Here is a 226,556-nt window from a genome sequence, read left to right on the forward strand (position 1 = left end):
AAGCCTCTGCGTGCAGGTGCTGCTTGGTCAGCAGCACCCCCCCCCCCCCGCCGCCTCCCCTCACTGGCTTAACCCCACAGGCTGCGTCACCACAGCTGAGTGACGCCTTAGACTGAGCTGAGAATGTCAAGGGGGGAGAGGGAAGGAGAGGCCGACTCTCCTCTCCTTCCGGCCTCCTCTCCTCCCGCCCCACTTCCTTCCTCCTTCTTCCCTCCCACTGCAACATTTGGCCTGAGCTGGGTGCTGGGGACACTGAGATGAATCCTAGACAGTCCCCGTCCCCAAGGAGCTCCCAGGCTTAGGAGGCAGCAGACAAAGGGAAAACTAATAACCGTGAGAGGTGGGAATATGCTCCAGCCCCAGTGCTGTGGGGGCCCAGAGGAGTGAGATTTGGACCAGGAAGTGGCGAAGCTCCCCAGCCTAGGCAGGGGGACAGCTGGGTCCAGGTCCAAGGAGGGAAGGGCCGGCTGGCGTAGAGGCGCTGGGGCCGCGGGATGGGATGGCAGGGGAGGCAGGAGGGCCTACGAGTCCAGGGGGCCAGCTGGCGGCCAGCAGGGGCCACTAAAGTTACAAGCAGGGGAGGGGCGTGGCCGGGTTCCATTCTAGGAGATGTTCTGGAGTCTGGCTGGAGGAGTATCAGGGTGTACTTGGGCAAGTGCTGGGCCCAGGGTGACAGCCCTGCCCAGCGGTGGCCTCTCTGCTGGGGCTCCTACCTACCCTGAGGTCAGGGCTGGCACAAGTGGAAGGTCATCTGGTATCTGCCACCGGCAGCAACCTTGGAGAAGGGGCACCTGCCCACCTGTTCGAGAGCCATGAGGGGCTCCCGGCTTCGGCAGCCTTGCTGGGGGTAGGTGCAGACACCAGTGGGCTGAGGCCGGGCCAGAGCCAGGGCCACCTAAGGTCTGGCCTGGGGCTCTTTCTGGGCCACCCAATCCCTGCTTCCGTACCTCCTCCTTCCAGGAACTGGGAACAGTGCTGAGGACCTGGAGCCAAGAGGTCAGGATCAAGTCGCAGCCTGAACCACTTCCAAGCTGCACAGCCTCTGGCAGCCGCTCCCCTCCCCGGGCCTCAGTCTCCTCTTAGTGAGACAGGCATCTCGAGACCCCCATGGTGCCTGCCTCACTGTGGCATGGGAGGGGCTGTCAGGGTCATCTGACACAGACTGAGGCTGCAACCTCAGTGTCAGAGCTGGAGGGGCCTCTTGTACAGATGGGAAAACAGCCTTGGAGAGAGGGCTGGACCTGGCCAAGGCCTTGTCCAGGTCGGAACAGGAGAGCAGCAGGACACGGTGCTCACGCACAAAGGCTGTGCCTGCCTGTGACTCTGTCTCGACTCAGTAAATATTTGATGAAGAAAAGAGAATGTCACTGAGCCTCAGTCTCAGCATCTGTACAATGGACATCCTTGAAGACGGCAGAGGGTTACAGAAGATGACGCATGGAAAGTGCTCGGCACCATGTCTGGCGCTCAGTCAGGGCCAGACTTAACGGGAGCTCAGACCCAGGCCTCTGGAGCTCAGCTCCCCTGTGGCAGCAGAACCCGGCACAGCACACCCTCACCTCTGCGTCGTTCGGCTGACAGGATGCACGCTGGAGTCTCAGGCTGGGCCCCTCCCCTGCCTCTAGCCTCCATCTTATCTGTCACTGTGATTGACGCCTGTTAGGTGGCGGGGGGCTGTTTTTTCCCTCTCCTTTCTCCCAGCCATATGCAAGTGCTTTCAGTTCAAGTAATGCGCTAATGGAAACGCTAACACATTAATAAATGTTTAGCGAGAGAGAGAGCATGCATGATCGTACGTAATTAGACACTCAACGAGGAGTTCTGTTGGCACAACTCTCTGGCTCCCTTTCTGTATTTTCCTCCATCATCCCCTAAGAGAGCTGCAGAGGGAGGCAGGGAGGAGAGGGTGGGGCAGGGGTCCAGCTCTGGACTCACCACTGGGTGGCCTCTGCAGCTGCTCCCTTCTCCAGGCCTCAGGGTCTTCATCCCTCCAATGGGGACATTTGTCCCGCTCTGCCCACTTCACAGATGCCCTGTAAAGTATCAATATCTAATCACCAGGGTGGTTTTCCACACATTCCCTGGCAGCCCAGTTCCCTTCTTCCTGCCGTCAGGACTTTGTATAAAGCACTGGACTGCTCGCTGCCTCCTGGGCAGGTAGAGCGGAGGTCGAAGGGAGAGGCCTCAGGACAGGACAGGGGCTTCGCAGCCAGGGCCCCAGCACCTCCACTAGCCCCCACGGCGGCAGAAGGGAAATCACCCCCCTCCGTCACTGAGCCAGCCTATGAAGCACGGCGGGCACAGAAAAGGTCCCCAATAAATGTCAGCTGCCCTCCCCAGCTCCTCATCGGCCCTCGAGCTGCCGAATCGGACACTTGCCGGTGCTCAGGAGAAGGGACCTTCCTGGAACTTCAAACGAAACCCACCCGCTCCAGGAGCTGAAGGAAGGGGAAAGCTTCAGGTCAGCTTGGGGGGCTAGGGGATGGTGGCGAGCAGGGGGGCCTGGCCCCAGCTGGGAAGTAGAGAGTCGACTCCAGAGCTCCCGGGAGGGGCAGCCCTCTTTGCCACCTTCTTTAGAGCCAGATATCTTATCTTCTCGTTGAGATGGAGCCCCGTTAAAACCAAAATAAATAAATATTTTTAAAAACCCGTTCCCCTACCATTCCCATTTCGATTAGATTAAATTTTAAGAGCACACAAATGTAATGTTCCTCTCAGATCAAATTAGAAACAGGTGCACTTTTGCATAAGGAAATTAAGTTGCAGACAATACGAAGATTTGTGAAAATGCAGGCACGGATGATGAAAATAAGTAGCCCTTTTATTTGTAATTATTGAGGCAATCTGTTCACAAAGTGTACATGTTAATGGTCTGACAGATCTGTGGACTCCAGCAGGCTGCCGTGAACAACTCAGAGCCGTTCTGAAAGTAACAGATTTTTTTTTCTTAGAAAATATATGTACATTCTCTTCTCCCTCTCCTGGCAGTATTTACAAGGCATGAAATGCCATAAATAGGAATTCCGTGGTTACACAAGGCCCCTCCCTAGAGTTCAAACTTGATCTGGGCAGAAGACACATTCTGACAGTTTAACTCTTCCTTCGATAGCCCAGCTGCCTGCAAGGTGGCCGGGAGGGGGCAGGTGGTCCCGAGGCTGCCGGTCAAGGGCTGGGGTCGTCGATGCGCCTCCGGCAGTAGGGGCAGCAGGTGTGCTGAAGCACCAGCAGCTCGTAGTCCTCTGAGTGGAACATCTGAGGAGAGACGGCCGGGACCCCAGGCCACAGCTCTGGGCGCTCAGCAGCCCCAAGCTTGGTGGGGACCACTGACCTTCCAAGGGCAGGTGGCTTGGCAGTGAGTCGGGACTAGAAACACCACATCCAGGCCACCTTTGTCTGAGGACTGGGAGGGAGGGGGAGAAGGGCTGAGGCCCCTTTTTTTCCTAAATGAAGTTCAAAGGTGCATCACATTTGCCCAGCCCTCCTGGTTTAAGGGCAGGTACAGAAAGCACAGGGTCAGGGGCAAGTCCACTCCAGACAGCCCATGGAATGCATGTGAGAGTGGGGAGGGCCTAAGGATGGCCGAGTCTTTCTCCCAACTCGGAGCCCTGGCCTTGGCCTTGGCCGCTGAGGGACACCTGTGTTCCTCCCAGATGCCTGGCCTCCCTAAGGGGACATCTGGGAAATGGAAAAGCAGTGGAGACGAGAAACTGGGAACCACACATGAGCTGCAGGCAGCAGGCAAGGTACCTGGAAGCAGGAGGGGCACATGGTGATGGAGGCGTCGGGCAGGAGGGAGCGGAAGTACTGCCACCGCAGGGGCGGGGGCCAGCGCTTGATGAGCACGTCCCGCCGGCTCATGGAGCGCAGCACCGAGCGGTTCACCACCACGGGCACAAACTCCAAGCCACCTTGCTGTAGGGCAGGCGGGGAGAGGGGCACCAGGGCCCTCACTCAGCCACGGGGACATGTTTACGTGGATTATGATCCCACAGAGGACCCCAGACACTTCCCCCACTGGGTCCCTCAATAGCACCTGGCCAGGCCACCTCTGTGAAGGCACCTCCTCTCCCCCGAGTGGCCCCGACAGGGAGTGTGCGCAGGAAAGGGACCCAAGACCGCCCTCCCAGTAGGCCTCATGGGCCTCAGCAGCCCGTCACTCAGAGGGGCGCCCTCACCTCGAAGCTCAGCTTGGCTGTGAAGGGGTCATCGTCTCCCATGGAGTCCAGGGTCTCGTCCAGCCTCAGAGTCTGGGAAGCTGCAGGAGCTAGTCAAGGACGGGACCTGAGGCCGAGGGACAGGCCCCACCCTCCACCCGATGCGTTGAGACCCACGGGAGCTCCCTCCAGGCCTTGAGTGGCACTCTCCCTACCAGCCGTGGGGAAGCGTGGCAAGGTCTGTGGAGTGGCTTTCCAGATGGAGGGACGGAGGGAATGTGGGCCGGGGTGACGCCGCGGTCACACGAGGCCGGGGCCACACCCAGAGCACAGGTGGGGAAGGAGGAGACAGGGGGCTCTGACGGGCCTCTGCTGCCCCCTCAGACCAGGCACGGCTCATGGAGACCGGCGAGAAGCGCCGTGTGAGCAGAGGCCTGTGGGCCTGCTGGTGTGGGAGCAGCAACGATGGGCCTGGCTGGAAACCACGGCCGGCAAACCCGCCAGCTCCTGGAGAAACACTCAGCAGCTGCCGGGTGGTCTGCAGGCACCTGAGGTGGCCTCGCAGATCCTGTTTCAGGGAGAAGGCGGAGAGCGCCTGCGGATCCCAGGGAGCCGCCCCTCTGCCAGGCTGGCTGGGTCCGATGAGGAAGGGCCCCCCAGGGGAAGGGAGGCTGCTGGTGCCGAGTCAGGCGCGGGACGTGGCCCCGCACAGCAGCTACGACCCAGTCTAAGCATCTGACGTGAGTGTGTAGAGGGTGGGCGTGAGTGCAGATACGGTTCCCGTCTCCGTCCTTCAGTAAACAACTGCCTGGGTGTTCCTCAATCCTGCTCCTCCAAACGTGGTCCACAGAGCAGTGGCATCGGCCTCGTCTGAAAGCGTGTAGAAACACCGGCTCCCAGCCCACCGAGACCTGCCCACCCAGCTGCCGTGTGCTCACAAGGCCCACCGTGTGCGCGCCGTGGCTCGGCTGGGACCACGACTGCGGTCCTGGCCACAGGGACACCTGACGTGTTCCAGGGAGGGCGTGCCCCGGGGTTTATGCTGACACGCTGGGAGAAGCGCCGGGGGTCGCAGGGCTGATGGGATGCAGGCTGGGCACTGCTGGTGGGGACAGGGCAGGTGCGGCCTAAGAATGAAGCTACCAGAGGATAGCAGGCCCCAGAGGACAGGAGGCAGGCTCCCGTCAGCGCTGAGCAAGCATCTGGGTGAGGCTGAGCACCCGTCCACGCTAGGTTTCTCTACACCCTTTTGTTGCCTGGCCTGTCCAAGTCGTGTCTCTGTCCCTTGTCCATAAAAGTGACCTGACCAGAAGAGCTGGGCCACTGATACAGGCGTCATACGTCACGTTGGCTGCTCATCAGCCCCACACAGCCAGTAGCAGGGGAGCGCCTTTCAGGAGCCAGGGGTGGGTGGGAGGCCCTCCTGGGTGGAAGGCCAAGGTGGCATCTCCACTTCCACGTGCCACTTCTGGCCTGTGGGCATGTGCTGTCCCCTCCTGCACCGCTGCACCCTGGCCAGCGCTCTGCCCATTTCTGGCCCTATGCCTGCTCCCACATGGTCCTCACCATCACACAGGGTGGCCTGCCCTGCCCTGGCCTTACCCCCCAAGGCCCCTGCCTCCTGGCGTGCTCCCAGGCCGACGCTCAGCTGACCCACACAGGGTCTGGCCAGTACCCAGGATACTGTTGCTTGCGATCTCTTGCCATTTATTGTCACGCTTGTGTCTTGGCGCCTCCAGGTCAATTAGGGAGACGGCTTCTTCATCAGTAATCCCCTCCTCCAAGTAGAATTCAACCAGGTGCAGCACCTCTGCAGGTACAGGGAGGGGGAGGGGCTGGGGCTGGAATGCTCTCACCAGGCAGCGCGAGGGGGTGGAAGGGTCCCAGAGCTCCTTCCCCACCCAGCACAGCCCTCTCTGAAAGCTGGCAGGTGCAGCATTGCTGCCTGCCACACATCTGGGGTAAGCAAGTATGTGTGCGTGTACATGTGTGTGCGTGCAGGCATGCGTGTGTATGCAAGGGTGAGCACCGGGGGCCTTTACCCCTGCTCTGTCCCCCTAGGAGCCAGAGGGACTCCTCTCCAACGGAAGAAGAGAAGCATCTCTGCACAGCTACTGGGAAAGGGCTTTTGACCCTCGTCAACATGGAAGAAGCTGGGGCTTGAGAGCCACATCAGCCTCGCAGATGGAGGGCCTGACTAGCGGCGCCTCTTCCCAGGCATTTTCATCAGGCCGCGCTGCACACTGGGCTCTGAGGGGTGGGTGCTTCAGGTCGGGGCAGCACTGGGGTCCTGCCTCTGGGAACCCGGAGTGACTGTGCGTCAGGCGGGGTGGGGGTCTCACGGTCCCCGATTTCCAAAGGAGGACACAGGTGCCCCACCCACATGCCGGCCGCCCCAGCCGCACACAGCACTCACCATAGGAAGAGGCTGAGAAGACGAAGGGCTGGCGACAATTGATGCAAACGTTGCCCAGGTTGTTTAGCAGCGGGTTGTTGGTGGAGCAGCGGTAGCACAAGGGCACCAGCTCCTACAAAACGCCAGCACCACAAAGGCCCGAGGGCCCAGCAGGGGTTGGGTGGGGTCCAGCCCCATCTCCTCCCCTGGCTTCAGCTCCCTGGGGCCTGGCGGCTGAGAGGAAAGGCCACCTGGGTAGGTGGGGAGGGGGCACTGGAGAGGGCACAGCGCACAGGCTCTGAGCTGCAGCAAAGCAGCATAAGGGCCTACAGGGACCACAGCGGTGCTGGACACCCCCTTCCCAGGCAGGGCTCAGCAGCGAGGTTCTCCTGGCAGGAATGACAACCACCGCGGCCCCCGTTTACCAGCCAGTCCCTGTGCTCCATGGACTGCGCTAAGCACATTACCCACGCTGGCTCACTTCTCTTCACAGCCTCTCGTGGGAAAGCTATTAGGCGTATCCCCATTTCATAGAGCTGGAAACCGAGGAAATGGGGGAACTGGGATTTGAACCTAGATCTGTCTGATGCCAAGTCTCCGCTCTGTGCTTGAAGGAGGGGACTGTGAAAGAGACAGCGGCTGGTTGGGTTGGAGGAAGGCAGGCTGGGGCACTGACTGAGCTGCAGACACTCGGAGTAGATTTGCTGGCAAGTGACAAACCGGTTCCAGAAGGGGTGGGCTAGGGGAGGGGCTCCTAGGCTGAGGTGAAGGCAGGGCCAACCTGGGCACTGGGGCGGAGCAGACCTGGAGCCTCGGGAGAGCTAGGAAGCAAGGGAGGGCAGGGCTGTGGCGGAGGAGAGAGGACACAGAGAGGGAAGAGGGGAGAGAGTTGGCAAGCCACGGCTTGGGTGGCGGGCGGGCGGGCGCGCAAAGCCCCAGGAGCACGGCAGCCATCTACAAATGAACCCAGGTCGCACTAGGAGGTGTCAGGAGAAGCCTCCTGCCCGAGGGGGCCGCGCCCTCACCTCGCTGTCCTGGAAGGGCTTGGAGCGGATGGTCAGGCTGCCCAGCTCAATGGACTTCTGGAACCTGGCGGGGGTCTGCAGGCCCTGCAGTTTGTCATAGGCGTGCCGGGCCAGCTTGTAGGCACCCAGTGCTTTGCTCTGTTTGGCTAGAGTGAAGAGCGTGTTCCTGCCGATAACGACGTTAAGGACAGTAGAGGTCACTCCAGGCCCGAGAGCTGGCACTGCCCACCTCTGGAGCGAGCTCCGTGCTGGAACACAGCTCGTGCTGGTGCCAGGAGAGCACGGGAAGGAGTCTGAGCACTGCCTCGCTCATTCGTGGGATGTAAGTATATTTCTCAGGTATCAAGGCCCAGAGATTTTTCCAGAGATAGAGACAGCGTAGTTTCCATTAATATTTTGATCTTGCTTGGGGTTTCTGGGCCTGCTGACGGCTCACTCTGTACCCTGCCCAAGCCAAAACGGCTCCCTCGGCCTCACCCAGCCTGCCAGCCAGGCCCTAGGATGCCTGGCACCAAGTACCCCCCTGCTCCAGCCCCGCCAACGGAGCCTGGTCCCAGAGCGCCCCGGTGCAGACACTCCTCTGCCTGCACTTCACCAAGGCCATGGCGAGCTCTGAGCGCAGCCTCCCTTGCTCCAAGGCCCTCCTTGGAACTCCGAGGCTTTGTGCTCCATCTCAGGTCACCTCAAAGGCCGGCTGTGCCCAGGCCTGGCCTGCCCTTCCTCCCCTCCCCCCACCTATGAATGCCCTTCCCCACTTCTCCCTAACACGCCTCAGCTAAATGAGGCCCAGGCCCAACCTCCTCCCCACTCTCCCTCCCCGAGGCTCCTGTTCCCCACACCCCCAGCGTGGCCCCGCCCACCCCAGCAGTCACGTGGAGGCCAGTTTCCTTGTGTGTCTCCACCGTGCCTGATCAGAGTCAGGCGCTGTGTCGGGAGCTGTTTCCACATCCCCAGTGGACAGCAAGGGTGAAGCTCAGGGCAAGGGTTCAGTCAAACTCTGCTGACTTGAACAGAACTTGCAGCAAAGGCCGGGTGTAGGTCCCGAGAGCCTCTTGGTCTGTGGCAGCTTCCCCTGAAATGTAAATGACGGGCCTGAAACCCTTTAGAGAAGCTAGTTCTCACCTCTGAACCCTCGACTGGGAGGGTTTTTTACTCAAGGAAAGAAGGCATGGTTGGGTGGGGCTGGGAAGGGGCTTAGAGATAGTGGTGTTTAGAAGAGGACATGGGTTTATTACGCCTTTTATCACTTTGAGGACCTTTGGGATTTGGGGTCATTTCCTGGTCGTTTCTGGCAGGCCCTCAGGCCCCGCCTCCGCTCACGGCCCCTCCGTGGCCCTTACCGGACAGAGAAGGAGAGTCCAGGTCACAGGGAGGCCCTCAGGCTGCTGCCCCTCCAGCCTGGCTCGCAGGCAGGGGGCCTTCAGCTCCTCCCTCCCCCCACCTCACTTCCCTCCAAGCCCTTCCAGGCGCTGGGCGCCCCCCTGGAACATGTACTCCACGTCTTCCCTGGTTACCTCAGCCTACAGGATGGCTGTCACCTCCTCTAGGCAGCCTTCGCCAACCCTGGCCCCGGCCTAGCTGCATTCCACCCTGGGACACAGCACACGCCCCACTGAACCAGGAGGTGACACTTGTCACCTCCCCATTTGATGGCAGTTTGTCGCCTACTGCCTGGTCCGGAGCCGGGGATGCAGCAGGTGCTCTGTCCGCCTGGGCTGAATAAACGGTCCCCCCCCACCCCCCAGGGAAGTGCCCAATATTCCAAGCCCCGAAGGCCTGGCGTTTCCTTCACTTCAGTCACACCCTCATCTGTGGGTTCTGGGAGGGCCTGGACAGTGTGTTGGCCAGAGGCCTGCTGCTGGGCCCAGCCCAGAGAGCCCTGAAAACTAATCCTCCCTTGGCGCTCCCTCGGTCTCCCTGGCTGAGCCTCTCGTCCAGCCGAACAGCAGCGGCAGGGCGAGCTCTCTCCCCTCCCCGAGGCAGCTGGTGAGAGGGAAACTTCTGCCAGCAAAGTGCTCTGGCCATTAGACAAGAGAGGCGGGACAGAGGGTGGGGTGAGAGAAAGGATACACTTTAGAGATGCCCAGGGGAGTGTCCTTGGTCAGGCTGTGCAGCAGGAACCTGGAGATGTTGAAGAGCGTTTCGGGAAGGTGGAAACTGAACGGCTCCTCCTGCCGTGAGGAAAGCAAACAGGATTGAATTTCTCAGCCGAGCTGCTGCTGGGCCGGGCGAGAGGCAGACACCAGTAACTCCAAGCGACTTCAACAGAACAGCAGACCCACCCAGTGGGCACCTACTGTGTGCCGGGCGCCTGAAGCCACTGCCTCCGGTGGTCCCCAACCCAACCCCGTGAGGGAAGCATTGTCATCCTCACTGTGCTGACGAGAAAACTGAGGCCTCGAGAGATGATCTGCCCAAGTCACCAGCTAGAAAGGAGTGGAGCTGGGATTCAAACCCAGGTCTGATCCCAAAGCCCAACAATGTCTTTCTCCCAAGCTCACTGCCTCTGGGGTCAGTAAGGATTCCACTTCCCTGAGCTCAAGCTGTCTCCAAGTAGCTCTAAAAGAGGAGACCTTTATGCGGTTTAAGACATGACCTCCATATAAGCACGTCTTTAAGCGGAGGCAATTAACCCTTTGTAGGATGAAATCGCAGGCCTCTTCTCTGCTGTACAGCAGCAGCCTGACTGTGCGACGCCCACAGGTGTGCCAGGCGCTGGGGCTCCCAGCTGCATCCCTCCGCCCCCAGAGCCCGGCACAGGCCCTGACAGACAGGCACTCAAGACATGCTGAGTTGAATGAACAGGTCTTCTGCACCCAGAGGCTGCCAGAAGCTCAACACAGTAGAGCAGAGGGAACTTTCTATCAGGAGGAGTCTATAAAAGATTAAGAAAACCCTGTTTCGAAGGAATCTGGCGCGCGGCTTTAGATGACAAGATGAAAGCAGGCCAGCTACCCACCCCCAGCCCCCACCAGTGAGCACCTAATGGTAATAAAACTGACATTTCCTGAAGGGTCTTGCTAGGCCACAGTCATCACTGAGCCACCAGGACTTAGGCCCTCAGTTTGTGAGGGTCTTAGGTCTCAGTTTGTGAAGACTCACTTTACACTACTTCTTTGGTCCAGAACCCAGCATTCTCTCTTTAGTTCTCACTTAAATTTCTATAGCTTCTGTTCGTTCCAAGAACCCAAGAAAACCTGAGAGTGCATCCTTTTCTGGGTGACAGCCAGGGAGAAGCCTGCCTCTGGTTATACTGCACTAGATGTGGAAGCTAAGAAATGTCCCAGAAAGAGGAGGGAGTGTGTGTGTGTGGTGGGGGGGGGTCCTCGGAATTCGCACCTCTCCTCTGGGAAGGACGCCATTATCTCAGAAAAGGTCTGATGCTTCCCTTTCCAGCCTGCTCTGAATCAGAGCTGCTCTGCCGGGCCCTGATGCCAAATACTAAAACACCACACCCACCTCCGGGTCTTTGCTCCCGCTGTGACCTCTGCCAGGAATGCCCTTCCTCGTCCTCTTCACTTGCCCCATTCTTACTTATCTCCCACCTCTTGGCTTGGGGGCCACCTCTCCGAGGAAGTCCTCTAAGCGTCTCCTTTGCGGGGACTGCACTGCAGTCGCCTGTTACTAGACTATGAGCTCCTGGGGGGCAGGGACAATGTCTCCTTCAGCACTGTGCCCGAGGTCTTGGCACAGAGTGTGTCACACAGCGGGCATTTGTTGAATGAAGGAAGGGCCCAGTGAAGAAGCCTGAGCTGGGATGAAGAGCCAGGCCCTGCAAGTGGGTGTGAAGCTGCCACAAGCTCACAGCTGCATCAGGTCCTGGGGCAGAGCTCAGCTGTTCCAGAGAGGAGACCGCCAGGCCCCTGCCTCCAGGGGCCAAGGGCGATGAAGAGCAGGGAGAGATGGAGCTGGGTCCCAAAGTGGCTCAGGCAAATTGAGACCGGGCTGGGCCCTGACTTCCACCCTGAGTTTGGGGTCTTTAATTTGGAGGGCTTCCTTCCAGGTAAGCACCTGATAGAGATAAGGGGCCCCAAAAAGACTGTAGGGAAGATGAGGTCCCTCGAGACCACTGGGCCTGGTGCGGGGAAGAGGTGAGATGCAGGGCTAATGGCTCAGGCAGGGAACCTCCCCTCCCCACAAGAGTCATTCTTGCCAGACTTCCCCCAGAGGCAGAGAATGTGCCAGGAGCTCAGCACAAATGAGGGGAAAGAGGCACCAAGGGTGGAAGGCAGGGCCTTTGAGACACCCAAAGGCAACTGCTCAGCCTGCGGGGAGTAGGCCAATGGAAAACTGGTTTGAGGCCTCCGCTCAGGGCAGTGGGAAGAGCTGAGACTCGTGCAGGGTCACTCTTCCAAGTGCTTCCCAATATTAACTCACTGAATCCTCACAACAATGCCATCAGGTAGGTACTGTTATTATCCTCCTTTTACAGAGAAGGAAGCTGAAGCACAGAGGAAAGTAAACGACTTGCCCAAGGTCACACAGTGGAGCTGGGGCGTGAGGCCAGGGGTCTGCCTTCTCTAAATTAGTGGGGTGGGGGGCTAAGAGCACAGGCTCAAAGTCAGCCTGCCTGGGTTCAAGTCCTGGCTCTGCTACTTACTAGCTGTGGGATCTCTCTGTCCAGTGCCTCAGTTTCTTCATCTGTAAGATGGGGATGACAGCACTTATCTCACTGCATGGTTGAAAGGCTGACACAATAAAGCCCTCAACACATTGCCTGGTATGTAGCAAGTGCTCAATAAAGGTCGTCTATTGATATTACCCTCTGGCTTACGAGCACAGGATAAGCTCACGTTGTTGAGTGATCGAAGGTACCCAAAATAGGGAGGCTGATAACAATCTGTCACCTGTTCCCTACTGTCAGGAGGCAGATCTAAAATGGCTTAATCAGAAGGATCCAGGAGTAACTAAAAAGAACTATTTGGGTCTCTGGAGATCAAGGCAACACTCTTCTTTATAGAGAAGGAAACTGAGGGTCAGAGAGGAGAAGTAAATTGCTCAAGGTCACATAGCAGGTCAGTGGCAGGGCCAGGGAAGAGACCTCAGGCCTTTGGTTAGAGCTAGACCTTCACCCACCTAGAAGAGAGGGCCCCAGGCAACGTCCCCCACCGATCACTTAGAGAGACAGCACTTTGAGTGGCTAATCCAGAGTCTGCCCGAGCCATCCAAACCTGAAGCAAGCAACCAGAAGGGCCCACTCCAGCTCTGGCTTTTTAATTCTGAAGCCCACATGCTGCACCTCAAACAAGTAACCAATCAAGGAAAATCAAAGTTCCAAACTGTCTCCCAGGAGGAGACGAGGATTTCTCAGCAGGTCATCATGCCCTGGGTTTACCCTCCATCCAGAGGTCTGCTGCTCTGTTAAGACGTACCCAGGGCTCCCAGCTCAGCCGGGACTGGTGCCCCCGCCAGGACTCATCTCCCGGCCACCTTACCGTGTACCGCTGAATGGCGTGGTAGCCGTGGTACAGCTCAGCCAAGTGCTGGAAGTGGTGGAACTTGCCAAGCATCACGTCCTTCTGGGCAGGGTCTGCAGGGCACAGCGGGAGGGGAGCAGGGCAGGAGGGAGAGGGCGTGTCAGACTGTGCAGGTTCTCCCCCGACACCAGACCTGAGCCAGGGAGATGGGAAAGGCGCTCTGCGCAGGAGCTGCGCTATCCTGAGGCAGCTAACGTCTCGGCGGGGCAGAGCACACAGCAGGACTTCTCTCAGGGTCATTCCCTGGGGGAGGGCCAGCTGTGTGAGAGGGCCATCACTGGCATCCAGACAAGCCAGAGCCACCTGGCAGGGAGGGTGGACAGACGTCAAGTTCATTCACGCTCACCTCATGGCTCTTCCCTCTGTGTCCTTGCATATCAAATCACAAACCACTGGCCAGAACAAAAAATGCCACCTTCTGCTAGAGCTTGACAGCTTTCAAACTATAACCATGGTTCTGGGAGGCTCACAGCAGCCTTATGAAGGAAGCAGGGCGGGATGACCCCCACGCTACAGATGGGGCTGCAGTGCTGAGGAAGGACTGTGACTTGTTACGAGTCACCTAGCTGCTCCAATGCCAGTGTCTTTCCCACTCCTGCAGGCTGGCCTCGGCCCAGTGGAGAGCATCTCCCTGCCCCGTCCGCTTCCAGAACTCCCTCAGTGCATCATGGGAAGTCTTGTGAAAGAAAGCAACATCGAAACTATCTTCCTGCCTGGGATGAGCGAGAATCTGGAGTGTGTTACTGTAAACGGATCTCTTTTTCACCTTTTCATTTAGTTCAACATTTTGAAACCACGGCTCAGCCAGGTCCAGTTACAGGTTCCCAGGTAGCAGGGAAAAGATATGTTCTGAATTAGCAACACAGGGCAAAGCCCAGGGCTTTAATTAAAACCTCGCAGCTCTTCTGATGTTTATCTTGTTGCCAGAGTGGGGCTGGGAAAACAAGCGGCCCTGCTGATGTTTACTTACCTTGAGCTATATCGAGGCACTGCATGGACAGCATCCAGTAATAATAGGCAGCGTCATTAAATCTGCTCTCGACCACGGCATTGTGTGTGAGCTGCTCCAGCACCCTGACTGCTTCCCCCTGCCGCCCGGCCTTGTGGAACGCTGCAGGGGCACAAAAGCACACACCATGGGGGGAGCTGGGTGGAATTCTGCAGGGCTTGCAAGGGGCTGCTGCAGAAGTAGGACCCTTGTCGGAGCATCTGCAGCACCGCGCTGCTGGGATGCGCCTCTCAGGCCAGAGGCTATAAATAACCAAGGCTACATCCTGAAAAAAAGTACAGAGAGATATACGCCTTTTTGGCTGGGAAAAGGCAACCCGCTTTGGCAAGGCATGGCAGACAGAGAAAGCTGAGGGGCCAAACTGCAGGGCAAAGTCCAAGGACAGAAGCGCTGCTCACCGTCAGTGAGGTTCTGCCCCCTGCCCTGTTCCAGGACAAAGCCTAGTGACTCCCCAGGTGACACTAACAGGACCTGGCACTGTAATGGCCTCGGTGGTTTTACAGAGTGCTTTTGTTGATGATTCCCTCACAACAGAATCTGTGAGTCTGTTGGATCGTCACAACAGACCTAGGAAGACGCTTTTGAATGCACTCGCAACGTGGAGGTGAAGTGGCACACCCAAGGTCACAGAACCGAGCCCGACTCAAGCGCTTGGTCAGTCTCCAACTGAGTGCTTTTTGATGACAACCTTGGAAAATCTGGCTTGGTTCTAGCAACCAAACATTTGTGAAAACAAGCAAAAATTTCTCAGTCGTTCTCACATCCACTTAACAGAAATTTCTTGAGTCCCTACTGTGTGGCCAGACCCTCGGGATGTTGGGGGCAGCTGGGGAAGCACTTCTAGCTGTGATGCTTGCCCACATGTGGGTGGCTCAGATGATCCAAATCCTCTGCGTTAGGGAAGGAAAAGGTCTGGCCTTTGTTCCAGTCTCATCTCCAATCTCTTGTCTGAGTACCAAGTTACTATGGCGATGGATTCTTGGAAGGACAGACCAGACAGATGGATAGGTTGATGTGTTTTGCCCAAACATGCACATACTTCAGCAACTGGGTACTCTGGAAATGCTGAAGCAATGGAGAACGTGCTGTCCTTCAACGGGGCCTTTCAGCTGAGGAGCTTCCACAGGGAGCCACTCCGAAATGTGTCCGGAGGTGGCAACTGTTCCCACAGAGAAGTGCAAATGGGATGCTATGGAACATGACACATCCAACTTCAATTAGAATACTTCCTAGAGAAGCAGTGAACCCTAGTTGGGAGAATCAGCCTCCCCAGTCTGACAGATCCTGGTCCAATTCTGGCTTTGCCACTCTGTGGCTTTGGGACTTTGCAGGGCACAGTTAGCCTCTGCGTCTCTGTAGGCTACTGCCGAGGTGCAAGGTTATGTGGTTAAGCACCCAGTCAGTGCCTGACACACAGAAGGCCATCACATTTAAAAATTATTATTACCATTTAAAGCGCTAGACTTCCTCTCACTCCTGTGCCCAGCCGTTTTACCACTGGGTATGCTGAGGAGCAGAGGACACCCCGTTTCCCTGAGCCAGAAGCAGAACCCAAGTTTCTCTTCCGGGTGAGGAAAGTGGCAGGTGGGACCATTCTGGCCATTCTGCGGCCACTCTCCTTCCGTCCTCCCCCACCCTGCCTCAAATTCCCTCTCTGCCACCTCCTAGCTGTGGGACTTCAGACAAATCCCTTTACCTCTTCCAACCTCAGTTTTCTCACCTACAAAACGGTACCTACATCACAGGGCTGCTGCGAGGAATAAACAGGAAGATACACTGGAGCTCACGGTGCTTTGCTCAGAGAGGAGACAGGACCTGCTGAAGGTCCTGGGGCATGTGAGTGGTGGGCCCGGGTGCATCCCACGCAGAGCCCGTGTTCCTCCCACGGCTCCATGGCCTTTCAGCACCAAGCACATCACAGCCGCCGAGGCAGCTGTCTGTCTTGGGGCCCACGGCAGGAGGGCTGGGCAGCCTACCTGACGCGTGTGTCTTGGCAGTGCTTTCTCCTGCCCCTTGTGCAAGGTGCCAGTCTATGTGGCCTACCTTTCTGGGCTTCCTCAAAACGATCGTTCTCTGCTAGCCACTGAGCGTAGGGCACGTAGATGTCATCCTTAAACTCGGGATGCTTCTCACCCAAGGCGAAGGCCTAGAGGAAGGAGCAAATGGCTTCTTAATAAAGCAGCCCCCGCAGCCCCCATGAAAACATGGGCGCTTGGCTGAATCCATCAGGGATGTCATATTTTGCCAGCCTGACAACTCGGAGGAGGAGAGTGCCTCCCCCCCCACCACCCCCAGAAACGCAAAAACAAATCAGCTCTTTGAAAACAAAAGGCAATTAACAGCAATATGCAAGCAACTGGATTCAGTAACAACACAGTCTGTTTCTGAACCACAGAAGTGGCACAGAATCGGAAACATTTTATTTTGAGGCTTTGCGTGGGCTCCTGTCGCGCTGCAAACAGATTTCTTTTAATTGCAGGCGACACCTAAGGAAAGATAATTGACATTATCATCATTGCTGCTTATTAGCTGTCAAAGATGACCATGGTCGTGGTGCTGCATGGGACCCGGTGACTGCTTCATCTAAGCCTCAGAACCACCTGTCAGACCGGGAGAACCGGAAATGAGTCACGGGGGAAAATATGTGGCAACGGGGAGAAAGTCTGCCTCATGCACAGCCAAGATGCTCTAATTTATGCTGCTTGAGAAATCTGATAAATGTATCTTGAGAAGCCATTATTGCCTCTGTCCCTGGCTCTACCTTTTCTCATCAGTGACCCTGTCACCTCACCAAATGGAGCCAATTAGCGGGGAGACAAGAGTCAGACAGCTCTTACCAGCAAAGGCCTTGCAGCGGCTCCGCAGACCAGACCACAGTGGGTGGGTGGGGAGGGTGAGGACGGTGTGCACAGCTCTCATCCCCTCGAGGATGAATTTTAAGCCAGGGCACAGGGAGCCAGTCAGCTGGAGGGCGGGACTTAAGCCACAGAGGGGCAGCACACCAGCTGCTCCACCAGCCCCACCACAGCCATCTCTCCCGCTGGCCTGGCTAATTCTCTGACCGACCCTCACGACAGAGGAGTCGGGGGGAGGGGGCCAGGAAGAGGAGGAGGAGCTGGCCCCTGAAATGGCTCCGGCCGTTTCAGGGAAAGTACGGGTGGCATCTTCTGCCAAAATGCCAGCCAGCAGGTTTTAAATGTCACACAGGTGTGCCTCCCTGTCTGAGATGCTTCAGCCCGTGGTGCTGGTCAGAGGCAGCTCAGACCAACAGCAGGCAGTGGGGGCTGTCACGTTAACTCCCACATCCTTGGGGTCCATCACTGGGCTGGCACACAGCCAGCAGGCCATAAAGATTTTCCGAATGAATGAACGAATAAGCGAACAAACAGAAAGCGAGTACGGAGAGGCCCTCCAGGATACTCTGGCTCAGAGAATTCACAGGTGAGTCTCGTGACTGCCAGGCCAATGTTCACACCCACAAGGAGGACAGCTGCTCTCCACCCAAACCCCCCAAATCCCCATGTCCCAGGGCTCAGGGAGGGCCCCCTATACTCACCTCATCCCAGCGCTGGGTGTCCACGTGCAGGTGAACCAAGGACTTCAGGTCACCAATCTTCAGGTAGGTCTCGGCAGCATAGCCAGGGCTATCCAGCTTCTTGAAGTAGTGGGCGCACATCAGCAGGGGCTCCCGCTCGGCCTTGTCCAGCTTACGGGCAATGTCGATGAGCCTGGAGCGGCGAGAGCAAAGGGAGGAGATGGACTCCCAGGAAGGGAGCCCGGTGGAAGGAAGCGAGGGTCTGCGTCTTCCCAGGGCAGGCTCGGTGTTGATTCGTGCCGACGTCCCCAGGCCTCCGTATGGCGCCATGGCCCCTGGTGCTTGATGGGAGGTTATTAATTGAGTGAATACTTAATCCAGAAACGCTGCTTGGTAAAGGACACCAGCTCCCCCACCTCTTGCGCCTTTCACAGGAGTTACGAACCTATCCAGCAAGCTTTGGGGAGAGAAATCAACGTTTACTCATCACCTACGGGCGTCAAGCTCAGCGCCATGAGCTTTCGCATGTGTGATCTCACTGAATCTTCACCGCCCTAAGTGGGTGGTACTGCTATTCCCATTTAACACATGAGGAGACTAGAGGCTAGGGTGAAAGGTGAAGCAACCTGCCCAAGACTCTGCAGCCAGGAAGTGGCAGAGTGCCCCTTCCAGCACCATTTGAGGAATTCTCACAGGAAAGTAGAAGCAGAGGTGGGAGATGTCTTCTGGGACAGGACCTCTCAAGGAAGAGGCATGTGCGGTTCTGCTCTGAGCTCTGGAAGGAAGGCCTGCAGGGAATCTTGACTGTGCCTCTCCTCCTGGCCAAAGTGCTGACCAGGCTGAGGGGCCATGGGGACCACTGGTTCACCACTTTTCCCCAGTGGTAGCCAGCCCTGCCACTGCTCGTGGGCTCATGAGGCTGCGTGGAAAGTGCTTGTTCCCTCTGGTCAGGCCGGGGTTTTGAGTAAAACCAGCTCTCCCAAGGGAAAGGGGTTCTACCCAGCTCGCTCTTTGTGAGAAGCAGCTGTAGCAAAGCCCTGTCTCAGAGACAGGCGAGCTCAGGGAGGCCTGTCAATCTGTACTTAGAATAATAATGGCATCTAAAAATAACACTTCTCAGCAAAGAAAGGACACGTGTTTAGGGAAAGGTGGCACAGGCAACCCCTTAGCACCTCCGCCCCCGCCCCGCCCATTAACCCTAATGTCCCTGGAGGAGAAGCACCTTTTACAGCCAGGCCTGGAAGAAGGACAGAACATGCTTAATGTCTCCTTTCTGCACTAGTTAAGTATCCCCAGGGTAACCTGATTCATATAAGCTGCAAATGAAAGTGACAGGCAAAACCAGAGGATTGAGTGGGGGACCTAAAGCTGCCTGGCTCTCTCCTGTACCACACTTTTCATGAACAGAATAACTGGGGGGCAAAATCTGCACCTCTATCTTCAAGAAACGTTATCCTTGGACAAGAGAAAGATGGGGTAGTAGGTCACCCACCCAGGTCCCTTTGTGAGGGATCACACCAACCACATGACTTAGCCATCAACCAGCCCCTCCCCCTCCCAGGTCCCGGGCCACTGCTACCTGTTTCTAGAACAGCCAACAGCTTTCAGGGCTTAGACTGAGCCAAACTCAGGAGCCACTCCCTCACCTCTTCTCCTGTGCCAGCTGTAGCAGCCTATACGTGTGTACATGTGTGAGCACAAAGCCCACTCTCCCTGACGGCGGGAGGAGAAAGCCCTCTGCCTGAAGGTCTGATGCTCTAAGAGTCCTAAGACCAAATCCATGCTCTGTCTGGCAGCTCCACCCCAAGTCCCCGTTGCTTCTGTTCTCTGCCTTGAGTGAAATCACTGACCACCAGGCCCAGAGCTCAGAATCAGCTCTGCCGGCCCTGCCCCGACGCACCCTGCCTTGGGTCCTGTCAGTTCACCTCCTCCACGTCTCTCTCGTTCTCTCAGCTGCCACACTGGCCACTTACCTGGTCCTCCTCTAGTTTTCCCTCCATCCCCCCACCTGCTGCCTGAGTGGGCTTCTGAGAGCACAGCCCCGACCAGGGGTCCTCACCACCTACTGACAAATCTAAACGCCTCAGTTTGGCTGGCCCTGGAGGCCCTCCCGGTGAGGCCAGCCCCGATGCCCCTGCCACAGCCTGCATCCTCCACCCTCACCTGGACCCTTCATGTGACCAACGCCAACTTGTCCTGCTTGGGCAGTTCTTCCACCTGCACGATCTTCCCTTCCTACCAACTCTACCTCCTGAAATTCGTCAAATGACCTTCGTGCAAAGACTACCTCTCAGGAGAAGACATCCAGGGCTCCTCCCGTGAGAATTCACGTCTCCTTCCCTGGCATGCTTAGGACTTTTCTTGTTCTTTTCAGGGCCTACCATCATACCGGTTATGGGCACTGAGATCAGTCTGTAGCTCTGCTCCACAAATTCCCAGCTACCTGGCCTTATACGATCACTTGGTCCCTGAACCTTGGTTTCCTCCTTTGAAGGTGGGCATGGAAACACCAACGCGGAGGGTGTGGGGGAGAACCGAAGGCCGGCTCGGCTCGTAGGGAGGGCTCAGGGAATGGCAGCCCCGGGGCCTGGGTGGCTCCCCCCTCAGTCCCCACCACCCTTTCCCCAGGGCCTTGCTGAGCTTCCCAAAGGCAGCGACTGCCTCGTTCAGTCTCTGTGTCTCCCAAAAACCAAGTCACCATCACCTTCGGATCAGATACTTAGAGAAACACTAGTTTTTTCCTTGTCAGTCAAAACCAAGAGCTGACATGACATGACATGCTGCCAAATGCCTCTTGGGGCAGGGACTGAAAACCTACGTGTCAACCCAGCCGTGGTCGCCGCTGATCTCTATGGCCTTGCCGTGTTCGCCCGCCGAGATGTACATCTCCACGGCGGCTTTGGGCTCGTTGATATTTCGAGCCCAGTCGGCCTGTTTGGTGATTAGCATCTTTGTTTCTTTGGGGTCTCCAGATCCAAGGAAATCCTGAGGAAGCACAACAAACAAAAACATTCCGGATTAGAACTTCCTGCTGCCAGCATTACGTCAGGCTGCTGAAGGCTGCAGCAAGGAAGGGCCCCATTTGGCTGCAGCAGGCGGTCAGGATGCAGGCATGAGCCCGTACCCTCGGGGCGGACTGCAGGGCAGGCCCAAGTGCTGGGGAGGAGGGCTCGCAGGCCGCCCCACAGGTGCTCCTGGGGGTACGAGGTCAGTGTCAAGGACTATGGCCCTCAATGTTTCTTGCCCTTCCCACTAATGGACATTTGTTCTTCAGCTAAACAACACTTTCCCGACTCTCTGGAGTACTGCACACAACCCCGCAGTGTGGGAGGTTTATGATCAGAGTACTTTGTTTCTCTCTCATACAGAGTTTGATGTATGTGTAACTATTCCTTTATAGTGACTTTACAAAATTTCAAACAGTCAGACCTAAAATCTTTATTCAGAGTGTAAGGATGATACCACACGCCTCAGAGTGAGGCTGAGTATGTGGTCCCCTGAACTTAAAGGAGGCAAGATGGTTTACAGAGTTCTACGACGGCCCCTCAGCCATCACCACACTGCAAGTATCACTGGCATCCGTTTTCTGACTCTGTTCACGTTCTGCTGCCTGAACTCAGGGCGTTGTCCCCTCGGCTTTGCCCCAGCTGTTTGCCTGGGGCCGACAAGGAGCACGAGTGGTTTTGGTTATGGTTAATTACTTCTCAACAGGATAGTATCAGACCCTGTCCTGAGATCAGGTCTGCAGGGGTGGGGACAGCAGGAGGCCGTGGGGGATCTGAGGCAGGGGGAAGGGGTTGGGAGAGAACCCATGAAGGAGGAGAGGCCTGTGTTCCTTCCACCGCAACAGGGGCCTCTGAGGGGCCGTGCCCAGCTTCCCCAGGTTGGCCTTAGAATTCGCAAGAAACAGTCTCAGAATATCACCTCTTTTCAGGATACAGTTACCCAAAACATGTGTTGAGGGTTGCCATAGTTGAGGCAGCTTTTGGTGCTGACAATTTGAAAGGTGGGGCTTTTCAAAAAGGGAAATTGAGAGTGCTTGGAGCCCAGCTCTGCACTCCTCCTAAGAAGCAGTTTGTCTCAGGAATAATGTACCCTGCAGAGGCTGCGCTGTGTCAAGCTCACAAAGCATAAGAAAGCACTCCTTTCTCCATTGTACATTCCTGCCTCTTTTATCAAAGATAACGTGACCATATGTGCGTGGGTTTATCTCTGGGCTTTCTATCCTGTTCCACTGATCTATATTTCTGTTTCTGTGCCAGTACCATACTGTCTTGATTACTGTAGCTTTGTAGTATAGTCTGAAGTCAGGGAGCCTGATTCCTCCAGCTCCATTTTTCGTTCTCAAGATTGCTTTGGCTATTCGGGGTCTTTTGTGTTTCCATACAAATTGTGAACTTTTTTGTTCTAGTTCTGTGAAAAATGCCAGTGGTAGTTTGATAGGGATTGCATTGAATCTGTAGATTGCTTTGGGTAGTAGAGTCATTTTCACAATGTAGAGCAGAGAAAGGACAGCCTCTTCAATAAGTGGTGCTGGGACAACTGGACAGCTACAGGTAAAAGTATGAGATTAGAACACTCCCTAACACCATACACAAAAATAAGCTCAAAATGGATTAAAGACCTAAATGTAAGGCCAGAAACTATCAAACTCTTAGAGGAAAACACAGGCAGAACACTCCATGACATAAATCACTGCAAGATTCTTTTTGACCCACCTTCTAGAGAAATGGAAATAAAAACAAAAATAAACAAATGGGACCTAATGAAACTTCAAAGCTTTTGCACAGCAAAGGAAACCATAAACAAGACCAAAAGACAACCCTCAGAATGGGAGAAAATATTTGCAAATGAAGCAACTGACAAAGGATTAATCTCCAAAATTTACAAGCAGCTCATGCAGCTCAACAACAAGAAAACAAACAACCCAATCCAAAAATGGGCAGAAGACCTAAATAGACATTTCTCCAAAGAAGATATACAGATGGCCAACAAACACATGAAAGAATGCTCAACATCATTAATCATTAGAGAAATGCAAATCAAAACTACAATGAGATATCATCTCACACTGGTCAGAATGGCCATCATCAAAAAATCTAGAAACAATAAATGCTGGAGAGGTGTGGAGAAAAGGGAACACTCCTGCACTGCTGGTGGGAATGTGAATTGGTACAGCCACTATGGAGAACAGTATGGAGCTTCCTTAAAAAACTACAAATAGAACTACCATATGACCCAGCAATCCCACTACTGGGCATATACCCTGAGAAAACCATAATTCAAAAAGAGTCATGTACCAAAATGTTCACTGCAGCTCTATTTACAATAGCCAGGAGATGGAAGCAACCTAAGTGTCCATCATCGGATGAATGGATAAAGAAGATGTGGCACATATATACAATGGAATATTACTCAGCCATAAAAAGAAACGAAATCGAGTTATTTGTAGTGAGGTGGATGGACCTAGAGTCTGTCATACAGAGTGAAGTAAGTCAGAAAGAGAAAGACAAATACCGTATGCTAACACATATATATGGAATCTAAGAAAAAAAAAAATGTCATGAAGAACCTAGGGGTAAGATGGAAATAAAGACACAGACCTACTAGAGAATGGACTTGAGGATATGGGGAGGGGGAAGGGTGAGCTGGGACAAAGTGAGAGAGTGGCATGGACATATATACACTACCAAATGTAAAATAGATAGCTAGTGGGAAGCAGCCGCATAGTACAGGGAGATCAGCTCAGTGCTTTGTGACCACCTAGAGGGGTGGGATAGGGAGGGTGGGAGGCAAGGAGACCTAAGAGGGAAGAAATATGGAAACATATGTATATGTATAACTGATTCACTTTGTTATAAAGCAGAAACTAGCACACCATTGTAAAGCAATTATACTCCAATAAAGATGTTAAAAAAAAAAAAATGAAAGCACTCCTTTCCCCTGATTAGCACTCACTTGTCAGAAAAGTACAGTCAATGTATGCTAAAAACCCACTTGAACAATTAGCGTTCTCTCTTTTCTTCCATTTGCTTTCAGGGTAATTGGGTAGCCCCTAAAATAACATATTAGACTGGCCTAAGACAAGCGATTCTTTTCAGGAGAGGAAGGAGCATCATGACTCTGATGCTGAGGATCCAATAAAAGACAGGCCCGCCTCGCTGGCTTGGGGCTCTCTGCAGTGCACACAGGTGAAGGGGCTGGAAGGCAGCCGCTGACTACCTGCAGATGCCTGGTTTGGGCTGTTACAGACCCAGCCTTTACTCTTGGCAGCTACAACGTGTACTCTTTATGCCAACACAAAGCCGGAAACTCTTCTTTAACCTGGTTGGCTAAATGAGGTTAGCAGCTGGGGAAAACGGGTCAGAGGCTAAGAGCAAGCCATAAATTTGGGTCGTCAGCGTGGAGACCAGGCAGGGACACAGCTCCCGGGCTTGAAAGAGCCTCCTCCAGCCCCACCCTCCAGCTCCTGGAGCTCGGACCTAATAGAAGTTAAGTCTAAATGGTGCTTCAAGGCTCAGCAAACTGGGTTTCCAAAGGTTCTCTGGTCCCATGAAGCTAATTTACATGTTATCTGGGGCCACGGCAAAGACTCTGTCCCGGAGTGGACAGAAAGAGGCTGTGCTGAGTGATGAATGAGACTAAACAGTGTTCTCATGCTTGGTGATTTTGATAAGGATATACTACATAAGAGTTAAGAGCATTATAATTCCCTTTATCTCCATATAAACATGTCACTTCCCCGGAAAGCATACAATTTATTTGTACGTGGGAATGTAATTTAAAAATTTTCTGAAAACCAGATTGAATCTTGGGAAGCAATTTTCAAGTAAACAAAAACATGCCATGTTAATAAGCACTGTATCTTCCCCCACCCCCCGACATAATGTGTACGTACACATTTTCTCAAATTCAGACTGTCGGGGGTTGGGGGGGGAATGAAATGGAAGCAACCTACTTGGATCCTACTTGGAATTGTGATCAAAACCTGAAACCGGAAACAACCCCCAGCGTATTTACCTTCATGGAGAGGCAGACCAGACGGACTGCGTAAACAGGCTGCCTTTCTGGGTGGAAGAGCGTAGGCGCACAAAGCCCACTGGAAGTGTGAGGAGGGGCTTCAGTGCAGGGCGGGGTGGGGCTGGCGGGGGCCGGTCTGAAGGACGGCCATGCTGTGGTCACGCCTGGCTCCACTCACTCTCCCAGCCTTTCTACAGCTCGGCCTTTGTAAAGGGCTTCCTCGTGGGTTCATTTCTGCAATTCTCAGAACTGAGCTCAGCTGGACAAGGCGACCCTCCAAGAAGGAAATGGAAGCTGGCAAAGTGCGGAGCCTCCCCCAGGTCACCCACAGGGAGGCTGAGACTCACGCCCGCTCTCTGGGCACCACGGCAAGGTGCTGTCTCCTACGCCACAGCTGCCCACCAGGACTTTGCAGAGGACCCGGGAAGCGCTGTTGGTCCAGAAGAACAACTAAGCCTAGCTGTTCCTAAAGCCTGAATTCTACCCTCAGGGATTCGATCCTTTAGTTCAAGGTTTTATCCTTGGTTTAAATGTTGTCACCCCCAGAAAGAGACACCCTGATTTATGTGTTCTCAGTGTGAACGCACTGTTAAATTGTGTGTGTGTGTGTGTGTGTGTGTGTGTGTGTGTGTGTGTCATGTGTGTGGTGGGGTTTGGGGGAGGATACAAAAGTTGAAGAGGGCAAAAAGGGGGCTACCTGAAGCACCCAGATCTGAGAGTTGGGGTGAAGGAGCCACCAAGGAAGAGACAGACTGGAGCCCAGGTGCTTGGCCAGGTACTGATGACCAGCAACTCCCGGGCCGCATCACAGGGACCCATGGATGGTAGAAGATAAAAGAGCACGCAGCCATCTCCAGGAACAGAAAAGCAGGAGAAAAAATGGGGAGAATTTTCCATCTTGAACTCGTTAGCTAATTACCATTAACAGCCTCTAACTGGTTGTGGCTGATGACTCACTGAACATTCTGAAGCCTCTCTGAGGTTACCCGGAGACAGGTTAACAAAGGCACCTCCGTGGAAGGAAGATCCTGGCTGTTCCAGGCACCCACCCTCTTTTCACCCGCGCTAGGCGAACCTGCATGTGTCCTGGTGGTCTGGGGTCCTCAGTGGGACTCAGTCTCACACAAGCCACCAGGAGCTGCTCCAGGAAGACTGCCCTCACGTACCTTTAAAGGCCCAGACCTGTTGGGGACTAACCTTAACAGGGGCCCTCCAAATGCAAGAGGATATCTCCCCCAACCCCAGGCGAGCGATGGGGGCACAGTGTGCTCACAGTGGCGGCAAGGCCTCTGTCACAGCGCGTTTGAGGCCCAGTGCGAAGCCCAGCACCAAGCAGAGCAGGCACTTAGGAAACCTTGGCTGGAGTGAACCACGCTGGCCGGTGTGACGACAACGGCAGAAGCAGCTCATGCCTGAGGACACAGGTTCTCAGTGGCTTCTGACAAAGGTTTGAGAGACTTTGTGGGAAACAGAACCCCGAACCCTTAACAAAGGGACTATGCTGGTTAGGATTCACCGTCCATCCAGTTCTGTCACTGACAAAGCTCTGAACCGTTACACTCTGTCCCTTTTGACATCAGCCTGAAGGGTCAGTTGTAGGTCAGCTTTAACCAGTGGCCTCCGATGGTTCCTCGTTTATCAATGTGCCCACAGCTGTTCTGAGGCCACAGCTACCGTCTGTCCGCACCACCTCTGGGGTAGACAGCCTGGAAGCCGCAGGGTCGGGACGGCAGTGGGCAGGCCGTGGCCGGGTTACCTTGGCGTACTCGAACATGCGGAGGTCTGTGTACATGTCGAGCGCGAGGTTCTCGTGCCCGCTCCTCTTGTACAGTCTGGCGGCCTCGTGGAACTTCCCCTGGTAGGAAAACACATCTGCCAGAAACAGGTCATTGTTGGTCTCTCCCCGCTTCTTCCTCTCCTGGAAAAATTAGAAGCACAGGAAACGGCCTCTGCAGCCATGGCAGGAAGCAGCCTTTACAAAAGTTAGATGTTGCTATTTCAGGTTAAGCCCCTGGGCCTTCCTACTGGAACCTACGCTTGGCTCCTGGGCTGTTGTGTCTCTCACCTAGGTTTCTGGTGGGAATGCTTGACAACAAAAGCAGATTTTTTTTTTCCAGATGAGTGAAGATCAAAAGAGATGCAAACTTTTGTTTGTTTAATGGAAATTCCTCACGGCTGCTTCCTTATATATTCTTCCAAGGAAACAACTGCATAGTGAGGATGGTGTGTACCACCCACTCGTAGGGGGCCCCCAAGCTCTAAGAGCTCCGAAATCCCCAGGCCTGGTTTGGCCGAGTTGTTACTCATGATAATGGTGGACAAGGACAAAGTTTAGGGTTTCTTCCCAAGAAAAAGACCAACAAAACAGGATAGAGAATCTTACTACGTCCCTGTCTCTAAAGAGAAGGCAAGCAACGCCGTGTGTTGAGAACCCACTAGGCGCCGGCTACTCCTCACCCAAGTGTCACACTGCGGGAAGCCGGGACTCGGGAGAGGGGCAGGTCGCGATCACACAGAACTGGCGTTTGGACTCTGTCTGACTCCAGATGCTCTCTGTTCCACATAATACACCCTTCGGAAACTCGTGACGGCCCCCAACAATACACCTGTGCGCGCAGGCAAACACACACACACACACACAGATAGCAGTGCTGAGAATGAGAAGTAACTGGCACTCTCCCCTCCCTCCTGTGTTAGGGAACAGTCAATAGTCTACAGCTCAAGTATTTGTAAACACTCAATAGCACCCAATCTCTCATCCCCAGCAGTCTCCTTTTGCTTGTTTTCCAGCAAGTGTATCACAGTGGAGGAAGATGAAACATTGAATCAAACTCCTAGGCAAGGACTTCCCTGGTGGCACAGTGGTTGGGAGTCCGCCTGCCAATGCAGGGGACACGGCGGGTTCAACCCCTGGTCCGGGAGGATCCCACATGCTGCGGAGCAGCTAAGCCCGGGCGCCACAGCTATGGAGCCTGTGCTCTGCAGCCCACGAGCCACAGCTACTGAGCCCACATACCACAACTAAAGCCCACGTGCACCTAGAGCCTGTGCTCCGCAACAAGAGGAGCCCCCACTCGCTGCAACTAGAGAAAGCCTGCACGCAGCAACGAAGACCCAATGCAGCCAAAATTTAAAATTAATTAATTAATTAAAAAAAACAACAACAACTCCTAGGCAAGCGGTGAAAGTTATAACAGCTGCAGGCAATATGCTTCCCCCGACAGAAATAATTTTTAACCCCCCCCAAAAAACCCCAAACTACACATAGTTTAGACTAATCTGCCAAATAAACTAACTCCTAATAGTAGGAAATGAATTAAAATCTTGCAGTGAGACAAAGAAATAGGTTTCACTAGGCGTGGAATTTAGGCCAAAACTGTTCCGGGCCCCAGAACCCCACCATGATCAGTACAAAGGATTCCACACACTCAGTGTGTAAGAGCCACATGGACAGATGCCGTTCCTCCTGCTATCAGCACAGTTGCATCTCGCCCATCCAAAAGAAGCGCAGTAAAGAACCCCAGTTCTCTGGAACAATGCTGAATGCCTAGAAGCAAGCAACCAAGGCCTCAGAGCAAACAAAATGGATCCGCACTCAGAGGCACTTTGCTCTTTCTCAAGAGGCAATTCTTACAAGTTTACTTTGCCCAGCTCACAGCACACCGGAAGAGACAGTACACGGGATCTCAGTAAGACGTGATAAGTGGCCAGAGTTGGTCCTCACAGAGGTCGGTTACTTTTACACAGAGAAAAATTATGTTCCATGGCCTCATGTTAAGACCCCTAGATCCAGACCAGCTGATCTACAAATGTGGCCCCTAGTAGTAAGTGGTACTGGGCATCATGGGTAGGTGGCTCTGAAGAAACCCTTCACCGTGCAGGTGAGGAATGAACAGAAGACAGAGATGTTCCTTGTGACTGTGCTGGGGGAGGGAGAGGGTGTGCAGGGCAAGCGCCAGGAGCAACTTCCGAGAGGGCAACACGGCCCAGAGGAAAGACAGCGGGAGTTTGGAAAACAAAACTGGCTTAAATTCCAACCCATCTTTTTGCCCTGGGGACGTGACCCAGCCTTTCTGGGCCTTAGTTTCCTTATTTATCAAATAGAGGTAAAAACAGCAGCTGCCTCATCAAGTGGCTGTGAGGATTTCAAATCGTGTGCACGTCAATCACGAGTGTGGCATGGAGCAGGCACTCAACAAACGGCAACTATCACTAGGCCAAGCAGGCTGTGAGCTCCCGCAGGCCTCTTCCACTCAGCTCTCTGCCCACTGGGCTCAGCCACATGGCTTGGCCCATGACAGGTGTTTATTATGCTGAACTGAATCGAAGGGAGGAGACATTTGCTGATCTCCTCACTGCTTCCATATGTGAATTCAAATGTATCTCACATTCCCGGAGCCTCACAATAAATCTGTTCAGAAGAAGAAATATGTAAACCTTTTTACGGACAGACAGCCTGAAGATGCACAGGAATGAAAAATATTTTCTCCCATCACCCAGCAAATGGTGCAGCTAGAACCAGCCTCTTTAGGCCCCCATCCGCCTCTGGGTGTGGCTGACGAGGTCCAGACCGGGACTGGTGGGCTGCGGGGAGGGCTCAGAGCTCCGCAGGCGCCAGCTGGGTCACACGCCTCCCTCCCCAGGGCCCATCCCTGCAGGTGGGTGCAGACCATGTGCATCTGGGAAATGCCTCCTACACTGGCACGTTGTTCGAGCCCTAGAGGGGGGTAGCAAGCTAACAGCCACTGCGAGGATGAAATCCGGTTACTGAGAACTGTTTAATCCTCCCAGCAACCCTGTGAGGTAGGTCTCATCCCATTTCACAGACAAGAGACCGAATCTCTGAGAGATTAGGGACCCACCTGCCTCACCCAGCTAACAAGTGACAGACTGTACTCCCGGCTCCCACGTGCTGGCTCCCCCCACATGGCACTCTGCCCCCCAGAGCAAGGCTGTGGCCCGGACGCCCAGACACCAGTGGGCTCTGTCCACGTGTCCTCAAGACCCTCGCCTGCTGCAAGAGCCGCCTGCAAACCACAGACAGCGCATCTGCGCTTCCCTGAGAATCAAGAACGCTTCATCTTTTACCTCAATGCTGTTGATGAGCTCTAAATACCGGAGGTCTTGTACTCTGGTGAAGGCCTACAGGGGAAGAAATGAAAGAACAAAATCAGCTGCTTTCTGGGCTTCAAAAGTGCGTGATTGGCTGGGGGTGGGAGTCAAGCTTTAGAAAGTGAACCAGTAAGGAGGGAAAGAAACAAGCACTGATTAACCACCGTGTGTACTGGGAGGGTCCTGCCACCCAGGGAAGCGTGGCTTTATCCCTGGGATTAGTCCATATGAAGAACAGCAAAGAAGCCCTGGTTGCATCACTCACTTTGGGACGAGGTAAACAAAACTCGGATACTGCAGTCAGTGATGCGGCTGGCTTGGAGGAATCTCTATGCGAAAGGGAAGACCAGGCTGGTCTGAGCCTCTGAGGCAGCAGCACAGGAGTGGGAGTGGGGGGACGTGCTGACGGAGGAGAGGCCGCGCGTCCACCTCAGTGACCAGGATGGAGCACAGGAGACAGCCTTGCTTCCCGGCAGGGCACAAACACAGGGCCTGTGGTGCCGGCACAGGGGGAGGAGAAGAGGGGAAAGCCGAGAAGGAACAAAGATGGCTTCAGGAAGGAAGGGGGAGGTAGGGAATGAATCACTCCAAGTGTCTGGAAGGCAAACTCTTATGTAAATCCTAAAAGTGGAGCTCTTGCGTTGGACTCGCAGTAAAGCCAGAGATTTTAACCCATGGGCTACTAGAAACTTCTAGGCAGCCTTTTGCAAGCAAACTGATGTTAGCTAAGCCCCTTGTGCTGCTTTCAGATTCTGCAAGGGTTTTAGAGGAACATAACCCACCCTGTCAGGCAGATCTTCATGTGGCTTTGCTGCCAGCACCTCCTCCCATTTAATTCCTCCCAGGCGGGCTTCTCTACAGCGTCCCATATGAAATGGGCTGACACATGCCTGGAGGAGGCAGCAGGTCCAGGAGCCTTCGAATTTAAAATGCAGAACAACAACCCTGGCCAACTGCTCTCTCTGCTCAGCTGCACGACATCCTCCACCTAAAAAGCCAGGAGATTAGCAGGTCATCCAGCCTCTGGCTGCCTCACAGATGACCAAAATGTGACTTTATCTCTTCATCCTGCAGGGCCAGGCATCCTATCAGGGGCTGGGGACCCAGAGACGAACATGACTTGGCCCTTGTCCCCCTCTGTGATTCAGGGGCCCATATTTTAAAAGGGGAGGCAGGCAGATTAAACAGATCATGAACTCTCCCTGAGCCAAGAGCTATACAATTCCGAACTAGATGCCCTGGAGAACACAGATTCACTGTCTGGAAATGGGCAGGGGCAGGAGGCTGGAGGCTGGACTAAGCAAAGCATCACAGGGTAGGAACCTGACAGATGGGACCTGAAGAGGGGTCCCTTGAAAGGGTCAGGCAGGCATCACATAAGCAAAGGGATGAGGGCTCAAAGCACCCATTTTCCACACAGGAGGGCTTACAAGCTATCGTCTAGATCTGGGCTTCCTGAAAGCAACATGAGGGGGAAGCCTGGGGTGTCTGGCAAGGTGGCAGAGAGGAAAGAAGGAGCATTCTAGGTCTCAGTCCCGACTCTGAGACCTTCCAGCTCGGGGGCCCTGAACCTAACCCTTGCCCGCCTCCAGGCTGCCAACAACTTCCTTATGGAAAGGGGCAAGCTAGCGAGGTCCTCTCCACGGCCTTCCTAGTTCTGCTCTGCTAGGATTTGAGGACTTGTCACCGTGAGAAACGTGGGTTTCTTCAGCCCTGACACATTCTGCAGAGTGAGGGGTGCCCTGGTCGGAGCGGTCTGAGTCACAAGGCCCGTGGATAACCTCAAGCAGAGGGAAGTGTGGGAACAGGGCCGCATCTGCAGTTCTGCTTGGGGCTGCCTTCCCAGGTGTGAAGCAGCTCTCCTCCGCCATCTAGTGGAGACACTGGCCTATCGCCGGGAACCACCCTCCATCCCCGTGTGCCTGAGACTTGGGCAAAGCAGAAAAAGAAAGGCTGGGGAATGGGAATTTGGATAAAATGATCAAGTTCTAGTCTATGGTTAAAGTCTTGTGGGCTTCACACGATAATTTCTATTCTCAGGGAGCGTTTGGAGGATACAGGGTGGGGAGGAGGGGTTCCAGTTTAGTTTGCGTCAAACGTTTCAAACGTTTGCTGAGCGCCTAATGGTCTATGGCACCGTGCTTGGCGGTGTTGGCTGATGCTAGGATGAGGCTGTCGCTTAGCTGCGGGGTGTAAGGAACTGACAATCTCTCCGGAAGACTTCTAATTTCGTTCCAGGCTAAAACCAAGCAAAACACATTCTAGGAATCCTTTGTCATTCTTCATCCCTCCTGGCATTTCTGGGTGGGGCAGGAGAGGGAAGCTCCCTCCATGGACTTGCTTCCTCCTCCTCTGAATTCTTAAGAATTCCTAATAGCCCTCCTCTATTACCACTTTTCTTATGCTAACTAGATCTAAAACTATGATACAGATACTTATCGTATCACGGTGATTTTACTTGTTGTAATAATGGTTGGCATTTGTACAACCACTGCCAGTTTTAGAATCCCTCTTACAACGTGGGGGTTACGCCTAATGACACTGTCACGCAAGCCTGTCAGTCCCGTTTTCACCGTCCCGCTGTGGGAGTGGGAGGGCTGAAGCTCCAAGAGAAGCGGCTGGCTGGGGTCATCCAGCCCGTGCAGGCACCGCTGGGCCTCAACCAGGCTGCTGAGTCCCGGCCTGGTCCCCATCCACTCTCTTTTCAGGCCTAGAAGTCCCACCCTAGCACAGGGCAGGCACCACACATTTCTGCAACCACTTGCCCACCAGCCAGGAGTATGGGCTAAATGAGGGCCTGGCTAATTGACTGCGGGGAAGAAAAAGAGGGGAGGGAGGAGTAGGGTAGGGGGGTTTGGAAGCCACTCGTTTCCCCACCTCAGGCTCCAGACGAAAACCCATCTCAGAGACGGAGCTGGGCTTTTTCTAATGTGGGGAAAGGGGGCAAATGTTTTCAACCATTTCTGTAGTTTTAATAGACTAGGCCAGGAAACAACACCACGGATCAAGGCCATGAATCATGCATGCCATGAAGGTATGTGTGGAGTGACACTGCCGTCAGAATCAGAGAACTTGACCATTTCTTCCAATGTACTTAGCGGAGTGCCAAGAAAAACAGCATTGTGTAATAAGTGGCCCTAATACCAGTAAGTGCTTATACCAATGATAAAAGCTCCCGGTGACTGAGCACTGACAATGTGCAGGCTTTGCTGTGAGCTGAGCATGGACGGTCACTCATAAGGCTGACAGCTACAGTCTATCAGATGCCCCTTCTTCTGTGTTAGGCTTTACAGGCATTATCCATTAGATCCTTATAACTCCATGAGGATGGGGCCTGTCATCACCCTAATTTTACAGATGAGCAACCTCAGAAAGGCTGTTACCTGCTGAGGCTCACGGAGGTGGCTGTGCTGGGATCCCAGCCCAGGTCAGTCTAACTCCAGAGCCCATGACAGCAGGCATCTGCCTCCTCAAGGGAGCCTGCGAGGACCAAATTCCAGCTCACGCTGACTGACGCTTACCTTCTTTGCTGTTTCAAACTCCAATCCTTCTAAAGCTTCCATGGCCAGCTCGCGCCAGTCAGTGTCTGTCACGCCCAAGCAAGCAATCTGGTAGGCTTCTCGGAACATCTTCCTATCCAGGTACTGGTACATCGGAGCAGACTGGAGGATTTCATCAAAAGGAAAGAAGACTGCTTTCAGAGCAATGGAAGAGTCAGACGCACACAAAGCCCGATTCCACGTGTGTGCACCAACTTAATGACGAATGTCACAGAGCAAGGCCACAACGACCCATCAGCACCCTGCTCAGCCTCACCCCGGCCCACCTGATGCCCTTCCATTCGGCCACCCCTTTCACAGCCATTGTATTGAACCACCGTATTTAGCAGCACTAACTTCCACCCGCCTCCCCTCCACCACCACCGGCTTTCCCCACCTCCAGGGTGGCCGGATCACAAGATGTCACCCTTGCCTGGAATGCCTTTGCCCCTCCTCACCCTCTGCAAAGTACCTAATTGGCTTTAAAGGCCCTGTTAAAATGTCACCTCTTCTGTAAAGTCTTCACTGACCCCTCAAGGGGTTTTATTTTTATTTTTTTAATATTTGTTCATTTATCTGGTTGCGCTGGGTCTTAGTTGCAGGCTCCTTAGTTGTGGCTCGTGGACTCCTTAGTTGCAGCTCGCCAGCTCCTTAGTTGTGGTAGGCGGGCTCCTTGGTTGTGGCACACGAACTCTTAGTTGCAGCATGCATGTGGGATCTAGTTCCCTGACCAGGGATTGAACCCGGGCCCCCTGCATTGGGAGCATGGAGTCTTAACCAGTGTGCTACCAGGGAAGTCACTCTGGCTGTATTTTAATTAAAAGTCTGTCCCCATAAGGCTGTGCACAACCTGAGGGTGGCGGTGGGGTCGTACTTAACTCCCTCAGCAGGCCCTCAGTCTACGTTTGCTGAAGGAATGAACAACGTTACTGAGGAAGGGGCCTGGGATGGCCTCTTACGAAGAGGGCGGAAAAACCTGCTTCTCCCAAGAAAGGCTGCCATCTCCTAGTGCCCTGGCCCTGGGAACCTTCCTATCATCCCTCCGTCCAGACAGGGCTGCCTCACCATGACACCTGTGAACAGTTCTTAATAACTTCTTTTTTTAGGTTTACTAAGTGCTTTTGGATCGGTCCCAACAGCCCTGTGTAGTAGGTATTACTGCCCCCTGATTACTGCCCGGAGACTGAGAGGGCAACTGACCTGCTAAGGACACAGAAGTGGCACATGGAAGCCCTGGGGCTGGACTGGGGGCACGCTGTCCAGGTTCGGTGCTCCTCCCTGCCGTGTGTGTGTGCGTGTGCATGTCTGTGTGTGTTCTTTCGCACACAAGAAGAGGTGTGAGCTGGGTCCGGGTATCCTCAACAACGAAAGGCCAGTCAGCGTGCTAAAGGGACTGCACCCCTCCTTCTGGCTTCCTGGGCAGTGGAGTTGATCCGCCAGTGCCTCTGCGCTAATGGTTCCCAAATGTGGAGCTGGAAGAGCTGCTGTCTCTGTCTGGGGCCTGTATCTTTGAAATTCCCGACTCCATTTTTTAGCTTTAGAGTTGAAGGAAACTTGTTTCTTTTTAAGCTATTCTCCCCTCTGACAGCAAGACTGCTTCTCAATGCTCACCTTTTCTGCCCTGCCCCCCCATCTCCCCTCCCTTCAAGGGGGCAGCAGGGCATGAAGCGGGGAGCAGTTGAGCTAGAACCCCGGCCTGGCTCAGCCACATCCTAGCTGTGGGGTTTGGGGTAAACTCATTAGTTCCTGTTATGATGCCCTGCCCAGCCCACTGGCTACCAGTGCGTTGAAAGTGGGAAGGTGCCAGGCGAAAGCGAGCCTGCTCCCTCCCCACTGTGCTTTCTCAGCACAGAAACACACCTGCTGCTCCTCTTTGTCTTTCCAAACCTTTCTGGGCTCAGATCAACTGTCACCACCTCATGGAAGCTTTCTCAAACTCCCCAAGAACAACGAGCTTTCCTTTCTAAACTCCTTTGGTGAACAACCTCTGTTCCAATTTAGTTGTTCTGCAGGGTTTGCTATTTAAAGATTGATAATAACAATAAGAGGAATTGGGCCAGACAAAACCTGAAGGATGGGTGCGTTTAGCTCCACTGCAAGGAAAAGTGAGGCCCAAAGAGTAAAAGGAGCGGCTCAAGGTCACAGCTGGTTGAGATGGCAGAGTCAGAACTCAAACCCACTGCTCCTTCCCCTCGACCGCCCCCAAGGTTGAGCCCCGTAAGGGTGGTTCGGGGACTCAGACAAGCACAGGAGAAGCCAGCCCAGGACAAATGGTTAACACTCGGGCTTGCCTGGGAGGCACCATCTGAGAACGGGAGTTTTAAAAATATACTGAGGGAACAAATGCCCTCTGAGCTCTACTTGATCTCATTGTTGCATTCCAAGCATGAAGTCACCACCGCCCTGAGAAGCCCGACCAGGGTTCGCCGCCCTACTTGGCAGCCCTGACTAACCAATTCTTGCACAAGATGATGTAAATTTCGAAAGGAAACCAGAAATCCCCAGAGCGGGTCTGCTTTCTCCCTCCTCTCTGGGCCAAAGCCACAGGATGGCTGGAGGCAGAGGCGACAGATAAACAGCCTCTGTCTCGAGGCTGCCTTTCCGAACCCTTGGCAGTAGTGACCTGCTGCATCAGCAGGACGGCCTTCGTGCAGCCAAGGGGGCTCTGGCTGCTGAATCTGAAGGGCTTGGCTTCAGAGGAAGCTCCACGCTGCCCTGCTGGCTCCTCTTGGCGGCCAAAGCCAGGGAGCAGCAGCAAACTGCATTTATCTTCGAGGTCACGATGGCAGTCTTGGAGGAAAACTGTCACTCAGCATGGCCTGTCTGGCACGGTGGAGGAGGACTGTGTTTCTGGTGGCTGTGGAGCCGGGGCTCGGGATGGGGAGCCCCGCGAGGAAACAGTCCAGCAGGGGCGGTTCTTGCCCCTCCTCCTGCCCTGCTTCCACCCACCTCTCTCCCTTCTTTCTCTGGCTTTCTTTTTTTCTCTCTCCTTTTCCTCAGATCTTAATTGTACTAACATTTATTGAATAATTGTTCTGTGTCAGGCACTATTAACTCCTGAAGCAATAAGTAACAAGGGTATCATCAGCTTAGAGGGAGAAGCGGACCCCAGCCCCAGCCTTTACAAGAAGCCAAGGCAGGGAGCGCGAGTGAAGGTGAGGTGTCTGGAGGGGGCGCAGACGGATGGAGCCCAGCTGAAGGGCAATCTGGAGACACGTCTACAAATCTTTCACATAGACATGACCTCTGACCCAGCAATTTCACTCCTAGGAATTTATACCAAGGAGCTATACTGGGATTGGTGCAAAGACTTAACTAGAAAGATGCCCACTATCTACAATAGGGAAAAAGCTGTAAACAGCATGACCATCGAACAATAGGCGCTGGTTGAGTAAGTTGTGGACATCATGTGACGGGACAAAAAGCAATCATTAAAAACAATGGGGGCAGCAGGAAGGGGGTGTGGTTATAACAGAAGGGCAACCTAACACCAGGGACCTTGTGGGCTGATGGCGGAGGTACCACTCACCTACACAGGTGATAAGTCTGTACTGTGGTTGCCAACTGTTACCAGCGGGAACACCTCAGCAAGTTGTACAAAGGATCTCTGTATGATTTCTTACAATTACATGTGAATCTACAATCACCTCAGTATTTTTAAATGCTAGAGAAGCACGTTTACTAATGTGGAGCCATGTTTCCAGTAGATTGCTGAGTGAAAAAGCCAGAGTGCTAGTTGATGGCCAATAATTCATACAAAGTGATGGGTCTGCAGTATGTAAATGTCAGGTTAATTAGAAGATTATAATCCACATTCAGTAAAGTAAGTACAGTAAACCTGAGGTTTCATCTATAGGAGCAATACTTACAGACAAAAGTCACAAAACAGTATTTACAGTATGGTTCCACTTTTGTTTAAAAATGTTTATATAAAATCGTATACTCATAATTGCGTATCACACATCTATTATATGTACATATAGAAACGGTCTGGGTGCATATATTCTACAATCTTTAACAGTGATTCTTGGGCTTCCCTAGTGGCACAGTGGTTAAGAATCTGCCTGCCAATGCAGGGGACATGGGTTCGAGCCCTGGTCTGGGAAGATCCCACATGCCGCAGAGCAACTAAGCCCGTGTGCCACAACTACTGAGCCTGCGCTCTAGAGCCCACGAGCCACAACTACTGAGCCTGCAAGCTACAACTACTGAGCCCGTGAGCCACAACTACAGAAGTCTGTGCGCCTAGAGCCCGTGCTCTGCAACAAGAGAAGCCACCACACTGGGAAGCCCACGCACCGCAACGAAGAGTAATGAAGAGTAGCCCCCGCTCGCCACAACTAGAGAAAGGCCATGCACAGCAACAAAGACCCAACATAGCCAAAAATAAATAAATAAAATAAATTTATTTAAAAAAAAAAAAAAGAGTGATTCTTGGGAATTTCCTGGTAGTCCAGTGATCAGGACTTACTGCTTTCACTGCCAGGGGCCCGGGTTCAATCCCTGGTCGGGGAACTAAGATCCCACAAGCCTCAACGTACAGAGTGATTCTCTCTCGAGGATGGGAAATTGAGGGCTAGCCTCTCCTTGGCACTTGTTTCTATTTTAAAACAGCTCTACAGAGGGCGCGATTCCCTTGGGGAGAAGACAGGAAGCTGGGGCCGCCGGGGTTAGGCCAGCCCCAACTTGGGTCGTCAATCTCTGCCCTCCTGTCTGTTTCTGCCCTCCCCACTACTCCGTGGCTCTGGACTCCAGCTCCCCCCAACCCCCCACATCTATTCTGGCCTCCTCCTGGTTTGAGGGACGGGTGCAGACAGTCCCACGCTCCCTTTCTGGCTCAACAGACCTCGGCTCCCACGCCCCGTCCCACCCATATTCTCTCTCACACGCACACACCACCCCCTCACACGCCATGCGGACGCCCTGCTGGACTCCCAGCTGGACTCCCAGCTTTGCCAGCTTGTTCCACTCTGTCCCACGCACGGCTCTCAGTAAAACATGCTGTCTGCTGCCAGACAACCTTGCATACCCCTCCCCGCCCCTCCCAGGAAAGGAGGATCAGAAAGAAATGGAGGCTCAGTGAGGTTGAGCTGTTTGCCCAAAGACAGGCAGGTTGCAAAGGGTGGAGATGGGGTTCAGGTTCAAGTCCAGAGTGCCTTCCATGCTGTCACGGCTGCCACTCTAGTCTCTCTCCCCTCTCTCCTCCCCAGTCCTTCCCAGGCACCACGAGGAGCCTGGCTTTCCTGGTCTCGTCTGCCCTGCCCCGGCTAAGAGCTGACAGGCTCCCAGGTTACCTGTGGCACCTCCACGGCCGACATAGAAAAGGCGTGGAGGCAGAAGATCCTGGAGCCGTTGTAGCCGACCACGAAGCCCTGCAGCTTCTGCTGGTGCACGGGGAAAGTGCTGGCCTTGATGTTGAGGTAGCCGCCTCCAGAGAAGCAGAGCATGTCCTCACACTGGGTGTTCCAGGCCACACTGTTGGCGTTCGGCTCCTGAGGAACAGGGATGGTGAGGGTGACAGCCCCGGGCATGGACACCATTCCTACACTCAGACAAGGACTCCTTTTAAAGCCTGAATCACACTAAGTTGCCAAGAGTGGGGTGTAGGGAATGGGGGGAGAAGGGGATCGGACAAAATGGACAGGACACAGAGGCAAGCTCCTCTTTGCACTATGTGTGTAGGAATTTTTTAATAAGCAAGCATTATTTTTGAAAAAAATATTATTATCCCCAAGTATTAATAATTACATAGTAAGTGAGAAAATCAGCAAGGTGGGTTCTAGTTCTATTAAAGAATGAATATACAAAGCTAGTCATGGAAGAAGGTTTAAAAGGGTATATTCCAAAGAATTAACAGGGATTGTTTGAGGGTGGGTGGAATTGTGGGTAATTTTTATTTTCTACATTTTCTGTTTGTCTGAAATTTTCTTTTAGTCCTTGAACATCTATTGTTTTTTATAATAAGAAAAAGAACAGTGAGTTATTTTTAAAATTAGAAAATAATATATTCTCTCTGCATTGACAATTCACACATGTAAAAACTACAGTCTCCCTGGGAGGCACCCCTCCCCCTCACTTCCCCTCCAGAGTATTCTGCTCAGCTCTGGGGCCCCAGGGACCAGCAGATGTTCATACCTTTCTGCCTAGAATCTGTTACAATGCCTGAATCGTTTATAATGAGCATGGATTACTTTTATAATGAGAAAAAAACAATATAGCTGTTTTTGCTTGCAGGGGGCTGGGGCAGCTGAGAGGAGAAAAAAAGATAGCTGGGAATGTTTGTGTCTCCTGGCAAGATTGGAGAATCACCTTCCCTGGCTGCCTGCAGAACCCTCAGTGGGGACTGGGAAGGACACACACCCTTCCACTCCTTCAAGGCTCAGGCGCAGATTCACAACTGGGGGCCTGCTAACCTACCTCCAGGGGGTGGGTGTTCAGTCTGGAGAGAAGAGACATAACACCGAGGGCCCTATTCTGTGCCAGGCACTGAGCTAGGTTCTACGGTACCTTATTGAGCCCAGCAGCAATTCTGTGAGGGGGCAAGTACTAGTTGCATGTTAGACGTAAGGAGAAATTGAGGCTCAGAGAGGTTCACTAACTTGCTTGAGATCACACAGTAAGTGATGAAGGCGGGATTGGAGGCAGGTCTGTCTGAAGGCACAGCCTGTGCTCTTTTCTTTCCTCGAAACCACTCTGCCTCCCGGTGATGGGGGCGAGTTGCTATGGGGGAGTCGCCTTGGGCTAGTGGTAGCCAGGTGTCCCCTTCCAAATGACTGAGGCCGCCCCCCCTGCCCCCCTGCTGTGCTGATTCTGCTGCCGAGGGAGGACAAGGAGGAGCCCTGATAAAGGGTCCTCAATCTGCCATGACACAGGGACACCTGCAGCGGCTGAGGAAGCCAGTCAGGGGAGGCTTTAGCTCTGGGCGGACCCGCCTCAGGCAAATGGCCCTGACCGTTTACAAAGCCCTAAAGAGGCAAAGAGCAGCACCGAGTCCAGCAGAAAGCCAGCGGACGCTGGGCACGGAGCCTGTGGGCAGCTCTTCTCCGGGGACACCCCTCCTCCAGCCACAGGACCAAGCAGTGTGTAAGCAACTACTGTCCCCCGCACACTCCACCTCCTGTTGGCTCTTACAGTATCCTTGGGAAACAGCAGAGGAAGGGCTGCCCCCATCCCTTCCCTTCTTTCAGATGACAAAACTGGTCCTGTTTCCTGACCGTGTCTCAGGGCACTCGCAGACACAGGCAGGCCTCCAGTCGGTGAGCAGCAGATTTCTTCAAAAGAATCATCTTCACATTAACCCACCTACTGAGAGCCCACCTATGAGCCCCACTTAGACTGATTATTATTCATTTACTGCTCACAGTAACCTCATAAGAAAGGTGTAACTTGCCCACCTTACCTGTGAGGAAACCGAAGTCCACGAGGCTCGCCCAGCTCCCGCCGCTCGCGTGCGAGGTGCAGGCTGGGCCCGGCCTCTTGGACTCTGTGCTGCCGTGTGGTCCCCACACGCTACACCTCACTGCTCTCCCCGGAGGCCCGCCTGGGGGCCAGAGTGTGAGCCCTTCCTGCAGGGACTGGGAAGCCAGGGGAGGGTCTCTAGGCAAGGACCTCGTCCTGGGCACGCTTGGGGGTCACCTGAAATAGCAACTCCTTGGTGTGGATGTCATACACCAGGCACGTGTCGTTTTCATCCACCACGGCCAACTTGTTGCGGGAGGCGCTCATGTCCAGGCAGCGCACAGCTGTGGCCTGCTTTAGCAGGACGATGGCAAAGAGACTGTCCACAAAGATCTTCAGGATCTGGCAAAATTTCAGAGGAAAACTGTGAGTCCCCAAGGCAACAACACCCTGGAGCACCGCCAGGCCGTTGGAACTGTGTGCTCTACAAGAATAACTCCCACTAACTTCACCAGAGGCTGTGTGTGGAGAAAAGGACCCATCAAAAGAAAGAGAACGGGGCTTTCTCCATAGGAGACCGGGAGTGTGGTCCGTCAGAGGTCGCCAAGGTAATGACAGTCCCCAAGACACAACCAACTCACTTGAGTGTCTGCTTGACTGGGGACTATTAACAACATTACCCAAACTGCAGGTTAGGAGACAGCATCTAACGAGAGCTGAGTCACAAACTACCACGGGAAGAGGCGCCTGTAAACACTAACAAGACATCTGGTGTAGCCACAGCAAGATGACGATGATGATGCTGGTGGTGGGGATGATGAGAATTTTGATGATGGAGTTGATGATGTACATAGCTATCAGTTATTGACCATTTTTGACAGCCCTGTGAAACATGTGGTATTCTCCTCATTTGTAAAACCTGAGCCCCAGAGAGGTGAAGTGACTTGCCTAGGGTCACACAGCTAGTGAGTAGCTACAGACGAACATGACCCCAGGTCCACCTGCCCACAAAGCCCATGCTCTCCAGCCTCGCACTGGAAGTGACAGCTGACAGAGAGAAGGAAGCTGGCTTTCCTTCCCTGTGGTGTTGCTACACTGTGACCCCTGCCAATCTCAACTTCCATGACTTCCGTCCCCAGGAAAGGCCTGACAAGGCTCAGCCACAAGCCATCTGCTAGACAGCTTGACTCTCAGGCTAAAGCAGTTATATTTTTCCTTTCAAATTTCCATGTAACCCACTTAGAACTTTCTTCTTCTGAGCAAAGAACACACACACACACACACACACACACGCACACGCACACGCGCACACACACACACACACACACACACACACACACATATCTGCTTAACATTTTGTAACCTAGATTTTCCACATCTATTTGAGCAAAGGGTCCATTTGTCTTAAACATCGAGTAACAGCGTGAGGACTAGTACCCTCTGGGATACAAGCTAGAACACATGCCTTGATCCATTCATTGCTCTAACCGGGACCTGACCTAAGGAACGAGCTCTGCCTTCCTCTCTAGCAAGGCACTGAAACTGAATCTCTAACAAGTCTCCCACTTTCTGGGTGACCTTAAATCCACTAACCCACTCTACGGCAGCCCAGAGGCTGCAGGGCCGACTCTGTCAGAACTCGGCAGGCTATGAGTCGGAGCATCTTTGGCCTGAAGCTGTCCTCATAAAATGGAACTCTGGGATGCCCTCCAATGTGCCTGGGGCGGGGGGTGGGGTGAGGCAGGGGAGGCTTGCTCCTGCCCCGGGGAACCCATCTCAGGGTCACAACCAGTCTGGTCGCCAGTGTCTGCCTGCAGATAAGCAGCCTGATGGGAGACGTGAGGGAGCACTCACCTGTCCGTTCTTCAGGCCGACTAACAGACCCTCCCTTCCTGGGGGGCCGCCGATCACCTTGATGTAGCGAATGAGAGACTCCATCTGCCACTCCCGCTCCTTCACTCCGCTGAAGGACAGGCACTGCAGCCGCTTCTCCTAGAAAGCAAGTGCAGCTCTGCGTGATATTCAACAGAATAAGCATGCCCAGCCCTCCCAAGGAGGTCTGCCTGCACCTAAGGGATGAAAAACACCTACACGCTCAGTACCTACTGAACCCCATCTAGACCCCCTGCCTGGCACCACTACCCCTGCACACAAGTTTTCCCCATGAAGCCCAGCTCAGCCTCAGTTCTTGAGCAGACCTCCAGGCGGCCACAGCCAGAGGCAGCAACAAAAAGCACAGCTTTTTGCCACATCTATCCTATAACCTGTGGTACCCCTAAACTGCCTGAAGTTCTAGATTTTTAGAGAGATTTTAATAGTATTTTACATCCAGTGATTCCTAAAGGATTTCTTCCATTTTATCACTTCCAACAGGCCTAGTTTCTTGAAACCAAATCCACCTCTACTTCCAAGAAAGATGCTGGGCTGGCCTTCTCTTAAAGTCTTTCCAAACCCGCCTGGCGTTGACCTAGACATTTCTAGGAAGCTCTAAGTTGAGAAATGTTTTTCTGTGAAAAAAGTTCTCAGAAGTAAAATTTCCTTTACGACTGTGAGTTGATATAATATTTTTTGTTGTTTAACTGAAAGTTATCACAAATTTTTAGGTGTATATGTTTACCAAAAAATATTGATCTTCCTTTTGCGGGATATCAATGTATGCTTTAAGTCATTAAAATATATATACAACCGCAGTTTAACAAAGTGCTTTGCAATACAAAAAAGTATTTTCCAGTTTATGGCCCATGACTTTCTGGTAGAGTGTGACTCATCTAGATGCCAATAAAATGAAAGCAATGAATAGCCACTGAGCTTGATGGAAAGGGACTTGCTTCCTAGTGACCAATTTTAAAGCTGTGAGTTGGGTACCCCACTCTTGGAGGAAGCATGAAGTGGATGCGGCCCACCCTCCCAGCCACCGCTGCCCACCTGGCAGAGGATGATGTGGTCGGCACACACCACCAGGAGGTTACATTCGAACTTCCTAACAATCTTCTCCTTCATCCGGTACCGCATGTCCAACGAGTCATCTGAATACAACTCGTGGATGAGGATTTTCTCGGGCAGCTGGACAGCTAATCGATTTTTGTAGATGGCAATTTTCTTGACAAGCTCTTTGCATTTAATCCGAACTGTCAAAGAGAAAAACAAACAAACAAAAACCCAGCTCTACCAAGAGGTTGTTAAGTAAGGTAGAAGGCAGAGAAATTAAAAGCCACCATTTAGTTACTGCTATTGGCAATTAAAGGAGACACTCTCATCAAAATATCTTTATAGAGTGTCTAATATGTACAATCAGCTCTGCTAAACTGAGATCCAAAATTGTATACAATGTTTGTGGTCCAAAGCTTACAACTGGCTATGGAAAGTAAAATTCTTTGTGCTACCATCACTTGCTGAATATAAATCTAGTTCCTCTGCATGGCAGTAATGGCCCCTGATGATCGGGAGCCCGTCTGGGTAACGGCCTACACCTCTGGCCACTTCCCACCCCCGACCCCTGACAACAGGGAACCAAAGGTAGTTTCTGGTACACACTAGGGTCTCACACTCTTGCTACAGACCAGGTGGAGAAAATGTCCTCAGGAAGGAAACCGGGGAGCTACCCAAGTAGCTACACCCTCACCATCATAGCTGGAATCTTCAACCAGAGGTGCTGCTCCCAGATGAGGACCAGAGGATGCCACCTGAATCTGCAGGACAACCCTTGACCTGGATCCCTACCCACAGGCCCCCAGCAGTGTGCTGTGGCCAGCACATCTGGATACGAATGCACTTGAAGTCAGTGCATTTAACCAGCATGGCCACTTGGGTGGACAGAGGAGGAGACTGACTACACTAGGCCTGGAACCCTGATCTTCTGACCAAGCCTGTGCAACCCACTGTGGGCTTATCTCTGGGAGAAGGACCCGCCAGGAGGCGAGTGGACACGGAGCTGACAGAGCAGCACCCCCGAAGGGACTGTGACCAGAGAGGATACAGGTCCACAGAGACCCATGCAGGTCAGCCCCAACCCCCAGCTCTAACTTGTGATATGTTACCCTCCTTAGCCAGGGAGCCCACGTTCCCCGCAGTATTACCTGCGAAATTTTCTGAGTCTGTGCTTTTTTCTTTTTTTGTGTGTTTTGGAGAGAGGGTTTACTGCTTTCAAAGACATCTACATCCTCTCCACACCCCACCACAAAAAAAAAGCAAGAGCTGGTGGTCCAGTGTGTTTCCAAAAGACCAAGGAGAAACATTTCCTACTATTTCATTTGCCCTGTCAGGAGCCCTCTCAACCTGCCCCTCTTCCCAGTGCCTGGAGGGCAGAGGGGCCATACCTGCCTTTTACCTTTCTGCTCGGTGATCAGGTGCTGCACGATGACATCAGTCATGCTATCCCTGTAGGCATATCGGTCCTTGTAGAGTCCGTGGACTGTGCTGAAAATAAGCTGGTAGAAGGAAATGGTGCCATCCTGGCAGCCTACCACCTGCAGAGAAAGACAGTGTCAATTCCCAGCTCTCTGTGGAGAAAGTGTCGACCCTCCCGCTTGTCAGGAACGAGCGTCAATGATCTGACTGGCTAAACATGGCTGATGTTCAGTGACTTCTCTGGCAATGGCCCATCAAATGAACTCCCCCTTCTTACCACATAGTTGGAATCGGGTTTCACTTTACACGTCCACACCCAGGAGTTCTGCTCCCCAACAGTCCCGAGGCGCACTCCATCCTTGGTGAAAAGGGATACTTGCTTGTCTGACCCCCCCAGCAAAATGTACTCCCCTTTAGTAAAGTAGCTGAGGCAGCAGGGATCAAAGTTCAGTGACCGATCCTTCCCAATCTGAGGAAAGAGAACACACCAAGGGAAATCTACTTCTGAATTCATAATAATCAAAACACAATCAAGGGCTTTTCCCTCCAACTTTTAGAGGGAGCTGGGAAGATTGGAGAGAGCTGGCCAGCATTCTCCCGCGTGTGACTGATTCCATCATGAACGCAGGTCAGTCCTCTGGAGCACCCTACCTCTCCCCTCCACACAGCCAAATCCTCCAGTGTCTTCCCCAGTCCCACCCAGCTGCTCCAGGGGTGTGTCTTAGCTCCTCAGCCAATCTGCACCCGAGATGGTCTTTCTCCCATAGGCCTTCCTCCGCACATAGCCTTTACTAGGGTTCAGGACTCCCCTCAGCTTCTTTTCTTCTTCCTTTTCTTTCCTCCCTCCCTCCCTTCTTTCCTTTCTTTTTTTGTATTTCACAAGACTAAGTCCATTCAATTTTCTAAAAACTAACTTCTCTTTATAACAACCTTATTGAGGAATTTCACATACCATACAATTCACCCACTTAAAGTGTACAATTCATCGGCTTTTAATATATTTGGAGCTGTGCAACCATCATCACTAATTCTGGAACATTTCCAACACCCCAGAAAGAAACCCTGTACCTGTTAGCAGTCAATCCCCATTCCCTCCTCTTTCCACCCCCAGGCAACCACTAATCTACTTTGTGTCTATAGATTTGCCTGTTTTGGACATTTCATATAAATGGAATCATAAAATATGTGACCTTTCGTGACTGGTTCACCCTTGCTGTAGTATGTATCAGTACTTCATCCCTTTCCATTGCTGGATAATATTCCATTGTATGGATATTCCCCATTTTATTTATCCATTCATCAGTTGATGGACATTTGGGTTCTCCCTATTTTTGGCTATTATGAATAATGCTGATACGAATATTTGTGTACAAATTTTTGTGTAGACATATGTTTCCATCTTTCTTAGATACAAATACCTAGGAGTAGAATTGCTGGGTCATACAGTAACTTCATGTTTAACATTTTAGGAACTACCAGACTTTTTAAAAGTGGCTGGCTGTACCATTTTATATTCATATCAGTAGTAAATAAGGGTTCCAATTTCTCCATCCTACTGGGTGTGAACTGGTGTCTCATTGTGAATTTGACTTGCATTTCCCTGGTAGCTAATGATGTTGAACATCTTTTCATGTGCTTACTGGCCACAAGTATATCTTGCTTGAAGAAACGTCTATTCAGATCCCTTTCCCATTTTTCAATTAGGTTGTCTTATTATTGAGTTGTAGGAGTTTTTACATATTCTAGATGCAAGTCCCTTATCAGATAAGCAATTTGTAAAACTTCTCTCCCACTCTGTGCACTGTTTTTTCACTTCTGATGGCGCCCCCTCTGCTTTCAGAATGAAGGTCAAGCTCCTGAGCTCTGTTCCCAAGATCCTTCTTTCAGCCAAAATGAATTTCTTCTAGTTTCCTGAGTGGCCCATGCTCTTTCAATCCTCCATGATGACATGACATACGGGCCATTCTCCACACCACCCCAGCCCTGGCCAAGAGTGCCCTTTCCCTCTTCTTCTCTGCCAGGTGTCATCTCCTCCAGGAAGCATCCCCCAGTCTCCCTGCCCACCCAAGGCCTAATTAAGACCCATCTCCCTGTGCTGGCCTCTCCCACAGCACTTCTCTCACTGCTCTGTAATTGCACATTTAACCTGATGTCTCCCCACTAAAGTCCACGCTCCTCACTGTCACCCGGGTCCTCTGCTGTCCCTGAGTGTGCCTTCTGTGACAAAAGACTATTTTTTATTATCATTATTAAACTAATAATCACTTTACTATAGAAATAACTCTAAAATCCTTGTTTCTCCTTAACTTTTGTTCAACTTACAAATATTTGTTCAACTTACAAATATTTTCCTATTTATAAACCTAGCAAAAATAAGCAACCAGGGCTTCCCTGGTGGCGCAGTGGTTAGGAATCCGCCTGCCGATGCTGGGGACACGGATTCGAGCCCTGCTCCGGGAGGATCCCACATGCCGCGGAGCAGCTAAGCCCGTGTGCCACAACTGCTGAGCCTGCGCTCTGGAGCCTGCGAGCCACAACTGCTGTGCCCACGTGCCACAACTACTGAAGCCCGCATGCCTGGAGGCCGCGCTCTGCAACGGGGGAAGCCACCACAATGAGAAGCCCACGTACCACAACGAAGAATAGCCCCCGCTCGCTGCAACTAGAGAAGAGCCCCGCGCCCAGCAACAAAGACCCAACGCAGCGAAAAATAAAAATAAATAAATAAATTTTAAAAATAAGCAACCAACTGAAAAGGAGTCTTTCATTAAACTTTATGGAATTCAATTTTGAACAGACCATAAAATCCCTCAGTCTCATTTACAACTTAATTTCCTTAAACTAATTTAAACTGCAGTTATTAACTTAATATATTCAATTTTCCTTTTTAAGAATTTCAAATGCCTAATAATCAAAAGTTCCCCTCGTACTTACATAATGATAGTAGCTCTAATGAGAAAACTAAAAAATCGCATGAGTCATGGCACGGAAGGCGTGCAGCTTCTGGTAATGCTCACTAGTTGCCACTGGACCAACTCTCCTACAGGTAACAACTGTAAACTCTGGACCAGCTATAAACTACAACCACCTGGAGGCAGTGGAGAGCAACCGGAAGCAGAAAGAGAAGTAAGACACAAATGCATCTGGAAGAAGGGAATGGCATTAGGTGAGTTTCTCATTTTTTTAATGGCTTTTTGCCTGAGGGCAGGCACTGTCAGTGACCTGATGGATGAGCACAGAACTTGGAGAGACCACAGCAGCTTGCAATTGAGGCAGGAAATCCCAGAAAAGAAACAGATGCAGAGGGGGAGCCCCAGTCCTGCACATACACTGCTGAATATCTGGAGCCCCTTGAACTACACACGCCACGTGTGGGGCAGATGCCAAGCAGCCTAGCAAAGGCTGAAGAGACACTCCAGCTGCTGCCCACACAGGAAAGGCACAATTTAAATGTTGAGTCCAGCAAAGTGAATTACCTGCTTATGGAAAAAAAAAAAAAAAAACTACACAATAATCTTAAGAGGAACATGACAGATGTTCCCTATGCTGTATCATTCACAATGTTCAGAATATAACCCAAAATTCCAAAAAGCAGAAAAGTGTGAACCATATTCAAGAGAAAAGACAACCAATAGAGACTGACCCCAAGATGATTCAGAATTTAGAATTAGCAGATGAGAATTTAAAAATAGCTATTTTAGGGCTTCCCTGGTGGCGCAGTGGTTGAGAGTCCGCCTGCTGATGCAGGGGACGTGGGTTCGTGCCCCGGTCCAAGAAGATCCCACATGCCGCGGAGCGGCTGGGCCTGTGAGCCATGGCCGCTGGGCCTGCGCGTCTGGAGCCTGTGCTCCGCAACGGGAGAGGCCACAACAGTGAGAGGCCTGCGTACCGCAAAAAAAAAATAATAATAAATAAATAAAAAAAAATAAAAATAGCTATTTTAGGGAATTCCCTGGCGGTCCAGTGGTTAGGGCTCCGAGCTTCCACTGCAGTTGGAGGCACGGGTTCGATCCCTGGTAAGGGAACAAATATCCCGCATACCATGTGGCACAGCCAAAAAAAAAAAAGAAAAAAAAAAGCCATTATAACTATGGTCAAGAATATAAAGGAAAATATACTTGTAATGAATGAACAAATACGAAAGAAGAGCTAAATAGAAATTCTAGAGCTGAAAAATACAATAACTGAAACAAAAATTCACTGGATGGGCTTAAGAGAAATATTACAGATGACAGAAGAGTCAATGAAGTTGAAGACTGAGAAACAGAAATCCTCCAATCTCAAAATCAGAGGGAAAAAAAAGATTTAAAAAATGAACAGGGCCTCCATGACCTGGAGAACAATATCAAAAGGTCTAACATGTATAACTGGAGTCCCAAAAGGACAGGAGAGAATGGGGAAGAAAAGTTATTTGAAGAAATAATAACCAAAAAATTTTCTATATTTGGTGAAATAATAAAGACATAGATGTATAGAATCAAGAAGCTCAGTGACCTCCCCCACAATCCCAAGCCAGAAAATATAATAAATCTCTTTAACATTCCAATATTGCTTAGGTACTTAATAAAAATTTCTTTTATCTTTCAATTTAAAATTGGAAGAATAAGGGAGTTCGCTTCCACTGCCATGGGCCTGGGTTCAATCCCTGCTCGGGGAACTAAGATCCTGCAAGCTGTGCAGCATGGCCAAAAAAAACCTGGAAGAATAAAATTGATTACTAGATTATGTCTTTTAAATGGTCATCATAAGACAAATCTGATAGAGATTCTAATAGGGATTCTAGTACCAGTCTGCCTGGGTTCCAATCCAGGCTTGACCACTAACTAAACTGTGTGTCTTTGGGTAATTACTGAACCTCTCTGTGCCTCAATTTTCTTAGATGTAAAGTGGTGATAATAGTATCTACCTCATAGAGTTGTTATAAAGATTAAAAGAATTAACGTTATAAAGAGTTTATACAATGCCTGAAACTCAATAAATGTTAGCTATTGTCATTATTAAGCCAGATCCCCTTAAACATTACAAACACTTAAAATGCCAAAAGTACACATTATAACTAAGCCTAACACAAAAGTATAGATTTGATCTACTTCATCACTGTATATTTAATTCTAAATCTTCCCAGATTTAGAAGACACTTAGCTACCGAGGAAACAATTTTACTGTCCCAAACAAGTTATCTCAGCAGAGTGAGGTTGCTTATCATTCAAAAACTCAGGGCCACGACATGAGCTCTGGAGCTGCATACATGCAAGATATCTCCCATGGCCTGGCCCCCACGTTGAGCTCTTCTTTGTGGTCACTATAGCAACAAGACCCCATTCCTTCCCTGTGTAGTGTGGATTTTTGTTCCCATGAACTTCCAATACCCACACCCGATGTCCACTACACAGTAGATATGCAATAAATATTTGTTGAATGATGATGTACACACATTAAGTGGAGGAATAGATAGGGCCAGGGCTAGATGCAAGATGATAAAAATGAGGGTTTGGGGAAATCAGCCATGGGAAACTGAGAAAACACTCCTTATTTTTTCTTTACTTAATTATAAAAGAAATGACCAACAGTAAGATGAGGTAGAAGAAACGGCCCCAAAGGTAGGCTACACATAGCTGATACCTTTCCCTTCTAGCATGACATTTTTTTGAGGAGTAAGGATGTTGTTAAACAAAGGCTCCATTGAACAGGCTGTAATTCTCACCTGCTTGTATGCGGTTCAAGCCACCCCCACTACCTTCGCTCTAATCCTCAGTGTCTTCTGCCTACTAACAGATTTTCCTACTACCAGGTTCTCTCTACCTTAATCCACCCTCCATAGAAACCAGGAAATCTTCTGAAATGGGAATATGACCACGTCACTCCCTCCCTGGATCTATGGCTCCTGAATACTTACAGTAGATGATGTTCAAACTCCTTATTCTCACTAGTCAGGTCCTTTACAGTCATGTCCCCATCTTCCTTTCTAGCTCCATCTTTGTCCACAAGTCTGGGGATCCAGTCACCCTAAACAAATCACTGTCGCCTGAACTGTCACATATTTTCATTCTTCCCTGCCTTTGCAGATGCTATTTCCTCTGCCTGAAACGCCATTCCCATTGTCCTCTGCCTAGCGAACTCCTGCTTGTCCTGCTCAAAGCTCACCTCTACAAAATCTCTGGTCTCCACCAAGCAGTGCTGCCATCTTTTTTTGTGTCCCTATAGCTGTCTATCTGTACAATTCTCTCTCATGCCATGGATCACACTGCACGGGGACTGCTGGCTATCCCCACCAGCCTGTGAGCTCTCGCAGAGCAGAGGCAATGACTTACACAGCGCTATGTCAGCAGCTCCTAATAGGTGAAGGGCTGGCCTAGTGGCTGCTCATAACTGTTCACAAGGTGAATAAGTCAAATACGGGAAGGTAGGGTCATGACTAGAACCAAGACCTTACAGACCAAGCTGCGTTTCAATCCCAGGTGCCATCATTTACTAGCAGTGCGAGACCTTGGACGTGGTATTTATTTCACTGCTCGAAGTATTATCTACTCATTTCTGAAAAGTTGATCAAAGTACCTACTTCAAAAGGTTTTGTAAGAATTAAATGAGATAAAGTATGCATAGCACTGAGCACCAAAGCTGGTATCACAGTAAATGCTCAATAAACAGGAGCTAACAAAAATAATGTACAATTATTATTAATACAATCTCCAAACATGAAAATGCACTAAAACAGGCATGACCGAAATTGTTTCTCCCATCGGGTTTGTATAGAGCTACATACCTGTTTTCCACTCAGCTGGTAGAAGGAAAGTTTCTGTCCCCAATCAGCTACAGCCAGGATGTCATTATGTTCCTCTCTAATCAACAGAAGACAAAAAGGTTACGTGGGGCCATGGCCTGCTCAGGAGTGTAGCCCTCATCAGCATCTACATCTCAGTGTAGCCTGAGAGTTTAACAAACAACAGGAAAAAGAAAGCCCTGGCCAGGCTGTCAGATTGCCAAATGTTGGACAAGAGTACAGAGGCCAAAAGTTGTAATGTGGGCCTACCCATCAATCAGTCCAACGGGAAGGGACCAGGTGAGATTCAGCCCTCCCGGTATCTGTTATTTCACTGAATGCCCCACTACTCAGGTGCTCGTGGTGCCAAGACACTGCCACAATGAAGAGGTGAAACCTCTCATTTCAGTTTCCTAGGAGCAAAGCTAAGAAACAGCAAGGTTGCAGATCCAAGAGTGCTTCTCTCTTACACACTATAAAACATGGGGAGGGCATCCCTGGTGGCGCAGTGGTTGAGAGTCCACCTGCCGATACAGGGGACATGGGTTCGTGCCCCGGTCTAGGAAGATCCCACATGCCGCGGAGCGGCTGGGCCCGTGAGCCATGGCCGCTGAGCCTGCGCGTCCGGAGCCTGTGCTCCGCAACGGGAGAGGCCACAACAGTGAGAGGCCCGTGTACCGCAAAAAAAAAAAAAACATGGGGAGATGGTGGAGAGATATGTCTTCTGCACTGGGAAGGCATGGATCGTCTGATTTTTTTAATGGCCAGAGGGGAACTTGGCTTGCCTCTCCTCAAGTGGGAAATTAACACCTAAAACTAGGTTCTCTCACAGTTGGGGTTTTTGCACAGGTGAAAAGGTTGACTGGATCGAATTTAAAAAAAAAAAAGACCAACAACTGTCTTTGAAACTGAGTGCCTATCAGGATCAGTGTCTAGGAACTGGGGCTGTAGGACCAGCACAGGAGAAACTTCCTCAGCTAAGGCTGGGGATCAGCTACTCAGGAATCTACTTCAAGAGAGAGACATTCCCAGCCCTTGAGTCCTGGTCTTAATCCACCTAATGTTGCCTCCTCTTTCTTTACTAATTCCAGCTTTTTGAGCCCAGGGCCTTGCGGTCATCTGGCAGCACCATGAGATATGCAGGCAAAGCATGGTGCAGCCCTATCTGCAAAACCCAGCCAAGAGTGGCAAAATAGCACTAATTCGTAACTAAGGGAAAAAAGACAAAGATGGAGAGGGATGGAGCAGACCCACAGGTGAACTCTGTGTGAATGGCACTGAAATCCAAACACATCCAGAGGCCCAGGCTACAGTGAGCCCTCTTGGGGAGACCACATACAGCTCCGGGCCGGGTTCAGCCCCACGAGCTGGATGGGTGGTTTTCAACCTTCTTTTCCCCTTTTTTCCCCCGGCAGTGGGACTCCTTACCAAAACAAACACTTGTGCTAACAATTAAAGGGTCTGCTCTAGCTGAAGCACAGATAGGAACCTGAAACCCACCCTTTCCTCCCTTCCTTGTCCCCCACCTCCCACCTTCTTTTTCCAAGGAACCCCAGGCACCACAGAACACAGTTTGAAAAGTCCTAAGCTCGATCACTTTTGCCCAATCAGAATATCCTGGCTCCCGCACTCCAGCCTGCAGTGTTTTCCCTACAGGTAACCTCGACTGAAGAGAAGGAAGGACAGCTGGACAGCGAGGATTTGGTGTGAGGACTGTGGGTAAGATGGGGGCCTCCTCTCTGATACGTGTCCTAGCAAATACAAGGTGAGGTGCGGCGTGGAAACAGGCTAAGAAAGTGCACAGTAAGAGAAGAAGCGTTCACTGAACTCCTGGGCGGCCATGCCAAGGGCACACGAGGCAGGCACTAAAAATCATGTTTCTCAAAGGACCACTAATGTTACCGGAAAAAGTGCACTCTATGATGTTAAGTGGAAAAAAAGGAAGTACGATATGATTTGGTTCATTATATGAATACACTAAAAGCCTGAGAGGAAATACACTAAAATGCTAACAGTGGTATCCTCAGGGGATGGGGTTTTATAGAAAAGTCAAACTTTCTCCCTTAGACTTTTCAGTATTTCCTCAAGTCTCTCAAAGAAGAATTTTATAACTCACAAGTTTTGAGGGAGTGTCCCCCTTGCTGGAGGAGCTTTAACCAGCAACACCCCCACCCCCGGTCCCTTTTAGAAAGGAGCTTCGGAGCAGCACCTGCCCCAGCAGGTCTACACTGGGGGCTGGACCCTTCCAAGGAGGGTTCTCGCTCCTCGGGACACACTCACAAGTTGTCGTCCCTGGGACTGTCGTCCTCTTCCTCTGGCTCTTCCTCCTCTGCCTCACTACCCTGACTACTGTACACTGCTGACTTCAGAGTGGAAGGGATTTCCTGAAAATATCTGTTGACAATGACTTCCTCGGCATCCTCGTTCTCTCTGTTCATCCAGAAACTCTCCCATCGGCTGCAGACAGTAAGTGGTTGTTCACAATCACGTTGCCTAGAACTACACTAAAGCTTAATTTCAAAACCTGTCAAGGAGCCCCTGAACCCCGCCCAGAAGAGGACAGCAACCAGGTACACTGGGTGTGCTGCTTCTCATGAATTAAAAATGGTACCCTGAAGCCACAAAGTCATCTGTGGCCACAAAAATCAAACAGCAGGAACTCTGGGGTAGGCTAATGGCCTCTGAAGGCATTAGACATACATGGTACAGCCCTGGGCTGGACAAAATTATTCAGGAAGAAGCATAATAATCTGATGTAAGAAAAGCAATGAAATTAAACTACCTTCTAAATCAAGTAGGCACCACCTGTAAAATGACATTGGGCTGGTAAACATTAAGTTCTTTACCTTCAGAGGACTCTGTGGGGGATATTGGTGGTTTAATAATATCACAGAATTATACAAAGAGGATGTAAAGCTATTAGTCCACCATCAAAGTCACATGAGCACAGTAAGGAAAACGTGTGTAAGGTTAGAGAAGGTAGATGCCAACTGTTTGTGGAATTATAGGCTTTGGGGACATTTATACTTAATTTTGATGTTTTTTTGACAAGGGCAGCAAAATAGGCTCATGAAAAAGTAAAAAAGGCTCATGAAAAAGCACATCTTCTGCTCAGACTTGGAGGGAAGAACTAAAAGGTGGAAAAGACCAAAATAAAGCCACAGCAGAGAGGTGAGCTCTCGATTCCTAAGGAAATGGCTCTCCTGTGTCACATGCGTACATACTCTCTCTCCCTCTCTCTCTCACGCACACACACACTGAACTGGTCTAGATAGCTCATCTGCTCAGCTAAATTTCTGGGATTCATTCCAAAACTCAAGATGGGCTCTTTAAAAATTCCATTCACATGGAATAGGTTCCAAAACAGATCAGTCAAATGGGGTGAGAAGCCTCTGAATCATGGAGCCCTCGGGGGAAAGAACTCAGCCCGCTGAGAAGGCCTTCTCCACAGAGTTTCCGTCCTAGGAGGAGGACAGCTGTGCGGTCACCTTGAAGGGCTCCAGCAGATGGACCACAGCGGGGAGAGGGAGCCCCCTGGCCGCTCAATCTTCACCTTCTCCTCCCCGTTTCTGTTCCGTATGCTGATGACCCCGCTGAACATCCCCAGAGCCAGGTACTGACCGTCATTTGTCCAGCTGTTCAAACAACCAACAATGGGCATGGGGAGGGGAAAGGAACACAGAGAAAGTCAAAGTTGCAAGGATGATACCTTGGTTGAAACAATCTGATGAGGCAGCAATGGCTGGGCTCATCCTGACCCTGATGTAAAAATCAGAGGGCCAGACTGAGAGTCCCATTTCCTCCTGGAGTGGAGGGTGAGATGTGAAGGTGGGAGCACCTTCTTGGTGCCCATAGTCTCTGTCTGCACTGCCACGACGGCCCTCAGCTTTGCCTGCATTGCGGGGTCAACCTCCATTCCCCGCTCGCCATTTCAACCTCCTCCCACTTCCAGTGCACCTGAAGAACAGAATCTGCGTCTTGGTTGTTGCTAGCCTCTAGAACAGGTGCCTAACAAATGCTGAATGGAAAGAAAGGCTACACTCAGAAGCTGCGCAGCAAGACCAGCCGCCATTTGAGAGCGTCTACCGTGTGCAGGCACCGCGCTGCTTGCTTTAAACTCATTAGCTCGTGTACATTTCACAACAGCCCCATCAAGTCAGCATCTTAATCCCCATTTGTCAAATAAGGAACCTCCTGAGGTCACAGAGCCTGTCAGCCACTGAATGTGGATTCGAATCCAGATCTAATATCAAAGCCCGAGCTTTCTCCAGCGCATGTGCTGCCTGCACCAGGACAGCCTCAGGTCCCCAGAGCCTCCCCTGAGCACAGCTTGAGGCTGCGGAGGCCTGCTGCTGGACAACTGCTCAAAAGCAACCTGCAGTTCTCTTTTGCTTGCCGATCAAAAGCACAGGTTCTTCCCATCAAGGAGACCACGAGAAAAGAAAAGAGGAAACATGGGGCCCAAACCAACTAGGTAGCACAAGACCTTCTCTACTGTGTGAACTAACCAGACTTTGAGAGTCTGTTTGAAGAGCGGGGAACAAAAAACTACCTTCAGAGCTGCCCTTAACTTACCTGCAGCAGGTGATCTTGCTGCTAGATTTGTGCTTAGAGACAGACTTCTGTTCAGGAGACCATAAGCCTTCAACACAAAATAATATAAAAGAAGAGAGGTTGGTTGGAACATTACTCAGCAACAAAAAGGAACAAACTATTGATACACACTACAATTTAGATGGATCTCCAGGGTTTTATGCCGAGTTTAAAAAGCCAGTCTCAAAAGGTCATATGCTATATGATTCCATCTTATATAAAGATGGGGAACAGATGAATGGTTACCAGGTACAAGGGGTTAGTGCTAACAGGAGATGGGGGAGATGAGGGTAAAGGAGTATCTTTGTGGTGATGGTAATCTACACAGGGGATGAAATGACAGAACTATGTACACACATTGTGCCAGGCCCCACCTCCTGATTTTGATACCGTACAACAGTTACATAAGATGTATCCATTGGGGAAACAGGAAGAAGGGTACATAAGACCTCTCAACTATCTTTGCAACTTACTGTGAATCTATAATTATTTCAAAAGAAAAAAGAGAGGAAGATATATTGGTGAATTGATAGCCAACTTTTCAGGAGTTTAAGTCAAAGAAATGGCAACTTCACTGTTCGTAATTATTACACTGCAACCAGAGTACAACTTAGCATTCAAAGTAATGAATGACGCTTTCTGAAAATCCAGTCTCTCCTGACCCTATTTGGGCTGTGCCATGTCCCTGGCACACTGGTCACCTTCGGCTTGCTCCCTCCTGCCAGTGACTCAGTGGCCCACAACAGGTGTAGGTCTGGGCAACAAAAGCAAATTCTACTCTTTGCCTGAGCCATGAAGCACGGACAAGGAGGTAATCCTATGGCAGAAATGCATTTACACAGCAAGGTGCAACATCAAACAATGTGCTTCCCCTCTCCCCTGCCCAGAATGCCTCCCCCCGGCATTTCAGCCTATGCACACCTTACCTGTGATCCACCGAGGCCCCCTCAGAGCCTGCTGCTGGAGGAAACCACACCCTCCAGGCCCCTGAGGCAGCACTGACCAGAGCAGACTCTAGATGCAATCACACGGCCTAGGTCCAAGCCCTGGGTCCATCCCTTACCTGCTGGGTGACCTCAAGTGAGTCACTGGACCCCTCTAAGCTCAAGTTCTGTTCCTCAGTGGAGTGGGGATGAGAATAATACCTGACCTCAGACCTCAGAGGTCGTCACAGAGCTCACACAGGAATTTGTTTCAACTCTCAGCACAGTGCCTAGCATATCACAAACATTCAACAAATATTATTCCTTAATAATATATTTTTACAAATTCTTCCTCCCTACCTGCCCCCAACCACAAGCTCTTTGAGGGCAGGAATTCTATTTTGTCTTTTTCACCCCAAAAGTAAGCACCCAGACCAATGCCTCACATGGGGAAAATGCTAAATTTTTAATGAATGACAGTCCCTTCCCCTTTTATTTATACAACATGCTTTTAATTACATTCTCTCTTTGGAACCTCAGAATTGTATCAGTGGATGGACTGGGGGATGCATTCATCTTAGATCAGGAGGGAAACTGAAAGGGATCTCTCGCTCCTTGACTTCAACAATGGCTGTTCTGTTGTAACCACTATCTCTTAGCAAGGAAGACGGAACTTATGAGCTGTAAGCCAGAATCGACCTTGAAAAGAGAACATGCAAGCCTCTGCTCGAGTTCCTGCCTCTTCGCTGACGTCTCACTGCTTCTCCTCTGCGCCAGGACCACACCAGTGCCGTGTGTGGGGTGGGTGAACTCCTCGAGGCATTCAGCCCCTCAGGAAGGACAGCCACAGCCACTGAACAACTAATGGGGACACGCCACACAAGAAGCACAGCGAAGCTTTCCACACATACACGGACGCTGGGGGACCCGGAAGTGGGGACAACTGAACCGTCCCTGCCAGGGTGGGGCGGGGAAGGCTTCCCAGAGGTGGCAACACCAACTTAACGCCTGTGCTCTCCCATCTCTCTCACCATCTCCCTCCCAGGGCCCTTCCCGCTGTCTCCTAGACTTCTTACCAGACTCAGTGCCATCACTCACTCTCTTGGTTTCTACACAATTTAAAGAACAAGTGCCAGCCTCCCTTCAGCCATTGACGGCGGGTAGAACGGTATTAACTCTCTCAGGACAAAACCACCACATTCTGGATAGATTTCAGCACTTTCTGCCAATTTTCAGTTATTCCCAGACAAGACACTGGGAATCAGAACCTACCAAAGTCACTGGAGGAACAGGATGCCAGCTGGTGGGTAACAGGGTTGTAGGAGACACACTGGATAGAATCATTGTGCCTGGGAAGTAAACAAATGTAGATGATTATGCAGCAAACCACAAATGCTTCAGTGGCTACAGCTCAAGATTTTAATGATGGGTCCACAGCCTCTCTGACTCCACACCGTGAACTCTGATGCAAGTGACCAATTAAAAGCACAGGGATGAGTTCTCCCCTCCTGGGCTACCCCCCAGCCACTATTTTCCTCTCTCAAACATTACCCACCCATCAGACTGGCCTAGCTTAAATGCCACCTCCTCCAAGACTAGTGTGCTGCACACCTCTGGTGTGCCAGCTAGTAAGAGCATGATGTAAACCACCTCGCCTAGCGCCAGATGCCTAAGAAGTGCCATATTAACGGCCCTAACACTTATTGCTTTGTGGAGGCCTGGAAATACATTCATTAATACAGGATGAAGGTACAATGAAAATACTAGACCAATATCTGGAAACATCTGAGATAACAATGAAAGCTGAGTGAGTCATGTACCACACGGGGCATCTCAGCCTGAGTTGTTTTTTGTTTTTGTTTTTGTTTTTGCGGTACGCGGGCCTCTCACTGTTGTGGCCTCTCCCGTTGAGAAGCACAGGCTCCGGACGCGCAGGCTCAGCGGCCATGGCTCACGGGCCCAGCCGCTCCGCGGCATGTGAGATCTTCCCGGACCGGGGCACGAACCCGTGTCCCCTGCATTGGCAGGCGGACTCTCAACCACTGCACCACCAGGGAAGCCCTGTTTTTTGTTTTTAATTAATTAATTAATTTTTATTTTTGGCTGTACTGGGTCTTCGTTGCTGCACACGGGCTTTCTCTAGTTGCAGTGAGCGGGGGCTACTCTTTGTTGCGGTGCGTGGGCTTCTCATCGCAGTGGCTTCTCTTGTTGTGGAGCACGGGCTCTAGGCACACAGGCTTCACTAGTTGTGGCACGCGGGCTCAGCAGTTGTGGCTCATGGGCTCTGGAGTGCAGGCTCAGTAGTTGTGGCACACGGGCTTAGTTGCTCTGCGGCATGTGGGATCTTCCCGGACCAGGGCTCAAACCCATGTCCCCTGCATTGGCAGGTGGATTCTCAACCACTGTGCCACCAGGGAAGTCCCTCAACCTGAGTTTTATTCCTCCACTTCTGGGTAATACTTTACTTACAACCTCATTCATTCATTCATTTATTCATTCATTCAAATATTGATTTGTTGATTTGCACATCGGTGTTCACAGCAGCATTATTCTGAATAGCCAAGAGGTGGAAGTAACCCAAATGTCCGTCAACAACAGATGAATGGATAAACAAAATATGCTCTGTACATACACCAGAATATTATTCAGCATTAAAATGTAAGGGAGTTCTGACACAGGAGCCTTGAGGACATTATGCTCAGTGAAATAAACCAGTTACAAGAGGACAAACACCATACTATTCCACTTATATATGGTACCCAGAGTAGTCAAATTCATAGAGACAGAAAGTAGAATGGTGGTGCCTAGGGCTGGGGGAGGGGGAATGGAAGTGGCTGCTTAATGGGTGTGGAGCTTCAGTTGTGCAAGATGAAAAATAGTCCTGGAGACTGGCTGCACGACAACATGGATGTACTTAGCACTACCGAACTGTACACTTAAAAATGTTTAGGATGATATGTTATGTGTGTTTTACCACAATTAAAAAGAAAAACGGGCTTCCCTGGTGGCGCAGTGGTTGAGAATCTGCCTGCCAATGCAGGGGACACGGGTTCGAGCCCCGGTCTGGGAAGATCCCACATGCCGCGGAGCAACTAGGCCTGTGAGCCACAATTACTGAGCCTGCGTGTCTGGAGCCTGTACTCCGCAACAAGAGAGGCTGCGATAGTGAGAGGCCCGCGCACCACGACGAAGGGTGGCCCCCACTTGCCGCAACTAGAGAAAGCCCTCGCACAGAAACGAAGACGCAACACAGCCATAAATAAATAAATAAATAAATAAATAAATAAATTTTTAAAAAAAAGAAAGAAAAACGATCACTTGTTGAGTACCTACTACAGGCCAGGCATTGCACTAGGCACCAGTGACACAGCATGAGCAAAACAGACGCAGTGTCTGCCCTCATGGAGCTTACAGGCTGATGGGAGATATCAATCAGCCACCAGAATAAATGTAAAACTACAGCCGTTAGGGACTTCCCTGGCTGTCCAGTGGTTAAGACTCCATGCTCCCACTGCTCAGGGCAAAGGTTCAGTCCCTGGTCAGGGAACTAAGATCCCACATGCCACACGTTACGGCCAAAAGAAAAAAAAAACTACAGCTGTGAGAAGCACCATGAAGGAGACCCAATCAAGGCTCCAGGGGCAGGAAAGGCTTCACAGAAGAAGCAACATCTGAGATGTGCAGAGTGAGTAGGGGTTAACCAGGTGGAGGGATGGGGAAGAAGAGGAGGAGAGCCTCTGCACTGAGAGGGGCCTGAAGCACACTGACCCCAAGTCTCAGGGTGTCAACGGTGGCTGGATGTGAGGCTCTTGAAAAAGGACAGGTCGGGGTGGGGTGGAATGTGCGATATCAGATTAACTAAACTGAGCTACACGAAAACACCTAGCCCAGTGCTGGCCAAGCCAGCAGTGCTCAAGAACTGTTCCCTCACTTACTCATTCCCCAACCCTCCCAGCGCACAACCCCACAACTTCACTTGAAGTTCAACTGCAGAGAAAAAAGTCCTTCCTGATAGCTTTGCTAAGGGCCTTTTGCTACAGTAGCTCAGTAAGAGGCAAACTAATAATACTGTAAACCTAAATGGTTACTTACGTGTACTTCAGAATGCCTTCCAATTTTGACGTCCAGATAATAACACTTTTGTCAGCTGATCCAGAAGCAAAGCGCTTGCCTAAAAGTGTTTTTAAAAAGAATAAATTTTCACATTCATTTAGGCCAGCATTTTGCAAAGTATTTCTTAGAAAATGACTTCTTTAAGGTCCCTAGTATGTGTCAGTTGCTTCTCTACCCCTTCTTCATATCTGTACTGAGTGGCAGTACTTTGGAGTCAGGAAGTTTGAGCTCATATCCTGCTCTGCCTGGCACTAACAAAGATGTGCTGAGGGCCTATCACATGCCAGCATCATGTTCTGTGCTCAGAATCAAGTAGTGATTAAAACATACATGCTGTCTACTTCATAGAGTTTGTCTGGTGGGAAAAGTAGGCATTAAATTAAATTAATCCAATTCAAATACGACGTAGTGAGAAAAAAAAGCAGGCCCTATAAAAGAGAATACCTGAGGACCCAATTTTGGTGAGGGAGGTTTCTGTGAGAATGGTATCTTTCATTGAGACCTAAAGGTTGAGCAAAGCTTAGCCAGGTGCAACGAGAGGAGAGAGACCTATCCATATGGGTCAAACAGATGTGCAAAGGCCCTGAGGCAGAAAAAACCTGCATGTGTGAGGAGGTGAGAGGCAGCCAACATGGAACATCAAGGGCAAAGGATGAGGTGGGTGGGGGAGGGATCTCTAGGGGCTTCGGGGCCACAGTAAGATCCTGCTCTCTATCCCAAAGAAAGGCTTTAAGCAAAAGAGTGACAGATGAGATTTTCATTTTCACACTGCTTGGGCCATGTGACACTGCTGCAAATACTAAATAATAGAAGCTGCTCTTATTTATTATTTCTGTCACTGCTCCCTTACACTGGCAGGCAGCAGGTGAGGAAGAGTGTGGACTAAGGGCTCAGAGTCGGAGCTGGAATCCCCAGCGATGTCACCCACCAGCTGCAGGACCAGGAACAAGCTACTGAACATCTCTAGGCCTTCATTTCCTCATGTGAAAAGTGGACGCAACAACAGTATTTACCTCATAGTTGTTGTGAAGATTAAATGAGATTAAAGTGCTTAGGTCTGTGCCTGGCCTAGAATGAATGCTAAACAAAAGTAGCTATTATTATTATTTCCTTACATTGCCTTGTATTGCTTTCCTTGAAGAAAAACTAGCTCTTAATACACCTTTGTATCATAGTTGCTCATTAAATACTTATTCAATTTAAGGGGGAAATCGGAAACAAGCAAAATCATCATTTTTTAAAGAGCAAAACCAAATTCAGTGTATCCTCACTTCTAGATCCAAGGGGAAAAGACTTCCTTATCATTACATGAGTGTCATGAGGGGCAGCATGATACACCAGAAAGAACAAGGGCTCTGCAGTCAGAGGATCCAGGTCAGGCCCAGCTCTGCCACCGTCACCCGTAATCGCTCCAAACCTGTTTTCTGATCCGTGAGAGGAGCTGCGATCCCTTCCCTGCCTCCTTCAGAGGGCTGCTGGGAGATCAAACGTGAAGATGTGTGTGACAGGACTATGCAAAACGCGGACAAATGCCCCTGATGGCAGGTCTCACTCTAAGATCCTCAAGGGCCTTGATGGTGCTGCAGGCCAAAGACGCCCTAGGCTTATAAACTCTAAGGCCTCACAGGTCTCCCCACGGTACTACTCTGAACTTAAACTCAAACATGCACATAAAAAAATATGACTACCGTGGCACAGGGCTCCTGACTACCAGGCAAGAACTAGCGTTGTCTTTGCCACTACCTCGTTGTATGACCTCCGCCAGTCGTGTGACTTCTCTAAATCTTTACGTAGGTGTAACATGAAGAGACTGGGCTAGATCAGACTAACACTGTGTGCCCCAAATTGTGTATATACATGAAGTAGGTGCAGTTTTCTAGAGAGGGGTCTATAGCTTTCATCAGATTCTCAAAGAGGTCTGTCATCTAAAAGAAATTAAAAACCTGGAGCCTGAATGATCTCCATGGTTCATTTAAGCACTGTACCATCGATTCTGCGACTTCTCAGCAGTGGTCACAGAGGGCCACCTCTAATCCTATATCCACTTGACACATGAGGAAATCGAGACTCAGACAGGGTCAATAACCACCTCAGACTCACAGAGCTTTTCGGGTTGGAGCTGTCTCATCCCAAAGTCCATGCTCTTCCCATTGATGCTATGCTGTGCGTAGCACGGATTTACTTTTAACTCTCAACGTCAGTTTCACGTAGCCGATGTGACCACCACCTCTCCTCTTTCTCACCCCACCTGGTGCCCTAACGCCAATGACTCTTCAACCCCACTAGAACCTCCCTCACCCCTTGTGGTCCTCTCACCCCTCATTACTCAGCAACAAGGTTGCTCACCCCTCATTACTCAAGGTCAATGTATATAATCATTCCTTTGCATACATCCTCTGCCCTTGCCCTCTCACTGCATCTTCAGAGGTGCTTGTAAACCTACCACTCTGGTTAAATCCAACTCTCCACCTCCTCTGTCCCTGTATCTGTGCAGCTCAAAGTGATGGAGAAAAAGACACAATCGCACCACTGATCTCACTTTCAAATCATGATCACCAGCTTTGGGTGGGCCCTTCGTGTAGCTAGGGTCTCACTATACCTCCTGGGGCCATTCACTCAGCCCCTCAACTAGGTGGTGTTGTACTCTTTTTTCTTTTGCCTCAACTCTCAGACACCTCCTTCCCCATCCTCACTCTCAGATGTTGCTGCTTCCTATTTCACTGAAAAAACGGAAGAGAATTCTGTTAGACTCCTACTACGACATGCCCCCGCTGCCAGCACTTGCAGTGACATCCTCCACTTCCCACCATGCTCACCTATGCCCTGGATCCCCTCTCCTCTTCCCACTCAGCAACTCTGCTCCAGCAATTCCGCCCCCACCTCTACAGCGTCAACTTTCCTCAAACTCAACACGTCTGAAACTGAACTCCGGATCTCCTGCTGTAAGTTTCTCGGCCTGCAGCCTTCCCCATCTCAGTGGAGGGCAACTCCATCCTTTCAGTCATTCAGGTCAAAAACCATTGAGTCACCCCCGACTCCTTCCTTCACGCCCCACATTCTGTCAGGCAATCCTACTGGCTCCACCTTCCAACTGTATCCAGACTCTGACCACTGCTCCCCACTTTCTCTGCTCCTACAGGGGTCTGAGCTGCCATCACCAGTGGCTGACGCTTCTTCACTCGTCTTTCTGCCCAACCCTCAGCCTTTGCAGGCTGTTTGGGGTACAGCATCTGGAGGGATCCTTTTAAAATATAAATCCAATCAGATTTCTCCTCTGCTCAGAACTCTTTAGTGGTTCCCCGTTTCCGGCGAGAATCAAAGCTAAAGTTCTACGACAGCCAACAGAATCCAGCCAGCCCACACTTGCTACCTCTCTACCTTCCTCCCCTATTGCTCCCCACCGATTCTCTCTGTCCCAGCCCCAGAAAGGCACACCCCACCTGAGGGCCTCTGCAATGGCTCTTCCCTCTGTGAGGAGCTCTCTTTCCCCAGATGCTCAGTCGTTATTTCCCTGCCTCCCCACCTTCAAGTCTTTGCTTGCCTGTCCCCATCTCAATGAGCCACCATGACTACCCTGTTCAACACTGTACCCAATGCCCTGCCCACACAGCACTCTCAATCCCCCTTATTCTGTCCTACTTTTTCTTCTTCCTAACACCACCTTCCGCCGTACTGTTCAATTTACTTATTTACCACGTTTATTGTATGCCTTCCCTCATACTCTCTCTCCTTCCCCCACCCCCCCCCCACATAGATAAAAGCCCCATAAGGGCAGGGATCTTTGTTTTGCTCTCTGAAGTATCTCAAGCAGCTAGAACAACGCCTGACACACAGATGGGCCTCAATAAATACTTGAATGACTGAACTGAATCGAATGACTGAACTGAAGTCTAAGAGACTATCTTCCGAAACTGTAAGCTGTACTTGAGCTCACTCAACACAACGAAGGCGCAGCCAAGGAGAGAAATGAGTGGCTGTGAGGCCATTACAGACACTAAATCCAGAGCAGCCTCTTACCATCCTTCGCATATGCCACACAGTACACAGTATCTTTGTGTCCCTTTAGGGGCTGAAGTAAGGTGCCATCAGACGTGTCGTAAACCTGGCAAAAAAGAGACAAAAGTACAGATTACCCGCGTGGCGTCCAGTAGTCAGAATCCCTGCAGGCTGCTGCTGCTATTTTTGTTGTCAAAACAACACATTTGTCAATATTCTAAATTTGCACCAAGTAAAAACTGAACCAAGAAACCAGAAAGAATGTGACTTAAAGTTGGGAAACCCAAGAAGGAGAGGCTCTGATTCTGCCCATTACACGGCCGGAAATGTGCCATTAATGCTCGAGAAACAAAACTTCACTCCGTGAAACTTCTCTACACAGTTCACTCCCCTTGCATGTATTTGGATATATGACCAAACAAGCTAGGCCCTCCCTAATAGAGCCAGCACAAAGAGCCCAGCTAGAGCATGATTAAATGCCAGTGTAGCCCTGCCCTACTACCAACATCACAGAGAGATGTTTCCTACTTGCTACCAAGAGTTGGAAGTCACAGACCTGAACTCTGGGTTTGCAAATTGTAGGGAGTGTTATAAAACCCATCTGTAACGTGCATTTACGATTTTATAGCTGTGTAACATGTATAAATATGTGGAGATTTAAAAAACACACCATCTGAGAAATAAAAGCAAAACCCTCCAGAAATGGTCAGTGTTGGAGAAGATAACCTATGGGAAAAACCTAAAAGGACTTGGATTGTTTACCCTGGACAGAAGTCTGCAGAACAATTTACCCGCGGCTTTCAGATTATGTAGTTGCCATGCACAGAATGGAGATCAGGCCGTCTGCATATCTCGAGACAACAGAGCAAGAGGAAGCGGACTTACGCAGGAGGAAGGGGAGATCATGCAAAGGGTTTTAGGTCAAACATAAAGAGTTCTCTGAAAATTACTTTTATACACTGGGACAGGTTCCAGAGACAGCTTACGTTCTTTGAAAATATGAAAAATAGGACAGCATCCATATGGAATTGTTTAGGAAGGCCAGTGCCTAAAAGCTGAGGTCAGGCTATCTGGCTTCTCACAGAGGGAGCCCCTTCAGGGCTGTTGTTTGAATTTTTCAGGGGGACAAAATATGAACTGACAAAGGCTCACTTTCAAAGGCATTTAAATTATTTTGAACTCTTTCGTGGGTGTCTCAAAGTAAAAAGGGAAAGATTAATGACTCCAAAGGAGGTATTGTTCACAGGTTCCTATCTGATAGACAGTTTACCTACCTGTTTTAAGTAGCCCATTTCCTTCCCTATTAAAAAATAATGACTGGTTTTTCCACCTTGCCTTTTTTATCTTAAAAAAAGGGTCAAATTTCAGAGCACTTACAAGAGGCAGAGGAAAAAAAGCACTTAAAAAGGAAACTCAGACAAAATCCTACCAGTAATCTGTTTCCTGCAGCCAAAATCAGTTGGGTTCCGTCGGGCTTAAATGCGAGGTCATATACACTAAACGGGAGACAAGACAAGACAAAAGGACAATTAGGAACCAAAATGATGAGGTCTGCTAATGGCTGGGAAAGCAAACTTTATTTCCATTACGAAGCACTGATTGTGTCTGAGGGAGAAAAATAATAGCTAAGAATTGCATTTGGTTGCAAATTCCATTCAACTACCACACCTTCGATCACAATTCACTTGGCAGTTAGCTGTTGTGTCCCAATTTCCACCTGTCCAGAAGCCAGACGCCAGACATGATTCAAAGAGTAAACAGTGGAGGGCACTACCTCATCTAATAATACCATGAAGGCTACACAAACTGAGAGAACGTGTGAGGGCTAGCAAATCCACAGGTCTCTGAAAAAGTTGGTCATTTATTAAAATATCATTACTGGACTTCCCTGGTGGTCCAGTGGTTAAGACTCCACACTTCCAATGCAGGGGGCATGGGTTCGATCCCTGGGTGGGGAAGTTCCACATGCCGCGAGGCACAGGCAAAAAAAAACAACAACATTACTCTTTCCAATTAATCAGATACTTACCAAATGCCTCTTAGGGGCTAGGAGCTAAGAGACACAAGATGAGTAAATCACAGACCCTCCCTGCCCTCAAGGAAATTACCATCCTGAGGAAAGGTGATGGATGCTCAGACACCCACAAAGAATCACGTCATCAATTGTAAAGCACACGTTTTTTTCACATTTGAACATTTCTAATTTTGGGATGTGTCTTATAATTGATGATGTGTCAGTTTAACTGGCAGCATTTTTTGCTTTCTTAGTCGTATGTAAAATAATGATATTTTACAATCAGTGACCTCTTAGACTGGATGAAATATAGAATAATACTGTGATAGAGGCTTTAGGAGACACATTAAAGCATATATTGTAGGATTCCAAGGAGTGGACACAGTGTTCTGATTTGGAGAGGATCAGATAAAGCTTCATGAAGAAAACAATATGTGAAAAAGGTAGGGCTTCTGAGACATGCAGGAGGAGACTGGGTAGGCGCAGCATTTCAGGCACAGAAAACAGAACAAGCAAAGACAAGACAGTGGGAATAGCAAATATCTAAATAACCTAATTTGACTGAAACATTTGGCTATGTGCAAGGCAATAGGGAGTGATAAGGCTGGAAAAAACAGGCTGGAGCCGTATTACAAAGATTCTCAAATGCCCCCAGGCAGAGGGTTTCATTAGTTCAGGTGACCCTAGTAAGAGTGTGTCAGACAGCACTGCCAAGATGGCCTATTGTAAAAGTTGAACATGGGATAAATTAACCTGGCACCTATGAGTGATCGAAAAATATACACCCTGGAGTATTCCCTGGCGGTCCAGGGGTTAAGGCTCCACAATTTCATTGCCGAAGGCGCGGGCTTGATCCCTGGTCAGGGAAATAAGATCCCAAAAGCCACGGGCGGTGCGGCCAAAAAAAAATCACACCCTGGTAACTACTTGGAGCATTTACCACAGACACCCAATGCTGAGCTCCTCAAATGCATTATTTTATTCTGTCCTCACAAGCATTCTATGAGGTAAGAATTACTACTCAATTTAGTGGTTGAGGACACCACAGTTCAGAGAGGTCAAGTATCTTGCCCAACATCACACAGCAAGTGAAAGGGCCAGAATTTTAACTCAGGTCTGACTTTACAGTCTGTGCTATATGGCCTTCCACTCTCCTGAATTACTGTCAAGTATAACAAATCTATGCCACCCTCAATACTTTAACAACAGTGACTAATATTTATTAAGCACATTTATTTACGTGTGCAAAGTACAGTTTAAATGCTTTACATGTATTAACTCACTTAATTTTCACAACAACCTTATATCTGTTTTGCAGATGAGAAAACTAAGGCACAGAGAAGTTAACTAACTTGCCTGAAAATAAACTGCTACTGAGTAGAGGTGGAGCCAGAGTTCAAGCGCAAGCAGTCTGACTCTGCAGCCCAAGCTCTAACCACTATGCGTGTGGCCTCCATTATAATTATTATTTGCATATGCCATAGTTGACAAAATAATTAGCAAGAGTCTCCATGTTTCATCAGCAGGAAAAAAAAAGTGTTATCATCTACTCAAGGCATCACACATAGAATTCAGAGTTCTTATATAGGCTCCATTGACCTCAGAAGCTTCCTTTAATAAAAATAATTCTTCACAAATATTCAAGAGTTAAGAGTTGTTGAAGAGGGTAAATTTACATGATCTCATTTGACCTTATGCTAACATAATGCCTCAGGCAGGCCAGGCATTATTGGCCCATTTTTACTGATGAGGAAACTGAAGTACACAGGCGAGTCATCTGTCTGCTGTCATACAGCTGGCTGATGGAGAAGCTGGAACACAGCGATTGCTACCCCTCTCCAGTTGGGCATCCCTCGTGACAGAAGCAAACACAAACCCTGAGTCCTTCAGCTTCCTTGCTGTTATGTGGTAACAGACCTGAGCCTTCCCGTCTCTCAGGCTTTCTTTCTCAGAACCTAGGGGACAACGTACTGGGTGCATTTCACACTCTGCAGAGAAGCAGGGGGGGAGAGGGGAAAGCGGGGGGAGCTGGGGCCAGAAGGGCTGACCTCCGGCCTGAGCTGTGGTCCTCACCTACACAGCAAGGCTAGGGAGCTGCCCTCCCGCCTCGCAGGGTACACAAGCACCACCTCCTGTGGGGAGCTGGTGAGGCACGAGGTTTGGGAGGGGTCTGCACCTCTCTTCCACAGTCATCTTGGTCGTGTGGCTCCCTTCCTGCCTTGTACATATCTGAGCCCATCAAAGTGGTTCCCGTGTGGCTTCTTCTTCACTAGGATCATTTTGGGCTGAATTATTAGCAAATCATTTCTGAGCATCTCACTTGAGCCAAGTCTTTAGCTACCTTCCTTTCAGATGTGAAAATTCATTTTCTCTGCATTTCCTGAAGTTTGCTTTTCTAAAGTATAACATACATGTCTGATTTACCCCAATCCAAATTCTTACTGTACTTAGAATCTGTACAGTTCAACTTAAGAGTTATATAATCTTCTGTATTTACACTGTTTCAGATACTATCTTATCCCCTTAATTACAGTCATATGCAATTTCAGGGTAATGACCCTATTTTAGACATTTGTGGACCCACAGTACATGGCATTGTCCTAGACACAAAATGAGTGTAACTGACAAACTGACAAGATTTTTATCTTGAACCCCTTGGGCTTTAATTACATCATAAGACCACAGAAACTTTCCCAAACTATTGGGAAAGACCCTAGACCCTGTCATATAGCCCAACTCCCCTACCAGGGCAGGAACTCCCTATTGATGGATCCAGCCTCTGCTTGAACACTTCCAGGGCTGGGGAGCTCACCTGTCTGCAGACAGTACGGTAGGATGGCTCTCTCTCCCCACCTGCCCCCTTTTAAGAAAAACGGACATTGTCAGATTCCATTGCAGAGAGACAGAGGGTGGGTCCTGCAAACTGTCCTCTGCCAACCCTGTGCCCACCCCACTGTCAACTGAAGTCTCAAGGTGCCTCTCCAAATCCTGCACAACCTGATCCAGCCCCCACTTACTTGATTTGAATCTTAAGCAAATTGTTCCCTCATTAAGTCTCAGTTTCTTCATCTGTAAATGGGGTAACAATTCCAACCTCAAAGGCTGCTGTGGAGATTAAACAAGATAAGGCATGTAAACAGTCTGGCCCACAGCTGCTGTGGATGAAGGGCAGAGCAGATGGCAGCCTGCCTGGAATAAGGCATCATGGTTGAGAAGAATCTAGAGCACTGCTTTGAAGGGAGAAAAGAAGGAGCTCAGAGAAGAATAAGAGAACATTTGGGAAGGGCCTTTGGACAGGAAAATGGAGTTTACAGCTGAACTGAAAAGCATAAATTTAAATCTTAGCAAAAGGGGGCAGGGTGGGGCAGGGGAAGGACCACCTAATTAAGTGCACAATCTGACATGGAAGGTAATGGGGAGTCACTCTGGGTTGATGAGAGGTGGAGTAACGGATCACACAGCAACAGGACTCAAAAAAGAGAATTCCTGCTGCTACACGAAGGTTAGATGGAAGCAAAAGAGCAGACCAGCAGGCGGAGCTGTTTCAGTGTGGAGGAAGAATCTTTTGACATCTGGGATTTTGGAGTTCTACTATTTATTTTTATAGTTTTTTGTTTTGTCTCATTCTGGGCTATCAGCTTGCATATGTAGCTGCCATCAGTATTGCTGGTCCCTAGAACCCCTAAAGCCCCTACACTAGAATAGCTGTAATGGGCCAAAACCCAAATAACCAATCTTCATTCATCATTCATTCACTCACCTCTTCATTCATTCATGAATACCTCTATCCATGAAATAATCACAACAAACACTGTCTAGGCTCTAGAATAAGCCTTGGAAATGAGTAAGACATAGCCATTGCTTTTAAGGGGTTTATAGACTTCTGGGATCAACAGTTTCCCATAAACTCTTGCACTAGACAGACTCTAAGTACCACAAAAGAAGAATGAACAAAATCCTATGCCAGGGGGTGAAAACTGGGAGCCAATCAGGCTATATTTGGCTAGCAAACGTTTTGTTTGGCCCATATGGTATTTTATTTTGTATATATATATATATATTTTACAGATTAGGTGCCAACATTTGAAAATTAGGACATTTCACATAAAAACCCAGATCCCTGGTTTCTGGTGAAAACAGGAAGCTCTGAGCCACGCTGGGCCAAATTCCTGCAGGGTGGTAACTAGCAGAAGCAGAGCAGCTGTTGTCCCTTTCAGTCAGAGCATGCGCTCTCCAGTTTGCCACAGTCCTTGCCACTTCTTAGTATCTGACAGCAAAATCAAATGCTCAGCTGCTAGCTATCAGCAGCTTGTGCTATGAATACTTTTATAACAGTTAAGAGAAAAGTAAAAAAAAAAAATTTTTTTTTACTCAAATCTCTATTAAGAGTAGAAGTGAAAGATACAGTTGTAGGGCTATACGTTTCAAGAAAAGTGCAGTAGAGAAAAGAAGAATACTCCTAGGGAAAACAAACAATTCCTTGTGTTCAAGATGCAAATAAACATCTCGCATTTACGTTGCCTGCCTGATTCCTGCAGGCATTTGAGTTTGCAGCCTCTGTAACAACAGGAATAATTAACGCAGTGGCTAAGAGCATTGGCTCTGGAGTGAGGAAGAAAGCTGGCTCCACCACTTACTCACTGTGTGACCCTGGCAAATTATTTACCCACTCTGTGCTTCAGTCGCCTCGTATGTAAAACAGAAATAAGTATAGTACCTATGTCAGGTACTGTTGTGAGGTGACAATGAGATAAAAGATATGAAGTTCTTAGCCAGTGCCTGGTACAAAGTAAGCATTAGCTATTACTGGTGCAGAGTACAAAGAGAGCGACCATCTCCAAAGAGAGGCTTAAGGACGTTTAGGATTTCACTGTGAGGAGATGAAGGAAGGCCTCACACAGAGAGGCCAAAGAAAAGACAGAGAGGGAATGGCTCTGTTCCAGTAGCCAAAGCAGAGGCTTCACGATGAAGCTGAAAAGATCATGTAGGAAGTTCTGAAAGTCAGGCTGAGGAGAACTGCCCAATAAGTCAGTATGCCCCCAAATGTGTTGTTATATGATGGATTTGGGGGATAAAAATGGAATAGGACATTAAACAACGGTGAATCATAAAGTGAGAAAGTCATTCTCTTTCGATACTCTTTCAAACCTTCTAACAAAACATAGGAGAAAGTCTTGCTTTGATGCTATTCAACTCAAGCACCTCTCCAACCACACTTGCTAAATCTCTAGCTCTAGAAACACTACACCTGAGGCTCAGAGGTTCCCTAGCAACAGTATCTAGCTACAACTTGTTAACGCCGTTTTGTTTCTCCCTGCTTTAAGTTCTACAGTTATCTTACATTTACAGCAATTGCTACTGGTTTTCATACACAGTGTAATAAAGTTTCCCTGTAGAATGTAAAAGCATGTTTAAAGGAAAATAAGTGGGACAATTTAGAAAAAAGGTTAAGTAAACAAGAGTATAGGTAATACGCGGAAGTGGCATAAGTTGTGAAGATGGAAAACACTGATGAGCCCAGGATGGATTTTGAGTAAAGGAACGACAAGATCAGACTGTGATTATGTGTAAAGCCGCCTCCACAGGCCACTACCTCAGGCGTGGTACATCCCCTTGCTCCCTCTCCAGGCCTCAGTTTCTCCATCCGCAAAGCGGTGGGAAGGCGACCCTGCAGTCGCCCAGAGCCGGGACTCAGGGCCCTCAGCCCAGCCCGCAGGCCCGTTACCCTTGGCAACCACCAGGGTTCACGCCATAGCGCCCGCCATCCCCGCTGGGGCTCAGACTCCCGCTCCTCCCGGACTGCCCCGCTCCTCACCACTGCTCGGCTTTATCTCTCCACGTCAACACGGCCCTCATAGCGGTTTCCCTCACGCCTCGGGCCCCTCCTCCCTGCCTCAGCAACAGGCCTAACTCCTCGAGCCACTTTGTCTCCCTGCGCTACCCCGGCAACGCACATGCGCAGTGAGCTACGCGCGAGGCAGAGAGCTCCGAGTGCGCATGTCTACAAGGGAGGGCTAGAAAGAAGGAACGGGAGGCTGGCTAGAAGGCCTCCTCATATCTAGGACGCGCGCGATTGGTCGGAATGGGTAGGGGGCGGTGCGTCTTCCTCGACAAAGGACTTGATTGGCTGAGCCGTGGAAATGGCGGCTGTAGTCGGGGGGGGCGGCCGGAAAGCGGCTGAGCAGTCGGACAGACTTTCACTGCCTTCATCTTTTGGTTCCATCCTAGAGCTCCGAGCTGGAGAAGTGATCGCCTCTTACTCCGCTCCACACCCAGAGCGACGCACCCTCTCGGCCTATTACTGCAGCTGGAGACCGCTTGAGGGACACGTCTGGGATGGAGAGTCCGAGCCTGGGGGACTGCGGAGCTGCCCCCTCGGTCATCGCCAACCAGCGCCTAGTCCCCGACCGGCCGTGTGACCTCCGGCAAGTTATTGTCCCCTTCGGACCTCAGTTTCGCCACCTGTAAAATGGGAGCGGGGGAGTAGAAGGTGGGTGGGCCTTTCTTACCTAGGGTGGATGGACACTTGGAGGCCGGCAGGGTTAGTTCCTGCGAACAAGGGCTGGAGTACTGAGTACTTGTGTATGTGCGGTGTGGGGCTAAGATGATTTACCTACTTTTTTTCCCCCAAAAAAACATGTGATTCTCAGAACTACCGTGAAAGAGGTATTACCTCCTTTTTACAGATGGAGAAAGAGACTTTGACAGGTTAAGTAACTTGCTCTTGGACCCCATAGGTAGTAAATGGCAGAGCTGGGATTTGAACCCAGTCTGTTGATTTTAAAGTTCGTGCTGTTTTCACCAGGATTCAGTTTCCTTATCGCCAAAATTGTGAACGGTATAATTTCTTAAGATCCACCCAGATCCCCCAAATTATTTAACCCCATATTGCATCAGAAGACTTTGATTCTAATTCTAGTTAGTCACTGGCTCATGCTTTGTTTCCCTATTTGTAGAAAAGAAGTTGGTTAGACATCTCTAGAGACTCATCCAACTTTGAAAATGTAAATATGATTAAGTGATTAGGATACACTCTACTGAAGTTTTTCAACAATAGTAGAGGGGGAGAAGTATTAGACCAAGATTTAGTAGACCTACGTCCTGGAATCAGTTCTGCAAATAACTTAATCTTCCTGTCACTCAATTCTGTCAATAAAATGAGAGTAATCCTTATCCTACCTACCTCAGAAGGTTATTGGATCAAGAATGAAAGAGAGTTTGAAAATTCTTTATCAAGTGTTCTTTACCTTTTAGAGGATTACAACCTCTGATGAAAGTAATAGACACTGTCCCCCCACCGCCCCCAAAATGCACATATATATAAAAATTTTACCTCACTTATTTCGGGGGGAGGACGGTGTCTCACTGACTCATTTAAGCTGTTCTGTGGATCCCCAGGTTAAGAGCTCAGCTATTGGTTCATGTTTTTAAACTTATGCCAAGTGTCACCAGAAATCTCTATAACAGAGCTATTCAATGATTAACAGCAAAAAAAAAATTTTCTAGCAAGTAACTTGAGCTTTTCATTGTGCAGAGACTTCCAACCCTTTTTAACCATGTTGGAGGACAGGAAGATATTGGAGAGGAGGAAGATACTCATAGCATGACTGAGCCATACTGATTTTAATCTCTCCCATAGTCCAAATAGTCCATGTGGTTCCTTCTCTGTTATGGACTGAAATTGAATAAGCAGAGTCTAATTAATTTTAAATGAGCTAATCACTTGGAGTTTGTTTTTTTTCAGGGAGGAAGGTGTTGCTTTGGGATCAGAAAGAGTGGGAGAAGATGAGAAACAAATGGTGATAAAAAGCAGCAGTGAGTGTAATCCCCCGCTACAAGAACCCATTGCTTCTGCTCAATTTGGTGGTAGCGCAATGGCAGAGTGCCATAAGTCTGTACCATGTGGATGGGAAAGAGTTGTGAAGCAAAGGTTATCTGGGAAAACAGCAGGAAGATATGACGTATATTTCATCAGGTGAGCATGCAAGATGGTAAAGATAGTACAGCCAAATAATTTTGTCTAGACAGGTGGTAGGAAAGCATAGCAGGAGTTTTGGCTTTTTTCTGTTTTTACCATAAAACCATTACGGATTCTGTTCCTTCACTGTCACTGGTTACTTACATCAGGTGATTTGGGGACAAATGCTTACATTTTCTCCTACTGTGAATGGCTACTGGTAAGGTTGCACTTAAGCTATATTTGTAAAATTATGTTCTGTTGTCATAGAGGAAACTATTTTAAAGTATCACTTGATCACTTTTTTTTATTTTAAATGACAAATGCCCGTGAAAGTTTGGAAATTATTACTAAAAAATCCAAAATATGGTCCAGGTTTTTTTTTAAAGTCACTTTTATTAACTAGCAATAAGTTTTCTTTAATATCATTTTCTAGCCCACAGGGACTGAAGTTCCGATCCAGAAGTTCACTTGCTAATTATCTTCACAAAAGTGGAGAGACTTCTCTTAAGCCAGAAGATTTTGATTTTACTGTACTTCATAAAAGGAGCATCAAGTCAGGATGTAAAGACCAAAGCATGGCAGCTCTGCCATCCCAGCTGCAAAACGAAAGTAGCAATTCAAACCGGAGCCTCAGGACACGAAGCAGGTGGAAAAAAGATGTGGTTTCTTTGCCAAGTGCTAGTTTGGAATTGCAAGACAGCAGAGGACTCTCTAACTTTACTTCCATTCGTTGGCTTTTGAAAGAAGATGATGGTGTTAATGATGCTGACTCCAGAAAGGTTAGAAAGTCCAAAAGAAAGGTGACTGTTTTGAAAGCGATTCAAATTAAGAAAACTAAAACAGGGTGCCGGAGGAGTCTTCCAGATCCTGTTCAAAGTAGTAGAAAAAGAGCATCTGTGTATAATAAGGCAGCAGATGCTGAAAGTGAGCCTCTTGCACAAGAAAATCAGCTTGAGAGAACTTGCTGCGTCTCTGATGCCAGAGCGAGCGACAAGACCCTTACTGTGACCAGTGAAGAGGAGAGGCTTGGTAAAGAAAAATCATTGTGTTCAGGATCAGATTTTGAACAGACCACTTCTGGCATCATAAACAAATTACGTTCAACCGAAGGAGCAGGACACAACAAGAAGTGTGAGGGTACCTTTTTAGAATCTGAGGAAATAAGAACCGAAGTAGAAGTTGGGGAAAGGAAGGAGCATTTGCATATTGACATTTCAAAAGGTGGCTCTGAAATGGACAACAGCTCACAAACGGAGAAAGACTCTACTTCTGCGAAAATATGCCAAGGTATTCAGTGCACTAAAGTGCTGTTGAACATGTGATGAGGATTTTGCACTTCATGCCTGTACCCAGTTAGCATGTGGGAATAGAATGAAGAAGTAGGGCCAAATATCAGATACATTCTCCCAGTTGGTCCTAGTGCCTTGGGTAACTGATATTTAAGCCCTTTTGTACGGCAAAGAATCAGCTGGCTACTGCCCCCAACAGAGGGCAATTGTGCCATTAACCGTTGCCACCATCCTGGTACAACACCTGGGACTCTCCTCCACAGTGCGCTCCCATCTTCCCTTTTTTCCAGCCAATAATCTTACAACTTTAGGGGAAATAAAAAGGTTTCACTTGTGAAAAGATTTGGGGAAGACTCCTTTTATACATAAACTGGTTGAAAATAGTCAGTATCTTCTCTTTGCACCCCTCCTGTTACTTATTACTGATGTGTGACTTCCAATTTAATTTTGTATATATCATAGTCATTTTTATCTTCTATTGTAATGCTTCTCTAAAATGCTTTAGAGCTCTAAGTAATTCAAAACTGTAATCACATAGTTATCTATTATTTGTAATATGCTCTTAATACAGAGTTCAGAGCTTAGCACTTTTGCCTTTATAATACCTCAGTGAATAAGAGATAAAAGAAAGGAGACCTTTGAGCAACACTGTATTAGTTATTCATTATGCCATTATGGTATAATGAGTAACTCCTTTAAAGAAGAATAGTAATTTTACTTAAAGTCCTATGGGGAGACAGCATGGACAGATTAGTAGAGCAGGTGGTTAGAGTTGGTTCCTGCTCTTGGTCCCACTCATGATTTTATTATGTCTTTGCTGTGCCTGGAATTTCTCTGCCTTGAACAGAAGATGACCACGTACACCTAGGAACTGCATAAAAATTCTCCAATGTGTTCTTTAAAGACCTTGAGCTTCCTAAATCCTTGAGGTTTATGTAGATTTATTGCTAGTAAAATGGGCAAGTAAAATATCAGAAACATCCTTTTGTGACTAAAATGGAAGTATGCTAGTCATCCTATGCATAAAGAAGTCTAGTTCTCAACATAAGTACGTTTACTATAGGTAATAGGTATCCAATGGAGTAGTAAAGACTTTCCCAGTGCCTTAGTTAGAAATTGCCACGTAAATTGAGCTTAGTCTCCTAGTAATAAAGGAGGCTAGTCAGTAATTATCTATAGGAACCCACAGAAGAAATTATCAAGTAGGTAGTAAGAGCAGTTTCCTTTGTTCTGACTCTTTTTTACTTTCCACTGGGCTTTGCCTATTCAAACTAGAATAACAAAAAACACTAGACTGATTATCTGGAGACGTGGATACTTGTCCCAATCTATAGTCAATCCCACTATTGTTTTCAGATAGTTGCTTAATTTCTAAGCCTTAGAGTCTTCATCTGTAAAACACAGGTAATAACCCTCACCAGTCCTGTTTTTCACATCATGAATATTGTAAAATGAGAAGTGAAAAAGATGCCTTCACGCTAGACAAATGCAAGGTGTTATTAACTGACATTCAAATTTAGAGGGTATGGCTATGGGGAGTATTAAATGTGATGATTTTAGAAACTTGAAAGCCTAATAATGGTAGTCAAAGAGTCTTTGTTAAATTAAACTTCCCAGTAGATAGTGGCTTTAGGTGTTCTAAGGTCCAAATCTTAGGCTTTCCTGCAGGTTCTGTTTTATCTGTATCCTTTTTTTTGTTTGGTTTTTGGTTTTTGTTTTTTTTTTTTGCAGTACGCAGGCCTCTCACTGTTGTGGCCTCTCCCGTTGCGGAGCACAGGCTCCGGACGCGCAGGCTCAGCGGCCATGGCTCACGGGCCCAGCCGCTCCGCGGCATGTGGGATCTTCCCGGACCGGGTCACGAACCCGTGTCCCCTGCATCAGCAGGCGGACTCTCAACTACTGCGCCACCAGGGAAGCCCTGTTTTTTGTTTTTTTTAGTAAAAGTATTCACTGCAGAATATTTGGAAAATATGGAAAATTAAAAGAAAAGAAAAACTAGCAACAACCATTATACCATTATGCCATTTTGGTTTATTCTAATTTCTATCACATTTTTTCTTTTTTTGTTAAATTGGGATCATATGTAGAATATTGCTTTTATCACTTAAAAATTAATACATGGGAAAAATTCATGATGTAGTCTCAAAATATTTTAATAACCACATTGTACAAACGTCATAATTTAAAATATTCTATATTATTTCCAATTTTTCAATGTAGTGAACTCTGAACAAAAATCATAGAGAACTAGTATAATAGTGGTTAAAGGCATGGACTCAGGAACCAGACTGCCTGGATTAGAATTTCAGCTCTTGACACTTACTAGCTGTGGGACCTTGGGCAAGTTACCTAGCATCTCTGTACCTCAATTTCCTTATTTGTAAAGTGGAGACAAAATAGTACCTACCTTGCTCATAGGTCATTAGTAGGATTAAACTGGTTAATTTAGAATAGTGCTAAACTGAACGTTTTATAGTAGTAGTGTGTTGTTGTTATTTGCAGCCCTGAATATTTCTTTAGGCTAAACCATAGATTCTGTAAACAATTTTCACTCTTTCCTTTTCAGAAGATGCCATCCCACAGACACAAATAGAAAAAAGGAAAACAAGCCTGTATTTTTCCAGCAAATATAACAAAGAAGGTACCCCTTTTCCAATCAGAAAACCAGACTTTAAACCTATTTCAAGTGTTCCCCTATAATACAGTGTGTTTGTTTAGTTCTTAGTCCCCCACGACGCAAGGCCTTTAAGAAGTGGACACCTCCTCGGTCACCTTTTAATCTTATCCAAGAAACACTTTTCCATGATCCGTGGAAGCTCCTCATTGCGACTATATTCCTCAACCGGACCTCAGGTTTGTGGATTCTTGTAATCTTTGTCTTAGTAGAGACAGTGTGATGAGGAGAATTGATCAGGAAACCTGGTCTCAAGTTTGATTTTGACCTCAGGTAAGGCCTTCTTCTTTTGGTCAGTCCTCAAACTCTTCACCTATGGACTAGATGACATCCAACAGCCTTTTTAGCATTAAAGAGCAGATTTTCGTTTATGTTCCACTTCCAGATTACTTTTAGTCATCAATGAAAATCTGTTACTTAACCTTCCTCCTCTCTGTGTCATGTATAAAAGCATTTCTTTTTCATTGGATGCTTTCTTTAATGTCGCTGGCACCTCATGTTCTGTATGCTTTTACACTAGTTATATGATGATCTGATTATTTAAAAACCAATATCATACAAGGCCAGGTTTTGGCATAATTTGGACAGTTAACCAAATTGGTTGATGGTGTTGGGTTTTGACTCTGAGAGTGGTTGCTGATTTAGGTAATGTCTTCTCATCAGTGGTTTAAAAAGAAAGAAAGAAAAAACTCTCTATATGAGATTTCTAGGTAAAGAAGTACGTGAGCCTAAAATCAGCCCATCAGGAGGCTGGCAATCACGTAGTTACTTTTACTTCCCAGGCAAAATGGCAATCCCTGTGCTTTGGCAGTTTCTGGAGAAGTATCCTTCAGCTGAGGTAGCGAGAACTGCAAACTGGAGAGATGTTTCAGAACTTCTTAAACCTCTTGGTCTCTACGATCTTCGAGCAAAAACCATTATCAAGTTCTCAGGTACTTTCCCATATACCCAAAGGGAAAAACATAAATTGTGCCTATTTAAGAGAGCCACACCTTACACTTTAATGTCCTCAGTTGCGACATTAATAGAGGTCATTCAGCTCAAGCACTGAAGGCATTTGAACACAGTTCGTTTGCCCCAAAGTGCAGTCTCCCGCTGACCCAGGTGATAAATCTTTGCCCAGCACCAGGTCAGGCCGTGTGGGCAGGATTAGAGGAAGAAGTCAGTGAAGCAGAAAGTCAGTTGACCTCAGGGACATTACCCCTGTCTCGTTAGGTCAGCACAAAACAATAACGGTTAGTCAGTGGCAGACAAGCAGGTCAGACAGGGGCGGTGGCCGCAGGAATTCAGAAGAAAGCAGCCACAAGCGAGGCTGTTAGGAGAGACTCTGTCCCGTCCCTTTCTGTTGTTCCTCCTTTCCCGGGAAGGTGTTTTCCTAGAGGCTGACCTGATATGTGGGTGTTGTATTCTCAGATGAATATCTGACAAAGCAGTGGAGGTATCCAATTGAGCTTCATGGGATTGGCAAATATGGCAACGACTCTTACCGAATTTTTTGTGTCAATGAGTGGAAGCAGGTAAGGCCCGTCTCCGGCACATTTTGTCTCTGAGGTAAAGTAAGTCCACCGTTATGGTTAGAACTATTTCTTGGACACACATGCCATTACAGTCACAACCAGCTTTGTTCCAAGCTTGAGGGGCAGTGGTGGCTTGGGGTTATTGACAGCAGGAGAGGGTCCATAGATTTCCCCAAGTCCACAAAGACTCCCTGGTCTCTGACTGACCTCCACTGGTTTGCCACTTCTAGCCCTGTTGCTGTCATTTCCATTCACGTACTGTCTCTAGGCCTAATGTGGCTTTCCTCCTGCCACAGTCATACTCGCCTTCAAAAGCACGCCACTGAAGGGAAGCAGGCAGGTGCAGGACTGGAGGGCATGCTTGTCGGGTTTCTTCTAGTGGTCTCAGACTATTTTTGTGGTACATGGGTCCTACTTCGGCTGCCTATTCTATTGAGTATGCCCAGCCCACGGGCATCTGGGTGGCATCCTGGCAGCTGATAGGCACTGCCACATAGCCTGTACACTTGCCCTAAAGCATTTAGCTGGGAGGTCTGGCCAAGCCCATCCCTGCTTCACCATTTATTGTGACCTGAGCAGTCCATTTAACTCTCAGGGTCTGTAGGCTCCTGGAAAATGGCATATTAATACTTGACTCATGTTATCACCACCCTCCACACTGAGTCCCAGTGAAGATCAGTACCAAATTGGAAAGTACTTTGTAAACTGTAAAGGATTGCTTTGATGTAAGCTATAATTTTAACCATTCATGAATCTCATTAGGGTAAAGGTTATCATTTTCAGGTATATTATCATAAGGTACTGTTCCCCCACCATATCTTTAAAAAGCCAATTTAAAAAATGTATTTCTGACTAACTTACATAAGGCCTCTGTCTCCTAATGTGTTGTATTTCTTCCAGGTACACCCTGAAGACCACAAGTTAAATAAATATCATGACTGGCTTTGGGAAAATCACGAAAAATTAAGTCTATCTTAAAACTCTTTGACGCTTTCAAGCTTGTTTTTATGCATTGCTTTGCACTTTGATTCTTAAAAGCTCCACTAAGCACAACCGCCTTTCCAGGTGTATAGATTCTAATCAGCCCAACTAGAAACCTAATGTGTGTCTTCATAACGTGTGTACCACCGGAAGATCTTTGCTACTGAATGTGCTACGACATGTTCTGAGATTTTTTTAAAAAATAAATTGTTATTTGACAACAATCCTGAAAATGTATATGACTTTTCCAATAATGAAATGTGATTTGAAGTTTAAAAAAACTTTCCTCAGTTATTAATAATATGAAGCAAATTTCTATCAACCTTGCCTGAGGGAAGATTAGACCTCCTGTTGTCCTTCTATAGAAAATGATATCACACAATTGTTACATGAAGAAGCAAAGAGTTTTCAGCCACACATGTCAGAAAAGATATGATAGGGTAAATTAAGCAGTTAATTAATAAAGTATTTTTATTAAAAAACGCTAACCTCCAAAGAAAAATAAGATTATTTTGTCATTCTGTGTCCTTGATGACTGTCTGCTGGCTTTGAGGAATTGGGAGATTTGACTGTTTGATAACCTAATGTGCATATCTGCCTGTAGTTCTGTTGCAGAGTGTTGGCTTCTGGCTCACGCATTTACCTTGATCCCTATGTGAAAACTCGAGCATTTACCCATCTCCCATCTTCCAGCTGGAGGACAGGACCTTTTAAGTTTTATGCCTTTTTTTTTTTTTTTTTTTGCGGTACGCGGGCCTCTCACTGTTGTGGCCTCTCCCATTGCGGAGCGCAGGCTCCAGACACGCAGGCTCAGCGGCCATGGCTCACGGGCCCAGCCGCTCCGCGGCATGTGGGATCTTCCCGGACCGGGGCACGAACCCGTGTTCCCTGCGCCACCAGGGAAGCCCTTATGCCATTTTTAAAACAGGTATTATAATGGTATAGCTCAAATACTGAAACATTTACTTTAGAAGGAAGTCACAAAACAAACAAAAATCTAAGTTATTAAATCTCGATTATCCATTGTCATTTTAAGGCATAATTTGGAAATTAAGTTGATCGAATAAATGAAAAACAAATTGTTAGGGAAACTACCTCTGATGTAGGGTAGAGTGTGAACAGAACCAGGATAAAGTGTGCTGCAGAGCTAGTTGGTTGTTTCCACTATAGTGAGTGAGATTCATTTTTTAGAGAAGGATAGATTTTGACCATCCTTCAAAATCCAGGAACAGGAAAACTGGCCACACACACACACACACACACACTTCCAAGGCAAACATCACTTCATAACCTCCCATCACGTTTTTATTTAACAGATATCAGAGTAGCATTCACTAAGTGCAAAGCTCTGTGCCAGGGAGGGGCACAAAGATGAAAAGGCTCTGTAGAGACCCTCATGGGAGAGAGAAAGGGACAAGCAATAATGAAAGGTAACAAAAGGGGTAAGGTGTGGGGACAGGGTGCCCAACACTGCAGCGAAGAGTCCAGAGGGACCCCTGCAACCCTGGCCGTACCTGGGGTCAGAGGGTAGGGCAGGCAGCAAGCTTGGGGCATCAGGTGTGGTGTGGCGGTGGGACCTGCTGTCCAGTCCCGGCCCAGCATCTCCACCAAGACTGTGGGCCTGGGGGTGCAGCAGGGGAACTGTGCAGCAGCCAGGCCAGGCTTTTCCCCTTTCCTGCAAGTGAGGTTGCCTGGCCTCTGTATCTGTTTCCTGATCTGTTGAGAATGGATCAGTGATGCCTACCTCACACAATTATGATTATTAAGTTAATGTATGAAATTGCTTAAATGGAGCCTGGCTTACAAAAGTGCTACATTAATGAGGCCCATAGGGATGGTCTGAGTGATGACCTCAGGTTGTTGAGAGGGTAACAAAAATAGTGCATTTCAGTAAGGATGGTACCTTATGCAGAGTAAGCACTCAAGTGTTTGGGTCTTTTGTAACTTCTTTATTTGAGACAAAATCCACATAACATAAAATTGATTTAACCATTTTTTTTTTTCTTTTTTTGTGGTATGGGGGCCTCTCACTGTTGTGGCCTCTCCCGCCGCGGAGCACAGGCTCCGGACGCGCAGGCCCAGCGGCCACGGCTCACAGGCCCAGCTGCTCCGCGGCACGTGGGATCCTCAGAGTGTACAATTCAATGGATTTTAGCACATTCACAGTGTTGTGCAACCATCATCACTAACTCCAAGATATTTTCCATCACCCCAACAAGAAACCCCTTACCTATTAGCAGTCAAACCCAATGATCCCTCCCTCCCCCAGCCTCTGGCAACCACTCGTCTGCTTTCTGTGTCTATAGATTTGCCAGTTCTGGGCATTTCTTACAAATGGAATCATATAATCTGTGGCCTTTTGTGTCTGGCTTCTTTCACTCAGCGTATTTTGAAGGTTCGTACGTGTTGCAGTATTACCGACCCAGGTTCTTAGACTCTTGAACCAACAGAAATTGATAAGAGGCCAGATGAGAAATTCAGGCAAGGCTTTATTGGAACTAGTGCTGCGGCAGGAGGGAGTGAAAACAAATAAGTTCCCTTGCTCGCTTCTGGGGTGGAGGGGGGTGAGCAGGTCCCTTAAATGGGGCAAGGGTAGAGGCTGACCCATGGGTCGGGCTGGAGAGGGGGCTTAGGTGGTCTGCCCACCCCCCTCGTGGTGCTGTGTACAGGGGGCCTGCGCAGTACCCTGCTTTTGCTCCCCACACCTCAGAAGCGGCCGTTGGGTTTTGGTCTTTTTGTATCATGTTGTTCATAATTGGCCACAACTGCACATATGTGCAGTTATTTTTCATCACTCACATAGTTTCTTACTCGAGGAGACACTTGTCCAGGTGTAAGCACTGCAGCAAAGGGTCCCAGGTCCCAGCCTGTCTCAGCAGCATGTGTCAATACCTCATTCCTTTTTATGACTAAATAATATAACGTCGTTTGGATAGACCACCTTTTGTCTATCCATTCATCAGTCAATGGACATTTCAAATATTATTAATACTCCAGTTCTCAGGTTCTATAATTCCAAACCATAGCACCCTGTCTTTCAGGGACAAAGCATACCAAAAACACTGCCTCTATTTGGCCACGACCCTCTCGGGTTCCCTCTGGAGGAGGGAGCGCCTGTTCTTTGGGTGAGAACACAGCCCTAAACATGTAGAGAACTGCTGAAGACCCTACGGCTTACAGGAAAACCTGGGATTTATCACTCCAGATTCAAGGGCCACTGGGCCAACCTAAGAAATCCTGTCTTTTGCGGAGCCGGATGCTCTGCACCATTTCCTCGCGGCTTCCTCCAAGTCCCCTCCCAGGACCCTCGAAGGGAGCGAGACTGTCGGGGTCTCCCGCTCGGGCGGATCCTCTCCCCGCGGGCCTTCGGTCACGTGGCGGCATCCAGCCAATCAGCGCGGGGCGTCCGTAGTCTCGGCAACAGTTGCGTCCAAGTTCTGCAAGTCACGGGTCTCTTGCAAACTTGGTATTACTGTTTTTCTGGTACCCCATACCCCCGCGCAAGCAAGCACACACACACACACACCACGCACACACGCACGTTCACACACTCTTTTTCAGCACCCGCTTCCGGCCCCGCGACCATGGACTATTTTTCTGAAGAGTACGAGGCTGTGTTCCGGTCTCTGCTCCGTAAGTTCACCCTAAGCTCCCGGGAATCAACGCCAGCTCCAGGAAGCCCTCAACCCCCGGGTGGACGGTGCAAGTGGGGTGAGGACTACGACAGGGACGGATATCTCATTGTGTCGTCCTCTCTCTGGGTGCGGGGTTGCCAGGGAGTCGGGGGCAGGTCGTGCATGTTTCTCAGATTTCCTTGCCCGGGCTGGAGGAGCAGGCCGAGTTGCTTTGGCTTGGAACCAGCGGCCCAATCCATAGGCCCGGGAAAGGTGTCCAGGCCCTCTGGCTGGCCCTACTTCTTCGCTAGACATTAGTGTGTTCAGTATGGGAGAAGAGGCATGGAGAAGACCAGCAGTCTTCAAAATTTTGGTGATAGCCTGCTGTCTTTGACAAGCGCTGCAACTTCAGAGGTGAAAGCCAGATAAATGGATACTTACAGAAGAAGGGATGAATACTGGGTCCAGGGGTGACACCCAGGAGTAAGAGGTCTGCTGAGTGCAGAGGATGGGGAGGAATGATTCCAAGGTCCTGGAGAGCTCTTTACACTGGAGCTTCAATTAAGGATACAAGGAGTTGTCCAAGCCAAAAGAGGGAGGAAAGGTATTCCAGACCAAGGGAACGGCATGCACAGAGGCCCAGAGACATGAGGTCTTCAGAAAACTGCTGGTAGTTTGACTGTTGCTGGAGATGAGAGGCAAGACGGGTCAGAAGGGACAGATCAGAAGAGATCTTGTGAGCCAGGAGATGGGGAAGCCACTGAGAATGACAGGATTGGATTGGGAGCATCAGCAAATGCAGAGTCTGACTTGGCAAACTCACAATGTTGGGAGTGGGGCGATCTGGGACTGTCCCAAATTCCCAGGCCAAAGACACTGGGAGGTGAGGGAAAGGTGCCAGGCTAGAGGGGGCTGATTGGATGGGGAACTTGGAAAGAGTTCAGTCTTGGTTGAGTTGGAGATCCTTGTAGGCTGTACAAGTTGAGATGCTTTAGGAGCAACTGTATGTAGAAAGTTGGAGCTAATTCCAAGTCATAAATATGAGTATGGGTGTCCTCTGCATATGCAGGGCCACAGAAATGAGAGTGGAGGAGAGTGTTTGGGGGAAAAAAAAAAGAGTGCCCAAGTGTAAGCCTGGAGACTATCTACATTTTAGGAGTGGGTAGGAAAAGAGAGGCCAAGAACAAGTGGCCAGAGAGGTAGGATGGAACTTAGGGAGAGATTTGTATCAGAAGCCAAGAGAAAAGGAGAGAATTTCAAGGAAGTAGTGAATTGTCTCCAGACACCTGAAGGGCTGTCCCAGAAAACAGGGAACAAATGTGTTTTCTGGGGCATCAGTGGGAGAGGACTAGGACCAAGGGTCGTAGAAATTCCAGGGAAACAAATTCTGGGTCAATATAAAGAAGTCTTCTCTAGCAGTTAGAATTAGGCACTCACAGTGTTAAGTAGAGAACACCCTGTCACTGGAGGTATACAAACAGGCAAAGTCCGCAGGGGCGTTGTAGAAAGAGTTCCCTGACCTGGGCAGGCAATGGGACTAGTTGGCCGCTGAGAGCTTGCTTCATTAATCCCTGGGGAACATTTTCACACAGGCTCTACCCACAACCACATGGTGACCTCTTTTATTCGAAGAGCCCGCCTCCCTTTTCTATCAACGGACAGAGGACCCCAAAGACTACTAGAATGCAAGCTTGGTGGGCCTGCAGCCTTCACTCTGGAAGGGAAGGAGCGTAGGGGGAGGTTAGGGAGGAAACAGGAACCGAGTCCCAGCAAGGTAGCTTTGCAGGCCATTGTGAAAGAGCGACGTTTACTCTAAGAGCAGGAGAAGCCATTTCAGTGAAGCCATTGCAGGGTTTCAGAGGGGGAAGGGATGCCTCTGGCTAAAGGCAGATCATGGATTTGGGGTCTAGGGGGGGCAGAAGTGGAAGAGGCGAGACCAGTGAGGAGCATGTTTTGAATGCGTTCCCACGGTCTGCAGAGTACAGTTTAAACCCCTGAACCTGGTGCTGCAGATCACTCCAACTGTATTTTCTTCCATTAACCTCCTCCTTCACACACAATGTGCTTCCAATTTGTGAAAGAGTTTAGTAACCCTGAAGTCCCTAAACCCCACCCTGATTGATCCCCATGCTGGCCCCTCTATCCCTTGAAACCAAACTCATTCTGAAAGCACACTCAACGTCCCCTACTGCACGATGACCTCCCAGATCCCTCGGTCAGCGTCTTTCCCCTGACTGAAACCACCTTGTAACCCCTCTGGTTACCCCACCTTGTTCTGTGCCAGCACACTGCCTGTTGGGCACCCAGCCAGTACCAAGCACTGGGTAACTTTCAGTAAATGCTGGTTTGATGAATGACTAAATTTTCAGTCGTACCAAACATCTTGTCCTCAAAGAAATGATAAATGGGTTGTTGAGAAGTACTTACTTCTGTCCACATTGATGTATACATACTTTAATTATTTTCTGACTATGAAAGGAATACATGGGCATTGTAAAGGGACTTAACAAATGTACTGACTGTTCACTTTGTGCCAGGCTGGGTACTGGGGACGCACAGGAAGTAAGACACAGTTCCCGCCATTGGGAAACTCACAGGCTGTTGGGAAAGAAAAGTATCTTCATCCAGAAAAATATGGTAAATGCTATGAGGGGGCTAAACATAGGGGCTATGGGGACCAAGAGGGGGACGAGGGAGAGCCTGGGGTGCTTCAGGCGACCGTAATGCCTGAGCTGAGCCTCAAAGGCTAAGTAGGGAATAATCAAGTGAACAAGGGAGAGACAGAAGCGTGTTTCAAAGACAGGAAAGAGCACGGTTTGGGGGGGGGGGCAGGAGGAGGGAACTACGGAACCACAGTCAGCTTAGTTTGGGTACAAATACAAGGTGAGGCAGAAGGAATGAGAGAAGGAGCTGGAGAAATTAGAGGGGTTGGCAGGGGTGGGTGGGACAGGTGGGGCTAAGTTAAGGAGATTGAACTTTATTCTAGAGGCAGCTGGGAGCAATAGAAGGGTTTTAAGCAGGAGAGTTTGGGTTTTAGAAGGAAAATGATGGTGACAATATTTTTAATAATAATGCTTTATCCCTTCTGAATTTCAGAACATTCCCACACGTGTTATTCATTTGATCTTCATAATAGCTTCGGGAGGTTGCTACAGGAGAGTTTATATCATTTTAGGCATAAAAGAATTGAGACTCAGCAGGATTAGGTGATAGCCTGGGGTAATATCAAGTAATGGCTAAGAGTTGAGCTCTGGGGCCAAACCAAAGTTCATGTCCCAGCTCTGCTACTAATCAGCTGTGTGACCTTGGGCCTCTCTGGGGTCAGTGTCCTTACCTGTAAAAATGGGTGTAAATCATGATGCCAACCTGTTACGTCTGTCCACTTGCCATTCACTCACTCACCAAATATCTACTGAGCTCCCACTATATGTTGGCACCGTGGAGGTGCTGGGACTCCAGCAGGGAACAAGAGAGATGAGATCTCGGTTCATGGTGTATTGGAAAAACATAAACCAAATAATTGCACCAGGGGTTTCAAATGCAACTGTCTGCCTGAACCAAGCCCTTACTGAATGAAATGAGCTGCGTGTGAGACGATAGGGAATGGTGAGGCCTATGGCAAGCTGCAGAGCGCATGCCCCAGCCTAACGCAGTGCAAACTGGAAAAGTTTAAGCAAACAAGTATGTCAAGCAAAACAGGACCCTAAGCCTCGTTCAGTATGAGGGCTGCCAGTTTGCAACCCTTGATTTACATACTTATGATAAGTGGTCTGAAGGAAAAGTACAGAGATAACAGGAGGATACAACACAGCCTGAAGCTGGAGAGTGAACATTTGGTCTGACACGTGGAGAATGAGGAGGAGCGAGGAGGCGATGGATGGGGGAGGGAGCATTCCTGGCAGGGGGAACCCTTAGGCAGGATGGGGCTTGGATCATTCAGGGAACAGAGAGAATGCCAAGACATCTGGACAGGGTAAGCAAAGACAGGCAAGTGATGAGGCAGGAAAGGTTGGCGGAGGAGGGTTATGGGACTTTATTTTGAGGACTATCTATGAAAAGTCATGGAAGTATTTCAAAATGGGAGGGTAAGTATATAAAAAAATAATAGTAACAGTGCACTTATTATGAACAAACTGGACTGATCCTAAACATCTCCACCACTCAATAAGGTAGGTACCATCATTATCCCCATTTTACAGATGAAAAAATTGAGACCCTGCAAGGATAAGTGATCATGCCCCCAGTAAGCGGCAGGGCCGGAACTCAGACCGGAGCGTTCTGGCTGCAAAGCCTCTGCGCTTTACGGCACTAGGCTGCCTCAGTTGATCAGACCAGATCAGAATGGCATTTTAAAAAGATCATTCTGATTGCCAAGGGGTACTGGGGGCGGGGGCAGTGGGGTGGAGTAAGATTAGAATCTAAGAAGTTTCATGAGAACGCATATAAATCTCTTAGCATAGTGCCTGCCGTTGGGATTGCCCAGTCACGTTAGATGTAATTATTTTCATCATCATAGCGAGGCAACAATAACGCCAGGCCTGGAACCCAGGTGCCCTGATGCCCAGCCTGGTGCTGAAGCATTTCTCCTCCCTGACTCCTTTGGTCCTCTTCCTGAAAGGAACTCACCTTCTAACCCTCTTCCAGGGTTGCGCCAGTCTGAGTACTTGGTTGACGATGGACGTGCCAGCAAGGAGCTCGTGTTCAACCCTGACGCGGTCATCGCCCACTGCTTCAAGCAGTTCAAGCAGGAGGACTTCCACCTGCCTCAGAGCCGCCGGAGGATCATCTTCTTGCCTCGAAAGGAGGCTCTGATGCCCGTCAATCCCACCCCCCACCCCCAGGCTCCCCCCGAGCCCACCCCCAGCTCCAAAGCCCTGGAAGTTGGGGACATCCAAGAACAGCCAGAGGACCCAAGGGCCTGGCTGACCCAGAGGCTGAGGGTTCGGCAGGACCTGGAGTCATTTGGCAGCATAGAGAGGTGGCTGCGGAACAAGTCCAGACTCACGCCTTCGGAGGCCAAGGTCCTACACGAGAGCCAGAAGGAGCACGAGGCCCGGCTGATGGGCCAGCTGGCCACTCCCAGAGACACCGAGGTGAGCAGCCCCATTTGCCAGATGCAGACACTTCGGGTGTTAGGGGCATGCTGTCATTTCACTCCCTTGAATTAAGCAGGATGGGGATCTTTTACCCCCACCCCCACCCACCATCCCCCTCCCAGTCCCAGGGGAGCAAACAGAAGTCCTAAAAAGGTGTATTTGTTATCTATTGCTGCATAACAAATACCCCCAAGGTGACTTAGAGCAACAGATGTTCATTATGTCACTGCTTCTGAGAATGAGGAAGCTGGGAGGAGCTTAGCTGGATGGCACTGGCTCAAGCTCTCATCTCAAGATGCTGGCCTGGGCCACAGACACCTGAAGGCTTGACTGGGCAGGATGACCCGCTTCCAAGCTGGCTGCTGGCAGGAGGCCTCAGTTCCTGGCCACATGGGCCTCTCCCAGGGCTGCTCGAGTGTCCTAACCACATGGCAGCCGGCTTCCCCCAGAGCAAACGTCCAAGAGAGCAAGGAGGAGGCTGCAATGCCTTTTATAACCTCATCTCAGGAGGTCTCAGTTTCAGAAGTTTCACACCATCACTTCCACCACGGTCTGTTTGTCAGGAGCAAGTCACTAAATACTGCCCACATTCGAGGGGAAGGAGGTTGAGCTCCACCTTAGAAGGGAGGAGGGTTGAAGAATTTGTGACTATATCTTAAAACCACCCTGGGAGGAATCATCCCTGGCATTCATCTGTGGGGCATTTTGAATACTCACTGTTCATTCATTGGTTCATTCATTTGTTGAGGGACTATATGTGCCAGCAGGTGCTCACAGGGCTACTGTGAGGATCACAGCTGGGAGGTTGGAAGAAAATTTTTTATAAATTTGTATATGTATTTATATATATTATACATATAAGTCCCTTTTATAAATATGAAAATAGAAGCTCAGTGAGGCCATACATTGTCCAAACCCATAGGGATGGTAAATGGCAGTCAGTAACCAAAGCCCTCATCTTCCAACTCTTTGCAACACAGACACTGTATGGGACATCTCCTTACAATACAGACACTTGAAATTTCTCCCAGTTCAGGTAAAGCTGGCATAAGAGGTCAGGTAACTTGGGTTTAAACCCAGCTCTGCTCCTTCCTAGCTGTATGATCTGGGCCTTAGTTTCCTCAGCTGTTCAGTGGGGATAACCATTGTGCCTGCTTCCTAGGGCCACTGTGACATCTAAATGGACTCATTTATATATGGTGCCTGAGACAGTGCTGAGCGTATCGTGAGCACTCAATAAATGTTTGCCATTTTTATTATTATTGCAGACTTACTGATGTCATCTGGGTTGGCCCCCAAACTTCAGAGTCAGTCCTTGGTGTAATCACAGTCAAAAGCCAACTTTCATGGGTCCAGCACACGCTTTCCTGCCAGCAGCACAGCATCTAGGTATAAGCACAGGTCTTGGGTTAGAAACCCAGCTCCACCGCTTACCTGCTGTGTGAGCCCGGGGAGGTCACTTCACCTCTCAGCCTGTTTCTTCATTTGTAAAAAAAAAGGGAAACTAATACCTAATACCAAATTCACAGCATTGTTTTCTTCATTCAGCAAACCATCACTGCCTACCTGCAGAGGGCTGGGGGCTTTGTTGAGTACAAGGATAGGAGGTGGGGTGTGTAGCTAAATAAGACATGGTCGTGCTCTCACAGTGTTCCCATGCTAGCGGCAGAGGTGGACAGAGCAGATTAAGGACTCTACAGTTTGCCACAGGCCATGAATAGACTCTAATACCCTGAGGGGCTATAAGCTAGGGAACAGCAAGGCCCTTTGTAAACTGTCAAGTGCTGCACCAAAGTAAAGGAACATTATTCCTAAGTACAGTCTCCCTCGGCCTCTGTCGGGGGGGACCCCACAGATACCAACATCTGAAGATGCCCAAGTCCCGTATATAAAAGGGCAGAGTATTTGTATATAATCCCCAAGCATCCTCCGTATAAGGAGGATAAATCATATCTAGATTACTTAGAATACTTAGTATAACGTAAATGCCATATAAATACAATGTAAATTTTATGTAAATAGTTGACAGCCAACAGCCATGACAAATTCAAGTTTTGCTTTTTGGAACCTTCTGGAATTTTGGGGGGGAATATTTTCTATCTGTGGTTGGTTAAATCCGTGGATGTGGAGCCCGTGGACCCGGAGGGCTAACTGCATTCCCGTTCACCTGGAAATGGAGGAGTAGGATTTGGATAGGAAGAGAAAGAAGGAGAGGTGTTCCAGGCAGGAGGCCCAGAAGGGGCAGAGGCTGGGAGGTGAGGGCAGCGGCAGTAGGAAGCTCCGGGCTGGGGCATGAATGTGCACTGAGAGCCCAGTGCAATTATAATACTGACTGGTCTGACAGGAGAGATGTGGATAAGAAGAAAGTTTTACTTCTCATATTGTCCAAGCCTCTTGTTTCTCATGGGAAATTGGAGGCCCAGAGAAGCCAGATCCCCCAGGCGTCCCGTGGCAGGACGCACCTGCCGGAATCCAGCGCTCCTTGCCCTCCCCCTTGCTGTCTGTTCAGGGTGGCTCAGACTCTCTCTCTCCCACTTCTAACTCTGGGGATCTAGCTCCATCGGCCTGTCTCCCCCAAACTCTCCCCTCTACCCCACTCTCTTGCCTTTTTCAGAAGAAAAGCCCGCGACCCCTCCACCGGCAGGTGCCCCCGCTACCACTGCCCAAACCCTCTGCCCTGTCGGCCTTGTACTCTTACCTGTGCAGCCACAAGATCAAGATCCAGGAGATATTTCACAAGGTGGAGCAGGGCAAGAACCAGAGGATCTCCAGGGAGGAGTTCATCACGGCTCTGAAGGCGGTAAGAGCCTCCCCCGCCCCCGAGGCTGGCCTGACTGGGGGATGGAGGGCGCCCATGCACCACCCTCCCCCCGCTGCCCCCTCCCCAGATCCTGCTCCGACTATCAGCCGTATTACTTATAAAGCCGCACTGGTATATGTGGCTTAACCTGAGGCCCCATCAGACCCCTAAAGCCACCCTGCACCGACCTGACCTTGAAAGGCCCTAGCTGAGTGGGAAGTCTGCAGAGTCAGCCCCATAACCCGCCAGCTGCTTGGGGAATCACCCCAGAACTGAGCACAGAGAGAGCCGGGCCTTCAGTCCTGCCTCTAGAACCTTCTAGAACTTCTGGAACCGTCATTGGCATATGACTCACCCGGGGTCTTGTTAAAATGCAGCCTCTCTCTCAGCTTCCATCTTGTTAAAATGCAGCTTCTTGTTAAAACACAGTGGAAGCGCGGAGTCCTCACCACTGGACCGCCAGGGAAGTCCCCCCAAGATGCTGCATTCTAACAAGCTCCCAGCGATGCCTGTGGTACAGGTCCACGGACCACACTTTCACAGGTTATTCAAAAATTCAAATTAGTTGTAAATAAATAAAAATCGAGTTCCTCAGTCACAGCAGCTACAGTTGGAGTGCTCAATAGTCACATGTGGTGAGTGGTTCCTCCACTGGATCCCTCAGACATAGAACATTCCCGTCATCCCTTCTATCGGTCTAGCAGAGGTTTGCTAACTATGGCCCAGGAGTCAAATCCAGCCAGTCTCTTGTTTTTGTAAATAAAGGTTTTTTTCCTGTAAATAAAGTTTTATTGGAACACAGCTACACCCATTATTCTACATATCGACATGGCTGCTTTCATGCTAGGAGGGCAGAGTTGAGTAGTGGTGACAGAGATCACGTGGCTCCCAGAGCCTAAAAATATTTACTATCTGGCCCTTTCCAGAAAAAGTTTGCCGACTCCTGGTCTGGGTGAATTAAGCTTTTATATATTTTGAATACAAGATACCTTTTAAAAAAACTTTAGGAAGGGGAATGCTACATCTTTTATGGTCTTAAATCATCACCAGTTTTCCCACTATCATTTTATGATATGTAATTATCGAAACAACATTTCAAAGCATTTAAAACAACAAAAAATAAAGAGTTGTTATTCAATGTAACCAAAAAGATAAAACATTAAATCCTTTAGCCCAGGTAAGTTCTGATCTTCTTTAAATAAAGCTCAGTGAATAATATCTACAGTCTAAAGAAGCTGACGAAGTTGTATTTCCTTTAAAACTTTTCTTCTTGAATATTCGATATTGCTGGCAAGCATTTTACTTCTCTGAAGTTGCTCACCATCCTTAAAGGAGTAATGTGTATCAGATTTCCGATTCTTTTTTACTTCAGTTCAGGGAGGCTTATGTGTCCCTCATGGACAGGGATGACAGACGTGAAATCCTTCTTCCAGCCCAGCACAGGAAGGCTGTCATTGAGATTGGAATGGAGTGGGGAGGGAGGCCAGAGGAAGAAGTAACAGACCCTGCAAAGATGACGATATGTCTGGACTGGGTTTTGAAGGAGGGATAGGAGTTTTTCAGGCAGGAAGTGGGAAATGTCTGAGTAAAGGCAGAGGGTGAGAACGTGTAGGGTGTGTTCAGGGCCCCGGGAAGGGCTCTGAGCTCCTGGGCAGAGACCTTGGGTGTGAGCTGGGAGTGGCTGAGGATGAAACTAGACGGGGAGGTGAGGCCAGGCTGGCTGTCCTGGCAGGACGTTTGGAGCCTGCCCGCCCGCCTTGGGGCTTCTCTTCTCTCCTCAGGTTGGAGTCCCTCTGAAAAGCCAGGAGGTGGAGGACATCGTGATGTATCTCAGCTCTCTGGGAAAGCACAAGAGCATCACCATGGATAACTTGGCCAGCACCTGCAAGCAGTGGTCTTCGGCTCAGCAGAAAAGCACCCTGGCGACTGCAACAGAGTGTACATATCCACCTCCACCCCCGTGTCTCCACTTCCGCATCCTGGGAGCCAGTGTGATGGAGGCAGCCTTGGCTCACTTGAGTGTGTTCTCCACCTCTGGCTTACTATAGGTGGGCCAAGCCTCCCTCTGGTATTTCCAGGCCCAGAGATCAACCGCAGGGTAGATATTCTCTTGAGTGCCCAGCTACCGGGTCCATTCAAAGATGAATGAGGCCCAACCCTATCCTTAAAGGAGGATTCTCAAAGGGTGGTTTTAGCCCATCAAAGCCCACCTGATAGGCTGAGACTGACCCAAACGGCAAGCCTTTCCACTTGTATGTGGGTCCAAGGCCTTCCCACTATTAATCTACATATTACTGATAAAAAGTTAACTAGAATTCAGAAACTAGAATTAGTACATGTTTAGAGTTTACTGGAAAACCTACTTTGGTATTCTACTATCAGGGATATTAGCAGGGCTGCTGTGAACAGTTGTATAGGTTGTGCACAGCTCAAGTTCCATTTGCCAAGCTGTGTGCTTGTGAAGCCACATCTATCCAGAGGAAGCACAGAGGCAAGTTAGAAATGAACCAGCCGTAGCTCTGCCTATGAATTTACAACACAGGGTACATCATGTTTTTTGTTTGTTTGTTTGTTTATTGTTAGTGCCACTATTGTAAAAAAATTTTTTTTGAACTATAGATAAAATTAAAGCCCTCCCTTGACTACTACCCACCATTCCAGAGTCCTCCTCAAATATAAACACCTCTCTCTTCTTCTAAATGAAACAGATCTTGCTTTATCCCCACCCTCAGCTTGGCAGGAATTTAATTTCAGACACATTTGTGAGGGTGGACGTGGGGGGACCTCCTCGCCCTCCCTGAGGTCATGTAAAAGCCCTGGGAGGGCAGCAGAGGGGTTTCCTTATGGAGGTGAAGATTTGGGCGGGGTCTCTGGAGTTCAAGGTTACACGGAGCTGGGTGCTCAGCGTCCTCACGGGTAGGTTCTTTTAGAGACGCCTCCCTTAGCGCATCCCCTCCTCAGTCCCACAGGGTAGCGAGATTTCTGACCTCCGGTCTCAACAAGCCTCCAGGCCGAGACACCGTCACCCCAGGCACAGTCTCCATCCCTCTCAGAACCCCAGGGAACCTGAGTGCCCCCACTGTAATGAGATCCTGTACCCTTTGTGTCTGGTGCATCCTCGAGGTCTCCTCGAGTTGGGTGGGCTTTCCCACCCACACTCCTTTTGCCTTGTCATTATGCATTACCAAAGCTTATCATTATCCGCGTAGTTGGCTGCAAGTTATTTGCTGAATGATCAGAGTGCCCCAGACACAAACGTGCTGGTACACGTTTGCAGCAAAGGTATTTGGGACCTATTATTCCCTAAGAGCCAAGAGCAGGTATCTGCTTGGCCAGTGCTATCTCAGTGTCCTCACTGAGTTCCTTTTCCCTGGAGAGCAGCAGTGGGTAAGGTAAGCGGACTTGGGTATCTCTTGCTTTGCTTAAAGGGGCAGTAGCATCAAGAGTCTGGACGCCTGGCTTACAAGGGAGAAGGCGGTGGCTTTGGGGCACCCCCTGTGGGCTGCAGAGCTTTACCCTCATTTACCCACAGCATTAGGTCATTTTCTCCTTCCAGTCCCGGGAGGTCAGGGCTACTATTCATGCTTTGCAAGGAGGAAGCTGAAGCTTGGAGAGGCTGAACACCTGTCCACAGTCTCAAAACCAAAAGGTGGCAGGGCCAGGATTTCATTTCTTCCCGGGACAGTGGAGGCCTGGAAACAGGATGCTAGAGGATGAGAATGGCAACAGGAGGGCTTGTGGCCACGGTGCAGGTGACGGAGGAGGTGGCCACACTGGAAACGGAAGAAGGGACACCTTCAAGGTGCACCTCAGATGGCACTGACCAGACACGTGGGCACCTGCTTGGTGACACTGGTTAACTGCTTGATGGATTCCAGGGCTGGGCACCCTCTCAGTTCCTCCTTCCTCTGTCTCTTCCCTCTGCTCCTAGACTATAGATCTGCCAAGGACAGTGGTTCCCCACAGAGTCCATCCAAGAAGCAGCAGGAGAATTTAGCCCCAGAGCCTCTCAAGATGGACCTGCTGACCGTGCCCGTGGTCGACACCGAGATGGAGGCCCAGCCCATGACCCTGGAGGAGATGGACGATGTGGGCAAGCGGTACCGCGAGAAGAAGCGGCAGAGCAAGGTGCCCCCGCCAACAGGGGAGGGATGGGGCTTGGAGACTGGGCAGGCCTGGGTTCAAATCCACTGCCCCTGCATCACTTTCTGGCTGGGGGAGCTCTTAGTAGGGGGCTTCCTTACCTCCCTGTTGCCTCTTCTGTATGTAAGAATGGCACTTACCTCACAAGGTTTCTGTGAAGATAAAACGAGATGATGCATCTGAAAGTATCCCCTTCGTCCAACTCTTTAATTATGACTTCGCATCCTGAGCCCAGGGCTGCATCTTCATCACAGCTGGAATCCAGGAACCTGGCCTGGGGCCTGGCGCTGAGTAGACACTCCAGAAACAATGTGACGAGTGAAGGAAGGGAATAACTGATTACATGAGTTAATTCATCCAATAAATATTTATCGAGAGCCTGTGATGTGTCAGGCACCGTTCTAGGTGCTGCCTAGAACAAAACAGCCCCAGGCCCCAGGAAGCTGAGAGAATAGTCAGGGAGGCAGACAGTACTAATATAATACTATCTATCAATAAATATTTTCTACTATATACTTTTTTTGTTTCTTTTTGGTTGCTTGGGGTCTTCCTTGCTGCGCGTGGGTTTTCTCTAGTTGCGGCGAGCGGGGGCTACTCTTCGTTGCGGTGTGTGGGCTTCTCATTGCGGTGGCTTCTCTTGTTGCGGAGCACGGGCTCTAGGTGCACGGGCTTCAGTAGTTGTGGTGCACGCGGCATGTGGGATCTTTCCGGATCAGGGCTCGAACCCACATCCCCTGAATTGGCAGGTGGATTCTTAACCACTGAGCCACCAGGGAAGTCCCTCTACTATATACTTTTTATAGTATAAATATGTATTTATATATATACATATATAAAATAAAATGTCAGGTATTGGTAAGTGTTATATTGACTAAGATCTGATTAAGTTGCATGATGAGAAAACCCAGAATGTTAGAGCAAGGATCAGCAAACTTTCCCTGCAAAGGCCCAGATAATAAACATTTTAGGCTTTGCAGACCATGTGGTCTCTGTCACAACAACTCAGCTCTGCCATTGTAGCATGGAAGCAGCCATAGACAACAGCTAAACAGATGAGTATGGCTGTGTGCCAATAAAACTTTATTTATAAAAGCAAGTGATAGGCCAGATTTGACCTATAAGCTATACTTTGCTGATTCTGATTTTATTGTATTTATTTATTTTTGAACAAAAACAAGGAAAATTTTGTTAATAGTTGACTACATCAGAGCAGTGATTCAAGTAGACGTCAGAAACTACTTTGGTTTAATTAGAACAAGAGATTTCTATTTTAAAATGCATTCTCGGGGGACTTCCCTGGTGGTCCAGTAGTGAATCCACCTTCCAATGCAGGGGATGTGGGTTTGATCCCTGGTCAGGGAACTAAGATCCCACATGCCACGGGGCAACTAAGCCCGCACGCCACAACTGCTGAGCTCACGCGCCTCAGCTAGACAGCCTGCGTGCCGCAAACTACAGAGCCCACGTGCCCTGGAGCCCATGTGCCACAACTAGATAGAGAAAACCCACATGCCGCAACTAGAGAGAAGCCCGCGCACTGCAACGAAAGATCCCGCATGCCCCAGTGAAGATTCCACGTGCCGCAACTAAGACCTGATGCAGCCAAAAAAATAAGAAAAAAAAAACCTTAAAAAAATTAAATAAATAAAAAATTCATTCTCGGACTTCCCTGGCGGCCCAGTGGTTAAGACTCCACGCTCCCAATGCAGGGGGCACGGGTTCGATCCCTGGTTGGGGAACTAAGATCCCACATGCCTCATGGCACGGCCAAAAAAAAAATGCATTCTCATACTCACAATAGCTATTTAATCATTTCTTCATAATACATACTAAGGTAAGCAATGACCTCCATTAACAGCTGATTCTGATTTTAGAAGCTTTAAAAAGATAGACTTTTTCTTTCCTTACAAAGAAATAAGGCCAAAAGTGGCTGTACGCTCCCCAGGCCTCTTCTATACCTTCAATACCTTGCTCTGTCAATACCTATATCTTCAATACCTTGCTCTGTCATCCTTAACACGTGGCTTCCACTTCAAAGTCACATGTGGCTGCACCTAATTTAAATTCCCACACAGCCAGACAGTCGAATGTAATGTTTCAACAGGACACCTCTAGGGCCTAGTGTATGTATGATACAGTTGTGTGTGCGCTTCCGTGTAAGGGGCTGTGCACACAGAACCGCACACGCTGACCATTCAGATGCTCTTCCGGGGATCACCTGTACCACGTGTGATTTTTCCTCCCAAGCCAGACTTCAGAACCTGCATTCTTTGCTGTTGCCCCTCACGGGGGCCTGGGGGGGGAGGTATATGAGGCTCTACATCTGCCTTGGGCCAGGAGGTGAGGAGGGGTGAGTGCCAGCCTCTGCTCTCTCCACAGCTCACCATCCCCTCCATCCAGTACACGGAGCACAGCGGGAACAAGCACTTTGATGAGCACTGCCTCCCGTCCACCATCCACGGGGAGATGGAGGCGCTGATCAACAGGTCGCGCACCAGCACCTTTCTGGTCTACCTGCAGTGCTGGAAGCTCTGCAAATCCTACAGCCTCCCGCTGACCGAGGACGTCCTCATGAGAGGTAAGGGCCTCGGGGCTGGTCCTCCGGAAGGTGCCAAGGGGGCCCACAGCCAGGGCGAGGATGGCGTCCACCTGAGGTCTGTCCTTCTCCAGCTGACACACATCAAAGCACGCCGCTGCGGCCTGTGGTGGGGACATTGCGGGGCCGGGCGGTGGGGGTGGGAGATGTTGGTGGTGGAGGGAGGAACAGCCCCGCCTGGTTCGCTCTTAGATGGGATTTTACAGCCCTGCAGGCCTGCAGGCTTCACAGGCCTGGAGGTCTGGGTTCCCCAGTCTAGAGCAGGAAGCGCCAGACCAGGAGTTCCAGGTGAGGGAGCCAGAGGTTGGGCACAAAGAAAGGATCCCGATTTCAGAGAGGGAGTCTGGCTGGAAGTGGTAACTGCTATGATGCACTGGGTGCTCCAAACCACTTGTCTAGGCCAGGCCTGTTTCCTGGTGCTTCTACCACACGGAGGGAAGAAGGCACCGGGAGACAGGTTCTGCTGAGGCCCTTTGCTCTCTGCTCAGACCACAGGCCTCCACCCTGAGATTTCCTATTGGTTCTGCCCTCTGCGTGGGGGAAGGATTGTGTTTTCGCACACGCAAGCAGAGCTGAACCCTCCACATCTCTGGGTGTGTGCTTCTGAGACATGGGACAGGGGAGTGTCCCCATAAGCCCCTGCTGACCATGTAGCAATGCCGGCATCCCACATTTATGAGTTTATTTATTTAATGGGCAGGTCACTGTCTGTGCTTTAAAAACACGGAGTGAGCTGCACTTGAGGGCAGAGGTTTTCCCATAGGAACTCTGCAGGAAGGAGCTGTGGCCATACTGGGCATGTGGCTTTCTCAAAAAAGGGGGCCCCCAGAGAGTAGTGTGACTTACCTGAGAACAAGAGTTAACAGTCACAATTGATTGTTTCCATCTTTTCCCCCAGATGGAGGGAAACACGTGCTAAATGTACAGGGCCTTGGGTCTTATATTAGTTTGCTAGAACTGCCATAACAGAATACCACAGACCGGGGGCTTAAACAGCAGAAATGTATTTTCTCACAGTTCTGGAGGCTAGAAGTCCAAGATCAAGGTGCCAGCAGGGTTGGTTTCCTCTGAGGTCTCTCTCCTTAGCCTGCAGATGGCCACCCTCTGGCTGTCTCTTCACATGGTGTTTTCCGTGTACACATGAACCCCTGCTGTCTCTCTGTGTGTCCAGATTTCCTCTTCTAAGGATACCAGTCAGATTGGATTCAGACCCATCCTAACGGTCTCATTTTAGCTTAATCACCTCTTGAAAGGCCCTATTTCCAAATACAAATTCTGAGATTCTGGGAGTTAGGGCTTCAGTATATGAATTTGGGAGGACACAAGTCAGCCCATAACAGGTCTATACAAGGGGAAGTGGCCAAGGGCCTTCAGGAACACAGGCCAACCAGCCTAAATGGTCATTGTCTGCTGCACACGCTGCCCACCCTTTGCTTGGGCGGCCACTTGCTGCCCGCCTGGGTGGGGAGGGCAGAGACAGTAGGAGACCCCACTGCTCTGGACACCAACTTTTCACCACATCATCGTTCCTTCCTCCTCCCCTGGGGAGCCTTGTCTACCTGGATCATTTACATTCCCTGGTCTTGGCTAGCGGTGGAGCTGCAGCTGTGTCTTCTAAAATACCAACATGCTTGCCAGGTACCCGAAGGCTCCTGTGGGCTAGGTCTTTTCCCTGGACGTGCCCCTTGGTCTGTCCCCACCAGAGGGACAGCTCTACTGATTCTCTCCACCACTGGCTTTTGCTGGGTCCTGGGTCCACACACAGGTGAGCTTCACCTGTCTGCAGGATCCCACCACCCATGGGCACACGGGAGCATCTGTGGGTGGGCTTCCTTTTGCTTCTGATTGGTCTAGATGGAAAAGACACTGGTCCATCTCTGACCACTGTCCTGGCCACTATCTGTTGGCTGTCCTTATGACAGAGGTGTGATCTGCTGTGGCCCAAGAAGCACAAACACAGGGATTTCCAGGTCTGTGTTCAAGGCTAGAGCTTGTGTTCAAGGTCTCAAGCTTATGGGCCGGAACTCCAGAACATCGAGGCATTTCCCGTCCCCACTGAATATAGCTTTATTATTTTTCTCCCCCTGATTTTATGGATAATCCATGCTCACTTATATTTTTTGAAAACATAAAAATAAAAATCCCCCCAGCCTGAGTTGACCAGCAATAATATTTTAGTGACTGTCCTTTCACAAGGACAGTCTTTCTTTACTATTTACACAAAATTATTTATGTAAATCATTTTTAAAGTCGTGTGTGTGTGTGTGTGTATATATATATATATATATATTTTTTTTTTTTTTTTTTTTTTTTTTTGCCGTACGCAGGCCTCTCACTGTTGTGGCCTCTCCCGTTGCGGAGCACAGGCTCTGGACGCGCAGTCTCAGCGGCCATGGCTCACGAGCCCAGCTGCTGCACGGCACGTGGGATCTTCCCAGACTGGGGCACGAACCTGTGTCCCCTGCATCGGCAGGCAGACTCTCAACCACTGAGACACCAAGGAAGCCCCTATATATATATATATTTTTTTTTAATGTAGTTTTCAAAAATCATTTAAACCTTTAAAAAATGTTGACATGGCACGTCTCCTCCTTCCCTCCCTTCCCTTCTCAGCTCCTCAATCCCTGCCCTCCCTGCCCCAATAACCAGCATTAATAACCTGGAGAATAACCCTCCATCACTGTGTCCAGAACATGAGATGTTTGTGTGTCACCATCTTAGGACAAGCCCTGCTCAGCAGCTGCAGGAGGGCGGAGCCCCAGCCCAGTGCTTCTTACGTTCTTTACGAGGAGAAAACTGCCAGCGACTGGGTCTAAGTTAATCTAGTGAAGTCTTGGGTGAGCCCTCCCGTCCTCCTCCTTGACTTCTGACCAGGATGCCCCTGCAGAGTGGGGTGTAGGGCAGCGCTCCGTCCTAACTACCCCCAGGCCTCGGGGCCACTGCTGCCCTAGCTGTGAACAGGCACCCTCACCTGTGGTCCTGTGAGCGGTACCGCGCCAGCCGCGCCTCCCAACAGCGTGCTGCGGTGATGCACACACCACCGTAGGGGAGGCTGGGAGAGGGCCTGGGGGACGCTCTGCGCTATTGTTTGCAACGTGCTGTGAATCTACAGTGATTTAACAATAAAAATTTTTTTAATGTATATAAGAAAAATCTTTTCAAGCAAAAATGTGAATTTGTTAAAACAAATAGACAAACCCCCCGCTCTGCCCCAAAGGCTCGGTATGGGGAGGGGTCTTGGGCTGACAGGCCGTATTTCTCTTGCTGCTCACAGCCCTGCTGTACCCGGGGGACAAGATCATTTTCCAGAAGGACCAGGTGTGTCCAATCCGGCAACCGGGAGGCTACTACTCGGACCTGAAGATCTTCAGTCCGAACCAGGCCCTGCTCCGATCCCAGGGCGTTTCCAAACCTGTGGCTCAGAAGCCTGACAAGCTGAGTGTCGGCCCCCTCCTCCCCTGCCTGTGCTCCTGTCCCACTGCTGCCCCTTTGCTGGGGGGCTGGGGGTCACGTTGTGCCAGTGTCTGTGTCCTAACCTGGCATGTCCAACCCAACTGATCACCATGGACTGGCCACGTGTCCCCGGGCACGTGTCTCTGCAGCCGCCTTGCCTCGTTCCCACACAGCCACCCTCCTGACCACATCCTATGTGACCCCAAGCTCTCTGGAAAAGGTTAAAAAGAGGGACTTCTTAGAGAAATGGGGGAGGACCCTTCACAAATTATGGGCTGGGTGTCAGGGCCCCTGCAAAGGACAGTGATAGCAGCCCCTTCTCTGTCCTGCCTTCTCTGGCAAAAGGTGGGCTTGCAGCCCCCCAGGAGGAGAACAGAACTCTGCACTGGGGCCTCCCCCTGACCCTCAGATCCCAAGTCCTCTCTAAGAAAATGTCCTCCTTTGTCAGGAGGTTGACCCGAGGGCAGGCTATGAACAAGCATCAGTGGTGACTGCAGACTGGAGAACGGCAGCATCCCTGCAGAGTGCGGGAGGAGGGGGCAGCTGACCAGATACCATGAGGGGGGGAGGGGCCCAAGACGGAACCACACCGTAGGTCACTGCCAGCTGCCTGCTAGGGTAGTCTGGCCAGAACAGCGGGGGTGGGATGTAGCAGAGCTGAGTGGAAATCCAACAGGCCAGCGGTTAAATGGACAAGCTACCTTACTCACCGAGCCTCAGTATGTTCATCTGTAAAATGGGCACAACAGCTATACCACACACAGTGAGGACCAATGAGAAATGCAAGTAAGCTTCTTAGCAGTTAGCACGCGAGCACTGATTGTTGTTGTTGTTTTAGCCTGCCCCGTCATGGCGTTCTCCAGTGCAGGAGTGGGCTAGGTCTGCAGGTGGGGCTGTCCACAGCCCTGGTTGGGAAGAGCTGAGCATGAACAGGGCAGGTGGTGGCCTAGAGAGTCCTTTCTGATCCCCTAGTGACTGCCTTCCAGCCCCTGAGTGGCTGCCACCAGTTCCTGAGCCATGAACCTAGGGAACCTGAGAAAGTGACTTTTGTCCTGCTTAGGTGGGCCACAGTTATAAAGGATAGATGTCCCCCGGGGCAGGGGTGGACTGGTTTCATTGGCTTCTTTGAATGCATTGTGAAGGATGCTGGAGCCAGACGCAGGCTTGCTGGGAAAGTGTGCTGCGGTGATTAGTGATGTCTTCTGGGAAAGTGTGCTGCGGTGATTAGTGATGTCTGCCAGGCCTGAGGTTTGGGGCGTTAGCTTTCACCACCCTTGTCCTCAAGGCTGGATTCAGCTCTGGAAGGCAAGTGGGAGTCAGGGGCCCCAAAAAGACTCAGATTACCGAGCATGTCTCATAACCATCTGGGAGGTCTCTGTGCTGGGAAATGAGAAACCCGAGGCTCCACAAGAGGAGTGACTTGCCCCAAGTCACCCAGCCAGCCAGGCCTTGAGCCCAGGGCTGTCATCCTGTCTGCCTGACCAATAGGGGCCCAGAGGTCTAGACACCCCAGCGCACTGTGTGTTCCACTGGAGCATGGGGGACAGAGTCAGGGCCCCACCCAGGTAGAAGAAGTTCTCCTTTCAGAGCTCTGGTCTGGACTCAGAAGTGGACCCCCTGTCACACTGACCTACTCCCCAAAGCCCCACTGACCTGGATTTCCTGTCTCCTGAAAAGGTACCTCTCTCTCTCTTCTCCACTAGGAACATGCTGAAGAAAGTCAAGAAAGTCAGCTTTAAGAAGTTTGAGGAATTCACCAGGTCCGTAGTGATCATCTAACTCTGGGAGGGGGGCGGGTAGGAGGAAGGTGCCCAGGACTCGCATGTTGCAGGGTACACGGCAGCACTGCACCTGGGACTCAGTGCCCAGGAGCTGAGGGGCATAAAATGACACTTAGGAGTGCTAGGCAGACACTGCTCTCCAGATGTTAGCTCACGTAAATCCTCTCAACAACCCTATGAAGTTACTCTTAGCATTCCCATTTTGCAAAAGAGGAAACTGAGGTACAGGAAGTTTGACTATCTTGCTCAAAGTCACATCTCTATTAAGTGGTGGAGCAGGGATTCGGACCCAGCTGTGCTGGCTCCAGAGGCTGCATTCCGAACAGCACATTAAAATGCCTCTGCAGAGCAGACAGTGTGCACTTAAGAGTTTGGGTTTAGAGGCAGCAGACTGGCACTCAAGCCTGTGCCCTGCCACTTGCTGGCTTGTGTGGTCTTGGAGAAATAACTCAGCCTCCTTAGGCCTCCGGGTCCTCGCTGGTGAGGCAGATGGGACAATAGAGCCCACCGCACAGCACTGTCGGGAGGGCTGAGTACTAGAGTGCTTAGCACGGTGCTGCACCTCCACTCTGCTCACAGCGGGTGGGCTCCGCTGGGAAGCAGCCCCAGCCGCCACCTGTCTCCATGACAACCGTCCCAGTGTCTTCTCCTTCTCCAGGAAGCTGAAGGCGAAGAGGCCCAGTGGTCCGCAGCTAACCCATCCCAATTTCTTCTGGCCGGGTCACCTCCTGGACAAGCTGAAGCTCTACCTGCCCACTGTGACCGTGGACCGGAGCCTGGCGCTCTTCAGTTGTGTCCAACACCGGTCCCAGGCCTACTCAGCCACCTACCATCCCGACCACTGGTGGCCCATTAAAGACATGAACTACATGACCTATGCCTATTACGATGCCCCCAAGATCTACCACATCAACTGGACTGGCCCAAGTGTCACCAAACCTAGCCATCCTGGGCCGGGGGCCAGTATAGCTAGCAGCCCAGAGCCGTAGACACAGGGACGGTATCAAAGAACCAAACAGAAGTCGTTTCAGTGGGAAGGCCCGGGCCAGCTCTCTCCAAACTCAAAGTGTGCAGTGTGTCAGAGAGTGGATGTGTCCAGGGAAAGATGTGGGTTTTGAGCATTTCCCTCTCCTGACCTCTGTCCTTTTGAAATAAACCACGTTGGAGTTTTTCTCATGTCACCTGTGATACAGCTGATGTGATTTCCTGCTCAGGAGCTGTGGCCAGAGGGATGTTGGCAAGCTGGGGTCCTGAGCCTGGGAAAAAAACACACATTACCTGGGGTTTTGACGGGGATGCCTGCATGGCACCTCCAGCCTCTCATCCTGGATCTCAGGGCCCACCAGGAAGCAGCAGGCAATGTGGGTACCCCTGTGCCCTTCTCTTGAAATAAGTGTCCCTCATCCCCCAAAGAATGAGCCATTTGGGTCACTACTTCCAAAACTCTTGGGCCTTTCACAAGTGCAAGCACACTGGTTCGTGAGCCCTTCCCCTGATTCGCCCACCTGACCCCCACATCAAGACATTTTCCTTCACAACACACACCCTGTGGGCTGCTGTTAGCACAGTGCCTCTGTGCTCAGCATCCCAGTTGACTTCCACAGCCCACAGGGCAAGCAGGATTCGTGAGGCGTGGCGCAGTCTCGAGAGGTGTGGTGCAGTCTCAACCCTACGGCGTGCCAGCTGTGTGATCTTGGACAAGACATTCCCTTCACATTTCACATTTCATGTCTCTGGCTCTCCTCAAACTCCCCTTCACAGTCAAAATCTCACGAAGGAGTTGTCAACACTTGCTCCCTTCCCTTCTCACCCATTACGAAGTCAACAACACCATCCACTTCAGCTTCTGTCTCCATCTGGCCCTGAAACTACTCTACCACAGATCACTGATGGATGACATGACATCCCTATCGTGTTCGGGCTCCGTTTTTTTTTTTTTTTTTTTTTTCCTCTCTTGAAATTTGATTTTCACAATAACCTTCAAAACAAAAGCTAGGGCTTCCCTGGTGGCGCAGTGGTTGAGAGTCCGCCTGCCGATGCAGGGGACACGGGTTTGTGCCCCGGTCCGGGAGGATCCCACGTGCCGCGGAGCGGCTGGGCCCATGAGCCATGGCCGCTGAGCCTGCGCGTCCGGAGCCTGTGCTCCGCAACGGGAGAGGCCACAACAGTGAGAGGCCCGCGTACCGCAAAAAAAAAAATAAAAATAAAAGCTGAAATAAAACAAAGAACAATTAAAAACGAGGCAGTCTAGCCTAATGGTTAGAAGTGTGGAATTTTTTTTTTTTTTTGGCGTCAAATCTCCATACTTCACTCTCTACATATGTAAAATGGGAAACCTAATAGAACTACCGCATGGAACTGTGCGAGGCCCACTGAACGAGAGCTGTTACAGTCTCATTGCTGTTTACTCTATAAATTCACGTGAGAGAATTATTAAAATGTCGCTGTTTTGTTCCCTCCTGGCCACTAAGAGACGCACTTCGGAAGAAGAAACGCGGGAGACAGTATTCTAAAAGCTGGATTATCCTCCGGAGGGGCGGCTTCAATTCCTGGCGGAAGTGGATGCCTCCTCACCAGGTCTTAAGAGCTCAAAAAAAATTCCAAATTTTTACGTAGTCCCAACGGCAGGCATGAAAATTTTTAGCGCTACTCCTAGATATTAACATCTAGGAAAACACAAGTATCCTCGAATTTTTTCACTATTATTTCTCTGGCGTGTCTATAGTATCTTTGAAGGACCAGAAGCCGAAAGTGCTCTCCTTTTCCCTGCCAGGACCCAAAGGTGAAGTCCCATCAGCCTCGCGCGTTACCTTCCCCTCTTTTCCTCGGTGGTGCCTACGGAGGTGGCCGCCATCTCGTACTCGGTGAGTGTTAATCGTTGGCCATCCTCGTCTCTGCGGTCTCCATCTGGCCCCGTCGCTCCCTGCCGAGGAGGCCCGTCCTTCCGAGCACTCGCCTGGGTGGGCATGGCTCTTGTCGGTTGGCTGGACCACGTACAGGCACAGAGCGAAGCGGCCTGGACGGTGATGGAGCTTCGCTTCCCAGGGCCGCTTGCTCTCCTACGGAGGCCGCCTGGGGTCAGAGCTGCGGACAGCTTGTTGGAGTCCTGGGGGCGCAGGGCGCCGGTTGGGGCTAGACTAAGGGGGCTCCTGGGGGCCGTGGCAAGACTGAGGGGGTTCCGGCCTTACGGCCCTGGGACACCTCGCTCAGCGATGTCTGCCCACGTGTATTCTTCTATGTCCGCTGCTCCACGCTTCCTCCTTTTCAGTTTTTGGCTCTGGGGTTGCCTCTGCGGCGGAACTGCCAAAAAAACAAAAAAATCGAGCTGCGAGTCGAATAATTCAATTGACCGAAATTCTGGTAGCGGGTCAGGATCTCTGGGAACGTGAAGCCACATCCTGGTCTTCGAGAAAATCATTGGGGGTCGGGGGAAGTTCATTTATTGGACAGATTTATTAAGTAACTGCTGTGTGCTCAACAAAGAAATTGGTGGCCGTGAAGAGAACAAAAAGGGTGCTGGGGTAGAAAAGATAAGGTAGCCGAAAAGGGCATCTTGAGGAACGTAACTTTTTAAAGCTGGTATTCGGATGATGGTCAGGTGGAACAGAACGTTCCCAGGCTTGGAGGCATTTTAGAAGCACATGACGGTTTTGTGTATCTTTTGAGGGTGTCATAGAGCAGCAGCACCCTAGGGGAATTACAGGTTTCTCTTTACTGCACATCTCTTGTGGTCCGCGCACTGCAGGTATTCAGTGTGCAATATCTCCATTTAAAAGGTGAGAAAACTGAGATTCAGGTTCGTGAAGATTGCCCAAAGCCTGCAATTGGGCCATCTCAGGGCCGGGACACTTTGTAGAATGGGATTTGCTGCCCCTTTGCAAAATTTCCCTTTGTGGTTAATTTGTTTTCGGTTAGCTGTTGGCATTCTTTCTTGGCTTTGACTGGGCAAGGTGACCCCTGACCTCCCAGGACCGCGTCTGGAGAATGGCTAGTATTCTGCCAGCTTCGGAGTCGGGAGGGAAAGCAAGCCTGGCAGAGGTACCCATTCCATTCCCAGTTTGCTCCGTAGCTGGTGATTGGAAGATACTCTGCAACAGGCCCCAGGCAGGGTGGGAAAGCCTCCTTCCAAGACTCATCTTTGACATGGTCTCTTGCCTCTTTCTTGAAGGCATCATGGCTGCCCTCAGACCCCTCGTGAAGCCCAAGATCGTCAAAAAGAGGACCAAGAAGTTCATCCGGCACCAGTCAGACCGATATGTCAAAATTAAGGTGTGTGGCCCAGGACGGAAGTGTGTGTTGGGGTGAAGAAAGGGGTTCCTAAACAGGCTGTTGGGTTTCTCACATCCCCAACTCAGATGACCTTTGGTAGGTGAACTGGTCTGTGGCTGGTGGTAGAGTTCTCTAGAATCCCAGGTGTCTCTGCCTTATTGGCACTCAGTCTCTTGATGTGTAAATTGAAATTTAAATGGCAAGGGACACTTGCCTGTTTTGAGGTGTCTAGAGGCTTATATTTGTTATATTTCAGGTGGCCTTATGACAATATGAGAGATAGATTACGCTTATTTCATAGACGAGAAAACTTAGGTGTTGATTGCGATGTTAAAAGCCATGCTTTTCACCTTACTTTATACATGGTCTCCTCGCATCCCATGGGTATGTAGTCTGCTTTTCCTTTGCTTGGAAGGAGTGTGAGTTTGGATCTGTATTCCTGCCGGTGAGATGCAGGAGCTCCTATTTTTTTCCACCAGAAAAAATGTAGTGAAATCCTGTTCCCTGAAGACAACTACTGTTCGGCACGTTTCCTTTTCATCTGGTCCCTTTTTTCTCCGAAAGGAAGAGTTGGCGTCTTCACAGACACTAACCATGTGTTTTCTTTCAGCGGAACTGGCGGAAACCCAGAGGCATTGACAACAGGGTGCGCAGGAGATTCAAGGGCCAGATCTTGATGCCCAACATCGGTTACGGGAGCAACAAGAAAACAAAGCACATGCTGCCCAGCGGCTTCCGGAAGTTCCTGGTCCACAACGTCAAGGAGCTTGAAGTGCTGCTGATGTGCAACAAGTGAGCTGGGTCCCACATCTGGGTTCAGGTGTCAGAAGCCTGCGTGTGTGAGCAGTTTGGGCAGGGACTCTGGACCTTCTGGAACGCATCTGGAGGAGTGCTGTGTCCTCAGGAGCTTGGGTGATGCTTGTTGGGGACTGCAGAGTGCTTGCTTTGCTGGAGAGATGTGGGTTGGGAGCTGTCCTGAAAAGTGTAGAGACCAGGACCGGAAGAGAGTAAAAGTGGCTTTGCTTGAGCTTGACAGCGCGGCTCCTGCCGTAGCCTCTGGCAGTCATTTTCAGAACATTACTTATGCCGGGGATGGGGGGGGATGAAATGTAGCCTCAGATCTAAGGGACACTTTACACTGTGGCCACAGGTATCTTCAGGCGGCTATAGGAGTAGAGGAATTGCTGCCTCATTTTGGGCTGTGATCTGAAGTGGAGAAATGGGAAGGCTGCAGGCAGAGAGGACAGCCTACACAGAGTTGTAGGGGTGCAAGAAGGTATGGGGGTTCACAGCATTATTTTAGCGTTTTGAGAAATTTAGACAGTTGGCGAGTTCTGTGTGTAAGAGACTTTTGGTCTGCTTAGGGCCAGACTGGGGCAGTGGGATGAGAAAAGATTTCTCATGGGTAGTGATTTAGACACAATTTTAATCTGGATTGGGGGGAATGGTAATTTTTGGTTAAGCAGAGGACAGTTTGTTTTCTTCCCTTCCTGTTAAACAGGAGCTAAAAAACCTGCGTTTTCTTGGTGAGTTAGAAAGGACATGGAGAGAGTGACCAGTAACATCTGTGTGTACGTATGTTTACAAAGATCTTTTACCTGCAGTAATTGTAGACACAAGTAATAAACGACCATTATTCTCACTTTCAGAAATCTAGCCAGGCATTGAAATGCTGCAGATACTCTTTAGAAAGGATGAGCATAGGAATTAATGTTGGATGCCCAAACTGCAGTAAGCAGGTTGATAGAGAATTGTGACAGAAAGATGCAGTTTAATATCTTTTGTGTAGCACAGATGATTGCTGTGCAGATGTAGTTGGTTACCATAAGATAAGTCTTTTTAATAGCAGCTTGGCAGTTTGTATCAAGAGGCACAGAAATACTCTGGATCTAATTTAATTCACAAGTTCCATTTCTGGGCACTTACCTTGAAATAATTGAAAAGTAGGGAAACTGTAAGCTGATCATTGCAGCAGTAACTGCACAACGTGTAATTGGTGAATGGTGGGGTTACAAGCGCCGGCTGGAATGTTGTGTGTACGTTAAAAACGGTTGTCATGTATGGAAAATGCCCAAGCAGAGGGGAAAGTATTTGAAGTATGTGCAGTGTGATTGTGATTATTAAATACACATGGATGAGGACTTGGGGAGTTTTTGAAAAATGAAAAAAGTATGATGCAACTTAAGTCTCCTTGGAAATAAAGATTGGGGAAATGTTTTAAGATATTGGACTTGAGTGGACTTCTTTACATAAAACAGAAGAAGTTCTCTGTCTGGATTGGTTTTTCTCTTGCTTTGAAGCTGTTTTCCTGCAGAGTTCTTAAAAAGAACTGTGCCCACTGCCTTAATCACTCCCTAGTCTTACTCCTCTCTCTGCTGAAATTCCTCCTGGGGTAGAGTGTCTTCTTAATTCAGTGTTGATGGCTTCATAAATCACTTCCTTACTGAAATGTGCTTATTAGGCCAATCTGTTGTCAAACTGGGGTGTGGTGTGGCTGTGAAGGAATGAATAGAACGGTACCTGGCACCAGCTCAGGAAATGTTAGGTGTTGTCATTCACTGGGTGAGTTTAGGTATTGTTACTTTTCAAGATTTTGTCTGCAGCAAACTGGTAAAATGTTTACGGTCTGGGCTGGGGAGCCCTTGGCTTAATCAGGCTGTTGGGCTTTGCTGTTGGTTGCTTTGCAGAAGCAAAGCTTTTCATGGGCAAGTCCGAGCTCCCTGAGACTGCCTTGAGCTGGGCAGGCTGGTTCAAAGGACTGAGGGAGAACCTTTGAACCTGGAGTCTGGGGCTGAGCAATCCTGCCTGTGTGTGACTTGGGAATTCACCTCCACTTTGTGGGCCTTGGTTTCCTCGTCTGTAAAATGGAGGTGCTACCTGGATTACAAGGCCGCTGGGAGGGTTAAACGAGAGGGATCATTACCAGGGAACACTTCAGAGCCGTGTTGCTAGTGCCGTGGAATTAGGGGAGTTAGCAGCTCCCCCCACTTCAGTGCTGTAGCTCTGGAAGCAGAGTGACCAGGGCTATTGCCTTCCCGGTGGAACACATAAGTGTGTTTTCCAGGATGGCCTCCTTACGTACCGATTCTCTTCCAGGTCTTACTGTGCCGAGATTGCGCACAACGTCTCCTCCAAGAACCGCAAAGCCATTGTGGAGAGAGCAGCCCAGCTGGCCATCAGAGTCACCAATCCCAATGCCAGGCTGCGCAGCGAAGAAAATGAATAGACAGCTCGTGTGCACGTTTCGTTTAATAAAACCGTTAAACGGCCATCTGGCATTTCCCCCTTGGTTTTACTTTGTTTGCTTGACAGCTGGTCACAGAGTTGCTCTTTTGCCTGTTCGTGCTCTGTGGAACCTCCTGTTTGGAAGGCGTTTGTAAAGGATACGTGATCCCTCCTTCATGGGGCCCAGGCCTCAGGCGCCCAGAGCAGCCTTGGTCAGCGCCAGGTGGGCTCGGGAAGATGTGGCCCTCAGACCACGGTAGGTTCTGAGACCCCTGGTGAAGGACCTTGCATCTTGGAGCAAGTAGTCATTTTTAGCCTCCCTTTATAAAGTGAGGAATTACCCTGTGTGGTTCTTGTGAAGATTGAGGACAATCAAGTTTCCTTTTCAACTACAGTCCTAGACCTTAGTCAACAGTACCTAGAATTCAGCTGTTTTTTGAGGCTAAGGCCATTTTTCCAAGACATGGTATTATTAAGTGGCAGCACAGGTCACAAGGAACAGGGCACGTGGCACTCTATAGCACAAGGTTGGATTTAAGGCCCTTAGTTCAGTAGATAAATGTCTTACAGATTTCGCTCCTGTTCAAAACTCAGTCTGAAAAAAAAAAAAAAAAAACTCAGTCTGAAACGTTTGAGTAAATTGTTGGTCATTATGTGACTTCTTTGAATTGACGTGGGGAGCATTCCGATAGTCTTGACTACAGAGTAGAGGAATTGTGTGGAGAAAACAGTAACAGTTGAGGATCTGTCCTTTATTAACCTGGGATAGCAGAAAATTCTTTGGCCTGTCGCTTAATGTTTCTGTGTCCTTGATACTAAAAACTAGAAGGGACATGTTCACAAACCACCTGGTTACACCTCGATGGGGGGACATGAAAGGTGGTTTGTACTTTTTCATTTGTGCTTTCCTGTCTCTCAGTTTGCTACCTAAGAGTTTCGGGATTAGAAAAAAACATTACGTCTAATTCCCTACCCCACTCACCGGCCTCTGCAAAAATAATACACATTCCTGGTTTATCACTGCCAATGAGAGAGAAAGCATTTTGGATTCTAGAGTGTGAATAGCTCTGAGAGGTACCTGAGTTTAAGATGCCCAGCCAAAGCACTAATTTTTGGCACATCGGATCAGGTGAAAACGTGGGAGCAGTGTGAATGGCGCATCTGGGACAGCGGGGAGGAAGGCATCCGGCTGCCTCCTAAGCTTTTTGCAGCTGTGAGCACAAGTATTTCTAAATACTAAGTACTCGCTGAGGCTGGGACCCCCAGTTTGAAGGAGCCAGGCTGACCTGTGTGAAGTCACATCCATCTTCCGTGGAAGCTTTGGAAGAACTACCACACCCGCTTTGAATAACTGTCCTGAGTTAAAAGGGCCCAACTGTTGGCAGCCTTGCAGCTCTGACTGGGGTCCCTGGAGAAGGTGCCCAACCAGGAGAGGGAGGGCCCCAGTGAGATGGATAAGGGGCAAAAGTTAGAGGCCTGTGGTGCTGGGAGGGTGAGGCTCTGGCTTCAGTGGGCCTCCTTGTGAGTTAGGGTCCCCAGGGGGTGGGGTGGGGCACTAGCTGAGCTCCACGGAGTCTGTGCTGGGGGCTGAAGCAGAATCCTTCTGGATGCTTTCAAAGAGGGTGGCCAGCTCGGGGTTGGATCGAATTTGGGACGAGAAGTCAGCCATGATGGGGCTCTTCCCCACTTCTGGGATGGTCAGCAGGGCGGCCACTGCCCTCATCGCGGAGCGCTTCAGTTCATCTTGCTTCTCAAACTCCTGTTTCACAGAACCAGCTTTGACCTAAGGTGGGGAGCAATGAACAACGGGCCATCCTTTATTGAACACGGCCTTGCATTTCCCTGGCCACCTGTCATCCTCCCCAGCTCATGCGCCATCTCCTATCTTTATTTACTGCGCTTAAAGCAGGCTCTTGGCACCATTGGACTTCATGAATGGGTTGCTGTGACAGCCTTGTAGCTGGCCTCTTACCCCCAGTCAAGTCCTTGCCTCTGCCACCCATTGTGCAGACAGGCTGGGGAGTAGACTTCCAAAGCTGCCTCGCCTGCGTTCCACTGCTTTATCCCCTCCCTCTCCCGCTTATTCACAGAATCTCAGGAATTTCCCCACTGCTTCTGGAATAAAGTCCAGATCCCTTCTGCTCTGCTCTCAGGACACTCAGCCCAGACAACACTCGGGCCCTTCCCCGAAGAGGCTCAGGTAGAGGTGAAAAGCTTGGCATTGGGGCTGGACGGTCCTGGGTTCAAACGGCTCTGCCCCCTAAGAGCTGTGACCCCTCTTTAAGCTCCAATCTAAAATACTCTGCTTTCTTTCTTGGTTAATTCCTACTCTTCCAAAACCCAAATTAGTTTTGCATTCAGCAGGCATTTACTAGGTGTGATAGGCTCTGTTCTCCACGTGACAGCTTTCCGTGAGCCTTCTGCCCCAGATCCTCCCCGGACCTTGAGGCACTCCAGGCTAACTGCCCTATACCAATCAATGAATCAGTCAGTGACTTCTATCTTTCTAAGGGTCTGACTCAGTTTCCCAATTAGGATGTGAGAGGAGGGAGTCCACCATGTTCAATGTTGCATCCCTAGTACCTTGCACAAGGCCCAACCCTCAGGAAGTGTTTAATGAGTGAAAGAAAGAGCTAGGTTTGAATCCCAGCTCTGCAATTTACTGTGTAGCCTCAGTCAATAACTTAACCTCTCTGAACCTTTGTTTCCCTGCGTGTATAATGCTAAGAATAAGTACTCTGTAGGGCAATGATAATGATCAAATAAAGCACTTCATACACCACCTGTACTGCAGGAGATTCTCAGTAAACAGTAACCATGAACGATCTGCAGAGAACCCGGCCGGTGCGCCCAGGGCTTGGCAGGGGGCTTACCTTAGCGGTACAGGTGGCCCTAAGGGGCTCGATGAGCCGGTCCACCCTCTGCAGGACAGGCACAGGACACAGGGTAGCTAGTCGGGCGAGCATGATGAAGGTCAGCATCTGCCCAGGAGGAAGGAGACAGTTCTTGGTGAAATGGCCCAGGACAGAAAGGAGCAGGCCCTGGGGAAAAGCAGAGGTCTGGAGCTCAAGCCCAAGCTCTAGCAGCCAGCCTGCCTGCCTGCCACACTGACCTGTGTGTACTGGCACTCACCAGATATTGGTTGACGAAATTAAGGAATGTTTTTGTGCATTTTCCCGGGAAAGACTGAGATTTACAACAGTGGTTCTCTCTAGGTGGAGTGGAACTTTTTGGCGATTACTACTCACTTTCCTATTCACTTTTAGATTGTCTAAACCCTTTAAGACAAGCATAATTCCTTTTGATTATTTTACACTGGTTTTTTGTTACAAAAATGATTCATGTTCATTGTATGTATTTTAAAAAGCTACAAGGATAGAAAGTAAAACCTGTCTCCCTCACAGGTAATAAAAAAATGGCCCAAACTTCTACAACTCACTTATCACCTAACAGTGAGTCTTGGCCACCTTCCATGCCAGCACAGAGATCCCTCTCTGTCCTTGTAATGCTGCCAGGATCCCATCCATGGCTGGAGGTACCCGGCTTACTGAGCCAGCTCCCCATGAGTGGACATTTTGGTAGCTGCCAGCCTTTCCCAACTCCCAGAAAGCTGTGGAGAATCATCGCTCACATAAAACTCTGAATGTATTTGTATTTTTGAGTCGGTTCCATGAAGTCAGTTCATGGAGTGTCTAAGAATTCTAAATTTTAAAATGTTTCTAAGGTATGGGGATATATGTATTTGTATAGCTGATTCACTTTGTTATAAAGCAGAAACTAACACACCATTGTAAAGAAATTATACTCCAATAAAGATGTTAAAAAAAATTCCCCCCCCCAAAAAAATAAAATGTTTCTAAATTCTACATTTTTCTAGTTCTGGTCAAACCATCCTCCCAAGAGCTTGCCCAGTGTAGACTCCCACCAAAGGTGTGAGATGTGGGTTCTTTTTCTTATTGTTAAAGAACAAAGCAGCTGTTCTCACGGGGGCGCCTGGGGCAGGGGTGGGGGACAAACAAGAAGTGGGCCCTATGGCGCCTGGCTGTCCTCCCGCTGCGGAGTGGGCCTGGGTCCGGCAGGGGGCTCGTCCTACCCGGATGTCGTAGTGGTCCTTCAGGCCGTCCTCCACGTGGTTCAGGAACTCGCAGATGTCCAGCTGGCCCAGGCAGCTCTCGAGCAGCGAGTACATGCACTCGAAGGCTGCCTTCCGCACATCCAGCCCATCGTCCACCGTGTGCTTAAAGGGCCCCATCTCCACCTGCAGGAGGGAGGGATGACAGCGGGCTGGGGGCTGTGACCCCAGGGCATAAGGACACCTTCCCAGGTTCCTGCTGTACCCCCTCCCCCTCTGCTGTTCAGTACTGCGTCCCATCCCCAAATCATGCCTTAGACCCTTAAGTCTCCATGCCTTTGCTCAGCCCATGATGCCTTTTGATAATAATAGTAACAATAATTATAATTACAATGATTAGAATCTACTGAGCAGTTATGTGTCAGGCACTGTGCTGAGTGCTTGACAGATGACATTTTACTCATTCAACAGTCCCAGGAAGAGAGTGTTACTATTCAATACTCCATTTAATATATGAGGAAACTAAGGCTCAGAAAGGTTAACTAACTTGCCCAAGGACACTAGCCCAAGCTAGTAAATAGCTCAACCGGAATTAAAACCCCAGGTCTCTCTGAAGTTATAACCAGAAGGCTCTGCTCTTAATGGTAACTCCTTCTTACCCCTCAAAGCCCAGCTCAAATGTCCCCTCCTTTTGGAAAACTTTCCTAACCCCTCTAAACAGAGTCACATCCTCCTCAGCAATGCCAGGTGGTTCAGCCCTTCTCATTATATCGTGCAATGACTTGGCTGTTCAATCACTTTTAATCTCTGCCTCTTAAATCCTAACTTCACCAAGTGCTCTAAGTAACTTAAATAATCAGCAGAGAGGGTATCCCTCCCTCTCCTTCAGGAGGCCATGAGCTCCCTGGTGCCTCATGTCTGGTCCTGGCGCCTGGACGCAGGGCTGGTGCTCCACGAACACCTGCTGAATGCTGAGTGATAACAAGAGTTGCTGGGGCTTCCCTGGTGGCACAGTGGTTGCGAGTCCTCCTGCCGATGCAGGGGACGCAGGTTCGTGCCCTGGTCTGGGAAGATCCCACATGCCACGGAGCGGCTGTGCCCGTGAGCCATGGCCACTGAGCCTGCGCGTCCAGAGCCTATGCTCTGCAACGGGAGAGGCCACAACAGTGAGAGGCCCGTGTACCGCAAAAAAAAAAAAAAAAAAAACCACAACCAAGAGTTGCTGATGTTTACTGAGCACCGACCGCGTGCCAGGAGCAGTTCTGAGCACTTGCAGGATTTAACTCATTAAAAATCTTCTCAACAACCCTATAATGTGGACACGGTTATTTCCCTCCCTTTGCCCGTGAGGAGAAACTGAGGTTTAGAGAGGATCGCGTTGCCCTGGCCAGGGTCACACAGCTGGGAAGTGGAGGGGCAAACCTGACCCTGTGGGCCGGACCTGCTCTGATGAGCTTGACCCTAACCCTCGCCCCAGCCGCAGGAGTCAGACCCAAGGGCTCCCGGCTCTGTCCTCCCACGGCTTCACCTCTCGGATGAGGTCCCGGCGGATCTTCGTCTCCTGGTAGAGGAGGGGCAGGATGTCGTCCAGCAGGTCGCGGACCAGTGAGGGCTTGTTGTGCACGGCGGAGTTGAAGAAAGCCAGGGTGGCCCGGCGCACATTCAGGTCTGGGTCCTGCAGGCTCTCCATGAATTCTCCTGGCGGAAAGACCAGAGGTGGTGTGGGGGGCAGCACGGCCAAACACAAACCACCCCCACCCCACCGTGCTTATCTGGTTAACGGGAGCCGTGCAGACCTGGCTGGACCGGGACAAATGTGTTCTGAGCATCTACTCTGCACAACAAACCTTCAAAGTCCAGATAAGAATGTAGACTTGAGTCTGGCCTGGGTTCAGATCCAGGCTTGACCACGTCCTAACTGTGGCACCTGCCTCAATGTCCTCAACTGTAAAATGGGTGTGACAGCAGTACCTACACTGTAGGACTGGTTTTAGGATTAAAAATGTGGTGATGTCTACAAAGCACACAGCAGAGCACCAAGTGAGGACTCTATAAATGTTAACTTGATTTTATTGCAGATGAGAATGCTGAAGATAAGAGAGGTGAAGAGACTTACACAAAACCACACAGCATTTCTTTTCTTATAGGTTAGACTTTTTAATAACTATGTTAATGTTTTATATATTCAATAAATAAATAAAATCAAGAATGGGAGGGATCCCTAAAAAAAAACCAACTGAATTTCAAATGATTGATATAACCACCCAGGTTATGAAGGAGAAAACAACTCACCTAAGTAACTTCCAAAGCATTGTGACAAGATGCCCTCAGGCTAAAGACAAAATTATAAACGAATACTGATTTTTCACAGATAAGGGTTAGCAATTCTCATGACTACCTTCTGTGTATTCCAGGATTAAGTGAATAAATATCTCAGGAGCTGGGTTTCTCCTGTAACAGAAGGGTATATGGAAAGGGAAAAGGCTAGCATGAACCCTGTGGTGTTGGACTGGAATATATATGTGTGTCTGACTATGTACGTAAAGTCATACATACTTAGATTTCCTGATTCTGTCTGCTGAGAGGGCCTCGAAGTAATGGCACCCCAGTAGCAATGAGCACACCTAGTGCTCAGATCTTGGATTCTGAATACTATTCTCCACTAAAAGGAATCAGGCTCCTTGGAGAAATGGTTGATTCCAGGGCTGGGGCAGGAAAGGTTCAAGATGGGTCGGGAGCACCTTATCATGCCAAAAGGTAAGGAGATGCTCAAAGAATGATGGAAACATATCAACAGAACATAAGCAGCAGCTTGAAGGGCTCCCACTGGCTAAATGTGAGACAATCTTGGGAATCAAAATAAATTAAAGACAGTAATAGATTATAACCCATTGAGTGAAATACAAATCCCTGAGTCTATAATGATATGAACAAATCAATGAATAAATAAATGAGGGAAAAGGAAAAGTTATTTCTGAGAACAAAATGCAAACTAATAAATATGGGAGGAATGCTGGAATTAGAAAGTTGTCATTTAGCAACTGTCAGTAATCATTTATTCAGGCAAGAAACCACAATGGATGCAAAATGTAGTGGGCAAAGATTTGATGAGGAAGAAAATATTTCAATAGGCTTAAAAATACTTATTCATGGGGCTTCCCTGGTGGCGCAGTGGTTGAGAGTCCGCCTGCCGATGCAGGGGACACGGGATCGTGCCCCGGTCCAGGAGGACCCCACATGCCGCGGAGCGGCTGGGCCCGTGAGCCATGGCCGCTGAGCCTGCGTGTCCGGAGCCTGTGCTCCGCAATGGGAGAAGCGGTGAGAGGCCCGCGTACGGCAAAAAAAAAAAAAACTACAATGAGGTATCACGCCACACTGGTCAGAATGGCCATCATCAAAAAATCTACAAACAATAAATGCTGGAACGGGTGTGGAGAAAAGGGAACCCTCCCACACTGTTGGTGGGAATGTAAATTGGTGCAGCCACTATGGAAAACAGTATGGAGGTTCCTTAAAAAGGTAAAAACAGAACTACCATATGACTCAGCAATTCCGCTACTGGGCATATACCCAGAGAAAACCATAATTTGTAAATATACATGCACCCCAATGTTCACTGCAGCACTATTTACAACAGCCAGGACATGGAAGCAACCTAAACGTGCACAGACATAGGAGTGCATAAAGAAGATGTACATATATACAATGGAATACTACTCAGCCACAAAAAAGAACAAAATAATGCCATTTGCAGCAATAATGGATGGACCTAGAGATTGTCATACTGAGTGAAGTAAATCAGACACAGAAAGACAAATATTATATGATATCACTCATACATGGAATCTAATTTTAAAAAACAATACAAGGGCTTCCCTGGTGGCACGGTGGTTAAGAATCCGCCTGCCAATGCAAGGGACATGGGTTCCAGCCCTGGTCCAGGAAGATCCCACGTGCCATGGAGCAACGAAGCCCACGCGCCCCAACTACCGAGCCTGTCCTCTAGAGCCCGCGAGCCACAACTACTGAGTCCACGTGCCACAATCACTGAAGCCCACACACCTAGAGCCCGTGCTCTGCAACAAGAGAAGCCATCACAACTAGAAGCCCGTGCACCGCAAAGAAGAGTAGCCCCCGCTACCCGCAACTAGGGAAAGCCTGCGCACAACAACGAAGACCCGATGCAGCCAAAAATAAATAAATAAATTTATAAAAAACAAAACAATACAAATGAACTTATCTACAAAACAAGAACAGACTTACAAATATCAAAAGCAAACGTATGGTTACCAAGGGGCTGGTGGGGAGGGATAAATTGGGAGATTGGGATGGACGTATACCTACTCCTATATATAAAATAGATGACTAATAAGAACCTGCTGTAGAGCACAGGGAACTCTACTCAATACTCTGTAATGGCCTATATGGGAAAGAATCTTTAAAAAAAGAGTGGGTGGAGATATAGGTGTAACTGATTCACTTTGCTGTGCACCTGAAACTAACACAGCATTGTAAATCAATTATACTCCAATAAAAATTAAAAAAAAAAAGAAAAATCAGCTCAAGAACAGGGTGGAGGTGACCAAAGGGGGCAGAGGGGCGGGGGCACTCACCAACGAAGGTCTTCAGGATGGGGTCGATGGGGTGCGGCTGGTCCGAGATGAGGAACTTGAGGGCTGTGATGACAGTGCAGCGGGTGTGTGGCTGACCTGCAGGACGGGAGGGGGCACTTGGGGCAGGCGCGGCGGGTCCCGGACACCCGCAGGCTGGAGGGCGCTGAGGCTCCCCTTGCCTCCGTGGGAGACAGAACCACGTCTCCTCCCCACACGAAACGCCCCGCACATCTCTGGGGAAGCTGATGCTACCACTTTCCTTGGCAGCCCAGAATCTCCCCTGAATTCTTCCTACTTCGGCTGAGAGCGTAAAACTGCCAGCTCTCAGGCAGCCACGCCAAGGACAGGAACGGACAACGAGAACCCAGGACAGGGCTCAAGCCGAAGAAAGACCTCTCTGCCCAGGCCTTGGGGCTGCGTCCTATTTTTCAGACACATTATCTCAATTAATCCTCAGGATTAATTAATCCTAGTCACTGGTTGATAATAAAAAATCATATAGGGCTTCCCTGGTGGCGCAGTGGTTGAGAGTCCGCCTGCCGATGCAGGGGACACGGGTTCGTGCCCCGGTCCGGGAAGATCCCACATGCCGTGGAGCGGCTGGGCCCGTGAGCCATGGCCGCTGAGCCTGCGCATCCGGAGCCTGTGCTCCGCAACGGGAGAGGCCACAGCAGTGAGAGGCCCGCGTACCACACACACACACAAAAAAAATCATATAATATTAGTAACAATAATTAATAAAAATTCTTCTTAATCTCCATTTTACACGAGCAGAGACTGGAATGGTTAAATTCACGTCTAAGGTCACCCAGCAGGTCCAGAATTCACCAGCTGCTTCTGAGCCCTCTCTGTGAGCTTCTCCAAGGAGGGAGCAGTTATGCTTCAAGCAGGCTGAACTCACTTAATTTTGCTTTTCTGCTTGCTTTCTGAGTAGAGAAGCTGCAGAAAGGGAAGGGAGTACACTTCCCATTAGGGTGAAGGAGATTAATTGGCAGTTTCCACCCCTCCGGCACACAGCACTGAATGGGTTAAGGCTGTTTCCATCCAAGACTGCAGTTCAAGACTCAGCAGAAAGTTTACAATTTGATGCTAGGGTATGAGTGAGTGAGTTACTGACTTCAGACTTGTAGTTTTTTCCTCTTTCTCTTTCCATCCTGACTGGCTCCTAAGAAGATTCAGGGTGGCTGATAAAGGTAATACACATAGAAGAGGATTAACTGAATTAAGAAAAATGAGGCCAAGGACAAAGTGAGATGGAAACCAGAGTGAGGGGCATGCAGCGAGAGGCAACTAGAAAGTCCTATGAACTTGCTAGAAGCAGGCCGCTGATTCGGCTCTAAGCATCCCAGCAGCCAGCAGTAAATAGGAAATGTGACTGGTTAGCTGGTTCAACAGCGGGCACGAGGTCTAAACAAATCTGAGCTTAGAAAAGGCAGGGCTGCCCCTCATCCCAAGACTCTTGCCTCCCAAGCTTCCTCGTGAAGAGCCCTGTGCAGTGTTAACAGGTGAGGTCCTCAACGTCGTTGTCCTGCCCACACAGCGGTGAGGGCCCAGAGCTGCTGCTTGTATACCAGCAACCCAGGAAGGGCTTAACTGGAATCACTGACACAGCAACGACAGTGGATACTAGCAGTACTCATTAGGTACCACCCACTATACCAAGCACTTTGGCTGCATTATGTCAACTAGCACAGCACTGACCCTACGGGGACCAGGGGACTAGCTCAAGACCTGGAGGCCTTTCACCCTCAGGGGCTTTCACCTGCCTAAGAGCCCACGGTCCACCTGCCCGCTTTCTTCCCCCCTGAGCTGCAGAACACCCTGACGCGCCCTAACCCCAGAACATAAGACCTGCCTTCCTCACCCCTTCCCTGGCCCTCTCCACACCCCGGGGCCTGGCATCCAATCCTAGCCCACGTTTACATTTGCTCCTGCCTCATGCTAGCCCGACACAGCTGCATTCTGCAGGCTGCCGTTTCTGGCCCCTCAGAGAACTGCCTTTACTAACCCTCACCTGGAGCACAGGGCTGCTGTCCACAACAAGTGGCACCGTGAAAAGTTTATTTGTTGGAGGGACACATCAAGGATTCTGTCCCCTCCATCCCAGAGGGTCCCACAGGAAGAGGCCTTTAAATCTCAGGAAACACTGTTTTCAATGGCTCCTCTGCCTTGAACCTTGTCAACGCTGTGACTCTCAGACCTGACTACCTGAACAAGTTCACCCTATGTGGACCTCTGCCCACCTCCGATCTGGGCTGCCTTTGCCCACCCCTGTGCCCCTACCTGCAGCAAGTTGCTTCTGGAGCCGCGGCAGGAGGAAAGGAGGGTTCACGAGGACCAGCTTCCCGAGGCACTCGGCCACCACCCCCCGGGTGCCCTCCTCGGCGCCCTCGCAGCGCTGGAACAGCAGGGCCCAGATGTCCTCGGCGTAGGGCTTCAGGCTGTTGGGCTGGGCGGCCCCCAGGGCCTCCCGGAGCGAGTGTAGCAGCAGGTACCGCCGCCGGGGCTCGGCCTCCATCTGCCCCAGCAGGAAGGGCAGGAAGTCAGGCAGGTTCCCCGCGCCCACGCGGCCCAGCGCGTAGGAGGCAGCCGCCCTCACGTCCTCGCTGGGCGAGCCCAAGGCTTCCAGGAGCACCGCCTTCAGCTCCTGCTGGGGGCCCGGCCCGGCCACTTGGCCCACCTCGGCCAGCGACAGGAACGCCAGGACCTTGACCCCTGGGCTCGAGCTGGGCGACCTGGCATCAGAGACCAGGTGGTTGACTGTGCCCGCCACCTCCTGGGGACAGGCCACCGCGAGGGCCGCCACGCACCGAGCCAGTGAGTGGAACACCTGCTTGTGCAGGCCGGGCCCGCCGTCCGCCACCTGCTCGTAAACGGGCGCCGTGAGCAGGCTGATGAGCTCGGCGTAGTCCACGCACGGCGGCCGGGTCCCCACCAGGGCCTGTAGGAAGCCTTCAGCGGCCGCTAGCACACCGGCCGGCAGGAGGGGCGAGCGCAGCAAACGCAGCAGCTCTGCCAGCACAGGGCCGCTGACCTCAGCCAACGAGTCTGGCTGGGCGCGGGTCACGGTGGCGAGGAAGTCCACAGCCAGCTGGGCCACATGCATGTCGTTCTCACTGACAAGGGAGGGCAGCTCGGCCAGCACGGCTCGCACGGCGGATGGCGGGAGGCCGAGGCCCTGACTCTGGGCCAGGGCAGCCAGGGCGGCCAGTGTAGCCAGCCGCAGCGCCCGCTGGTTCTTCCGCAGGAACGAGGCCAGAATGGGCAGCGCCTCGGCTAGTATGGGCTGCAGGTCGATCCGCAGTGGGGACACAGCCACCAATGTCAGCGCCTTGACGGCAGAAAGCCGGGTGATCTCATTCCGCAGGCGGTCCAGGAGAAGCAAGAGTGACGGCTCCAGGTTATCCCCGAGCCGGTCACCCAGGTGGCCCACGAGGTGGCCCATGCAGGAGATGGCCCGCTCCTTCACCTCCTGGTCCAGGTCAGTGGCACGAAGTCGTGCCAGGGTGGCCGCGGACATCTCTCCAATGTAGGGCTCGGGGTCCAGCATCCGAGGCCTGTCCAGCGGCCACAGGGCCCTCACCAGCTCCTGGAGCACCAGCAGGGCCTCGGCTGCGATCTTGTAGAAAGGGTCAGCCACGCAGGCCATCACAGGTGGCAGGAGAGCAGGCAGCTGGGGGTGGAAGGCCTCAGCCGGCTCTGTGCCCAGCAGCCCCTGCAGGAAAGCCAGGGCATCCATCCGGATGGTGGAGGAGCTGGAGCGGTCCGCCAGCGAGAAGACGATGCCTGGGGGTGGGAGGCAAGGTTACCAGGCCACAGACCCTGACCCAACTCAGCCCTCCCTGGATGCAGGGGTGGAGTACCCTCAGGTGTCTGAGCTGGACCCAGGCACCTGGGATCTCATGCAGCAGATTCTATGAGGTCAGGGCTTGGCCGGGGCCAGGGCTGAGGACACAGGCCAAGAAACCTATTTAAAAACAGAACATGGCACCCCGGCCCTGTTTTCACTGCTGGCAGTGGGGAGCCACTGTAGGTTGCTGAACAGGGGCACTCACAGGGATTGGGGGCTGGGGTCTGGGTTCAGGAAGAAGCCCAGAACAGCAGACACTGGGTTCCAGTCCATCTTACCTGCTACCAGCACGGGCATGTGCTCTGCCAGGCTGCCCGGGAGGACGCCTGCCAGCTCGGTGAGGAGGCTGAAGCAACCCTGGCGGGCCCTGACACTCCGATCTTTAAGCTGCCTCTGCAAGGCCTTAATCACAAGAGGCACCTGTGGATGGAGCGGGGAGGTCAGTGACCACCCGGGAACCTCCACACCCCAACCACTACTGGGGGACTCGGCCCGGGCACCTGCCCATGGAGGACCCCCAGCGTGGAGAGGATCATTCCACCCCAAGCTTCCCATCACTTGCTCTGTACCAGGCACCTGATTCCACACTCACCTTCTGAGGTGGGTACTAGTCCTGTGCCCAGCTGACAGATGGGAAACAGGCACAGAGTTGAAGTAACAAGGTCACGGGGCAATGTGGTTCTCACTCCTATGCTTGGTGAGGGTAAAGCACCGGGGCCCCCTTCCCTCCTCCAGCTAGATTCCCTCCCCAGTGAGTTCATCCACTTCCGAGTTGAGGATTCCCCTGAAGCAATGACTCCTAGATCTACATCTCTGACACGAGACTTGTGTGCCGACTGCCCGCCAGACACCTCTACTCCGGCATCCAACAAGGGCTTCGAACATAAATGTCCAGAACAGAACTCTGGACATGCCCCCGCTCCACCCTCCACCATGTCAGGGACTGCACTATTTTTAGCCAGAGCCCCGAACTCACATGACACCTCCCTGCCCCTTGCCTTTCACATCCATCTGCAAACCCCAAAACTATCTCTCAAGTCCGACCACCTGTCCCCCTGCCCCCTGCCCAAGGCACCAAGCCCTTTCACCTGCACAGCTGCAGCGGCCTCCAGCCCGTTACAATCCATTCCCCACACAGCAGCCAGAGTGAGCCTTTTCAAATGTGAGTGGGATCCCATAATTCCCCTCCCGTGGCGTCTACCCTCTTAGAATAAAACTGAACCCCCTTGCTGTGGCCTGGAACCCTACTCGTGCTATTGGCTATCTGCCCGAGACTGTGTGGTCCAGGGACAGGGACTTCAACTGTCTTGCCCCCTGTTGTGCCTCGCCACTTCATACACTGGGCCGGGCACACAGCAGGTGCTCGGTACGCACAATCCAGTGAGTGGAGAGATGGGGGGCGGTGGGAGGGTGAGGGGATGGAGGAGGGAAGGGTGGTGAGCAGGAGGGAGGGGCAGGGGGAGGGGCGGGCAGGCACACCTGTCCTCGCAGCATCTGGAGGTTGCTGCCCGATTGGGTGGGCTCCTCCTCCAGCCATCCCTTCGGGGGCCGCGTCTGCCGCAGCAGCACGATGTAAGCCCCGAACACGTCGGCCTTGACGTTCTCCTCGCGTTCCCTGAAGCGGCGGATGAGCACAGGCGCCAGGGTGCAGTGGAAGTTAGTCAGGAGGTCGGGCCGAGAGCTGATCAGGGCCGCCAGGCACTTGGCTGCTGCCCGGCGCACCTTCCAGCTCATGTCATCATCGTCGCTGTACTCGTCCTCGCTCTCTGGGGCGGGAACCAGACACCCATGGAGCCCTGCGCACCAACCAGGGCGGTCTCCCAGGACGGAGGGGTGAGAAGTGAGGGGGCAGTGAGGAGGGCTCCGCCGGGGCCTCACCTTTCCATGGTCACTACCCGTTAATGAACACCTGCCCTGTGCTAGGGGTGGTGTCAAGCAGGGAACCAGCTGGAGGTAGGCCAGGGTCCTCTCGCTGCCTCCAAACTCCTGGTTGTATTGACTACACCAGGGAAAAACTGACTCCCAAGCTTCCAGTGAGGACTTAGGGAATCCATTTGGGGCACAAGACCCAAACTTTGGTTTCAGGACTGGCCGCGTGATGTTTCATTTACTGGGATTTCAGAAGGGAAAGGTGATAGCTCCCCTGCCCCAGACAGAGTCCTGATTCCAGCTTCCAAGCAGGACTAACAATTAAGGAAAAGCTGTGTTTGTGTGGCTCTCCACTCTCCAAGCTCCCCCAAGAGATCAGAGCTCAAGTCTTCACCATGCCTCAGGAATGAAGGTGTCTTGAGCCCCCTTTTATAGATGAAACATATAAGGCTCAGAGAGGACGAAGCCTCTCCTAAGAACACACAGCTAGAAACAGCAGAGATGAATGAGGCCCACAGAGCCAACTCATACATCTGGGAGACACGCATGAGGCTCAGAGGGGGACGGTCCTCCCTAGGGACATCCCCAGGCACAAGCTCAAAGGCCAGCATATTCTTACCCACACTGCCCTGCAGAGAACTCAGACTCTCAGAGCACTGCATCTGGACAAGCCATAGTGGGCCAGATGGATGGTCCCCCAGATGTGTCCCCTCTGATGGACCCTTGTTATCTCCACCCTATGTCACCCATGAAGAAACATCCAGAGCTCCCTGTTACTAACAAGAAAATGCCCAATCTCCTTGGCCGGGCATTTGAGCCCAAAATGCCTGTCCAATCTCATCTCCTACCACCGCATCTCGTTCTGAGTACCCATCAGGACCTAAGGCCTTCACCTCCATCAATGCCTCCAGGGCCCAGGGCCTTCCCTCTGAGTGACAGACAGACCCACAGGCACAGAAGGAAAGAAGCCATTGAGTCCATCCCCCATCCAGGTATCTCTCCCTGTCAGTGCCAATCATTCTACCACTAGAGCTTCACTCTGCTGGGTTAAAGCAATGGCTCTTGGAAGCCGTAACTAAAAGGGTACAGAGATGGCAGCACGAGGTGGGGGAGTCTGGCAAACATGGCTCCAAGTCCCAGCTACGACACTTCCTAGCTGTGTTATCTCAGGCAAATCTCTTCTCATTAAGTCTCAATCTCCTTGTCTAAAATATGGGGATGATAATAAATACCTAGTTTCCTAAGGTCATTATAAAGAACATGAAATAAGAGAGTACTCAGGGGACTTCCCTGCTAGTCCAGTGGTTAAGAATCCACCTTCCAAAGCGGGGGACGTGGATTCGATCCCTGGTCGGGGAACTAAGATCCCACATGCCGTGGGGCAACTAAGCCCGCGCGCCACAACTAGAGAGAAGCCCGAGCGCCACAATGAAAGATCCCGCATGTCGCAACTAAGACCTGACACAGCCAAAAATAAACAAATAAATATTTTAAAAGAAAATAGCACAGAAGACATCAGGAGATGCTCAATAAACAACAGCAATTACTACTATCTTGTGATCTGTGCAATCAGAGAGTGTGGGTACCACAGAGGATCCAGATTTCCAAGGGCAGGGCTGGAGCCTGAGGAAGAGCTGGGATCAGGATGGGGGCACCAGATGTGGCCCCTGTCTTTGGCTGGGGGATTCCCGGGAAGGCTGCACCCATTTCCACCCACCAGCCCAAGGACAAGTTGGCCACTCACCCTGCTCACTGAACTCACTGTCCTCTGTCTCCATCTGCTCCTCTTCCCCATCACTGTCATAGTTATAGTTGGGGTCGTGCTTTACGTACTGGAGGCAGAGGCTGGTCACGCTGGGCACGTGGGGGCCCATCTCCTTGGGGCACCTGTGGGGTGGGATGCGGGAGGCTCTGCTGGACCCAGGCAAGACAGGGTGGGGGATGGGGCCCAGTGGTGAGTCCTGAGACCTGCCTGCTTTGAGGCCAGCAACCTGCCCCCACGCCATCCCCACCAACTTCTCAAAGAAACCCCAGAGCCCCCGTTTTCCAGCACCCCTGTTGCACCTACTTCCTCAGGAAGGCCTCGAATGCCTGCAGGCAGGACTCCCGAAGCTCATCATCATCCAGGTTGCAGAACTCCTCCACCAGGGGCACCAGTCGGTCCAGATGGGTCCCTGCAGGGCCAGGTGGGTCACTGAGGCAAGGCGAGGTGAGGCCAGACCATCTCCAGGGCTCCCCCAGCCCACAGCATTCAGCCTGTGTCTGCACCTGCAGCCCTGGCCACTGCAAAGTTACTCAGAGGCTTCAGAGTCAAGCAGATGTGGGTTCTAGCCCTGACTCAGCACCCTATAAGCTATGGGACCTTGGGCACATCGCAACATTCTTTAACCTCAGACCACTCATCTTCACAGTAGGGATAACAACGCCTACCAGCCAGTGAGTTTGTCAAGATTAACGGTAAGATTCAGGTAAAGATCTCCACCCAAGTCCTGGCACGAAGCAGGCACTCAATAAGTAGCTTCTGTTGTTGAAACTATTACTCATGTTCTTGCCTGATTTCCTGCGCTAGGTTGTAGACCTGGGCAAGGAAAGTGGGGAGGCAGGCACTGCCCTTACAAACCAGGCAAGAGGGGCCCCCCCACTGCCCCCGGGGCTTTATACGGATTCTGCCCTAGCTCTTCTCCAGCCGTACCCTTCCCTACCCTGAACCTTTCCGGTCCTGTGAAGTTCTCTTGCCCAGGTCCATGCTCCCGAGGGTGGCTGCTGTTTGGGGGGATGTGGACAGAGTATGGACTGCAGGCTGGGGCCTCCATGTGTGCTTTTAAGGTCCCCTGCAGTGAGCGAGCCAGAGGGAGGGAGGGCAGACCGTGGCCACTCTACTTACACTGCCCTGTTCTAGCCCGAACTAACTCCAAGGTGTTTGAGAATAAATTCAAAACTGATTGCAGGATTCCATTTCTACAAAACTCATCTCTGGTGACAGAAAGCAGGTCAGTGGTTGCCTAGGGTGGGGCAGAGGGTGGATGGACTGCAAAGAGGCACAAGGAAACTTTTGGGGGTGATGGAAATGTGCATCTTGATTGCGGTGGTAGTTTCACAAGTGCGCGAAAAGGTCAAAACACACTGAATTGTACACTTTAAGTAGTGCGGTTTATTGTACATACATCATCCCTTTGGAGGCATGACTTATAATTACCCTCGCGAGCCTCTGGGTAGGGCTCGGAAGCAGGTTGAGCTCAGGGCCCACCTGGCTGCCTCTCGAGCCCTCTTCCTCTTTAGGCGCTTCAGCACCGCCACCGACCCTCCCCACCTCAACCACGCCCCCTAACCAGAGGTGGCTCACCCGGGCCCCACCCCCTCAGCCCAGGTCCCGCCCCTCTCCCGGGATCCCCGTAGTCGGCCCCGCCCCCTTACGTGGGGCCCCGCCCCCTTACCGAGCCGGTGGCCTGCCTGGCGGCCAACGCTGCCCAGGCACTGGATCAGGGTGCGGATCGCCGCGGGGCTCGCGGGCGCGCGTGGGCCGGGCAGCCGGTCCAGCAGGTGGTCCGCAAGCTCGACGAAGAGGTCGGTGCTGCAGGCGGCCGCCAGATGGCCGAGCGCCCCAACGGCCCGCTTGCGCACGGCCAGGCGCGGACTGCTCAGCTGCGGCAGCAGACAGTGCAGGAGGCTGGCGTGGAAGGCGCCCAGCGGGGCGCCCAGCCTGGGGAGCCGGAAGGAAGGGGTGTCGGGCGAGGCCCACCTGGCGGGCAGCCTGGGCCAGGCACTTCCCCTCTCCCCATGGGTGCCTGGCCGCCTCCCCCATTATGACAACCCAAGGACCCTCACCCTCCCCATCACTGAGGCCAGAGTGATCTAAAGTGTGCCTCGGGCTTCCCTGGTGGCGCAGTGGTTTAGAGTCCACCTGCCAATGCAGGGGACACGGGTTCGTGCCCCGGTCCGGGAAGATCCCACATGCCGCGCAGCGGCTGGGCCCGTGAGCCATGGCCGCTGAGCCTGCGCGTCCAGAACCTGTGCTCCGCAGCGGGAGAGGCTACAACAGTGAGAGGCCCGCGTACCGCAAAAAAAATAAATAAATAAAAAAGTGTGCCTTAAAAAAAAAAAAAAAAAAGTGTGCCTCTGCCTAACTCCTTCAATGGCTCCCCAATGCCCTTTAGATAAGCCGAGCTCCGGGCTCAAGGCAAGAGGAAACACCAGAGAATGGTTTCTGCACAGATAGAACGCAGCCCCTGCAGAAGCTTCTTTCCCACCTTCAAACCAGGCCTGTGCTTTTCCTGTCCCATATGTGTCCTGAAACCTTTTCTTCTCTCACTCTACACCAACACATTGACCTCACCCTCCCATATCTCTCTGTCCAGCCCAGACCTCTCTCCTGGGTTTCATTTATTTATGTGTTCACCTACTATGTGACAGGGCCTGGGCTGGAAACTCGGGAGAGCAAGACGGACTCTGGCCCTCAGTCCTGCCCTATGGAATTTTCGGTTGAGTGGGTACCTCCCAGGCACCTCAAATTCAACATGTTCCAAACGGAAACCATCACACCCACCCCGACATTGCTCCTGGAGCGCACCTACACGGCCAGTGGCCCTGTGTCTGTGCCCACAGTTAGGAAAGCCAGACCCCTGGGTGTCAGCCTTGAGTCTTTGCCTCTCATCCACTCCAAGCACTGTGGAGTCCACCTCCTAAATACAACCTGAATTCACCTGCCTGCAGAAGCCTTCTAAGCAGTTTCCCTGCCCATTCAACCCCCTCCCATCTTCCGTGCACTCTGCACATAGAAAGATCAGTCTAAAACACACAAATACACCAGGGCATTCCTCATGCCTGCCGAGAACCCCTCCGTGAGCCCCTCACACTTTCAGTAGAATCTTTAGTCAACTGCCCCACCTTCCCAGCCCTTATCTCTCCACACCAGCCCCTCCTCATGACACCCCATGCCTGCCTTACACAACCCCCAGGACCTCATGTCTCTCTGGTCTTTGCCCTCTGGGCCAAAGGCAGGTCCCCCATACGGGGTCCCCCTTAGGCTCACCCACGCCTGGCCAAGTCCTGCCCACCCTTGAAGGCTCAGCTGGCTGGACCCTCTCTAGGAAGGTTCCCCATCCCCCAGCTGGGTTAAGGGCTCCTCCTCTGAGCTCCTACGGGCCCTGCTCTTAGCCGTGTTGTTCTTACTCCATTCACAGATTTATGTGCCTGTGAGCTTTTCCTTAGGGGCCACCAAGACCCAGCCAACTCCATATTCCCAGAACTAGTCCAGCACCTGACATTTTTCCAGTAGGTGCTCAAATCTGGAGAGGCTGAATGAATGAATACTTTAAAAATGTGTAGTGCAATTTAAAACCAAGGCCCAGCTATACTAATCCAAGAGAAGAAAAAAAAGGGAAAGAAGGGCCGAGGGAGAGGATGAACACACTTGGGCTCCAGCTATGGAGAGACCTGAATTCAACACCTAGGTTCTGCCATTTATTGACTGTGCCTGCAGACAGGCCACATCACCTCTCAGAGCCCAGAAAATGGTGACAAACGAGTTCTCCTGGGACACTGCTGGTACGATTAAAGAGCCCTAGCACAGGGACTGGCGGACAGTAAGTGCTGGCTCTGTGACTTTGAGACCCTCCCTGTCCCCCTGTCCTCCTTGCCCAGGGTGGCCTCCCGCACCTGCTCAGCATGTCAGAGAGGATGTCCAGGGCTTCCAGCTGCACAGCCACGTCCTCCTGCTGGGCGATGGCACTGGTGAGCTGGCCTGTGATCTTCCGGCACACACTGGTGGCCAGGCCAGAGCCTGCACAGAGCACAAGGTGGGTGCGGTGAGGCCCAGGGCTGGCCTCCACCTGTGGTCGGCCTTTGCTCTGGTTGTGTTCCTGAGCCCACATCCCTCAAATCCTGCTGACCAGGGAAGCCAGGGGTGGCGTGGTCCAAGGTTTGACGCAGAGTCAGATGGAACTAAAGGAGACAGCTGGGGAGCTAAAGAACCAAGGGCGGACCTGCTGGCTGGCTCACCCCACACCTGACCCCTTTGCCCTCTGCCTTCCCATGGGGAGGTGGGAAAAGTTAAGCACTTCTTTCCTAGACTCCTTTGCTGCTTGGAGAGGCCAGGTGACCATGTTCTGGCCATTGAGATACAGGTCAAAGTCTTCTGGGGAAACACGTGCTTTTCTTATAAAGGGCAAGAGACATGGGTAGAGACTTCAGCCCTGTCCTAAATGAGCTTCTGAATGGCTGTAAAAATGGAGTGGCTGATCCCTTCAGTTATATGAGAAAAGTAACCCCCTACTTCTTCAAGCTGCCATTAGTTAGACTTCGTTATTTGCAGCTAAAAGCATCCCTGAAACAGAGCCATGAAGTTTAACAGATCTGGGTCTGAATTCTCTGCCACTTATTAGCTTGCTGACCTTGGGTAAGTCCTTTCACCTCGCTGAGCCTCAGCTTCTTCAATCATCAACTAGGACAAATAGCAATAGCACCGAGTCCCTAAGACCTGAGTACCTGTGGCTGCAGGGGGGAGCTCCGACAGGACGGTCTTGAGGCCGATGCCAGCGACGTCTCGGAGCTGCTCCTTGTCTGACCGCATGTTGGCACAGAGGGCATCCACGATGGTCTCCACCTGGTACTCCTTCACTTTGCCCACCAGAGGACCCAGGCTGAGTATGGAGGGAGGGAGGGAGGAGGTCCAAAAGCCCAGGCTCAGCTCGAGTCGGGCTACCCCTTATATCCCCTCATGTCTGTGGGGCCACATGTGCTGAGGAAAAGGCCCCAGATCAACAGGGGACTTCTTATTTTGCCAGAAAGAAAGGTACCGTCTGGGTATGCCGACATCATTCCTGGCACCTCCCAAACCTGCATCTCCTCTTGGGTTTTACATCTCAGTATATGGCCAAACCATCGAACCCGGCAACCTCAGCTGGAAACCAAGGAATGCCCAAGAGTAGGGTTCTCAAACTTGTGCGTGTATCAGAATCCCCTAGAGGACTTGTTAAAACACAGATTGTGGGACTTCCCTGGTGGCACAGTGGTTAAGAATCCGCCTGCCAATGCAGGGGACACGGGTTCGAGCCCTGGTCCGGGAAGATCCCACATGCCGCAGAGCAACTAAGCCCATGCGCCACAACTACCGAGCCTGCGCTCTAGAGCCTGCAAGCCACAACTACTGAGCCCGCGCTCCACAACAAGAGAAGCTACTGCAATGAGAAGCTCATGCACTGCAAACGAAGAGTAGCCCCTGCTCGCCACAGCTAGAAAAAAAAGCCCACATGAAGCAACGAAGACCCAACGTAACCAAAAAAAAAAAAAAAAAACACACACACACAACACAGATTGTTGGGCCCCACCCCAGCTTTTCAGACTTAAGGGGTCTAGGTGGGGCTTGAGAATTTACATTTCTAGCAAGTTCGCAGTAGATGCTGACGGTCCAGGGACCACACTTTGAGAACCTGCCTTAGAGGCTTGCTTCTCCTAGTGTGGTCACAGATCAGCATCATCAGCACTACCTGGAGATGCAGAGATGCAGCAGCTCAGGTCCTACCCGACAGCTACCGAACTAGAATCTGTGCGTCAACAAAACCCCCAGGTGATTCGAATGCACGTGAAAGTTTAAAAACTGCACCGCACTGCTTCTCAGCCTTAAGTGGGCATTGCCATCACCTGGGGCCTTTTAAGAAATTGTTACCCAGGTGCCAGCCCCAGAGTGTCTCAGTTAATTGGTTTCAGGTGTGGCCTGGAGCTGGGGATTTTTTTTTTTTTTAATTCCCCAGGTGATTCTAACATGCAGTCAAGGCTGAGAACCTCTGACCTAAAAGAGTGGTTCTCAGATGACAGTGCGCATTAGAATGCAGATTCCCGGGTGCTATATCCTCACCTGCCCGCCCCAGCCCACTCCTGAATTAGAATCCCTGGGCGGGGAGCACACAGTTTAAACAAGGGTCCCAGGTGGCCGCAGTGCACACCACTTTGCAAACTCTTGACTTCTTTCTCTAAGTAATCACAGGTCTTTCCACTCTACCTTCTATAGCACTGGTTCTCAGTAGGGGTGATTCTGCCCTGAGGGGCGTTTTGGATATTTACTGGGGGGGGCCTTCTATTAGTTATGTTCATCACAACTAATGAGATGGCACTTCTGCCTTTTATTGAGGGAAGGGGGGGTTGGGGTGGGGGGGTCGGGGATAATAGAAAGACAATATTGCAAAACCATGTTCCATGTCCTGCTGGAGTTTCTAACATCCCACTGGGCATTCACACAGGTAAAAAGCCTTTCTAAAATTATCTGAGTCCAAAACCTAATTTCATTTTACATATAAACACAAAGTACTTTTCTGCACTATTTTAATATATTAAAATATTAATATTTTAATATACTCTAAAATTTCCAAAAATGTAGTTATCAGGTAACTCGAAGGAAGACTGTACTTTATTTTCCTGGGAAACTTTACAGGGACACAGTCACCATTTCAGAAAATCTCGTAAGATCAATGCTGCCTGTGCTGAGTCCCCAACATCCACACCTGTCTCCACCTGCTTCCTGCCTTGGCAAGCCTACCTCAGGTGCAGGCTTCTCACGACTTCATTACACGTCTACCGTCAACGTGCCTGAGCATTTACACAGTGAAACACATACTATTTTACCATCAACAACGTTCCTCCTATTTGTCCTTTATGCTCCGGTTTAAGGCATTATATAAGCTGTTTTGTAATCATGTGTAAAGGCAGATTCTATTATGCATGAATTTCATTTCGTGCTAAGAAAAGAGTATTTCAGACCACGTGTTATAAAAAGGGGTTTTGCTTCTGCTAGTAGGAAACCAGTCCACCTGATCTCAATTCCACCGTTAGAGGGATGCTCCCAGACCACAAAGCTGAGCACATCTTGTTCCTGCATGAAACTCTTTACTGAATTCCTATGCTCTTGGGATCAAGTTGAAATTCACTACCCACCCAGAACACCTGGATCCAGCCCACAGAGTACTGTTTGAGAGGCAGTGCCCCAATTCTGTTGACCCCCGCCATTCCTCAGTCCCCTGCTTACCCCGCCACACACACACATGCCCTGCACATACCCCATCTTGCTTTTTCAGCTCTGGGGGTAACTGGCAAAGGTCTCAGAACGACACCTCATGATGCCTATGGCAAATGTGCCCACCCCCGCCACGTTCTTTCACCCCCACCACTCCTGTGCATGCCAGCCTGACCTTCCAGCTGCCAACTCCTGCATCTGTGCCTGACGGCTTTCCCTGGCTGGAGATGCCAAGGAATGCATAACGCTCCACCTACCCCAGGAGCAGCGCTCAACCAAGGAAAGCTGGCAGGTGCGAACACTCCAAGGTGCATGTCCTACACTGTGTGCCAGGGCTCCCCAGCAGGGGTAAGCTCCACTCGCCCGCAGGAGAAACCTGCTTGATGCTTTATTGCGTTTCTTCCTTCCCTGCCTCACTTCTCTACCCCCCTACCTAGTTTCCTGGGATCTCTTTCCTAGTAAACTTACACTTGAATCCTTGCCACAGGGTGTACTTCTGGGGGAACCTACACCAAGTCACTGTCCAGCTCCACTGGGGCTCCAACAGTTGCTCAGCAATTCTTCTCTCAGAGGCTGTACCCCAAAGGGTCAGGGACCCTCCCATCACCACCAGGGTCGACACTCACCACTTGACCGCCAGGTTCTGCACCTCCCCGTTCTTGTCCTCCAGAAGCCTGAGAAGCATCTTTACCACCTTGCGTTCGCTGTCCTCATCCAGCTGGATGGAGTCCTTCTGCAGCTCTGACATCAGGTCACTGGTAGCCATGAACCTGGGCAGGGAGGACGGAGGAGGATTGCTGAGCAGCTCCTGGGCCCCGGTGATCTGGGCAGTACCTCAGAGTTCCCCAGAAGCGGACCTTGATACAAAGGGTCAGGGGCAGTCAAGGGCAATAGATTATCTGGGCTGTGGGCACAGTTGGGCTACCAAAAGGCAACGCGTGTGTGAGACACCGACTGGCCCAAGGTGGCAGACTCAGACACACAGCATCCCAGCTAAAGGCTTAGGACCTCCAAAGCACATGGCTCCTGCTTCTGCCATTTATGCAACTGTGAACTTGGGCAAGTTACTTCACCTCTCTGAGCCTTATTTAACCTGTCTGAAAAGTGGGGATGAGAACGGTACCTGCCTTGTGGGGCTGTATGGAAGATAAAAGAAGACAATGTATGGGGTGTGCTTAGCACACAGTGGGCACTCAGGAGGTGTCCCGCCATGATTATAATGTCACGTCATTCGTGTCTCATTCGGGCTAGAAGGTCGAACACAAACCTTGCAACCGAGTCAGGTGTCAGCAGGAAGCCTCTCTACCTGACAGGTGGAGGAGGACGAGCCCCGTCCAGCCCACCTGACCTCAAAGAATCACTCAGCCCTGCCCTCACACCAGCGGGTCTCAAACCGTGGCCAGCATCAGAATCACCTGCAGGGCTTGCCAAGTGCTGCTGGGCCCCAGGGTTTCTGAATCAGAAAGTCTGAGCTGGGGCCCCAAATTATGCATTTCTAACAAGTTCCCAGATGAGGCTGAGGGGCGGGGACCACACTCTGAGAACTAACGCCCCAGGCCAGGTTGACGGGCAACAGGCATATCTTAGACGTAGATGGCAACGGCTGAGCAGTCCCCAGCCACAGCTCGCAGACCCAGGGTGGGCATCAGCGTCAAGGACCACCCACTCACAGCTGGGCAGATCCGTGTGGCTGGATGCCCTGTCCCCGGCATTTGAAATTGCAGTGGAGTCTGAGCTGGAAGGTCACGGAGAGCTGGGGCTGCCGTGGCAACATGGAGCACCATTCCTGCCAAGATCAGGAGGGGAGAGCAGTCTTAAACTGGCAGCCGTCGGCTGTGTCCACCTGGCAAATGTTCTTCGAAAATTTGAATTATTTATTGACATTTAAAAATTAGAAGAGTTGACATAAAAGTACTGATTTCCAGATTCTCTTGAAAACAGAATATTTGAATACAGCTGGGCCAACAGTCTCTGGTGACTATAACTGGCTCGAGGCAGTGGCGGCTGCCCGCTGTAGGTAGATGCACACTCCCCAGGTCAGCAGGTTCTCCCCAGGCCCACTGCAGCCGTTTACTGGCTCCTGCAGGCACTTGACAGCAGAGAGGAGAGATGCTGTGAAGTCCGCATCAGAGAGTGGCGGCCCCAAAGAAAGCGGCCAGCTTTTGCTCCCCAACCAGGCCTCTTCACACCAGCCTTGCTTTCTAGCTTGAGCGAGTCAACCAAGAACCCGCTCCCCCTGCCCCACCAAGCCTGCTATGGCAAAATCGGTCACAGTGGGATTCCAGCCTCATCTCTGCAGGCTCAGACCTGCTGCTGGATGTCACAGTGGCCCCTAGGGCCCCTTAGGCAGGAGGGCACTTGTCGGTGTCACAGCTGTTTATTTTTAACAGCTGGGATAAGCCTCAAGCCTGAGAGAAGAAAGGAGGCTGGGCTGGAGGCAAGGAGGGGGTGGCAGGGCTGACCATGCCCACCTGTGGGCCTGGCCACCTCAGGACAAGCAGCCAAGGTAAGATGAAGGATGAGGTTTGGATCTGAGCCAGGACAAGGCCAGGGGTAGCCACACGCACTCCTAAGTCTGTCCTGCTGAAGGGATGTTCAGAGAAGGCAGGCAGGGCCTTGAAGCTGAGTTTCTGCTGCAGTCCATGGAGACCCAGCTCAGCCTGGCAACCCAAGGGATGGACTCCTTTGCCCAAGATGGGCCTCCTGTCTCTCTCTTTCTTCTCCACCTACTGAACTCCCATTCACCTGTCAAGGGCCCAGCTCAAAATGTCCTAGTCTCAGGGAAGACTCCTCTCATCACCCTGCCCTATCCTCCACCCACAATCTCTAAGCACATTTGGTCCCCCTAGATAGGACCCTCTCAGATACTCTGCACCCCTCTATTATAGCATCTCTCACACTGCACTGCAAGCTTGGTCACCAGTGTCTCCCCTGTTGAACTGTGAACTCACAGAGGCCTGTCAGTTCATCTCTGGGACTCCAGGCCCAGCAAACAGGTCCAAAGAGGCCCTGAGGGGGCAGGGTAAGGGCAGAAGGGGAAGGAGGGTTAGGACCAGCCCCTAACAGGGCTCAGAGCCAACCAGCTGTGTGGAAATCCAAACTCAGAAACTAATCCTTCTGAAATACTCCCCAGCACTTCTGACACCCCAGAGTTCCTGCAAACACAGCTCTCACATATATGTGTATATGTGTGTGGCGGTCGTAAAGGGGGCGTATACAGGAAAGGGTATCATTTGGTAGATAAGAGTGTGGGCACCGAAGTTTGGCTTTAAGTAAATATACTGGCCATATACTTATCACCTGGGTGACCTTGAACAACTGACTCCTCTCTCAGCCTCAATTTTTCCATTTATAAAATGGGAATTTTCTTTGCCCCACTTTATAACACCTTTGGAAAGTTTTACTAGGACAAGCAGCTTTTGGCATGAGGCAGATGAGGCAACTAGGCTCAGAGAGGTTGCATGAACCACCCAGTATCACACAGCAAGTTGGGAAAAGAAGCACACTGGTCAGGTCTCCTGGCTCCTCAACCAATACTACTATGTTTTCAATAAATGATGTAGGAATTCCTGCAAGACCCCTCAATTTACCCATTTCACTGTTGAAGTCTGAGTGGGAGTAGAGCAGCCGCCTGCCCACAGAGTGGGGGCGCAGAACAACAGGGATCGAAGGCTTCCTCCACCTGCCTGGGACCCTCACTTGCAGTCACCGTCCACCTCCAGGAGCTAGAGGACACAGTCTCAGTTTCATTCCAGAGAAACCCTAGAGGCAACTCAACTGAAATACTCGGCCACATGGGTGCCTGGACAGCTGGTCAGGCCCCCTGGTATTTGGACTTTAAAAATAGATATCATCCTCATATGCTTGGGGTGGTTTTAAGTGTTCTCAGGGCCGCTGGCAGAGCAGACTGGAAGGGCTTCTCAGGCTCCAGTTGGCAGGGCCAATTCCCTCTCCTGGAGCCTGGACCTGAGGGCCTAGACAGTGGTGCAAATCCCCTCGGTGACTGGCCGGCTGTGTGACCTCGGGCAAGTCACTTCACCTCTCCAAGCCTCTAAGGAACAGGAAGAACGATCACTACCACCCAGGCAGACAGGAAGACTGAATGAGATTACACTGGACAGCAGGGAGCCTGGGACACAGAAAACATTCACTGAGCATCACCTGTGTACCCAGAACATGCTCTGGACACAAAAGGAGACTGCACAGTCCAGAGGTCCAGGAGCTCTGGGTCTCCCAGGCTTAAAAAGTTATGCAGCAGAAATATGGGCCGGGGGAGGTGGCTAACCCTGCCTGGGTATCAGGAGGCATCCCAAAGAGGTGACAACTGAGTAGCAGCTAGCCTGGTGAAGGGGGGAAATGACGAGGCAGACAAAGAACTTCCAGGTAAAGGCCCAGACAGGGGAGGGGACTGGCAGATTTCTGATGTGCCCAAAATCACAACAGTGTCAATCTATTAAGCGCTTACCTGGTGCCAGACACTAATCTAAGCATCCCGCATGTATTAACTCATTTCATCTTCACACCAACCCTCTAGGTGGGTTCTGTTATTACCCTCATTTCACAGAAACAGAAGCTGAGGCTCAGAGGGGTTAAGCAGCTTATCCACAGTCACACAACCAGTAAGTGGCCGGAGGCAGGATCTGGACCCAGGACTGTGGCTCAGAGGCTCTACTAAAGCGGAGCCTCTTGAGCGGTGCTGAGGAATAAACTGCCGAAGGCAGGGGTCAGACCAGGAGGGCAGGGCCTGGGTATCCTTAGCTGTCAGGGGGCCTTGCTGAGATCTCATCCTCTGTGTTAGACTGGCCTGGCTGTGCACCTCGATTTTCCACTTCCTAGCTTTGTGACTGCACCTGGGCCCTTCTCGCCTCTGAGCCTCACTCTTCTTATCTGTAAAATGGGGGGGCGAGTAAAGTGACAGAATGTTCAACGGTCTATATTCTCTCTGAGGACTCCTTACAGCACAGAACTGGCTGTGTGGTTATGGACCAGTCCTTTTCCCTCTCTGGGCCTCAGTTTCCCCTGAGGAGGAGGGGACTGGGCCAGAAAGGGAGTGGCCCACAAAACCTATAAGCCCCCACCAGAACCATCACCTACCTCTGTCCGCTAAGCCACTCAGCCCAGCCCCCTCCCTCAGCTGGTGTCAGAGCAAACCCGGAAGGCGGGGAAAGAGTACCCCTATGAAGTGCGGGGAGGAGGCGTGCGGTGATGTTGAGAAGAGTGCAGAGCTGAGGGTACGAGTGAAAAAGTCAGCACTGGGTTTGTAGTCCTGGGAGGGGAGCGAGTTTCAATGCGGAGAAAAAGAGGCAGGCGCTGGGTTCCCCAAGGAGAGGCCGAGGGTTTCAGTGGGGGTTGAAGAGGAGGGCCAGGGCCCATCAAATGCGGGGAGAGATGCGGGCTGGGCATAAGCGGAGAGAGGAGAGGCAGAGGAAGCATGCAGAGGGGCAAGCTGCGGCTCAGACGCGGGACGGCAGGCAGGGGCTGAAGTTTGCACGGTGGGAGACGCAGCTGGGCTGGAGTCCCGGAGAGGACAGGGCAAGCAATCCGCGGAGAACTCAGCCCGAGCTTCCGCCGGGCGCAGAGGCGGGGAGGGGGCGTCTCGGGGGCAGGAGTGGAGCCCGCTGCGAGGAGCAGAGATGGTGGCTGCAGGGTCCCGGGGGAGGGCCGGCGCTCCGGGAGGGGAAGGCCGGGGGTTCAGGGCGGGGCGGAGAGGCGGGGGCCGGGCAGCGGGCGCACCTGAAGTCCTTGTCGCTGGACGTCATCTTCTCCAAGAGGCTGGAGATGTGGAAGGCAGCGGTGCTCATGGTGGCTGCGCCGCGGGGCCGCCGACGGGAAGGAATATGGCGGCGCGGCCCCCTCCCCCGCCGCACGCGGGCTGCGCTCGGCTAACAGAAATAGCCGCCCCCGCCCCGCCCCGCCCCGCGGCGCAGCGCTCGCCTCTGCCTTGGCCGCCGCTGCGGGAGGCGGGAGGCGGGAGGCGGGAGGCGGGAGACAGGAGGCGGTTGGCGGGAGGCGGGAGGCGGGAGGCGGGAGGCGGGAGGCGGTTGGCGGGAGGGGCCCGCCAGTAGCTCTGTGGTCTCGGCTTGGCGCCAGCCCTGCAGACGGCCCATCACCGGCTTGCACACTCCCACAGACGTGAAGCTCACCACCTATCACCGGACAGCCTCTCCCTATGATTCCTGTGGGCCTCAACCCTGCTCGCGAGACACAGGCATGGTAACAGAGAGTCTCAGGTTCGACCCCCACCTCCGTCAGTTCTGCTGCTGTGAGGCCTTAGCCAAGTTACTTGACCTCTGTAAGCCTCAGCTTTCTCATCTGTAGGCATTCAAGGAACAGGAGCTGCTATTGTAGGTCAAGCCAACCAAAGCACTTCCACCCCCACCCTGCTCCGCATGCGGTCCACCCCAAAGCCAGACAGGATATGGAGTGTACCCTATCGCCCCTGGCCTCCTGCCTGCCACCTCCAACCCTCAGGACATCAGGGCCAGTTTCCTCATTTTATAGCTACACAGCTGAGGCCCAGAGAGGCAAAGGGACTTGGTGCAGATCACACGGCCAGTGAATCTGGGATGGAATCAGGACTGACCCCAGACTGGGCAACAGTTCTTACCCAGAATGAAGCTGTGCACAGTTTCTCCCCAGGTAGGTACAAGCTCAGGGTGGGAGAATCTGTAGGAGGACGAGGAGAGTGGCAGAACTTCTCCAAACAGCCAGGAGGCTGCTGGCTCTTGGGAAAGTGAGTCGCATGTGCAAGACAACCCTGGGTTCAAATCCGTGCCAGGCTGCTTCCTGGCTGTGTGGACTTGGGATAATGACACAACCTCTCTGAGCTATGTTCTTCTCACCCATAAGATAGGGATAAAATTAATCTTTATTTTATAACACACTTCTTGGGTACCAGTTATTATGGGTTCCTGGGCTCTAGAGTAGCACTGTCCAACAGAACTTTCTGCAATGTTGGAGATTTTATACATCTGCACTGTCCATTATGGTGACCATCAGTCACATGTGGCTATGGAGCACTTGAAATGTGGCTTAAATTAAATGTGACTTAGTATGATTGAGGAATGGAATACTTATTTCTATTTACTTTTAATTAACTTTAAAGAGCCACCTACAGCTAGTGGCTACCATAGTGGACAGTGCATTTCTGGACAGTAGGGACACAGCAGGGGACTAGACACACACAGCCTCTGCCCCTTGGGGACCATACATTCTAATGGAGGATGTGAGCATTAAGGAAGTAAGTGATTAGATAAGGAAAATAAGAGCTATACAGAAAACAAAAGAGGGTGAGAGCATAGAGAGTGCCTGGGTGTGAAGGGGCAACTTTAGCCATGTTACTCAGGGAGGGCCTTTTTTGAGGAAGAGACATTTGGGCTAAGGCCTGAACAGAGGAAAGGAGGCAGCTGGGCAAAGTTTTGCAGGAAGAGCTCCTCAGACAGAGAGAACAGCAAGTGCAAAGGTCCTGAGGTGCGAACAAGTATAGGAGGAAGTGAGGTCAGAGAGGTGGGCAGGAGCCAGATCATTTGCAGCCTTTCAGGCCAAGCTGAGGAGTTAGTTAGGATTTTATGTCAAATCTCTAGGGAGCCACTGAAGGGCATTAAGCAAGGAGGTGACATGATTGGTGTTTTGGAAAGACCCCTGTGACTGCTGAGCAGTCGTGCAGTCAAGTGTGATGGGGGCTGCATGAGGGGAGTAGTGGTGAAGGTGGGAAGAAATGGACAGATTTGGGTATGTTACAGAAATAGAATAAATAATGACACAGCCACTCTAGAAAACAGTTTGGCAGTTTCTTATAAAGTATGCTCATCATATGACCCAGCAATTACACTCAGAGGTATTTATCCAAGAAAAATGAAAGCATACATTCACACTAATACTTGTACATAAATGTTCATAGCAGATTTATTTATAATCACCAAAAACAGGTGGGATAAGGATTTGTAAAGACTTTTTTCCTGCAGAGTAGGCCTTTGTTATGGAGAACACTCTGGGTGTATTTCGCAGAGGTTACTCTTTGCCTCCCCTTCTCAGAACTCAGAGGGGAGCTCTCTTCATTATGAGAACTTAATGAGGTGCCTGGAGGTAAAACCCACAAAAGTGTGGGGGGCTCCCTTAAGGCTGTGGCCCCAGGAGTTTCTCACTCTCCCGCTAGTTCCCAGTCAGCCTCCCTCAGTTTGTCAAAATTGCCGTAAAAGTGTTCCTACCAGCTTATGGCTCCAGTGGCTTTTGCTATAGGGAAGCAGATCTCAGCTGTAACTTTCTAGATTCTCCTGCCTCTTTAAATTTTGGGGTGGTGTTTGCCCTTCGACCTCACTTCTCAGTTGGGTCTAAGAAAAGTTGTTGATTTTCAGTTTGTTCAGCCTTTTCTTGTTGCAAGGATGGGAATGATGGCTTCCAAGCTCTTTGTGTGTTGGTGTTAAAACTGGAAGTCCTGTCCTCAATCGTGAAGTCTTCTTTATATGTGGTATATTTATATATGGTATATTTTGCAAACGTTTTATCCCAGTTTGTCAGTTGTCTTTGACTTTATGATGATTTTTGCCATGCAATTAAAAAATATGTTATTCTTCTGTATGGTAGGAGATATGGATCTAATTTTACTTTTTCCAAATGGTTACCCAGTTGCCTCAGCATCATTTATTAAAATGTCCACAAATATAAAGGTTTATAGCACAAAGTAATTTCCTTGTGGTGGTGTATCAGCTCTGTATCTTGATGATGGTGGTGGTTATATGAATCTATACATGAGCTAAAATGCATAGAAACTGTGCATACAAATGAATGCATGTAAAAAATGGTGAAAATGGAGTAAGGCTGATAGTCTAGTTAATGGTACTGTATCAGTGTCAATTTCCTGGCTTTGATATTGTAGTACAGTTATATAAGATGTCACCATTGGGAGAACCTGGGTGAAGGGTACATGGGACTCTATGTATTATTTCTGCCACTTTATTTGAGTTGATAATTTGTATCAAAATTAGAAGTTTAAAATAATTTACCTTAAAAAAAATAATTTACCTTTGCTACAGTGAGCTGAGATGGCTAGATTAAATTTTTTTAAGTCCAATTTGTTGAAGTGGCAAGTCTGCTCCATTTATATTTGTCGTGATTACTGATATGGTTCGTCGACTTTTATCCTCACTTATATTCTTCTTTTTTTAAAGGTTTAAAAATGTTTTTTTTAAATTGAAATCTACCATACATACATCAAAGTGCAAAAATCCTAAGAGTACAACTTGATTATTTATTTTATTTATTTATTTTTTTGCAGTACGCGGGCCTCTCACTGTTGTGGCCTCTCCCGTTGTGGAGCACAGGCTCCGGACGCGCAGGCTCAGCGGCCATGGCTCACGGGCCTAGCCGCTCTGTGGCATGTGGGATCTTCCCGGACCGGGGCACGAACCTGCATCCCCTGTATCGGCAGGCGGACTCTCAACCACTGCGCCACCAGGGAAGACCAACAAATTAATTTTTAAAAATTACATTTAAATTTATAATTTATTAAAAATAATTTAAACTTGTAATTTAAATCATTTATAACTTAATTTAATTTGTAAGTTAATCAATACCTCTACCCTCCTCCTGAATAATATGAGGATCTTAGAATGCTTTAACTCTAATATTTCCAGTCTGATATGTATTATTGTTTAATATGAATTTGGATTCTACCTTTTGTTTAGACATCTCAAGTTGTTTATTATTATTTTAGAGAGCACTTACTTAGATTTACCTATGTTTACCAATTTCTTTGCTAACAATTCCTTCTCTTCTTTTGCGGTTCGCGGGCCTCTCACTGCCATGGCCTCTCCCGTCGCGGAGCACAGGCTTCGGGCGCGCAGGCTCAGCGGCCATGGCTCACAGGCCCAGCCGCTCCGTGGCATGTGGGATCCTCCCGGACCGGGGCACGAACCCACGTCCCCTGCACCGGTAGGCGGACTCTCAACTACTGCGCCACCAGGGAAGCCCAGCAATTCCTTCTTTGATTCTTTACTTCCATATTCAATTTCTTTTTTCCTCATCTAGGGAATGAGGAAAGTTCTTTGAGCAAGAATCTGGGAATGATAAACTTTGTCAGTTTTTTGCCTGACAATGTCTTTATTAAGCCTTTGCTCTTAAATATTTAGGTGGATTTAGGATTTTAAGTTGATGTTTTCTTTCAGCACTTTGAAGACATTGTTCCTTGTTTTCTGGCTTATCCTGTTGCTGTTTAGATTCCTGCTCTCACTATAACTAAACTGCCCAAGATCATCTTATAGTCAAATATTGCTACTGTGACTCCTGTCACACACTGACGTTCCATCTAGTTGGATTGAGGAGAAGAGAAAAGGGGCAATTTGCCAGATGTGTTTTAAGGAAAGTTCTCAGAAGCTGATACTTCACTTACAACCCATTGGCCACCCATAGCTATTAGGGCACTGGGAAATGTAGTCTTTATTCCGGTGGCCATGTGCCTGCTATACCCCTAGCATGGGGGGCAGGACTGGTTCATTCCTGGACCCTCCCCCCAGGAGGTGCCCCACAGGGGTCTGAAGATGGAATTTGTTGGCAAATGCTTCTCCCCATTCGTCCATGGCCAGGGCTTAAGGTGTTGCCTGAGGAGAAGGCCCAGGCAGCAGAACCACTCCCTTCCCCCCCAGAAACAGCCCCTGCCCCAGGAGTCATCTCACTCGGCCGTGTGAGAGGCTGGGCTGCTCCCTCTGGGTCCCACTTCTTCTGTCTGGACCTCAGCAAGGGCTTCTGCCCATCTCCTGGTATTCCAAGTTGTGAGATGCCAGTCCACCTCAGGGGGCACTAAAGGAATCCTTTGGCCTCCTCCTGGAGAACTAAAAAAGGAACACTTGCTTAGTACTCTCAGGTGCTGTCTGTGTGGGGCAGGTGATCTCTCCATTTGACCTATGAAGAAGCTGAGACTCAGAGAGGTCAAGTGATTTGGCTGAGGTCACACAGCTAGAGCCAGCACTCAAATTGGGGTCTCCCAGCTATTTAAAATACTGAACCACTTGAGGGCTATTCGTAATACTAAACCACTGCTTTCTGGGATGGAGAAAGATTTTTGTGGCTTGAAGCAAACAAATTTGAACTCTTGTTCTATCACATCTTTTAGGAGTGAATGAGGCAGGCAGGTTGCTGGGAGAGGGTGGCAGCCCCCCAGCCTGTGGGGGGCGCCAAGGATCCAAGCAGTGAGTATTCCTGTCAGCGTTTACCAAAGAGCCAGGCCGTGTGCTAAGCACAGGGGGGTATAGAGGAAAGCTGATCAGGGATGTGGTTAAGAACAACTACTTAGTGAGAAGACAGAGCTGAATTTGAGTCACCTCTAGCTGTGGGGCCTCGGGCAAGTGACTCAGTCCCTCTGAGCCTCAGTTTCCACATCTATAAAATGGAAATAATAGCACCCACACAATAAGGCAACGCTCTTGGCAGAATGCCTGGCACATGGCAAACCTGCAGCGAATGGTAGCTATTGGTTGTTTTTATTATCGTTACACCTTGTAGGGGAGACATATGCTGATGTATGATGGTCGAGGGAAGGATTGTGGGGACACAGAGGAGAGGGATGGGACGTGTGAGCCAGGCCTTGAGGAGCAGTACATCCTCCAGGCAGAGAACCGGGCCAGTGTTCCAGACACGAATGCCTGTATACTCACAATGTCAGGCTCCATCATCAGGTGCCCTGGGTCTGCCCCTCATGCCTACAGGACAGATGCATCCTGTGACATCTGCCCAGGCTTGAGTCCGGGCAGACATCGCTCACAGGTGAGTCACTGTCCAAGCTTTTAGGAGAATTCCCAAGCTGAAGGCTCTGGGTCCTTCCAGCACAGGTGAGCCCGTTTCAAACATTTGGGTCTTGCATCTCAAGATGCTCTCAAGAGCCTTTTAAAAAAATCTCCCTCCCTCCCTACTTCCTTCCTCCCTTCTTCTTTTCTCCCTCCCTCTCTTTCTTCCATTCTTTCTATTCATCATAAAGGTTAACAACTTACACATTTATTTACAGAGATTCGTGACACCTCCTCAAGAACAGAACTATACTTGCAAACCAGACAGCACTAGAACGGGATGACCAAGGCTGATACAATCCAAAGTGGGAGATTCCACAACAGCAGTTCCAGCCAGGAGTCTCCTGGTGTCTGGTCGCTAAATACTGGCTTCAAGCAAAGCAATGGAAACCACAGTCCAGACACTATGGTAGGACAAGACCGCCTCTCTCCAGATGTGGAATGTAAGTCCAGTAACACAGCATGCTCCAAGACTTTTTTTAAATGGAAATATCCTAATGTACACAGAAGTAGGAAGAACAATATAATGAATTCCAACGTACGAATTACCCAGCTTCCGCTACTGTCAATGTTGGTCAGTCGTGCTTCCTCTCTCCCCCTCCCCCATTTTTCCCCGAGGCTGGAGTGCTTAAAGCAAATACCAAACGCAATGTCCTGTCACCAGTAATCGCTTCAGCCTGCCACGCCAACAGATGGTATTTTTACATAACTGCTGTGCCAACGTCACACCTAACAAAAATAACAAAAACCCATAAATAATCTAATATTTAGTCCACATTCAGGTTTCCCAGATCGTGTCAAAGATGTCTGTTGGCAATTAGTTTGTTAGAAGCGTGTTCACGAAATTCACTTGGCTCTGAATTCCACAACTGTGGCACTTCACATGTTTTGCTTCCTGGATGGGCTATAAGGGGCATGGAGACAGGAATGCATCCTACCCCTTCTTAAAACCTCCCGCTGTGTGCTGGACTCAAGCTAGCTCACAGTAGGCCCTCAAGATGAGGCCAGGTTCCCTGTTAACCTCTGTACCGGGTCCAGCAGCCCTGGGTGGGGTGGGCCCTACCTGTGTACCATGGAGTATTACTCAGCAATGAGAAGGAACAGGCTGCTGATACAACAACCTGGATGAATCTACAGAGAATTAACGCTGAGTGAAAAAAGCCAATCGCAAAAGGTTACAAACGGTATGGTTCCTTTCCCATAACTTTCTTGAAATAAAACTATAGAAAGAGAAGAGATTAGTGGTTGCTGGGAATCAGGGAGGGGAGGAGTGAGAAGGAAAGTGGGTGTGCCTATAAAAGGGCAGCATGAGGGGTCCTTGTGCTGATGGAAATGTTCTGTATTTTGATGGTATCAGTGTCAATATCATGGTTGGGAAATTGTACTATAGTTTTTCAAGATGTTCCCATTGGGTGAAGCTTGGGAAAGAGTCCATGGGGGTCTCTGTGTTCTTTCTTAAAACTGCATCTGGCGATCTCAAATAATTATGTCAAAAAGTTTAACTTTAAGAAAATGTGGTCAAGCAGAGGTAGTTTCCCCTAGAAACCAAAGGAAATATTTTCTGGACCTATTTGTCCCTCTCAAAGAGATTTCCAGAGATAGTTTGTGTTGCTGCCCTCCAGTGGTTGTCAAACTGGGTTCCCTGGAGCCTTTGGGTTCTCAGTGGGCACTCCAGTGGCTGCCTGCAAGGTGATGCTGAGCAGGTGCTTCCATCAATAGCCCCAAGATCCCCACTTGAACTAGAAAGAAGTCCATTCTGATCTGCTAGAACGTCTTAAATTTTATTTGTTAAAAGGATCTTTCTGCTTAAAAAAAGAAAAAGGAAGTTTGAAAGCCACTTAAATTGAGTCTGAACCCTCATTTTGCATTTGTCAGAATGAGCTAGGGTTGACCTTTTCCCCGCCACCCCCCCTTTTTAAAAAAAATTTAACTTTAGTCCTTGTTCTTTCGAAGAGGCATTAAGACACTGGCATCTGAGAGTCAGAGGACTTTCAGGATGACCAGGTCCAACTTCTGCCTTCAGCTGCAGAGGTTTTCCTTAGAACCAACAGTTGAAACCACTGAGATCCAGAGGCCCAGGGTGAATCAGGCTTAATCTAGATTTAGGAATATTTTAAACTCCATCTCAAATTACATCAGATACAGCCATTGTTTCCCAGAGAATATGGAGTGGCAAAGAGTCCAATCTAGGCCAGAGGCTACCTCTTCAAGCATGGATTTAAATGACACATTCTAAATGAGGTTAGGTTGGAGTTTCTCCATGGAGGGGTGAAAAAAGTCCTGCCTTTGAAGTCAAGGAAACCGGGATTCAAGTCCTGACTTAGCCACATCCCAGTTACGTCACCTTGAGCAATCATTCACCCCTCTGATTCTCACTTTTCTCATCCATGAAATGGGCGATAGTCCCTGATTTAGAGCATTCATTTAATAAATATTTTAATGTGGTTAAGACAGGCCCTGCCCTCAGAGGCATCCATTTGCTGAGTAAGTAAAAACTCATGTCAAGAACCAGGCTCCAGGGTGCTCATAGTAGGGGCACATTCTTTGCCCTCTACACCCACAGGGTATCATTCTCAGACCCAAGAAGTCCCTGGGGAGTTCCCATCAGCCTGAGGGATCCCAGGGCCTCATCACAAGAGTGTCAAGGCCTGGGGAGGGCCGACTGTGTCCAGGCACTGCCCCGAGTACTTCATACAAATAATCTCACCATGGATTGGGACTGCTGTCTCCCCATTTTTATGGATGTGGAGACTGAGGCCAAGCTGTGTAACTGTTGCCTCCAGAATTCACATGCCTGCTGAGTCAGGGGGGCCCCCCTGGCTGTCAGTTCTAGAATGCAGGGAAGCCAGATGCCACACTCAGCTGCTGACCTGGCTCCCTGGGGCTGTCAGCTGTGGCCACAGGATGGTGGGATTTTGCCCCATGAATCACCCCCCACACACATACACACACACATGCAGGGCAGTGAGGTCACCTCAGGATGGAGCTGAGCTGGACCTGCCTTGCGCCTCTGGCAGCTCTGTTGTGGCCCTGGAGATCCGCCCATGGCAGAGAGGTAGGAAATGCCCTGAGATTGTGCCTCCACCCTGTGCCAGATGCTGCAGGAGGTGAACTCCTATTTGCTCAGAGAGGGGAAGTACCCTAACCTGGGACTAGAAGGAGGCAAACACAAGGTCATGACTGGGTCTTATGAGCACCTACTATGTGCCCGTCACTGAAACCTTTAAGTGGTAGGAAGTATTATTATTTAGACCAGTGGTTCTTAAACATGAACAAGCATCAGAATCACCACGGGGTGGGGGGGGGCTGTTAAAATACAAATTGCGGTCCCACCTCCAGAGTTTCTGATTCATTAGGACTAGGGTGGGACTCGAGAATTTGCATTTCTAGTTTCCAGGTGATGCTGATACTGCTGGTCCAGGACCCACACTTTGAGAATAGGTAATTAGTTTAACTTCCTTTCCCTTGTTTAATGGTGGTTCTCAAGTTTCTTCTTCCAGGGATGGAGGTCTCATTGCCTATTCTGTCAACCTATTTCATTTCTAGATAGTTTTTACTGTGAAGATATGACTTGTGTGTGTGTGCTTATGTTGCGATGAAAACTAACCCTCTTGGCTCTCCTCTGTGGCTCATTCTCTATGCCTCTTGCCTGAATGATCTCATCAAAAAGGAGCAATTGGAGGGGAGAGGAGACTTGCAATTAGACCAAAGGTCTCCCTCACCTGCACAGTCCATAGCCACCAAGCCCTGTCCATTCTACCCTCTAAATCAACAGTGTCCAATAGAAATATATTGTGAGCTCTGTGTACAAAATTAAAAAAAATTTCCAGTAGCATCATTAAAAATAGCAAAAAGAAGCAGGTGAAACTAATTTTAATAATATAGTTTAACCCAACTATATTCAAATATTATCTTTTTAACAGGTGATCGGTACAAAAGTTATTAAGGAGCTATTGTGTATTCTTTTTTCTCGTGCCAAGACTTGGAAATCCAGTGTGTATTTTACACTTACAGTACACCTCAATTCTCACCAGCACATTTCAAGGGCTCCATAACCACACGTGGCTGGTGGCTACTGTTTTGGACAGCGCAGTGACCTTGTTCCTAGTACTCAGCTGCCCTGCCACGGCTCATACTTACCAGGTTCCTGCCCCTCATGTCTTGCCTGCCAGTCCACAGTACGGCAGCCAAATCATTGCCTGAAACATAAGATTTGATCGTGTCCCTGTCACCCTCATGATAAGGTCCGGCCTCCTTGGTCTGGCTTTTGAGGCCTCTCTTGCTTTCCCTTCTCCCCTCCTCCAGCCCCCAAGCCCCCCACTCTCCTGCTGTACTGAATTATTCACAGATCCTCAACACAGTAGTGCCTGTTACCTCTAAACCTTTCTACACTTGGTTCCCTCTGTCTCAAATACCCTTGGAACGCATCTTGGGCTACCCTTTCAGGTCACTCATTCAACAAAATTTATTGAGCACCTACTATGTGTTGGACACTGTCCCACATCCTGGAACAAACCAATACATAAGAAGGAAATATGCATAACAAGAAAATATACGGTGTGTCAGACAGTGAGCAGTAAAGCAGGATGCGAGGGAAAGGTGGTGCAGGCGGTTACTACTGTATACAGGGTGTCAGGGAAGGCTTCTTGGAGAAGGTGACATTGGAGTAGAAAGACCTGAAAAAGTGAGGGAAGGAGCCAGGTGGCTGTCTAGGGAAAAGCATTCTAGGCAGAGGGAACAGCCAGTGCAAAGGCCCTGAGGAGGAAGCCTGACTGGAGTGTTTGGGGCACATTCCTGGGTGGCTGGGGCAGAGGGAGAGAGGAAGTCATAGAAATCAAGATCAGAGAGAGCAAGGAGTGAGTGGCACATCATACAGGGCTGTGTAAATACGGGAGTGAGTGAGGTGTGAACCCTGGGAGGGTGCTGAGCAGAGGAGGGACATGAGCTGACTTGAGTTTTAACCAGATCCCTCTGGTTGCCATGATGAGAACAGACAGGAGCATAGAGACTAGTGATGTGGTGGCCAGACCAGGGTGGTTGCCAAGCCGATGGAACGAAGAGGCTGGATTCAGAATATGTTGAAGGTGGGGACAACAGGGTTTTCCAGATAGGTCAGAACCAGAGTATGAGAGAGCAAAGGGTCAAGGATGACTCCACGGATGACTCCTGAGCTTAATGACTCCTCTTCCAGGAAGCCCTCCTGGGAACCCATCACTTCCTGGGCCTTGCCCGCATGGGGGCTGTCGTGGCCTGTCTCCCTCAGGGTGCTCCCCATGGCAGTGTAGGACTTGTTTACTGTCCTGCTTCCAGAATGTTTGAGAGGTGAGTGAGAGGACCGGCCTCAGCTTTGAGAGGTCAGTCCCCACCCCCTACCCTGTTGGGATCCACAAGGCAGTGGATGTTCTAGCCTTTGCCCAGTTTCCTCACCAGGAGAGGGCACTGCCAGTCCCACCCACAGGAGTCCCCCTCACCCAGCCCTGAGCCCCAGGGCCTCCTCTTATGCTGCCAGCCCCACCTCAGTCCTCTGGGGGAGCATCCGGTTGGCCCACATGGCTGGGCCCTGAGTCGGCCTCACCCAGGCGGGTGGGGAGCATCTGGGACACGCCACCTCTTCCCCGCCCAGAGCCTGGCACCGTCAGGGTGGTACGACTGCCCCCACGTAACCACCCCTGAAGTCAGAGGGCATGGCCCCGGCCCGGGGCGGGTTGGGGTCTGCAGCCGCCCCATCTGCCCTCCTGGCACATCCGGGGGGGAGTCAAGTCAGACAGGAAGGCCTGGCGCCTACAGCACCGCAGGAAGGAGGGCCCCCCGGCTGAGCGTGGGCGCGTGGGCGGGTGAGCGTGGGGCCCAGGGCGACGTCACGTCCCGCCCCTGCCTGTCATGGGGGCGGCCCCGCCTCTCTGCCCTCTTCCCGGCCCCGCCCCGCCCGCCCCCAGAGTGTGAGCGCCGCTAGCCTCCAGCCCACACGGGCCTCGGGAACACAGGTAAGGGGCCCGCGGAGCGTGAGAGGCGGGATGGGGGTGATTTTTAAGAGAACTGGGGAGGAACAGGCTCTTCAACAGGCCTGACGTTTTGTGGTTACCTGCGGGCCTGGGTTTGAGTCCCAGTTCAGTGGCTTCCCAGCTGGGTGAGCGCCTGTGTCTCCATCTCTGGAAAATCAGGGGAGGGTGAAGTTCTCCAGGGGTGCTGTGAGCCTCCAGCCAGCCCGTGCCCCGCCCCCGCAGGCGACCCGTCCCGTTCGTGAGGTGAAGGGTCCCCCTAGCTTCGGAAGGCTTCTCCCACTCTGCCCTCGTGGGACTTACAGCTTTGGAGGGTGTTTCCTCACAGACGCCCGGCCTCTGCGCTTTGACCGGCGAGTGAAGGCAGCCGCCCTCCTGTTCCCCCCAGAAGCTGCCCTGGCCTCGGACTCAAAGGCATCTCTGGGGAAAAAGTGCTGAACAGAGAGCTGGAGGCGCTGGGAGACCCGCTGAAGTCAGAGGGTCACGGGGTGGAGGGTGCGGCCTAGAGGGAGCCCCCAGCCACCCCGGTCCCCCAGGCCGTCATCCCGAGTCTGGAGGACCCACCTGTGCTCAGAGCATCCCGGCTTCTCTCCTCAGAGGCAGCCTTTGGGCCGGAAGCCAACCCATTTTCCTTTTATGGGGGACAAGAAAGATTATGGGGTTGTGCTTATCATTTTGATCTGGTTTGTTTAGAAACTGAGAGAAAAGTGAAGTCAGGAGTGTGTGTGTGTCCTGTTCGGAGTCCAAGCCAAGCGGATCTGTAGTAACGAACCCCTCTCCTGTCTCTGGATCTCCCAGAACTTGGTGCAGCCCTCTAAAAGGCTGGGGTCCCTGTTCCTTGAACTCCTCACCAGACCACCTTCTTAGGGAGACATCGCTCACACGCTGGCCACATGCCAGGACCAGGGACCACTCATTTCACTTTCATAACAGCTGTATGTGGGAAGTTGTGTTTTTTTTTTAAAGAAAATAACCTATGGAGATATCATTCACATGCCATAAAGCTCACCCTGTTAAAGTGTACAAGCCTGTGGTTTTCAGTTTTTCACCAAGTTGTGAACCATCACCACTGTCCAATTTGGAACATTTTTATCCTCCCCAAATAAGCCCCATACCCTTTAGCAGTCACTCACCATGTCCCCTTCTCCCTGGCAACCGCTAATCCACTTTCTGTCTCTATGGATCTGATTATTCTGGACAATTCATGTAAATGCAGTCATACAATAGGGGATCTCTTCTGACTGGCTTCTGTCACTTAGCATAATGTTTTCAAGGTCTATGCATGTTTTAGCGTGTATCAGCACTTCATGCCTCGTTTTGGGTGAATAATATTGTACTGTATGATTATATCACATCTTGTTTATCCATCCATCAGTTGATGGACATTTGGGTGGTTTCCACTTTTTGGCTATTATGAATGACGCTGCTGTGAACATTCATGTACAAGTCTTTGTGTGGACACAGGTTGTCAGTTCTCTTGGATATAATACTAAGGACTTGCTAGGTCTTATGGTGAAACTATGTTTAACATTGTAAGGAGCTCAAACTGTTTTCCAAAGCGGCTGCACCATATTACATTCCCACTGACAATACGTTAAGTCTCCAAATTTTCCACGTCCTCTTCAGAACTTGTTATTGTCTGTATTTCTTATCTTAGCCATCCTAGCACATATGAAGTGGTATCTCATTGTGGTTTTGATTTGCATTTCCGTAATGACTAATGATGCTGAGCAACTTTCCATGTGCTATTGACCATTTGTACATCTTCTTTAGAGAAATGTCTGTTGAAATCCTTTGGCCATTTTAAAATTAGGATGTCATATTATTGTTGAGTTGTAGGCGTGCCCATTCCAGGGGAGGATTCTGAGGCTCCCAGAATGGGTGAGACTTGCAGTGATCTCACAGTCAGTGGTGGGTAGAGCTAGGAACTGAGTCCAGGTCTGTCTGATATTCAAGAGCCAGAAAGCTCTTTCTCTTTCACTGGGTGCCTCCTTTCTGGTTTTTGCTATTGTCAATTGTGTGTGTGTGTGTGTGTGTGTGTGTGTGTGTGTGTGTGTGTGTGTGTGTGTGTGTGTGAGAGAGAGAGAGAGAGAGAGAGAGAGAGGGAGGGAATGTGAGAGACCAAGAGAAAAAGATGGAAAAGAGAGCGAGAAGAGACAGAGACACAGAGAAACTGGCCTGAGAGGCTGAGAAAGAGGAGCCTGGCCTGGCACTGGCTGTTTAACGAGACACCCACCTTGGAGAGTCAGAGCCAGGGAAAATTCTTTTCAGAGTTTTTGGTTTCTTCCCATTCCTCTTCAAACATTTTGGGGGCCTCAAAAAAGTTTATTGAGGAGCACACTCCCTCCTGGTTTTTCTTCGTCTCTAAATCCGAAACAAATCTGATTAGACCCCCAAACCTAAACAGGGAATAACATCCCCCTAGTGTCTAGCTGGGTCTAAGAATCCGGAGCAGTGTTTGTCACACTTTTTTTTTTTTTTTTGCGGTACACGGGCCTCCCACTGCTGTGGCCTCTCCCGTTGTGGAGCACAGGCTCCGGACACGCAGGCTCAGCGGCCATGGCTTACGGGTCCAGCCGCTCTGGCGCGCCCAGCCGCTCCGCGGCATGTGGGATCCTCCCGGACCGGGGCACGAAGCCGCGTCCCCTGCATCGGCAGGCGGACTCCCAACCACTGCACCACCAGGGAAGCCCCGTCACACTTTTTGATGTCACTCTCTGCTCAAGAAAATTGTTTAGGGCTTCCCTGGTGGCGCAGTGGTTGAGAATCTGCCTGCCAATGCAGGGGACATGGGTTCGAGCCCTTGTCTGGGAGGATCCCACATGCTGCGGAGCAACTAGGCCCGTGAGCCACAACTACTGAGTCTGCGCGTCTGGAGCCTGTGCTCCGCAACGAGGGGCCGCGACAGTGAGAGGCCCGCGCACCGCGATGAAGAGGGGCCCCCGCTCGCTGCAACTAGAGAAAGCCGACGCACAGAAACGAAGACCCAACACAGCCAAAAATAAATTAATTAATTAAAAAAAAAAAAAGAAAAATGTTTAGGCACCCACAACATTTTATATATGTATATATATATATGTGTGTGTGTGTGTGTATATATATATATATGTATATATATGTATGTATTTAGAAATTATATACAAGTACTGTGACAATTAACTAATGTCTCAAGGCCCAGTATATATTCGGAGTGAATTTCATCACCAACAGTAGTGGATAGAAGTCCACCTTTCAAGGAGTTTTCTTACTATGATTTCAGTCAGCGATAATGTGTATGTGAGATGCCATTCTTTATTGTTTTCAACGTTAGGGTGGCTGTTGTAGGGCTTGAACTAGGAGCAGTGGTGGGTTTGCCCTACACTTTTCCTGTCGCTGGCTTGCACTTTCTCGATTAGCGTTATCTCCATCCATGGTTTCTTGGCAGGGACTTTTAGAAGCCACTTGTCCACACTACAGGGATTGATTCAGTTACAGCTGTGTTGTTTGATCCTCAGCTCCACCGAACCCGCCACCAGGACACTACAGTATACGGCAGTAGGCTGAATGTAAAGGAACAGAAGACATGGGCATAGCAAACCTGTCTGCATTGTGGGCTGCCTTTGGCCTCTGGAGACCCCACTTAATGGACATGGCATTGGGTGTCTGACATATGGCCAAGGGTGCACATCAGGGTTGAGCGACATACTTTTTTTTTTTTTTTTTTTTTTGCGGTACGCGGGCCTCTCACTGTTGTGGCCTCTCCCGTTGTGGAGCACAGGCTCCGGACGCGCAGGCTCAGCAGCCATGGCTCACGGGCCCAGCCGCTCTGCGGCATGTGGGATCTTCCTGGACCGGGGCACGAACCTGTGTCCCCTGCATCGGCAGGCGGACTCTCAACCACTGCGCCACCAGGGAAGCCCTGAGCTATATACTCTTAACTACTTTTAGCTAAAACTTAAGTAGAAATAATGAGCTAATATTTTCCTCCTGTGCTTTGGAGATTATTATTTGAGAGACTAATAGGTTCTGACCTAAAGACATCTAAGCCCACCTCTGCCACACCTTCGCTTGCCACCTCTCATGGCAGGGTGCTCATGACCACTCAAAGCAGCTCTCATTTTTAGAAAATTCCTTTACATATTGAGCTGGCATCTGCCCTGGTGACTCCCCAAGGTCCCAACCCCTCCCTCTGGGCTCACAGCCCCACCTGGTCGTCCTGTCCTGGAGGAGCCCTGCAGAGACCTGGGGACAGTGACCAGGTCTGTTCATGCAGTGCTCATCCCTAGGCTGAGCACCCTGCTCCTCCGGCCACTGCTCTTGGATGTGGTCTCGTACCACCCACATCCTCTGGATTATCTTGGTTTGTCCAGACTCTGTTCTGTTCAGGACCTAGGATTGAGCCTAGGATAGGAGCTGGTGAGGTATAGGTCACCTTCCTCACTGTACACTCTGTGCTTCTGTTAATATGACCTAAGTCTGTGTTAGCTTTGCTTTGTTGCTCTATCACCTTGTTGACTCGTATTTCACTTTAACAGACATTGGTTATATACCCGCTGTGTGCTAGAGTCCAGTCAGATGCTTGTGCTAAAATGTACTTATCTTTCAGAGAGTGTTTTTAAAATCCTAGGTCTTTCTGTATGAACAGCCTCCAAGCTGGGCCCACCCATACTCCTTCTGCACAGACTGGATTTTTGTCCCTTTTACCTTCTTCTTTCGGTGCCATCCCCACTTCTCAGGCCCTCGCTGCATCCTTGGATGTGCTGTGGCCACGGGGTTCACCCAGATTCGTGACAGGTCCGTCCAGCTTGTGGGCAGCTGGCTGAGCAGTTTGGATTGTTATCCCACCATTAAATTGCCTGGATGGACTTGAGACAAATGGCTGAGGACGTGGGAACGGTGGCGTCTTCATTCTTTTCCTCTGTGAGGGTCCCCTTGTGCTTGGACTTCAGCCTCAGATCCGAGTTCATATCATTTGCTTCGTGGCCTGTGGGGAAGCCCCTTCCCCTCCCTGGGCCTCAGCTTTGATCTCCTGGCTGTAACTATGTGGAATTCAAGCTTGGGGAAAGAGAGAGAGGGCCAAGCCTGGGGAGTGAGGTGAGGTGGGAGGTGAGGCTGAGGCAGGAGGTGTAGCAGGCTGAAGAAGAGGGGGGATGGGAGCAAGCGGAGGATCTTATAAAAGGAAGGGGGAGATGCTGGACACTGCTGGCGTAACATTATTTCTCTAAGCTCTTAAATCCAGCACTTTACGGCTTCTTTTTCTGAAGCACTTTCTCTAAGCCAGGGGCTAGAATATAGTAGCAAGAAAAACGTGATTCCTAATCCCAGGGAGCCCAGAATCTAAGTCCATTTTATCTGAATCCTCACAGCGACCCTGCAAGATAGTGACACAATCCCTGTTTTACAGACAGGGAAACTGAGGCTCAGAGTGTAAAGTTATTTGCCCAAAGTCACTGAGCTGGGGAGTAAAGTGATGAGGCACGATTTGGAGTGGGCTCTGTCAGACCCCACTGCTAGAGTGACTTAATCAAGATACCTCTCAGTACAGAGTATTGGCTAATAGCATGTCATTTTACTATGTACTGTCCTGTCCACAGCCCCAGGTGAGCTCCAGAACCCTTGGTGAGTGACACTATTCTTTGTCTCATAGATGAGAAAAAGGACCTAGAAGAGAGAAGCGATGTGCCCAGGGCTTGGTGGCAGGGCCTGGCCAGGCCCTTGGTCTCACAGCAGCTAACTCTCTTTCCTCCCAGCCCCTGCCCTGAGGGTGCCCAGAGGACTTCCCACCCATACCTTGGGATCTGGAGCTCTGAAAAGACGGTTTCTGTTCCATGCCTCTGGCTTCCCAGGGTCTGTTTCTGATTCATTCTCCTCCCCAACTGTCCTGCTTGACAGGTGGAGGAACTCTGGACCTGGGAAGCTGGCAGTGTCCAGAGGGGGCAGCGAGAGTGCCCAGGCCTGGATTTTAGGACAAAAAGACGGGCCCCAGGCACAGCAGGGATTGAAGCAGATGGCATTTCCCAAAGCTGTACCAAAAGACATTGAACCACATTCTGGGGAAAAGGACTATGCTCTTGTGTAGTTTGGGGAAGGATTGGATTAACTAGAGTGAAAGAGCTTTCTATCCTGCAGGCCTTCTCAGAGCCTTTAATGTACAACTTGCACTTCATGCAGCTCCGGGGTGGGGTGGGGGGCTATGGAAAGCAGTGTTGCCCAAACTTCTTTGAACATAAAATCCACTTTTTTCTTGGAGCATTTCAAGGGCCCCACAAGATACTGTATGTATCTTACTGTTAGAACATGCTCTTCTGGGCCCTCCCCCTGGGTCACATCAACCCTGAGCGCCTTTGCCGATTGAGTGGATGAACCCTGACTGCTTTAACAGGACCAGAGCTTTAGTATCCTAGAACGTCCGAACTGGAAGAACCTTGCAGGGTGCAGCCCAGCTTCTCCATGTGTGGGGACTGAAGGCCAGGGCAGTGCAGCAACATGTTTGGAGGAGGGAGGCCAGAGACAGACAAGCCTGTTGGGAGACTGTTGTAACACTCAGGGGAGAGTTTCTGGCGGCCTCAGTGGACCACACTCTGCCTAGCATGTGGTGCCTTTGTTAGCAGTACAGATTTCCCTGAGCCACACCCTAACCCTAACCTTGCTCTGAACACCAGACACTCTGGGTGAGAGAGTCCTGGGCATCTGCCCTGTCAACAGTGCTCCCAAGGACATCTGACCATTACCCAAATTTGAGAGACATTGAGCATGGGAAAGGAAGGGGAAACTCTCATTTATTAAGTTGCCAGTATTCTAGGCTTGTTGTAGGCGCGATATCCTTTTATCCCCGCAACACTCTGGAGGGTAGATATTAACAAACCACTTTATAGAAGCTGAGTGGAGCCTGGCAGCAAAGGAACAGGGACAGGAACACAGTTATGACCAAGTCCCAAACCCTCAGTCCCCTTGTAGGATCTCTTGGGAGGGAGGCAGTGGGAGTAGAGAACCCAGCTCCTCTTGAAGGGAGGATGAGACAGGCTTGGGCTTTGGCTGGCTGTGGAGGGAGGAGCCGTGTCATCCTTCCTGCCTTTGGAGCTTAGGGGCCCAGGAGGGTGGTGGAGTCAGAGAAGTTAGGAAGGAAGATGGTCAGCATCTGAGGGCTCCGGGCTGAGGCACGCACTGCGGTGGAGAGACTGTGATAAGCAGAGTGATAGCCCCCAAAGGTGCCTATGTCCTGATCTCTGGAAACTGCGACTCTGTTAGGTTATGCAGCAGAGGGGAATGAAGATTGCACATGGAATTAAGGTTGCTCATCTGCTGGCCGTCACATACGGGATGATCCTGGGTGACCTGGGTGGGGCCAGTGTCATCACAAGGGTCCTTAAATCTGGAAGAGGGTGGCAGAACAGGTCAGAGCAGTGTAGTGTGAGGACTTGACCTGACATTGCTGGCTTTGAAAGTGGAAGAAGGGGCCACAAGCCAAGGAATGTGGGTGGCCTCTAGAAGCTGGACAATGCAAGGAAATGAAGAAGGAGGCGGAGGGAAAGGGGAAGGAGAAAAAGCAGCAGCAAGGAAACGGATTTCCCCTAGAGCAGGAAGGAAGGCATCCCTGCTGACACCTTGATTTTAGCCCGGTGAACCAGTGTTAGACTTCTAACCTACAGAACTGTGAGATGCTATACAGGTGTTGCTTTAAGCCTCTAAGTTTGTGGGAATTTGTTACAGAAGAAATAGAAAACCAGTGAGGAGCTGAACCAGCTCCAAGATGGTCTCTGTCCTCAGCAAGTGTACAGGCCTCTAGGGCAAGATCTTCAGGACAACTGGCTTGGGCAGTTACAGTGCTGGGGAAACCCGGGAGCTCCCCAGCCCAGCCTGGAGTTGAGACAGAACACCTCGAATGGGGTGGGGGGCCTCAGGGGCCCTGCCTGTCCCGCCCTGGGGGCTGGAGTGAAATCTGTGGACTCTGGCCTGCCCAGCGAGCCCCGCTTCGCTCTGCCTGCACTCTCAGAGCCCCTCCCCCCTCATTCATCTCATCTCAAATGCTTTGGTTGCAAGTAACAGAAACCACCACAGGCTACCATAACAGGACTTTCTTGGGAGGATACGGAGGTCTCATAGAACAGAGGGAACTTCTGAGGAGCCAGACTGCAGAGAAGACGGTGCCCAGGAGCAGAAACAAGAGGGCCCTGTCTCAGGGGAGACCAGCGCCCACAGATTGAGGGCTTTGTGTCACTCACGTCACAAGACCGATTCCCGGGAGGGAGAAGCTGATGGTCTAGCCTGGGTGGGGGGCAGTCACCCCTCCAGAGTTCCCATACGGTTGTCCTGGAGCAGTGTCTGCCTGACAAGGATGTGCTTGGAATTAGGGCGCCTGCTTGTTTGGGGTGGCTTGGGAAGCTGGAGATTATCCAGGGCTCTGACTTTCTCCTTTGCTGCGATCACCAGAAGGGGCTTCGATGCCAGGTGGGCAAAATCAGTAAGTTTCCACCCCTCTGTCGGCTCTGTCCCCCTCTTAGCTGCTGTTTCTGTTCCCAGGGCCTCCCATCCCATTTCCTGCCCTGGGTGTGTTTAACTGAGCTGGTCCAACATTGGTGGCCCTCAGGGGTGAAGTTTCAGTCCACCTGTGGGGAAAGTTGGCCATTAGCCAAGCGTTCAAGGCCCTGGATGATTCCCCAGCCTCACGGGGTTCCTACCCCTTCACCAGCCCACTGCCACCCACCCCCTCCACTAAACCTTCATCCCACTTTGGCCACATGTTAAAATCCAGCTCAATCTTAGTAAGCCCCCTCCTCCAAGGTGGGACACCCGAGAAAGACAGGCAGTCCCTGAATCAGGAGACAGGGTTCTGGAGCCAGCCTTGCCCCTGAATCTCTGTGCGATCCTGTGCAGGTTCCTCTCCATTGCTCAGTTTCCCCTTCTGTAAACTAGGACACGGATCTCCACCCTGCTTCCTGCCTGGTTAGCGTGAGGATCCAGTGAGCTGAGCGGGGAAAGCTCTGTGAGGCTGTGATGGCCTGGTGTCCCCTACTATCCCCCCCACCTCGGACCCAGGCCCTTGTAATAGCAGGAGCTTAGGAAATCTGGGCTGAACTGAAGTGGAAATCCAGTTTAGCAAAGCCTGTGGGTGCAGCGGCCCTGGCACCACCGGTGACTCAGCAGGGCTGGGCTTTTTGGAGAAAAGCGCTAAGCATTGCATTTCCTTGTAGGAACAGCCTCAGATGGTGGAGGGGTGGGGGGCACCTTGAAAGAGGGAGGCCTACGGGCCTCTAACCAGGGCCAGGGAACGGGGGTTCTCTGTTAGGGCAGGGGACGGATTCGAGTCCATCTGTAAGCTGGGAGACCTTGGACAAGTCACTTGTCTCTTTGAACCTCAGTTTCTTTTTGTGTAAAATAAGACTTGCAAGGGTGAAATAAGATCACGGGGATTGCGCCATGTGCTCTTTCCTCTCTCTGCTTTCTTCTGTCTTCACTTCTCGTGTCTCAATTCCGTGTTCCATCTTGGCTCAAAGGAGGTCACATGCTGTGAACTTGAACTTTCAGAAGCCTCTCACGGCAGTCCCTCTGCCTGATGTCCCACCACTAGTGCGCCGTCCTTTTGTCTTAAGCATTGCCCTACACTCTGATCTTAGAGTTTAAAACTTTTACATTTCTGTTTATCCTTTCTTACAGCAGAAATATGGGTGGAGGAGGATGAGGCAAGGACATTAAAAGGAGAAACAGGGCTACCTCAGGTCCTGCCTCCATGATCGTTCTATTTCCCCTCCTGATGGATCAGTGTGCTGAAAAACTGCCCGAGGAGGTTCCCTGGGCTCTGGGGACACTTGCTCAGGGCTCCAGAACTAAATAGAAGCCAAGTCAGCATCATTTGCATAACACTGGATGACTGTTAGTGGCTTCTTTCCTGGTGCTCATGACAGAGGCCTGGGAAGAGGTGCCAGCATCCACAAGGATGGAGCAACTGCCCTTTTCCTCAGCCACTTACTAGCTCTCTGGCCCTGGGCAAGTTACCTTGCCTCTCTGGGCCTCAATGTTCTTACCTATAAAATGAGCACAACCACGGTGAGCCCTGATAGAGTTGTGGTGAGGCATATGTGAGGCACACGTGTCATGTGCTCAGATCCTTGCCTGGTAGATAGGAAGCACTTATTTGTTATTGTCTTCATCATCATCAGTATCATCTTTTTTGCTTTCTGCCGGGCCCTGTGCAGGGCACAGGTGACACAGAGATGAATCAGCCATGGTCCCTACCCTGGCTGGTTAGTGATCTAGTGGAAGAGACTCACCCTAGGTGTGTCAGACCCTCTGCCGGGCCCTGATTGGAGATCTGAAGGTGAACAAGGAACAGTGGCCCCGGCAGTTGTGCAACAAGGCTCCTCCCTCAAGAAGGAAGAGTCTGAAACAAGGCACAGCTGATGAAGGCTCAGGAGAGCAATGTGCCCTCTGGGCCTCCCCCAAATCCCATCCTTCTTTAGAGTTTCTTCGTGCCAACTGTCTCCCATGTGGGCCAAGGCCCCTCACCTCTGTGCCTTTGCACACGGCTCCTCTGGCCCTTCCAAACTCACCCGCAGCATTCCCTCCTTCAGGAACTTGCCCTGACTGACCCTGGTCTGATTTGGCCCCTTGGCTCCCATGGGACTACCCCCTGGGTCTACTGTGAAATTCCTTGAGGACAGGGCTGAAAATTGTTCACCATGGTATCCCCAGTGCTAGCACACAGTAGGTGTTCAATTAATATATGAAGGTAGGGGAGAGAAGGTGTATCAGTCAGAATTGTGTTCAGCTACAAATGCCGAGAATCCTGACTATAGAGGTTTAAACAAAATGGGGTTTATTTTTCTTAAATAACAAGAAAGCAGGCAGCTGCTATCAAGGGATCATCAGTTCAGTGACCCTGCATTTGCTTTGGCTTTTCCTCATGGTCACAAGATGGCCACTGTAGCTCCTGCCATCACACTCATGTTCAAGAAAGAAAGGAGAGGCAAGACACAGCACCAACACTGTTGGCCTCTTTGGTCAGGAGTAGCAAAACTCCTTCCCAGAACCCCATCAGGCTTCTCACTTCTTTTTGTCAAAAACTGAATCACGTGGCCACTCCTAGCTGGGAAAACAAGTATCTACTTGATATGGAAGAACAAAATTCAGTTTTGCTCGCAAGAAAAAAGTCCAGGGGTGACGGAGGGGGGAGAAGGAATAAGGGAGTGGGGGTAAGGAGGGTGGGTACTGGTTAGACAACCAGCAGAGGGCTTCATGAAAGAGGTGGTATTTGCACAGTGCCTGGAAAGTCAGATACAATTTTGGTAACCAGGAAGAATGGCATGGGTGGAAGTCTGGAGGCTTGAAAATGCTGAGTGTCACCAGGGGCTGCCACGTGACCGAGACAGCTAGAGCAGGAAAGAGGTAGGACGAGCTTGGCGAACTGTCGGCGTATTTGCTGTCAGCCAGCAGCTCTCTTGCCCCCGTACAGCTCTAAGTCTCTTCCTCCACTCCACCTGAAATTCCACCATGAGAGATGATCTCAGCCAGTGAGACACACTGGACAGCTGCTATGAACAAAGAGTCCTTTTCAAAATATAAATATGCCCTGAAGGCTTGTGGTCATCAGTCATTCATACCTGGATATCGATTCATTTTATTGGCTAGTGACCTCCTAATGCTTAGCTGAATTCTGCCCTGAGAAATAGGAATTTTTATTCTAGAAAGGGGTAATAGAGCCTGGGCCCTAGGAGATGGGAGATGGGTGGGGCTGGGTCTGGACCCCGAATGTCTGGGGGTCATAGGAGGTCTGTAGAAGAGGGAACTCACACTCACCAAGCTCTCCTATGGGCAGGCACTGGCCATCTTTCTTCTCCAAGGTGATGCCATCGCCAGTTCACAATTGAGGTAACTAGAGCTTGGAGAAGGGGCCTGTCCTGCCAAGGTCATCTCGTGCACAGGTGACGGAAGTGGGGTTGGACCCTGCTCAGTCTCACCCCAAAGCATATGCTGTCTTGTTGCCACGCCCCGTCATAATAATGATCATCATCTCAGCTGGCATTTGTTCAGCCCTTGCTCTATACCAGGCATTGTTCTGAGTGCTTTATGAATTTTAAGTCATGCCATTTTCACAACAATACTATGAGGTAAACACTATCATTGTCCCCATTTTACAGACGGGAAACCTGAGGCACATAAGAGGTTAAGTGAATGGCCCAGAATCCCACAGCTAGAAGTGTCAGATCGGATTCACAGCCAGGCAATCCAGCTCTGAGGCACGGGGAAGGATGCTGCCTTGTCAAGGTCTTGTGGTGGATTAAGAGTAGATTCTCTACTAAAAACAAGCAAAACCCCCGCAAAGTCATAGATACAGAGAAGAGATTGGTGGTTGCCAGAGATGGGGGGTTGGGGGTGGGCGAAATAGGTGAAGGGGGTCAAAAGGTACAAACTTCTAGTTACACAATAAAAAAGTCCTGGGCATGTAATGTACGGCATGGTGACTATAGTTCATAATACTGTACTGCATATTTCAAAGTTCCTAAGAGAACAGACCTTCAAAGTTGTCATCACAAGAAAAAAAATTTTGTAACGATGTATGGTGACAGACGCTAACTAGACTACTGTGGTGATCATTTTGCAACATATACAAATATCGAATCATCATGTTGTACCCTTGAAACTAATATAATGTTATATGAGCATTATACCTCAATAAAAATGTTTAATTAAATTAAACTTTTAAAAAAAGAGTAGATTCTCTAGACCAGTGGTTCCCAAGTAGGGGTGATTTTTGCCCCCAGGAGACATTTGGAAATGTCTGGTGACATTTTTGATTGTCACAACAACTGGGTGGGGTGTTACCTGCATCCAGTGGGGAGGCCGCTGAACACCTTACAATGCACACACCGGCAAAGGATCATTGGTCCCAAACGTGGGGAGCGTTGAGGTTGGGAACCGAGGTCTAAACTTGTTAGAGAGGAGTGAATCTACCTCCTCCTGAAGTTAAGGCCTTAGTCTCAGAGCTGGGAGGAGAAGAAATGGTAGGGGGGTGCTTCAGAACGAAACCTGCACAGCGTGGCTGAGATGCTGTAACAGAGACCGAATCCCTGGGATTACATAAGCGAGAAGCTCATTTCCTGTGCACATAAATGACCAGAGACAGGTCCATGTGCGCAGACGGCTTTGTGCGTGAGGCCTTTCAGGGCCCAGGTTCCTTTGCCTTGTTGCTCAGGGATTCCCTGGGGTGTTGGCTCAGTTTGCGTGATTGAAGTTATTCTCCACCCCATGTCTGCATTCCAGCATACAAAAAGCAGGAAAGAGGAAGTAGAAGGCACAGAAGTTTATAAGCCCAGAGCTGGGAATCGGTTGTTAAACACAACCATTATTAAATTAAATTCTATAAATGTATAAATAACTAATTTATGTTAAAAAAAAGGTTAATAAGTACTCAAAATGTATCACTTCCTAATTTATTTTGCTACATTCTGCCCATTACCTAGGCCCTTGAGATTTTCACATCTGTTTTATCTGTATTGTGGAATCACTGCATAATGCTGTGTTCCACTGCCCATGCCTTCCCAACTTTTTTTTTTTTTTTGGCGGTACGCGGGCCTCTCACTGTTGTGGCGTCTCCCGTCGCGGAGCACAGGCTCCAGACGCGCAGGCTCAGCGGCCATGGCTCACGGGCCCAGCCGCTTTGCGGCATGTGGGATCTTCCTGGACCGAGGCACGAACCCATGTCCCGCATCGGCAGGCGGACTCTCAACCACTGCGCCACCAGGGAAGCCCAGCCTTCCCAACTTTGCAGTCCATGACATCACAGTGGTATCAGTCACAGAGATCAGTAAACTCTACAAATCAGAGCTTGAATGTTTGCTTTGTCGATTGTCTAAATTTAAGAAAGTGATCAAGCAAATGTTAATAATGGAGATTAAAACTCAAACCTGTAGGCATTGCATTACACCTGTTGCCATTACACTGTGAATAACACAAAAAGTTGAGAAAATATTCTTCCAGATTCTTCCAGAATCTTCTTTCGATTCAGCAAAGAAGTTGCTTATATCACTGACAAACTATGACGGCAAAGGCATTTGTTGTTTGCCTTTCATCTTACTTGTTAACATGAAAGAAGTTATCAGCCAACATTCACGTTGGCAGTGCTCTTGTTCATCCATGATGTGAGCAGCCTCTTTTCTGAATTTGTAGTGATTGAGCATTTATTTGTAGTTTGATTTTGTGACACTATTGTTGGTGATAGATTTGTAAAAACTGATAGTATATTTTGCAAGAAATTCCAAGTCACACTGAAGCTAGAGGTGTATGAAATTCACAATAAAGAGGACTGTATTTTTATTTGTTGTAACTCTGTGCTATACTTTCTTTTTAAAATTTTATTTATTATTTTTTACTGAAGTATAGTTGATTTACAATGTTTCAGGTGTACAGCAAAGTGATTCAGTTATACATATACATATATAAGTATTCTTTTTCAGATTCTTTTCTATTATAGGTTATTACAAGATATTGAATATAGTTCCCTGTGCTAATCATTAGGTCCTTGTTGTTTATCTATTTTATGTATAGTGGTGTGTATCTGTTAATCCCAAATTCCTAATTTATCCCCCGATACATTCTTTACATCAGTAAAATTTATAGCAGACATATCTGTGTGTGTGTATACTTTTTCCCCCAGAACCTTAGAACATCTTGTCAGCTCACCACCGCGCAGATCCCCTTCATTCACAGTCTGTTGGCAGGAATATGAGTCACATGGTCCCAAGGCCACGCCTAGCTTCACGGGATGCTGGGAAATACAGTCTCTAGCTGGGGGCCATGTGCCCAGCTAAAATCAAGGCAGCCCAACCATGGCAGCCCCGTGTATTTTCCCCAGAGGAGAGCACCAGCTCACTGGGGTTAGCCGTTTAGATTTTCCAGGGCCACACTTATGGCCTTCTCATGGCCTCATCTGAAGGCCGGCTTCGAGTTACCACTAGCTTCCACTCAGAATTTCAGGAAAGCACAGAGTATGGTGTCCTGAAGGGACAGATTCCCAAACCTCATTCTGCACCTTCAAGTGCCTGCTTCCTGCCCTTGCTTTACCGTTTGCATCTGTAATCCTGACAGCCATACCAGCAGGGCTTGACTTTGAGCAGTTTTGTGCTCCACACCAGTGTTTGGGGTACATTAAACAGAACGTGGGTTCTAGAGTCCCAATTCATGCAAATCTCTTCATCTCTTTGAGCCTCAGTTTCCTCCTCTGTAAAATGAGGATGATAAAATTTACCTTGCTTGGGCTTCCCTCGAGGTGCAGTGGTTGGGAGTCCGCCTGCTGATGCAGGGGACACGGGTTCGTGCCCTGGTCCGGAAGGATCCCACATGCCGCGGAGCGGCTGGGCCCGTGAGCCATGGCCGCTGAGCCTGCGCGTCCGGAGCCTGTGCTCCGCAGCGGGAGAGGCGACAGCAGTGAGAGGCCTGCGTACCGCAAAAAAAAAAAAATTTACCTTGCAGGGTTATTGTAAGAGTCAAGTGAAACAATCTTTGGGGAAGTTTTGTTGTCTAGAAACTACAATTCAGGTGTGAAGTAATTAATTCCAATTCCTAACAGACTGGTTTGTGATCAGGTTCAGCTGGAATTACAGACACATAAGCCCTTTGTAAAACTGTTAAGTACTGTACTGATATAAGGTGGTATATTACATTTTTAAGTAATGAAAAATTATTGGTTATTTTATTATAACAAAAGAAATACTGACATAGAAAACAAACTTACAGTTAGTTACCAAAGGGGAAATGGGGGGAGAGATAAATTAGGAGTATGGGATTAACAGATGCACACCACCATATATAAAATAGATAAGTAACAAGGATTTACTGTATAGCACAGAGAACTATACTCAATATCTTGTAATAAACTATAGTGGAAAAAGAAAAAACAAGGAAAAGAAAAAAAGCAATACTGCTAAATATTTAGAAAAGGCAAAGTAAAAATACCCATAATACTACCACTCAGAGATCTAACTACTGTTTATATTTTGTTATAGCTCCAACAATTATTAACTCGTGGTCGTGTTTGTTATATTTGGACCCCCACCTACGCCCTCCAACTCCCTTATTCAAATAATCAGATTATTTTGAAGCATGTCCTAGACATCATATAATTTCATCATAAACATTGCAGTATTTATCTCTAAATTTAAGAATACTTTAAATAAATATAACTTCAGTATAAATATCACACCTAAAAAAATAAATTCTCTAATGGAGGATGTTGATAACAGGGGAGGCTATGCACGTTTAGGAGCAGGGGATATATGGGCAACCTTTGTACCTTCCACTCTTTTTTTTTTTAACCTTCCACTCAATCTTGCTGTGAACCTAGAACTGCTGTAAAAACTAAAGTCTCTTTTTTAAAAAATAAGCTCTTAATAGTATCGAAAGGTGATCATTATTCAAATTTCCCTAATTGTGTATTTCTTTTTTCATAAATTGTTTTTGTACCTTTGAATATTGGATGTTTATATTTTTCTTATTTATTTGCCAAGCTCTTTATATATTAAACATATTAACTAAGGTAATATTAATTACTATTGTTATTCCAACAGAGGAGGCCATGGAGACTTCAGGATCACTTCAGGACCACAGTCGAGTCCACGGAGAATCAGAAGATCTAGACCGTATGTTTGCTCTCTCTGACCCTCTGGGCAAAGCCGCATGGGAGGTGAAGTCCAGCAGTAGGTGGAACAGAAGACCCTGCTCAGCTCATGCGGCACAATGAATGGCCCAAGTTACGGTCAAAACCTCTAGAGAAGTAGTGACTTTACACACATGCACATGTGTGTGCTTGGTCCAGTCTGTCCCCCAGTACTCTCCAGCTGTGTGGACCCCTCAGTTGCTCCCCAAATCTCAGAGGCTCTGGGGGCTTGGACTTGCACTAGGGAGTGTCCTCAGAAGGTGGGAAGCGTCCTGCATGGCCCCAGAATGGGGAATGGGAAGGTTTAGGGCTTGATCAGATCCCACCTGCCCTGTAATTTACAGAGAATTTTAAATTGGCAACTGCTCTACACAGTGTAGTGGTCTCTTGGGAAGGATAGAGGGCTTAGAAGCCCCTCTCTGGGCTCCATATTCAGAGAAAAGTCTGCCTTTGGCCTTCCTAGAGCCTCTGGGGCCTCTGAGATCCCTGGTCTCCTGTACCTCTCATTGGCCCTAGGGGTTTGGGAAGAGTGTCCCAGTGAATCCAGCCACTCCTTGCTTCCCACATCCAAGTAGACCCCTGGGGAGGCCTGGGTGGTCTCTGGGGTGGGAAGGGCAGGAGACACTCATCCTTGCCTATGTGTGCCTCCCAGATGGAGAGACGGATTTCCACAAGCAAGACGAGGAGGCTGAGCTCTATTCTCAAGACCAAGATGAGAGCGGCAAGTCTTCCTCCTCTTCATCCTCCTCCTCAGGTAAAGCAATGATTTCATTAAATAAATCTATATTAAGATATTAAAGACAAGCATTTACATGGAAAAACCAATCTCCTGGACTTCCCTGGTGGCGCAGTGGTTAAGAATCCGCCTGCCAATGCAGGGGACACGGGTTCAAGCCCTGGTCTGGGAAGATCCCACATGCCGTGGAGCAACTAAGCCCGCGAGCTACAACTACTGAGCCCGCATGCCACAACTACTGAAGCCCACACGCCTAGAGATTGTGCTCCGCAACAAGAGAAGCCACCGCAATGAGAAGCCTGCACACCGCAACGAAGAGTAGACCCCGCTCACCACAGCTAGAGAAAGCCCGCGCGCAGCAACAAAAAGCCAACGCAGCCAAAAAAATAAATTAAAAAGAAAGAAAAAAATTAACAAAAAGAGAAAAGAAGAAAAACCAGTCTCCTGAACCTCCCACCTCGGTACTACAGCTCTCTTTTTCCATGTTCCCTTCCAGAGCCTGCCTCTCTGTACATGTAACTTGTACACAGTTATAACTACCATATAGGGACTTCCCTGGTGGTCCAGTGGTTTAGAATCCGCGCTTCCACTGCAGGGGGCACGTGTTCGATGCCTGGTCAGGGAACTAAGATCCCATATGCCACGTAGTGTGGCCAAAAAAAAAGAACCCAAAAAATTACCGTATAGACAATTTTGTCCTTGGTTTACAATTTTTTTTGCTATCTTATCCTAAGCATTTTGCCATGTTACTCCGTAATATCTTAGCGGCTATTTTTCATGTTTCCCAAGTAGCCCCTCAAGTGACTGCATCTCATGTAAAGGAACGTTTAAGTTTCGTAGGAGCACTTTGGAATCAGGGGCAGTGCATGTGTCCATTCAAGCAGCCTGCAGGTTCATACCCTTTCTTTGCCACTAACTAGCTAAGCGTCCTTGGGTAAATTGCTTAACCCTGTATGCCCTGGAGTCCTCATGCATAAGATGGGGATGATAACAAAAGTTATCTCATAGGATACCTGTGAGGATTACATTCTACACGTGCAAAGTCTTAGCACCTATCAGATAGTAATAGCTCTAAAAATAACTGCTATTGTTAAGATTTTCCCCCTTCCCCACCCCAGTTTGTCCTGCTCAAGAGCATCCTTGCACAAAAGCCTTTACTTTTTGAATTTTTCATACAAATCAAGTCCTACATATCTACTCCCACAAGCACTTTAATGGGTTTAGAGGGATGAGCATCTCTAATTGGACTTTGATTACAAATTGCCACATTATTCTCTGAAAAGAAGCAGGATGTCTCTCTACTTTTATTCTTTTAACTCAAAAGGTAAGGCTGAATTTATAGCAGCAGCAACATCACAGCTAGCATTTATTGAGCACTTACTTTGTGCCAGGTAGCGTTCCAAGCACTTTATGTGGAATAACTCAGTTAATTCTCATAGCAACCCATGAGGAAGGCATTGTTGTTATTCCCATTTTACAGGTGAGGAAACCGAGGCCAGTGAGGTTTAGTTCTAGAAGAGCTTCCAGAGGCAGGAGGGCTACAACACGGGATTCTGTCCCTTTGTTTGTCCTCCGTAGGTGGGAAGGGACGTTCTGTCTTCTGATTCTGATTGACCCTCAGGGGTTGCTGCTCCCCCACAAATGTTCTCCCCCAAGTGTGGCCATAAGTTCCTTCCTTCTGGTCTCCACAGTACATACACATGGGACTGGGCGTAGTTAACAAAACTGAACACTTAAAAGAAAGCAGCAGAAAAATAAACATGGAGTCCTAGAAGCATTGAGACCGACTGACATTCAGGATCCTGGTCTCTGGTCCTACCCTGGTTGGCCTGCTGCTGGAACTCAGACCCTGCCCATTCTTCAGGCTCAGACGGTGACCATTAGTCCTTGGGCCCCAAGCCTGGGTGCCTCCCAGCAGCCCCCCACCTTCCTCCACGTTAGGGCCCTAACTCAGAGTCTGGCATGCAGCACCACTCTCCCTACATAGCTTTTTGTTCTTTTTTTTGTTTTTGTTTTTTGAGGTACGCGGGCCTCTCACTGTTGCGGCCTCTCCCATTGTGGAGCACAGGCTCCAGACGCGCAGGCACAGCAGCCATGGCTCACGGGCCCAGCCGCTCCGCGGCATGTGTGATCTTCCTGGACTGGGGCACGAACCCGTGTCCCCTGCATCGGCAGGTGGACTCTCAACCACTGCGCCACCAGGGAAGCCCAGCTTTTTGTTCTTAACGTATCCTGTTTGGGTTTTTTAAAATATTTATTTATTTGGTTATGCTGGATCTTAGTTGTGGCTCGCGGGCTCCTTAGTTGAGGCTTACCGGCTCCTTAGTTGTGACATGTGAACTCTTAGTCACGGCATGCACGTGGGATCTAGTTCCCTGACCAGGGATTGAACCCGGGCACCCCTCATTGGGAGCACGGAGTCCCAACCACTGCGCCACTAGGGAAGTCCCTATCCTGTTATTTTTAAATTAAAACGTTTTTTCATTACGAAAGATTACACATGGGCACATTGTAGAAAATATGGAACATACAAAGAAGTAGAAAGAAGGAAAAAAATCATCCTTTGCTCTGTTAGATAACCACTAAACACATATTAGTGTATCTCCTTACAGTTATTCAATAAATATTTATTGAGCATCAACTATGTGCCAGGCTCAGTGATGGATACTCGGGACACCAGAAACAAACGTGATTCTTTCTGCCAGAGTTAATTTTTTAAACAATTGAATTAGACAGAACACAGAAAAATTATCCTCATTCTTGACAGCATACAATTCTACAATACCTTTTATTAAAAATTATAAATTATGCATAGGGAACTATATTCAGTATCCTGTAATAAACCATAATGGAAAAGGAAAAAATCAATCCTTGAACAAGTTTTAAAAATTATATCTTATGGGGCTTCCCTGGTGGCGCAGTGGTTGAGAGTCCACCTGCCGATGCAGGGGACGCGGGTTCGTGCCCCAGTCCGGAAAGATCCCACATGCCGCAGAGCAGCTGGGCCCGTGAGCCATGGCCGCTGAGCCTGTGCGTCCGGAGCCTGTGCTCCACAATGGGAGAGGCCACAACAGTGAGAGGCCCGCGTACAGAAAAAAAAAAAAAAAAAATTATGAATATATCATGGAGAAAGCTAAAATAATATTCATGTGAATGTTAATAGAGATTGTCCCTGTTGGATAGAATTTGGAGTAATTTTTGCTTTCTTATTTTCTGTATTGTTTGATATTTTGCAAAATATGATGAAAAAGCCTTTTGGGGGCATTGATTGATATTTGTAAAATACAGAAAAGAAGAAAATAGAAGCCACTCAAAATCCCATCTCTTGAGATAAATACCACTGTTGTTATCTTGATGTACTTCCTGATACCTCTTTTTCTGTGCCTAGTTGAGATCACATACGCACTGATTTTTTTTTTTTCCACACTGATTTTTAAGCACAGTTAACTTGGTTTCCTATAATTAAAAAATTTATCCATGATAGACCAGGAGGTCCCCAAGCCCGCTGAGGAATATCGGGACTGCTGGGGCCCTCTTGGTCATCCTGAGGAAAAGGGAGTCCTCTGGACCTGAAGCCAGAAACTCCTAGGCCTGAATCCCCAGAATGCTGACCAATCCAAGAGTGCCAACAACGCGGTCATTCTTCAAGGCTTTAATCAAACTCCTGCTGCAGGCGGGGCAGCCTTAGGACAGTGATACCCAGGCCTCGTCCTTCAGGAGCTCAAGGTGGTTGGAGGGATGAGCACCACCAGGGACCCTCATGCCCACTGTGTCAAGCACAGACAGTTGATGCTATAGAAACCCCAGAGGAGGGTGGGCAAGATGCGTGTGAGCTGGGGCAGCTGGAAAAGCCCTTCTACAGGAGGTGTGACATCAGCTTAAGCTTCAGGATAAGGGAGCAAGTGGGAAGGGCATTCCAGGTGGGAGACAGAGCACGAGCAAACCCAGAGTCAGCGTGGCGTTGGTGGCGTCACAGAGTTGATGCAGCCCCCATACTGGGCAGTAGGGAAAGCACCTCAGTAACACGATACTTCACAGGACCTTGTCTTATCTTAGTGAAAGCCGTATTGAACATAGTAAGTGATTTGTCTGAGGTCACACAGAAAGTTCATGGCAGTTCCTGTCCCCTAACCCTCAAAGCAGAATTCTTCCCCCAGACCACACTCCTCACATAAACTAAATTTTGAGAACCGACACCAGAATGAGGTATTCCAGGCTCGATCCAGGCTGAGGTTCTCCCACAGCTTGTGTTTGTTCCCTGCAAAGAGCAGCAATGAGGAGTAGCGCCCCTGAGTAACTGGAAAACGTTGGCAGAGACGGGGGCTGGTCTCCCCTGCAGGGGCAGCTCACCCAGTAGGCAGTAGGCCTCACCATTTCTCCTTTGCCCACTTGGCTGATGGTTGAATTTCTCAGTGGGCCTGAGCATGTCGTTGTGAAGATTTTTTTTTTTAATAAATAAATACATTTATTTATTTTTGGCTGCGTTGGGTCTTCGTTGCTGCGCTCGGGCTTTCCCTAGTTGTGGCGAGCGAGAGCTACTCTTCATTGCGGTGCACGGGCTCTAGGTGTGAGGACTTAAGTAGTTGTGGCACACGCGCTCAATAGTTGTGGCTCACAGGCTCTAGAGCACAGACTCAGTAGTTGTGGCGCATGGGCTTAGTTGCTGTGTGGTGTGTGAGATCTTCCTGGACCAGGGCTTGAACCCGTGTCCCCTGCATTGGCAGGCAGATTCTTAACCACTGCACCACCAGGGAAGTCCCCCGTGTGAAAATTTGTTCCTTGCAGTGTTATTTATAGTAGGGCAACAATAGAAACAACCTAACATCCAACAACAGCAACATAGAGCAGTGATGCTACACCCTGTCCTGGTCAGAGCTCTGGTCTTCATACATCTCTAAAGTGAAAAAGAGAAATTCAAATCATAGAATTCGTTTGATCTCATATACACTTTGTAAAAATTCACACATACATGATTGTAAACAAGACTGGAAGGAAAAATATCAAAATGTTAATAGTGGTTATCTCTGGATGGTTAAATTATGGGTGATTTTCATTTTCTTGTTTTTTTTTTGAATTGACTTATACCATAGATATTTTACAATAATCTTTTTTATCTTTATAACCAGAAGAATATAATTTTGTTTTTTTAAAAGAAAACTTTAATAAATGTTAGCCTAAATTGATTGTGGGAAGAAAAGAACTTGGGGGAAAGAGCCTGGATTAATGCCTAGTACAGATCCTGGCACACATAAGGTGTTTAATAAATGCTCTCATGACTCTGGAGCTGAGCTCTGGGTTCTATTTTTTGGAGATAAAAATGATTAGAAGTGCAGGCCTTGATGACAGACCTGGGTTTGAACCCTGGAATTTCTGCTTCCTGACTGTGTGACTTTCAGCGAATAACTTAACTTTTGTGAGCCTCAGTTTCCTTATCTATAAAATGGGGAGAGAGAGGCATTAATACCTTCTTCACAGCATTTCCAAGAGGATCAAATGAAATATTAACTATAAATTACTTAGTTCAGTGTTGGTACATAGTAAGTGCTCAAAAAATGGCGACTCTTATTACTGACTTTGAACGAGGCCCAGGTCCTCTCAGGCCCCCAGTTCTTCTTCAGTCAGCTGAACACAGTCACCTCAGGGCGTGTGAAGGGCGTCAGAGAGAGCAGCAGGAATGCTCTTGTACAGCTGTCTTGCCTCTTGAAGAGCGCCCACCTCACCCCCAGCGCAAAGACTATGTTACTTTTTAAGGCTTCCGACACCAGGAGAGGGAAGCCACTCTGGGGCGCTGTAACTGTGGGGAGCTGACTAACAGGCTTTGTCTACACCCAGGTGCTGAGCATGGGGAGCCTGACGTTTTGAAGGATGAGCTTCAACTCTATGAAGGTGATTGTCCAGTGGCTTTGGGAGAAACAGAATTAAACAAAGGACATGAGGCTTAGGGCTTTGTTGGGAGGAAACACAGTGATGAGGGTGTTTCATGAGCTCAAAGTCCTGGGCAGATATAGGAGGTGTGGCAAGGTGAGTGGTTATAACATGGGCAGATGGAGGTGGGGGCAGGCATTTTCTGCCACAGTCAGACTGTCTTGGAATCTCTTCTGATCTATAACCCTGACTTACAGGTTGACTGTGACCAGTCACCCAACCTTTCTGGGCCTCAGCTTTCCAACCAGCAAGATGGAACTTAATCAGTACCCTCTCTCTTGGAATACTGGGTTGTTTAAGCATGCAAGGGAAAATTAAGGACCTGATTTCTACAAAACTCAAATTACGGAGTAATTGTCTCTAAGCATCGTGATTTTTACAGCGAGCAGATATAAATATTATGGCACTTTGCTTGGTAGCACTTTGATGAGATGGAGGAATTTGTAGGAATGAACCAGTTTGCCAAAAAGCCTTATAAATGAACACTGCCAGATAAGAAAACCTGTTTAACTTTGTTTAATCCAACACTTACATAATCCGCCTAGTCTCCTAATGCCAGATAATAACCCAAGAAATACAACGGGAAACACATATACATTCAAAGAAATGGAAATGAAATATCTTAATATTCTGCATCAAGGTATTACCAGTGGCTGCCACTGGGTGGTAGCATTGTGAGTAATCGTCATACTATTTTCTTTCATCTGAATTTTCTGATTTTCTTTTTCTTTTTTTTTTTAAACAAAAACAGGTACTATCTAATTTTTTTAAATGTTGTTAATTAAGTAGTGTAAGAAAGTTTTCACTGAGTGTAAAATGAGAGAGAAACTGTTACATATACATACATTTTAAATGTTTTTTTCTCATCAAAAAGTAAGTCATGTTCACTGTAGAAAACGTAGATATCGTCACGTATTTGTGAATTAATTCCCCCAAGTAATGAATTCCCCGCCCCGCCTCCCCCCTCCCGAGACACCAGAGGTACTTGGTAATTACGCTGCCGGAGTCTCATTTCATTGCCGTTCTTGGATTGCCTTCTGTACCCTTGGTGCTGGCCTCTCTGGTCACTTGCAGACACTGGCTCCTGTTTGCACATTAGCCTAAAGACAGTTCAGCATACTGAGTGTTTATTGCCATGAGCTGAGTGCCCCCTTCAGGTGTTTGTGTCCTGGGGCTGATCTGGAGGGCGGAAGTGTACAGAGTGGGGACTCCTGCCTCCCCTTGAGGGGAAGAAGGTGACAGGCTAGGAGAGAAGTCACTGGAAATAGAGTAGGCACCAAGAACCAGAGGGTGGGGACTTCCCTGGTGGTTCAGTGGGAAACACCCCGCGTTCCCAATGCAGGGGGCCCGGGTTCGATCCCTGGTTGGGGAACTAGATCCCTCATGTATGCCACAGCTAAGAGTCTGCATGCCACAACTAAAGTTCCTGCGTGCCACAACTAAGACCCAGCGCAGCCTAAGTAAATAAATATTAAAAAAAAAAAAAAAGAACCAGAGTGTGAATGAGGTGGGAGGGCTACCCAGGCCAGATTAAAGGGAAGGCTGCACCTCAGGGCACGTATAGGGCTCGATTCACCCTAGGCAGCCCAGAGAGGAGCTCCACACTGGGGTCAGGGGCCAGGGCCCCCATGGTACAACCCAGCTTGGCTTCCACAAGCTCAGGGCCTGGTGGGGCTGGAGCCACGTGGCTAAGTGTCCTCACCTGCATCTGGATAGGAATGAACAGGCACAGATTGCAAACTGGTGGCCTGTGTGTACAGATGTATATCATCTGGCTCACAGAGTATCTTTATTATTATTATTGTTCTTAATATATTTCATCACGTCTACAACTAACAGGTTTTCACATCTGGAGATCTGTGAAATCAGGGTGCCTCTTAAAATCACTGGCAACTTGCAGTTATAATTGGCAGTAGTTTAAACTTCCATAAAATGATGTCATTCTCACAAACCATGAAATCTTTGATTCGATGGAATATGAATTGCCAGCTTTTTTTATAGTCAAGAAGTTTATATAAAAACCTGGATTTCTGGCTTCTCGTGGGAAATTAGAAGACCTGTAACATGGGGCAGGCATTGCTGCGGCAGCTTTCGGGGACTGCGGGGTGGTGCCTGCCCCTTTAGATGAAAGAGGAACCCTCCAGTTTGCTCCAGTGCCCCCTGCAGATCAATGGGAAGTCTCTCTGCAGTGTAACTTCTCCCCACCCAGAGGATATGAATATGCAGTCACTGATTTCCCTTCTGTGCAGGTGCCCCCAGGGAGGTGGTGCCGTCTGAGGAATCAGGTGAGTGTCTTTTAGGGGAGAGGGGTCGTTGGTACTGGTGTTGAACGAGGTGTGGGCACCGTCTTTCCCCCAAAAGAGGCAGGTGCTATCAGGTGCACGGCTGTGAGAGATGGGACTCCCAGTCTGCTTGGGGCCTGGGGCTCTGACCCGGGCTCAGCAAGCAGGCGGGGCTGGCTGTGGCATGAGACAGGGGGCCAGTGGAGGTTAGAAAGGGGGTCCAGGCAAGAACAAAGGGATTATTAATAACAATCTATAGATAGAAAGATCCCCTGGGGGCTGGAGAATTCAACAGGGGCGTTTTCAGAAGTCCCCTGTGGCACTCGTTAAGGACCCAAGCTGGCCTGGGCACTAATGTTGAGTTTCTAATTTCCAGGACTCCGAAGGAGAGGCTCTAATCCAGAGAGTGGTAAATATGCAAGCTCCAAGAGGGGAGTGGGAGGCGGCCTGGATTCCAGGGGCTGGGACAGGACCACAGGCAGCCTGGGGGGGAGGGAGATCAGTCCCAGCAGCAATGCCGTCACCAGCCAGAGTGTCACCGTGATCCAGGAAAGGGGCCTCCGGGCTCAGGTGACATGGATCAGAACAGACACAGGCCTGTGGAGGGGGAGGGCATCAGTGGAGGTCCAAGGACAGCCACCCCACCTTCAAGCTTTGCCCTGACCGGTCCTGCAGTGAGTGCTCTCTGACCCAGGAAATAGAACCTGGGAGAGCCATTCTCAGTGAGGCAGGGGAGCGAGAATCCCACCAGCTATACCGTGTCAGAGTTAAACCGTCGTCTCTCTCTTGTTCCCAAGGAGAAGTGGAGCCCTCTCAGTTAAGAAGACTAAATATAAAGAAGGATGGTAAGGAAATTGGGGTTCCAGGGCTGCTGCTTTTGTCTGGTCCAGATTTCTCTGGGTAGAAAGTCAGCTGGTGGCCTGGAACGACAGTAATCATGGCCCACCTCTGCTGCGGGCCCTGCAGTTTGCAAAATCCTCAGCTTAGAATCACCTTGAGAAGGTGGTACAATGATTCCTGTTTTGCAGATATAGAAACTGAGGCTCAAGGACGGGGAGTGGTCTTACAGCTAGTGAGTGACACGACTTGGGCTTGGATCCTGGTCCTGTGCTCTTTCTGCTGTACGCCGAGTCACTAGCATGATAAACGCCCTCCAGACCTTATGGCCATAATGGGGAGCTGGGAACAGGCTGGGCCGAGGAAGCTGTGAGGTTAGATTAGACTGGACTCTAGGGAAGGAGTGACGAGAACCGGAGGGACTGCCTCGACTCCAGGCCTGGAATCGTGGGGGCTTCAGGGAGGAGGGTAAGGGTGGGAAGGGAGACCATGTTTTTTGGGGGGGTTTTGGGCGGTATTTTTGGCCGCATTGCGAGGCATGTGGAATCTTCTTAGTTCGCCGACCAGGGATTGAACTGGGGCCCCAGCAGTGAAAGCCTGGAATCCTAACCACTATGCCACCAGGGAACTCCCGAGAGCATAGTTTTTGTTTTGTTTTGTTTTTTATATATAAATTTATTTATTTATTTTTGGCTGCGTTGGGTATTCGTGTGCAGGCTTTCTCTAATTGTGGCGAGAGGGGACTCCTCTTCGTTGCGGTGCGTGGGCTTCTCATTGCAGCGGCTTCTCTTGTTGCAGAGCATGGGCTCTAGAGTGCAGGCTCAGTAGTTGCGGCGTGCGGGCTTAGCTGCCCCGCGGCATGTGGGATCTTAGTTCCCCAACCAGGGATCGAACCCACATCCCCTGCATAGGCAGGTGGATTCTTTACCATGGGACCACCAGGGAAGCCCTCTAGAAATATTTTGAGTTGTTCAAAAGCCCGCCTTTAGGGAGTGGGAGACCTGTGTCTGAGCCCCTGGCTCTGCCTCCATCAAGCTACGTGAACCGGGATGTGCTGTCAAGCTGTCCCGGGCTATGAAGTGAGCCTCATCCCACTAAAACTGAGATTCCCAAAGCGCAGGCCATGTCCAGGTTGCTTCAGGACATGGCATTGTACCCCCAAGTGAGAAGGTGACTGCCCTTTCCCCTCTCTTTCTCTGCTTGGAGCCCCCGGGCCTTTAGTGCCACCCTGACCCTTGCTCACTGCCCTCCGGACACAGAGATCAGGACCGTACGCAGACCGTCTGCAGGCAGCGGCGGGTAGACATTCACCGTCTTGCTTTATGGGCCTTGCGTTTGTTCTTAAGACATGGGATCCTAGTTTTCCACTTAGTGTTGTAACATGAAGTTTCCTTTTCAAGTAAATCTATTTAAGGAAAAATAAGAATCTGCTTAAAGAAAAACTTTAAGTAAATAGTACAAGTGGTCCTTGGGTAGCAAGAAATTGTGAAGGTCATACGCAGTGCTACGTAGAAAGGGCAAAACCCACAAAGGTGGTGTGTGGATGGCTGAAATCAGAAAAAACAGACAAGGGTGATCCCCTAGGTCCCTCTTGGCTCCAATACACCTTGGAGTCCTTATCCTGGCCTGATCTCTTCAGCCCTCAAAACTTCTAGTTCCCTAAAACTTGAAGTTCTCTTCCCAGAAATTCACTTACCCTGCCCTCACCTGGTTGAACCCTTCACTGTACTGGGTCTGTGCCTTGGTCCCACCTTCTTACCTGTCTCATGGCACGTGAATGTGCGCACGCACGCGCACACACACACACACACACACACACACACACACACACACACACACACACAATCTTCCCTTTCATCCAACTCCTAATGCCTTGGCTATCTTTAAGGCTTACCTCAAACTCTCTTTCTTCCATTAATTCCTGCTCCAGATATGGTGAGTCCTGAATGCTTATGACATCTTACAACTGCATCCAGTTCCACAGTGTGGGGACCTTATAATGTATTCACCATTCCCCACTTGATAGATGCTTAGGTTATTTCTAATTTTTTGCTCTTTCAAACTAAGCTGCCCTACCCATCCAGCCCTCTGTTGGGCCTTACATTTCTCTGCAGTCTCTCTCTTTTTAAAAACACTTGTATTTTCTAAGTATTTACTCATAAGAAAATGGGGGGAAGATCAGGGAGGAATTCTCTGCTAGGAATTCATTTTGCATTTCTGAAGATTTGGGTGAGGCAAGAGTTTTCACCCCCACTCTGTCACATCACTGAACAGACCTAAGCCTGATGCTTTCTTAAACGTTAAGTCTAGTTCTGCATGACGTCTTTTTTCCCCTAAAGGACAAATTGATTTCAGAGCCAAGAATGTTCTAGAAATAATCTTTTGATTTTCCCCCCAGAAAAAAAATAACAAAAACAAAACCAGAAATACCCTCCTCACTTCTGTTCACTTGCCTTCCACATGCCACCTGACAGCAGTGATATGTAGTCTCACTCTGCCTTTTACCATTTACAAAGGACTTTCCCCTCCAAGACCCCCATCCATTCCTCCGTCAGCGGTGTAGAGGTTGCTCTCCTTGATTTGTCAATGAGAACGCTGAGGCTCAAGGGAGTCAGGACACTTGTCCAAAGTTCACAGCACATCAGTGGCCAAACTGGACTAAAGTAGGACACATTCCCAGCAGCCTTGGCCACTCAGAGAGCCTGCCTCGTTCCAGGGAACCATCTCTGAATTGTCCCCTCTTTCTTCTTTTTCTTTCTTTTAAAAACCTTTTTGGCATCTTGCCTATCACAACCCTCTGCCTGGGTCAAGGCCCCTGTGTTCTCTCCCCTGATGACTCCCGCAGCGCCTGGCAAAGGGCAGGGGGGCCTCCTTCACAAACCATCCCTGAATTCCTGCCCAGAGCACGGGCCCTGCCTCCCAGCTACTCTCTCTACCTCCATTAACTACTAGGAAGAGCCTGCAATGCTGCTTCTGGGCACCAGGCCCACGGAAATGCACACACAAGGGCACAGACACATTCATATGCGGTGATGTTTGGTGCAGAAAATCAGTCCCTTCTAGCTTCCTCAATGGGAGACTAGTTACATAAATTAGGGTAAGTTTATGCCATGGAACACTCTGCAGCCATCAGAAAGAACAGGGCAGGGGCTTCCCTGGTGGCGCAGTGGTTAAGAATCCGCCTGCCAGTGCAGGGGACACAGGTTCGAGCCCGGTCCGGGAAGATCCCACATGCCGCGGAGCAACTAAGCCCGTGGGCCACAACTACTGAGCCTGCGCTCTAGAGCCTGTGAGCCACAACTACTGAGCCCACACACCTAGAGCCCGTGCTCCGCAACAAGAGAAGCCACCACAATGAGAAGCCCGCACACCATAACGAAGAGTAGCCCCCGCTCGCCGCAACTAGAGAAAGCCCGCGCGCAGCAACGAAGACCCAACGCAGCCAAAAATAAATACATAAATAAATGTGTATATATATATATATATATAAAAGAACAGGGCAGATCTGTATATGTTCGGAGATAGAAAGGATGGCCCCAATCTATCAAAGAGAGGAAAACAAACCATAGAGCAGCAGGTACACAAACCGATCCTGCTTTTGTTTTTTTTGAATGTGCACGTATATACTTGGAAAAGTTTTGTCAGTCACTGCTTGCTTTTAAGGAGTTGGATTAGGAAGGGAGAAAGGAGCAATGGGAAACTTTTAAACTAGGCACGTGCATTTTTTACAATTGTATTTAGCATCATTTGACAAATAAGGCGTCGGACACCTCTGCATGCCCGGCGCCGCTTTAGATGATGGGCAAAATCCCCAACCACCATCCTACAGAGTGGGTCAGAGAATAAACACAGCAGTGAAAATCCAGCAAGTTGAGTGGTGATAAGAGTTAGAAAAATAATAAAGTGAGGTGAGGGCTGAAACGGGTGGGGCTTGGGGTGCTGTTTTAGTTGGGCTGGTCAGGAGCAGCTTCTCTGAATAAAGCTCCCTTTGAGCAGAGACAGGAATATTTTAGTTAATTAAAAAGAGAGAAAGAAGCAAACAGTAATCTTCACCTCTGCCTTTACAGATGAGTTTTTCCATTTCATCCTCCTCTGCTTTGCCATTGGGGCCTTGCTGGTGTGTTATCACTATTATAAAGGTGAGTGTGTGGGGGTGGTGAGAACAGGGGGCAGAGGTCCAGACTTGCAGGCTGACCATTCTCTCCCTCGCTGCCCCTGCAGACTGGTTCATGTCCCTTGGGGTCGGGCTGCTCACCTTCGCCTCCTTGGAGACCGTTGGCATCTACTTTGGCCTGGGTAAGACCTTCGCACACAGTCTCTGGGAGGGCAGCGGCTGGGCTGGCCGCAGGGGCTCGCCAAGGGCTGGAAAGCCACGACCTAAACTTTTTATAAAGATTTCTTTATGCTTGTGTTTGCTTCCTGACCGCTTTCAAGGTCAATGTGAGGTCGTTGGCAAAACCCCATGGAAAAAATGGGCAGCTCCATAAAAATACAACAAAGACAGTTTAAAGTGGCAAACAAACAGAATCAGCCAGATACTGAAAACAGGGCAGTTAATGGAGCGAGGTACTGAATTCTCCGAGCTTCCTGGCATTGTTATTGCTGCTCGTGGTTGTTTTTAATAATAAGGACTCAATACCATTATCTAAGCTTAACCTGCAGCCTGAAATTCCACCATCAGAGCTTTGTTTGTACGGGTTAGGCCTTTGTTCAAGGGCAGGCGGGGGAGGTCTGACCCCGGATCCTTCGAGGGGACACAGCTCCATCACCTTTCTCTTCTCCGTTCTTGACAGTGTACCGGATCCACAGCGTCCTGCATGGCTTCATTCCCCTCTTTCAGAAGTTTAGGCTGATAGGTAACTTTTACATTCTTCTATGTTCACTTTCTCTCCCTGCCAGGGTCGTCTGTTGCAAATGAGGCTTAGCATATTGGAAAGAGCACAGGGCCTGGAGTCATGGGCTTGGGTTCAAGTCCTGCCTCCTTCAATTTACCATTTCTGGGGCTCTAGAGCCTCTTTTAGCCTCAGTGTCCTCAGCTGGAAAATGGGTGTAATAATACCTACAGCACAAAGGTGTTGTGAAAATCAAGTGAGGAATGGATGTAGAAGTCCTTAAGTCTGAACATTGTAGGAAAGTGGAGAGGACCTGGGTATCCCTCATTCTCTCATAGAACTCTGCATCTCTCCAAACAGTATCTTCTTTGTGATTTTATTTGCCCAGCTGGGGGTGAGAGGGGGTTTCAGTTATCTTACACTTGGCTGATGAGGAAACTCATTAGTCAGTTACATTCATCAGAGAGGTAGAGTGACTTGCCCAGAATCACACAGCTAGGGTGGCTGGGCAAGGCTAAAGGAGATCCCCTTTCTTGACCAGCAGCTCTGTGTCTACCATTAAATCACAAAACTGAGAGACCAGGGGCTGTGTGCCTGCGTGTCATGAACTTTTGTCTCCTTTAATCCACCTCATGCATAAAGGGGAAATTCGTTGCAATGGCTGTGGGTCATGACTGCCTCATCCCAGCTCTGAGGGGCATTTGGGCATCTGGGGTAATGGTGGGGAGGAGGCCTGGCTGCCTTCAGAATCCCATGCCATCCTGTGGGCTTTGCCTTCCAGGCTTCAGGAAGACCGACTGAGGCCAGTGCCAGGTGGGCAGCCAGGCCAGGCCCCGGTGTGACCACCACTGCATCCTTTCAGCCCACGAGGACAGAGCAGCGTCCTGGGAGACACGCTGGCGGGCCAAGCTAGAGCAATAAAGAGAGCGCTTTGCCTTCCATGTGTTCTGAACATTGGCACCAGCTGGGCCAAGGTGTCCCTCAGGCAGTGTTGGCATGCAACCCAGCTGCCAGGATGGCAGGAGAGGGAGGGTGCGGGCCTGTACCCCTCCCGGGGCCTGGATCAGCGGGAGGATCCTGGGACATCACTCCTCTCAGGAGACAGTGGGAGACCCCTGGGCCCTGCAAGGTGTAACCTGTCGGGGCTTGTGAATTTTTTCAAGTCCCCAGGCCATCCCGGGACAGACAGATGGTCCACTGCCCTGAGGCAGGGAAGTACCACGTCAGGCCCCTGGGGTGAACCTGATACAGGCGAGATTTGGGGGAACTAAATCCACAGCATCCAGGTCTTCCTATTACCTAGTGCCAGCCCTACTGTCCTTGGACTCCATTAAGATTCAAATAAACATTCTCTTCCCTGGACTAAAAAGAGTCAGCTAAATATTCCTTTCAGTTTCTTGAGTGTGAGAATACATTTGAGGTCTTCTTTGACCCCATCTAGTCAGAGGGGGCACCTTGTCCTACTGGACAAAGTATAAAAGGGAATAAATGCAAAAAGCCCCTCATTTTAGGTCCAAGACTTCAATTGCACAGGTTTGGAATAGGAGGCAGGGTTTTGCAAATGTTTTTGTGAAGAAGATCTGGAGCTGTTAGGTATTCTCAGCTCAACAAATACCAAAGAAGTGAGATAAGAGCACAAAAAAATCCATTGCAAACTCGGGTTGTGTTAGTGGAGGTATAGAGTCTAGACTGAAGGAGGTGATAGTAGGTTCTCTCTTGTACACAGCCAGACCACGCCAGTAGAATATGTTCTAGATTCATATATCAAGAGTGACAGTGACGAACTAGAGAATACACAGAAGAAGAAACGAGTGGGGATGTAAAGAATAATTGAAGAAGTGACAACTCTTTGACTTGCCGAAGAAAAAATGGGGACCTTTACTGAGCTCGTGGACTCTGAAAGACACTTTCTCAAGTGTCTGTGATTGTCCAGGTCCGTTATGTGGTTTAATTCTCACAACAGCCTTGAGATGTGTACATCATCCTCCTTTTGCAGATGGAGAAACAGAGACTCGAGGAGTTGTAGTAACTTGTCAAGTTCCCACAGCAAGTCAGTGACAGAGCTGTGAGTGGAACCCAAGCCTGTGTTCTCCTGACAGAGCTTGGCTAGTGCAGTCCCCCACCCCAGGCAGAGCATCCCTGAGGCAGCTGCAGTTTATTCCCAGTATTTCCCAGATTTGGGAGTTCTCAGACTTACAGAATTGTTTTTAAATTTTTAAAAACTTATTTTATTTATTTTTGGCTGGCATTGGGTCTTCGTTGCTGTGCACAGGCTTTCTCTAGTTGCGGTGAGCGGGCTTCTCGTTGCGGTGGCTTCTCTTGTTACGGAGCACGGGCTTTAGGCATGCGGGCTTCAGTAGTTGTGGCACACGGGCTCAGTAGTTGTGGCTTGCGGGCCTAGTTGCTCCGCAGCATGTGGAATCTTCCCAGACCAGGGCTCGAACCCGTGTCCCCTGCGTTGGCAGGCGGATTCTTAACCACTGTGCCACCAGGGGAGTCTCCCAGAATATTTTTATAAAGTGAGAAAAGGAGGGCTGCCAACTCCTTATCTTGCCAATTAAGGAAATAAAAATAGCAAAAACCATCAACTGTCAGCATCATTTTATAACAGAAAGGATAGTCCCGCATCAAAAAAGCAGGGAAATTGTCATCAGAAACAAAATGGGCTTCAAATGAAAAATGAAGCTTTATGGAAATCTCACTGTGTGTCCTTTGCCCTCAAGTCACTGTGGTCTGGTGAAAATTTTATCATTTGGAAACCGTGAGACTAGAGAACTCCTCAGGACTTTTACATTCTCTCATTTTGGGGGTTTTCCAACTCAGCTCCCACACCTCAAGGGATGAAAGGCTTGCTACCTCCCAAAGCACCTTGTACGGCAAGAATTTTTCTTCTCTGTGCTAAGACGCCTCTGTCAATGAAGCTTAAGGCCTTCTTTCAACAGAACAAATGACCCACGAGTAGGGAATGTTCCTGATAGTCATGGCTATGTTATCTCAACATTCGGCTCTCAGCTCAGCCCTGACAGCAGCACCTGGGGCCCAGCCCTCCAACTTTGTCCCTCGTTTTCAAGATTGTTTTGGCTGTTCTGGGTCCCTTGCATTTCCACACAAGTTTTAGGATCAGCTTGTCCACTTCTGCAAAGAAGCCGGTGGGAACTCTGCTGGGATTGCATTGCACCTGAATATCAGTGTGAAGAGGATTGTGCTTCTTCTCAGTGATGTATTACCTCCTTTTACATTTTGTTAGAAAAAAAATTGCCCCAAATCCCAGAACCAAAATCCACCACAGATGGTATTTTGGTGTGTTTCCTGTGAGTCTTTTTAGTGCATAAGTTCATTTATTTTTATTTTGGGCCCTTTTCTCTTTCATATATAATAAGCATTTTTCCGTTCCTACATACTCTCCCTAAGCATCATTTCCGGCCGCTGGGTATTTCATGCTTTACAGAATAATCCGTCTATACTTAGAAGATAATATCCGCAGCTAACATTTGTTCAGTACTTGTTCTGTGCTGGATGTGGAGCCAAGCACTCTGCATACACCGTGTCGTTTCATCCTCATCACAACCCTGAGAGGTAGCACCTGTCCACGATCCCCATTGTACAGACAGGAAAACGAAGACACGGAAAGTTAGTTTCCGAGGTTTGGATTTCAAGCACTTGTGTATAACTTACTTTCCTCAAAAGGGAGCCTGGAGTGCACAGATAAGATATTTATCAAATGAACAAACAGCATGCAAGGTTTCACAATAGAAACATGAACTTGCTGACTTGAGGGCAGTGTGGTTAGCTTTCCCTGTCCCAGCCTCAGTTTCCTTATCTGTACAATGGGGATCACAGCAGCGCCCACCTCACAGTGTGTGGTGAGGGTTATGTGAGATGATTGCATTTCTGGCACAGAGTAGAGGTACTTGATTTGGGCAGAGGCACATATTAAGGCCCTCAGGGGCAGGCAGGCAAACTCAGCCCGGTGTAGAACAGTGTGGAGCAGGGAAGAGAGGGGGCCGAGGGAGCCGATACCTGACCTAAGGGTGACTGCCTGTGAAGACGTGAGTTCGAACTGCTGCTGGTATCCTTGGGCTTTCTGGGCCCAGGTGTCAAAGGAGGGGCTCAGGTGGGTCAGGTTGTAGGGGCCCCTCATGCGCTGGGAGAGAAAGACCCCCACCTCCAGATCTCAGTGGAGGGTCTGCCTGCCCTAGTGTGCTGCCTCCCTGGGGCCCCAGCCCCCAGCACTGCCCTTGGAACCCCTCACTGCTTCTCTGCCGAGCTACAGCTCAAGGCCAGTGCCAGTGGGGTCTGGTTACACCTCAGGCATCAGGCAGATTCCTGGAGCCCCAGTCCAACAAGTGGTCTAAAAATAAAGCATTGAATCCTGAGTCCAGGAAGGCAGGGTTGCAAAGCGGGGCGGTGGAGCAGGGCTTGGATGGGCTGGGCTTCTATCTCTGCTTGCCCTGGACACTGTGCACTGGGTTTCTGCTGTGACCACAGCAGAGGAGGACACGGGTATGAGGGTATTTCGAGGCCATCCAAGCCAACTTGCACTGGGAGGAAAAGAGGGAAGCCCAGCAGTGCTGTGGCAGTTGTCTCCTTCTCCTGACACGGCCCCAGGAATCCTCCGTCTACTCCAGAGGACCCAGGCAGGACCAGAGATGGAGCCAGGGGATGCTGCTGACTGAGCCTGAGAAGCTGGGGAAAGTACTTGACGTGGAGGCTGGGCTTTGCGAGGAAGATGTAGGGAAGGGCTTTGCAGGCAGAGGACCCAGGGTGGGCAAAGGCATGGAGGAGTGAAAGGACAGCATGTCTGGGGGGCAACAGGTATCAGTCCAGCATGGCTGGGTAGGAGTGAGGATTAGTGGGCAAGATACCACACAGGGCAAATGGCCTGCTTCCCCCTGGAGAACCTGGGGTAAGGAGCTGGGCTTTAGCCTGAGGACAGTGGGGAGCGATGGAAGGTGTTTGAGCAGAGGAGTGGCATGGTGAGATTGCATTTTAGAAAGATCACTCTGGTGGCCCTGTGGGGGCCATGCGAATGAGCATGACCTCCAACTACGGGGAAGATAATGGACCAAGGGCTGCTGTGCTCTGTGTGTGCCCCGAGGCCATGCTTCCCGTGGGATGCTCTTCGCCGTTGACTCAGGAGACATACTAAGCAGGCCCTTTCCTGGGAGACACAGGACTCCCCTGACAGTTGACTTCAGCTTGAGGACTCCCTGACGCCTGCCGAACTCTCCTTAGCGTATCCAGCAGACAAAACCCTTCCACCTGACCCTCCTTCCCTGTCTTCTTCCCCTGGGGCTAGATTTGCATCATCCCAGCCTTCCCCTCCCTCCCTTTTCTCTCCCATAGGTGTTTTCCCTAAGGACATCCTTCCATATTTCACCTCATCCTGTGCTAGCTTCTCAGAGGGCCCAGACTAATGGGATGAGACTAGAGGGGCGATAGGAGCAGAGAAGAAGGGTAAATTTGGAGACATGAAGGTCTAATCCACTGTATGGCTGGAAGTGTGCACCCACCGCAGCCCCCTGGCCTTTCCCCATGGCTGGCGTTCTCAACATGCAGCACGGCAGTCCTCTATGTCCATATTGGTCTTCTCAACTAGGCTCTGAGTTTGTTCGATAAATAAATGAATGAATGATTAAGCAAATGAATGAATGAATGAAGTGAAGGGAAAAAAGGAGTCTAGGATCATCCGGAGCTCCAGTTGGGGTCACTTGGTTGTAGCCAGTATTTGGTATTTGCCTGGTGTTTTTTCTGCCACTGCAATTTTCCTTTGAAGACTAAACCTCTTTTGTGCATCAGAGGAGACTATCAAGAGTGAAAAGACAACCCGTAGGACAGAAAGTTATTGCAAGTCATCTGATAAGGGTTTAACATCCAGACTATATATATATATATATATATATATATATATAAACTCCTACAACTCAACAACAAAATAAACCACCCAATTCAAAAATGAGAGAAAACAAAGCAACGGAATTGAATGGACATTTCTCCAAAGAAGATGCTTTTAAAATAGCCAGTAAGCACAAGAAGGCAGGTTTTCAGCGGATTGGATGAGGCCTACTCACATTAGGGAGGGCAATCTGCTTTGCTCAGTATCATTTGTCATTAGGGAAACGAAAATCAAAACTAACAATGAGATACCACTTCACACCCATTATAATGGCTATTACGTTAAAAAAAAAAAAAAGGAAAATAACAAGTCTTGGTGAGGCTGTGGAGAAATTGAAACACTTGTGCCCTGCTGGTGGGAATATAAAAAACAATGGTGCAACCACTCTGGAAAACAGTTTATCAGTTTCTCGAAAAGTTAAACATAGAACCCAGCAATCCCACTCCTAGATATATACTCAAAAGAATTGAAAACAGGGACTCAAACAGGTATTTACACACCCATGTTGACAGCAGCATTATTCACAGCAGCTAAAATGGGGAAGCAACTCAGGTGTCCATCAACGGATGAGTGAATGAATAAACAAAATGTGCTCTACACACACAATGGAATATTGTTCAGCCATAAAAAGGAATGAAATTCTGACACCTGCTACAACATGGATGGGCCTTAAGGACACTATGTCAAGTGAAATAAACCAGTCATAAAAGGACAAATATTGTATGAGATATGAGATCCACTTATATGAGATACTGGAATAGGCAAATTCACAGAGACAAAAAGTATCATGGAAGTTACCAGAGACGGGGAGGGTGAGAGAGGCGGTTTTTGCATGATGGGTACAGAGTTTGTTTAGAGTGATGAGAAAGTTCTGGAAATGGATAGTGGTGATGATTATAAGACACTGTGAATTTAGAAATGCCACTGAATTATATACGTAAAAATGGTTAAATGGTAAATTTTATGTTATGTGTATTTTACCACCAAAACCCCTCCCCACAGAAACCTGCACCTAATGGATTCTGGGAGGGTCAACCGCACACTTGGTCTGGCGGTGGGTACTGAGGGGCTTTAGCTAGTCGGCACATCCCAGTCACTGATTCAGGGCTGGGCATGTGGCAGAGGCACTGGTTGTCCCCCAGCATCTTTTCTTCCTTTTTCCCTTTCTGGGTCTCTCTGACACAGCCACAGAGGTTGTAAACCAACTAATCCAGGCTCAGCACTCAACAGAACCCGGTCACAAGGTGACGAGTCTCCCCACATGGACCCCAACCATCTCTCCCCTCCTTTTGCGCATGTGCTGCTTCCGCCATTGGGGGGTGGGGCGGGGCGGGGAGGGGTCTGTTTCCTCAACCCCTGACTCTCAGATGGAATTGTGACTTACCTTGACCAATGGAATGGAGCAGAAGTGACATGTGACTAACCCAGGCCAAACCTTTAAGAGGCCTGGCAGCTTCTGCTTTTCCTAGTGGAATTCAGGCTCCGTGTAAGAAATCTGACTGTCCTAAGCCCTCCTGCAGTGAGAAGCCCAAGCTGGCATTGGGGGAGGCCAGGCAGAGAGAGACTGGCAAAGTGCGGGAACTACAGATTTCTGCTACAAACACAAACAACCCAAAAGAAAATGGATACAAAATTTAATGACACTCCAAATAAGAGGAAATCCAACTGGGCAGTAAACATAGGGAAATGTGCTTGATCTGATTAATTACCAGGAAATACAAATTAAAATGACAATGAGATACCACTACACGTTCACCAGATTGGAAAAATTCGTGTCTGCCAATATCAACTGTAGCCCCATGGAGCACTGGGAACGAACATCCGATGCCAGGTGGGAACATTTATTTGTTCAATCACTTCAGAAAATCGTTTGGCATTATCTAGTAAAGTCAGAGATACACATTCTGTTGCTGGGCAATTTCACTCTGAGACAGCAGCACTGTTCAAAATAGTCCCAAACTAGAAACAGCCCAACGTCCATCAACAGGAGAATAAACTGTAGCACAGTCACATACTGGAAAGTTACCCAGCAATGAGAATGAATGCACTCCACCTGTACACAACGACACAGATGGAACTTATAATATTGAGTAAAACCATGCGGTTTTATTTATATAAAGTCCGCAGACAAACCCAGAGCTATATTGTTTAGGGCACATGTACAGGTAATCAAACCATGAAGGAAAGCGAAAAAGGGATTCCCGAAGCATTGGGAGAGGTTTATCTGTAGAGAGAGGAGTGTGATGGGGGAAGGGTTTTTGAATGTGTCCCAGGTGCTGGCAATGCTGTTTCTTTACCTAGGTGGTGGCTACCCGGGGTTTACTTTATAACTATTTTTCAAGCTGTGAGTATATCTTGGATACTTTTCTGCATATTATATTGCACAATAAAAATGACTGAAATCAAGTATTAAAAACAAAAAATCTTTGTTCTTCGCTCAACTGAAAGTGCTATTACAGGGCATGGACGCAAGAGGGGGCTCTAACTGGTGAGCCGCGGGAAAGCGAGGTTTCCTGGCAACGGAGAAAGACATTGAGCAGGTCGATTCTTGAGAGTGGGTCCTCAGTGTGTTCTGGCTCCTGTACCTGCCAGGTGGGCCCGAGGTCCGCTTCTGGCACATGAAGCGTCTCTGTTGGTTCTGAGAGCGTCCTTGACCTTTCCTGATGAGAAGGGCTCTTCTTCCAAAGGCAAGGGAGGGTCGGCAGAGCCCGGGAGGCTGCGCCCTCGCATCGCGGAGCTCTTTGCCTGCTAGAGTCAGGTAGTGATATCCGAGGGCCTGGACTGAGGGACCTTCTCCAGAAAACTCCAAACACGTCGTAGTGTTTCTAAGAAAAGAAAAGAAAAGGGAAGGGGAGGGGAGGGGAGGGCAGGGGAGGGGAGGGGAGGGGAGGGGAGGGAAGGGGAGGGGAGGGGAGGGGAGGGGAGGGGAGGGAAGGGGAGGGGAGGGGAGGGAAGGGGAGGGGAGGGGAGGGGAGGAAAGGGGAGGGGAGGGGAGGAAAGGGGAGGGGAGGGGAGGGGAGGAAAGGGGAGGGGAGGGAAGGGGAGGGAAGAAAAGAAAAGAAAGAAAAGAAAAGAAAAGAAAAGAAACAGAACAAAATACCAAACTGAAAAAATTAAGAAGGGGCTTTGCCCACAGCCTTCGAAGGCACCACATCACAAAAAAAAGACGGCTTTTCAAGATTTGGGTTGTGATTGGAGGTTTTCTGGATTGTTGACAAAACAGAAAGTTGTTGGTTGTTTTTTTTTTTTTTTAGAACGTTTTAAAATAAATTAGTAGATAGGTACATTTGAAGCTAAGTGGGGGTTGGTGATAGTAACACCTACACACAGAGTACATTGTTAATAAGAGCTTTCCCATACTTTGTCTCACTTGATTTCACAGTCACTCTGGTATCACTCCATTTTGTAGATGAAGAAACTGGAGCCCAACGATGTTAAATGGTGAGAAGTCCAGAACTTTCCTCCCAACCCAGTTTACAAAAGAATAAATATTTACTAGTTTATTTTTCAAGGGGAGAGGCTGTTAATTGTCTCTAATAATGTAATTAAAATTAAAACAGCAGGAAGGTAACTTATTTTCTCCATTAAATTAGCAAAACTATTTTAAATCATAATCCCTCACCCTGGGGAGGCTGTTTGGAAACTGGCAGTCTTTCTAATACTTAGTTGCAGTGGAAACCAGTGGCCACTCTTTGGAAGAGCAGCCTGGCAACACCTAGCAGGAGCCATAAAAATGTTTCTGCCCTTCGATCCAGCAGCCCCCCTTCTGAGAACCTATCTGAATAACATAATTTGAAATTTGGGAAAAAGTGTATGTGCAAATATTGGTGGCAGCGTTATTTATGATGGCAAAAAATTAAAAACACAGGGGAAGAGTTAGGTGGCCAAGAGAACAATCATAATTAACACTAGTGCCTCCATTTTTTAAATGATTTTTTTTTTTGTGTGTGTGTGGTACGCAGGCCTCTCACTGTTGTGGCCTCTCCCGTTGTGGAGCACAGGCTCTGGACGCGCAGGCTCAGCGGCCATGGCTCACGGGCCCAGCCGCTCCACGGCATGTGGGATCTTCCCGGACCGGGGCATGAACCCGTGTCCCCTGCATCGGCAGGCGGACTCCCAACCACTGCGCCACCAGGGAAGCCCAGCATATATTCATTGAATGCTATTTTGTGCCAGGTATTTTAGGGACTCAAAGATGAACAAGACACAGCAATCCTAAGAGCTAGAGACTATTACTATTCCCATTGTATAGATGAGGAAACTGAGACCCATGAGATGACTCGCCTATGAAGACACAGAGGGTAGTCGTACCTTGGGGCTGCTTCATCATTTGCACAAAAGAGTCACTGTCGGCTCTAGGCAGCCTCATGCTTCATTGTTCCTCATGGAAGGGAATATTTTAATTTGGAGTGGCAACTCTTTTTCTTTTTCTTTTTATTTTCTTTCCATCATGCCCTGGAAAAATCAAATGAGGAAACATCCTGGCATACAGCTTAGGAAATATAGCCCATCCAAAAGCTGCCAGGAATAAAAGCTAACAAAACTTTCTCAACTGAGTTTGATTTTCTACTCTTAAGAAATTAGGTAGAATTTGCCCCCTCTGATTCCAAAATTAGACTTGTTAGGAAAACTAACAAAAAGCATGATGGATGTGTTTGGACATGTAGCAATTCAGTGAGATCTTGTTTTTTACTTTCCTAAATGAACTCTATTTACAGCTGTTGATTGGGTAGCTTAGTGGTTAAGTGCAAATGCTTTGGTTTGACAAAGCAGGAAGTTTTATAATAAGTAAACTATTTTTTTTTAACTCTTTAAGCTTCAGTTTCCTCATCTGCCGAATGGGTCTAAGAATACTTTCTTCAGAGATCTCTATGTAAGAGCCAAAGGATTCAGGGGTAGTGGTCACCATCTGTCCCCCCTTTTAATTCATGAATCTGACCCAGGCAAAAACCAGGTGGTTCCTGGAGGCTGACACTGAACTACTGCAAACCCAAGCACATAGTAGCCCCAACTGCAGTTGCTGTGTTGGATGTGGTAGCCTTGCTAAACATTAACATAGCTCCAAGTTCATGGTATCCAACCGTTGATCTGGCTTATACCTTCTTTTACATCCCTAACAGGAAAAAGGACCAGAAACTGTTCACTTTTATGTGGGGCAGACAACAGTACACATTTACTATCCAGCTCAGCCTATGTTAACTTTCCTGCCCTCTGTCCTAATACAGTCAGAAGGGACTGGACCATCTGGACATTCTGCAAAACAGCACATTGTTCCATTCTGTTGGTGAAATAGTGTGAAGAGGACTCAAAGAACAAGACATGGTTCCAGAGGGTAGTAGATAAACCGTACAAGAATTCAAGCACTCTAGAAGATGGTTAGTTAACACTTCTAAGTTTCAGGGGCTCATCACATCAATAGTTTGGGGGGTTCAGTGGTCTGGAGCATGCTGGGATAACCTCTCCAAAGTAAAGGACATCTGATTGCATCTTGTACCTCCCACCGTCCAGAAGGAAGCACAGCGTGCTGGTAGACCTCAGCAGGCTGGGGTCGGCGTACCTGATACTTGGGAATTTTATTTTTTTAATTTTATTTATTTTTGTCTGCATTGGGTCTTCGTTGCAGTGCGTGGGCTTCTCATTGCCGTGGCTTCTCTTGTTGCAGACCACAGGCTCTAGGTGCGTGGGCTCAGTAGTTGTGGCACACAGGCCTAGTAGTTCCACAGCATGTGGGATCTTCCCAGACCAGGGATCGAACACGCATCCCCTGCATTGGCAGGTGGATTCTTAACCACTGCACCACCAGGGAAGTCCTGATACTTGGAAATTTTGATCCAACCTATTTTCTGAGTGATGTGGAAGGCTGCCATCTCTGAGAAGGTCCCGGGCAGAAAAGAGCTCTGCAGAAGAGCCAGGCTGTCCTGCAAGCAGTTCTGCCTCTTGGGCCATAGAACCTGGGAGAACCTATAGTATTAGAGGGAAAAGGTGCCACATTTTTATGGCAAGCCCTGATGGGAATATCACAACCCAGATCCCTAGAGTTCTGGAGAAAGGCCATTCACTCTGCAGCAGAGAATTATCACCATTTGAGAAAGTCCTCCTGGGGTGGGCCCTGGCAGAGACGGTGCACCTGACCATGGAACCTGAAGTGACCCTGCAGCCCAAACAGCCCCTCACAAGCTGGGATCTGTCGGACCTACCATGTCATGAGGTCAGGTGGGCGTGACAACAATCCAAAGTCAGATGGCACGTCTCGGATGGGGCACAAGTAGGGCAGAGGGTACAAGTAAGCTGCCCAGGCAGATGGCCGAGACCCCCATGTCACCCACCAGCACTGCGCGAACACATCCCCTTCATCTCACACCTGTGGCTGCATGGGACCCCCATGGCCACCTGATAAGGAGGGAAAGGGCCGAGCTTGATCCACAGATGGATCTGTTTAGTATGTGGGTAGAAGCTGAAAATAGAGGGTGGCCACACTGCAGCCTCATTCCGAAGTGACCCTGAAAGACAGTAAATAAGGTGGAATCTTCCCAATGGGCAGGGCTTTGGGCAGTGTATGTGGGCATCCACTCCGTGGACAAGAGAAGTGGTCTGAGGTAAGAATAAATACAGACCTCATTGGCAGTGGGGAAAGAAGGAAGGATAAATATTAGAAGACTGGGCACAAAGAGGCCTGGGAAAGAGGGATGTGTGTGAACCCACAGGGATGGACACAAAGTGTGAAGGTCTTTGCACCACATGTTGGTGTCCATGGAAAGCATTCATCATTGAAGAGGTACTAATCAACCAAGCAGAAAGAGTGATTCAGCTAGGTCAGCAGTCAGCTTCTGTCACTGGTCACCCCAGTTTTGGCACAATAGCCGCATGAATGGAGGTTATGTGGCAGGGGTAGAAGCTCTGCATTCACTAAGAATGATCTGGCTACTGCCACTTCTGAACGTCCACTTTCCCAGCAACAAGGATTAACATGGAGCTGCCAACATGGTACCACCCTTCAAGGAACCCACCAGCCACTTGGTAGCATGTTGATTACATTGGACGTCTTCTACCAAGAAGCAATTTGTCTTGGGTGGGACTGACACATATTTTGGGTATGAGGTTACCTTTCCTGGTTACACGTTCTCGGCCAATCTAAAGATTTGCAGAGTGTTTGATCCACTGCCATTTGGTCTCAGAAAACATCACCTTGGACCGAGGGACTCACTTTACAGCAAAGAAGGTGCAGCAGTAGACGTATGACCATGGGACCCACTGGACTTATCATACACCACATTGCCCAGGAACTGCTGATTTGGGGGAGGCTTTGGACTTATGAGGAATTTGGGGCTAAAACGTACATCCAAGCCAGTCAAACTGGGCCCCCAAAAGATAACAGGTTTTGGGTCTGTCCCCAACCCAGAAGTATTATCTCATTTCTACCCCACAGACATGTAAGAAGGAGGTACTTTAGTTCTTAATACTCTCTGACTTGAATCCTTTCTCTCTTCCACACATGCAATAAATTCTTCCTGAAAGCTAATGTACCACCAGGCTCCCTTGAGGACCACTGGCCAAATGCTGCTTCCCACAGACCTCCCTGGCCTGCCTGGAGGCTTTCTTGGTCAATACCTGGCAAGACTTCCAGCCCTGTTGGGCCAAAGGCTCTGTCATTCCTTCCCCTTGCAAACATCTGAGCAGACCAAGATGCTAGCTTTCTAGAGTCACAGGCAAGACACCCTGGTAGGAGGTAGGCTCACATTCAATTTCTCTTCTTCTCCCAGGAGGATTTTAGCTCTTTCCAATCCAGCCGTCTCTAGAAAACTCTATTCTGTGCCCCAAAGGCATGATCAGCGGAATGCTGAGGAATGATAAGGTTGCTCTCAGTAACAACCACTTTCCTCTTGTCTCCTAACTGGATCTGGCTTTCCGGAGAGGTGGTGATGATGTTATTTTGGAGGCGCCGGCTGCACTCAGGCCGCCTTAGAGTGTGCTGTGTGGCCCCTGGCCTCTGGCTGAACTGACTTGTCTTCTGTGAAGACCATGTTCTCACAGGCAATAGGGGTGAGGGAAGCAGTCAGGAACCTGAAAACCTGCCCTTCCCCTTCATAATCCCCTCCCCACTCCCCCACCCTGTTCTGTGGATGCTGTTGTGAAGTTTGTATATTAAAGAATTGTTGGGCTTCCCTGGTGGCGCAGTGGTTAAGAATCCACCTGCCAATGTAGGGGACACAGGTTCGAGCCCTGGTCTGGGAAAATCCCACAAACCGTGGAGCAACTAAGCCCATGCGCCACAACTACTGAGCCTGCACTCTAGAGCCCGTGAGCCACAACTACTGAAGCCCGCGGGCCTAGAGCCCGTGCTCCCCAACTAGAGAAGCCACCACAATGAGAAGGCCGCGCACCACAATGAAGAGTGGCCCCCACTCACTGCAGCTAGAGAAAGCCCGCGCACAGAAACAAAGACCCAACGCCGCCAAAAATAAATAAATAAATTTATTTTAAAAAAGAATTATATTAAAAATGTTTGATAGGGCTTCCCTGGTGGCGCAGTGGTTGAGAGTCCGCCTGCCGATGCAGGGGACACGGGTTCGTGCCCCAGTCCAGGAAGATCCCACGTGCCGCGAAGCGGCTGGGCCCGTGAGCCATGGCCGCTGAGCCTGCGCATCCGGAGCCTGTGCTCCACAATGGGAGAGGCCACAACAGTGAGAGGCCCACGTACCGCAGGAAAAAAAAAAAAAAGTTTGATAGGTCTAAAAAGGAAACACTTTAGCTAGAAAAAAGAGATGCAACTGAGGCACCAACTTGTGAAAAGATACTCTGTGTGGATGGAGCATCCTCTTCCACGATTCACCTTAAACCAAGACCGTGATTGGGTGCTGCCTACAGTACATAGAAGAAGCAGACCTGGGGATCAGCAGGTGGAAGTAAGAGTTACTCCTTTCCTCGTACTCCGAATGAGCCACTGGGAGAATGTGGGCTTCCCGTCCTCACAGCTCTAGGCTCTGTAGGCCTTGAGGTCTGGGTTCCCAGCAGGGGGATGCTTCCACCAGGATACGCAAGAATCCCACTAAACGTTCAGCTATAGCGGCTACCTGATTGCTTCAGGCTCCTTGTGCCAAGAGACCAGCAAGCAGGAAGAGGAGTCACCCTCCTGGCGGGTGAATTGACTGTGACATCAGCAGGAGACAGGGCTGCTGTTACACACCAGGACAGAGACAAATACATTCGACACTCCAGGTGACCCTCTTGAGTGTTTCTTGGTTCTTCTTTGACCGATTTTGATGGTAAATAGACAGATGCAGCAGCCATAACTAAGATGCGCATGGTGACCAGGGTCACTCAGACGTCTCAGGGATGAAGGTCTGGGCTGTCTGGCCAGGTACGCCACCTTGAGCAGCAGAGGAGCCAGCTGATGGTTAGGGGGTCTAGAATAGATAGTAAGGAGGGAGATAATGACTATACCAGCTGGAGTGTGAGAGCTGTAGCTAATTCCACTAAGTGTAAGAAAAAGAGATGGATCAGAATCCTGGAGATGTTCTCAGATGGTGGTAACTTATGAAGCAGGAGATCCAGATGGTATGGAACTGTAGTGAATGCTGTGGTGTGCATCCTGATCTCCCGCGGGACCGAGGCACCAGCCATCAGGAGTCTTGCCTTTTAACGGATGGGACCGTCGTGTTTTTTTTTTAATTAAAAAAAAATTTATTTATTTGTTTGTTTGTTTTGGCTGCTCTGGGTCTTAGCTGCGGCACATGGGATCTTCACTGCAGCATGCGGGCTCTTAGTTGTGGCGTGTAGGATCTAGTTTCCCAACCAGGGATCGAACCTGGGCCCTCTGCATTGGGAGTTCGGAGTCTTATGAATGGGGCTGCCTTGTCTACATTAGGACCCCTGCTTGGGGGCAGCCCCAGCCAATGAGTAGCCTAATCAGGGGTACAGGGCCTGACCCCCACCATCAACTCAGGACAGTTCTGAAGGTCTAGCCCACTCCCTTGCAGGTGGTGTTCCTGAGAGCGCTCTCCAGTAAAGCTTCTGTGTGCAAACCTCCTCCTCAGACTCTGTGTCCCAGGGAACCTGGCCCAACACACTGTGCACATCCTCAACCACACTAGTTAGTATCAAACTGTCGCCAAGATGGTTGTACCAACTTACATTCCTACCAACAACGCCTGAGAGTTCCATTTGCTCAACATCCTTGCCAGATCCTGGTATTGTTAGGCTTTTTATTTATAGCCAGTCTGGTGGGTGTGAAATGGAATTTCATTGTGGTTTGAATTTACATTTCCCTGATGACTAAGGAGGTTGAGCACCTTTTCATGGGTTTACCGGCAATTTGGATTTTCACTTTTTGGGAACAGCCCCAGCTCCTTTGCCAGTTCTGGTTTCACAGACCCCCTCATTTAGTGCTACCTACTAAGGGAGGGAGTGCAGGACTAAGCCCAAGGTGGACTTAAATGGCTTTCCTGAAGGCCACAATCTCAATGGATCCTTCATCCTCCTCTGACTTGCCATCTGAGCGGTGTGAGATTCGGTGGACCATTCCCTCCTCCCATCACCTTCTGCTCTTGGCTTCCCTGACAGTGAACAAACCTAGCGTTCTCTGCCTCTCTGGCTGCCCGCTCTCTGTCCCCTCTGCAGGCTCGACCTCCTGCAAAGGCTTAACTATGAATTGTTGGGTTCCTCAGGGAGTAGTCCTTGGCCCTGTTTTCATCTTACTCTGACCTTCTCTCTCTTTTCCAAATCCCCTCTCCACCCTTCTCCACTCTGCTCTCTGTTTTTGGTTTTCTTTTGGCCGCGCCATGAGGCATGTGGGATCTTAGTTCCCCAACCAGGGATCAAACCTGCACCCCCTGCATTGTAAGTGCGGCGTCTTAACCTCTGAACTGCTGGGAAGTCCCCTCCACTTGGGTCTCTGCCTCCGGAAGCCAATTATATGGATACCTTGAGTGGGCTTGCTTGTTCTTTAATTTTGGATTGGGTTTTAGTTATTGCTGCATAACAAGTTACGTCACAATTTAGAGGCTTAAAAAAGCCACCATTTTATTATCTCTCATGATTCTGTGGGTTGACTGGGATCATCTGGGGTCAGTTCTGCTCCACCTGACGTCACACAGGGGTAGTCCACTGGGGACTCAACTGGAACACCCAAGATGGTGCTCTCACGTCTAGCAGCTTGGTGGGAATGGCTAGAAGTCTGGCCTCAGCAGGACTGGGAAGCCTGAAACTCTGTCTCTTTCCAAGGCATTTCAGGGCCTCCCCATCTCCCTAAGGCCTTTCCCTCCCACAGTCCTTCTGGTACAAGGGAGCCAGACTTCTTATATAGCAGCTCAGGGTTCCTCAAACCGCAAAAGCTGAAACTGCCAGGTCCCCTTAATTCATGGGTCCCTAGTTGGCACTGCATCACTCTGCTGCCTCTGTTGGTTAAATAGGTCACTGGACCAGGCCAAATATAGCATGGGAAGGGACTGCACAAAGGCATGAACACCGGGCCGCATGATTCCTTTGGGACCGTCTTTGGAGACTAGCCACCACAGTCTCCTATCTCGTCCTCAAGCTCCCTCTCTTGTGCAGAATGAATGTTTTCCCCCACTTTCCGTAACCCCCAAACTCTCATCCTATTTCAGCCTCAAGGGCAGGCCAGAAGTCTGGTTTCTCATCCAATTGTTGATGAGGCACTTGGGCAAGGCTCCTCTTGATCTGAAGACCTGTGGACCAGAGAGAAGTTATCTGCCCTCACGTACCCAACATATTAAAATGAGACAGGAACTGCAGCACCACAATGTACACTCCCATCCAGAAGGGAAGACAGAGCAGTCACAGGTCCATCACAATTCTGAAATTCTGGGTACAATTCTCCATGCTCCCTAGGCTAGGGAATGCATGTTGATCGGGGCCCAGGTCTGCTCCCTGGGAATGGTTCTATTTGGCTCTTGGCCTCTGAGTCATCCTTGTTTTACTTAAGAAATGGTTCATGTTTGCCCGATTCCTGTCCTTAGGCAGTTGAGAGTCACAGAGGCTACATTTTGTTTTATAATGTTTGTTCCTTTCTTAAAAAAAATTTTTTTTTACCTTTTGACACACTTCACCCATAAAAGTACATATAATGTGTGTATATATGTATATGTACCTTATATGTTTATTTTTAAAATAAATTTATTTATTTATTTTTGGCTGCGTTGGGTTTTTTTGTTGCTGAGTGGGGGCTGATCTTCGTTGCAGTGCGAGGGCTTCTTATTGCGCTGGCTTGTCTTAGCTGTGGAGCACAGGCTCTAGGCGCGCAGGCTTCAGTAGTAGTTGTGGCTCGCGGGCTCTAGAGCACAGTCTCAGTAGTTGTGGCGCACGGGCTTAGTCGCTCCGCCGCATATAGCGATCTTCCCTGACCAGGGCTCGAACCCATGTCCCCTGCAATGGCAGGCGGATTCTTAACCACTGCGCCACCAGGGAAGTCCCTGTATTTTTATTTTACATATACGCACACATACAATTGGCCCTCCATGTGCATGTGTTCTGCATCTGCAGATTCAACCATCCACAAACCGAAAATATTTGGAAAAAAAATTCCAGGAAGTTCCAAAAAGCAAAACTTGAATTTGCTGCACTCCAACCATTTTTTTTTTTCTTGCAAAAAGCTTTATTGTTTCCATTTGCTCTGCGGTGTGGGAGAGGGCTCCAGGCTGGTTAAAAAGCTGCCTAGTGGCGGCAGGCAGAAGCCCTGGCACCAGGGGGTTGTCAGAGGGGTCGTCAGAGTCCGCTGGGCACCAGAGGCTTCTAGCCGTAGTGGAGGGTGATCCTTTCAAAGAGATACTCGTCCAGCCCAACCTGGGAGCCGGCCAGCCTGCGGAGGTTAGTCAGGTGGTCGCCCTTCTTCCTGATGAGTTTCACCTCCTCATCCAGGAAGTGGCTCTCCAGGAACTCACAGAGATGGGGGGGGGGGGGCAGAACTCAGAGAAGGCAGATCCAAGAGGGCTCGGTTCAGCTTCTTCTCCAGGACTGTGGCGACTTCCACAGTGTTCAGGTTTTACCCCACTCATCTTGGGACGGCTTCTGTGTGTCCTGGAAGCGTGTGCGGCAGCCACGCCGGTTTTGCATCTGCAAGAGACCCTCTGCAGCCTCGCATTTCTCCCGCACCAACTTGCCCAAGAAGTGGTCCTCGCCCTCCAGAGCCACGTGGTCTCGGTGGAAATAGAAGCCCAGAGAGAGCTGGGTGTGGGAGGCGCCGTAGGCGCGTGTTGACCGGGTGGTTGATTGCGGCCCCCACTGCAGGGAAATAATCCTGAGGAATGTGGGAGCTCCGCTGATCCTCAATACGGAGAGAAACTCCGAATATGGTGTTGGTTGGTCCCTGAAGCCGAGGCTGGCTGAGAGGTTGGTGCCTAAGGTTGTGGCTGGGAAAAAAGTTGGAGGGTGGTTGGAGGCTGGAAGAAGGGGTGTCCCTGGTGGTGTTCTGTCCAAACACTGTAGAAGCTAGAGACAGATTCTCGGGACAGCCGGTGCACTGGCCCTCCAACAAGCATTTACACAGCATTTATGTTGTATTTACAACTACTTATATAGCATTTACATTTTATTAGGTATCATAAGTAATCCAGAGAGGATTTAAAGTATACGGGAGGATGTGCCTAGGTTATATACAAATAGTAGGCCATCGCATATATAAGGGACTTGAGTATCTGTGGATTTTGGTATCCACGGGGGTCCTAGAATGAATCCCCCATGGATACTTAGGTACAACTATATACGTATAATGTCTCTGTTCCTCTCAGTCCAAATTAGTAAAATGAAAGCTTTTGTGCATTTCCTGTGTATCAAATGACTTACTCCATTAGACAAAAGCCACACTTACCATTTCTTTCTGAAACAGACCCTTTGGGCCACATGCAAGCGCTAAGGGATACGCCTTCAGAGGTTCTTAGAAGCCTGTTGTCTAGCTGAGAGGCTCTACCTGCGCCGTACCCTGAAATGCATCTGAGTTCTCAAGAAAGTCTGTTGTATCTGCACCCTTCATCTGATCTTGACCCGGAGGCCACATTTCACGGGAAGCACCCTGTATTTGATCTTTGCCACCAGGTTCCTTCCCTCCCCCAGGTTCTTATTCCCTTTGAGACTCTTTATTGGGCTATAGATGTTGGGAATGAGAAACGGTCTCATTTTCCAACCTAACAAGCTTGAGGCGAGGAGCGTTTGCTATAAATTCCTCTGTGATATGGAACAGCTCTTTCTTTAGCTCATCCTCCATCCGTCCCTCAGCTAAAATGAACCAGTTGATTCTTTCAACATTCTGCCTTGAAATCTCCTCAGCCAAAACAACAAGGCTATGAACTGTACTTTGTTTTCCACGATATTACAGGGAACAGTTTTACTACATTTTTCTGTCAGTACGTAAGTCGCGTCCCCTTTGGTCAGGCTCCCGTGACAATTTCTCACATTCTTCCACATTCCAATAACAATCTCTTCAAGGCCCCCTAGCCTCTGCCCATTGCCCTGTTCCTAAGCCAGTGTCCCATGTTTTCAGTGCTGTTTATTGGAGCCCCCCCCTTGGATAGCAATTCCTGTATGGGCTGTCTATGGCTGAATAGCAATCACTCCAAAGTCTAAAACAGCGACAGTTTATGATCTCCCAGTTCTGTGGACTGACCGGCTCAGCTCCACATGATGTTGGCTGGGGCGGTGATCCTCCGGACCCTCCTCCAAGACGACTCACTCACATGGCTGCACCTTGGTGGGGACAGCTCGGAAGCTGGGCTCAGCTGGGGCCCTAGGACACTGGGCCTCTCTTCTGTCACTCCTTGGTTTTTTTTTTTTTTTTTTTTTTTTGCGGTACGTAGGCCTCTCACTGCTGTGGCTCCTCCCGTTGTGGAGCACAGGCTCCGGATGCGCAGGCTCAGCGGCCATGGCTCTCGGGCCCAGCCGCTCCACGGCACGTGGGACCTTCCCCGACCGGGGCACGAACCCGTGTCCCCTGCATCGGCAGGCGGACTCTCAACCACTGCGCCACCAGGGAAGCTCCCTCCTTGGCTTTTCATGTGATCGCTCCTGGTGGTCTCTTCAACAGGGCAGACAACCCGGACAAGTTTCATAAACTGTCCTGGCTGTGCCCACTCATCTGCCCCTGTTCCTGCCAGAAGGCTGCGACTCTGCATCCTTCTGACAGAGCAGCTGTCTTGTATGAGCCACTGTTTACTGACCATTTGGGATTCGTCTGTTCTCTCCTGGGCTGAGCCCTGTGCTCGGGACTTGCCATGTATTTTTTCTCTTAACGCTCAAGGCCGTCCCTGTTAGAGATTGCTTCCTCATTTCATGAAGCTGAGAAACGTTGAGTGAGTTGCCCAAGGTCATGGGACTAGACAGGGGCAGAGCTGGACTGGAATCCAGGTCCACCTGACTCCACAGTCTGTGCCCTCTTTAGTCCACTGTGCAGACATCCAGGGTCAGTCAGTGAACCCCAGAACAAGGTCACCATTGGCTGAGGAGCTTCTGGACTTTTTAGGTATAACGTACGTACACAGGGTGAAGTTCAGGAAGCACATGGATCTTCCATGTATAACCCAGTGATCCTTACAGATGTGCAGCCCCAATCAACAAATACCCAGATCAAGATGTATAACACCTGCAGCTCCCTAACCAGCTCCCTCGTGCCTCTTCCCAGTCTATGCTCCTCTGACTTCTATCGTCATCCATTAGTTCCGCATATTCTTGAACTTCATAGGAATGAAATCATAGCGGATGGGCTCTTTTGTCTGGCTTCTTAATGCTCAACATCATATCAGTGAGATTCATTTTTGTCTGGCAGGTAGCAGTAAGTAGTCCCTTTGTCGTGCTCTGTGGTATCCATCGTATGAATACAGCACAGTTTATTTATCTGTTCTCCTTGGCATGGATATTCGGGTTGCATCCAGTTTGGGGCTATTATGAACAAAGCTGCTAGGAACATTCTTGTACGTGTCCTTGGATGGACTTAAGCACTCGTTTGTCTTGGGCATGTATGCAGGAGTAGAACTGCTATATGATATGGTAGGTGTAAGTTTAGCCTTACTAGAAACTTCCAGTTTTCAACAGTGTCTGCTCCATTTTGCTTTCCCACCAGCTATGGATGAGAACTCCTGTTAGCAGATTGAGAGAGAATTCACATACCCTAAGATCCCCTCTTTTAAAGTGTATAATTTGGTAGTTTTAGGATACTCACAGTTGTACAACCATCACACTGATTCCAGAACATTTCATCACCCCCCAAAAAGCCCCATGTTCCTTAGCAATCTCTCCCATTCCTCCCTTCTCCCCTCCCCACCCCAGCCCCTGGCAACCACTAATCCACTTTTTTGTCTCTATTTGCCTATTCTGGACATTTATGTAAATGGAACCTTACAGTCTGTGGCCTTCTGTGTCAGGCTTCTCTCACTTAGCATAATGTTTTCAAGGTTCATCCATGTTGTGGCAGGTATCAATACTTTTTATTGCCAAATAATGTTCTATTATACAGTGATACCACGTTTTATCCATTCATCAGTTGATGGATATTTGACTTGTTTCTACCTTTTGGCTATTATAAACAATGCTGCTATGAACATTCTCTTTGGTAGGCACCAAGGAGTGGGATTGCTGGGTCTACCTGGGTTTTATAAGATTCAGGGGAAAGACTCCATGGTGAAGGAATTTCCTGCGTGAAAATAGTCCACCTGTACAGGTGGGCCTCATCTTCTACTCTGCAGCAGACCATTCTCAGCTGGGAGGTATCCAGAATCGCTTCATGATCAATGGCAAAGTTAAAATCTAGATATCTTGGAGGTAGTGTGTAGAACATCCTCCCGGGGTTGTAAAAGAAGACAGACCTGAAGTCACAGTTCACCATTTCCTAGTTGTGTGAACTTGGGTGAGATACTTCTCTCAACCTCAGTGTTCTTATCTGCATAATGGACACAAATAACTCCTCTTTCACAGGTAGCTCGGCTTCTGGCACTTGGGTGCTAACCAGCATGAGAGGCATGGACCCAGTAAGGGCGAGTCCCTTCCCCCTTTTCCTTCCTTCAGTCAGTTCTTCATGTTCCTGAAAAATGCGCTTCTCAGAGCAAAAAAATAACTTTAGGCAGGAACAGTGGCTCTAGACCCTGTACATTCAAAGCACATGGGGAGTCTTTTTAATGTTTCAGTGGCCAGACCTACCTGCAGAGGTTCTGATTTAATTCATCTGGGTTAGTGAGCAGGCATTTGTTTTTTTCAAATCTCCCCAGGTGATTCTAAGGTGCATCCAGGGCTGAGAACTACTACACGAAAGGAATTACCTGTGTTTGAGAGGCTGGGAATAGGGATATGGTGACCAGCCATCCCAGTTTGCCAAGAACTGCCCCAGTTTTAACACTGAAAATCCTGCATCCCAAGAAACTCCCTCAGTCCTGGGTAAACTGGGCTACCGTTAAGGAAATGATGCACAAATGCTGACTTGTGGTACTTATATTTAGGATTTTCTTTCAACTGTCAGGTTTGAAGCCAAAGTACTTTTGAACTTAGGGAATGAAGAGCAGAAAGCTGCCAGCTATACCCCAGCACAGAGTTTGAAATGCACAGGAGACAGAGGACTTGGGGGGGAAGGGGTTAGTTAGGGCAGCACCTCTCAGACCTTGGTGTGCATGAGACCCATTGCGGTGTCCTGTAAAATGCAGCTTCTGACCAGCAGATCTGGGGTGGGCCTGATACTATCTGTTTCTAACAAGCTCCCAGGTGATTCCGATGTGGCTGGTCCAGGGACCATGCGTGGAGGAGCGAGAGTCTAGAGAGATGTAACTTCTCTCTTACAACTACATAACCTTGAGGGAATTCCTTCTTCTTTCAGACCTTTGGATCTATCAGCTATAAAATGGGGATAGTAATACCCACATCACAGGAAACCCCCAGGAGGTTTCACAATAATTTAGAAGTGTGTTGTTGGGAAGAGTCAGCGTGCCTGGCGTGCAGTGGGGGCTGACTGGATACAAGTCCTCTTTGCATCCTCATCTCCACCCAGCTTTAGCCTCTCGTGCTTGCAGGGCTCTGATTAGTTTCTTAACAGTTAGCAGAGTCCTTCATGGAGAATGGGCACCTCAAGAACGGTTGCTGATGTGTTCAGAGAGATGCTGAGTAGAGACAGATGACTGCAAGCCAGCGCCAGGGTGTGTGGCCAGCTAAACCTTTAATCTAACCATTTGTATGCCGTGTGGAGGATAACCTCATTTCACTTAGAGATGATGTTGGAGTCAACAGTTTTTATATCAAGGCCAAAAAAAAAATTAAGAGAAAAGAATGCTACAGGGAGAAATTTTTTTCTTTTTTCCTTTTTTTAAATTGAGCTGGTACTGTGGGCAATACCATTCCCCCTTTTTTAAAACAATTAATTAATTAATTTTTGGCTGCGTTGGGTCTTTGTTGCTGGGCTTTCTCCAGTTGCGGTGAGCTGGGGCTACTCTTCGTTGCAGTGCACGGGCTCTAGGCGTGCGGGCTTCAGTAGTTGTGGCTCACAGGCTCAGTAGTTGTGGCTCATGGGCTCTAGAGCGCAGGCTCAGTAGCTGTGGCGCACGGGCTTAGTTGCTTCGCGGCATGTGGGATCTTCCTGGACCAGGGCTCAAACCCGTGTCCCCTGCATTGGCAGGCGGATTCTTAACCACTGCGCCATCGGGGAAGTCCCCAAATTTCTTTTCTTAATTACTGTTGTCAGAAAGCTGATGTTGGAGGAACTGTTAGAGAAGGAAAGGACGAGACTCATAAATAGCCCTAGAAGCACAGGCTTTGGAATCAGAAGTTCCTGGGTTTAAATCCTGGCTCTATCAGACACTGTGCTGCAGGACCTTGGGTAAATTGCTACCCCTCTCTGACCCTCAGTTACGTCATCTGTGAAATGAGATGAGGATCCCTGCCTAGTTAGCTGGTGCCGCTTGCCTCCAAACACAGGTATCCGTTACTCATCGCGCTTCTCACTGTCAGCTGCTGGGTGTCAGGGTTCCTCTGGGGAGCCAGGACCATTGAAGCAGGAGGCCCATGGGAGCGAGGCTGCAGGCTGGCAGCCTGGGGCCAAAGGGCTCTGCAGGTCCTTCTTTGTGTTGTTCAATTTGAGGCAACATTAAACCTTAGGGGACTTTTAATAAAATCCTGGAGTTATAGCTCTTTCAGAAAATGCATTGGATCTTAAAACACTGCAGCCCCTTCCAGCCACAATTTTGCACTCTGCCGATTGCCACAAGCCTTACCCCTTGGAGTACTGACAGCTGCTGACCTCCCCATGCCTGCTGGGCCCCTGAGGACCTTTGCTTTTGCATCTCCTTGCCTTCCCTCTACAATCTGAGGTGCTGGATGGTGGCAAGCTCTTCTGGAGTCCTTAGGGTGTGCCAGCCACTGCCTCGAGCACTTTAACACGTTTATCCTCCTGCCCGGCCTATGAGGTAGATGTTATTTTTAGCCTCCATTCCATGAGTGAGGAAACAGGCACAGAGATGCTAGATGAATTACCCAAGGTCACACAGCTGGGAAGTGGCAATGCTAGGGGCGCCTGGCTCCTGAGTGTGTGGGCTGTTGGCCACTACACACACTACCTCTACCAGAGACGTTGAGGGCTCGCTTCTATTTGTTTTTCTCGAACTATTGTTTGTTTTTCTGATGATATAACAGATACATACTCATAAAAAAATAAACAGGAACATTTAAAGAAACAAGTAAAAAATGTCTCAAACTTTCACTCCCTGCCCCTCCCCAGAAGTAGCATTTGGGCGTCATGTTAGCAGATGGTCACAAATACGTGTTATACAAAATGGGCTAATATCATCTGCATGTAATAAAAAGCTACAATGATGAGAGAATTATGTAGAGCTCACAGCACTGGGAGCCATTCAGCTGGGTTCAGGTCTCCCAGCCTGTCCTCTGACTGTGTGACCCTGGGCAGCTCAGTGAAATTTCCGTTTTCCCTTCTGCAAAACGGGAACCTCACAGAACAGGCCTAAAAATTCAGTGAGATAATAGGGGAGAAATGCTTAGCACGGCTCTTGGCAGCCTGTGAGTGCTCCCTAAAAATTCAGTGGTGATTAGGATTATTCATGGCTGAGGGATGCTCCTTAGCTCGTGAGCCACAGGCCACAGACGAGCCACACTCCAGCCACGGAGAGAAGCAAAGGGTGAAGGCTGCACACAGTCTGAGGGTTGAGGGGAGGCAACCAGCATGAAAGCAAGGCCTGTGGTCGTGACCTGGAGGCCCAGGAGCAGTGTAGAAAGTGAGGTGCGTGGGGGCCAGGATATGGATTGTGTACTGGGGTGAGGGGTGAAGGCTGGAGAGGCCGCTGGACTGGCCCTGTGATGGGGAGGACACTCTTCTGTGGACTGAGTGCACTGGGTCCCCGGGTCTGGATAATAACCGAAGTGCGGAAAGTCGCCCTGCAGTCTCCTCCCTCCAAGTAAATAGGTGTTGCTATTCTAAGCAGGCCTGTGATAAAAATATACTTGCTTTGCTTTGGAAGGGTTTTTTTTTTTTTTTTTCTTTAAGCCGTGAAAATAACAGGGCAGTAGGCTGACTATTTTAGGTTGGGGCCTTTGGCTGGATTTCAAAGTCACAGCCCAAATGAGATCTATTTACGAAACAGGTCGCACTGCACACTTCGCACGCGTTGATCGTCCGTCCGGTAGAACAAGCGCGGCTGGAGGCATCTAAGAGACTCTGGGGCCCACACCCGAGCAGCAGAGTTGGAGGAAATCGCTGGCACTGTTTATGCCAGACTGTAACAGCGAGCCCAGCGACTCTCTCTGGGCCTCTGAGCCCTTCCCCACATGTCCCTCCCCTCCCCTCCCCTCCCCCTCCCCTCCCCCCAACCCGCAAGTTCTCAGGGGGCGGAGCCAGCAGTCTGCCTCTCTCTCCCCTTGGAGTATGGGGAATGCTCCCCACTTTCTCTGTAAATCAGCGGGGTAGGCGGCAGCGTCAGAGCCAGGGAGGAGCCTGCTATCCTGTTGGGACCTGCCATCTGGAACTGGGCTGAAATTTTCCACCCTCAGTGGACCAAAGGGTGCCTCTGGACACTCTGTAGGGGACGGCCTGAGATGGAGTAGAAATAACCTGAGCAGACTTACATTTGAATCTTGGCCCTGGCCCTTGCAGCTGTGTGACCCTGGAAAGGTAACTTTACCTCTGTGATCCCTTGTTTCCTTATTAGTGAGATGGAGATAATAAAGCAAATCTTACAGGACTATAGGGAAGATTAAAGAAGATAATGTATTTAAAAGTATCTAGCATATATAGAGTGGCCACCAAATCTGGAAACACATAGGAATTTTCAGAATAAGTGGTTTATTGATTATACATAATAAAATTCTCTATATTTCCAGACTTTAGGGTCACCCCATGGTGATAATAATTGCTAACACTCACATGGTACTTACCATGTGCCAGACACTGTTCTAGATGCTTTACATATATCAACTCATTAATTCTTCAAAACAACCCTATGAAGTAGGCATTACATCATCCCCATTTTATAGATGAGGAATCCGAGGCTCAAAGTTAAACCACGTACTCAGGGTCATATAGCTAAAAAATGGCAGAACCAAGAATCAGACCCAGGCAGTTAACCATTACACTTGAGTTAACCATTTGCTAGAGTTGCTTTTTCAAGTACCATGATGTCTTGACACTCCGCTAATGCTAATAGGTAAAAATAATGACAAGGACAATTATGATAATCATAGAGTCCCAACACTGCAAAGAATCTTAAGAGGTCACCCAGAGATTGTGATCTTAACCTTCTGCTTTTCTCAGTCAAGAATACACTGAATATGTTTGGGAGGTAATTAGCAAATTTTTTTTTTTTTTTTGCGGTACGCAGGCCTCTCACTGTTGTGGCCTCTCCCGCTGCAGAGCACAGGCTCCGCACGCGCAGGCTCATGGGCCCAGCCGCTCTGCGGTATGTGGGATCCTCCCGGACTGGGGCACTAACCCGTGTGCCCTGCATCGGCAGGCGGACTCTCAACCACTGCGCCACCAGGGAAGCCCCAGCAAATGTTTTTTGACTTTGCCCAAGCTGATAGGTGAGAAGTGGTCTCTCAGTGTAGTTTCTCTTATTTAGTCTTTTCTTACTGATTTTTGGAGCTCTCTTTATTAAAGAAACCAATCCTTTGTCTGTGAATTGAGTTGCAAATATTGTTTCCCAGTGCCATTTGATTTTTGATTTTGCTGAAGGTATTTATTACTGTGCTGAAACTTGACTTTTACGTGGTTCAGTGTCAACTTTTCCTTTTACAGCTTCTGGCATTTGTCTAATGCTTAGAAATGCCTTCCCTGCCCTGAAAAAGCCTTTTATTTCACATGTTTTCCTCTAGAATGCCTCTAGTTTCATTTGTTACATTTAAATCTTTCAGTCATTTGGGGTTTATTTCAGTGTAATTTAAGGTAAATTACAAGGTAGAGATCAAAATCCCCCCCACCTTTTTTCCAGATGGTAGTAGGAAAACATCACTTTTCTTCTATATGTCTGGCATTTCCACATTTATCATGGGATAATTTCTGTCCAGTTCTCCTTGGGTCCAATTTTAATAGGAAAATTTGGCTTTAATTTGGCGTAGTTTCTAGGGCTGCCATAACAAAGTACCACAAACTGGGAGGTTTAAAACAACAGAAATTTATTCTCTCACAGTTCTAGAGGCCAGAAGTGTGAAATCAAGGTGTCAGCAGGGCCGTGCTCCCTCTGAGACTCTGGGTAGCATCCTTCCTTGCCCTTCTCTTAGCTTCTGGTGGTGGTCGGCAGTCGCTGGCTTGTAGCTGCATCACCCCAGTCTCTGCTCTTGTTGTCCCATGGCCTTCTCTCTGTATGTCTCTGTCTTCTCTTCTTCTCAGGATACCAGTCATATTGGGGTAGTGCCCACCCTACTTCAGTATAACCTCGTCTCAGCTTGATTATGTCTACAAAGACTCTATTGCCAAATAAAGCCACGTTCGCAGGTTCTGGAAGGTTAGGGCCTCAACATCTCTTTTGGAGGGATACAGTTCAACCCATAACATTTGATTCCTCAAAAGTATCTAACTCCCAGATGGGGCAGCTTAAAATTTAAAGAACAAATTATAAAGAAAAACATCAAAAGATGAAACACTTCCGTGGCTTACAAACCTCCAAAACTACCACAGCAATAACAACAAAAATCACTAAAAATAAATGAAACATCTTCAAATAGAAAGACTTATTTTTATTTATTTATTTATTTATTTTGGCCTCACCATACCGCTTGCAGCATCTTAGTTCCCTGACCAGGGATTGAACCCAGGCCCCGGCAGTGAAAGCACTGAGTCCTAACCACTGGACGGCCAGGGAATTCCCATCAGCTTCAAAATAAAAAGCAAAGAAAAGACTAGGAACAAATGTTTGCAGTCAGTATATGCGAAGTTAATTTCTTTATTGTAAAAAATAATTCACACATATTGATAAGAAAAAAAGTGCCAATACCCCAATAGTCAAAGGTCACGAACAAGCAGGTCAGAAAACAGGGAATGTAGATGTGAGGAAATATTCACCTGCCAATTAATGGAAGATATACAACTTAACACAATGATACAGTACTTTTCTTTTTCTAATACCCGAAAGGGGGGAAAAAAATCTTAGTCTGGCAAAGAAATGGTGAAACTGGCAACCTCACATGCCACCAGTGGCAGGACCCTTTTGGAAAAGAAGTTGGCAATACAGATCAAGGGTCATATAAATGTTTCTTCCAGTTGGCCCAGTATAATTCTACTTCTAGGACTCTATTCTAGAGAAATCATCTGAAGTATGGAAAAAGCTATTTGAAAAGGTGGAGGGAATTTCCTGGCAGTCCAGTGGTTTGGACTCAGTGCTTTCACAAGCTGCTTGGCTTGGCCCAAAAAAAAAAAAAAAAAGTAGAGAAAAGGGATATTTATTGGATCCCTGCTAAATGTCAAGCTCTTTGCAAGCTTATCTCATTAAATTCTCTCCATAACCTCCCGAGGTCAGCATTCTTAGTGCCGTTTACTGGCAAGGAAACCAAGGTTCTGTGAGGTTAGGCCTTGTCTAAGGTCACGCAGGCTGTAAGTGACAGGGTGGGGCTTCCATGTGAGGTGATCCAGTTCTAAAGGCCCTGGGCTCGCGGCTCCCCATGGCTGCTTGGGAAGCAGAGCGCCCTAGTTGCTGCTTAAAGCCAGCTCCCACCCATCTGCTAAATGTGGGAGTTGGGAGAGGGGCTTGCACTGCAGGGTCTCTAAGATTTCTCTAAGCGCTAAGCTTTTGTGAATCTATTTATTGCTGTAAGTAAACCTCAGGAAGGATAAATACAGAAATGAGTAAGAATTGTACAAAAAATATTAGACACCCTTCATTTCCCTCTTCAGCTTCGGGACTTTCATCCAAGATTAATCTTTGTTTTGGATTTTCATCGTGGGTATGTTGGTGTTTTCTTTTTTTTTTTTCCGGTACGCGGGCCTCTCACTGTTGTGGCCTCTCCCGTTGCGGAGCACAGGCTCCGGACCCGCAGGCTCAGCAGCCATGGCTCACGGGCCCAGCCGCTCCGCGGCATGTGTGATCTTCCCGGACTGGGGCACGAACCCGTGTCCCCTGCATCGGCAGGCGGACTCTCAACCACTGCGCCACCAGGGAAGCCCTGGTGGGAAGCCCTGGTGGGAAGCCCTGGTGGGAAGCCCTGGTGTTTCCTTAATTAAGATTAGCTACTTGCTGTGTTTGAGTACCTATTTATTCATTGAACAAATATAGTGTAATGATTAAAAATGCAGGTTCTATATATACGAGTTCCTTATAGTAGTATTGTGAATTTTCTCTTTGTTCGAAATTATATCAAAATAAATAGTTATCTTCTTAAAAATAGAGGGGGGTAGGGTTGGACTGCTTGGATTCTGCCCAGAGCTCACCCGCCATTAGCAGCATGTCCCTGCCTAAGTTCCCTTGCGTGTGAAACAGGATGATCCTGGCACGCATCTCAGATTCAGTCATAGGATTTGCTGCCATATGCCTTACGGCATTATGCCTGAGACATAGTTAGCTCTCAATCACTGTCAGCTATTCCTGTTGCTGTTAATTTCCTTTCTATGTTGACCGACTTGCTTTGGAGTTGTTTGCCTTCCGAAACGGTTTCTGAAGAAAAGCACTGACTTTCCTGATAGAGCAAATGTGGACTGGACACCAACATTACGAGGAGTGGTCCGAGGAGAAAGATAAAACCAAAGTTGCCCAGAACCATAATTAGGAAATGAACTATGAGAAAACAATATCTAGAATTTCAAGTGTGCAAACCATATTTGAGGCTGAGAAAAGGGCTGCACACACAGGCCTGATTTCTACGAATCTGGTGTCAGAAGCTTCTAGTTAAAGTTGACCTCTGGTACCATCTCTAAGTCTTTCCCTTTCGGAGAGGTAGGTGAAGGGGTACAGGTGGAAGCTGAATACCAGAGGATCCCAATAAAAAAGGCCCCTCAGTTCCCACCTACTCAAAGTTAGGAGGCCAATGCCTACTTATAAAGGACGCAGATAGTGCTAATAATGTAATAATGACAATAATTCCCAAGTTCTCACAACGTGCTGGACCTAGTCTGGTGAAGATGGCCAGTTAGGCTCTCCAGTATCAAACCATAAATCCACAAGAGCCTCGGAGCTTGGCCAGGTGAAGCAGGCTGTCTGAGGGCACAGAGCTGCTGAGGGCCAAAAGATGCTGGGTGGCTTCTCCCTCGGTGGTCCTTCAGTTCACAGACCCTCTCCCTCTGGAAGTGTGTGCATAGCCTCCAGTGATTTCCATGTTCTAGGAGATTTCTTTTCAGAAAAAGAAAGAGAAATGACCTTAACCGACTGTCAATATTGCCAGAGAGGAAATCAACAGGTAATCACATGAGCATCTATTAGGACAAGTAATGGGAAAACTAACTCAATGGTTTTAGGTTAAAAAAAAGGGAATATCACGCTGCATGGAACTGAAAAGCTCAGGTCTGGTTGGTTTCAGTGCTCAGCAGAGGTCAGCAGGCTCCTGCAGGACTCCAGGCTCAGCTCTGTAAAGGTGTAAAGGTAGCCGAGGCATCCCCAGCCTTCCCTCGCCTCAGGGTTCAAATCCAGGGGAAAAACTCGGAAGATGTATATGGGAGCTTCCTCAACAATCCTGAGATTCACTTTGATAGGATCCAGTTGGGTCATATGTCCATCCCTGAACCAATCACAGTGACCAGGCTGAGTCAAGTGCTCTGGGAAAGGTCAAGCCCCGTACACACTATCATGTCTGAGTTGCTTGCATGTGGCTGTATTTCATTTGTTCCTCCCCCTCCCCCAACTGCACAGTAAGCCCCTTGAGGGCATGGACCACTCTGGGCATCTCTACATCTCCAGTGGCTAGCTCAGCATGTGGCCCCCTGAATGCTCAGTAAACGTTCATTGAAATAAATGGCACTGTAGGTAATGGAGAGTGAACTGGAGAACTGAGATGATTGTTCACATGATTTATGCAAAACAAAGCAACACAAGCACATCCGTGGTCCTGAGTATCTGGCTTTCATTCTCCCTGTAGAATCAGCCAAGCCAAGCCAGTGAAGAAATTGGACCCATTTTAGACTCTGGATGATGGTGACAGTGAAACAACCTGAAATTAAAGTGTTAGTCATCCAGTACGTCTTGTTCCTTTAGATTTGCCTCAAAGCTGGAGCCACAGTTTCTCTTCTGTCTTAGTGAATAGTGAAATTGCTGAATATTAAGCACCAACTGTGTGCTCAGTGCTACACGCTGGGGGATCAGGGTAGTAGAATATTACAAAAATAAATAATTAGATCCTTGTTCTGGAGAGTGAGAGAGACCCGAGACACTTGCATTTTTTGAAGCTCCCGTTATTTATAGTTTTAAATGTAGAAATGCCAAAGCAGATATTAAAAAATGGCAATGAGGTGTTTTAAATGCTCATATTTAACAAACTGCTTTGTTGAATATAATGAATACGGTGCTTTTAAATCAAAATCCCGTTACAAGCATAATGCAAACTAATGATGCTCTTCACAAGGTAATCACAATTTATTTTAAAACTTAAATCATTGTTGTAGCTGATTGTACTTTTCAAAGAAGGCTGCAACAATATCTCCCATCGCATATGGGTTTCTGTAACCTTGTCAGTCCCCCTTCAAGAGATGGAGTCTGTGTTCCCTGCTGTTGAATCTGGGAAGGCTTGTGAATACTTCAGCCAGTGCAGTACGCCATACGTGACCCTGGGTGACCAGGTCATAAAAGATGGTGCAACTTCTGCATCCATTGCTGGTGCTCTGAGCTGCCAGGTAGGAATTCCGACTACCCTCAGGCTGCCGTGCTGGAAAGGCCAGGAGGTGCTCAGGCAGACTGTCCTGGCCAACATCCACCTCCCCCGCCCCGACACACACACACACACACACACACACACACACACACACACACACACACACACACACGCCTTCCAGACATCCCCATGGACGTACCAGACATAGGAGTAAGGAAACCATCTTGGAAGTGGACCCTCCAGCCCCAGCTGGTCCAGCCCTCAGCCATTCAGATCACCTCTAGCCACTGGAGTCCTTCCTCCTGAGGTCCCAGAAATTGTGGGACAAGCCATCCCTGCTAGGCCCTGTCTGCATTCCTACGCCACAGAATCTGTGGGCATAACAAGGCAGAGCACGTTTACACCCCTAAGTTCACGGTGGCTTGTTACACAGTGGGGCGACTGGAATGATAGGCTCCAGGTTAAACCTGCAGGATGCACTGGCGATTTTTAAGACCCCTCCAGGGCCGTATAACCCTGCTGGCCTCTCTCCAGGGTCACCTACATAATGTCTGGGGCCCAGTGCAAAGTGAAAGTGTGGGGCTCTCGTTCATGAAGCAGGAAAAGTTGCCATTAAAGGTACTAAAATGTAGAACTTTTTCCTTTCTCTAGACCTGTCTTGGCGTTCTGTATCTGCTATTAAACACCGGGCTCCCTGAGGTGCGGGGATGCTGACAGCGTGAGTGCAGACCCCAAGAGGGGCCCACGTGGGCCTCCTGGCTGCAGGAGTCCATTCCGGGGCTGGGGGACGAGGATGGCAAAGGTCGCTGGGTGGGGTTGGAGACCTGGAGGCTGGTCAGGAGGGAAGTGCCAGAAAGGAAGGGAAGCAGGCGTCCAAGAACCCCTGGGAGGCAGGAGACACAACTATGTGCGAGCGGAGGCTCCATAGCCCTGGGTGCAGGCTCCGTGGTCCCATCAGGTTCACTTACCAAAACACAAATTCAGAGATGAAGTTATCAAGAATTTCAAGATTAAAAAAAAAAAAAAAGAATTTCATGATAGAGACCACAGAGCATTAAACCCCAAGTGCTGGGCCTTCTGAGTTCAAGGGGCCTTGTGTGACTTCCCCAATCTCATGCCCATGCCGCCCACCCTGCCCCTCATGAACACAAGATAAGATGCTTTAATAAGGATGTCAGCCTCGCCAAAGCCCTGTGAGGTGGGCCTTTATTATCCCTGTGCACAGATAAGAAAACCTCTCAGAAAGGTGTATCGGCTTGTTTGCCTGGCCCAGAGGCACACAGCTAAAAGGATAAGGAGATGGAAATTCAGTATCTGGTTCCAAACCTCAGGCCTTTTCTGCCAGTTGAAGCAGTGAGAGCCTGAGAAAAGGCGCAGAGAAAGGACAGAACACTGAAGGTTGCAGGTGCCAGAGGCGGCTCTGTGGAGCCGGGGCCCTGGAGCTGGGATGGAGAGTAGGGAAGAGCGTTTCCAGCAGAGGGAATAACACGAGCTGCTTTGCCACGTGCTCTGGTTTCCACAGGCCTGAGAGGAGAATGGTGGCCGGTCCTGTGACAGGAGATGTCAGGCAGAGGCAGAATTTCAACAGGAAGGGGATGATGCCCTTTACCAAACGTCATAAAGGGCACTGAGGCCTGGGCTTGGGAAAGCCTTCTGGAGGGCGTGCTCAGTGACAAGGAGACTGTGGGGCTTCGTGGAGGGACGGGTGAGAAAATTGAGCCTGACTCTAGACCATTTTTGGATAAATTTGACCCTAAAAGGGAAGAAAGAATTACGGTGGTAACTGGAAGGGGGAAAGGGACATTTGAAAGTACGGGTGTTTTCCTTTTCCAAGACCTGGCAGACTTGTCCGTTGAGGGCAGAAAGCAGGAAGTCAGGAAGAGGTGTGGGAGAGGGGATGAGGGGCAGTGCTCCCTGATCACCCACTGTGTGCCAGGGTACCTACTGCGTGCCACCTTCCCATTTCCTTTCTTCCCAATAACCCTTGAAGGCAAGTGTTTCTACTCCTACATCACCTGAGGGAGGTGGTGGGAGAGGCCCTTGGAGGCTGTGTGACGGCCATGCTCAAAAGGCAGGTGGACCCCCCAGCAGACACTGTAGGTGTGGTTGTGTAGTCAGGGCCCCTTTTATCTCCAGGCCCTGTAGCTGAGGAGTTGGAGTAGAAAAGGATGTGGTCCTGGGAGGTGTGGAGAAGCTGGTCAGGCATCCAGGGGCCCAGGCATCCCAGAGGGCACTGCCTCAGGCCTATCCGTGGAGTCCTGGGTGGTTGGTGTCCTGGTGAGGGTCACGCTAAGTTTGTGGGTGAGGGGCCTGTTTTTTTTTTTTTTTTTTTGCGGTACGCGGACCTCACCGCTGTGGCCTCTCCCACTGTGGAGCACAGGCTCCGGACGCGCAGGCTCAGCGGCCATGGCTCACGGGCCCAGCCGCTCCACGGCATGTGGGATCCTCCCGGACTGGGGCACGAACCCGTGTCCCCTGCATCGGTAGGCGGACTCCTAACCACTGCGCCACCAGGGAAGCCCCCAGGCCTGTTTATTTTTAATTAAATTTTTGAGTGGGTAATGTGCTCACATGGTTCAACAATTTGAAACTATAAAACGTTTAAGAAAAAAGATAAGAAAACTAAACAAGTAAAAATAAGATATACAAAAGAGGGGCTTCCCTGGTGGTGCAGTGGTTAAGAATCCACGGGCCAATGCAGGGGACTCGGGTTCGAGCCCTGATCAGGGAAGATCCCACATGCCGCGGAGCAACTAAGGCCATGCGCCACAACTACTGAGCCTGTGCTCTAGAGTCCACGAGCCACAACTTCTGAGCCCGCGTGCCACAACTACTGAAGCCTGTGCGCCTAGAGCCCATGATCCGCAACAAGAGAAGCCACCACAATGAGAAGCCTACGCACCGCAATGAAGAGTAGCCCACGCACCGCAATGAAGAGTAGCCCCCGCTCACTGCAGCTAGAGAAAGCCCGCGCACAGCAACGAAGACCCAACACAGCCCAAAATGAATAAAATAAAATAAATTTAAAAAAAAAAGATATACAAAAGAAACCAAAGATTAAAGTAAAAAGAAAAAACAAAAAAGTAACAAAGAAAGAAAAAGAAGGAAATAAAAATTATAAAAAGTTAGGCAGTGAAAACAATTTTTTCCACTCTGGTACTTCATCTACTGGGATCCCACCCTTCCCCTAGCCTGTGATCACCAGTGGTAGTATTTTGTGTGTCCTTCCCAGTTAATTTAAGCCTTTACCAGCAAATGTTTTCCTTTTCACAAAAAGTGGCATACAGTTCATGCTGTTTTATTTTATTTTATTTATTTTGTGTGTGTGTGGTATGCGGGCCTCTCACTGTTGCGGCCTCTCCCGTTGTGGAGCACAGGCTCCGGAGGCGCAGGCTCAGCGGCCATGGCTCACGGGCCCAGCCGCTCCACGGCATGTGGGATCTTCCCAGACCAGGGCACGAACCCTTGTGCCCTGCATTGGCAGGCAGACTCTCAACCACTGCGTCACCAGGGAATCCCAGTTCATGCTGTTTTGTCCCTTGGTTCTTTTTCTTTCATTCAACAGAATTTCTTGGACATCTTTCCATATACACATCATTTCACACATTTACAAGTCCCTCTGTAGGATAAATTCCTGGAAGGAGAATTTCTGGGGGGAAAGGTTTATGCATTTGTGATTCTGATATTGCCAGATTGACTTACGTAGCGATTGTTGCAGTTTATAAGCCCCAAGTAATCTCCGAGGGCATCCAGGCCTTAATTGTTGCTGGTTTCCAAGATGACTGCACTAGGCTTTCCTGCACGTGACTCCACAGCGTGTATTGTGGTTGACCACCCGAGGAGGCAGCTCCTTACCTCCCCATTACAGTCTGCCCTGTTATGGCCTGAGGGAGGTTGACTGTGGCCAGACATCCTTTGCCCTCCAGGTCTCCCCTTCACCATTCTCTCTGGGCACCCAAGGGCTGCTTGGGGTTTCCCAAACATAAGTCACACCTCTACACTTTGGCCCACATTGTTCCCACCTCCTGCCCTGTCCACCCTCCATTCTCAGTCTGGAAAACTCTGACTCTTCCTTTAAGACTCAGCTTCAAGGTGGCCTCTGCAGAGGCCTCCCTGACCCTCCCAGGCAGAACCGGTCATTGCCCCCTTCCCCTGGGTGCCCTCCCACAGAACTCAGGCAGCTCCTCGCCATTCGAGCACATTTGGACCAGCCGGTGGGGTAACTGTCTGTTTACATGGCTCTGTCTCTCCAGCACCCAGCCCAGACTGGGCCCACACGTCCAACTCATCTGTGACTAAAATTAAATTACCTCTCGCTGGAGAGGTAGGATGGCATGGAAAGGGCACAGGCGTGGGAGTCAGGCTGCTGTGGCTCCATCCTCTGTCCAGTCCCCACTGCGCCAGCCCCAGCTCCCCCTCCTTGGCTGTGTTCTGACCACACTGGCCTACACTCCTTTCCCACTCATGGCCCTTCACGTGCTATTCCAGCTGCTTAGAATGCCCTTCTCCCGACTCTTTCTCGCCTCCAGTGCCCAGCTTAACTATCACCTCCTCCTGAGAAAGGCCTTCCTTGGCCCCTGAGTCTGAAGGCACACTGCCCCCCATTCCTTCGTTCTCTGGTCATTCCCTTCACAGATTTACTACAATCCTGAGTCTCACTTTGATGTGTTGGTTTACCTGTTCGCTGCTTGTCTGCCCCGCTGTGACCCTAAAGTCCTTGAGGGCAGAGACTGTGGCTTATTCGCTGCCATGGGCCCAGAGCTAACATGGGGCCTGGCACATACTAGGCACAACAGAAATCTTCAGCAACTGGATGAGGAATGAACAGAGGAACGGGTCCTGACCCCCACTCCACCACTTCCCAGCTTTGTCCGTAGATTAATTACCCTCTCTGAGGGGCTCCTCATTTGAAGATCAGGCCTTTTAAATTGTGATGTGTATTGAAGATTGTGAAAAATGCCTGATCACATGAAGAGGCTCCATAAATGGTAGCTGTTATTTGTGAATTTTTTCTTTCTTCTGAAAAATGCACCCTTTTTGGCCAGGTTTGGAGACCTTATTGCCCATCTTTTCTGTACTGAGGTGTAACGAATGTATAGAAAACTACATACAGCCATTTCTACATACATATGTATATCTACACACTCATGAAACCACCTCCCAAATTAAGAAGTAGAACATTCCAACACCCAGGAAAGTTTCCAGGTTAGCCTCCCCTCATCCCCTTCCCCCACCAATGGACCCCTCCCATTCTTTCCCTCTTCTCTTTGACCTGAGCTCATGGCATGTCCATTCTTCAAGCCATTTCTGACTCATTCCTTTCCCCACTTCCGTTCGTCTTCTGAGAACTTTCCTAGGAATTCTAGCTCTCCTGACTTCTCCTACCACCAAACCGGAGGTCTGCAAAGTAGGGGACATGCAACCCAGTGGAGTGCAAGATGGCCCAGTAGTTCCACTCCTATGTATATGCCTGAAAAAAACTGAAAACAGGTACTCAAACAAGTACATGTACACGCATGCTCACAGCAGCACTATGCACAAGAGCTGACAGATAGAAACAGCCCAAATGTCCATTGACGGATAATGGATAAACAAACTGTGGTATATACTTACATACTCAGCCATAAAAAGGAATGAAGTACTGCTATGTGCAGCCATGGGGATTAACTTTGAAAACATTATGCTAAGTGAAAGAAACCAGAGCAAAAGGTCACATATTATATGATTCCATTTATATGAAATATCCAGAACAGAGAAATCCATAGTGATAGAACACATAGTGGTGGTGGTCAGGGGCTGGGTGGGGATGGGAGGGGGAGAAACTGCTTAAAGGGTAAGGGGCTTTACTTTGGAGCGATGGAAATATTTTGGAAGTAGAGGTGGTGGTTGGATAACATTGTGAATGTACTAAATGCTACTGAGTTGTTGACTTTAAAATGTCTGATTCCGGGACTTCCCTGGTGGTCCAGCGGTTAAGCCTCCGCCTTCCAGTGCAGGGGACGCAGGTTCCATCCCTGGTTGGGGAACTAAGCTCCCACATGCTGCAGGGCAACTAAGCCTGCGTGCTACCACTACTGAGCCCACATGCCACAACTACTGAGCCTGAGCGCCACAATGAAATATTCCGCATGCTGCAATGAAGATCTTGCATGCTGCAACTAAGACACGATGCAGCCAAATAAAATAAAATTGTAAAAAATGGCTAATTTCATGTTATGTGTACTTCACCTCAATAAATTATTTTTGAAAAAATGAAGTAGCCACTCTTACTGGTGAGCTGGGAAGTTTGAATGAGGCACAGACTCCAACTTTCTAAGCTGTGAAGTGCTGGGCAAACACCAGCTGGGGGTGGCTGAAGAAAGGAATGGCCTAGGGGTCGGCAAGTGTGGTTTGCTGCTCTGCCCTAAGCAGTAATGATAGGATGATAAGAGTTAACCATGATAATTACAACTAACACTTCTATAATGTTTAATGTGAACCAGGCACTGTTCCAAGTGCTTTACATCTTAAACTCACTAAATCCTTACAACTCTTAATAGGTGAGTGCTATCGCTTTTTCATTACAGATGAGGAAACTGAGGAACTGAGGTTTAAATGACTTATCCAAGTCACAGATGAGGAAGGGGCAGAGTCCAAATTTGAAACTTGGCAGTCAGCCTCAACCCCCAGGCTCTGTGCTAAGTGCTTTTCATGTTTTATCTCATTTAATCCTGTGAGGTACGTATTATTGAGACAGGCTGGGACATGTGATCTGGGACCTGGGACCCTTTGCTGCAGTGCTTACACCTGGACAAAATACAAAGAAACTACAAGGGACTAAAAATAACTGCGTGCATGCAGTTGGGGCAAATTATAGAGAACAAGATACAAACGACCAAAAACCCAACTGCCGCTTCTGAGGTGTCGGGAGCAAAAGCAGGGTACTTCGCATGCCCCCTGCACACAGCACCACGAGGGGGGTGGGCAGACCACCTAAGCACCCCATCCAGCCTGACCCTGGACCCACCCCTACCCTCATCCCTTATAAGGAAACACCTCACCACCCACCTGGGAAGTGAGCTTGTTTTCACTCCCCCTTGCTGCAGCAGGGGACCCAATAAAGCCTTGCTTGAATTTCTTGTCTGGCCTCTGATCAATTTCTATTGATTAAGGAGGCCAAGAACCCTGGCAGGTAACATCATTATTCCTAATTAAAAAAAAAAAAAAAATCCCTTCATGGTCCCTACATGTTCAATGCCTTCTAGTCTTTCCCCTGCATTTATGTATATTTATGTGTATTTACATATGTATATATTATTTTATTATTATGTATTTATATATTTATGTATTTATATATAGGTCCACATACTCCTGTCATTATCTCCTCGTCATCTTCATTTCCCTCTATTAATTTTTTTTAATATTTATTTATTTGGCTGTGTCGGGTCTTAGTTGCCACATGTGGGAATTTTCCTTGCGGCACGTGGGATCTTTCGTTGCAGTGCAGGCTTCTCTCTAGTTGTGGCATGCAGGCTTAGTTGCCCCATCGCATGTGGGATCTTAGCTCCCCGACCAGGGATGGAACCCGCGTCCCCTGCACTGGAAGGTGAATTCTTAACCACTGGACCACCAGGGAAGTCCCTTCATTTCCCTTTATACTGTACATATTACTACCTGAATTTATTATTTATGCTTTCTTTGGGTTTCCCATCTCTGCAAAACAGAGCTTTTGATTACTGTTGACTTCTCAATACCCAGAACAATGTGTGGTACATAATAGGCTTGCAATAAAAATTTAAATGAATGACTTGTACATGGTATTGGGTAGCTTTGTGTGCCTGTGTTTGAATGAATAAAATCATTCTGTACATGTTCTACTTTTTAAAATTTAATGTCCTGGATTAAAAAAAATCAGTACATAGCTCTAGCTCATTCTTTTTAACAGATGGATATCCTGTACTGTGTAGCTAGCACCCTTTATTTAACCTGTTTCCTATTTAATTAATCCACATTTTTTCCAGTGTTATCGCTAACACAAACAACATGGTAATAAACATCTTAGCAGGTGCCTTTTTGTGCGTATGTGTACCTATTTCTCTAGCATGAGTGCCTAGAAGTGGACTTGCTGGGAGGAATACTATATACACTAAAATGTCCATAGATAACGCCAAATTGCCCTCCCGATATCCATTCCTGCCAGCGTTGGACGAAGGTACACAGCAGGTTTTCACACATCTTGC

At 49.5% G+C, this 226,556-nt stretch overlaps 6 protein-coding genes across 7 annotated transcripts; 4 read left to right on the plus strand and 2 right to left on the minus strand.

Annotated features, from left to right (window-relative positions):
• Positions 1–3,144: 3,144 nt before the first annotated feature.
• IFT122 (intraflagellar transport 122) lies at positions 3,145–73,334 on the minus strand. The gene is made up of 29 exons (XM_082847661.1): positions 73,226–73,334; positions 66,826–66,892; positions 65,418–65,502; positions 61,380–61,458; positions 58,560–58,636; positions 56,347–56,413; positions 55,260–55,406; positions 51,775–51,850; positions 45,289–45,480; positions 44,992–45,130; positions 43,590–43,792; positions 42,519–42,656; positions 40,902–41,066; positions 38,561–38,758; positions 33,249–33,389; positions 29,704–29,757; positions 26,372–26,533; positions 20,414–20,580; positions 17,617–17,788; positions 16,104–16,206; positions 14,022–14,162; positions 13,010–13,104; positions 9,645–9,745; positions 7,575–7,740; positions 6,571–6,682; positions 5,839–5,964; positions 4,176–4,255; positions 3,748–3,912; positions 3,145–3,252 (listed from the first exon to the last, which is right to left on the minus strand). The coding sequence occupies exons 1-29, from the start codon at positions 73,264–73,266 to the stop codon at positions 3,163–3,165; spliced, it is 3,549 nt and encodes a 1,182-aa protein (XP_082703787.1). The 5' UTR covers positions 73,267–73,334; the 3' UTR covers positions 3,145–3,162.
• A 276-nt stretch (positions 73,335–73,610) lies between these two features.
• MBD4 (methyl-CpG binding domain 4, DNA glycosylase) lies at positions 73,611–82,154 on the plus strand. 2 transcript variants are annotated; one of them, XM_082847649.1, is made up of 8 exons: positions 73,611–73,839; positions 75,159–75,385; positions 75,804–76,657; positions 79,226–79,300; positions 79,378–79,512; positions 80,116–80,265; positions 80,747–80,850; positions 81,751–82,154. In XM_082847649.1, the coding sequence occupies exons 1-8, from the start codon at positions 73,747–73,749 to the stop codon at positions 81,826–81,828; spliced, it is 1,716 nt and encodes a 571-aa protein (XP_082703775.1). In that variant the 5' UTR covers positions 73,611–73,746; the 3' UTR covers positions 81,829–82,154. The 2 variants fall into 2 exon arrangements, with proteins under 2 accessions (XP_082703775.1, XP_082703776.1); XM_082847650.1 differs by having other exon boundaries at positions 79,229–79,300.
• A 3,183-nt stretch (positions 82,155–85,337) lies between these two features.
• On the plus strand, positions 85,338–106,303 carry EFCAB12 (EF-hand calcium binding domain 12; the record flags this gene model as incomplete). Its single annotated transcript, XM_082847648.1, has 9 exons — positions 85,338–85,464; positions 90,090–90,538; positions 93,156–93,341; positions 95,123–95,279; positions 97,273–97,469; positions 99,864–100,062; positions 103,355–103,544; positions 105,237–105,293; positions 105,973–106,303. The coding sequence occupies exons 1-9, from the start codon at positions 85,416–85,418 to the stop codon at positions 106,301–106,303; spliced, it is 1,815 nt and encodes a 604-aa protein (XP_082703774.1). The 5' UTR covers positions 85,338–85,415.
• Positions 106,304–108,107: 1,804 nt separating this feature from the next.
• RPL32 (ribosomal protein L32) lies at positions 108,108–112,852 on the plus strand. Its single transcript, XM_082847660.1, has 4 exons — positions 108,108–108,178; positions 109,483–109,583; positions 110,194–110,375; positions 112,680–112,852. The coding sequence occupies exons 2-4, from the start codon at positions 109,488–109,490 to the stop codon at positions 112,807–112,809; spliced, it is 408 nt and encodes a 135-aa protein (XP_082703786.1). The 5' UTR covers positions 108,108–108,178; positions 109,483–109,487; the 3' UTR covers positions 112,810–112,852.
• A 663-nt stretch (positions 112,853–113,515) lies between these two features.
• CAND2 (cullin associated and neddylation dissociated 2 (putative)) lies at positions 113,516–142,017 on the minus strand (the record flags this gene model as incomplete). The annotated part of the gene is made up of 15 exons (XM_082847638.1): positions 113,516–114,591; positions 115,682–115,789; positions 116,902–117,066; positions 118,409–118,578; positions 121,494–121,589; positions 123,777–125,279; positions 125,622–125,763; positions 126,823–127,109; positions 128,957–129,099; positions 129,281–129,386; positions 130,647–130,912; positions 132,868–132,991; positions 133,696–133,850; positions 136,843–136,986; positions 141,950–142,017. The coding sequence occupies 15 exons, from the start codon at positions 142,015–142,017 to the stop codon at positions 114,364–114,366; spliced, it is 3,705 nt and encodes a 1,234-aa protein (XP_082703764.1). The 3' UTR covers positions 113,516–114,363.
• Positions 142,018–170,221: 28,204 nt separating this feature from the next.
• On the plus strand, positions 170,222–186,099 carry TMEM40 (transmembrane protein 40). Its single transcript, XM_082847654.1, has 10 exons — positions 170,222–170,602; positions 171,272–171,373; positions 177,188–177,241; positions 179,530–179,565; positions 179,939–179,971; positions 180,360–180,407; positions 184,467–184,538; positions 184,621–184,695; positions 185,193–185,255; positions 186,013–186,099. Exons 1-10 carry the CDS (start codon positions 170,440–170,442, stop codon positions 186,030–186,032), a joined length of 666 nt encoding a protein of 221 aa, XP_082703780.1. The 5' UTR covers positions 170,222–170,439; the 3' UTR covers positions 186,033–186,099.
• The last annotated feature ends 40,457 nt before the right edge of the window (positions 186,100–226,556 follow it).

Source organism: Leucopleurus acutus, assembly GCF_964270905.1.
Source record: "Leucopleurus acutus genome assembly, chromosome: 10".
In the NCBI taxonomy this organism is placed as follows: domain Eukaryota; kingdom Metazoa; phylum Chordata; class Mammalia; order Artiodactyla; family Delphinidae; genus Leucopleurus; species Leucopleurus acutus.

Coding starts and splice junctions, on each gene's coding strand:
- IFT122 (XM_082847661.1), bottom strand. CDS start 73,266: ATGAGGGCCGTGTTGACGTGGAGAGATAAAGCCGAGCAGTG. Junction 61,459..65,417: donor TGTGGCATATGCGAAGGATG/GTAAGAGGCTGC, acceptor AAACACTTTTAG/GCAAGCGCTTTGCTTCTGGA. Junction 6,683..7,574: donor AGCCCTTCCAGGACAGCGAG/GTGAGGGCGCGG, acceptor GGCGTTTTGTAG/GAGCTGGTGCCCTTGTGCTA.
- MBD4 (XM_082847649.1), top strand. CDS start 73,747: ATGGAGAGTCCGAGCCTGGGGGACTGCGGAGCTGCCCCCTCGGTCATC. Junction 79,301..79,377: donor CAGCAAATATAACAAAGAAG/GTACCCCTTTTC, acceptor GTGTTTGTTTAG/TTCTTAGTCCCCCACGACGC. Junction 80,851..81,750: donor GTGTCAATGAGTGGAAGCAG/GTAAGGCCCGTC, acceptor TATTTCTTCCAG/GTACACCCTGAAGACCACAA.
- RPL32 (XM_082847660.1), top strand. CDS start 109,488: ATGGCTGCCCTCAGACCCCTCGTGAAGCCCAAGATCGTCAAAAAGAGG. Junction 109,584..110,193: donor ACCGATATGTCAAAATTAAG/GTGTGTGGCCCA, acceptor GTTTTCTTTCAG/CGGAACTGGCGGAAACCCAG. Junction 110,376..112,679: donor GTGCTGCTGATGTGCAACAA/GTGAGCTGGGTC, acceptor ATTCTCTTCCAG/GTCTTACTGTGCCGAGATTG.
- TMEM40 (XM_082847654.1), top strand. CDS start 170,440: ATGTTTATATTTTTCTTATTTATTTGCCAAGCTCTTTATATATTAAAC. Junction 179,566..179,938: donor GGTGCCGTCTGAGGAATCAG/GTGAGTGTCTTT, acceptor TCTAATTTCCAG/GACTCCGAAGGAGAGGCTCT. Junction 180,408..184,466: donor ACTAAATATAAAGAAGGATG/GTAAGGAAATTG, acceptor CTGCCTTTACAG/ATGAGTTTTTCCATTTCATC.